Source organism: Carcharodon carcharias, chromosome 16, assembly GCF_017639515.1.
Source record: "Carcharodon carcharias isolate sCarCar2 chromosome 16, sCarCar2.pri, whole genome shotgun sequence".
In the NCBI taxonomy this organism is placed as follows: Eukaryota; Metazoa; Chordata; class Chondrichthyes; order Lamniformes; family Lamnidae; genus Carcharodon; species Carcharodon carcharias.
In genome coordinates this window covers 99,925,184-100,200,495 of record NC_054482.1, presented here as the reverse complement: position 1 = coordinate 100,200,495, position 275,312 = coordinate 99,925,184, and the positions used below count along the sequence as shown (strand labels likewise).

At 45.0% G+C, this 275,312-nt stretch overlaps 2 protein-coding genes across 2 annotated transcripts; one reads left to right on the top strand and one right to left on the bottom strand.

Moving 5' to 3' along the window:
* The first annotated feature begins 63,612 nt into the window (after positions 1-63,612).
* Positions 63,613-118,852, top strand: LOC121289220 (very-long-chain enoyl-CoA reductase-like). Its single transcript, XM_041208433.1, has 12 exons — positions 63,613-63,706; positions 64,093-64,144; positions 67,613-67,657; positions 85,287-85,390; positions 91,787-91,902; positions 95,625-95,730; positions 103,077-103,149; positions 103,242-103,285; positions 113,421-113,478; positions 115,911-115,999; positions 117,968-118,013; positions 118,139-118,852. The coding sequence occupies exons 2-12, from the start codon at positions 64,129-64,131 to the stop codon at positions 118,264-118,266; spliced, it is 825 nt and encodes a 274-aa protein (XP_041064367.1). The 5' UTR covers positions 63,613-63,706; positions 64,093-64,128; the 3' UTR covers positions 118,267-118,852.
* A 19,132-nt stretch (positions 118,853-137,984) lies between these two features.
* abca4b (ATP-binding cassette, sub-family A (ABC1), member 4b) lies at positions 137,985-262,643 on the bottom strand. The gene is made up of 50 exons (XM_041208269.1): positions 262,578-262,643; positions 257,975-258,068; positions 257,301-257,442; positions 253,794-253,933; positions 251,660-251,787; positions 245,717-245,914; positions 244,948-245,037; positions 243,603-243,843; positions 241,240-241,379; positions 240,102-240,218; positions 239,122-239,319; positions 236,719-236,924; positions 231,692-231,868; positions 229,334-229,556; positions 227,402-227,623; positions 224,691-224,895; positions 220,944-221,030; positions 220,553-220,579; positions 219,311-219,488; positions 217,468-217,599; positions 216,400-216,539; positions 214,123-214,260; positions 206,251-206,444; positions 205,361-205,448; positions 203,263-203,468; positions 196,970-197,009; positions 194,746-194,826; positions 189,232-189,521; positions 180,468-180,592; positions 179,193-179,291; positions 177,878-178,067; positions 168,317-168,411; positions 167,376-167,408; positions 165,526-165,631; positions 162,565-162,639; positions 161,262-161,431; positions 160,899-161,076; positions 159,843-159,958; positions 159,580-159,727; positions 158,451-158,574; positions 150,237-150,366; positions 146,553-146,670; positions 146,404-146,466; positions 146,174-146,280; positions 145,826-145,967; positions 143,691-143,825; positions 141,630-141,733; positions 141,445-141,537; positions 140,590-140,839; positions 137,985-138,609 (listed from the first exon to the last, which is right to left on the bottom strand). Exons 1-50 carry the CDS (start codon positions 262,641-262,643, stop codon positions 138,490-138,492), a joined length of 6,909 nt encoding a protein of 2,302 aa, XP_041064203.1. The 3' UTR covers positions 137,985-138,489.
* Positions 262,644-275,312: the final 12,669 nt, after the last annotated feature.

Below are 275,312 nucleotides of genomic sequence, written 5' to 3'. Positions count from 1 at the left end.
TGCAAACCCAGCAGAGGTTACAGCACAGTGGTACACAGTCAGGGGTGAGTTGCTCTGGGAGTCCTAAATATCGAATCTGAACCCCATGAAGACTCATTGCACCTGGTCAAACACAGGGAAGGAAACCTCCTGTTGATTACCACATACTGTTGCCCCTCAGCTGATGAGTTAGCACTTCTCCATGTTAAACACCACTTGGAGGAAGCATTGACTGTACTCTGGGTGGGGGTCTTCAATGTCCATCACCAAGAGTGGCTCAGTAGCACCATTACTGACCGAGCTGGCTGAGTCATAAAGGACAATGCTGCTAGACCGGGTCTGAGGCAGGTGGTGAGGGAAACAACAAGAGGGAAAGACATACTTGACCTTATCCTCAGCAATCTGCCTGCTGTCCATGGCAGCATCGGTAGGAGTGACAACCGTGCTGTCCTTGCAGAGGTGAAGTCCCATCTTCACATTGAGGATACCCTCTATCGTATTGTGTGGCACTACCACTATTCTAAATGGGTTAGAGATTGAACAGATCTAGCAACTCAAGAATGGGCATCCACAAGCTGCTGTGGGACATCAGCAGCAGCGGACATAGTGTGGCAAGTGGTAAGTATATTGGACAACAGTAGCCTAAAGGAGATTTGAATAGCAGCATAATGAACAGATGCCATCCAAAAGCAAAAACAAGAGGTGGTCCTGCACCATCAACTCCTTTGTCATTTAATCTCGCCTGTCACCCACCCTATCACAGACCTTAAATAAAAACAGAAAATGCTGGAAAAACTCAGCTGGTCTGGCAGCATCTGAGGAGAGATAGACAGAGTTAACATTTCAAGTTTGTAGGACTCTTCTTCAGAGTTAAAGAGAGGTAGAAATATGATGGATATTATGCTATTTAAGAAGGAGTGGAGCAGGTGGAGCAAGAAATAAGGTCAGGTATAGGCAGGAGCTAAGGAGAGATTGACAAAGATGTCATGGACATAGGACAAAAGGAATATTAATGTTAGTTTTAAAGACTAAAGAAGGTGCTGATAGTGGCATAAAGTTGGTTAGCAGAATGTGTTAATAGCAGAACAAAGGTCAGTGCCCTGTGGAATCAAATTGATTTAGAGGGTGCTGTTGAAGGAGCTTTGGTGAGTTGTTGCGGTGCACTTTATAGATGGTACATACTGCTGCCACTGTGCACTGGAGGTGAAGGGATGAATGTTTGTGATAGAGGAATATAAGAACAAGTGACAGATGGCCCTGTCAGGGGCGGGGGGTGGGAGGGTGTGTGTGTGTGTGTGTGTGTGTGTGTGTGTGTGTGTGTGGGGGGGGGAGGGGGAAGTGGGGGGGTGGGGTGGAGGAAAGAGAATTTAAAAAGTTTAAAGAATTTAAAAATTTTTTTAAAGGGGTAAAGGTGGAGGAGAAAATTTATGGTCTGAAGTTGTTGAACTCAATGTTAAGTCTGGATTACTGTAAAGTTCCTAATCGGAAGACGAGGTGTTGTTCCTCCAGTTTGCGTTGGGCTTCACTGGAACATTGCAGCATGCCAAGGGATTTTTCCAGTATTTTCTGTTTTTATTTCAGATTTCCAGCATCTGCAGTATTTTACTTCTTTCACAGATCTTCCCGTCTGTTCTTTTTCCACCATTTCACTTGTTTAAGCATATTACATTTCTAATTTTTCCCAGTTCTGTTGAAATGTCATCAATCTGAAACGTTCATTCTGTTTTTCGTTTGAATGCTTGAGCACCAAATTCAAGATTGACAGCCCAGTGCAGTACTGAGGAAGTGCTGCACTATTGGGGCTGCCATTTTTTGGGGGGAGACATTCAATTGAAGCCCCACCTGCCTGCTTTTTGGATGTAAAGGGACCAACTATTTTGAAGAACAGCAGGAGAATTATTCCCATCATCCTGGCCAAAATTTATCCCTCAGTCAACATCATAAGAACAGATTATCTGGTCATTTTTACATCGCTGTTTGTGGGAATTTTCTGTGCTCAATATTGACTGCCATGTTTCCTATATTACAGCAGTGACTTTGAAAATACTTGTCTCAGACAGGCAACTAATGGTGATAGACTGTCCATCAATATTCATTACAAGCCCACCAACTCCCACAGCTACCTCGACCACAACTCATCACACCCTGCTTCCTATAAGGACTCCATCCCATTCTCTCAGTTCCTTCGCCTCTGTTGCATCTGTTCCGATGATGCCACTTTCCAAAACAGCACTTCTGACATGTCTTCCTTCTTCCCTAACTGAGATTTCCCACCCACAGGTGTTGACAGGGCCCTCAACCATGCCTGACCCATCTCCTGCGCCTCTGCCCTCACACCTTCCTTTCCCTCCCAGAACCATGATAGGGTCACCCTTGTCCTCAGTTTTCAACCCACCAGCCTCCGCATTCAAAGGATCATTCTCCACCATTTCCGTCAACTCCAGCATGATGCCATCACCAAACACATCTTCCCTTCATCACCCTTATCAGCATTCCATAAGGACTGTTCCCTCTGGGACACCCTGGTCCACTCCTCCATCACCCCCAACACCTCAAACCCCCTCCCACGGCACCTTCCATGCAACCGCAGAAGGTGCAACACCTGCCCCTTTACTTCCCCTCTCCTCACCGCCCAAGGGCCCAAACACTCCTTTCAAGTGAAACAGCGCTTCACTTGCACTTGTCTCCATTTGGTCTACTGCATTCGCTGCTCCCAATGCAGCCTCCTCAACATTGGAGAGACCAAACACAGATTGGGTGACCGCTTTGCAGAACACATTTGGTCTATCCGCAAGCATGACCCAGACCTTCCTGACACTTGCCATTTCAACACACCATCCTGTTCACGTGCCCACATGTCCGTCCTTGGCCTGTTGCTGTGTTCCAGCAAAGCTCAACGCAAACTGGTGGAACAGCACCTCATCTTCCGATTAGGCACTTTACAGCTTTCCGGACTTAACATTGAGTTCAACATCATGAACTCTCTCCTCCATCCTCTCCCCTTTTTGCTCCCCCTTTTCCAAGTATTTATTTTTAAATTTATATATATATTTTTTTCACCTATTTCTATTCTTATTAAAATTTGTTTCCATTCAATGTTTTATCCCCACCTTCTAGTCTATTTTGACCTTTTCTCCCATACAGTCCCCTTCCCCTACTTCACTCCCACCTAGGGCCATCTGTCACTTGCTTATCCTGCTTTCTACTCTTAATGTCATTATTAGCAACTCCTTTAGCCAGTATCACCACCATCAACACCCCTTCGACCTTTTGTTTATGACATCTTTTGCAATCTCTCCTTTGCCTCCGTATATCACTGAATATGTATCCAGCTTCACCTGGATCCAGTCCCACCCTCCCATTAAACAGTATATATTTCACCAAATTTTTACTTCTCTTTAGTTCTGAAGAAGAGTCATATGGATTCAAAATATTAACGCTGTCTTTCTTTCCACAGATGCTGTCAGACCTGCTGAGTTTTCCAGCAATTTTTGTTTCTGTCTTTTAAAATACTTCAATGGCTGTAAAGTGTTTTGAGACATCTGGTAGTCATGAAAAGTGCTGTATATTCTTCCTCTCTCTCTTTCTGTCTGTTTCTCTCCACAGATGCTGCATGATCTGCTGTGTATCGCAAGCATTTTCTGCTTTTATACCAGATTAACAGCATCCGCAGTTTATTGAAGTTCTGATGAAGAGTCATACAGACTCGAAATGTTAACTCTGTCTTTCTCTCCACAGACACTGTCAGACCTGCTGAGTTTTTCCAGCAATTTTTGTTTTGGTGTCAGCTTATTGCTTTTGTACAGATGAGGATGCCACATCGAAATTTTATTGGAGAACAACATTGCTTGAGGTACTTACCTCATTACCATTCCCTTTCGACCTGTACTACCAATCTTTTTGACATTTAATAGAACCATAGAACCATAGAACATTACAGCACAGAAAAACAGGCCATTCGGCCCTTCTAGTCTGTGCCGAAATATTATTCTGCTAGTCCCATTGACCTACACTCAGTCCATAACCCTCCAGACCTCTCCCATCCATGTATCTATCCAATTTATTCTTCAAACTTAAGAGTGAGCCTGCATTTACCACGTCAGATGGCAGCTCCTTCCACACTCTCACCACTCTCTGAGTGAAGAAGTTCCCCTTAATGTTCCCCCTAAACCTTTCCCCTTTCACCCTAAAGCCATGTCCTCTCGTGTTTATCTCTCCTAATCTAAGTGGAAAGAGCCTACTCACATTTATTCTGTCTATACCCCTCATAATTTTGTAAACTTCTATCAAATCTTCCCTCATTTTTCTATGCTCCAAGGAATAAAGTCCTAACCTGTTTAATCTTTCCCTGTAACTCAACTCCTGAAGACCTGGCAACATCCTAGTAAATCTTCTCTGCACTCTTTCAATCTTACTGATATCCTTCCTGTAGTTAGGTGACCAGAACTGCACACAATACTCCAAAGTTGGCCTTACCAATGTCTTATACAACCTCACCATAACATCCCAACTCCTATACTCAATACTTTGATTTATGAAGGCCAGTATGCCAAAAGCTTTCTTTACAACCATGTCTACCTGTGACGACACTTTCAGGGTATTATCTATCTGAACTCCCAGATCCCTATGTTCCTCTGCACTCCTCATGCCCTACCATTTACTGTGTATGTCCTACCTTGGTTTGTCCTTCCAAAATGCAACAACTCAGACTTTTCTGCATTAAATTCCATCTGTCATTTTCTGGCCCATTTTTCCAGTTGGTCCAGATCCCTCTGCGAGCTTTGAAAGCCTTCTTCGCTGTCCACAACGCCTCCAATCTTAGTGTCATCAGCAAACTTGCTGATCCAATTTATCAAATTATCATCCAGATCATTGATATAGACAACAAACAACAATGGTCCCAGCACAGATCCCTGAGGCACACCACTAGTCACAGGCCTCCAGTCTGAGAAGCAATCATACACTACCACTCTCTGTCTTCACAGCCAATTTTGAATCCAGTTTACAACCTCTCCACGGATACCAAGTGTCTGAACCTTCTGAACTAACCTCCCATGTGGGACCTTGTCAAAGGCCTTACTAAAGTCCATGTAGACAACATCCACAGCCTTTTCTCCATCTACTTTCTTGGTAACCTCCTCGAAAAACTCTACAAGGTTCGTTAAACATGACCTACCATGCACAAAGCCATGCTGACTATCCTTAATCAGCCCTTGGCTGTCCAAGTAATTGTATATCCGATCTCTCAGAACACCTTTCAATAATTTAGCTACTACTGATGTCAGGCTCACTGTCCTGGTTTACTTTTAGAGCCTTTTTTAAACAACGGAACAAGATGAGCTACCCTCCAATCCTCCGGCACCTCACCCGTGGCTAAGGACATTTTAAATATTTCTGCCAGGGCCCCTGCAATTTCTACACTAGTCTCCCTCAAGGTCCGAGGGAATATCATGTCAGGCCCAGGGGATTTATCTACCTTTATTCGCTGTAAGGCAGCAAGCACCTCATCCTCTTTAATCTCTATATGTTCCATGACACTACTGCCTGTTTCCCTTCCTTCCTTATATACTATGCCAGTTTCCTGAGTAAATACTGATGCAAAAAAACTGTTTAAGATCTCTCACATCTCGTGAGGCTCCACACATAGACGACCACTCTGATCTTAAAGGGGACCAATTGTGTCCCTTAGTATCCTTTTACTCTTAATATACTTGTAGAAACCCTTCAGGTTTACCTTCACATTATCTGCCAAAGCAACCTCGTGTCTTCTTTTTGCCTTCCTGATTTCCTTCTTTAGTATTTTCTTACATTTTCTATACTCTACAAGTACCTCATTTGCTCCTTGTTGCCTATACCTGCTATACACCTCTCTCTTCTTCTTAACCAGATCGTCAATATCCCTTGAAAACCAAGGTTCCCTATGCCTGTTAACTTTGTCGTTAATCCTGATTGGAACATACAAACTCTGCACTCTCAAAATTTCGCCTTTGAATGCCTTCCACTTACTGAACACATCCTTGCCAGAAAACAGTTTATCCCAATCCACGCTTCCTAGATCCTTTCTCATTTCCACAAAATTGGCCTTTCTCCAAATTAGAATCTCAACTCGAGGAGCAGACCTATCCTTATCCATAATTATCTCTCGTCTTTCACCCTGTCACGTACCTTCCCTTTTATTCCTTTTCCAATCATCCTCCCACCCCATCCCCGTCCCCACTTTCACTTGCTCAAAACCTATTACATCTCTAACATTTCCAAGTTTAGATGAAAGGTCACCACCCTGAAACCTTAACCTGGTTTCTCTCTCTACAGATGCTGTCTGACCTGCTGAGTATTTCCAGAATTTCCTACCTTGTTGCCTCGTCTGCTGTTACAGAGCACTTCATGTTTGAGAAATGAAGGCTCCAGTGGGATAAACGACTGGGGCTAACTTTACCTTTCAATTCGTATTTATACCTTTGCGTGGACTGTCACTCAAACCCATTGATCAACATGGACTGAGCACAGTTGGACAGCAGATCACAGCACATCCCAATGTGTTGTCAGATAGCAATGCAATCGCCACGATCAAGAGACGAAAGGGGTTAAAATGGGGAGGAAATTGACCCCTAGGAGCTGCGAGTCACACAGCTGCTGTTCTAACCAACCATTGAAAAGTACTTTCCCTGGTGTGGAGTAACGGGAATCGAAGTCTGCGCTAAATTCCCGTGGAGTCATTGAGACTTGCATGTGGGAGATGCCCCCATTCTTGGCCAAAAGTCACATTTCGTTCTTAGCTCCACCCTGGATAGAGTTTCCCAGAGCCCGGGGGGCGGGGGTGCGGTGGTGATGGTCCACTGTCAAGCTGCTGCTGAGCTGAGTCTGAGCTGTCAGTGAGCTGAGAGCATCGGAGCTGCTCCGGAGATTACACAGTGAGCGGCGCCTAACGCTCGGAAGCCCCTGCGACAATGAGCCGGGTGACCTTCTTCGAGGTAGGGATTGGGGACCCAGATATCGGTGCAAAATGCGAAAATGTTTTCCTGAACGGTAATATTGAAAAAAAAAATTCTACAAGAAAATACAGGGACACTAGATCCACGTAGGCGTTTATTGCTGTGGAATCGTTTAATGCTGTGGCTACAAGTAGTACATATGGGAGCAGGCTAGGCTGTATATAAGTAGCATATATGGTAGTAGGCTAGGCTGTATATCTTGGTGTTCTCAGTGCTACCACACACTAATCGTAATTAGTTGCTCCTTTACTGTGCAACAAATGAGTTCAAAAAATAAACCATGTGATCCACAGCACTTTATTTCTGCATGGAGGTGTGAGTGTCACTTGTGTCCATTCGGAGTCTGCATTGCTTGACTTGTGTTAGTGTCCGTATTAGTGATAGCTCTTGAAGTGCAAAATACCACCCCTGGATGCCACCAATTTAATAAACATATCTTATCCCACAGTTACAAATCCTGAATTCCACTGAAAAATCTAGCATTATGCAAGAGGGTTAAACTGAGGATGATAGATTTTAGAACATGTTATAATCACCAACAATGTATTCATGGGAAAATACAGATGTTGGCTAATATGAAAGGAGTTACTAGGCTTGTCATTCAGGTAAAGGATTCCAATGCTATTGGAATTGGACAGAGTGAAGCAGCTTTAGAGCAAAAGGAAAGGAGCTGGGGTAGGTTATTTGGTCCCTCAAGCCTGTTCCTCCGTTCATTAAGATCATGGATGACCTGATCTTGGCCTCAACTCCATTTTGCTGTCTGTTCCCCATAACTCTTGACTCCCCCAGAGTTTAAAAATCTGTCCATCTCTGTCTTGAATATATTCAATGATACAGCTCTCTGGGGTAGAGAATTCCAAAGATTCATGATCCTCTGAGAGAAGGTCCTCCTCATGCCTCTTTTAAATGGGTGACCCTTTTTTTCTGAAACTACACCTTCTAGTTCTAGATTCCTCCATGAGGGGAAATATCCTTTCAGCACCCACCCTGTCAAGCCCGCTCAGAATTTTATATTTTTTAAATTTATTAGTTCACGGGATGTGGGTGTTGCAGGCTGGGCAAGCATTTATTGGCCATCCCTAATTGCCCTTGAGAAGGTGGTGGTGAGCCACCTTTTTGAACCACTACAGTCCATTTGATGTAGGTACACCCACTGTGCTGTTAGGAAGGATGTTCCAGGAATTTGATCCAGTGGCAGTGAAGGAATAACGATATAGTTCCAAGTCACAGTGGTGTGTGGCTTAGAGGGGAACTTGCAGGTGGTGGTGGTCCTATGCATGTGTTTCAATTAGATTGAATTATAGAGTGGCCAATTCTCCAGAACAGCAATCCACTTAGTGCCATTCCCTGTCTTTTCCTGGTAGCCCTGCACATTTTTTTGTTTCAGATAATTGTCAAATTCCCTTTTAAAGGCTTCGATTAAATCTGCCTCTACCATACTCCCAGGTAGCGCATTCCAGTTCTTAACCACCCGCTGTGTAAAAAAGTTTTTCCTTATGTTGCCATTGCTTCTTTTTCCAATCATCTTAAAATTGGGTGTCCTCTGATTCTTGACCGTTCTGTTAATGGGAACAGTTTCTCCCTCTCTACACTGTCCAGACCCCTCATGATTTTGAAACCCTCTATCAAACTTCTCCCCAAATTTCTCTTCTCCAAGGGGAACAGCCCAGCTTCTCCAATCTATATTCATAACTGAAGTTCTGCATCTCTGGAACTATTCTCACAAATCTTTTTAGAACTCTCAAATGCCTTCACATCCTTCCAATAATGTGGTGCCCAGAATTGGACACAATACACCAACTGAGGCTGAACCAAGGCTGGTTTATCATAACTTCCTTGCTTTTGTACTCTATGGCCCTGTTTATAAAGTCCAGGATCCTGTATGCTTTATTCATTGCTTTTTCAACATGTCCTGCCACCTTCAATAATATTTGCACATATACCCCAAGGGTCCTCTGTTCCTGCACCTCTTTTAGAATTATTTTATATTGCCTCTCCTTGTTCTCCCTACCAAAATGAATCACTTCACACCTCATCTCTCATTCTTCTAAACTCCATTGAGTATAGGCCCAACCTGCTCAACCATTCCTCGTAAAACAACTCCTCCATCCAGAGAATCAACCCAATGAACCTTCTTTGAACTGTTGCCAATGCAAGTATGCAAGTATATCCCTACTTAAATAAGGACTCCAAAATTGCATGCAGGACTGCTTTATAACTGTCAGATTAAATTACAGTCTTTAACTCTCGTTCCAGAGTCTCCAACTTTAGACAATATAGATCATTATCTCCACTGTTAACTATGTCAGCAGTCCGAGTACTTTATACATTATAGAATCATAGATCCATCCAGCATTGACAGGGAACATTTGGCTTATCATGCCTGTGCCAGTTCTCTAAAAGAGCTATCCAATTAGTCCCAGTGCCATGCCATTTACTCCTAGCCCCGCAATTTGATCTTTAAGTCCTTATCCAATTCCCTTTTGAAAGTTACTGTTTAATTTCTTTCTACCACCCTTTTGGGCAGTGCATTCTCGATTATAATTACGAGCTGACTAAAAACAATTTTCCTCATCTCACCTCCGAGCCTTTTGTGCAACATCTTAACTCTGTGTTCTCTAGTTACTAACCCTTCTGCCAGTGGAAACAGATTGATATATTTAACTACAGCAATTAACTCTCCGCTGTCCAAGTACTTCATACAATATATGATGAATTACATGATACAGATAAAAGCTGCATTTATCTAATTAACTAAATAAAAGTAAATGTGTTTGAAAGTTTTCAAGGTGAGATCAGTGACATTGGCCTGAATTTTCAGCTTGGCGGGCGGGTGCGATTGGCAGGCCCGGGACCAATGGGAAACGGACCCACCGATCACAATCGACCCCCACCACACGTGCTGAAAGGTTGAGAACTGCTGGGGTTGGGGGGGGCTGCTGCAGGAGGAGGGCAGGCAATAATGTTTCTACGGGCATGGTCAAGTGCTGAGATAAGGCTCCCTGAAGGCAGAGAGCTGCCTCAGGGAGCTGCAGGCCTGAAAACCATGAAATAAAGTTTTGAAAATCAGGAAACAAATGTCCAAGCATCACAATCAGTTACCTGAATATATGGATGATAAAAAAGCTACCCACAGATTTTTATTTTTATTTTATTTAATCACAGAAACCTCATCCTAGGAAGATGAGGAGGAGGAGGAGGAAGATAGGGTGCAATCAAAACACCTCCTTTCCAGCTGAATGGTCCATGTTCAACTTATTCGGCTACAGTTCCACTGTCCAATCATCACATACTTTACCATCCCTCTGTTACAGACCATTATAGCATCCTGTTGGCCATGAAACTGAAATAAAAGCCACCACAAAATAACCATTCAAGACCAACTTCATCCAGCAAATCTTCCAATATTCCATTGTAAAGTCAAATAATCACCTTTGTGTATTCCAGTAGTTCATGTCTTGTGACTGCCTTTGCCTGTCCTAGTGCTCCTACACAGTGCTACCCCAGTGGCTGCAGCAGAGCTGGTGGAATGCTGCTAACTTTCATTGGGGGTGACTGAAGATCACCTTGCAGTACACCTGCAGCAGCTTTGGCATTAGAACACCAAGCTTTGGACTGCAAATTGGCTGCAGCAGTTTGGGCTGGCTGGCTGAGAAGCAGCAGCATGAGCACAGGCGGAGTAGCAGTGACCAGGACATGAAAGCTGTCATCCTGAGAGAGGAGAGCAGGTCCGTGCTCCACAAAGCCATTGGAGGTCCTCTGGGGTGATGCCTCAACAATTCTAGTCATCTGCTGGATGGCTGTGAGAGCTTGCATGAAGCCCCTTTGAGCACTGGTATCCACAGGCATGGTTACAGTCTAAGCCTGCATGGCGCCAAACTGGGTTTGCATGACACAAGCTGAGATTTTATGACCTCAGGCATTAGGTGGTTTCTGCTTGTGCTGCAATGGAGGTTGAGACATTGGCCATTGGATACTGTATTGTGGTTGGGTCCTCACATGTTCTCATGCAACATAGCAATGGGAATGGACTATTTAACCTCTTCAGCCTTTCAGTGAGATCATGGCTGATTTGCAGATTAGCTCTTTATATCTTCTTTTCCTCATACCCTTAACATATTTGGTCAACAAAAATCTATCAATCTCAGATTTAAAACTAACAATTGAGTTAGCACCAATTGCCATTTGTGGAAGAGCCTAAGGCTGGGATTTTCTGGTCCCAACGCTGATGGGCACCGTCATGGCTGGGATGGGAAAATTTGGAGAGCTGTTGACTTTTAACATCTCTCCAAATTTTCCTGTCCTGCCTGCGACGATGCCGACCAGTGTTGGGGCCAGAAAATCTTGCCCCTGGTGTGTTTCTAATGTCAGTCTTAATTTCACTCCCAAAAAGCCTGGCTCTAAGTTTTACCTTTATGTTAATTGTATAAATTAAGGGGAGCATTCATTGGATAATTACTTGTCCACATATAAAGCGACACTTATTGACAGTGGTGGGCAATTGTAGAGTTAGGAGTAAAACATTTGTAATGTCTCACTTTGTGAATAAATCTAAAACTGAATAAAGATTGACTTCTGGTCTCCTCCTTCACCAACTGGCTATCAGAAGTTTAACACCTTAGTCTTGGACATAATTTCTCTCTATCTACCCTGTCTGTTTCCCTTAATATCTTGAAAATTTCAAGCAAATCACTCCTTAACTTATGAGGGAACCAGACCAGGAACACAACAGTTTCTGTAATCTCTCCTCATAATTTAACCCTTGGAGTCCAGAAATCATTCTATTCCTTTTAGGTTCAAAGTCCTAATGGTAATCAAGCAACAGCCAAGAGATAATGCTGACTGATGCCATCCAAATGGCCAGTCATCCATAGCCTGAGATGTCTTTCATTCACAGGAACTCACCCAGCTTCCTTTTGCCAGGATCAAATCCATTCTCATTAGGTATACTGGCAACCTGTTCTAGGGTCAATGACTGTGAAGAATAATAACCTGTCCATGCTTTCATCCTTTGTATTGATGCTTCCCTAGTTCCCCGCTTCCTCTCTACACTCAAAAACAATTCCAATTGGACAGCATATAACTGTTAAGAGGCATAAATCATTTTCCTTTCAAGTCTCTGTTTTCCCAGAGTAAAAATAGCCCATTCTTTAAGCCTGATAACCAAGAGTCATTAAACTATGTAAGAACCGAGTGGCCCTCTTGTACCAGAGCTTTATTATTCTGCCATTTGAGGGCATCAAAGTTAGATACAATATTCTACATTTAGACAAGTCAAGGCCTTGTAGAAGCGATGATTGCATTTCTAGTTTTCTACTTATTTGTTGTAACTATGTATCTTAACTCTATTCACTTTTGCAACAACCTTGTGATGGTCACAGTACTTCAAAGTTTTATGAACTATAACCCTCATAGTGTACATCACACTCCAGGGAGTCTGTTGTTGGTTGATGCTCAGTAGAAATTTTCCATGTTTGTTTCTACAACGAGGGCAACCACCAGAATCAATTTCTGGCTACAATACTATTTAATAATACACACACACACACATATATATCTATATTATATATATATATATATATATATTTGTTGTAGGGTGGCCAGGTTGTGCAATTAACAATAGAGTTGACCTGCAGATACTTCTTGGGTGGAAACATTGGGCAGAATATTGCGCTCATCAGGCAAGTGTGTGCCCGACCCAAATTAGTGTAAAATAATGTGCGATGACTCGGGCGAGCGTCCTGACATCATTGCACACTCGCGCGATATTTCTGTTGGCAGGCGTGCATGGGAGTTGGCAGCGTGCCTACCAACAATTAAGCAGCCTATTAAGGCCCTTAATGAACTAAATGATCAAAACTTTTCGTCGCCTGTTCAACTGTTCAGTTGGCCGGCGGGCAAAAAGGCCAAGTGGCCTTTGCATTTTTGGTGAAACCTCATCCACGGGCGGGATGAAGTTTCGTCCAGTGATTTTAAAAAACTTTTTGCACCCACCTCTAACATGGCCCTGCTCTTGTGACGCAGTCGCATAAATGGGGACATTTTTAAAAACATTTTAAAATTCTTTATTGTTTATTTGGAAAATCTTCAGCTCTCTGCAGCAGCTTTGTGCCTCAGGGAGCTTTTACTGCGTGAACCTCCGCGCTGCAGTATGTGCTTCATGCTGGCCGTTAATTGGCCAGCCAGCCTGAAATCATGGTCAGGGCCCACTTGCCCCTGCTGAGCCCACCCAATGACTGGAAAAGCCTGGCCACTAAGTTTATTTACAATGTACTCAGCAGCAACTACACATGTGTTTTCAACTCCAACTCTACACTGACTGCTGACATATCCTGCACTACTCTCCTATTGGTTACTACAGATCATATGATCTTGCCTAATAAGTATTATTCTTAAAGGTACATTTCACACTAAATAAAACAATAATTACTACATTCATCCCCCTTTAACTCAGCTGTACATATTATATTTGCAAGTATATGGTTTTCAAGACAACACAAGATGTACACTAGGTAAAGAATTTACAGATTCAGTCTTTCAGCTATTTCCTGGTACGTGTGGGATGTCGCAGCTCCACAACTTCAGATTCTTGGTCAGGAACCTCCTTTTCCAGAGTTTCCTGAACATCAGGTGCTTCGGTGGGCACTTGCAGTTCTGTATCCTCAACTCTTACAGGAACATCAGACATATTTGTCCTGGGTTGAATGTCCTCAACAGGAAACACAGACCCAGTCATGATCACTGGTGGAACCAAATCTTGGTGATTTGTCTCTCTCTTCCTTAAATAGTTGAACATGTTTATGGGTGATTCGACCTTCCACCTCCATGTGGTAAGAAAGAGGTCCAGTCACTGCACTCATTTCACCCAGTAACCACTTTGGTCCTTCCCCGAAGTTTTTCAGGTATACCTGCTCTCCCTTGGTAAATTTCCTCTTGCAACCATGCCAGTCGTGTCTAGTTTTCTGGCTTCCCTGACTCCTTTCCACCTTCCCCTAAAAATTCAGCACTATTAAGCTCAATCTCATCCTGAGACAGTGTTTCAACAATAACTCCACAGGTGTGACATCTGTTGTTGTGTGAGGGGTGTCCTGTAATGAAAAAGAAAGTGTGCTAGCTTGGCTGCCAAAGAATCGCCAGTTAGCTTCTTCATGCCTGCCTTGAACGTTTGAACCACCCTTTCAGCCAGTCCATTTGAGGAAGGGTGGTATGGTGCAGTTTTCACATGAGTGATACTGTTGAGGCTGATAAACCGTTGAACCTCAGCACTCGTAAATGCCGTGTTGTTATTGGAAATGACTATTTCTGGTAACCTCTGAATGGCAAAACTCTAATGTAGTTTCTCAATTGTAGCAGCCGAGATTAGTGACTTCACCTCATGTACGCCCAGCCATTTTGAATGGGCTTTGACAATGAGCAGAAACTTTGTTCCCAGGAAAGGTCCAACATAGTCAATGTGCAGTCGTACCCAGGATCTACCTGGCCACTCCCATGGGTGTAATGGAGCTGTCACTGGCAACTTTTGCAGTTGCTGACATTGCACACAGTGCTTCTCTAAACTCTCTATTTCACTAGCCATCCCAGGCCACCATAGATAGCTGCGTGCTATGATCTTCATTTGGAAATTCTGTGTAGTTCAATTAAAAGTAGTTCCACTCCCTTTGGAGGAACTATCACTCATGCTCCCCACAATAAGATGCCACCCTGACTGATTATTTCATGTCTTTTGTTGAAGTACGGTTTCATTTCATCAGACATGGGCTCCTGTGATCAACTACGTAGCACTTGTTCTCGTACATCTTGAGATAGGACTGGTCCCAGCTGGTCCAGTCTCTGACCTGTTGAACACATACTGGTGAGGATTCTAAGAAATTTAACAGTAAAACATGTTCCTGTGGAACTGGGATATGCTCATCATTTTCTTGTAAAGGCAAACGACTAAGGGCATGGGCGTTGGTGATTTGATTGCCAGGCCTCTGTATGAAAGTGTATTCATATCCTGCCAGAATTAAAGCCCATCATTTTATTCTTGCTGAGGTTATGGGTGGTTTAGCCTTGTCCTCACTAAATAAGCCTAACAATGGTTTGTGGTCTGAAACGATTGTAAAATAGCGGCCGTGTAGGTACTGGTGAAACTTCTTGAAACCAAAGATGATGGACAGGCTTCTCTTTTTCTATCTGCGAGTATCCCTTTTCCACGGTGGTGAGTGTTCTTGATACATAACCTATTGGCCATTCTGTGCTGTTGTCCATCTGACGAGAGAGCATTGCTCCCACTCCATAGGGAGATGTGTCGCATGTCACCAATTCTTTTGTCTAGTCATAATGCATTAATAGATTGGATGAATGCAACAATTGTTTCACCTTTATGAAAGCTTCTTTCTGGGGCACCTCCCAAGACCAATGTTGGTTCTTTTTGAGTAGAGAATGCAGGGGGGGGTGCGAGCACTGTAGAAAAATTGGGTGAGTATGGCATAGTAGTTAATCATTCCTAGGAATGATATGAGCTCTGAGGTGCCCTTTGGCACAGGTGACTCTCTTATGGCTCTCACTTTCTCCTCAACCGGGTGGAGGCCCCGTGAACCTACCTAGTGACCCAAATAGATTACCTCCCTTGCTTAGAATGCACACATCTCTTTTTTTAAATGTACTCCAGCTTGCAAGAACTGTTTTAAGACTCCTTCTAAGTTTGCCAAATGCTCATTTTCAGTGAATCCTGTCACCAATACATTTTCTAAATAGACTACAACCTGAGGCAGTCCCTGCAGTAAGCTTTCCATTGTTCTCTGAAAGGTGGCACAAGCGGAGGAGACACCAAAAGACAATCGTGTATATTGGTACAACACTTTGTGGGCATTAATTGTGACAAATTCCCGGGAGGCATTATCCAACCTTGTTGTTGATAACCTTTGTGTACGTTGTCCCCCTTGCTAGCTTGGCATACAGGTCTTCAATTTTTGTAATGGAAAGCCTGTGTAGCTTAACTACTTTATTAACCATCAATTTGTAGTCTCCACAAATTCGGATGCTTTGGTTGGGTTTAAGGACGGGGACAATGGGTGCTGCCCATTCTGAGAACTGAACAGGTTGTATAACGCCCAGTTTCTCCTGTATGTCCAATTCAATGTTGACTTATAGGGTGTGTGGCACCAGCTTCGCCTTCATGAAGCGAGGGGTTGCTTCTGGGTCCACATGAATTTTGGCTTCCAGGCCTTGGAGCTTCCCCAGTTCATCCTTAATGATGGTGAGGTACTTTCTAAGTAGATCTGGTAGCCCACTTGCTGTCAACTGGAAAATTCTAACTTAATCTCCTTTAACCAATTTCACCTCAAGAGGCTTGGTCCTTCACCTGTTACCACCAGGGTAGCTTTGGCAATTGGCTTCCAGAATGGACAGCTACTCTGCTTTTGCCTTTTACTTGAATGTCTTCACCTGTATATGGTTTTAGCTTGGCAGCTGTTTCTTTGAAACTTAGTTGATGTTCCACATTATTCAAATATCTGAGGGTATGTTCCACAATTCCTGTAATGGAAACTCCTGTGTCCACTTCCAGTCCAACAGGCTTGCCATTTACTTTCATTGTGACAAATATTGGTTCTGTCTTTCCAACTTTCAGATTAAACAATGAGTAAATGTCTGAATTCGTTGTTTCAGGCTCTCCTTGTAGATTTCATTGAGCTTCTTCTTTTGTTTACAAGCCTGCTTGAATCTTTCATGCACTGCCTCATCATATGTCCAGTTCTATGACAATAGTAGCATTTTATTTTTTTAAACTGTCAATTTCTAGAAGACTGATTGTTTCAACCTCTATTAAAATTATTCTTTGATTTCGCTGCAAAGTTATTTTTCTTTATTCTTCAACTAGTGTGGGCTGTTTCTTGCTTCTCGACAGAGTCTCGCATTTTCTGCACCTCTTTTGGCTGAGGTTTCCCGCCTGATGTGGAGGGCGGTGTCATTTTAGATACCCTGCACTGCTTTTGAATGTCTTACTGTGCTTTCCATGTCCAGCGCTATCTCTAGTGCCTTCTTGAGATCCAGATTCACTTTGGACAGTAATCTTTTCTGAATAGTGTCTTCTTTCACACCACACACCAAATGATCTCTGAGTGTATCATTCAGAATTATACCGAAATCACAAAGTTCCATTAGCTGCTTCAAATTTTCCCCGTAGCAGGCAATTGTCTCACCTGGGACTATATTTTGCGAATTAAATCTGAATCTCTGCATCGTGACTGAGGGCTTGGGTTGAAAGTGACCCTCCATGAGGTCTATCAATTCATCTAAACGCTTTGAATCTGGGGCACTGGGTACTGTCAAACTTCGAATCAGACTGTAGGTTTTTCTCCCACAAATACTCAAGAGGATCGCTCGCCTCTTCTCTTTCCCCATAACCCCATTCGTTAAAAAAGAACGTGAGGTGTTCTATGTATTGAGACCAATCAGCTATGGCTGGTTCAAAAGGATTAATTCTCCCAGTTGTGGTACTTTGAGAGGGGATAACCTCTTCAATTCTAATGGAGCTTCAGACTTACAATCACTGGGCGAGGTACAGTGCCTATTTCTTTTTATCTTGATTATTTCTGTTAAATCCTGTTTTATCCTCACTGTCAGTTTGTTGTAGGGTGGCTGAGCTTTACTATTTATGATAGAGATGATCTGCAGACACTTCTTGGGCGGAAACATTAAGTTTATTTACAATATACTCAGCAGAAAGTACATGTGTGCTTTCAACTCCAACTCTAACTCTACACTGACTGCTGAGGTAGCTCACACTACTCTTCTATTGGTTACTACAGATCAGATGATCTTGCCTAACAAGTATTATTCTTAAAGGTACATTTCACACTAAATAAATTGCTACAATAGTACATAAACTGTTTCAGTATCCTGAGATGCTGAAGCAGTCTATGTCCAAATGCAGCAAGACCTGGACAATATCCAGGCTTCGTCTGACAAGTGGCAAGTAACATTTGCGCCACACAAGTGTCAGGCAATGACCATCTCCAACAAGAGAGAATCCAACCATCGCCCCTTGATGTTCAATGGCATTACCATCACTGAATGCCCCACTATCAACATCCTGGGGGTTACCATTGACCAGAAACTGAACTGGACTAGCCATATAAATACTGTGGATACAAGAGCAGGTCAGAGGCTAGGAATAGTGCAACGAGTAACCCACCTCCTGACTCCCCAAAGCCTGTCTGCCATCTACAAGCCACAAGTCAGGAGTGTGACGGAATACTCCCCACTTGCTTGGATGAATGCAGCTCCCACCACACTCAAGAAGCTTGACACCATCCAGGACAAAGCAGCCCACTTGATTGGCACCACATCCACAAACATTCACTCCCTCCACTGACACAGTAGCAGCAGTGTGTACCATCTACAAGGTGAACTGCAGGAATTCACCAAGGCTCCTTCAACAGCACCTTCCAAACTCACAACCACTACAACCTAGAAGGACAAAGGCAGCAGATAGATGGGAACACCACCATCTAGAAGTTCCCCTCCAAGTTACTCACCATCCTGACTTGGAAATATTTCGCTGTTGCTTCACTGTTGCTGGGTCAAAATCCTGGGACTTCCTTTCTAACAGCACTGTGCGTGTACCTACACCACATGGACTGCAGCAGTTCAAGAAGGCAGCTCACCACCACCTTCTCAAGGGCATCTAGGGATGGGCAATAAATGCTGGCCCAGCCAGCGAAGCCCATGTCCCATGAATGAATTAAAAAAAATCCATTAACCTCTGCAATTGAAACTGTAATGTAACCGTTGTCACAGTAAAATGACTGATTTAATGCACTGCTGATTGTTTACTTTGTTACAATTTATAGTTGTCAGCCATTCATGAATTAATATTAAAACAATAGAGCAGAATGTTTATGTTTTGCCTCTGGCTTGCAATCTTCTATTTTATGTTGTCATTAATATGTCTATCAACGTGCTGCACACAGTCACATAAATCTATTGCTTGGGGCAGTGTTGTACTTCTTTCTGACAACCCATTCTCTGTTCTCCTTTTGGCACTGGCTTTTTTCCCCTCCTCCTGTCCTGAGAAGTTTGGCGTCAAAATTGGGCTTTGTAGTGCTGATTTTGGTGCTTCAGAGGCCCGGATGGGGTAAAAATGGCTGTGGATCTGCTGTCAGCTCCTTCTGGCAAGGCTCTTGTGGATCGCCAAGTGTGGAGGCATGATAGCCCGCTTATGCAATGCGTGCACTGGACATATGCAGAGTGGGTAGATGGTGACATCACTCAGGGTATGATGCTAATCTGGTGCTCAACATGTCATTTTGGATCTTGCAGGCCATACTAATGTCCCCTCTTAAACATTCTTCAGCTGCATGAGGGCCACCCCCACTAGCATTATCTAAAGGCATCAGCATGGTCATCTTCAGACAAGGTGATTTTGACTTTCTTTTGCTGCTGCTCCAGAGTTAGTGGAAGCATTGTGTCCTGTGTTGTTGGAGGAGCTCACACAAGTTGTTGGAGTGAGAAGGAAGTGGTGCTGGACCTTGGTAAGGAGTTGAGTGAAGTTTAAAGGCCCCTGAGCAGAAAGCTTGCCCTCACTCAAGAGGGCTATAAGTTGCACTCCCTCTTTGGCTGCAGCATGACAGGGAGATAGGGCACAGACAAGGGAAGCCATTTACACAGGGAGGGTGAGGAGGGCTCTTGACTGGCCCTACTCACCTAGGGCATTCAAAGAGCAATTGCCCCACCTCCACCTGAATCAGGAGAAGTGTCTGAGGTGGCTGTGATTTACAGGAAGATAGGAACATAGGACTTAGGAGCAGGAGGAGGCCATTTGGCACTTTGAGCCTGCTCCACCATTCCATAAGACCATGGCTGATCTGGTTGTGGTCCTAACGCCACTTTTCCGTCTCACCCCTATAACCGTTGACTATCAAAAATCTATCTAACGTATCCTTGAATAAACTCAATGACCCAGCCTCCACTGCTCTCTGGGGAAGAGAATTCCAAACACTAATGACCCCAAGCCCAACCGAGAGAAAAAAATTCTCCTCATCTCAGTCTTAAAAGGGAGACTTGTTATTCTTATACTGTGTCTCCTAGCTCTAGTCTCTCCTACGAGTGGAAACATCCTCCTGGTATTTACCCTGTTAAGTCCCCTCAGGATCTTATGGGCAGAATCTTCTGTTCGGCGTGTGGGGGTGGGGGGGTGGGGGGTGGGGGGGGGGGGGGAGGAGCTGACATCACCACCCATCATTCTGGCCTTTAGTTCAGCGGGCGCACACTGGAGTTGGCTGCGTGTCCACTGAACTGTCAACGGCCTGTTAAGGCCATTAATAAACTAATTAAAGTGATTGTCAGGACTGCCCGTCCAACCTTAAGGTTGGCGGGCAGGCAAATTGCCTAGGTGGCCTTCGCATTTCTCAGCAAACCTCATCCATGAGCGGGAAGAGGCTTCCTGAAGCTTTTATTAGATAAATAAATAAATAAATAAACAAATTGTCATAAATATAAAAACATGTCCCAACTCATGTGACACAGCTGCATGAGGGAACATGCTTAAATAAATGCTTAAATCATTTATTCAATCCTTTTAATATCCATTCCTTGCCTCAGAGAGATCGCTGCACGCTTTTGTGCGCAAAGAGCAATCCAGGCTGCGCAAAATGGTGCCAGCCTCCACATTGAGCGGGAAACCTCAGCCGAAAGAGGCTTGGAAAATGCGAGACTCCGCCAAGAAGTGGGAAACAACCCCCTCTAGCTGAAGAATAAAGAAAAATAACATTGCAGCGAAACCAAGGAATAGTTTTAATAGAGGTTGAAACAATCAGTCATTTAGTGAGTGGCTATTTAAAAAAATCGAATGCTACTATTGTCATAGAAATGGACATATAATGAGGCAGTGCAAGGAAAGGTTCAAGCAGGCTTGTAAACAAAAGAAGAAGCCCAATGAAATCTACTAAGTAGAAGAACCTGAAACAACAAATTCAGACATTTACTCGTTGTTTAATCTGAAAGTTGGTAAGACAGAACCAATATTTGTCACAATGAAGGTAAATGTTGGACTGGAAGTGGACACAGGAGTTTCCACTACAGTAATTGGGGAACATACCTTTAGATATTTGAATAATGTGAAACATCAATTAAGTTTAGAAGAAACAGCTGCCAAGCTAAAAACATATTTGCATGAAAGAGCACTGGCCTTGAATCTCCTTCCTCCCCCCGCCCACACAGATAGTGGTTGTGTACTAGCTGGGCGGGCCTTAATTGGCCCGCCTGTGTAAAATGGTGGTGCGGAGCCGATCGCGGGCGGTGATCGGCGCTGCGCCTGCCCCCACCTGCTCCCGCCCAACGTGCCCACCATATGAAAGATCCTGCCCTTGATGTACCTGCATACATTCACCAAGGATATGATCACTGGACTGTACCACCTCCTTGAACCAGACCTGCAGCTGCAGAGCAGGGCAAAGATGATGCTGTCAGTGGGCATCATGATCACCGTTGCTCTAAATTTCTCTGCCTCAGGGTCCTTCCAGGCTGGAACTGGCTTCATCACCAACATTTCTCAGTTCACCCTGCATTGCTGCATCAGGGTTGACACTAAGGCCCTGTACACAAAGAGAGTGGGAAGGGCTTTATAGTTTTCACTCTAAACAGAATGAAGCAGGAAGGTGTGCATGGACCTTTGCCAGGGTTACGAGTACAGGGAGCCATTAACTGCAAGCAAATGGCTCTGCAAGTACCCGCCTTCAATGGAACCATAAAAGGTTCCTTTCCCTCAACATACAGTTGGTGGGCGACCATGCACAGAGCCACATGCTGGTGAACGCATATCTTCCCACCTTTGAGCTGCCTCGACACACCAGAGCGTGGCTGCTTGGTGACAATTAAGTCTTCATTTTCCCTGTATTCTTCCAGGAGCCATTAACTTTCCGGGGTCTAGCAGAGGACAAAAATTACATAAAAGTACATAATAAAATAAGTGACTTTTTTGACCAGTGTCTCCACTAGGGAGAGGTGTATTTACACAGTAAAGTTCACTCGGGGGTTTTTCCATTCTAAAGGTTGACAGAGAAATTGCTAATGGAAAAATTTGACAAAAAAGGCATCCAGACATATTTTAAATCTAGATATACTACAACAGAAATAAGTCAACAAAAATGGTAAAATTCAGAAATCTGATAAGCTCTGGGGTGCTCTGGAATCCCCTCTAGAGTCTGGGGAGGTTGTTTGAAACCCATTCAAAAGTAAGGATTCTAATTCCTAGAACTGCCTGTAACAGTAACTGATGCTGAAAGAATCTACTGACACAGCTTTCATTGCGCTGTGCAGCAGTTTATAAATCAATAACCAGATTTGGATCTATAATAAGCAAAGGTATTTTCAAATTCAGCAGTAAGTTCATTCTCAGTAACTCTGTTATGTAAGGTCTTCTCTACTAAGATCACATCTCTTTGATAATCAATTGCTTTTAACACCCTTACATATCTACTAAAGGCTCTGCTCTGTAACAGCCTTAGAGACAAAGTCACTTCTGATTCAGGCCAAATTTTTCATGCTTAAAAATCATACTGATTCTCTCTGCTTTAATAACCAGTTGAAATGAATGAAGGTGTTGACCCCTCTTTTAGATAGCTCCATCTCCTGCACCTTGCCAGGGTCTGAGTTTATTCTTCAATCAACTGGAATAGAATATACAGAACTGCTATTTCAGCACCTTCGTCTTGTTAGGAACATTAGGAATGAAGCAGGAGGGGTGTGCATGGACCTTTGCCAGGGTTACGAGTACAGGGAGCCATTAACTGCAAACAAATGGCTCTGCAAGTACCCACCTTCAATGGAACCATAAAAGGTTCCTTTCCCTCAACATGCAGTTGGTGGGTGACCATGCACAGTGCCAAATTCAGTCCCTTGAGCCTGTTCCTCCATTCAATTAGATCATGGTTGATTTTTAAAATATTATTCATTCATGGGAGGAGGGCATTGTTGGCTGGACCATCATTTATTGCCCATCCCTAATTGCCCTTGAGAAGGTGGTGCTGAGCTGCCTTCTTGAACCACAGCAGTCCATGTGTTGTAGCACTCACAGTGCTGTTAGGGAGAGAGTTCCAAGATTTTGACCCAGCGATAGTGAAGGAACAACAATGTATTTCCAAGTCAGGACGGTGTGTGGCTTGGAGGGGAACTTGTAGGTGGTGGTGTTCCTGTGCATCTGCTGCCTTTGTTCTAGGGGGTAGATGCTGCAGGTTTGGAAGGTGCTGTTGAAAGAATCTGGTGAGGTGCTGCAGTGCATCTTGTAGATGGTATACACTGCTGCCACTGTGCATTGATGGTGGAAAGAGTTAATGTTGAAGGTGGCAGATGGGGTGCCAATCAAGCAGGCTGCTTTGTCCTTGGTGTTGCAAATGTCTTGAGTATTGTTGGAATTGCACTCATCCAGGCAAGCGGAGAGTATTCTATCACATTCCTGACATGTGCCTTGTAGATGGTAGACAGGCTTTGGGGAGCCAGGAGGTGAGTTACTCACTGCCGAATTCTCAGCCTCTGACATGCTTTTGCAGCCACGGTATTTATTTGGCTGGTCCAGTTCTGTTTCTATATAGTAATCCCCAGGATGTTGATAGTGGGGGATTCAGCAATGGTAATGCCCTTGAAAGTCAAGGGGAGATGGTTAGATTCTCTCTTGTTGGAGATTGTCATTGCCTGGCACTTCTTTGGCACAAATGTTACTTGCCATTTATTAGCCCAAGCCTGAATATTGTCCAGGTTCTGCTGCATGTGAACATGGACTGGTTCGGAATCTGACGAATTGCAAGTGATGCTGAACATTGTGCAATCATCAGCGAACATCCCCACCTCTGACTTTACGCTGGAGGGAAGGTCAGCTGAAGATGCTTGGGCCTAGGACACTACCCTGAGGAACTCCAGCAGTGATGTCCGAGGACCGAGATGATTGACCTTTAACAAATACAGCCATCTTTCTTTGTACTGGGCATGAATCCAACCAGTGGAAAGTTTTCCCCCTGATTCCCATTGACTTCAGTTTTGCTAGGGCTCATTGTTGCCACATTCAGTCAAATGCTGCCTTGGTGTCAAGGGCAGTCACTCTCAGCTCACCTCCTGAGTTCAGCTCTTTTATCCATGTTTGAACCAAGGCTTTAACGAGGTCAGGTGCTAAGTGGCCTTGATCTGCACTGCAGCTTTATTCAGCCGCCTTGACTCCATGTCCCAAAATAATTAAAAAGTCTCGTGAAATGTTGGCCTTTCCCTCAAGAGGACTGAGGTACAAATATAGAGCTCTGGTGAGACCCCTTCTGGAGTACTACATTCAGTTCTGCATGCTGCTCCTCAAGAATGATGGGTGCGTTGAAGATTCACAAGAATGATTCCGGTGCTAAAAGGGTTAAATTATGAGCCTTGTTAACACAGGCCGTACTTCTTTGAATATGGAAGATCAAAGGATAATTAATTGAGATGTTTATAAAATGATTACTAGATTTAAAGGGTGAGAGAGAGGGTGGGATTTTCCGGTCCTACTCGCTGTGGGACTGGAAAATTCCCTCCCGAATCAACAGATCTTTTGCTGGTCTGTCAAATTTTCTGTCCCACCCACAACGATTCCCACGGTGGGCAGGACTGGAAAATCCTGCCCGGAGAAATTATTTCCTTTGATATGAGAATCAAGAGCAAGAAGGCATAACCTTCAAATTAGAGCTAGGCTGTGAAGGGTGTCAGAAAGCACTCCTTCACACGTAGTGGAAATCTGGAACTCTGCTTCAAAATGCTGTTGCGTTTGGGTGGTCTGTTGAAGATGTCAGCACTGAGATTGATAGATTTTTGTTAGGCAAGAGTATCAAAGGTTATGTAGTGGGTAGTTGGAGTTAAGTTACAGATTAGCCATGACCTAATTAAATGGTAGAACATAGGAACTTAGGAGCAGGAGTAGGCCATTCAGCCCTTCAAGCCTGCTCTGCCATGTGATAAGATCATGTCTGTTCTGATTGTGGTCTCAACTCTTTCCTGTCTGCCCCTCATAATTTTGGCTTTAACTCTGTCTTTAAAAAACCTATCTAACTCAGTTTTGAGTAAACTCAATGATCCAACCTGAAACAGGAATGCTACCACTGTGCCACAAGACCTTCACTGTATACCTTTACATACCAATGCTCTTTATTGGTTTAGGTGTCAGCTGTGGCTTAGTGGATGGCACTCTTATCTTTGAGTCAGAAAATTATGGGCTCAAGTCCCACTCCAGAGAATTGGGGCTGAAATACTTTTCTTTAGTGTCTAGATTAAAAATATTCAACAAATGGTACATATTCAACAATAGCACTAAAATAAGTACAAAATATCTTCAAAGCAAATGTTACAACTACAATTGAAAAGGTTGATAAACAATAATCATACCAGAGCAAAAATATTTTAAAAATACTTTATCATGGAGAACGTATAATTACCAAACATAAATATTGTGAAACATACAGAGGGTGTTCAATGGTGATCAGTGCATGGAAAACCATGTGCAATAGAATGAGGACATGCATAACTCAGGTGATTTATAATAGACTTGCTTCAATTACAGTTAAGTATTATTCCATACCAGTAACTACACCAAAGAACCAGCACATGAACAGCTGATCCCAGCTGGGGTGGGACAGTCAACAACTGCGCACTGGCGTAGATGATTTTGTGGTTGGTCACACTGTCAATTAAAATTTTCCAGGCTGAGTCTCAGAGACAGCTCCTATACTGTATAAATATATAAACCTTTAATAGCACGCAGCAATTTACGAAGCTTGGAAGAGCTGACAAGCAGTTTCAGGAAGCTGACATCGTCCTCAAAGAGCTGATAACTCTATCAAACAGCTGGCAACTGAAAAACGCCCTTGAATAAAGTCTCTGACAAAGGCCACCGCTTCAAGGCAACATAGAAAGTTACAGTTCTTTTAACCACATCAGATTTATCGATGTTTTGGGACCGCTTTGTGCAATTCAGTCTGTTTCTCTGCGACAACTGACACCCTGCATGACTGGCCTATAAAAAATGCAGTAGACGTGACCTTGATACAAGTTAAGCTGCAGCTGTCCCCATTATTGCTCTGTTATATTGTAGTGACAAAATAAAGGTAAAGGGTTGCAGCATGAGAAGTGTTTGATACAGGAAATGAAATTCAGTGTGCAACATTTATTTTCTGGAGAAACTTCTTGAGTGTGGTGTATGTCCCCTGTGTTTTCTGTTCCTTGGTTTTGCTTTCGCTTTACCATTTGCAATTCTACTCTACACATTTCTAACTTTTTGCCTTGCTGTTGGAATCCAGCACATTGCTACATCTCTGCCACCTTCCACATGGGTCTGCCTGCCTATTGCTCCATCGATTTGACCTAGCAGTAATGCCATAGGATTTGAATGAGTTAAATTAGAAGGTGTAATACAATCCAGAATGAGTGTGTCTTAACAAATAAACACATAAAATATTAAGTGCTGCATGATGTTGAGATGCCATTAAACAAATGTAATCATTAAGTTAATTAGTGATTTGACTAAGTTTGGAATTATAAAGAAATCCAGGAGCGGTTATACAGTATAACGAGGTTGCGGGCCACATTCACTAATTCTTTATCCTTCCCTTCTTGGTGGTGAAAAAAAATTGGTCTTTTGATTACATTGATAATTGTGTCTGAGTGGAGGTGAAGAATAATCACAGAGCTCAGTGAGAATCAATAGGTCAGTGTACAATATCCATTGTCAATGGCTGTGCCTCAATTCGAGGATGACGTCTACTCAGGGTCGAGTATGGATACCATGGGTCTTCACGTGATTGAACAGGCCAATTCTTGACCTGCAGATCTTTGGGAACATGTGGTAGTGAGATCAGGAGTGCAGGATTTGCTTCCTTTTCTTTCCTTCTCTGCCACATCTCTGCCTCATCATTAAGATGTTGTGACTTAAATGGTGGGATTTTCCACACTCGCACGCCGCTGTGATCTTCCGGTCCCGCCGCAAGTCAATGAACTTCTGGTTGGGGCGTAGCTTCGCCCACGGTGGGCCCCACCTGTAACAGGGCCGGAAAATCCTGGCCTAAGTGCGGTGCAGCTTGATGGACAAGTTGGTAGCGAGCTCCTCCCAGTCATTAATGTCAATGCTGCTGTGCTTCAAGGAGACCTTTGGAGTGTCTATGAATCAGTTTCTTTGTCCCCCCACTGGAATACTGGCCATTTGAGAATTAGGAACAGGACCTGGAGGGGGATATGGTTTTGGCCATAGGGATACTGTGTCTAGTCCATCAAAATTGATTTTGCAGGAGTTTTGCTTGAATGCTTGTGGGGCTGGATTCAAGAAGGACACTAACAGTTAATTGACGGTCCTCCCATTGAATTTGGTGGATAAGGCAGTGGCATTTCTTTAGTGCTCTTATGTATCACTGAAAGACAATCCAGGTCTCATGGCAGTACAGGAACGCAGTGACAACAACAGCTCTGTACACTAGGATGCGCATTGAGCTGTGGTGGTCTTTATTGTCAAGTATTCACTGCCGTAGTTTGTAGAGGGCTGAGCTGGCAGAGCTGGCCAGGTATTGGATCTCCTTGTCAATACAGCCCTTTTGACCGAGGTGGCTGCATAGGTATGGGAAGCGCTCAACATACTCCAGAGTGTCCCCTTCATCATATATGGGAGGTGGAATATTCGACTGGCCAGGTATGAGTTTTGTTTTGGCAACATTCAACTTTCAGGCAGAATTGAGGAGATTGAGAGTAGTTTGCAAATCTGATGCAGAGTGGGCAATTGACATCACAGTTATCTGCAAACTGCAGATCATGTATATGTATGGTGGTCAGTTTGGTTTTGGCACTGAGGTGATTGAGATTAAAGAGTTTTCCATCTAGACGGTATTTAATGCTGACACCAGAGTCCACACTGCCACAAAAAAGAAGAAAAGATCCTCCCTTTGGGGGACTTTAATGCCGGGGTTGGCCGTGACTCCAATGTTTGGAGCAGAACTATTGGGGAGAACAGAATGGGTAAAGGCAGTGCAAATGGCGTCATCCTGCTCAGCACGGCCTCATTTTAGCAAACACCCTCTTCTGCCAGAAGGGCAAATAGAAAACCACATGGAGGTATCCTATGTCAAAGCATTGGCACCTCCTGGATTATGTCATTGTTTGGCTCAAAGATCTAAGGGATGTCTGCATTACTTGATCCATGTCAGAGGCTGATAGCCCTGGCCTCGACCTTCTAACCATCCCCGATCACACACTGAGGACCCCCCCCACCCAACAACACTGCAGACTCCTGCGATTTCCTTTCCCGATCTCCTAGCTACAATCCACCACGCACCACCACTCCCCCATCTCCAATTGTACTCCAGGCCCCTGTGATTTTACCCAATTACATACCTGGAGATTGCGCACAAACCTGGGTGGGTTCCTATTGCTGCGCCTTCTGCACAGTAATGAGGTCTGAGGCCCAAAACCCTGTGCTCTTTGGATCCCCTCATTTGAGCATGGGCTGGTAGCACCCTGTGGATGAGACACCTGAACGCTGCTGAATTTCTAACTTCCCTTGTGCAGAACTCATGGTTTGAATTTTTTTTTACTCAGAAAATATATTTGTTATGATTTTTACTTTGTAATCTGTAACATGTCTTTAGATTGTTACCATATACATACACAAACGAATTCACATATGGGGGGCAATTTTCTCCCCGTCGGGCGGGCTGAGTGGGAGCGGGTGCGGAGCCGATCGCCACCTGTGATTGGCTGCGCGCTGCCATTTTATATGGGTCAGCCTAGCATGACGTGCATCTGGAAGCGCTCAGCGCTACCTGTGCGGGCCGGGGGAGGAGGGAGAGTCTGAGCTGCCCCAGGGAGATTAATTTCATTGTGAAAAATGGAAAAAAATAAAAACAATTATTCAGACATGTCCCCTCATGTGACAGTGTCACATGAGCTGGGTCGAGGTCTATGAATTTTAATAAAGTTATAAACCCTTCACGAAACCTCATCCTGCCCGTGGATGATGTTCCATGAAAAATGCAAAGGCCGCCTGGGCTCTTTGCCTGCCCACCAACCTTAAGGTTTGGACTGGCAGCCCTGACAAGTACTTCAGTTAGTTGATAAATGGCCTTAATAGGCCTTTGACAGAGTCGGCTGCGTGCCCACTGAACTGAGGATTGGAATGATGTGCCCAATGTCGCCGTGCGTCATTTTATGCTTTGGCGTGTGGGTCCGCCCCTGCTCACCGACCCGAAGAACCTGCCCATGGGGACAACTTTCTCTGTTTCCTATTTATAGCAAAATAAAAGCTGTAACCTTTTCCTTATAAACATGTTCATGGTGCTTCTATAATGAGCACACAAAGGGAAACCTTACCCCCTTGTCACTGTAGCACTTAGCCCAGTGATAGTCATACCTTGCCAAGAAAAGAGGTTGTAGTTCGCATATGTTACAAGGATCAAACATGTTCAAAGTATCAGAAGATTTCAGAAACAGAAGAGCCAAGCTTGCACTTTGTGGAAATCATTTGAACCCAGAGATTGCATTACAGCCTGTAGCTCACTCCAGCTCAGCTGTTACTTGATATCATAATTAATGGTTAGATTATTTCTGTATGTATAAATGATTGCTGTGCGTTGAAGTCTGCATTGGCTATGGAGTTTGTCATTGCTACAAGCTGTGGTCACTTTGTTCTGAGGGCTTGAAGATAGGATGAAGGATTACAACAGAGCTTTTGATGAAAGCTAAGACACAGAGACATTGCACAGTCACTACGTTTAACTTCACAGTAAAAAGCATGAGATTTAGCTTTGTATTGTCCTACTTAATTGCCACGTGCGTAAAGGCTTTAAAAACCGGTTTCACTAACAGAAGAATGCTCCACATAATTCTGTTACTATAATTAACTGTTTTTTTTCAGAACACACAAGAGCCAGACGCTCAGTTCATATGCAATCATACAGTGTGATTTGTCCAGCTATATAATTGATTAGCAGCTCCTTTTGAATTGAATGGACAGTTGTTCTAAACCAGTTTGGTATTATTGGGTAACTTTAAGGTATTTATCAACCAGTCTATTTTTCATTGGAGCCTTCAAAGGGAACTGGAATCTGTCAGAAAGTGCCAAGGAAGAGCATTAGTTGACTGCCACTTCTCTTCCAGTGATTAGTTAAGGCAGCTTCCCTGGCTGATGGGCAAAGAAGAACAAAGGAGCCACTGTGAATGAAAATTAATGAGAGCGTAACATATAACAGAAGTTGTAAACTATTTGTTGTTTCCATTGCATTGAGGAGCTAGTTAAACTTAACAACTACAGTAAATATACACCTTGTGTTGCTTCTCCTGTTTGCTTGTTCTAATACTGTTTAGTAAATTTGTTTGTCAATTAAAAGCTAACGCAAGTTCTAGCATAAAGTTATTCCGCTGTCTTCCAGAGGCAAGAAACATTCTTGAATGCTTTGGATAGAGCCAATAGCTGGGGTAAACATTTCCCAGGCCTGTCAGTATAAGCACTGATTGATATCTGGGACTTTAGGGCCTCCACAGGGAGAGTAATCTGAAACTAAATGGAGCAGTTGAAAGGCAAAAGAAGCCCAAATACATAACAGCTTAGACCTCACTTTCAATTAAGCCTTTCATCCTCTCAAATAGAAATACAGCAACCTCGGGACTGAGGCTGTGCTGGATTTCGCATATTGCCAGGTTTCAGGTCTGGCAGTTTGGGCTGTGAGCAATTCAGGTCAAATTTGGTCAGGTGGTGTCAAGGGTCGCTTGGAGTGTGAGATAGAGCGGCGCGTGAAGTGGCAAAGCCAGTAACTAGCCTGGAGCCACACTGCACCAAAGCAGTGCCAAGCCAAGTTGTCATTTAACTCAGTTAAAATTGACGTACGGAGCATTATAAAAATGTCTTGTTTTCGGCAACTCTGGTTTTTGATACACTGTACCTGTATAGGCCCAGATATTGCAGTGGTAATGATGGCAAAACTGTCAGTGTTTCCTGTCGTTCCTTCATTGAAGCTGACAGCAACTTCTGGAGTCTGCACGTGCACAGAATAATGTGGATGTCCAGAAATTGCTGTCAGTGATTTTACATTTCTCCAAAGCATATATCGTTGAGACACCCATCACCCTAATGCTTGCTAACCTACATTGGTGCCAGGTCCAGCTATGCCTCCATTTTAAAATTCCCTTCATTTTTGTTTTCCAATTTCTTCAAGCTCTTTCCCCCATCAGAAAACTCCTCCATAAGACCATAAGACATAGGAGTAGAAGTAGGCCATTTGGCCCATCGAGTCTGCTCTGCCATTCAATGAGATCATGACTGCTCTGATAATGCTCATGTCCACTTTCCTGCCTTTTCCCCATAACCCTTGATTCCATTACTGATTAAAAATCTGTCTATCTCAGTCTTGAATACATTTAACGGCTCAGCCTCTACAGCCCTCTGCGGTAAAGAATTCCAAGATTAACTACCTTCTGAGAGAAGAAATTCCTCCTCATCTCTGTTTTAAATGGGCGACCCCTTACTTTGAGGTTATGCCCTCTGGTCCTAGACTCTCCCACAAGGGGAAACAACCTCTCAGCATCGAAATAGTTCTACTATCTTCCAAGATCTCCGCATCTTCCAATTCTGGGTTTCTTGCGCATCTGCAATATTTATTACACCAACACTGGCAGCTGTGCCTTCAGCTGCCTTGGCTCTATCATAGCAACATCCTTACGTAGTTTGTGTGGGTTATGGCGTGGAGGTAGGAAAGTGGAGTTGAGATTATAATCAGATCATCCACGATCTTATTAAAAGGTGGAGCAGTTTGGAGGGGCTGAAAGGCCTACTCTTACTCCGAATTCTTATGTTCTTATAATGCACCTGCAGAGGACCTTGGGACATTTTATTACATTAAAGGTGTTAAATAAATGCAAGTTATTGTTGCCTCTGTTGCCTAGGCCCCAAGCTATGGAGTTTCCTCCCTTAACCCCTCCACCACTTCTTTCCCCTCCTTAAAACTTGTCATTTTGACCATGCTTTTAGCCCCCTGGCTTAATATCTCCTTATGTGGCTCGGTGTAAAATTTTACTCGATAACGTCTTGTGAAAAGTTTTAGGACATGTTACTAAATTAAAAGGGGTTCTATAAGTAAAAGTTGTTGTTATTGTTGTCAAGAATCATTCGGGGCAATCTTTAGAATCCAGGCTTTCAATTGGTTGGAAGAAACATCCAGTCAGCTAACAAAAACCTTTTCTTAAAAAACTTGCCACATGTCCAAAGAGATTGTGTGAACTTATAGCCAGAGAAATCAAAATATGCGTGAATTTTTAAGTTTACAAAAAAGATTGGGCTTGAATATATTGAGCAAAGAGGGCAAAATATTCTATGCTTTTATTTTCAGCTTAAAATGTTTTAAAGCTCTTGAATCTAAAATTAATGGAAAATTAAGACTTTCATTTATATTGTGTCTTTCGCAACATTCCAAAGCACTTTACAGTCACTTTTGAAGTATAGTCACTGTTGCAATGTAGAAAATGTGGTAGCCAATTTGCAAACAGCAAGATCCCTCAATCAGCAAAGTGATAATGAGCAGGTGGTATTTAGTGGTAAAACAGGAGATACTAGAAATACTCAAGCAGGTCAGGAAGCATCTATAGAGAGAGGAACAGAGTTAATGACCGTTCATCTGTGTTAGTGATGTTGCTTGAGGGGTGACTATTGGCCAGGATACAGTCAGATCTGCTCTTCTCTTCTTGGAATCGTACTGCCCTGGATTGTCGACCTGAACTATAAGTTCAAGTCTCAGGAGTGGTACCTGAACCCACTACCTTCCAACTCAGAATTAAGAGTACTATACTGAGCCACATGAAAGAGCTGGAGAATAAAAAAGAACAAAATTGAATGTTGGGGAGAACAGATGTGAAATAATTCCATTGTTGATTTCAAACTTTTTTTCTTTGTGTTTTTTAGTTTTATTACTGTAATGTTATTGCTGCTTTCATGTTGAAAACAAAACAAATCATCCTACGGGAAACCTTCCAGCAGAGAGTCGAAGAGTTAATGAAGTTGTAGAAATGGAGCATACCATATGAGGAAGACCAGGATATAGCTTTTTGCTACATAAACAACATGAGCAGCTGGTTTGGGGGAGGGGTATCATACAAAATACCACTGCAGTTGTTTTAAAAGGTCATCACTAATGATTCTGGGGGCCACTGCATTCACTTGCTCTTAATGCAGCTGCAGTGCTTGAGTGCGTGTGGCTGGCTCCATGAGTCTGTATTGGATTTGTTCAACATAAACCCATGGTTTCATGTGTCACGTTTAGCAAATGTGCTGGTCTCCGTCTAATCATTGGAGCTGTATTCTTGGGCACTGTTTCAGCAGCATTTCGGCAAAGTTCGGCTCCGACATGCGAATGGTTTCAATGTTACAGGAACGGTCGAACTGATAATTGGGTGGAAAGCCACATTCATGTAATTGTGATGTGGCCCCCTCTGATCATCATATTGTGAAGGGAAAGAGCACAGGCATTGTATGTCTGTGCCGGGGATATACAGAGTGGCAGGTCATGGTAGCAGTCAGTGTCTCATGCTGCTTTGGTACCTAAGCTGCCATTTTGAACCGCACTGCTCCTGTTAACTCTTGCCCTAACAGGCATTCAGCAGCTTGAGGGCCCACCCCTTCACCAGCGCAACCTAAAGGCATTTCCATCTAACTTGCAGGCAAAGTGGTTTTGACTGCTGTTGCAGAATTAGTGGAAGTACTGCTTTGTTAGAGGAGTTGAGGAAAACTGTTTCAGTCAGAAGAGATTGGGGCTGGATGTTTGGGTGGAGTTATGTGCTTCTGAAAGACCCCTGAACACTACACTTGCTCCCAGTCATGGGGTTATAGCTGCAGCTCCCTTGGGCTGCAGCATTGGAGGGAGATGGAGCAGAGGCAGCAGCGAAGACAAGCGACTTGCAGAGAGAGGAGGAGGAGGAAGTGGAGAAGGGCTTTGAGCAGCAGATCCACCTAGGGTCTTCGGGGAGCACTTCTCCTAACTCCACCCTTAAGGCAGCATGAGTGTATTCAGCATCTATTCTTCACCAAAGAAGTGATCACAGAACTGTACCAGCTCTTGGAGCCAGACCTGCAGACACAGGGCAGAGTGAGGATGTCACTACCAGTGGCCATAACGGTGGCCATGGCCCACAATTTTTACGTCTGCAAGAACAGGCGACATTGCCAACCATCGAAGTTCACCATCCATCTCTGGATTTGGGAGGTCACAGAGCTCCGGTATCCCAGGAACGGGAACTTCATTATCTTCTCTTTAAACAGAGAGAAGCAGGAGGAGCCTGCACTTGACTTTGCTAGGACACCAGGCTTACTCGTGATGCATCAAAAACATACAACATGGCTCCATGGATGCCAAATCTCAATACGGAGATATACTGGAACCACAAGGGGTGCAACTCACTCAACTGGCAGTTGGTGTGCAACCACAGCCAGAATAGCATGTTGGTTAATGCCGTCAGCCTGCACAGTCAGTCATTCCTACCATTTTCAAGCCACCATATCGAACCAGAGGATGGCTTCTTGGTGATAAGGTTACCCATTTCACATCTGGCTAATGACTTCCCCTTGGAACCAGACCATATTTGGTCAGTGCTTGTACGATGGCAGTCATGCTGCAATAGGGAACATCAGTGAGTGGACCATTGGCATTCCAAAGCAACAGTTTCACTTTCCGGACTGCTGAGGGGAGCTACTTACTGGAGTGTGGGCCTGTTGTATTTTCCACAACCTGGCTATTAAGAAGGTATAGTACTAGGCAGAGGGCTTCAGCTGCCACCTCATGAGGCGGAGCAGGAGGAAGCAGCCGGCACAGACACAACCCGAATGAACTGTTCCGTGCGCGTTACCATCAGGCTCCTGTTGCCCTGAATGAATCCCCAGATCCCTATTACTCCACATTTTCCCACTTTACCATCTCTTTGTTATGGACCACCACTGTTTCCTCTTGAAAATCCTGAAATAAAAGTCACCACAAAGCAACAACTTCAAACCAACTTTATCCACAACGCATTCAGTAAAACATACAGAACTCACAAATCACCCTTGTGCATTCCCTTAATGCCTTTTCCTGACTTTGTGTTCCTATGCAGTGCAATCCCAGTGACTGCATTTTGGCTGGTGGAAGGCTGCAGAATTTCAGTGTGGGAGACTGCAGGAGGCCTTGGAGGATCAAGCAGCTCTTGGTTTTGAGGGCCAAGTTTTGGACTGCACCATTTTGTTTGGCTTAAGGGAAGGAGGGGTGGGGGGTGGGGGGGTGGTGCGCAAAGCAAGGGGTGTGTGGTGACACCATCTGCAGCTTATATATCATATCATACCATATTGCGGGATGGAAGTGAAGTGGGATTTGCCATGGTGCATAAGGAAGGAACAAACCGACATCCTGGATGGTTTCAGCAATGCTGTTTGGCATTGCCTCAGTGACAACTACTCCAACTGTGGGAGTTAGCACCATCTCCTGCATGGAGGTCATGTCGTGTCAGTCTCCTGCCATTTTACAATTGCGACCACCTATTACGGTCCACCTTACCCTGCACAGGAATGGGAAATGTGTCAGTGAGTTGCAATGTGTTTGCATGATGTGCCAGTAAGAGTTGAATAGCTGGCAGTATTTGGAAGCTGTGAAGCATGGGTGTGAGGTTTACAGCAGTGGTAAATGTGTGAGGGTCAAGTGGAACACTAGAATGTTATACACGAGTCCTAATTGCTAGAGATTGTTGATAGGTGAGTGATGGGTGTGTGGCGCACTGAGCAATATGGTATTTGAAAACCCATTTGCTGACCTTGAACACACGTGTGATATCATGGAACTCTCCTGGCACTGTATCTGGGTCCTCAGGGCCACATTCCTGGCACTCATCCCTGCAGTTGCCTGCTTCTACTGCCTTTGCTATGTCTGTCAAGAGGGCCTCCTGCAGAGAACTCACCTCTTTCCTCTTTTCAATGTACTCCACTTGTTCTGAGATGGTCCTTCATATCTGTGGACTCTATAGGTGTGGTACTTGGTTACTAGGCAGACTGTAGTCAAACTCTTGTTTGATAAAAGCAAAATAATGCGGATGCTGGAAATCTGAAACAAAAACAAAAATAGCTGGAAAAACTCAGCAGGTCTGGCAGCATCTGCGGAGAGGAGCACAGTTAACGTTTCGAGTCTGTATGACTCTTCATCAGAACTAAGGAAAAATAGAAAAGAGGTGAAATATAAGCTGGTTGAGGGGGGTGGGACAGGTAGAGCTGGATAGATGGCCAGTGATAGGTGGAGGCAAAGAAGAGATTGCCAAAGATGTCATAGACAAAAGGACAAAGAGGTGTTGACGGTGGTGATATTATCTAAGGAATGTGCTAATGGTGACATTAAGGGTAGAAAGCAGGACGAGCAAGGTACAGATAGCCCTAGTGGGGGTGGGGGGAAGGGATCGAAATAGGCTAAAAGGTGGAGATAAAACGATAGATCAAAATAAATTAAAAAATAGTTGGGAAAAGAAAAATATATTAAAAAAATTATAAATTAAAGGAAAAAGGGGAATCAGAAAGGGGGTGGGGATGGAGGGCAGAGTTCATGATCTGAAGTTGTTGAACTTAATGTTAAGTCCGGAAGACTGTAAAGTGCCTGGTCGGAAGATGAGGTGCTGTTCTTCTAGTTTGCGTTGAGCTTCACTGGATCATTGCAGCAGGCCAAGGGCGGACATGTGGGCATGAGAGCAGGGTGGTGTGTTGAAATGGCAAGCGACAGGGAGGTCTGGGTTATGCTTGCGGACAGACCGAAGGTGTTCTGCAAAGCGGTCACCCAGTCTGTGTTTGGTCTCTCCAATGTAGAGGAGACCGCATTGGGAGCAGCAAATGCAGTAGACTAAATTGAGGGAAGTGCAAGTGAAATGCTGCTTCACTTGAAAGGAGTGTTTGGGCCCTTGGACGGTGAGGAGGGGGGGGAGTAAAGGGGCAGGTGTTGCACCTTCTGCGGTTGCATGGGAAGGTGCCGTGGGAGGGGGTTGAGGTGTAGGGGGTGATGGAGTGGAGGAGTGGACCAGGGTGTCCCGGAGTGAACGATCCCTGTGGAAAGCCTTTTGTCTATGACATCTTTGGCAATCTCTTCTTTGCCTCCACCTATCACTGACCCTCTATCCAGCTCTATCTGTCCCACCCCCCTCAACCAGCTTATATTTCACCTCATTTCTATATTTCCTTAGTTCTGATGAAGAGTCATACGGACTTGAAATGTTAACTGTATTCCTCTCCGCAGATGCTATCAGACCTGCTGAGTTTTTCCAGCTATTTTTGTTATTGTTTGATATTTGTTTATTAGTACTACATCTAAACAGGCTACAGAGTAGGCTTTTACTCCTGAGCATGGTGTTCTAACCTCTCTCTCTCAAGTCTATACATGATTAACTGATGTCAGTGATACATCATAATCCACGTCATATATTAGCATATCCCATTTGTCAGCCTTTATACTGCAGCGCTAAGGTTCTCCAATGCTTCATCTGAGAACCTAAGAGTTCTTCCTCTGTGCTGATGCATCATTACTTAGGGTTATTCCTGCTAACGTATTTCGCAGCCTGTATTCCTGCAGCCAACACCTCTTCTTAAAGATTTTAATTGGTGCTAACCTTGCATGATCTTAGGACCCAGCATCCATCCAGTCAGAAGCAAATTTAGCATTGGGCTGCATGCCAATATCATATAAATGAGCAGGCAGCAGGAAGATTGTGCACTGCCTTCATTAGTTTCAACCAGCAAAGATTAAGATCCCCCTGTCTATTCTGGTCCTTATCGAACATTTAGCTCTTTGGCTTCAATGAAATGGGTTCTCTGTGAGTAAGAGCAGTTGCCATGCAGGTAGAAATAGAAGAAGCAATAAACTGTACAGGCACCATTAAGGTATGCCTAAGTGCAGCAATAAGCCTTCAGTAAGCACTTTCAGCTCTGGAGGGAGGGGGGGCTCTCATCTTTCAGACCAGTATCTCTTGCAGACCAGAGTGTGAATTCAGCATTGTGCTCCAGTCAAACAGTCCAATGATCGATCCCCTGTTGATTATTTCAATACTCTGAGAAGGGTGAGGCTATCGTACGCATGTTTCATGCACTGGTCTCAAATTCCTCTTTCTGCTACTTCAGCCAAGGAGTTTACCTAATTATTTTAAACAGGTTACACCTCCATTGTAATAGCAGAGCAAAGTTGATATCAGCATGTTAAAGTGGTTGCACAATAATGTCAGTGACAATTGTTTCTGCTTCTTGTATTTCTATGCAAGGCCTCTTCTGCATAATGAAAGATACAGCCACCTCATTTGGCCAAACATGTTCTGATTGATACACATACTGTGGGCTTTGAGTTTGACTTCCAAGATAGACTGAGTCCTTTACAGTATATTCCATCAAAACTAACCCTATCGGGAAGGTGAATTTTCTCAATGGGTTCACCTGCTTTAATTATGTCCTGCATATTTTTGGTAAGAGAGCCATGAGAAACAGCATGAATATATTTACTCTGAATTTCTAATGTTCCCTGCCAATGTTACAACAGGCGAGTGAGGATGGGGATTAGTGGCCGGGGGTGGGGGGGTGCAGGTGGGATCCTATAGTTCCTAAGGGACATATTGTTAAGCAACCTCATGATTTATCAATGTTACTGAATCTTCAACTGGACTTTCAACATAACAATAACTGGACTTTTCCACCCCTCCCTCCCCAGCAGTCAGCTCCATGATTTTGCTGTAAGTAGAATGAATGGGGTGTTAAGGGGGTGGAGAGTGGAAATTGGTTGTTGCTGCTAGGCTGCTGCAGCAAACAGCAGAGTGTTGTTATGGTTTTTTAAAAATTCATTCATGGGATGTGGGCATCGCTGGCTAGGCCAGCATTTATTGCCCATCCCATATTGCCCTTGTTTAGAGGGCATTAAGATGCAACCACATTGCTGTTCGTCTGGAGTCATATGTAGGCCAGACCAGGTAAGGACAACAGATTTCCTTCCCTAAAGGGCCTTAGTGAACCAGATGAGTTTTTACAACAATCAATTGGCAATGGTCATCATTAGACTTTTAATTCCAGCTTTTTATTGGATTTAAACCCAGGTCCCCAGAGCATTACCCCAGAGATTACCAGTCTAGTGACAATACCACTATTCCACTGCCTCCTCTTAAGATCTGAAACCATATACTGAAAGAATGGAGGAAGCAGAACTTTCAAAAGACAACTGGACACGTGCTTGCAGAGAACTAATTTACAGGGATATGGTGAAAAAGCAGGGGAATGAGACTAAAGTGGACAGTGCTGCCAAAGAGTGGGCACAGGCACAATGGGCCAAATGGCCTATTTATGATTCATAGGATTCTATGAAAACCCCAACCACCATTTATAACTATTTTGGTATATTATAGTACCTAAAGTAGTTTCTCTAATCTAAGCTTCAGGGGCTGTACTGGGAAGAATCGTTGCAGGAACTGTGTAAAGAGTTGAAATCTATACTCGCTAATAAGTCTATATTTCAGATAGTCAAACCTAAAGGATTTTGGCCCTCTGGACTAGGAGTTATCCATCCATGAGGCAACAAAGCTAAAAGCAGCTAATTCAGAACCTTGAGGCCTATGAGATTCGATCAGAAACAACCGCATGGACCCCAAAGTCTGGAAGCCTCTGGAGCAGCAAATGGTCCTATGGCCTAGTGTCTACTATTTTGACACCCTCCTGCTCTGATGTATCACTTTCTATGGAGTACCTCCTGACAGGAATTGTTATTCGTAACAAAAGTGTTCCACGATGAAGGAGTGCTGTCACTCTGCACGATTACAGCTACTTCTGTAATGATTTCAAGAGACACAGTGGGAATTGTTGTTGGAGAAAGGTTTTCAGTCAGTATTGATGTTTTTATGCATGCTGTGTCGTACTTGCTGTTTCTTAGTTGGCATAAGGCAGGGCTACCAACCCTCAAGATAAACAAATTCCATCTTTCTCGCCGTGTGGGAAGGAGAGATTGATTGCCATTAGGAAAGTATCAAAGCAACACCTCAAATTTTCTTTCTCTGACCTGCAGTGCAGCCCAGAACTCTCTCTCTCCCCCAATCACCCCACATCACCCCAATAGGGTGACAAAGTATCATTCTGAAACTCTGAAGCGGTAATAAACTTTAAATGGAAAGGGCACCTGCATGCACATAGCATTAAGAACAATACTTGCATTCACATGGCACCTTTCATGACCACAGGACATCCCAAAGTGCTTTACAGCTGATGAAGAGCTGTGATGTAGTGCAAATATTAACTTGAGCATACCAAGATCTCAAAAACAGCAATGTGTTAATGACCAGATCATCTGTTTTAGCGATAAATATTAGCCAGGGTGTCAGAAGGAACTCCTTAGCTCTGAAATAGTGCTGCGGGTTGTTTATGTCCACCTGAGGGTAAACAGAGCATCAGTTTAATATCTCCTTTACAGAGAGGCACCTGTGGGAGTTCAGAATACCCTCAGTAATGCACTGGATTCCCAAACTAGACTTCACACTCTAGACACCAAAATCAGATTTGAAACCGCAACCTTCTGACTTGAACTACCAACTAAGCCATGGCTGATGACTGACGGCTTGTACAGAAGCCTCCTTTGACCATACTGCCAGAGATACTGCTGGTATTTCTTGTGTAATAGTAGCAAGAGGAAAAGTGAATCTGGAATATCAGTGATTAAAACTGATGACCACCTGGAGAAAGGATTCCATTGTGTGGGCTTTTGGAAAACTTCTAGAAAATTCCACTAGATTAATTTAAATGGACCAGAGCAGCATGTTATAGTTCAAGAGTGTCACAGTACACGAACATATGGGAATACTTTGTCAGTAAGCTACAGTTATTTAGGGCAGAGTTTTATTACGATTCCTTAGCTAATCCTGGGTTTATTTTCATTGCCACTTTTCTCGCCTGCTCTCCTTCCCTGGGTGTGTACAGCCCTTGTCAAAGCATTATTCTCACACGTGCTGAGATATGGATTGACAGGCACCATAGGATAAGTTTTCAGGAACCTGCTGCAGGTCCTGAGCCCGCGCCTGTTGTCAAGTTTCCCGCTGGTTGGCCAGCTCCATGTTGGCTGTCCAATTAAGAAGAGGATGGTGGCTGGGTTCCCAAGGCAGGAGGCCCAGTGGCACAGACCAGTTGGCAGCCCCACAGGGAGAGGTGGGCACCACTTAGAAAAGCGAGCATGGTGGGGGGTGGGGGGGGGCCTCAAAATAGAGTCACTCTCGGAAGGCTGCTGAGAATTGAAAATTAAAGAAGGCCCACACGGTTGTTAGGGCCGTCAGTGCGGAAGGGAAGTCTCATCCACAGGGATGGTTTTGCCCGTGGCTTGAGGCTCATTCCTGGGGTCAATGAGAGGAAGCGCTGATGGCCCTTCAGCTGCCTGCCCCCAGGGAAACCAGCATGGAGGCAGGAAAGCGTGATGGGGGGGTGCCGACCCTGCTACTTCCCCTGTCCTGCCGCCTCCAGGCCCATCTCCACAGGGCCAGGAAAATTCAGCCACACGACACGTGTCCTTTGGTACCTCCCCCTCATTAGCTATTCATTCTTGACAGTGAGCAGGAGCATGGGGGCAGAGGACAGGACAGAAGCCCCACAACCAATCTGGGCAGCACCTATGATACACACACACGCAAAATCAGCAAAGGTCAGTAGGCAATAATCTTGGGCAGGAACCCTGACTGAATTTCTCATCTCTATAGCCCAGACAGAGCCTGAAATCAGCCCAAATTACATTTGTTTTAAACTATATGTTGTACATGATTGTTACAGCCCGTACTATCACAGCTATTAGCGAACCCAGTGGAAACTCAGCACTGAGGGCCTCCTTATATTGTTCCTGTCTTACACTTCATTGGCTGTAAAGCTGAAAGGTCTAGGGAATACTCTGGTACAAAATTTCAGCGCTCAGAGTCCAGATGCAATATTCAAGTGGTTCCTTTATTACGCATGCTGGGAGCAAACACTGGGCAGTCCAGGCACTTCTCCACCGAGGTTCAAATGAGCAGACTTTATATATTTTTTACTATCAATTACAACTTAATGGTATTCGTTAGACGAAGGCCACAGCACAATGACCCCCTGGTGGGCTGATAACTGTGTTCTTGTACAGTAATTGCAGTGCAGACACTGAGTATTGTCCTTTTGGGGACAGCAGGGAATGTATGTTTGTTCTATACAAAAGGCTTACGGGTGGGGGGGGGGGGGTGGGTGTGTGTGGGGGGGTGGGGGGGTGGGGGAGCTGACTGGATGTGGTTCGAGGCTATCAGATGGTGTTAAATGGCCTTCCCCATTTCTTGATCGAGTCATCTCTTGTCCCCGCCCATGTGTGTCTCCCATTTCCTAATTGCAAATTTACAGCTGAGCCCTTTGTACAAGTTTTTAGCTTTCGTGTAAGGCTGTGATTGTCTGCGTATGCTTTGGCACCCTAGCTGCTGGTCCTGGCTGGAACTTTAAAATAAATCCAAATTTTCTGCATCTTCAAAGCGATTTACAACATCCTGAGGCTGTGAAAGATGTGATTATAAATACAAGTTCTTTCCTTTCCCTGCTTCCTGTCTGTTTGTGCCTTGGGGGGATGAGGGTAATATTTCTGAAGACCTGCCAATGAATGGTCAGTGGGGGCAGTATCGAACAGAAATTCTGAGAGAACGCAATATGAGGAATTCACATGCCTCATCTGATTCTGAAATAATAGAAAATGCTGAGACAAGCAGGCTGGCGAGATTAAAAATGTTAACCTCAAGCAGTTGTGAGGCAGTTTCTTTGGGTAATTGATTATAATGAATCAATGGTTGTGTGACTGCTCACTAGATTTAATTACATTTTATTGATCTTTTCCTCTGGCATGCAGTGTAAAGATGTATGTTTGACTAAGGAGCTTCACCGACTCTCACAGCTGGGCTGCATGAGGAGCGGCATCCAAAGCAAAGTGAATAATCTCACCATGAGCGAAGCGGACAGAAAGCATCTATCTCACTGCTCAGCAGGGTCCACACCTCAGCAGTAGGGCTGCCAACCCTCTAGGATTGGCCTGGAATCTCCAGGAATTGAAGATCAATCTCCTGAATACTGCTGTGTGGAGAAAAATCACAGGGGTATTAAAAATTCTTTTTTTGTTATTTTCATTGAACATTTCTTTTTACCATTTATACAACTATAGAAAATGGGGGAAATAAAAGGCAATTTGACTGACAGTCAAGCATTATCCAATTGGGTAATGAGTCTTTGTGCTTTCCAATTGGTGTAGGAAGGCAGTGCGTTACAAGGATGATATATTGGCCAACTAATGGCTGGAGCATGGGGGCAAATCATGTGGTGAAACCTCCAGGAATACTTTTAAGAATCCCCCTCGGACACCCTCAGTCACCACCTGGACATCCACAGTCTCACCCTGGACACCCTCATGCTCCCCTCGGATCAGGGTCATGAGGACTTGAAACGTCAACTCTTTTCTTCTCCGCCGATGCTGCCAGACCTGCTGAGTTTTTCCAGGTAATTCTGTTTTTGTTTTGTATACTTTTAATCACAGTTGGCAACCATACTGAGCAGCCGACCCCCGCAACATTGCCTCCCAGGGATGATCGAAACGGTTAAATAAAGGTGTAACAGTCACACACAACAAATAATTTAAATCAAATGGAACTTGGGCTAATTGAGGGGAATAGAGTATTAACATAAAGCAAACAGGAAGGATAGCTTTTTAAACATCAAATAAATATTCCTTCACGCCCTTCCCACACCTTTGCCATTTAAAAAAGAGAGATTTGCTTTTATATAGTGCTTTTCACAACAATCGGATGTCTCAAATCGCTTTACAACTAATGAAGAACTTTTGAAGTGTAGCTACTATTGTAGGAAATATGGGAGCCAATTTGCGCTCAGCCAACTCCCATAAACAGCAATGTGATAATGACCAGATAATCTGTTTTTTGTGATGTCGATTGAGGGATAAATATTGGCCAGGACACCGGGGATGAGTCCCCTGCTCTTCTTCAACATAACACTGTGGGATCTTTTAGATCCACCCAAGCAGGCAGATTTGGTCTAATGTCATATCCAAAAGAATCAGATTTACTGACCATAAAAGACAAAATGCTGTCCTCAGTGTCGGTCCAATAAGAAAATAGTTTAATAAAGGACAATGGGGTTAAAGTTCTTAGTGTTTGCGTACAGATGGATATTCAATATGGATCATTATAAATATTCTCCAGCATTAAACATGTACTCAGTGAAAGACAGTAGCAATGCAACACATCTTGAGTTCATTTGAGCCCCCTCACTGTGCAGCAGTCTGATACCAAGGTTGTTTTATTATGAAATGACAGGGGCCAAGTGAATTCCCTGTTAGTTCATCCAGTCCATTAATACCCAGTAAAGGGATACACAGGGGCTCTTTGAGGCTGTTGTTAAATGATCCCATTCTTTGAATCGCACATCTTGAAGGGGAACCCTGTGATTGACATGAATTTGACTCGCACACACCAGATCAGTTGTCTGAAATGGTTATGAGTGCAGCCGCATGGAGATACCCTGTAGAAGGAAATCATCGAAAAGTAAAATCATCGAGAGCTACCCATGGAACGATGCATTTGCACATCCAGGTGGTGGTGACGCTACACATCCCACCCACACGTACACAACAGTTATCCATTCATTATCTTCATTATTGCCCATATGACAAGTAAGATGCTCTATGCATGGGCTGTTTCAACCACTAACATCCTGTGCCTTCAGCTGCCAAGGCCTTAAGCTCTGGAATTCCCTCCCTACACATCCCTGCCTCTCTCTCCTCCTTTAAGATGCTCTTTTAAATCTATCTCTTTAAGCAAGCTTTTGGCCACCTGCCTTAAAATCATCTTAAATGGCTTGCTATCAGGTTCAGGTATGTAGTAGTGTTCCCCAAAGGGTCGGTATTAGGTTCACTGCTCTTTTTGACATATATTAATGACCTTGACCTGCGAACTGTCACCTGCTGCTCCAGTGGTGATGGCGGGAATGGGGGTGTGGTGTTGGGTATAATTATAGAAGGCCTTTGGCCCACGCCATCCCTCCCCACAGGCCAGAAGTCTCCAGGCACCTGCCGGACTTTTGCCTTAGTGGACAGCCCATCTGCAAAATCTGGGTGCCCTCTATCTGCCCAAAACTTGACACTTATGTATTCAAAGGGCAGAATTTTATGAGTCAGCGAGCGGGGGCAGGGCCAATTGAGGCCAATAACAGGGTCAATTAAGTAATTAAAGGGCCTGCCCGTCCAACCTTAATTGGCCCGCCCACATAAAATGGCGTTGCACCTCCAATCAGGGGCACCGATCGGAAATGCGTCCATACGCGCCTGCCCGTCAACTTCCCCCCCAACGGGGGGGGGGTGGAATTCAGCCCAAAATGTCTACTCACCACAGCTGCTACCCATTGAACCAATGCCCTCCCATTCTACCTTCCTCCCAGTCCCCACTTCAACCCAACCTCCCTGGGACTGTTAAGATTCCATCCATTGTGTTCAATTCCAGGCATCGCACTTTAGGAAGGATGTCAAGGCCTTGTAGAGGTGGCAGAGGAGGTTTGTTGGAAGGGTACCAGGGATGAAGGATTTCAGTTATGTGGAGAGACTGCAGAAGCTGGGGTTGTTCTCCTTGGAGCAGAGAAGATTAAGGGAGATTTAATCACAGAATCACAGAGCAGAAGAGGCCCTTTGGCCCATCGAGTCAGCACCAACATGTGAGAAACACTTGACCTACCTACCTAATCTCATTTACCAGCACCTGGCCATAGCCTTGAATGTTATGACGTGCCAAGTGCTCATCCGGGTACTTTTTAAAGGATGTGAGGCAACCCGCCTCCACCACCCTCCCAGGCAGCACATTCCAGACCGTCACCGCCCTCTGGGTAAAAAGGTTTTTCCTCACATCCCCCCTAAACCTCCTGCTCCTCACCTTGAACTTTTGTCCCCTTGTGACTGACCCTTCAACTAAGGGGAACAGCTGCTTCCTATCCACCCTGTCCATGCCCCTCATAATCTTGTACACCTCGATCAGGTCACTCCTCAGTCTTCACTGCTCCAACAAAAACAACCCAAGTCTATCCAATCTCTCTTCATAACTTAAATGTTTCATCCCAGGCAACATCCTGGTGAATCTCCTCTGCACCCCCTCCAGTGCAAACACATCCTTCCTATAACGTGGTGACCAGAACTGCACACAGTACTTCAGCTGTGGCCTCACTGAGGTTCCATAAAACTCCAACATGACCTCCCTACTTTTGTAATCTATACCTCGATTGATAAAGGCAAGTGTCCCTCCCATATGCCTTTTTCCTTTAATACTTAATAGAGGTGTTTAAAATTATCAGGGGTTTTGATCAAGTTGATAGGGAGAAATTGTTTCAAGGTGGAAGGGTCAGTCACCAGAGGATACAGATAAGTTAAGATAACTGTGATAAAAGCTAGGTCGAGATGAGGAAACACAGTCTTTCCTCATTGTTATAACCTGAAATGGAGTGTCTGAGAGAGTGGTGGAAGTGAATTCATTAATCATTTTCTAAATTGTAAATATACTCAAAAAGGAAAAAAAATTGCAGAGCTGTGGGGAAAGAGCTGGTGATGATTAGTAGCTCAAGAGCCAGCACAGGTGCAATTGGTTGAATGATCTCTTTCTCTGCTGAGTGACTCTATTGATTCTATTCACAGCATTCACACTACCCTTTTGTGCCTCACTGGTATCAGATCTGGATTAATTGGATGGTAAACCTGCTGATTCAGCTCAGCAGAGCTCAGTTTTAACAACAACAAGCACAGGCTGAGAACAGAAGCTTCAAGAGTTGTTGATGATGCTGCTTTTAGTTCAATCTTGGATTTATGTGACCCTCATTGTGGTATGGTTCTGACAAAAGGTCATCCACCTGAAAAATGTATCTTTGTCCTTCTCTCCACAGAGGCTCCCTGACCTGTTGAGTGTTGTATGATGTTGTATGTGCCTACATGCCATTGTAATGTAAAGGTGCTCAGCAGAGCAAGGGTTAATGTGGGGCTGGAGAATAGCAGGACCCAAGGTATGATGTATAGAGTGACATGGTAATAGACTGAGAGAACAGCCTGGAGAGAACACCCGGGAACCAGCCCTGCATGGAGGTAAAAGCACCATGCTTGACAATATCCTGGGATCTGTAAATAGCTAAAGGTTGACAATAAAAGGTTTATGTTTGATTATATAAATCTCAAGGGAAGTGGTGGCATAGTGGCATTGTCACTGGACTGGTATTCCAGATACCCAGAGTAATGCTTTGGGGACCTGGCTTTGAATCCCACCCTGGCGGATGGTGAAATTTGAATGCAACAAAAAAACATCTGGAATTAAAAGTCTGATGATGACTATGAAACCATTGCTGATTGTTGTAAAAACCTATCTGGTTCACTAATGTCCTTTGGGGAAGGAAATCTGCTGTCCTTACCTGGTCTGGCCTACACGTGACTCCAGACCCACAGCAAAGTGGTTGACTCTTAATTGTCTTTGCTCAGAGGGCATTTAGGTGATGGGCAATAAATGCTGACCTAGCCAGTGACACCCACCTCTAATGAATAAATAAGTCTCATCATTGAGACATGTAAAGAATTCCCACTACAACAGAGTGTTTTCTGGCAGGTTCGGTTTTTGCTTCCGATTTCCAACATCCTCAGTATTTTTGCTTTTGTTGTTGTGGCGCAGGATGTTTCTGCACACAGCCTGAAAATGACTGGAGGGGATTTAATCCAGGCGACAGGGATCCCGCCAGCGGAATGGGAAGTTGGCATGATTCCCAAGTGGGGCGGAAGGGGCTAGCTTGCTGGCCAATTAGGGAAGCGATGCACAGGGCCCGCCCGATAATGTTGTAGTTTTGCTGCTTCTGCATCTCTGATAATGGTGCCTCTGGTGACCGCAAATGCCTCCCTGGACGCTGCTTCTTCACCACTCACGCGTCCAATAATAGGAGGTTTGTGATTTTCCCGGGCCTGATTTTAGTCCTTTCACTAGCTTCATAACCCTGGGGAAGAATTTTCTCCCCATTGGGGGGGATTGGACAGGAGCGGCCGTGGGCGGGTGCGTAGCCAATCACTGCCCACGATTGGCTGCGCGCCGCCATTTTACGTGGGGGGGGCCAATTAAGGCCTGTCCAGCATGACTCGCACCCGGAAGTGCATGCGCATAAAAGAGTGCAGAAATCTCCCTGAGGTACAGAGCTACCTCAGGGAGATCAGTTTGATTTTTGAAAATGTTAATGAAGACAAAAGAATGTTTAAGACCTGTCCCCTCATGTGACAGTGTCACATGAGCTGGGACATGTCAATGAATTTTATTTAAAAATTTTATTAAACTTTAAAAACCTTCATGAAACCTCATCTTGCCTGTGGTTGAGGTTTAATGGTAAATGCAAAGGCCACCAGGGCTCTTGACCTGCCCGCCAACCTTAAGGTTGGAAGGGAAGCTCAGTTTATTAGTTTAATTGTTGTTTAAATGGTCTGAATAGGCCTTTGATGGTTCAGCGTGCGCACAGCCGACTCCAGTGCTCACCCGCCAAACTCAAGATCTGAATGACACGCGATGACATCGGGACACATGCCTGACATCACCACATGTCATTTTACGTGTCGGCGAGCGGGCCCCGCACCTGCTCGCTGACCTGAAGATTCTGCCTCTGGATTTAAAGTGCCAATGTATGTCCCGCAGGCTGTGCCATCAGGCCCTCCCCCTCCTATCTATGCCCCTCAGACTATACCATCAGGACGTCCCCCTCCTATCTATGCCCCTCAGACTATACCATCAGGACGTCCCCCTCCTATATGCCCCTCAGACTATACCATCAAGTTCTTCTCCTCTGATCTATGCCCGTTAGACTGCACCATCAGACTTTCCCCCTCTGATCTACAGGCAGAGAGAGAAACAGAGTTAATGGCCAGAATCTTTAGGTTGGCGAGCAGGGGGTGGGGCCCACATGCCGATGTGTAAAATGTGGAGGGATGATGTCAGGCGGAATTCCCGACGTCACCCCGTGTCATTTCAATTTTCAGGTCGGCGGGGGCACAGCCAAATCAGCTGCCCACCCGCCGACCTATCAACAGCCAATTGAGGCCATTGAAAAAGTAATTGACATAATTAATGGACCTGCCTGTCCATCCTTAAGGTTGGTGGGCAGGCCGTGAGCTCTAGCGGGCTTCAGAAGAAGCAGGAAACCTCATCCATGGGCGGGATGAGGTTTCATGTAGGTTTTAAAAAATTTAATAAATGTTTGATTTAAAGTGATGGACATGTCCCAACACATGTGACACTGTCACAGGAGGGGACATGTTGGGGAAATTTTGTTTGTGCACCTTTACCATTTTTAAATTTGGCACCAATCTCCCTGAGGCAGCACTTAGAGCACAAAATAGCGCATTCTCAGCTGAGGGAATCCCTCCCCCCCACCTCCACCACCCCCAATTGGGGGCACCGATCGGAGGCGCGGCTGCCTGCACCTGCTCCTGCACTTCCCCCCCAATGTTTCGAGTCCATATGGCTCTTCTTCAGAACCACTGCACAGGAATTTTGAGTACTATGGACTTGAAACGTTAACTCGGTTTCTCTCTCCACAGATGCTGCCAGACCTGCTGAGTTTTTCCAGCATTTTCTATTTTTATTACTGCTGGGACACTTGGTTGGTAGGTAGGAAGCAGACATGTATAATGTTACATTCTGTATTTTTGGAGGAGAATTATAGAATCACAGAATTGTTACGATGCTAGAACAGAGAACATCTCAGACTTGGAACAGTGTGTGCTGTGAGGTAGCTCTGGAGTCAAATTAACAGAGTATTTGCGATGAGATGGACCAGGTAAAGGGGAGGATTGAATGAGAATTTGAAACATGGGATAAATTTTGATGCTTACCAACAAGTCACATAGCGTGGGCTGAAAGCAAGAGGTTTCTTCAGCAGGCAGCGGGACCCATGGTGACATATTGCAAGTAACGGCAATTAAGAGGTTGTGCTGGAGCCACCCCCAAGGACTGCCAGCCAATCAGAGGACTGGCAGCTCAGCAGCTTCAGTAGCACCACCTTTAAAGGTGGCCATTGCTGAGGCTGCCACTCCAGAGAGAGGGTGTCTCAATGGCAGGCCACCCTCAACATTAGTTGAGTAAGGTTGGAGGAAGCTAGGGCCTGACAGAGTGTCCCACATATACTTCAAAAAGACAGGCAACCAAAATGTTAGTTTGCATAGCAACGCCATTTTATCTGTCGCAAGTGAGCGGAGTTCAAAAGAAGGTGAAAACATGACCAGGCAGAATGGATGAAGATTGGCTGGTCTACTCTTCAAGGAAGAATCAGAGAGTCCTAAGACCATGTAGTGAGGAATGAAGATGCAGAGGGATTGTCGATCTATAATGAAAAGGAGGAAGCTAGAGCAGGAGAAGCTAAAATTGTTAAATGGTAAAAGCACTCTGCTGCTTAGGAAAAGCGAGAGAAAGAAGCCAAGGAATTACAGGCCAGTAAGTATCTGTTGTTGGAAAATTGCTGGAGTCTATAACTAAGACTGGAGTTTTAAAAAAATTATTCCATGAGCGTCAATTGTAAGGCCAACATTTGTGGCATATCCCTAACTGCCCTTGTGAAGTTGTTGGTGAGCCGCCTTCTTAAACTGCTGCAGTCCATGTGGTGCAGGTGCACCCCCAGTGCTGTTAGGGAGGGAGTTCCAGGATTTTGATCCAGTGACAGTGAAGGAATGACGATTCAGTTTCAAGTCAGGATAGTGAGTGTCTTGGAGGGAAACTTGCAGGTGGTGGTGTTCTCATGTATCTGCTGCACTTGTCCTTCTAGGTGGTAGAGGTTATGCATTTGAGAACTGCTGTGGAAGGAGCATTGGTGAGTTGCTGCAGTGCATCTTGTATATAGTACACACTGCAGTTACCGTGCCTCGGTGGTGGAGGGAATGAGTGATTAAGTTGGTGGATGGGGTGTGATGAATCAGATTACTTTGTCCTGGATAGTGTTGAGCTTCTTGAGTGTTATTGGAGCTGCACTCATCCAGGCAAATGGAGAGTATTCCATCACATTCGTGACTTGTGCCTTGTAAATGGTGGACAGGGTTGTGACTGAACACTTTGAAAATTTTAAGCTGAGTGAGAGTCATTTGTAAAGATGGGTACTCCAATTGGCAAGATGTGACTAGTGATCTGATGCAAGGATTTGTGTTAGAGCCTCAACTATTCATTATATTTATTAATAACTTAGGTGATGAGATAGAAAACCATATATCAAAATTTGACAATGACACAAAGATAGGTGACATTATAAACAGTGTAGCTAGAAGCATAAAATTACAAAGAGATATTAATAGATTAAACAAATGTGCAAAACTTGGCCAAATAAATTTCAGTGTAGGCAAATGTAAAATTTGGATCTAAAAAGAATAGAACAAGGTTCTATTTAGATGGTGAAAAGCTAGAAACAGTGGGAAAAAAAGACTTAAGGATCATTAAAATGTCATGAACAGGTACAGAAAATAATCAAAAAGACAAATGGAATGCTGGCCTTTATATATAGAGAAAGTTGAAGTCAAGTTTCAGACTGGTTTAAATACTCCTGTGGTTGTGTTGGGCACTACACCTTAGGAAGGGTATATTGAAACAAAAACAGAAAACGCTGGAAAAACTTAGCAGGTCTGGCAGCACCATGAAGAGGGTAACAGAGTTAATGTTTGAGTCCAATATGACACTTCTTCGGAGCTGGGTATATTGACCTTGGAGAGAGTGTAATGCAGATTTATCAGAATGATATCTGGACTCCAAGGGGAGTCCAAGGGGAGATTACACTAACAGAGATTGTATTACCCGAATGTAAAAGGCTAAGGGGTGATTTGATCAATGTTTTCAGAATATTAAGAGGAACTGAAAAGGTAGATAGAGAGAACCTATTTTTGCTGATTGGGAAATCTAGGATAGGGGCATAGACTGAAAATTAGAGTCGGAAGCCGATATTTCCCAGCCCCTCCCCGCGGTGGGTTCTCCTGCAGCAGGGCCAGCAAGCCATTGAATTCCCCATTCACGTCGGCAGGACCGGAAGATCCTACCAGCATGAGGGGTTGGAAAATTCCAGCCCGACCTTTCAGTAGTGCAATTACAGAATCACAGAATTGTTATGGTGCAGAAGGAGGCCATTCCGCCCATCGTGTCTGCACCAGCTCTCCAAATGAGCATTATGATTTAGTGCCATTCTCCTGCCTTTTCCCCATAACCCTGCACATTGTTTCTATTCAAATAATCATCTAATGCCCTCTTGAATGCTTCAATTGAACTTGCCTCCAACACACTACCAGACAGTGCATTCCAAACTCGAACCACTTGCTGTGTGAAAAAGTTTTCTCTCGCATCATATTTGCTTCTTTTGCATATCATTTTAAATCTGTGCCATCTCATTCTTGACCCTTTTACAAGCAGGAACAGCTTCTCCCTAACTACTCTATCCAATCCCCTCAGGATTTTGAACGCCTCTATCAAATCTCCTCTTAACCTTCTCCTCTCCAAGGAGAACCTCTCCAATCTATCTTCGTAACTCAAGTTTCTCATCTCTGGAGCCGTTTTTGTAAAACTCTTCTGCACCCTCTCCAATGTGTTCATATCCTTCGTATAGTGTGGCAACTAGAACTGTACAAAATACCCAACTAGTCTCTTATATAAGGTGACCATAACCTCCCTGCTCTTGTATTCTATGCCAACTTAATAAAGCCCAGGATACTGTATGCTTAACTGCTCTCTCCGTCTGTCCTGCCACATTCAATGATCTATGCTCATATTCACTCAGGTGTCTCTGCTCCTGCACCCCCTTAAGAATTGTACCACTTATTTTATATTTTCTCTCCTTGTTCTTCCCACCAAAATGCATCACCTCACACTTCTCTGCCACCCATCTGCCCCCTCCACCAACTCATCTATGTGCTTTTGAAGTTCTATATACTGTCCTCCTCACAGTTTACAATGATTCTAAGTTTAGTATCATCCGCAAACTTTGAAATTGTCCCCTGAATACCAAGATCTAGATCATTAATATACATCAGGAAAAGCAAAGTTCCCAATACCGACCCTTGGGGAACTCCACTACAAACCTTCCTCCAGCCCGAAAAACATCCATTGACCATTATTCTCTGCTTCCTATTACTCAGCCAATTTTGTATCCATGTTGCTACTGTCCTTTTTATTCCATGAGCTATAACATTTCTCACAATTCTGTTTTGTGACACTGTATCAAATGCCTTTTGAAAGTCCATGTATATCACATCAACAGCATTACCCTCATCTACCTTCTCTGTTACCTCTTCAAAAAACTCCAGCAAATCAGTTAAACACAATTTTCCCTTTAGAAATTCATGCTGGCTCTTCCTAATCAACCCATATTTGTCCATATGACTACTAATTCTTTCCTGGATAATTGTTTCTAGAAGCTTCCCCACCACTGAAGTTAAACCGACTGGTCTGTAATTGCTGGGCTTATCCTTACAACCTTTTCTAAACAAGGGTGTACAAACACTTCTACGCACAAAGGGTGATAGGAGTTTGGAACTCTCTGCCACAAAAGTCAATTGATGCTAGATCAATTGTTATTTTGAAAACTCAGAGTGATAGATTTTTATTAACCAAAGATATTAAGGGATAAGGAGCAAATGTGAGAATATGGAGTTAGGTTGTAGTAAGCTATGGTCTTATTGAATGATGAAACAGAATTGAGTGATTAAATGGACTATTCATTCCTATGCTCATAAAGTGGCAGAATCCATCAGAGGAGTCATGGATATGCGGGGCCAGGGGTGGTGGGCTAGAAAATGGACAGGGTTGGATAGGATTGAACAAAGCCAAGAATTGGCTCAGAGGGCAGGATCAGGCTGTCAAGACAGTCCTGTTTGTGTAGCTTGGGGGATAAGAGAGAAACAGTAGAAATCCTGTCCGGTTGAATTGGTTCAGAACTTACCCCTGCTCCTCTCTCTCCTCCACATAAAGGATGTTGTTCAGGGAACATTTGCATTTGGGGAACAACGTGGTTGGAGGAAATGTGGAGGAAGAAAAGCTCAATGTCATATCAAGCTTGGACTTTTATTGAGGTGGTTGCCTGGGAGCTGAAGCTAAGGCCGTTATAAAGGGAAGGTTGTGCAAAGTCAGAAAGCATGAGGTAAGAGGGGGAATAATGCAAATCCAGTAAAATATGATGTTTGGAGACAGAAATTCAGAGAAAAGTAGACAGGAACAGATAGTGAGTATTGGCTACCATTCAAGGGTTGCTTGAGTTTCCTTTTCTTGCTACTTTAACATTTTTATCTCAAATTATCAGATGTGATGAAGGATGACGCGGAACAGTTATGGTATAGATTCAATCTTATGTTGGAGAGAGCTTAAGAGTGTACATGTGGTGGCATATGAGGGAGAGGAGCAACTACATGAAATACCAAAAGCAACAGCAAGAGGAGTATTCGATGTCACAAAGGTACCGATCATGATTGTCTCTGAAAGATAAAGGGTGAAACTTTAGCTGGAATCCATGTGGAGTGAGTCAGTGCTAGAAGCAGGTGCAGAGAAAAGAGATACAGCTGTAAAAGAATACCTTGGCAAAAACACAGACACAAGCAAGAAGACAAAGACTAACAATGATGGTGAGCACACTGAAAGAGACAAACCAATGACATTTGTGATGGCAGAGGAGCAAAACTAAACTGCCTTAGAGCTGCCATTCCTCATAACTGTACAAAGAAAGCTGGAGCTGGACATAAGAAGAGAAAATTCTGAAAATGCACAGTAGCGCAGTGAATAACTGTAGAGAGAATAGTCAGTTATAACATATTGGGTGTGCAGCCATCAATAGAGTTAAAGACTAAATGCTAAGCAAGCATTTGCGTACTGGTTAACACCAACCCTTTAATAAGCCTGACATGCATGTGTATCGAAGAGCACTTGTTGCTTTTGCACCCCTGTGTCTCTCTATTCGCATTATTCAAACTTCCGTCCTCCAAACACAGACCTTGCTTGGGACCTCAAATGCCCTGTGCTGCAAACTGAGGTTAAAATTGGATTTATGTAAAATAGCACAGGAGTCTGGATAATTTCACACATCAAATCTGTTACTCACATCAACTCGTGAATTTCTATCTTGACAAATTTTGTGTGATAACAATCCCACGAAGCTCCTTGGGCTATTTTACTGTGTTAAAGAATTTTTAAAAATTCTTTCTTGGGAGGTAAGCATTGCTAGGCCAGCATTTATTGCCTATCCCTAATTGCGCTTGAGAAGATGATAGTGCGCCACATTCTTGAACTGCGGCTGTGCATGTGGCGTCGGTACATTCACAGTGTTGTTAGGGAGGTAATTCCAGGATTTTGACCCAGCAACTGTGAAAGAACAGTGATATAGTTCCAAGTTAGGTAGGGGTGTGACTTGGAGGGGAGCTTGCAGGCAGTGGTGTTCCCAGGTGCCTGCTGCCCTGTCCTTCTAGGTGGTGTAGGTCATGGATTCGCAAGGACCTTATCAAAGCAGCCTTGGCAATTTGCTGCAGTGTAACTTGTAGGTAGTACACTGTGTACTGGTGGTGGAGGGAGTATATGTTTAAGATGGTGGGTGGAGTGCCAGTCAAGCAAACTACATTGTCTTGGATGGTAATAAAAACAGTAAGTGCTGGAAAAACTCAGCAAGTCTGGCAGGATCTGTGGAGAGAGAAACACAGTTAACGTTTCAAGTCTGTATGACTTCACGTTAACTCTATTTCTCCAGCATTTCTTATTTTTATTTCAGATTTCTAGCATCCACAGTATTTTGCTTTCATCCCAATGTCTTGGATGGTGTTGAGCTTCTTGACTGTTATTGGGACTGCACTCATCCAGGCCAGTGGAGAGTGTTCCATCAAACTCATGACTTGTGTCTTGTACATGGTGCTATATAAATGCAAATTATTGTTGTTAACATGTATAAGGAGGGTTACAATAAGAAACAGCCCTAGGGGTCATAAGGTCCATCAGATTACTGGCAGCAAACTCCCTTTAGACCAGGAAAGAGTAAATTATTAATAAACTCTTGGTTGAACCTGACTGTTTCGATACCATTGGTATCATCAGCAGTATTACAGTATTAATCGTCATAAATATGTATTACAATACTACACTGACATAAATACAATGGTATTGTCCTACACAAGGTGGAGGCTCCACAAATATCCCCATCCTCAATGATGGAGGAGCCCAGCACATCAGTGCAAAAGATAAGGCTGAGTGGAAGATCCATCTCGGCTTCCTCCAGAGGTCCCCAGCATCACAGATGCCAGTCTTCGGCCAATTCAATTCAATTCACGTGATATCAAGAAATGGCTGAATGGCACTGGATACTGCAAAGGCTATGGGCCCTGACAATATTCTAGCGATAGTACTGAAGACTTGTGCTTCCGAACTTGCTGCACCCTAGTCAATCTGTTCCAGTACAGCTGCAACAATGGCGTCTACCCGGCTATGTGGAAAATTGCCCAGGTATGTCTTGTGTGCACAAAGAGCAGGACAAATCCAACCTGGCCAATTACCGCTCCATCAGTCTACTCTCAATCATCAGTAAAGTAATGGAAGGGGTCATCAACAATGCTTTCAAGTGGCACTTGCTTAGCAATAACCTGCTCAGTTTGGGTTCCATCAGGGCCACTCAGCTCTTGACCTCATTACAGCCTTGGTTCAAACATGGAGAAAACAGCTGAACTCCCGGGGTGAGGTGAGAGTTACTGCCCTGATGTCGAGGCCACGCTTGACAGAGTGTGGCATCAAGGAGCCCTAGCAAAACTGGAGTCAATGTGGGAAAACTCTCCGCTGGTTGGAGTCATACCTAGCATAAAGGAAGGTGGTTGTGGTTGTTGGAGGTCAGTCATCTCAGTTCCAGGACATCACTGCAGGAGTTCCTCAGAGTAGTGTCCTTGCCCAACCATCTTCAACTGCTTCATCAATGACCTTCCTTCCATCATAAGGTCAGAAGTGGAGATGTTTGCTGATGATTGCACAATGTTAACCACCATTCATGATTTCTCAGATACTGAAGCAGTCCATGTCCAAATGCACAATATCCAGGCTTGGGCTGACAAGTGGCAAGTAACATTCGTGCCACACAAGTATCAAGCAATGACCATCTCCAACAAGAGAGAATCTAGCCAACGCCCCTTGACATTCAATGTCATTGCCATCACTGAATCTCCCACTATCAACATCTTGAGGGTTACCATTGATCAGAAACTGAGCTGGACTAGCCATATAGATACTGTGGCTACAAGTGCAGGTCAGAGACTAGGAATCATGCAATGAGTAACTCACATCCTGACTCTCCAAAGCCTGTCCACCATCTACAAAGCACAGTCAGGAGTGTGTTGAAATATTCTCCATTTGCCTGGATGAGTACAGCTCCCACAATACTCAAGAAGCTTGACACCTGGACGCCCACACCTTGTGAATGAAATAAAAAAAAATCAGTTATATCTTAAATTAGACAATTTTTTAAAATTCTGTCATAGGATGTGGGTATCGCTGGCTAGGGCAGCATTTATTGCCCACCCCTAATTGCCCTTGAGAAGGTGGTAGTAAGCTGTCTTCTTGAACCGCTGCAGTCCATGTGGTGTAGGTATACCTGCAGTGCTGTTAGGGAGGGAGTTCCAGGATTTTAACCCTGCAACAGTGAAGGAATGGGGATATATTTCCAAGTCAGGATAGTGAATGACTTGCAATGGAACTTCCAGGTGGTGGTGTTCCCATCTATCTGCTGCCCTTGTCCTTCTAGATGGTAATGCTCATGGGTTTGGAAGGGGTTGTCTAAAGAGGTTTGGTGAGTTACTGCAGTGCACCTTGTAGATGGTACACACTGCTGCCACTGTTCGTCGGCAGTGGAGGGAGTGAATGTTTATGGGTGTGGTGCCAATCAAGTGGACTGCTTTGTCCTGGATACTTTCAAGCTTGAGTGATTTTGGACTCATCCAGACAAGTGGCGATTATTCCATCACGCTCCTTGTGCCTTGTAGATAGATGGTGGACAGGCTTTGGGGAGTCAGGAGGTGAGTTACTCACCACAGGATTCCTAGCCTCTGACCTGCTTTTGTAGCCATAGTATTTAAATGGCTAGTCCAATTCAGTTTCTGGTCAATGGTAACCCCCAGGATGTTGATTGTGGGGTGATTCAGAGATGGCAATGCAATTGAATGTCAAGGGGGGATGTTTAGATTCTCTCTTGTTGGAGATGGTCATTGCCTGGCACTTGTGTGGCGTGAATGTTACTTGCCATTTGTCACCCCAAGCCTGGATATTGTCCAGATCTTGCTGTATATGGGCAAGGACTACTTCAATATCTGAGGAGTTGCGAATGGTGCTGAATATTGTGCAATCATCAGCGAACATCCCCACTTCTGATTTTATGATGGAAGGAAGGTCATTGATGAAGAAACTGAAGATGTTTGGGCCGAGGGACACTACCCTGAGGAACTCCTGCAGTGATATCCTGGAACTGAGATGATTGACCTGCAACAACCACAACCATCTTTGTTTGTGTTAGGTTTGACTCCAAGCAACGGAGAGTTTTCCCCCTGATTCCCAATAACTCCAGTTTTGCTAGGGCTCCTTGATGCCACACTCTGTCAAATGCTGCCTTGAGGTCTAGGGCAGTCACTCTCACCTCACCTCTGGAGTTCAGATGTATTCCCTCAAATCTACTTACTATACAACTACCTATTTACAGTACAACTTTGAAGACCTGTCTTGAACATTTATGAAAAAGAGCAAATTTAAAAGTTCGCCCCACCAGCCGTTCACAAACCAGCGTACGATGGAACTGAAACCACAGTCACAAGTTTAAATAGCAAGACAATAGTGATAACAAGAGCTGTTGTATTTACATCCATATATATAATACCATCATACAATATATCAATGGAGAGCACTTAGTCCAATCCACCTTGTACTTGGTGCCTCGTACCTGATATCCCAAAGATTGGTACACTCTGTGCTTAAAATGTTACAGTTAACTAAGGGTCACTATTATAGGCACCAAGCACCGACCCTCTGCTCTCCACAAAGAAAATTCATCCCAAACCTGTCCTTTGTTTTTAATGAATGTTTTCCTCACTCTTGGATCATTCAGTTTGCCTCTAATACTGTGATTCAACTGTATGTGTGGACTTGCAATACAACTGTATTTGTGCCGTGTGTTAAATTACAAGCTGTTATATTCCTAGCTGGCTGGAACTGCAATACTAACATATTTGTTGCTCTGTACTGTAATACTAAGATATTTGTGACTGTTTAGTACTACAATGCTAATGTGTTTATGCCAGTGTGTCACTGATATGCTGGTGGCTATATAATACTTTTGCATTCATTACTGTGCAGTAAATAATGCCACAATAAGAGATGAATTGATAGTTGTGTTGCACTGTTGTGTGTGGTCTGTTTTGTCATTGTGTGATACCTTTAAATTTTGCAGGCACAGTATTTAATATGGAAGGAAGTTGTGCAATACATTCCAGACTGCTGCACAGCTGCAGCCAGGCGCATCTTGTTGGGAACAACATTGCTGTATTGTAATACTATCACTTCTAGTTGTGTAGTATAGTTAGACTATATTTGTGGAAGTGTATTACCATAATGATATATTAATGATAGAATCAGAGTGAAGTTAGAGCACTGAATGAGGTCATCGTCCCATCGTGTCCGTGCCAGCTCTTTGTAAGAGTATCTCGCCTCATCCCACTCTCCCGCACTTTCCCATAGTCCTGCAACTATTTTCTCTTAAGATAATTATCCAATTCCCTTTCAAAAGCCACTATTGAATCTGCCTCCACCACACTCGGGCAGTGCATTCCTAACCTCCACTTGCTATGAAGATAAATTTTTCCTCAGTCCAGCTCGGGTTCTTTCACCAATTGGTTAAATCCTTAAGTGGGTCTCCTTTGGTTCTCAGCCCTTCTGCCAATGGGAACAGTTTCTCCCTATCATTTCTGTCCAGGCTCCTCATGACTTTGAACACCTCTATAAAATCTCCTCTCAGTCTTCTCTAAAGAAAACAACCCCAGACATCACAGGGTATTGGTGTCTCTGGCTAGGCCAGCATTTATGACCCATCCTTAGTTACAATTGAGAAGGTGGTGGTGAGCTGCCTTCTTGAACCACTGCCGTCTGTGTGGTGTAGGTACATTCACAGTGCTGGAAGGAAGGGAGTTCCAGGATTTTGACTCAGTGACAGTAAAGGAACGGCGATATATTTCCAAGTCAGGAAGCTGTGTGGCTTGGAGGGGAACTTGGAGGTGGTGGTGTTCCCATGCATTTGCTGCCCTTGTCCTTCTAGGTGGTAGCAGTCACAAGTTTGGAAAGTGCTGTCAAGAAGCCTTGGTGAGTTGCTGCAGTGCATCTTGTAGATAGTACACACTGCTGCCACTGTGTGTCAATGGTGGAGGGAGTGAATATTGAAGATGGTAGATGGGGTGCCAATCAAGCAGGCTGCTTTGCCGATCTATCCAATCTATTAATGGTAAGATAGTACTGTAAAGCTATTCCATTTATGGCCAGGTGGCACAAATAATATTTGGATCAGGGCATTCACTTTGCCTCAAGGCAGCAAAGTTATCTCACATTTATACAGTCGCACAGTTTCAATTAACTTTGTGTTTTGGGCTACTGCAGTTATTCCTGGTTTACAGACCTTGGCATTTGCCCCCCAGGTGTACAGGGCCTTTGTGGTTATGACAGTGGACTAACAACCCAGAGATTTATGACTTCAGATACAACCTATTCCAATCTGGCAATTTGTAGGCCAGGACCTCACAAAGAAAAACATTGAAGGTTGTAAAAACCCAACTGTTTCACTGATGCCTTTCAGGTATAAAAGCCTGTGCAGGTTGACACTAGTCCACATTCCATGGTTGGATCCTAACGCCCTCCTAAGGGAGTCTCACAGCCCTTGGAGTTGTAAAAATAATTGCTAGTAGACAGCTTATCAGCTGGGGAAGGCGCCTTGTAAAGCAGGGCCCACATCACAAGGTCAGATAAAAGCCACTACATAAACTAGGAGCATGTGCTAGAAAGGTACTTCTATGTAATACTGATTATATTGTTCACTCCCTACATCATGTGTGCAAATATTGTTCTGACATCTTTTCGGGGGATTCTGTCAAAACTATGAATTCAGTCTCAAAATGTGCGAAATTGATTCAGCAGTCCGATATACATCGCTGCCAATTTTCATTTCCATCGAAGTGAACAGAAATGAAAAGTCAGGAGAGATGTAAAACTGGCAACAGAAACATCGGCTATGTTACATTATTGCTCAAAGTCAAAAAGTACACTGAAAAGACTTTAATTTTCCAACTAATGTATCTTTTGAAAAAATGTTCTCTTGTCATAGTGAAATCTACTGGATCTTTGAAATTTTCAGTGTATGCTTTCAGCTGCCCAGGCTGCAAACTCTGGAATTCCCTCCATAAACCTCTCCGCTTTCCTTTCTCTCTCTTCTACTTTGAGGTGCTTCTTAAAACCTACCTCTTTAATTAAGGTCTTGGTTACCTGTCCTGGTATCTCCTCATATGGCTTGGTATCACATTTTGTCTCTTAACGCTCCTGTGAAGTGCCATTGGATGATTTACTACTCTAAAGGTGCTATAGAAATCCAAGTTGCTATTGAGCACTAAGTAACATCACTGTTGTAAAACAGGATTGGGTCTGCTTCTTACATTGGACTAAGGTGCATTGCTTCTACCCACATTTCACATTCACGGGTTTCTGTAAGAGTTACTCCTGGGTCCCTTTAGAAAATGGCTTTCAAAAATGACAAAGCCAAGTAAACATGACAATCAGATATTATCCTTGGTTGTTTTTAAATCTTAAAAAAATATTCCTTCAAATATAATGCTCCTGTTTCAATTTACTAGATGTAAACTCATCCTCAATCCCAAATTCTCCGGATTTTACAAACTAATGTGAGATGTATCTTTATTTTTAGATTTTTATCTTGGTATTTTTGGTCTGGATTAATGGTAATTTCACACCTGTAATTTTACAACCTACGGTTGACCACGTATTGTAATATTTAAGGCACAGAATGTACCCAACTTGGACCCATTTGATCCTGCCTAAGAGCTGTGGTGGAGCCCTAGTAGAAAATATTAACAGGTCACACAGATCGGTTCAAGGGGGCAGAGTGAACAGCGTCCCATTGGGAGCAGATGGAGAGGAGGGTCAGCGCCATGCAGCTGAAGTGCTGCCATTGGCTTTGTGCTGCTGAGAGAGCTGAGGCTCAGACAAGCCTGGGTTGAGGGGAGGTAGTGATAGCTCTGTGAAGCTGACAGTTGAGGCAAAGGAAAGCCCATGGGCAGTGGGGCTCTGCTCAGTGTAGCTAGGGCTGGAATCATGCTGATAGCTAGATGCTGGGGTGCAGCCTTATGAATCCAGTGGGACACAGTCTTCAGTGGAGAGATTGAGCAACTAGGAGGTGAGCAGTTGTTCGGGCAGTCTGAGTTGGAGCTGCTGTTGAAGGAAATCTGATGCTAGATCCTCAAAAGAGAGGAGCTGAAATCCCTTGTGAGGTAGACAGACTTTGAAGAATTTTTGTGACTCACTGATGTCTGGGTGGGTTACTTAGGAAACTTGTGGAATCTATCTTGTTTATGTCTGCCATTTAACGTGCAGTTTGTGGTGTACTTGACCACAGTTTGTATGTTAATTCATGTTTACCTCATGTTAATTCTGGATGTTAGAGTATGCGATAGATGATGTTGATTGTTTTGCTGACTCTCGTATAGTAAAATTTCTTCTGTTTGTTTAAAACTGTGGAATGTTGTGGCTTTGTTCTCTTTATGAATTACTGGGATTTCAAATTTTGTCGTCTTTAACAACAAAATAGATTACTGGTTCCTAACTGGCAACAAAATTTGGGGATCATGACGAGATTGTACTAAAATTTGGGAGTGCGGTCTGGGCTCGTAACACTAGTTCTTGGGCATCCTGCTAAAGGGGCAGTTAGCAAACCTTACACAAAGCATCAGTTTGTTTATATAATGCACAGAAAAACGTGTTGATATGTATGTACGATATTCACGCAGGCACACTCACCGGCAATGTGAGATATTTTGAAATGAATGGTATGCTGGTCCAGTTACACTGCTTTGCTCCCACATGTGGTGCTTTCAACTGAAGGTTTTACATTCAAAGTGTTTGCCAGATAACATTTTTTTGGTGATCTAGTTTTCTGTAACTATTACAAGCCATCAGTTTGAAGGATGAGTGAAATGCTGGATTAAAACATAAGGAGCTGCTCAATTATAACCATGTCTGATAGAGTATTTTTTCTGGAGTATTAAGTTACAAGGCCATTTCCATCAGTTGGGTTGTTCTGTCATGCTCCTGTCATGATGCCTCTTTACACTTATTACCGTCTGGAAATGTCAGGGACATGCGTGTTTGCCACTTGTTTCACACTTGTACTGCTAGGTGCCTTCTGAATTCTTTGTGCAACATTTAGATGTTATTCGTGTGCACACTGAAAAGCAATGGCACCAATGCAGACGATAGACTTAACAACTGTATTTACTGCGTCTAGTTTAAAGAAGAAAGCAGTCACTGCTACCATCACGCAGCAAGCAAGGGAATCGTCAACCACAACTAAAAAAGCAAAATCTTTTGTTTTCTTTGAGGTGGAAATCCTTGATGCCAAGACCAAGGAGCAGCTCTGCTTCCTCGACAAGGTGAGATTATAAACATTACCTTTAAAACAAATCCCTCATGTATGGTTATTACCGCTGCACAATTGATTTTGCAAGTGATTAATTGATGTGAAGGAATGCTTTTGAAGTGACTTAGTTGATGCATATTAAACTATGTCACAAAGAATGAAACCCGGATTAGGTGCTGTTGAAAAATCCTGATTTTGTTGCAGGGCAGTGGAATTTATTTAGCTGCTGTTGTGCTCCTGAGCATCAGAATGTCCCTTTAATGAACGATTGTGTCTTTGGTACTGCACATTTTAAGGCTCTTTCTCCTGAAATCTGCATTGCAATTGTCAGATTCCCTTTCTGCTTCGAATTTGTAGTATGTGGAGCTATTGACTGCATTTTCTTTGCATCGTATTTAGGTGGAGCCAAATGCTACGGTTGGTGAAATAAAATCCATGTTCCATAAGTCGTGTAAGTAAAAGTATTCGAGAAGACTTTCTAGAAATCCCAATGACAGCATCCTTGTCATATTTTGAATTAATTTGCCTGTTTTTGTTTTTACTTTATCCATTGCTTTATTTTCTTTCTGTCAAAACTCAGTTTAATGTTTTGCTACATTGTTATTTTTAATCCAGATATTCCTTCCCTTTGCTACATGGAATTGAGGTAGTTTGTAAAGCAAAAGTCCTGGGGGGTTGTAAATCGTTACATACAAATCCTTTTGGACTGGTGACAATTCCTGGATCTGATCTATTTATTCCTCGCTCCACCAGCTGCCCTTAGGGATAAATTTAACAATGGTTATTAGGAGGATGTGCTCAGTGAAATCTGATAGCTAGAATGCAGGGAAACAAATAGAGGTAAAACAGTAAATGAGCAATGGCAGGCCTTCAGAAAGGAGGAAGATTGGGAGCAGACCTGACATATTTCTATGATGGGGATAAGAAAGACACTCACAGTTAGAGATCCCTTCATGGCTAAAGATACAGGGCTGAATTTCCTTGCCCATTGTGGCGAGCTGGGAGACAGCTAGGAGGGCTGGCAATAAGGTAGAGAAAGGCATTGGGAGGGGAGCCTGATGTATTCCTGCCACCAGGGCACATTGGCAGTGGTGGGAATCTTGTCTTCGTGGCTGCCCACTGGTCAGCTAGTTCAGCCACTTAAGTGGTCAATTAAGGGCCACTTCCTGCTCCTGTAGGCATTTCGAGAGGGTCCACCACTGTGTGGGGAGATTGTCAGGTAAACCCTGGGCAGCCTGACCAGTGGGTTCTTGGGGTCGGGGGGTGGGGGGGGGGGGGGTGGGGTGGGATTTGGGGGAACCTTTAAGGGCACTCCATAGCCCCACGAAGGTCCCCAAGGTGGCAATGGGTGTCCCTGTAGCAATGATGCTACCAGCGCACCGTGACACCCCCACACCAATTGCTGGAGCCTACCTGCCTGGCCATGGCTATCCCACAGGAAAAACCTATTTGCTCTTTGAGAGTGCCTCACCATCAATATGCCCTCATGCTGCAGCTGCAGCCTCAGCAATGGCCAATGCTAGCGATGGTGCGGCTGAGCTACTGGCCTTCTGATTGGGCTAGCAGCTCCTGTAGTGGTGGTGGTGGTGTTGGGGAGGATGGAAGGTGCCCTGGTAACTGCATGCAGCCTCTGGGTCCCACTGCCTGCAGAGCAGGCTCACCTCCCGGTTTCAGTTCTGGTGTTGGGACCTTCAATGTCCCCTGGAAAATTCAGCCTGTAGAGATTAAAATGAAACAGAAAGTAGAGGCTTGTGATAAATGTCAAGTTCATAGTAAAGTAGAGAATGAAGCGTAATGCTGAAAATGGAGAGAAGATTTGAAAGAGGAAATATGAGGGACTGAGATTGTGTAAGAGAATAGGTAAATGAGTAACATAAAACAGAACATCCTTCATAAACATATAAACAGTAAAAGAACAGTCAAAGCAAGGTGAGACTGATTATGGCCAAAAAAGAGTACGTAACCTTAAAAGTCTACCAGGGATTGGCATTAAGAGCGCTGCTGTTTTTGATTATGTGTATTAATGACCTGGGCGCGGCTACACAGGATACAATTTCAAAGTTTACAGATGGCACAAAGTTCAGAGAAGTAGTGAACGGTGAAAAGGAACAGTGAAGTGAAGCTGCCACAGGGAATGGGGAAAGTTAGTAGGCAGGTGCAGAGGCAATTAGGAATGCAAATGGCATGTTGGCCTTTATTGCAAGAGGATTGGAGAACAGGAATAAAGAAGTCTTGGCTGCAGTTGTACAGGAATTTGGTGAGACCACGTCTGGAATACTGTATGGAGCTTTGGTCTCTACATTTAAGAAAGGATATACTTGCATTGGAGGCGGCACAGTGAAGGTTCACTAAATTGGTCCCTGGGTTGAGGGTATTGTCCTAGGATGAGAGGCTGAGTAAATTGGGCTTATAGTCTCTGAAATTTAGAAGAAGGAGAGGTGATCTCATTGAAACCTACAAAATTCTGAATGGGCTTGATAGGGTGGATGCTGAGAGATCATTTCCATTGGTCGGGGAATCTATAACATGAGGGCACTGTCTCAGGGTAAGGGGCCGGTCATTTTGGACTGAGATGGGGACAAAGTTCTTCACTCAAAGGATTGTGAATCTTTGGAATTCTCTACTCCAGAGGGTTGTGAATGCTCTATCATTGGGTACATTTAAGGCTGGGATAGACAGATTTTTGATCTCTCAGGGAATTAAGGGGAAATGGGGAACAGGTGGGAAAATGGAGTTGAAGCCCGAGATCAACCACTTAAATGGTGGAGCAGGCTCAAGAGGCCGTGTAGTCTATTCCTGCTTCTATTTCTTATGTTCTTATGTAGGATAGTACAGATGTCAGGAGGACATAGACAGGCTGGTGATATGGGCAGACACATGGTAAATTAAATTCAATGCAGAGAAGTGTGAAGTGATGTATTCTGTAAAGTAGGATGAAGTGAGGCCATAGAAACTAAATATTAGCATTTTAAAAGGATGGAGGAACAGAAGGACCAAAGGTGCAAGGTGTATGTACACAGATCTTTGAGGGCAGAAGGGCAAGTTGAGTTGGCTGTTTAAAAAAAAGCATGTGGGACCCTTGTCTTTCTAAACAGAAGCACAGAGTATAAAAGCAAGGAAGTTGTGCAAAACCGTTATAGCTCATTGGTTTGGTCTCGGTTGGAACGTAGTGGACAATTTAGGGAGCTACACTTTGGGAAGAATGTCAAAGTACTGGAGAAGGTTAGAAGGGTATTTACTAGATGAGACCAGGGATGAGCCATTTAACTATGTGGAAAGACTAGTGAAACTAGGATTGTTCTCTTTTGAACATAAAAGGTTAAGGGGAGATTTAATAGAAGTGCTCAAAATTATAGGGGGTTTTGATAGAGTACATGGGGAGGAAATGTTTCCATTTGCGAGAGGGTCAGTAACCAGAAGGCACAGATTTAAGGTAATTGTCAAAATCACCAGAAGAGAGATGAGGAGAATTTTTTTTACACAGCGAGTTGTTATAATCCACAATGTCCGGTCTGAAAGCAGATTCCATAATAGCTTCCTAAAGGGAATTGGATAATTAATTGAAAGGGGGAAAATGTGTAAGGCTATTGGACACGAGCAAGGGAGTGGGTATAAAATGGGCATTACGGAAAAAGCCCACATAGGGCATGGCAGGTTCTTGATACTCCTCATTTCTTGGACAGGGGAATGACAGCCTCTTTCAATGTTTACTCCAATTATGCAAATATTGCTGATCCTGGAAAACATGGCAAATTGACATGGGTGAGTTTGGGCAGACAGGAGTCCGATTGCACTGCGGTCCGGATCAGAATTATGTTCCAATGGGAAATGTAGACTCCTTGATCTGGAATCAATCTATTCCCAAACTCGCTACATCTTACAAGAACAGATAAATCCTATTTTTGCATTTCCTTTTCAGACCCTCAGTGGTACCCAGCAAGGCAGTCCATCAGATTAGATCCCAGTAAGTACCTTGTTGCTATGTACAAACTTAAACTGCATTTATTTATTGTATTTAGAATTATCCAGCTTTTACAATGTTAGTTCAGATATGGTTAACTAACTTATAAGGAACTAACTCTTAAGAGGAATTGCAAGTCTTCACTCTTCCCTATTGAAGATCTAGCCTTGGAATTCCCTCCAAAAGTCGCCCTGACTCAGAATACCTCAACGACTGCTCACCTCGCAGGGTTTCAATCCAGTCTCCTGAGACTCCATTCCCCTGGGTTTCTGAGGCTGCACCCCAGCACCAACTTTAGCTCTCCAGCCGTGCTGAGCATTGCCCCAAAGGATTACCCTTGCTCCGAAGGCAGCACCGATCTTCTGCTGCCTTTTCAGCTCCTCAGGGTTTTTCCAAAGCCCTCGTTACTTGGAGCCTGCCAACTGCACCTTTTTTTAATGCAAGAAGCTTCTTTTTTCGCTCCTTTCCCCGGTGGTTCCTATGGGTAGTCTCCTCTTCCTGGTGGTTCCTTCCCCGGTCCCCTCTCTCTCCCTAAGATCTCTCCTTGTCCCCTGTGTGGGACTCCTCTCTGGAATGGTGCCCCGCTCCTAGGTCACATGGTTTGGTTTTTCACCACCCTTGTTTTTCTCTGGGCCTTTGACCTTGGCCCAAAGAACTCTAAAACGCAGGACTCTGCATGCGCTGCCCACTCCTGATCTGCGCATATGTGGAATCTCCTGAGGCCAGTCAGGACTTGTAGTTCCTGACCTCTGCCCAGTGACAAGGTAAGTTTGGATCTCCTAATACCCCTCAGACCCTCTGTGGGAGACGTGAGAGCGGGATTGGTTGGGAGGACAGTGTGGTGGCTGTGGTGAAGTGAAATCTTCAGGGGGAGCTCTTGGCGTGGTGGTATTGTTGCTGGACTAGTAATCCAGAGACCCAGGATGATGGTCTGGGGACCTGGGTTCAAATCCTGCCAAGGCAGTTGGGGGAATTTGAATTGAATAAAAATTGATGACCATGAATCAATTGTTGTAAAAACCCATCTGGTTCACTTTCAGGGAAGGAAATCTGCTGCCCTTACCTGGTCTGGCCTACATGTGACTCCTAGCTCATAGCAATGTGGTTGACTCTTAAATGCTTTCTGAATTAGGGATGGGCAATAAATGCTGGCCTAGCCAGTGATGCCCACATCCAATAAATATAAAAGAAAAGAATTTTTAAAAACCTACCATTTAACTGGAGCAGGAATCAGGTCTCAAACATCAGTCATTTAGACCACCCCCACCATTGAAAAGAAAGTGAGGATTGAAAGGGGCCTCACAGCTAAACATATCCAGGCAGAGTTCTAGGGCAGCCATTGCTACCTTGCAGCTCGTGACCCGAGAATCTCATCTCGTGACCCCCCAGTTTGGGAAGCCCTCCCAGAAGGAAAAACCAGTAAAAAACTGGGAATTTAGCATACTGGTCCAAACTGGTCCTGTATACCTTAAAATTCAATACCAGTAAAAACTGAATGGAATACTGGTCCAAACTGCTTATTCCTTTTGGGATAGCTGCTCCAAGCAGAGTAACATCCTGATTCTTTGCGCAGAGAAATCATAGATTCAAGAACATCCAAGGACCGATTTGCAACAAACCAAACTGTCTTAACAGCCTTTCCTTTCACTTTGATCAGTTGTTTAGGGCTGTTTCAGGTAAATTATACAGAGGTTTTTTTTTGATAATGCTTTGTCTGATTTCATACAAACCTGAAATAAGAGAAAGACAGACTTGCATTTACATAGCACCTTTCACAACCTCAGGACACCTCAAAACACTTTAACATCCAATCAAGTGCTTTTGCTTTGGCGTGTACCCACTGTTGTAATGTGCGATCACTGATAGTCAACTTTGTAAACAGCAAGACCCCACAAGGAGCTAATAACCGGAGATTCAGGAGGAGGAATGTTAATGTCTGTATTCTTTTACAACTGGAACTCTCCGAAGGAGATTTACTTCATGTGAATACTTCACAAAGATTGGCCGGGTGGTTAATAGTGAGGTTGAGTGTCTTGGGCTACAGGAAGATATAGATGGGATGGTCAAATGGGTAGATAAGTGGCAGATGGAATTTAACTCTGAAAAGTGTGAGGTGATACACTTTGGAAGGAGTAATTTGACAAGGAAGTTTTCAATGAACGGCATGACACTAGGAAGTTCTGAAGAACAAAGGGACCTTGGCATGTGTGTCCATAGATCTCTGAAGGTGGAGGGGTATGTTAGTGAGGTGGTGAAAAAGGCATATGGGACATTTGCCTTTATCAATTGAAGCATAGATTACAAAAGTAGGGAGGTCATTTGGAGTTGTATAGAACTTTGGTGAGGCCACAGCTGGATAGGAAGGATGTGATTGAACTGGAAGGGGTGCAGAGGAGATTCACCAGGATGTTGCCTGGGATGAAACATTTAAGTTATGAAGAGAGGTTGGATAGACTTGGGTGGCTTTCGTTGGAGCAGAGAAGACTGAGGGGTAACCTGATCGAGGTGTACAAGATTATGAGGGGCATGGACAGGGTGGATAGGGAGCAGCTGTTCCCCTTGTTTAAAGGGTCAGTCATGAGGGGACAAAAGTTCAAGGTGAGGGGCAGGAGGTTTAGGGGGGATGTGAGGAAAACCTTTTTACCCAGAGGGTGCTGATGGTCTGGAATGCACTGCCTGGGAGGGTGGTGGAGGCGGGTTGCCTCACATCCTTTAAAAAGTACCCGGATGAGCACTTGGCACGTCATAACATTCAAGGCTATGGGCCAAGTGCTGGTAAATGGGATTAGGTAGGTAGGTCAGGTGTTTCTCACATGTCGGTGCAGACTTGATGGGCCGAAGGGCCTCTTCTGCTCTGTGATTCTGTGATGCAGGCAAGATCTGAAATGAGAGACCATGTTGAAAGGCCACAAGCACAATATCAGTGAACCCATTACATCAACAAATAATGCTTTAAGACTAACACTATTACTTGTGTTCTCCAGCAATTTGAATTTATTAGAATGTTCGATAGCAACTTTCGAAAGGGAATCAGGTATATGGTTAAAAGGAAAAATTTTCAGGGCTATGCGGAAAGAGCAGGAAAGTGAGACTTTTTCAAAGAGCTGGCATAGACCTGGTGGGCTGAATGGCTGCCTTCTGTGCTGTCTGATTCTACGTGTGTCATCTTTAGTGGTGCTGTCTGGAGGAGATGTTGGCATCTGTTCCATCCCTAAATAGGTTAATTTAGTCGCTATCATTTACACAGGGACATAAGAAGTGGGAGCAGGAGTAGATCATTCGGCCTTTCAAGCCCCCCCCAACAAGATCAAGGCTGATTTGATTGTGGCCCTAACTCCATCTTCCTGCCTCCCCCACCCATAACCCAGGACTCTCTTGGAGATCAAAAATCTGTCTTCCTCTTCCTTGAATATATCCAATGACCCAGCCCCCACTGAACTCTGGGGTAGAGAATTCCAAAGCCTAATAGCCTCCCGAGAGAAGCAATTCCTCCTCATTTCAGTTGGTGCAAACACAATTTGAACGACTGGAGCCTTCGCTTGGACCCCGGCCATTTCATTCAGCTGAATCGACAATTTGGCTTTCTTTTTAAAATTTGCAGGGGATGAAGGGATTGAACAACGGTGCCTTACTGACTCGCAACTGACTCACAAATACCATGCACTGTTTATCCACCTTAATAGTCCTGGAATTTCAGAAATGCTTCCTGCTGAAAGAATCTGCTTGCAAGGGCATGTATGGCGTCTAGTGGATGTGACATTGAGGTTCTAGTCACTGGGCTGAAACTAATATGGATTGAGTTGCACATCTGTCGACCACCCACTTTGATCAAACTGTGTACGGCACAGTGAAATGTTAGCCCACAAACTCTGATAGGCTCAGGGCTGGGGGCCCTTGGAGCCCTCACATCCTCTCCTGGAGGGTATGGGGCCCACTCTCCAATACCATGTTTAAATGTCTGCCATTCACGTGCATGGCTTAACAGTGAGTAGCAGGAGCCTACTTAACTGTGGGGGCATCAAAGTTGTCCTCCACATACATACGTAAACCTACATATATATTCATACATGCACGCAATGCTGGATGGTTGTTTTTCACACTCTCTCAAAGCACTTTACAGCCAATGAAGTGTTTTTGAACAGGAGCCACAGTTGTTAACATAGGAAATGCAGCAGCCAATTTGCACACAGCAACTCCCACAATCAGCAATGTGACAATGGCCAGATTTTTTTTTGGGTATGGTGTGGATTGAGGGGTAAATATTGGTCAGGACAACAGGAAGAACTCCCCTGCCCTATGCAAAACAATCCCATGAGTTCCTATACATCCACCAGAACAGGCAGATGGGGCCTCAGTTTAATGCAGGCTTGTCCAACATACAGCCTTTGGCTTGGTGTGGCCCACAAAGCCCCTCTATGCAGCCCCCGGAGCAAGTTTTCAAAATGCCGGTCAAACAGGTAAGTTTGAATAGAAGATTCTGCAGAGAGCGTGGCACAGGCATCCAGAGTGGGCCCAGCTAGACCTGAGCAGGGCATGAAGCAGCCAGCTCAGGGCCAGGCAGTCCCCAACAGGGCCCATTGGCATTTGAGTCATTGAGTGACTGGGACTGTGAGAGAGAGAGAGAGAGGTGGGGGGTGGGGGGTGGGGGGGCAACAGAGAGGGAGAGGAGAGAGTGTGAGGAAGGGAATAGAATGTGGGAGGCGGGAAGAGAGTGTGAGGGGGAGGGGTTGAGAGTGAGGGGGAATAGAGAGTGTGAGAGGAGGGTAGAGAGTTTGAGAGGGGGTGGAGAGTTTGAGAGGGGGGAAGGGAGTGCGAACTGGGTGTAGAGAGTGTGAGAGGCGGTAGAGAGTGTGGGGGGGCGGTGGTGGTGAGAGACTGTGAGAGCGTTGACAGAAAATGTGGCGTGTGAGAGAATGTGAGGGGGGAAGAGAGCGCGAAGGGGGTGAGAGAGTGTGAGAAGGAGTGAGAGAGCGTGAGGGGTGAGAGATGGTGGGGAGTTTGGGAGAGTGTGGGGGGGGGTGAGAGAGTATGTGGGGGATTGAGAGCATGTCGGGGGGGGTGAGTGTGTTGGGGGGTGAGTCAGTGTAAGGGGGTAGAGAGAGTGGGGGGTAGAGAGAGTGGGTGTTGGGGAGAGGGGGTGTGAGAAGAGAAGAGGGAGTGTGTGTGTGTGTGTGTGTGTGTGTGTGTGTGTGTGTGTGTGTGTGTGTGTGTGTGTGTGTGTGTGTCCATAAGTCTAGCTCGCTCCCAGTCTCAGGGTTCTCATTCACCCTCACCCACGCACACCATCATGCTCTTTCATCCGCTCTCACAGTGGTGAGGCCAAGTGCGCGAGTACCCTGAGGCTGTGAACTGGACACACAGCTCTCACTCTATGACTCTATTACTCTATTACGCTCTAATACTCATCTTTATTTATTACTCACTGTTTTTTTTTGCTCAGAAATTTGTTTCTTCATATCTCCATTTAAAAAAAAATTCATGTTTGATATTGCGCCAAACTTTATCTTTCTCACTTCCTCCAAATAAAAGGTGTGGCTATGGGTATCCGCATGGGCCCCAGCTATGCCTGTCTCTTTATGGGGTATGTGGAACATTCCTTGTTCCAGTCCTACTCCGGACCCCTCCCACAACTCTTTCTCCGGTACATCGATGATTACTTCGGTGCCGCTTCATGCTCTCGTCAGGACTTGGAAAAATTTATTAATTTTGCTTCCAATCTCCACCCCTCCATCATTTTCATGTGGTCCATCTCTGACACCTCCCTCCCCTTCCTTGACCTCTCTGTCTCAATCTCTGGTGATAGACTGTCCACCAATATCCATTACAAGCCTACCGACTCCCACAGGTACCTCGAATACAGCTCCTCACACCCCGCTTCCTGTGAGGACTCCATTCTATTCTCTCAGTTCCTTTGCCTCCGTCGCATCTGTTCCGATGATGCTACCTTCAAAAACAGTTCCTCTGACATGTCCTCCTTCTTCCTTAACCGAGGTTTTCCACCCACGGTCGTTGACAGGGCCCTTAACCGTGTCCGGCCCATCTCCCGCGCATCTGCCCTCACGCCTTCTCCTCCCTCCCAGAAACATGATAGGGTCCCCCTTGTCCTCACTTATCACCCCACCAGCCTCCGCATTCAAAGGATCATCCTCCGCCATTTCCGCCAACTCCAGCATGATGCCACCACCAAACACATCTTCCCTTCACCCCCTCTGTCGGCATTCCGTAGGGATCGCTCCCTCCGGGACACCCTGGTCCACTCCTCCATCACCCCCTACTCCTCAACCCCCATCTATGGCACCTCCCCATGCCTACGCAAAAGATGTAACACCTGCCCCTTCACTTCCTCTCTCCTCACCGTCCAAGGGCCCAAACACTCCTTTCAACTGAAGCAGCATTTCACTTGCATTTCCCCCAACTTAGTCTACTGCATTCGTTGCTCCCAATGCGGTCTCCTCTACATTGGAGAGACCAAACGTAAACTGGGCGACCACTTTGCGGAACACCTGCGGTCTGTCCGCAAGAATGACCCAAACCTCCCTGTCGCTTGCCATTTTAACACTCCACCCTGCTCTCTTGCCCACATGTCTGTCCTTGGCTTGCTGCATTGTTCCAGTGAAGCCCAACGCAAACTGGAGGAACAACACCTCATCTTCTGACTAGGCATTTTACAGCGTTCCGGACTGAATATTGAATTCAACAACTTTAGGTCTTGAACTCCCTCCTCCACCCCCACCCCCTTTCTGTTTCTTCCCCCTTCCTTTTGTTTTTTCCAATAATTTATATAGATTTTTCTTTTCCCACCTATTTCCATTATTTTTAAATCTTTTATGCTCCCCCCACCCCCACTAGAGCTATACTTTGAGTGCCCTACCATCCATTCTTAATTAGCACATTCGTTTAGATAATATCACCAACTTCAACACCTATGTGTTCTTTTGTTCTTTTGTCTGTGACATCTTTTGATGATCTGCTTCTATTACTGCTTGTTTGTCCCTACAACCACACCACCCCCCTCCACTTCTCTCCCCCCACCCAAAACCGCCCCCCCCTCCACCTTAAACCAGCTTATATTTCACCCCTCTCCTTGGATTCACATAGTTCTGTTGAAGGGTCGTGAGGACTCGAAACTTCAACTCTTTTCTTCTCCGCTGATGCTGCCAGACCTGCTGAGTTTTTCCAGGTAATTCTGTTTTTGTTTTTATCTTTCTGAAATTTGTTCATTGGCTCCTTGAGTGAGAAAAAATTTGAAATGTGGCCCCTCAAGCAAAAGGTTGGAAGAGCCTGATTTAACACCTTATCAGAAAGATGGCAACTCTGACAGTGCAGCCCTCCCTCAGTACTGCAGAGTCAACTTAGATTTTTGTGTTCAAGGCTCTGGGATGGGACTTGAACCCACAACCTTCTGACGTGGAGGTGAGAATTCTAGCAACTAAGCCACAGAGACCATGTACTTATTGTCTTTTGTGTGCCTTTTCTCCAAACTCTTCTGCGTTTTTGTTTTGCCTTTTCAAATATTTATCTATTGCCCTTTTAAAAGCCATTCTGCTTCTGTCACACATTCCAGTTGGGCCTCCCATGTCCTACCAACCCTCAGAAAATGTTCATGTGCTTCAAAGTGCTTGTAAACTGGCTCCTGTACTGGTTCAAAGGGTTAACACCATAGAACATTGTGTCACACAAACCAGAAAACACAGGGGCCCAGATTGGGACATTTCCCGGCTCTTTCCACTTCACCTGGGAAAAGGATACTCGGAAGGTCAGATTTTCATTCCGGGGCTCAGGTTGCATTAGAAGTCATGTCCATCACCCCCGGAACAAGTGCTAGGCTGCCAGGTGTGGAGGCAGTCTGTTCGGAAGGCCTGCTCTGTGCTCCTGCTCTTTGGTGAAGTTATTTAAAAAGATCAACAAAACAAAATCTAGCATTCCAGCCCTTGCCTCTCACCCCCCATGCTCCCCCAACCCTCTCCATGCCCAATCCATGCTAACCCATGTCACCTCATGCCCCCACCCACCCACCCATGATTCTAGCCCTGTACCACCCTATGCCCCTCTACCTATCCCCCAATACCTCTCAAACCCCCTATGCCACCCGATGCCCCTCTACCCACCCCAAGACCATTCATACCCCTATGCTGACTGAGGACTGCGTGCAGTTGTTGGGTAAGAAAGTCTAAATATTAATTTTGTACAAACCTAATTTAGTTTGTAGTTGGCATTAAACTGAAATCTACAGTTTAAACTCTGTAGTTGCCAGCCTTAAGCAGGATTTTTTCAAAGGTTCCAGTGAAAGAGCAGCTTAATTAAGAGGGAGCTGAAACTGGACCCTCATTAATTGACTCAGCTAGGCCTTTTTTGTTAGGAGCATATATAAGTAGCCAACTTAGTGCGACTTACAATAGAGTGCCAGAGTTGAGCACTTCAGGGAAGGGAAAGTGGTGTTTGGTTGCTTCTAACTAAACTTTTTCAGCCTCCAGGAATTGATACTTGCTCTGCTACAGGAGAAGAAGCTGATTAATTGGTGAGTATCTGGTAAGTGATTAAGGTTTATTCTATTCATAAGGCTCAAAATAGTATATTTTGAGCAAGACGTGAGCAGGAGAGGTTAAAAGGCATGGATCGAGAGGCCTACCTGCAGTCAGACCAGCGGCGGAGTGACATCACAAACCACAACATGACGCCAGTGCAGGAAAAGCAGCTGATTGGTGAATAGGATTGGTGAATATTTCTGGTCTTTAAAGTAAAAGTAAGGTCTTTAGTTTGTGTTTAGGTCTCTAGTCTTTTGTCTCCCATTTTCTTAAAAATAGCTTCTTAAGTATAAGAGTGATACTGGTGTTTAAAAAAATAATATCAATAAAGAGTAAAAAGGGGATTCTTCAAGTGTAAAGAGCAGGGATATTAGAGTAATTAATTAATAAAATCAATTAAATATGATAGTGATGGCAGGATGGGTGAGGTGTTGCTGCTGCAGCATGTGGGAGCTGCTGGATACCAAGGTGATCCAGAGCAAACACACCTGTACCAAGTGTTTGCAACTCGAGGAACTTCGGATCTGAGTTGAGGAACTGGAGTCCGAGCTGCAGACATTGCACTGCATCAGGGCGGGGGAATGTTACCTGGACACTTTGATCCAGGAGGCGGCCACACCCCTCAGATTAGGTAATTCAAATTTGGTCTGTGATCAGGGACAGGAAGGTGACTACAGGTGAGGCAGCTATGGAGACCAAGGGGATAGTGTTTGAAGAACCTCGGCCCCTGCAATTGTCCAACAATTAAGAGGTTCTTGCAAGCTGTGTGGACTAGAGCTGCAGGGAGAAGGAGCGAAATGACCACGACACTATGGTACAGGGAGACATTCAATTGAGGGGAGGAAATAGGAACGTAGTAGTGGCAGGGGACTGTTTAATTAGGGGGATAGATACTGTTCTCTGCAGCCGTGAGCGTGAGTCCCAACGGATGTGTTGCCTGCCCGGTGCCAGGATTAAGGACATCTCCTCAGGACTGGAGAGAAACTTGGAGTGGGAGGGGAGGGATCCAGTTGTTGTCGTCCCTGTTGGTACCAACAACATCGATAGGACAAGAAAGGAGGTTCTGCTGAAAGAATTTGAACAGTTAGGGGCTAAATTAAAAAGCAGAACCCCCAAGATAATAACCTTGGGTTATTACCTGAACCACGGGCAAACTGGCATAGTGTAAATAAAGTCAAGGAGTTAAGTGCGTGGCTCAGAGATTGGTGTGGGAGGAATGGGTTTCAGTTAATGGGGCACTGGCACCAGTACTGGGATAGAAGGGAGCAATTCCTCTGGGATGGGCTTTACTTGATCCATGCTGGGACCAGTGTCCTGGCAAATTGAATAACTAGGTCTGTAGAGAGGGCTTTAAACTAAATAGATGAGGGGAGGGTTGTGGAAATGGGATATATAAGCTTACAAAGAAAAGGATATGGCAGCATTGCAGGGCAGCTATTTAGGAATGATACCCAGAATGTGACAGGAAGGGGCAGGGACATAAAAAACAGCAGCAAATAGGGGCAAAGGGGGAAAAAATGGTAAAAAGGCAAAATGAATGGCTCTTTACTTAAATGCACATAATATTCGGAACAAAATAAATGAATTAAAAGCACAAATAGAGGTTAATGGGTATGATGTTAAAGCCATTACAGAGACATGGTTACAAGGAGATCAAAGCTGGGGACTAAATATTCAGGGGTATGCGACTTTTTGAAAGGGTGGTGGGGTAGCTTTGTTAGTATGAGATGGAATAAGTACGATAGCAAGAAATGATCTTGGATTGGAAGATGTAGAATCCTTATGGGTGGAGGTAAGAAATAACAAGGGGAAGAAGACACTGGTGGGAGTAATCTATAGACCCCTGACAGTAGCTATAATGTAGGGCAGAGAATAAATCCAGAAATAATGAGGGCATGTGAAAAAGGCAGTACATTAATCATGGGTGACGTTAATCTTCATGTAGATTGGGAAAATAAAATTGGCAGAGGTAGTCATGAGCACGAATTCATAGAAAATATTCGGGACAGTTATGAACAATATGTTGTGGATCCAAGCAGGGGTCAGGCTATTTTGGATCTGGTAATGTGTAATGAGGCAGGTTTAAAAAATGATTTCAGAGTAAAAGACCCCCTCCTAGGAAACAGTGACCATAACATGGTGGAATTTAGCATTCAGTTTGAGAGTGAGAAACTTGGGTCGGAAACATCAGTGCTAAACTTAAATAAGGGGAATTACAAAGGAATGAGGGCAGAGTTGGCTGGAGTGGACCGGGAAAGGAGTTTAGCAGAAAAGATGAACAATGGCCGACGTTTAAAAAAATAGTTTAGGAACAAATATATGTCAAAGTGAGGAAGCAGGATTGTGGCAAGGGGATAAACCAACCATGGTTAACCAAGGAAGTTAAGGATAGTATCAAATTGAAAGAAAAAGCATACAGGGCAGGATTTCCCCTTCGTCGGGTGCAGCGGGTGAGCCTGGGAGTGGCCGCAAAGCGGGCCGACTCCTCCAATTGGGCCCCGACTGTGCTTTCATGCTGGCGGGCTAATTAAAGCCTGCCCAGCGTGAAACACGGCTCCGCACTGGCCAGGAAGGGTCAAGCGGGGGTCGGGGCCTGTCGGCCGCTGGGTCCAATGGCGACCCGGCGGCCAGTTTAAAAGTGGCCCAGGCAGACCCTGGAAGACTGCCACAGAGGACGTCCCCTCAGCCGACACTATGGACTCAAGTGCTGCTGGACACGGCAGGCGGGAGGGCAGGTTGCGTGGGCATTTAGCCCCCTGCTTCTCTGAGTGCCTCACCGTCCTGCTGGAGGAGGTGGCTGCCAGGAGGGACACCCTTGTCCCCAGGGATGGGTGAAGGAGGCCACCGCACCTCATCAAGAGGGCATGGGAGGAGGTGGCAGCGCTGGTCAGCAGCTGTGGCGTGGTGCAGCATTCCTGGGTGCAGTGCCGTAAGCACTTCAATGACCTGCTGCTCAGGATGGGTGAGTACCATGTTGGCACGGGTCAGTGCGCAGTTGTGTTAAGGCCTGGCTATCCTGCCATGGACCTCAGGGGTGCTGGAGCCAGAGTGCCAAACTGTCAATCAAACCGAAGCTGGCCAAGGGGGTGAGCCCTGGCTGCTTGCACTAAGTGCCTTGTGGCACGAGGTCCACAACTCAGATGTGCCCTGCCAGGTGGTTCTCAGGGGTTGGCCAGGCTGCAATGGCGCTGAAGGTACAGAGCGGACTCAGCAACGCTCCTCTGTTGTTTCAGGAGAAGACGGCCCACAATAATATAGAAAGGTCACGGACCGGCGGAGGCTCCTAATCCTTTCGAGATATGAGCAAGATACCTTGGAACTTGAGAGTCAGCAGGCCCCCTGTGCAACCGGGCATGGAGAGGCCAGGGTGCCAGACGGAGGTAAGAGTGCAGTGCACAGAGATGAGAGTTTCAGATTGTGCAACCTTTCTAGTGTAGTCTCTTCATTGATGGGAGCCTCGACCCTGGAGTCCCCATTGATCATTGGAGGACAAGGGTGCCATGGTGCAGATCTCCATTGTCTCACCAGGGTGACTGACATGCGCAGTGACAGTGTGATGATTGTAACTAATGACATGTCCTTCTTCTCCCTTAGGAGCGTTCGCTCTCCAGACCCCGAAGGGCCACCCCTGACACCAGAGGACCACTGAGCATCATTTGCACCTGTGCTACACTCACTCTCTGAAGCAGGCACCAGCGTAGATACCAGCACATCAGTGGGCATTAGAGTGGCGGCTAGTGTCTCGGTGCACATTTGTGAGGGCACTTCACAATTGCTTGAGGTGCAGGTGGAGGAGATTCCCAGGGCGCCGGCAGTTGGAGGACTGCTGGGGGACCTGGACAATGCTCAGTCAAAGGCTAATGATGAGCCTCTGGAGTCATCCATTAAGGAGCAGATGCTGCATGTCCAGCGAGATGTGTGACAGGATCTGGCAGAGATCCATGAGGGTCTGTGTGCCATGGTCTCCGTGATGGAGGAGTCCATAAGGAGCATAAGCACTGCATTGAATGTCATGGGTGAGTGCACTGCTTCCTCCATTGAGAGAGTGCAACTCTCCTGGAGAGTTAGCTCCTGGGGTTGTGCTCAGACCTGCAAGCCCTCACACAGGCACTGACCTCAGGTAGGTCAGTGCCAGTGCAGGAGAAGGATGAGGTACCCAGTATTCCAGCTAGGCACCTATCCATCAATGTTGTGCAGGGAGGTCCAGAGTGACCTCATGTTATCACACGAGCTGCCTGTCCTCTCTGCAGGATCCTCTCAGGTTGCTCTGGATGATGGGAGCAGCTCCTCTGCCCCTCTGCCAGTGACCATGGCATGCAATGACTCGGGAGATGCCAGCTGTGGCCGCTCCCTCCCAGGCGGGGCCAGCACAGGCTCCACTGGCCAGCGGACGACCATTTATGTCACAAGGCCAACAGGACAGTAGAGTCAGCAGGCTGTCTCCAATGCCCTGCCAGTGAGGGTGGGGCACCAAGACGTAACACTCGCAAACATAAGTTTAAGGCACCATGAGCATAAGACGGGTGATCTCCTGTTGTGCAATTTTTTATCTGTACTGGTCTGGGGTTGATGACCAGAGAAGGTTCTGTTAATTTGTTTGGACTGTCAAAATTAGATAAATTTTCTTTTGTCATAATAGCTGAGTATGCTTCACCTTCTTCATTGGATATGGTGCAGGGTACGCCAGTATGTAATGCTGGACGTGGGTGGCTGTAAACCTAATTGCACAGGCTTTGGGGTCAAAGGAAAGGATCATTTCAGCTATCCCAGGAAGGAGGCGGCAGCCCTGGCGTGAGGTGGAAGCGGTTATTTGGTAGCCTAGCTGAAGGAGTGTTGGATCAAGACATCCTTGGTGTCCCTGCCTCCCTGGAGGTTACAGAGGTCTGCCTCCACACCCTCAGCGTTCTCCTCACCGTGCTCCTCTTCGGACTCAATACTGCATTCATCATCTGCGGCCTGTGGAGCTGCGTCAAGACCCTCATCCTCCAGTGGACCCCCTCTTGCTAGTGCCAGATTGTGCAGATCGCAGCATGCAACCACTATCAGTGACACCCGTTCTGGGGGAGTTGGGGGGGGGGGGGGGGGGTGGGGGTGGGGGGGTGGGGGGGTGGTGGTGTGGGTATTGTAGTGCTCTTCTAAATAGTCCAGACATTGGAAATGAATCTTCAGAAGACCTATGGTTCTCTCTATCATCGCCCTTGTGGAGGCATGACTCCTATTATAACGCTGCTCTGACTCTGTTCTTGGGTGGCGGAGAAGCGTCATGAGCCACCTTGTCACCCAGCAGCCATCTATCCAGTCCAGCTGGAGCACTGAAGACCCTTGGCACCTGGGAGTGTCTCAGGATGTAAGCATCATGGGAGCTGCCTGGGTACCTTGCACAGACTTGCAGAATCTGCATCCTGTGGTCACACACTATCTGCACGTTCATGGAGTGGAATCCCTTCCTGTTGACAAGGGCACCCGGCTGACCCGCTGGTGCCCTGATGGCCACATGTGTGCAGTCGATGGCACCCTGAACGCGGGGGAAGACCAGCAAACAATGAAAAGCCTCTGGCTCGCTCAGCCGGGCTGGCCTCGTCCATATGGAAATGAATGAAAGTCAATACCCACCTGAACAGAGGATCTGTCACCAGCTTGACACAACTATGGACAGTTGATAGGGAGATTCCACACAGATCCCCCACTGAGCCCTGGAAAGAGCCGGAGGCATAGAAGTTGAGGGCCACTGTGACTTTCAGAGCCACTGGCATGGGGTCGGAGCTGATCTCAGGGACGATCATCTGACAAATGGAGGTCACGCTCTGCCTTGGGAGGCGGAGTCTCCTTTGATATTGCACCTCGGACATATTGAGGTAGCTGCATCGCCGCCTGTAAACCCTAGCAGCAGGACAGTGGCGTCTTCTGCAGCCCCTAACTCCTTGGACTTCCTGCCTGTGGCCCTCCCCCCACAGGTTGCTCCCCAGACACCTACTGCACTGAAGTCACGGGATTGGAGGCAGCTGCTGGTTTCTATGGGCAGCTGGTGTACAACTTGGAACACCCGCCCCCCTATTCCCCCACCTGCAAAAATGGCAGAGGCCGGTTTGGGGAATGGGACTTCCAGATTCGCGTCTCTGCCAGCATTTCCATGGAGATGGGGATCCTCCATGTCTATGTGAACGTTCAGGCCCAAATTGTTCCAAACGTTCCAAATTGTGTTAGCTGTAATAAAAACAGAAAATACTGGAAAAACACAGCGGGTCTGACAGCCTCTGTGGAGAGAGAAACAGAGTTAATGTTTCGAGTCTGTGTGACTCTCCAGAGTGTTAACTGCATCTCTGCTGAGCCAACGATGGCTCAGGAAAGAGGGACGCAGTAAAGTTATACTAGGAACCCCTTCTGGCCACAAATGTAGAATGGCTTATTTCACCCTTTTCTGATTTAGTGTCAAAGATGGCCCCGCAGAGAAGATACTGCAATTTAATCAGAATTTCATTTCTTTCCACTGATACATCTTTACCAGGTTTCCACCGTGGGTATTTCTTTATTCTTTCATGGGATGTGGGCGTCGCTGGCAAGGCCAGCACTTGTTGCCCATCCCTAATTGCCCTTGAACTGACCTTGCTAGGTCATTTCAGGGAGCAGTTAAGAGTCAACCACATTGCTATGGGTTTGGAATCACATGTAGGCCAGACCGGGTAAGGATGGCAGATTTCCTTCCCTACAAGACATTAGTGAACCAGATGGGTTTTTATGACAACCGATGATCGTTTCATGGTCACCATTACTGAGACTAGCTTTATAATTTATTAATTGAGTTTAAATTTGATTTGAACCCACGTCCCCCAGAGTGTTACTACGCCACCATCTCCTCCTAAAATTGGGTGTTAGCTCAATAGCTCAATAACAGGCATGTTGCAATGCTTTGACAAGCTGAGTTAGGTATGCATGACCATTTTTAGTGTGAGCTTTGACAGTGAGTGTTGACAGCCTATCCTGGCATGAAGGGAAACCTGATCCTTTCTTTTGTCCAATGTCCAAATGCCCCAGGTCTTATATGGTGACCAGGGGCAGAATTTTACAGCCGCTTTTTGGTGGGGACAGGGCCGTGAAATGCGGCGAGACATTCTAAACCCCATTGGCTTCAGCGGGAATGTAAAATCCCCCTGTCGTAAAATTCTGCACCAGGAGAGTGGCAGAACCAGCTGAATGCCACTTGTTCAACCATAGCACTGAGAGTAGTGAACTCTATACAGACCAGAACCCACTCCTCGTGTGGTAAACTTGGTCACCCTCGGGTGGAGCTGGAATACACTTTAAAGGCCCAGCATTTCACCCCTGGGTTGGGTGCGTAGAGACAGGCGAATTCCCAGCTCGCAAAAATGGCAGCCCACAGTTCCAATTTTCATTCGGGGCTGGGTGGGGTGGTGGTTGGAAGGGGGTGGGGAGGTGGAACGGCGGGGTCGGGGGGTGGAGTGGGGGGGTGTGGAGGGGGTGGTGGAGGTGATGGGGGATGCCGGTGGTAGGGCACGGTGTGGGCTGGATTAGAAGTCAGGTCTGCCACCCCCAGAATGAGTGTGGAGGCAGCCGGTTGCTAAGCCAGGCTAGGTGAAAGGCCTGCATCTGTGCTGAATTTAATTTGTTGTATTTAATTTTAGAAAAATGATTAAAACATAAAACAGCCCTTTATCCCTCACCCCTTACCCTCTCATCTCCCCCACACACTCCCCATGCCCCTTCCGTGCCAACTTATGCCACCTCATGCCCCCCAGCCATCCCCCCCATGGCCCCTCATACTCCCTATGCCTCTCTATCCAACCCAATGGCCCTCATATCCCCTATGCACCACACATCCCATGGCCCTTTATAGCCCCTATGAATACTTAGTGCCAATTCAAACCAACCCATGTCCCCCACCCACCACCCTTTGCCCTTACCCCCTCCATGCCAACTCATCTAGTATCCACTATTGGCAAACCTCAGGAGCTATGCTGACATAAAATAAAGTTACGTGTCTATTCATGATGTCATTATTTTAAACAAAAAAACTCATTGATAAAAAGAATCAATACATAGAAATTCCTTCAAGTAATCTCCTATGAAAACAAACATTTCTATTCTGTAACCATTTGGAGATGTCAATCAAAACACTGTGATAATGTTAGTTTGTAAAAGCAGTCATTGCAGGACAAATCCTATAATGTTAACCCTCGGGCTTATGTCAACAGACGGGTTGAAATATTAAGCACTGACTTTTTTAAAACTCCAGACCTTATTTTTTTAAATTTAAAGCCCAGCAGAGTTAAATCCATTGACAGCCTTTACCATTCCAATGAGCTTTGGCAGTTCGTTGGTAACTTTGACACTTCTTTGACAGCTTTGACAGTTCCAATGAGTTAATGCACTTTTTAAACACAATTAGGTTCACTTTTAACAATACAAAAGAGTGCTTTCTCTTTCCAAAGGGTGCCTTACTTCTTCCAAAGATGTCCCAGGACCATATTCAAATGGGTACCTTACCTCTCAAAGGGTATCCAAATGAATCTATGAAGTTCAAACTAGCTCATACCTGGTCTAACCTGCACACACCAGTTTCACACTCCTGGCCTATCAAAATCTCACTTCAGTGGAGGCAGCTGATGATTTAAATGGCCAGCTGCCTCCAGAAAATGCACTTGCACAAAACCAGCACTGCCCCACACAAATAGGAAATGCCGTGTGTGGGCATGGGACCTAGGATTTTTTGATATTTCTGCTAAATTTGCCATGACAGGCAGCCTCCATGGGCTTAAGTCTCTTTACTAGCCATGGGCCCGTATGTACATTAATTTTCCTGTATTGCCGAACTTCGAGTTCTCTCGGACAACTAGAATGCCTTTAGATACCAGGAAGGTACCCTTGTTTATATATTCAAATATTCAGTCTTATTTTTATGTTCAAATTAAGCAGGACTAGTGAAGGGAAATTGAACACTTGTCTTTCCCCCTCTGGAACCTGGGTTCAGATCCAGCCAGGTTGCTGGAAGTTTACATTCTGAATAGTTTCAGCTTGATTCCTATTCTGCTCATGAGTGCTTTTCTATAGCGCCTGAACACCTCTCTCTCTGATGTCGGTTTATTCCACAGAGGGAAAGTGTGTACGGGATGAAGAAATCCTACAGACCCTCCCAGTTGGCACAACTGCGACATTCTACTTCAAAGATTTGGGCCCACAAGTAGGCTGGACCACGGTGAGTATTTCTTTAGGCTGATCTAACAAAGGTAGAAAAGAGTACACCACATTCTTCTTGCTCTTGACCACCCCGCTCACTGCTCCCTCCCAAACCCCAACACCCCTGCTCGTCGATGCCTTCACCCCTCTGTCCCACTCCCTTCTAAACTGCCTCCCAGTGGCTGTTCCCCTCACTGCTCCCTCCTCCTCCCTACCACTGGATGGGCAGCTGGAGGGAGCATCAAAGGGAGTGGAGAGCAGGAGTGGGAACGGGAAGAGAGAGGGAGTGGCAAGCAGCCAAGCGAGTGGGGGCAGGAGGGGATGATGAACAGGAGTGAGGGAGCAACAAAGGGAAGGAGAGGGGAAGGGAGGAGTGATAGGAAGGAATGGAGAGGGGGAGGGGGCAGTGATGGGGAGGAATGGGGAGGGGGAGAGGGAGGGGGCAGCAATGGGGAGGAATGGGGAGGGGGCAGTGATGGGGAGGAATGGGGAGGGGGAGAGGGAGGGGGCAGCAATGGGGAGGGGGAGGGGGCAGTGATGGGGAGGAATGGGGAGGGGGAGAGGGAGGGGGCAGCAATGGGGAGGAATGGGGAGGGGGCAGTGATGGGGAGGAATGGGGAGGGGGAGGGGGCAGTGATGGGGAGGAATGGGGAGGGGGAGGGGGCAGTGATGGGGAGGAATGGGGAGGGGGAGGGGGCAGTGATGGGGAGGGGGAGAGGGAGGGGGCAGCAATGGGGAGGAATGGGGAGGGGGAGGGGGCAGTGATGGGGAGGAATGGGGAGGTGGAGGGGGCAGTGATGGGGAGGGAGGGGGAGGGGGCAGTGATGGGGAGGAATGGGGAGGTGGAGGGGGCAGCGATGGGGAGGAATGGGGAGGGGGAGGGGGCAGCGATGGGGAGGAATGGGGAGGGGGAGGGGGCAGTGATGGGGAGGAATGGGGAGGTGGAGGGGGCAGTGATGGGGAGGGAGGGGGAGGGGGCAGTGATGGGGAGGAATGGGGAGGGGGAGGGGGCAGCGATGGGGAGGAATGGGGAGGGGGAGGGAGCAGTGATGGGGAGGGAGGGGGAGGGGGCAGTGATGGGGAGGAATGGGGAGGGGGAGGGGGCAGTGATGGGGAAGGAGGGGGAGGGGGCAGTGATGGGGAGGAATGGGGAGGGGGAGGGGGCAGCGATGGGGAGGAATGGGGAGGGGGAGGGGGCAGTGATGGGGAGGGGGAGGGGGAGGGAGCAGCGATGGGGAGGAATGGGGAGGGGGAAGGGGCAGTAATGGGGCAGCAATGGGGAGGGGGAGGGGGCAGTAATGGGGAGGAATGGGGAGAGGGAGGGGGCAGCGATGGGGAGGAATGGGGAGGGGGAAGGGGCAGCGATGGGGAGGAATGGGGAGGGGGAGGGGGCAGTGATGGGGAGGAATGGGGAGGGGGAGGGGGCAGTGATGGGGAGGGAGGGGGAGGGGGCAGTGATGGGGAGGAATGGGGAGGGGGAGGGGGCAGTGATGGGGAGGAATGGGGAGGGGGAGGGAGCAGTGATGGGGAGGAATGGGGAGGGGGAGGGGGCAGCAATGGGGAGGGGGAGGGGGCAGTAATGGGGAGGAATGGGGAGGGGGAGGGAGCAGTGATGGGGAGGAATGGGGAGGGGGAGGGGGCAGCGATGGGGAGGAATGGGGAGGGGGAGGGAGCAGTGATGGGGAGGAATGGGGAGGGGGAGGGGGCAGCGATGGGGAGGAATGGGGAGGGGGAGGGAGCAGCGATGGGGAGGAATGGGGAGGGGGAGGGGGCAGTGATGGGGAGGAATGGGGAGGGGGAGGGGGCAGTGATGGGGAGGAATGGGGAGGGGGCAGTGATGGGGAGGAATGGGGAGGGGGAGGGGGCAGTGATGGGGAGGAATGGGGAGGGGGAGGGGGCAGTGATGGGGAGGGAGGGGGAGGGGGCAGTGATGGGGAGGAATGGGGAGGGGGAGGGGGCAGCGATGGGGAGGAATGGGGAGGGGGAGGGGGCAGTGATGGGGAGGGGGAGGGGGAGGGAGCAGCGATGGGGAGGAATGGGGAGGGGGAGGGGGAGGGAGCAGTGATGGGGAGGAATGGAGAGGGGGAGGGGGCAGTGATGGGGAGGAATGGGGAGGGGGAGGGGGCAGTAATGGGGAGGAATGGGGAGGGGGAAGGGGCAGTGATGGGGAGGAATGGGGAGGGGGAGGGGGCAGTAATGGGGAGGAATGGGGAGGGGGAGGGGGCAGCGATGGGGAGGAATGGGGAGGGGGAGGGGGCAGCGATGGGGAGGAATGGGGAGGGGGAGGGGGCAGTGATGGGGAGGGAGGGGGAGGGGGCAGTGATGGGGAGGAATGGGGAGGGGGAGGGGGCAGTGATGGGGAGGGGGAGGGGGAGGGAGCAGCGATGGGGAGGAATGGGGAGGGGGAGGGGGCAGTGATGGGGAGGAATGGGGAGGGGGAGGGGGCAGTAATGGGGAGGAATGGGGAGGGGGAGGGGGCAGCAATGGGGAGGGGGAGGGGGCAGTGATGGGGAGGGAGGGGGAGGGGGCAGTGATGGGGAGGAATGGGGAGGGGGAGGGAGCAGTGATGGGGAGGGAGGGGGAGGGGGCAGTGATGGGGAGGAATGGGGAGGGGGAGGGAGCAGTGATGGGGAGGAATGGGGAGGGGGAGGGGGCAGCAATGGGGAGGGGGAGGGGGCAGTGATGGGGAGGAATGGGGAGGGGGAGGGGGCAGTGATGGGGAGGAATGGGGAGGGGGAGGGGGCAGTGATGGGGAGGGAGGGGGAGGGGGAGGGAGCAGTGATGGGGAGGAATGGGGAGGGGGAGGGGGCAGCAATGGGGAGGGGGAGGGGGCAGTGATGGGGAGGAATGGGGAGGGGGAGGGAGCAGTGATGGGGAGGAATGGGGAGGGGGAGGGGGCAGCAATGGGGAGGGGGAGGGGGCAGTGATGGGGAGGAATGGGGAGGGGGAGGGGGCAGTGATGGGGAGGGGGAGGGGGAGGGAGCAGCGATGGGGAGGAATGGGGAGAGGGAGGGGGCAGTAATGGGGAGGAATGGGGAGGGGGAGGGGGCAGTGATGGGGAGGAATGGGGAGGGGGAGGGGGCAGTGATGGGGAGGAATGGGGAGAGGGAGGGGGCAGCAATGGGGAGGGGGAGGGGGCAGCGATGGGGAGGAATGGGGAGGGGGAGGGGCAGCAATGGGGAGGAATGGAGAGGGGGAGGGAGCAACAATGGGGAGGAATGGGGAGGGGGAGGGAGCAGTGATGGGGAGGAATGGAGAGGGGGAGGGGCAGCAATGGGGAGGAATGGAGAGGGGGAGGGGCAGTGATGGGGAGGAATGGGGAGGGGGAGAGGGAGGGGGCAGCGATGGGGAGGGGGCGGGGGAAATGATGGGGAGGAATGGGGAGGGGGAGGGGGCAGCGATGGGGAGGAATGGGGAGGGGGAGGGGGCAGCGATGGGGAGGAATGGGGAGGGGGAGGGGGCAGCAATGGGGAGGAATGGGGAGAGGGAGGGGGCAGTAATGAGGAGGAATGGGGAGGGGGAGGGAGCAGCGATGGGGAGGAATGGGGAGGGGGAGGGAGCAGCGATGGGGAGGAATGGGGAGGGGGAGGGGGAGGGAGCAGCAATGGGGAGGGGGAGGGGGCAGTAATGGGGAGGAATGGGGAGGGGGAGGGAGCAGCGATGGGGAGGAATGGGGAGGGGGAGGGGGCAGTAATGGGGAGAAATGGGGAGGGGGAGGGGGCAGCGATGGGGAGCAGACAATGCGGGGGGTTAACAATGGATGTACAACAGTTATGTTAGGGGCAGGAGCTGCTGCGCACAGACCATCAGACTGAGTGGCTGCTGAGTTTCTGTTCCTGTTCAATGGCAGGAACTAGAGCTGGATCCTTTATCCAGTAGGAAGATCAATGGCTCCATGTTCAATATCTGCATCTGCTGGGGAGGGAATGTGAATCTGGGCAGAGTGCCAGCAAAAAAAAAACATAATCATTGGCTGAAGATCTCGAGCTGTAATGGTGGTGGAAGCTGATTCTCCGAATAATATATAAAAAAGCATTTGGACAGTTACTTGGAACTTACAAGGTTCTGGATGAAGCGGAGGACAGGGAAAGGGAAGAGGAAGGGAAGAAGATAAAAGACAGGAATACTGAAGAAGACAGGAGGGAGAGTGAAGGGGCAAGGGTGAGAGGAAGAGAAGATGGGGAATGGGGGAAGAAGAGGTTGCAAGTGGGGAGAGGTGAGGGAATGAAATGATAAAAGAGGTAAGGAAGAGGTGGATAGTGGGATGGGAAGGGAGAATGAGGAAGAAAGTTTACTTCAGTGCAGCTTACCTGCAGCGCAATGCCAGGGATGAGAAGGGTATTTCTTTTATCATAATTCTTGTTATTGGGCTGAGCCTTAGTACCTGAGTATGATGTAGCTCTGCTGAGGAGGTGGGGCTACAATTATTTATCACTGGGGTTATAGGCAGTGGGGTGCCAATTCTCAGTGAATTAAAGCAAACGTGAAAGTATATTTAAAAATAACATTCCACCATGTGAAAAATAATGAAAATAATCACCTTGAATGGACATGTTCTGAGTGAGGGCCCCGGACAATCTCTGGAGCGAGGAGGTCTGGGAAGTGTCTCAAAATTACATTTAATAAATTACATTGAATAATATGGTGGAGAGTGGGAGCCAAGAAGGGCAGTTTTGAGGTTGAGAGTGTCACCCTGTGGCCAGACCCTGCAATGACAAGTAAACGCTACATATTCTCGTGTTCCCACACTGTACACAGCCGACCACCTGGAGTACTATGTTCAGTTCTGGGCACTACACCTTAGGAAAGATATATTGACCTTGGAGGGATTGCAGCACAGATTTACTAGAAAGATAGCTGGACTTTGAAGGTTAGATTATGATGAGTGATGAAACAAACTAGGGTTGTATTCCCCAGAGTCTAGGAGATTAAAGGGTAATTTGATCGAAGTTTAAGATATTAAGAGGAACTGATAGGATAGAGAGAAATAATTTTTGTTGGTTGGGGAGTCTAGGTCTATAGAGTATAGCCTAAAAGTTAGACAGATCTGTCAAGGGTGAAACTGAGAAACACTTCTACACACAAATGTTGGGAGAAGTTTGGAACTCCCTTCTGTGAGTTGATATTGGGTCGATTGTCAATTTTAAATCGAAGATTGTTAGATCTTTGATAACCAAAGATATTAAGGGATATGGAGCAATGGAGCATGTAAGTCACTGATCAGCCATGATGCCATTAAATGGCAGGACAGACTCAAGGGCTGAGTTTCCTTCTGTTCCTCTGTATGAGACTGGGCAGCCTGAAGGCTGGAGAAGAGCAGAGAATGGGAATAGGGTTGCGGGTGAACTGGAGAAAAGTGGGAGGGGCAGGAAACTACCTGAGTGGTGGTGGGTTGGATAGGGATGTGTGGGGGTGGTGAGGTTGTTTTGAGCTTAGTGCCCATCCAGACCCTAAATCCTTGTTCAATGGAATGGGGAGTTCCTCAGTTTAGGAGCAGGATCCTTGTCCCAACTGGAGGTGGAGAATTCTGGCTTGATTTTGTTGTGTTTTTATAATGGTATAAAGGCAGCAATCACTCATAAGGGTTTGGGTAAACATATAATGGGTTCATTTATTGAGACTAGGCACATGGGAACATTTATCCAAAAGTAGAAAGCTTGAAGACACCAACAGCTGAGCTGTGTGTGCTGTGTTCTACTCATAGGCAAAAGTGAAACCAGGACTGGATCACATGACATGCTTCCCTTCTAGTGATGTCATGCTGCAATCCCTTAAAGGCGTATTACAACAGATCCAATCTCTAATCCTTGCACTCGCCAAGGGTAGGTAGGGGCTTTCAATCCACGTTGGCTGTCTTTCATTAGCGCAAGTCTTTCTAGATGAGTATTTCACCCTGTCATATATTATGGTCTCAAAAACCTGGCCAAACTCAGGGTACTGAAAGGCACTATCATTGACTTCAGTGCCATCTGACTAAGGAAGGGGGGAAATATTCCCTGAGGTTTCACTCCTGATTTCAATCCAATGATCATCAGTGGGTAATATCAGTGTGTAAATGACGGGAGTGGATAGAATTGGATGCAGTTTTAATAATGCATTGCCAACAGGTCAGATAATACTCACAGTCTGGGCTCTCATATGAATAATGGCACTTGGCAAGAATTGAAGGAAAAGCAAAATTTAACATAGGAACATCGGACTTTTGAGCAGGAAGAGGCCATTTAGCCCTTCGAGCCTGCTCCACCATTTGATAAGATCATGGCTGATCTGATTGTGGTCTCAACTCCACTCTCCTGTCTGCCCCTCCCCCTCCATTAACCCTTGACTCCCTTGTCTTGTGTCTACTTTGTATCTTATCCAATCATCATGTTAAGCTGCCATCTGTATGTATCTGTGTGTTGCCCTTTGACTGTAGGTGTTCCTGACTGAATACGCAGGTCCGCTCTTTATCTACCTGCTCTTCTATTCTCGCCTGCCATTTATCTATGAAGAAAAGGATGAATTTACCAGCAGCCCTCACACTGTGGTGCAGTAAGTAAACAAGTTTTGGATGCTTGGTATTAAACTTAACCAACACCAAGCTCCAGCATGGTGGAATCCTACAAATCATCTGAGTTTGACTGTGGATTTAATAGGCTTTCATAAGCTCCTTCACCCCAACGTTGGTGCCTGTGCCTTTTACCATCTAGTCCCTAAGCTCTGGAACTGTCTCCCTGAACCTCTCAGTCACTCTTTCCTCTCTGGAGATATTCCTTAAAATGCCAGACTGTGACCTAGTTTTTGTCCTGTCTCCTTCAGCTCAGTGTTTATTGTTGTCTCATTACACTCCTGTGAAGTGTTTTGGGATGTTTTACTACATTAAGGGAGTAATTATAAATGCAAGTTTCCCTGTGACATCGAGTGGTGGACATACTCCAGTTGCCATTCAGGGCCATGTATGAGTTTGAGCCCCCAATCATCAGCTGAGCTCATAATCTAAACTGGTATTCCAGCACAACACTGAGAGAGTGCCACATTGTTAGGGGTGCAATTCTTGAGATGAAATGTTAAACTGCGACTCTCCCCATATGTTCTGGGTTCAGGACAATAAACATCCCAGGGTGGTTTTGAAGAATGAGGGCAATGCATTTGACGTAGTTTACTTGCACTTCAGCAAGGCTTTTGATAAGGTCCCGCATGGGAGACTGATAATGAAGGTAAGAGCCCATGGGATCCAAGGCAATTTGGCAAATTGGATCCAGAATTGGCTGAGTGGCAGGAAGCAGAGGGTGATGGTCGAGGGGTGTTTTTGTGACTGGAAGCCTGTGTCCAGTGGGCTTCCTCAGGGATCAGTGTTGGGTCCCTTGCTGTTTATGGTATATATAAACAATTTAGACTTGAATGTAGGAGGTTGATCAGTAAGTTCGTGGACGACATGAAAATTGGTGGGGTGGTAAATAGTGAGGAAGATAGCCTTAGATTACAGGAGGATATAGATGGGCTGGTCAGATGGGCTGATCAGTGGCAAATGGAAGTTAATCTGGATAAGTGTGAGGTGATGCACTTGGGCAGAACAAACAAGGCATGGGAATACACGATGAAAGGTAGGACCCTGGGAAGTACCAAGGATCAGAGGGATCTTGGTGTGCAAGTCCACCGGTCCCTTAAGGTAGTGGGACAGGTAGGTAAGGTGGTTAAGAAGGCATATGGGATACTTGCCTTTATTAGCCAAGGCATAGAATATAAGAGCAGGGAGGTTATGCTGGAACTGTATAAAATGCTGGTTAGGCCACAGCTAGTGTATTGCATGCAGTTCTGGAATCCGCATTATAGGAAGGATGTGATTGCACTAGAGAGAGTGCAGAGGAGATTTACCAGGATGTTGCCTGGGCTGGAGAGTTTTAGTTATGAGGGGAGATTGGATAGATTGGGGTTATTTTCTCTGGAGCAGAGGAGATTGAGGAGGGACATGATTGAGGTGTATAAAATTATGAGGGGCAAGTATAGGGTAGACAGGAAGGAACTTTTCCCCTTGGTGGAGGGATCAATAACCAGGGGGCATCGATTTAAGGTAAGGGGCAGGAGGTTTAGAGGGGATGTGAGGAAGAATTTTTTCACCCAGAGGGTGGTGGGAATCTGGAACTCACTGCCTGGAAGGGTGATAGAGGCAAAAACACTCATAACATTTAAGAAGTGTTTAGATGTGCACTTGCGATGCCATGGCATACAAGGCTATGGGGCTAGTGCTGGAAAATGGGATTAGGATAGTTGGGTGCTTGTTTGACCGGCACAGACTTGATGGGCCGAAGGGCCTTTTTCTGTGCTGCAAGCCTCTATGACTCCATAACAGTGATGTCCTGGCTAACGCTATGGCCTCGAACCAACAGCACACAAACCTGTCACACCTTGCTTTGTCATGGGTGATGTCTGACTGTGTGTAAAAGCTTTCTAGCGGATTCGACTCAAGACCATCCTTTGGGATTTTAGGCTGCAGGCACTGTAGCTGTATCGCTGATTTAAACCACATGGTGGAATGCGGGTGATGTTTGCGGGGTGGGTGATGTCGATCTTTTGGGAGAATCTCAGGCTCCTTAAAAAAAAAACAGCAACAATTGGGTGTACCCTTAAAATTGACTGAAAAAAGGAAAGGTTTACATTTAAAATGTCGACCATGACCTCAGGACATCCCATAGACAATGAGGTAGTCTGGAATATAATCACTGTTGTAATGTAGGAACCACAGTAGCCAATTTATGCACAGCAAGCTCCCACAAACAGCAATGTGATACTGACCAGATCACCTGTTTCTTAGCAATGTTGGCTGAGAGATAATTTTTTTCATATATATATATTCATTCGTGGGATGTTAGTGCCGCTAGCTAGGCCAGCCTTTATTATCCATTCCTAATCTCCCTTTAGAAGGTGAAGGTGAGCTGCCTTCTTGCTTGCTGTAGTCCCTGTGGTGTAGGTACAACCCATAGTGCTGTTGAAGAGGGACTTCCAGCATCTTGACCCAGCGATGGTGAAGGAACGGTGACATCGTTCCAAGTCAGGATGGTGTATGGCTTGGAGGGGAACTTGCAGGTGGTGGTTTTTCCCAGACATCTGCAGAGACCAGGACACAGGGAGAATTGGCCCTGCTGTTCTTTGAATAGTGTCATGGGATCCTTTCCATCCAACCGAGGGAGCAGACAGGGCCTCGGTTTATGCTGTGGTGAGGAAGGCAGCGCCTCCAAAGGTGCAGCACTGGCCAGATTTTGTGCTCACGTCTCTGGAGTGGGACCTGAGCCCACAAGCTGGTGACTCAGAGGCAAAAGTGCTGCCAGCTGAGCTGCGGAGTTGATCAGGAGTGCCACGGGACTGCCTCCAACCTGTGTGAAAATGACCAGCTCTGCCGCGGGAACAAATAATTGCACACATGGGTGAAGTTAAAGAACCATGGGGGAGGGGTCAGCACCGATGATGGCAATCTAATCCGAATGCTCTATCGTGAGGAGTTCCAATTTAAGAAGCTTTTGGAGCAATAAGGCAATTTACCAACATGGTCTTGGGTGAAGTCAGCTTTCACGCCACCTTTACATATTCTTACGTTTAAGATAGTAGTGTCAGCACTTACATCTGAAACCTTCTTTCAGTTTTTATTTTGGCTCTAATTAGACTACTTTTGACATCTACCAAAAGGAAAAGGAAAATGAAATCCAAAATGAAAACAAAAAGTGCTGGAAATATTCCACAGGTCAAGGCAATGTGGACAGAGAAAAGAGTTAAAGTCCTAACAGACCCAGAGACTGGGAGGGAGCAGGAGGGCTATATTACAGTCAGGGAAGCTGGCCAGCCAGGGTTAAGATTAAAATGGTGAATACATTTTTCTTTGATTCGCTCGTGGGATGTGAGTGCCAGTGGCAAGGCCAGCATTTATTGCCCCTCCCTAATTACCCTTGAGAAGGCTGAGGCATGCAGCCTCATTATAATATTTAAATGACCAACCTGCCTCCTGGGAGCGGGTTGGTTACCCGCTCCCCGTGCTGGACGTGGGCGGGTTCGAGATGGCTTGGGTTCGGGTTGGAGATTTAAAAAATGTTAACACCCCACCGTGTTTTTTGGGAGTTAAAATTCCCCCTCAAGTTCCTGATTATTGGCCTTTCGTCAGAATTGCTAAAAGCCAGACCTGTAGTAACCCCACGTGCTGGAAGGAGCCAATAGCAGGAGGTGCCGGGCAGTCACTGGAGTTTTTCTATCTGTTGCTGTATAACTTTGTTCCTTGTCTTTTCCAGCTTGGCAGGGTTTTGCCACTCTTTCCATTATGTCAAAAGGCTGATTGAAACTCTCTTTGTGCATCGCTTTTCTCATGGTACAATGCCTCTTCGCAACACTGTTAAAGTAAGTGCCTCCAAGCTATTGACCTGCAATGATCTCTTACTACAACGTAAACTCAAAACGTTTCTCCATGAATCCGTGTATTTAGAAATACGGCATCCTTATTGGAGCATAAGCGTGGAAGCAATACCTTCAAAATACGAACATACAAATTAGGGGCAGGAGTAGGCCATTTGGCCTCTCTGAGCCTGTTCCTTCATCTAATAAGATCATGACTGATCTGAATGTGGCCTCAAATCCACAATCCCACCTACCCCCTTGATATCCTTTGACACCTTTGTTAGTCAAGAATTTATCTAGCTCTGCCTTAAAAATATTCGATGACCCTGCCTCCACTGTTCTCTGGGGAGGAGAGTTCCAAAGATTCACAACTCTGGGAGAGAAAAAAATTCCCCTCATCTCTGTCTTAAATGGGAGACCCCTTATTTTCAATCTGGGTTCCTTAGCTGTACTCACTCCCACTAAGGGAAACATCCTTTCAGTATCCACCCTGTCAAGTCCCCTCAATGTTTCAATAAGGTCACTTCTCAATCTCAATCCAATGGATACAGGCCCAGCCTTTCCAAGCTTTCCTCATGAGACAACTTCAGAAAATGAAAGAGTATTGTGCACAACTACATTGGCTTTGTTGTGTCTAAAGGAAACAAAACATGAATTCTATTTGCATGTAGACCAAATTGTCATCAAGTAAGTTTGGACCTCTGTAATGGCAGCCGATGTTGGGAACTACATGGGTCACATGTGAGAGTCTTTGAGAACCAGATTAGGGCCATATTCTACTTTCTCACTGGGGGGTCTTCCTGAATCTGAAAAGAAGTTGCTGGAATCACTCAAGCAGATAGACAGAGTCATTTACAATGGCGCAACGCGTCACGGTGGGAACCATGGTGACCAGGCCCACTTAATCATGGGAGAGGCCCTGTATCAGTCTCCCAGCGGTGGGTAAACCTTCCATCATTAAGTCGGAGAAGGGAAGGGACTGACCTGGGGTTCCTGGCTGCTGGAGGCGGGATGTCAGTTAGGCTCATCATCCCTGAGCCTAACCCAATTTAGTGATGACTCAGGGATTAAATGAAAAATGCCCTAGGAAGGCCCAAAAAAACCTGTTGGGTGTGTCAGTGGCCACCTGGCGTGGGGCGGGAGGTCGTTCACTATCAGGCAACCTGTGTCCGATTGAGGGACCAATATCTGGGAGGGGGTGGTGGCCACTGAAAACCAACCAACCAACCCCATCTCTCCTTCACTCGCCTGTGGCCTGGGGTCCCCCTGTGACCCTGTACCGAGGATAGGTGCAGTGCCAGCAGCAGCCATTGCTCCTGCTTGGCGCTGGTGGCAATGATGACCTGCCACCCGTTGCAAGACTGGCAGATCTCAACAGGGTGGGGGAGGAGGGGGGTGCGGGGGAGGTGAGCTTCCCATTACCAGGGTCCACAATCCAGGGAAGGCCCGATGACGGTCAATTAAGGCCCTGAAGGGCACTTGATTCCATCAGGCATCTCCCACTGAACTGATGGGGGTTCCCCGCTGGTTCTCTGACCGGTGGTGAAGATCCCCCACCCCTCAGCACGACAAAGTCCACCATTGTCTGCATTCACTCAATGAATAGAATTGATATGAGGCCTTTATAAGGTGTTCAAGATGATTGAAGGAATTGATTGGTTATTGAGTCCAGAGCAAGGGGGCATAATGATGAAATTGGAGCTGGACCTTTCAGGGGTGATGGCAGCAATCACTTCCTCACACAAATGTTCGTGGAAATCGGAAACTCCCAGCACCCAAAAAACTGTTGGGGCTGGGGGGGGGCCAATTGAAAATTTCCAAATTGGTATTGATAGAATTTAGTTTCACAAGTATCCTAAATGTGACGGAACTAAGGTCGATCGATGGAGTTGAGGTACAGGTTGGCCATGATCTCTCTGAATGGCGAAACAGGCTCGAGGGGTGGAACGGCCTCCCCCTGTTCCCATATTACGCGGGGGAGAATTTTCGGCTCAGCGATCAGAGGCGGGGCCCGCTCACCGAGGTGTAAAATGACGCAGGGTGACATCGGGCATGCGTCCTGACATCACCGCGCGCCATTTTGGTTTCCAGGTCAGTGGGTGCGCAGCCGAGTCGGCTGCACGCCCGCCAAACTGTCAAAGGCCTGTTAAGGCCGTTAATGAACTAATTAAGGCTATAGAGAAAGCTGCCCATCCAACCTTAAGGTTGGCGGGGGGCTGGCGAAGAGTCCAGGCGGCCTTCACACTTATCATGAAACCTCATCCACGGGCGAGACGAGGTTTCATGATGGGTTTATATATTAAATAAATTTTTTCATTAAAGTTCATTGACATGTCCCAGCTCGTGTGACGCTGTCACATGAGGGGACATGTCTTAAGTGGTTTTTTTTTCTTTATTAACATTTTTAAAACTTAAAACTTATCTCCCTGAGGCAGCTCTGTGCCTCAGAGATTTCTGCGCTCTTTCATGTGCATGCACAAAAGAGCACAAAACTGATCCAGGGAAACCCGCCCCCCACCACCACCTGCACAGGGAATGCTCAGCGCTTCCAGGCGTTTATCACGCCTAATTGGCCCGCCCATGTAAAATGGCGGCGCGGACCCGATCGGGTCTGCGCCCGCCCGCACTTGTCCGCACAACCCCCCCCCAATGGAGGGAGAATTCTCTCCGTGAAAACAACTTTGGGGCAAAGTTTTGGAGTAATATTCCGAGCAGATGAGAGTGAGTGAACAATTTTAGGTCATTCAGTTTAAACTAGTCATGTTTAAAAAAAAAGGACTTGGATTTATATAGCGCTTCTCACAACCACTGCATGTCTCAAAGTGCTTCACAGCCAGTGAAGACCTTCTTGACATGCAGTCTCTGCTGTAATGCAGGATCTGCAGCAGCTAATTTGTGCTCAGCAAGCTCCCACAAACAGACAATCTGTTTTTTGTGATGTTGATTGAGGGATAAATATTGGCCCAGATACTGGGGATAACTCTTACTTCAAAATAGTGCCTTGGGATCTTTTACACCCATCCATGCAGGTGGATGGGCCCTCAGTTTATTGTCTCAGCTGAAAGACAGAACCTCCAACAGTGCAGCCCTCCCTCAGTGCTGCACTGGAGTGTCAGCCTTAACTTTTCCGCTCAAGTCCTGGAGAGGAGCATGAACCTAGAACTTTGTGATTCAGAGGCAAGCTTGCTGCCAATTGAACCAGAGCTGACTCCTAAATAGAAATTGGTTTTAGTGAGGAGGCGGTTTAGGAGATGGGATGCTGAGCCATTCTTGTGGGCCTCAAATAACCCAATTTGAGGTCATCAGCTTGACCATCAAGCACTTACATTGCTGATATGGCAAGACAAAGGCAAAATGGAAAACAGCCTGATTCTGTTCAAGCGAGATAAGTACCGGAATAGCCATTATTATAAGGGAAACTGAGCCAACTAAAACACACAACACTTAGATCCACTTTCATTTTAATGGAAATAAACTCTCAGAATGTAATACCCTGGGACTGTGTGGTTATGAATCATAAATGAAGAACAGCAACGGCATAAATTTAAACTTATCTAGAAATGACAGTTTTTGTTGGATGTTCTTAGCAACTAGGAGTTAGAAACTAGGAGCAGGAATAGGCCATTCGGCCCCTCAACCCTGCTCCGCCATTCATTATGATCACGGCTGATCATCCAACTCAATAGTCTGCTCCCGCTTTCTCTCCATACCCTTTGATCCCTTTAGCCCCAAGAGCTACATCTAACTCCTTCTTGAAAACATACAATGTTTTGGTCTCAACTACTTTCTGTGGTAACGAATTCCACAGCCTCACCACTCTCTGGGTGAAGAAATTTCTCCTCATCTCAGTCCTAAATGGTCTACCCCGTATCCTCAGACTGTGACCCCCTGGTTCTGGACTCCTGGAGCATCGGGACCGGTTCTGGGGCAGGTGGGACCAGTACAAACCGGACGGGTTACATCTGGGCAGGACCGGGACTGATGTCCTAGGGGGAATATTTGCTAGAGTGGTTGGGGAGGGTTTAAACTAAAATGGCAGGGGGGTGGGAACCTATGCAAGGAGTCAGAGGAAGGGGAATCAAAGACAAGAACAAAAGACAGAAAGGGGAATAAAAAAAGTGACAGTCAGAGAAATCAAGGGCAAGAATCAAACAGGGCCTCAGTGAAAAATAGTGGGAACAGGACAAGTAATGTTAAAAAAACAAGCTTTAAGGCTTTGTGCCTTAACGCGAGGAGCATTCACATTAAAGTGGATGAATTAACTGCGCAAATAGATGTAAACAAGTATGAGATAGTCAGGATTACAGAGACAGGGCTGTAGGGTGACCAGGGATGGGAACTGAACATCCAGGGGTATTCAGTATTTAGGAAGGACAGACAAAAAGGAAAAGGTGTTGGAGTTTCATTGCTGGTTAACGCAATTGTGAGGAAAGATATTAGCTCCAACGATGTGGAATCTGTATGGGTAGAGCTGAGAAACACTAAGGGGCAAAAAACATTAGTGGGGGTTGTATATAGACCCCCAATCTGTAGTGGTGATGTTGGGAATGGCATTAAACAGGAAATTAGAAATGCATGTAATAAAGGAACATCTGTAATTATGGGTGACTTTAATATGCATATAGATTGGGCAAATCAAATTAGCAACAATACCATAGAGGAGGAATTACTGGAGTGTATACGGGATGGTTTTCTGGACCAATACGTTGAAGAACCAACGAGAGAACATGCCATCCTAGACTGGGTATTGTGTAATGAGAAAGGAATAATTGGCAATCTAGTTGTGCGAGGCCCCTTGGGGATGAGTGACCATAATATGATAGAATTCTTCATCAAGATGGAGAGTGACGTAATTGATTCTGAGACATGGGTCCTGAATCTTAATAAAGGAAACTATGATGGTATGAGGCATGAGTTGGCTATGATGGATTGGGAAACATTACTAAAAGGGATGATGGTGGATAGGCAATGACAAACATTCAAAGAGCGCATGAGTGAACTGCAACAATTGTTTATTCCAGTCTGGCACAAAAGTAAAACAGGAAAGGTGGCCAAACCATGGCTTACAAGGGAAATTAGAGATAGTGTTAAATGCAAGGAAGAGGCATACAAATTGGCCAGAAAAAACAACAGACCTGAGGATTGGGAGCAGTTTAGAATTCAGCAAAGGAGGACCAAGGAATTGATTAAGAAGGGTAAAATAAAGTACGAGAGTAAGCTTGCAGGGAACATAAAAACTGACTGTAAAAGTTTCTATAGGTATGTGAAGAGAAAAAGATTGGTTAAGACAAATGTAGGTCCCTTACAGTCAGAAACAGGGGAATTTGTAATGGGGAACAAAGAAATGGCTGATCAACTAAATACATACTTTGGTTCTGTCTTCACAAAGGACAACACAAATAATATACCAGAAATGCTGGGGAACATAGGGTTTAGTGAGAGGGAGGAACTGAAAGAAATCAGTATTAGTAGGGAAATGGTCTTGGGGAAATTGATGGGATTGAAGGCTGATAAATCCCCGGGGCCTGATAATCTACATCCCAGAGTACTTAAGGAAGTGGCTCTAGAAATAGTGGATGCAATGGTGGTCATCTTCCGAGATTCTATAGATTCTGGAACAGTCTCTACAGAATGTAACCCTGCTATTTAAAAAGAGAGGCAGAAAGAAAACAGGGAATTATAGACCAGTCAGCCTGACATCGGTAGTGGGGAAAATTCTAGAGTCCATTATAAAAGATTTAATAGCTGAGCACATGGAAAACAGTGGCAGAATTGGACAGTCAGCATGGATTTACGAAGGGAAATTATGCTTGACAAATCTACTGGAATTTTTCGAGGATGTAACAAGTAGAGTTGATGAGGATGTGGTTTATTTGGACTTTCAGAAGGCTTTCGACAAAGTCCCACACAAGAGATTGGCGTGTAAAATTAAAGCGCATAGGATTGGGAGTAGTGTATTGAGATGGATAGAAAACTGGTTGGCAGACAGGAAACAAAGAGTAGGAATAAATGGGTCTTTTTCTGAATGACAGGCAGTGACTAGTGGGGTACCGCAGGGATTGATGCTGGGACCCCAGTTATTCACAATTTATATTAATGATTTAGATGAGGGAATTAAATGTAATATCTCCAAACTTGCAGATGACACAAAGCTGGGTGGGAGAGTGAGCTATGAGGAGGATGCAGAGATACTTCAGTGTGATTTGGACAAGCTGAGTCAGTGGGCAAATGCATGGCAGATGCAGTATAATGTGGATAAATGTGAGGTTATCCATTTTGGTAGCAAAAACAGGAAGGCAGATTATTATCTGAATGGCTATAAATTGAGAGAGGGGAATGTGCAACGAGACCTGGGTGTCCTTGTACACCAGTCACTGAAGGTAAGCATGCAGGTGCAGCAGGCGGTAAAGAAGGCAAATGGTATGTTGGCCTTCATAGCCAGAGGATTCGAGTACAGGAACAGGGATGTCTTGCTGCAATTGTACAGGGTCTTGGTGAGACCACACCTAGAATATTGTGTGCAGTTTTGGCCTCCCTATCTGAGGAAGAATGTACTTGCTATAGAGGGAATGCAGCGAAAGTTTACCCGCCTGATTCCTGGGATGGCGGGACTGACATTTGAGGAGAGATTGAGTCGGTTAGGATTATATTCACTGGAGTTCAGAAGAATGAGGGGGGATCTCATAGAAACCTATAAAATTCTAACAGGACTAGACAGGGTAGATGCAGGAAGGATGTTCCCGATGATGTGGGAGTCCAGAACCAGGGGTCACAGTCTGAGGATATGGGGTAGACCATTTAGGACTGAGATGAGGAGAAATTTCTTCACCCAGAGAGTGGTGAGGCTGTGGAATTCGTTACCACAGAAAGTAGTTGAGACCAAAACATTGTATGTTTTCAAGAAGGAGTTAGATATAGCTCTTGGGGCGAAAGGGATCAAAGGATATGGAGAGAAAGCGGGAGCAGGCTATTGAGTTGGATGATCAGCTGTGATCATAATGAATGGTGGAGCAGGCTCGAAGGGCTGAATGGCCTACTCCTGCTCCTAGTCTCTATGTTTCTATGACTCCGCCACCATCGGGAACATCCTTCCCGCATCTGCCCTGTCTAGTCCTGTTAGAATAACCACGGATAGGCACTTGGTAAAGTTACTTGAAATCTTTCCAACAAGATTTCTTTCACTATTTGGCAAAGTTACTTCTGATTCAGCTTACTTGTCAGTAGAACTGGTGCAAAAAGACTTTTGGATCTTCAGAAACTGCAGCCTGAATAACACTGTAAAAAGACTGATCTTACTCACTTAGGATGATGCTGTCCACTGGTCTGAATGTTTGCTTTTGCCTTCACAGAACTGTTTCTACTATTGGGGTTTCACTGTGTGGCTGGCTTATTTCATCAACCACCCACTGTACACACCTCCCTGTAAGTAACAGGATATTGTGCCTTGCTGCAAGCTGATAATAATCCATTCTTAAGTTGTGTTTTATCCTGATTTGGTTTTCTGGCTTTTACAGTATATGGTGACCAACAAGTCCATCTGGCTCTATATACTTTCCTGGTAGGTCTTGTTAACCTCTATTGGTTTACCTTACCTGCATTCCCATATGTTTCAAATCAGACATGTCATATTAGCAATGAAATTAACAATGTGTAAAGCGATGAGACCTTGTTATCTACAGTTAATTATTACCTATTCTGAGCTGTCAGATGCAAGGGCAATCAATGGTTAATTATACTGACACAGGCAGTGTCAATAATGATTATCATACAGAGTGATTAGACTTATCCCCATGTAACAGTGGTACAAAAATGCAGGGGAGATTTTCTGTCGCTCAGGTTGAGGGAATTCAACATGTCTCCTTCACTCTTAAGTTTTAAGATTTTACTGTGGAAATCTTTCTGGTCATGGGCAGCGGTGGTTGGAGTTTGTCAGGGCAGAAGAAGCAGATCGGTTTAGAATGTGTTTTCCTCTCCTGAGAGCTCCCTCCATGGCCAAGGGTAGTCTGCAGACATTCATCAGTGCTCACTCTTTATATTGAGGAAGTGTCAACAAGCTGTCTGCACAGACGCGCAGCCAAAGTTGCAACCGACGGGCAGGCCTCACTAAGCTCGTGATTGGGAGTGAACACCTTGACTGATTTTTTTTCTCACCTCCTGAGCCAAAACCTCCAATGAGGCCAAACGTGACAGAATTATAGAATCATAGAATGGTTACAGCACGAAAAGAGGCCATTCGGCCTGCCGTTTCTGTGCTGGCTCTCTGCAGGAGCAACGCACTTAGGCCGGAATTTTCCGGCCCCGTTGGTGTCGGGCGGGCGGGGGGGGTTGCGGTTGCGTGGGGAGACAATATGGTGAGAAGCTGTCGTGAAACCAGTCTGAGATTGTCCGCTCCACCCGTCAATGGTGGGCCGCGTTGCCCACTGCCACATGTCGGGAACACCATTTTAATACATTTGCATCTAATTACAAGGCAGCACAGACTGAAGGAAGTACACAAGCACATGTCAGCGGTTGGGGGTTGGGGGGGGGTGGTGTGGTGAGGGGAGTGGCCGTGCGCTTGGGAAAGCTTATCAAAAGTGAGCATTCTTTCACAGCTGAGACCCGTTCAGCTACAGCTCCATTGACATGCCTGGAGCCTCTGAAGCTTTTCTGCCCACTCAAGCAGCGCAAAAGCATGAAAATGGCACCAAATGCTCCAGACCTTTTCACCCCTCGGGTGCAGGCTGCAAATTAATGTGCGCTTCTTGGGGCAGCAGAACAATTGGCCGACTGGGCAAGTTGTACAATCCCCTTGCGAAGCTAACCATGGCGCAGTCACTGGTGGAAGCGCTCACAGGCCCTTGCGACGTCTTTATTAAGGTTCGGACCACTATCCATTATGGTTCAAACTAACAGGGCAGCCTTGTAGTGCAGGTTAGGAGAACGCCTACACCTGAGCTGAGAGCACAGCATGCAGTCCAGTAGCTGAAGCTGCTGCCAATCGGTCAAGTGGAGTGGGGCGGAGGTTGATGGGTTTTCAGACAGCCAATGGGTGCACTACACACTGGCCTGCACTCTCCCACATGCATGAAGGGGCCTTCAGACTTAGCCAAGAAAGGTTCTTAGGCCACCCATGCTAACCCAGACATCTCTCTCTTTGATCCTGCAGGAGGGGAACATCAGGATCATGGAGCCTGGTGAGTTAGGATATGCCTCATGGCTTACAGGGAGCAGAGAAGAAGAAGAAAGTGGCGGAGGAGCACCTCTGTCAAGATGAAGGGGCGGCAGGGCCTGCTGCTCATGTAGCTGAAGATTCACAGAGAGCTGTTGCTTGTCGGCACCTCACTAGACCCATGGTCTATAGACACCACCTATCATTCCTGCAGATGACTGAGAACCCAGTGTTGCTAAAGACTGCGCATGTCTAGGCAACTGGTTAGTCATATATCCCACCTGCTGCAGGATTTGGCACCGCAGGGACATGGAGGGTATCTACTACTGGTGGCTGTGAAAGTGACCATGGCCCTCAATTTTTACATCAGTGGCACCTTCCAGGGCTCCACAGGTGACCTGTGTGGGATCTTGCAAGGCTCCATGCGCAAGTGCATCCAGGAGGTCATAGACACCATCTTTGCGAAGACGCAGAACTTTGGGCATTTTGCCCTGTATCAGGAAGTAAGAGTGCTGGGATTTACGTAGATCTCAGGTTTTCCACAGTGCAGGCTGCCATCAACTGCACCCACATGGTGCTTAGATCTCCATGGCAACAAGCAACTAGCTACATCAACCACAAGGGCTTCCACTCGCTGAACGTTCAGCTGGTGTGTGACCACCACAAACCCGTACTGCAGGTCTGCGCCCGACTCCCAGGGAGTGCCCACGACTCCTACATCCTTGGCAGGTCTCAGGTCCCTGACATCTTCCAGGGTCCAGAGAGGCTGTGGGGTTGGCTCCTTGGGGACAGGGGCTGCCCACAGAGGGTGTGGCTGATAACACCCGTGCGGCAGCCTCAGGCTGCAGCAGAGCGACGGTATAACGAGGCTTATGCCTTAAGATGGACTTTGGTGGAACAAACGATAGTCATTCTGAAAATGAGATTCTAGTGTCTCGACAGGTCCGGTGGAGCACTACAATACAGTCTCCAGAGTGTGTCGCGCTTCATCGTCGCTTGCTGCACACTCCATAACCTAGTGCTGCAACAAGGCTAGGCCCTGTCTGAGGATGGGATGGAGGAGCTGCACGTCTCCTCTAATGAGGAGGATGACAAAGGGGATGGTGGTGATGAAGGTCTCAAAGGCCAGAATTCCGGCGATGAGGCCATCGCACTGGCCAGAAGAGACAGGCGTGATCGGGAGGCCCTCATAGCTGCAAACCTCATGGAGGTTCATGACGAGATGCAGTGAGGACACTCTTGACACCTTCACCTTGCATCTGTGAACGTTTGACTCCTGTGTGGCTGATGGCAGCGCACATACCCTCAGTGCTCAGGCTCATGTCATGGAGATGCAGCAGAGGCCCTAATAGTCACTAGATTCCAGGAAGATGATGATGACATGCAGTGAGGACACTCCATAGATCTTCACATAGCCTCTGTGAATGTCTGACTCCCGTCTGGCCGAGGGCAGCTCACTTGCGCTCAGTGATCAGGGTCATATAATGGAGATGCAGCCGTGAAATTTTAAATGCACCTGATCTTTTGCCAGCCTTCAGCACCTGTCCCCTTCAGGAACACACCATCACTGGTCACAGATGCTGAAGAGATGGGGGCCAGCCCCTTCTTAAAAGTGCTGAGAGCACACAGAGAGAATGAGAGAACTCTGTGGTGCCTGCCCATGATATTCTGGCAGCAATGACCAGCACCATTGAGGTGCAGGCATCACTAATGAGTGTAAAGCCAGATCATCCCTTTGGTCTGAAGGTTACACACTGCACAGGGAAGAGGCCCTGGACTGAGAAACCTGCCTTTATCTTGTGCAGGAACCAAGGTTTCACACCTGAGTGACAACTGCTCATCAGAACAAGAAGTCAAAGACAAGGAGACATTCGTGGGAGTTTATTTACAATAATGGCCATTGAGTACAAGTGATTAACACCCGTGCCCAGGCTGACAAACTGCATCTTCTTAACCTTCCTAACCCTGCCACTATGTCTTGGTGCTTCTCCGATATCCACAGCAGAGGTGAGGGCAGCCTGCTGACTGCGGTGCCCTGTCTGTGATGACTGTGGCGAGCGTCCTCTGGAGGGCCGAGACCTGGAGGGCCCTGCCCTGCTTTTGGGGTCCTGCTGTGTGGCAGCGGCACCCTCCTCGGCCTGTGGAGCTGCAGCTGCTGGGGTGACAGGAAGAGGGGATTGGGATGGGCCGGACACTCCCAGAGTCACTGGGTAGATGGCCCCAGGGCGTGCACCTGCTGGTCCTCCTCTCTGTGGGTGCCCAAGGGCCCCAGGCTGACTCCTTGAGGAGAAAGGGTAGCTGGAGTGAAATCGAGCTGCCCTGCATCCATCTCGCATACAGACTGTTGAAGGCCAACCATGGTGTAGGAGATGGAGCTCAACCCATGCAGCAGTGCAGAAGCAAAGCCCTGGACTAAGGTCTCCATGGTGGCTGCCATCCTGCCAGTATTAACCTTGGTGCATTGACAGGCCAGCGCTATCACCACAGACAGAAGGTGGGTGGACTCGTCCATTGTGCCTTGCAATCTGAGGAGTGCAGCGGACACCCCTTCCTAATGTTCCCGAGCTTGCCTTTGCAGCTCCAGCAACTGTGACGTGACCAGATGCTCCTCACCTGACTCAGACTCATAAGATTTCTGGCCTCCAGCAGTCCCCCAAGAGCCAGAAAACTGGGAAGACCCTGCCACTGCCTGCAGTGGATCAGACAGTGCAATGTGCTCAGCAGATTGTGACCCCGAGGCTACTCTAGAACTAGGTCCCACCAAGGTGTGTGTCCCTGTGCTGGTGGAGGGTGTGGCTGAGCGCTGTGATGGGTCTTCAATTAGGGTGTCATCAGATTCTTTTTCCAAGGCGTCTTCGGGGCTTGAGTCGAGGACCTGGCTCATGAGCCCCTTTGCTGTTTCCCAGATGTGCCTGTGAAAGCAAGGGGAGATAATTAGTGCATGGCAGTGGCCTGTGAAAGAGGACACATCACTCATAGCATGGTTGTCTGATGGATGTTGCACTGCCGGATCCTCACTTGGTTGAGCACCGCCAACCTCACCGTCAGCACAGGAAAGTTCCAGATCATCACTGGCCAACTGGATGGACTCTATTTTCAAAGTCTGTGAGGAACTTGATGTCAGGCGTTCCTCCACCAGTCTGCAACCTCTCCCTTTTGTTGTGTGCCAGATTGTCCTGCATGAATACAGATGGAGAATATAAGTGGGATGCCTGCCAGGCCAGATGAGAAGGATAGCTGGCATGTGTGGTGGTGAGTGGTGCCAAGGCCATGATAAGGACACGATCCACAGGGCAGATGAATGTGTGTGTGAGAGTGTGATTGCTGATGTCCCTTAAACTGGCAGTGAGTGAGATCCCTATGGATATGTAATGGGTTTGCGAGTGTGTGAGTTAAGAGTGATGAGAAGAGTGACTTATCCTGGCAGAACACAGGAGATTATTCAGCCTCTTTTGGCACTGGATGGCTGTCCTCTTCTGCAAGGCATTGGCGCTGACCACCACTGTCACCGCTTCCCATGCTGGATTGGTGACATTGCTTGCTGGTCTTCGGCCAGAGCAGGGGTAGACGACTTCACAGTGGACCTCCACTGTGTCCAGTAGGTGCCCGAGGGAGACCTCACTAAATATGGGGGCAGCATGTCTCCTCCCTTTGGCAGCCATGACTTTGCAGAAGCTTCTGATGCCTTAGAGAGTGCTAGCTCTGTGCAGGGTCACCCTTTGAACATGGCGCCCGGATTACTGAAAGCCTGAGGTGACGGCAGGGAGGGCAAATCAGAGGCGATCTGGGAATGCGCCAGGGATGGGACGATATGGCCCAAAAACCCGCCATTGCAGCCGTGGGTAAAATGTCCTTTTTTCCCGCCCGCTACTGCACTTTGTGCAAATCTGGGATGATTCCACCCTTAGTCCCACTCCCCTGCCTCATCCCCATAGTCCTGCAAATCTCTTCTCCTCAGATAATTATCCAATTCTCTTTTGAAAGCCACGATTGAATCAGCCTCTACCACACGCTTAGGCATTCCAGATCCTAACCATTCGCTGCATAAAAATGTTTTCCCTCATGTCACCATTGCTTCATCTGCCAAACACTTTCAATTGGTGTCCTCCGGTTCTCAATTCTTCCCCCAGTAGGACAGTTTCTCCCTATCTACTCTGCCCAAACCCTTAATGTTTATGAACACCTCAAACCTCCTCTGGCTCAACCTTGTCTTCTCCAAGGACAGCAGCACCAGCTGCCCCAAATAAACTGGTGGGAAAGTAAGTTGCAATGAAGAAATAAGAATTTTACAAATGGATATGGACAGGTTAGGGGAATGGGCCAAAATTTGGCAGATGGAGTTTAACATGGGTAAATGTGAGGTTATCCATTTTGGTCAGAAGAATAAAAAAGGCGACTTATTATTTAAATGGAGAGAAACTTCAGAATGCTTCAGTGCAGAGAGATCTGGGTGTCCTTGTGCATGAATCGCTGAAAGCTACTACACAGGTACAGCAGGTAATAACGAAGGCAAATAGAATTTTGGCATTTATTGCTAAAGGAATAGAGTATAAAAATAGGGAAGTGTTGTTGCAACTGTACAAGGCATTGGTGAGACCGCACCTGGAGTACTGTGCACAGTTTTGGTCCCCTTACTTGAGGAAGGAGATAGTTGCATTGGAGGCGGTTTAGAGAAGGTTCACTAGATTGATTCCAGAGATGCGGGTCTTGTCTTATAAGGAGAGACTGAGCAATTTAGGCCTATACTCACTAGAGTTTAGAAGGATGAGAGGAGATCTAATGGAGGTATATAAGATGCTAAAGGGGATAGACAAAGCAGACGTGGAGTGGATGTTTCCCCTTCTGGGGCATTCTAGAGTGAGGGCCATAGTTCTAGGCTAAGGGGTGGTAACTTAGATCAGAGATGAGGAGGAATTACTTTTCTCAAAGGGTCGTGAACCTGTGGAATTCACTACCTCAGAGTGCAGTGGATGCCGGGACGCTGAATAAGTTTAGGGAGGAGATAGATAGATTTTTAATTAGTAATGGGTTGATAGGTTATGGGGAGAGGGCAGGAAATTGGAGTTGAGGCTAAAATAAGATCAGCCATGATTGTATTGAATGGCGGGGCAGGCTCGAAGGGCTGAATTGCCTACTCCTGCTCCTAGTTCTTCTAGTTCTTATGTTCTTATGTCCACATAACTGAAGTTCCTCATCCTTGGTGCCATTTTCATGAATTGTTTCCGTACCCTCTTTAATGTCTTCACATCCTTCCTAAAGCATGGTGCCTAGGACTAGACGCAATACTCCAATTGAGGCCAAACCAGTTCTGTTGAAGGGTCATGAGGACTCGAAATGTCAACTCTTTGCTTCTCCGCCGATGCTGCCAGACCTGCTGAGTTTTTCCAGGTAATTCTGTTTTTATTCAGGGTTTTATACAGATTTATCAGGACTTCCATGCGTTTGTACTCTATGCCTCTATTTATAAAGCCCAGGATCCCGTATACCTTTTTAACTACTTTCTCAATCTGCCCTGTCACCTGCACACATACCCCCAGGTTTCTCTTCTCCTGCACCCTCTTTAGAATTGCATCCTTCATTTTCATATTGTCTCTCTGCATTCTTCCTTCCAAAATGAATTGCTTCACACTTCTCTTCATTGAATTTCATCTGCCACTTGTCTACCCATTCCATCAGCCTATCAGTGACCTTTTCTTTCATTAACTTACAGCATGTGGGGGTCACTGGCTGGGCCAGCACTTATTGCCCATCCCTACGTGCCCTTGAGAAGGTGGTGGTGAGCTGCCTTCTTGAACAGCTACAGTCCCTGGGGTGCAGATACACTCACAGTGCTGTTAGGAAGGGAGTTTGAAGTTTAATACTATCCTCCTCACACTTCATAATACTTCCAAGTTTTGTGTCATCTGCAAATTTTGAAATTGTGCCCCGTGCACCCAATTAACATGTAATAAGAAAAGCAGGGGTCTTAACGGTGACTCCTGGGGAATCCCATTCCTCTAGTTTGGAAAAAACCAACCATTCACCTCTACTTTGTGTTTCCTGTCACTCAGCCAATTTTGGGCTGCTTACTATGCCTTTTATTCTCTGAGTTCTAATTTTACTCACAAGCCTGCTATGTGGCACTTTATCAAGTGCCTTTTGGAAATCCATGTACTACATCAACCACATTATCCTTACTCAACCTCCCTGTTACCTCATCAGAAAACTCAAGCAAGTTAGCTAAACACAATTTGCCCTTAACAAATCTGTACTGGCTTAGCTTAATTCATTCATGTTGTCCAAGTGACTGTTGACTTTGTCCCGAATTATCATTTTTAAAAGCTTCCCCACCACTGAGGTTAAACTGACAGGCCTGTAGTTGTTGGACTTATCCCTACACTGTTTTTGGAACAAGGGTGTAACATTTGCAATTCTCCAATCCTTTGACACTGCCACTATATCTAAGGAGAACTGGAAAATTAAGGCCAATGCTTCCACAAATTCCACCCTTACTTCCCTCAGTATCCTTGGATGCATCTCATCTAGTCCTGGTGACTTATCATCTTTAAGTACAGACAACCTATCTAATGCCTCCTCCGTGTTAATTTTTCACCCATCCAGTGTCTCAACTACTTCCTCTTTCACCACAACAAAGATGGATGCAAAGGTGTTCATTTAGTACCTCAGCTATTTCTCTGCCTCCATACTTAAATCCCCTTTTTGTGCGGTAGCAAGAGTGTTCTGGAAATTACTATTACCTTTGAGGTCCTGCTTGTTAGTTTCCTACCCAGCTTCCTAAGCTCATCCCTCTTTCTATCTTTATTATTGGTGCCGATATGGACTATATGTTTACACTTGCTTCTCAGAGTGCTCCGCAGCTGGTCAGTGACATCCTTGACCCTGGCATCAAGGAGGCAACATAACACACTGAATTCACGTCTGTAGCTGAAGAAACAGCTGTCTATTCTATCAAATCCCCTATCACTCGGGCTTTTCCAATCTTCCTCCTGCCTCCCTGTACAGCTGGTGTCATAGACTTGGCTCTTGAAGCACTCCCTAGATGAACCATCACTCTCACCAGTACTGGTTGGAGAGTGAGATGCATTCTGGGACTCTTGCACTACCTGCCTGATCCTTACCGATTTCCTGACAATCACCCACTCCCTCTCTGCATGTATATCCTTACACTGTGGGGTGATCAGATCTCTAAGCATGCTTTCCATGTAGCTCTCAGCTTCCTGGATGAGCTGCTCAAGCTGCCATAGCAGGTAACACTCACTGTGCCTCTGGTTATCCAGGACAGAGAAGTGACCTGGAATTCCACATGGAACAGGATGTACAATCCATGTGTCTGAGTTGCCTTGCTATGTCTCTATTTCTTAAACTAATAAACTTACTACATATATAGATAAAGACTCACCAGTTACTCACCAATGAGCTGCTTCTCCTGTGCTGAAGACACTTTACTATATAGGGAGGTTAACTGAGCCTCATCATACCTTAAGTAGAGAAATCATCTGTAGTGTATATATTACACATAACCATTCTTTCAGCGTAATGCGTGAGTATTTTTTTAAGAAATAGCCATGGGATAGAAATTGAGTCGTCACTTGCCAAGATACACATAAGGGCTGGACGCCCAGGAATCTGCCAGATGCAAGTGGTTAGATTAACCAGGATTGTTTTTTTACATATTTACTCATGGGATGTGGGCGTTGCTGGCTAGGCCAGCATTTATTGCTCATCCCTAATTTCCCTTGAGAAGTTGGTGTGTGGTACCTTCTTGAAACATTGCAGTCCATGTCTTTTAGGAACATTCACAACGCTGTGAGGAAGGAAGTTCCAGAAGGTTGACCCAGTGACAGTGAAGGAACTAAGGATGCTAAAAGCTATGTTTGACAGATAACTGGATTGCATGTAGTAAGGGTGTCAATAGTTATACAAAGCCTGGGCAAAATGTGAATGTCATTTCATCAGATTATGCTGGATAATGAATATACCTTCAACAGGTCTGACTAACAGTTCTATATTCAGGGATCTGTTGATTTGTGGAATAGATATAGCATCCTTTCCTCTAATTTTAATTAATTTTAAAGTGGACGGTTCAAATCTATGCAGTAAGTGAGAATGTAGCATCACACACATCTAAGCATCATGTAAGGGAATCTAGGGCAAGTCTACTCTTCAGAAAATCTAGTAGATTATTGCACTGTGCTAGAGATATAATCTAAAGAAGATATTTGAATGCCCATGGACTGATTCATCAACTGTCATTTATCATTATTTGAGCTCTTTGTATTTTACTGTGGTTTTTAGCTTCTGTGTAATTAATTTACTTTTAATAAATTGGACTGGTTGTAGCCTGAATGCAATGGCCTGGCAGTATTTATCACCTTTAGAAACAGACAACCCTTGGAAATTAAAAATAAATTCACATTTCAAACGGGACAATGAAGCTGTCATTCTAGTACAGCTAAGGGACTGTTAGAGCATCTGAAATTGTATGTTTTGTAGACTATGATCAGACAGTGACTATATCATGGTGATTTATGCATCATTGTAGGTATGTGAAGTTGGAAATTTCTCGATCCATATAGCCTTGAGGAACCTGCGTTCAGAGGGTAAGCACCTCTCTACCTGCCTGTTGCTTTTCTGGTGGTGACCTATTTCCAACAATGTGTTCTTGTCAAGAGGTTAAGTTAGAATAGATCACCTTTTCAAAGTTCACTCCACCTCACCCTACATGTAACGTCTCTGCACAATTCTATTAGGAAGTGGTTTGTATGTTCAATGTTCTGCTAGAAGAATGGGAACAGCAGAAACAGAACAACTAGGGTGAAATAATTTTGATGTTCAAATCCTTAGAATGTCACAGTGCACTTAACAGCCATTTAATTACTGTTGTAGATACCAAATGTGACAATATTCACACAGCGAAGCCCCACAGACAGTAGTGAGATAAATCACCAGTTTCTGCTGGTGGTTGAGGAACAAGTGTTGGTCAGGTCATTAGGGGAACTCCCCTGTTCATTTTGGAATACCGATGTTGAACCCTTTGCGCCTGCCTGAGCAGGCAGATGGGACTTGGTTTATCATCCCACCAAAAAGGCAGCTCCAAAGAATGAGGCTGGTTTATGTCCAAGGGCTGGATTGTCACTCTGAGGGTGGGAAACACAAGGCGGTGGGCAGGGTGGAAGCAGCCACTCATTGAGATTTTCATGGAGGCATCCCCTTAATTGGCACGAAGACTGCTTCCCTGTCCAGTTAAAGACAGTGGGTGAGCTCTTGAAGCCAGTGGGCCAATCAGATGTCTTCCAGCTTCAGAAGAGCAGCAAACTTTAATGGATGTTAAGTAACTGTGAGAGTGCTTCAAGGTGGAGGCACCCCCTCTAACATTTTGAAATATTTCATTAAACAAATGGATCTTGCAGCCAGGCCACCACTTTGGAGGGGGTGGGGGTGGGGACAGGAATCCCTGTAAAGGTGGCCTGTGGCTGGACTCACACCCAGGCAGGGAGGGAAGGCCTCTGGACCTGCCACATTGATTCCCAGGTCTGCTGCTGGGGTCCCACCGACAGGTACCTAAACCAATGTGGGAAACTGGAAGCTGATTAGAAAATTCCACTCGTGGTCCCTTTAGTGGGACTTGTTTAGGCTCCTAACAAGCCTAGTTGGCCATCCTTGCTGGCCCCAATCCCGCCTTCTGAACAAATGGCCTGGAGGCAGCATGGAGCTGGGAAAGCAGCAGGCCGACTCGTGGGGCTATTTTTCAGCCACTGCCAAAAACCCAGCCAGCACTTAAACCCATAACGTTCTGACTTAGAGGCGAGATCGCCCCCACTGAAACATGGCTGACATTTAGGATGGACTTCATAGAGCTGGATGTTTAGACCTAGCCAGGGGCAGGAACTGAAGCGGGTGGACACAGAATGCCACGCCACTGGCTCCGTCCTGCCCCAGGCCGTTTTTCCAGATGTGGGATGTGTGGTGGGGGGGGGGGGGGGAGAATGGGAGGCCGATAGAGTGCTTCATTAAGACATTTAAAGGCCACCTTAAGGCCAATTAAAGGAGTGGGATTTTCAAGTCGGCCTGCACGTTCTGGAAATCAGTTCAGCCGACTGCAGGTGATGTCTCGGTGACAGACCAGTGGGAATTGGAGCTTCAGTGAGGCTTAGAGGTCCTCCCCACTGCCTTCCCCAGCCTACCTGGGTACAGCAGCAGCCTCAGGTCGCCCTGTGGAGATGTTCCTCGTGGCCCGGCTGTAGAGGCCATTTCGGATTTGAAATTATTTTAAATCTAAGTTCAAATTTTAAAGAGTTGGAGAGAGGGCGCCTCCATTTTGAAGTGCCCTCTCCCTCAATTACCTGCCGGGATTTCCTGCTGTCCTCTTTCAAGCCGAAACGCTTCTGATTGGCCCTTCAGTTTCGAGAGCCCACCCACCATCCTTATTTGGACGGCAAGCCTGCCCTCTGGCTGCTAATTGGCGAATCTGGGGGAAAAATCACTGAGTGAAAACACCCATTTGATCCTGACAACCGGGTTCAAAATCCAGAAAGGGAAAAAAATAACCTTCTAATCCTGTGTGTGCACTTTACAGTATAGACAACATCGACACCATACAACCAATTCCCATTATCCCCCTTGCTCAGAAAGGTCGTCAATAAGTATCTTGTACTTTTTGACAGAATGTTGTAGGACCAGCTGTCAAGAGTAGAACATTTTCAAAAATGAAGTCTTAACTATTTAATTTGATATTAATTTGTCCTGTTGTATTCTCTTTCTGGGTCTGCTTGCTCCTCACAGCCTGTTCTGTTTCTTTTTTAGATTCTCGTAATCACTGGCTCCTGTTTTCTCTAATTCACATTACAGGGATTTAAAAAGATTGTTACCTAAACCAGCTTATCAAAACCTTAAGCCTAATGTGAGGGTGGAGTGTACGTCACACAGGCAGCCTGTTCAAGGTCTCAGGGCTAGGAGACAATCCCTTATGTTTGGACAATATCCCTATTTATGATGAGCATGTGCCTGTTTTTCTCCCCCCACCCCATCACAGGATCCAAGATGCGCAGGATTCCTTACCCAACGAAGAATCCTTTCACTTGGCTGTTTTTCTTTGTGTCCTGCCCCAATTACACCTATGAGGTATGTTTGCTGTTGGGAGCACACACACCCTTACAGCCTACGCAGATGTTGCATGAAACTAACAGCGCACCTCTCAAATAACCTTTATTGAATGTAAGTTCCTGCTTAGAGTTGTTTGGTAGCACAGAAATTAAGTATTGCTGAAAAAAGAGACATGCCAAAGCTTTTCGTCTTGCACCCATCAAGACCCTTTGCAAGAACACCAATATAAGGAGGAAACAACAATTTATACGGTATGTGAAGAGAGTGCCGATTGGTTGGCAGGTGGATTCTGACTGGTAGAGACGTTGCCTTGGAGAATGCACCAGTGATGGTGACTGACAATTAATTGCCAAGCATGGTTTGAAATTTAAACTAGGCAGCTTGACCCTAATTAGTCACGCTTCTTTTTTCGTCAATACATCAATCCCTGCATTAGATTGCTCTGCTGCGAGGTTTGGCAGTATTAATTTCCCTCTTAACACCCTTTATCATCTAACGTGCTGGATGTAGAATTTGCATGCATTCGGGGCAGAACTCTGTAACACCACATCAATGATATCAGAAACGCCGTTGGTTTCTGGTGATACTGCACTTCTCAGCCTCTCTTCAGAAAACAGTGAAGAGTTTAAGTAATTATACCTCAAAAGCTGTATTTAAAAAAAAATACCAGCGATACCCAGATATTTGAAGCATGATTCGCATAACGGGTTCACCTTCCTGAATCTTGGGGCTGAATATTTAACTTTGGGAGCGGGAAACAGGAGCCGGGATTTTCCAGGCCCTGCCCCTCCCTGCCCCAAACAGCCATTCTTTAGGATTGTGACTGGGGAGCCCCCTTCATTGGCATGAAGACAGTTCACTGTCCGGTTAAGGGTCGCAGGCGGGTTGTCAAAGCTGGAGGCCCAATCAGAGGGTACAGATGAAGGGTGGGATTATGTGGCCCCCACCGCTGTGGCGCTGTAAAATGGGGCGAGCCGTTCAGAGGCCCATTGTTCTTCGGTGGGTGTGTAAAACCCTGCTGGCGAAATTTCCACCCTAAGTAACTAAGAGAGCACTTCATCATGGGGGGTGGGGGGTGGGGGTCGGGGGTTGTGGACTGCGCACCAACTTTTAAAAAAACTTTAAATAATGAAAGATCCAGCAGCTAGGCCACATGTGTTGCAGGGGGGGAGAGGCAGGAGTGGATTCCCCCAACAGGATGGCCTTTGGTGCACCTGTACCCAGGCAGGCAGAGAGGGTCTGTAAGTCTGCGCTGGCTGAGTGGTAAGGATGTTCCCACTGGGTACCAATACCCCCCCCCCCCCCCCCCGCCACCATGGTATTTGAACGTACCCCCCCATATCATGTCAGGAAACTGGGAAATTCCAGTTGGCCTCTCTAAACCTCAGCTAGCAAGGCGTTTAATAAAGCCCAATCGGCTGCCTGTCTTGTTACGCCCCCCGAGCCGGCCTTTCCCCCACAACGGCTGGTGCCGGGAACAGTGTCGGGAAGCTGGCACGCTAGCCGGTGCCGGCATTTTTTAGACACCGTTCCGCTTCTGCCCCTGATCTCGGCAGGATTCGAAAATCCTGCCCTCAAACTTGTTGCTTCTATCACATCCATCTGTCAGACTGGGGCTGGCAGCTGAGTGAGTTGGTCAGGAATCTGGCTGGAATTGTTTGTCTGCCCTCTGATGTGTAGTGAAGGGGAGAAAATATTCCCTTAAGAATTTTCTTTGTTATGTTAACGCCTGAATCCCAAGACCATGCTGCTAATAATAATCACTTGCTTTAACCATGGATGCTGCACTTAATGCAAACTAAAACTCTGAGGAACAGATTGTTAATTCACTTTTAGTTATTTTACACGGATTTGGCCCTAACAAAGAAGAACACTACAATTACATTTTTGACTATGCAACCTGCTATATTGCAGTTAAAAGACCTAAAACGGGCTAATAGTCGCAATTCAAATCATGATCATCTTCCTTTGCTTGTTGATCTACAGGTGGGATCCTGGATTGGTTTTACCATAATGACACAGTGTCTTCCAGGTAAGACATTATATGGCAGTAATTTGAATTTCCTTATAAAATAAATTCAACACAAGCACAGAAGAAGAGCTTCTAAATACATGTACGCAATTGCCATTTAACCTTTTCTTTACTTTGCCTTTCAGTTGGTCTCTTTACCCTGATAGGTTTCTTCCAAATGACCGTTTGGGCTAAAGGCAAGCACCACATGTACCTGAAAGAGTTTAAGGATTACCCCACCTTCCGCATGCCAATAATTCCTTTTTTGCTATAATGTAGAACAATTTGAAGCCATAGAGCAGCAAAAGGAACAAAGCCATCTTGGCAGAAATTCTGAACCTTATCGACGTACTGACATTCTGTACCAGGGCTTTCAATGCATGTCAATCTTCAGCATGGGACCGCCAAATTAAACTGCTCACGACTGTGTTATTGACTCAGGTCTCTGTTTGTAGCACACTCCCCCAACTCAAGAACATTGTTGGTAGATTATCTTATTACTCTTCACCGTTGCATTATAAACCAGGTCGATCCAAGGCTAGAACCTCCCTCATGACCTTACATTAACTTTGCCTTGCGCTGGTGCTCAAACGTTTAATCACTTCTCATGCTGCACAATCACAGTCTTTGATACTTTCCTGTCCGCTAAGCATGTTTGCTGTTGCCTGAGTGTAGAGATGGAGAACTTCACTGTTACTGAGACTTTATATACACAGATGCTCACAACAAATTAAGGGCAGCCTATGCGTGTTATTTTGCAGATCCTTTGCTAACACTGTTTGTCTCTGAATAAAAAGTTTAGCTGAAATGTTTTCTCCTCTTTTCAAATCCATAAGTGCCAAATAAAGGAAGAAATGAGATGTTCTAGTGCTCGCTTTATTTATTCTTTTCGCGGGCGTGGGTGTTGCTGGCTCAGCTGGCATTTTCATTGCCCATTCCTAATTGCCCTTGAGAAGGTGGTGGTGAGCTGTCTTCTTGAACCGCTGCAGTCCATGTGGTGTAGGCACACCCACAGTGTTGTTTGGAAAGGATTCCAAGATTTCAACCCAGTGACAGTGAAGGAACGGCGATATAGTTCCACGTCCGGGCGCTGTGGGGCTTGGAGGGGAATTTGCAGCTGGTGGTGCTCCCAGGCATCTCTGACCTTGTCCTTCTAGGTGGTAGAGGTCGTGGGTTTGAAAGGTGCTGTCGAAGGAACCTTGGTGAGTTGCTGCAGTTATGGCCTGATAATGCATGTGTAGTCAATACCATCCAGTTAAATGTGCACATAAAGAAAGACTTGCATTTATATAGCACCTTTCACAACCTCAGGATATCCAGAAAGTGCTTTACAGCCAATCAACAACTTTTGTAGTGTAATCACTGTTGTAATGTAGGAGATACAGCAACCAATTTGCACACAGCAAGTTCTCACCAAGCTCAATTTGGTAATGGCCAGATAGTTTCTTTATTCTTGGTTGAGGGATAAATATTGCACAGGAGGGACAGCTCCTCAACTCTTCCTCATAATAGAGCCATAGGACCCTTTACACCCACCGGAGAGGGCAGATGCTACCTTGGTTTAACACCTCATCCGATGGTAAGTGGCAGAGTTTTATTGTTGCATTGGGAGGGCGCTAATGGTGAATGTTTCAAATTTGCAACAGCAAACAGTGTGAGCATCATATTTTTTGGTAGTGCCGACAAATTCTGTTGGTTTGACGGCTGGAAAGCAAGCTGGCTGGGTGAGTTGTTTTGTTAAACACAAATCCTGTCTTTGTGAGGAGCCCCCTCAGTGCCTAATGCTTTTTGCCTATCGAAGAAACCTCTCAAGATCTTGTTCCAAGTGGAGTACAAGGGGTACTTGGATCCATGATCCAGGAGGGAGTTAGTCCACTTTATAGCTATATGTGAAGGGACTTATCGAACACCCAACCCTAGAAATTTCTCTCCAGGCCTCATCAGGACAAATTGTGAATGTTACAGAACTTCGCCCATTCCTATCAACCATCATTTGGATTTGGTGGGTGGTTGAGGTATTGATGTTGGCCGGAACATTGGAAGAACTACCCTTTTCTTCTTCCAATAATGTCATAGATGAAATGGCCTCAGTTTAATGTCTCATCTAAAAGATGGCACCTCCAACTTCCTCAGAACCGCACTGAAACCTCAGCTTAGATCAGGAACTCGCTTTGCTGGAGTGAGACTTGAACCCATGACCTGGTGACTGAGTGGTAAGGATGTTCCCATCAACGTAAGGTTGACACCTGCAGAGGTGACACATGTGTCAGGATATGTCCTGGCGAGAGTGAGGTAGTGTACTATTTAAGAGACTTCTTTCTGTACAACAGTTGGACAATTGGTTGCAAAAGCATTGGGAAAATAGCAATTTTGAAATGCTTCTGCCTGCTGTTTGCCCTCCCTATTTATCCGGGCTTGAGACTGGTACCGCACATACATATAAATTAGGAGCAGGAGTAGGCCATTCGGCCCCTTGAGCCTTCTACACCACCTGATAAGATCATGTCGTGGATCACCAATACAAACTTGTCTGCACCAGTGCCCTGAACAATAATGTTTGAAGATGACATTGAGCTTGGGGTGAGGATGATGAGAACATGACTGAGTATATGGAGAACTGGAGAAAAGCACTGGAAGACAGACGTATAAAGGTCAGTAGACGAAAGACCCAATTTATGGACTGGCCTAGGGAATAGGATCAGAGTGAAGGTGTAAAGATTATTCGTGAAGACTTGGGAAAAGTGAATAGGTTCAAGTACCTGGGGTCAGTGGTGGCAGAAGATGGAAGTGTGGAAATGGAAATTAAACAACTGAGTAGCGCTAGTTGGAGTAATTGGAAAAAGTGGAGTGTTATGTGATAGAAAAGTATTGCTGAAACTGAAAGGAAGCATGTATAAGACGTTCTGAGACCGGTCTTGTTATATAATGCAGAATAATGCAGAAACTTGAACAACATCAAGGAAAGAGGAAGAGTGACTGAATACTAATGGGATGTGAATGCTGAGATGGATGCGTGGAGTAACGAGAAAGGACAAAATCAGGAATTAGCGCATCGGGAGGGTCAGTGAAGATTGTGGGAGCATCGAAGAAAGTGGCCAAGTAGAAATGGTATGGTCATCTGGAGAATGACCAAGGAGAGAGAGAGGAAATATGGTGAAGCAAGAGATGGAGATGGGACTGCCAAGAAGAAGTAGATGGAATGATGTGATAGCGAGGGATTCAAACACAGTGGGATTGGAAGAGGAATGGATGACTAACAGGCGACGGTGAAGGGTGATCAGGCAGCATTGTGACAACTCCAAGTAAAATGGGAGAGGCTAAAAGCAGAGAAAGAAGAAGCAGGAGCAGAACTACCACTCAGCCCCCTTTGTTACAGACTCCACGGTGGCTGGTTGCACAGGTCTTGCTGCAGTGCAAGGGGCTGAAGGTCTTTTACAGGTAATTGCAGCAAAGGCATGTCAAAATTGCTACCTTCCCAATGTTTTTGCAACCAATTGCTGTACAGAAATAAGTATTTTAAATAATACACTGTTTCACTCCCACCAGGATCATATCCTGACACGTGTGTTACGCCTGCAGGTGTCAATCTTGTGTTGGTGGGAACATCCTACCGCTCAAGTCACCAGGTCATGAGTTCAAGCCCCACTCAGGCAAAGCGAGTTCTGAATCTAAGCTGAAGTTTCAATGTAGCTCGGAGGGGGTACTGCATTGTTGGAGATGCCATCTTTCAGATGAGACTTTAAACTGAGGCCAGTTGATCCAGGATGTTGCTTGAAGAAAAGGGTAGTTCTTCCAATATTCCGGCCAACATCAATCCCTCAACCAATATCACTGGATAAAACAGATTATCTGAACATTTATCTCATTGCTGTTTGTGGGATCTTGTGGTGCACAAATTGCCAACACATAACAACATTGACTATATTTTAAATGTACTTCATAACCTGTAAGCCATGCTGGGACTTCCTGAGGTCATAAAAGGCATTATAGAATGCAAGGATTTTCTGCATAGTGTCAGGCAATTGAGGTGGGATTTTGAGCGAATAATATTATCCTGTCATTCCCGACTCTCACTTGACGACACAGTTGGAGACAGGCACAATAAATACTTCCAACAGAAATTTGTAACACTGAATGGTGGAGACCTGTCGCATTTTTTTGTATTCTTTCATGGGATATGGGTGTTGCTGGCAAGGCCAGCATTTGTTGTCCATCCCTTAAGAATGTGGGGGTGAGCTGCCTTCTTGAACTTCTGCAATCCATCTGGTGCGGATACACCCTTGGTGCTGTTCAGAAGGGAGTACCAAGATTTTGATCCAGTGACAGTGAAAGAACGCCAATATAGTTCCAAGTTAGGATGGCATTTGGCTTGGGGAGAACTTGCAGGTGGTGATGTTCCAGTGTGTCTGCTGCCCTTGTCCTTCTAGGTGGTAGAGGTCACAGGTTTGGAAGGTGCTGTCGAAGGACCCTTGGTGAGTTGCTGCAGTGCATCTTGTATATAGTACACACTGCTGTCACTGTGCATCAGTGGTGGAGGGAGTGAATGTTTAAGGTGGTGGATGGGGTGCTGGTCAAGTGGGCTGCTTTGTCCTGGATGCTGTCGAGCTCCTTGAGTGTTGTTGGAGCTGCACTCATCCAGGCAAATGGAGAGTATTCCATCACACTCCTAACCTGTGCTTTGTCGCTGGTAGACAGGATTTGGGATTCAGGAATTGAGTTACTCGCCTCAGAGTTTACACTCTCTTTCGTGTAGCCAAAGTATTTATATGGCATGTCCAGTTCAGTTTCTGGTCAATGGTAACCCCCAGGATTTTGGATAGTGAGGGATTCAACGATGGTAATGCCATTGAATGTCAAGGGGCAATGGTTGGATTCTCTCTTGTTGGCGATGGTCATTGCCTGGCACTTGTGTGGTGTGAATGTTACTTGCCACTTGTCAGTCCAAGCTTGGATATTGTCCATGTGTTGCTGCACTTGTACATGGGCTGTTTCCGTATCTGAGGAGTTGTGAATGATACTGAACATTGTGCGATCATCAGCGAACATCCCTTCTGACCTTATGATGGAAGGAAGGTCATTAATGGAGGAGCTGAAGATGGTTGGGCCTAGGACACTACCCTGAGAAACATCAGCAACAATGTCCTGGGACTGTGATGATTGGCCTCCAACAACCACAGCCATCTTCCTTTGTGCTTGGTATGACTTCAAACAGCAGCGAGTTCCCACCCACCAATTCCCATTGGCTCCAGTTTTGCCAGGGCTCCTTGATAGCGCACTTGGTCACGTGCTGCCTTGATGTCAAGGGCGGTCACTCTCACCTCACCTCGAGAGTTCAGCTCTCTTGTTCATGTTCGAACCAACGCTGTAATGAGGTCAGGAGCTTAATGGCCCTGGTAGAACACAAACATATGTTGCACAACCTGCACATAAATATTCAAGAACACTTGCTATAATTTAGAGAAAGAGTTTGTATGGCTCTTGGAAATAGACTGAGTGTAAATGGCCCATATCCTAGTTATCCAAGATGAGTAATTGAGGGATGGGGTGTGTGGAGGGGGTGCCATCATAGTTGATCAGAAAACGTTTTGTGTGAAATCTTACTGCCTTTGTAAATATTCTTCCATTGAGGATAAACGTGAGTTCTGACCTTGATGGTCTGTCAGCCCTCCTGTGCAATCTTCACAGAGGTGGCCAATCAGAGGACCTGCAGCTTTGGAAGGCCGCCACCTCCACCAGGAGAGGTGATGTTCATGCAGCAAGGAGAGTGCGAGGGCGCCTCAACATGGAGGTGGCCTTGGAGCCGTGTGTCAAAGTTAAAACTGGTGAGGGCCGATGCCAGTAGGCCGCTTGTAGCAGAGTGGATTTGTTTGGGCCTAGGATGCGGCCTTTCCTGCCCATGGCCCCCTCACTGGAGCCATGGGGCCTCCAGGCCACTCTGGCTGCAATCAGGTGGCTGCCTCCACTGAGCTGCCAGGCTCAACAATCAGCAGGAGGCCTCTCTGATGCTGGGAAGATCCCAACAGAGTCTTCCCTTAATTAGCCTCCCAACTGTAATGTATTGGTTACCCACCACTGCGGCGCAGTATGACTCTGCATCTGGCAAGATCGACTGGAGGCAGGAACACTTCAAGCCGACAAGGATCTTTTCTATTTCCTCCCAGACCTGTCTCCAAATCTGCCTCAGGAGGCCTCATGAGATCCCAACTTTTGTCTTCATCTGGAGATCAGCAGTTTAGGAAACCGTGGTCACTTCTTCCCTCTTTAACTCTCTTCCCTTCTTTCCAAAAGATGCCAACTTATGGTATTGATCATTGTTGCTCAGTCGTTTGGAGCTGACAGTACCACAAATAAGACAAAAACTGTCTGCACGCGGGCAGAGGTCACGATGCCAATTAGAAATGGGACTCAACTTGGCTGGAGAAGTGTGAAGTTAAACAAATGCAGAGCAAAGCTGTCAAATCAGTTCAGAAAACAGATGGCAAACCAGCTTCAGACCTGACCGAAATTGACAGGGAGTTTGCAGGGTATCAGAACTGACTTGACACACTGAACCCCATGGGCAGGATTTTCCGGTTGTCAGGTGAGTGGGCCCGGGAGCAGCCGCGAAAAGGCCCCCGCCCGAGATTGGCCCCCACCCGCGAAAAGGACTGCTGCCCGCTATTGGCCCCCGCCCGCGATTGGCCCCCCACCCGTGATTGGCCCCCGGCTGCGATTGGCCCCCGACCACAATTGGCCCCCGACCACAATTGGCCCCCACCTGCGATTGGCCCCCGACCACAATTGGCCCCCGCCTGCGATTGGCCCCCGCCTGTGTTGGCCCCCAACCACAACTGGCCCCCGCCCGAGATTGGCCCCCGCCCGCGAAAAGGACCGCTGCCCGCGATTGGCCCCCGCCCGCGATTGGCCCCCGCCCGCGATTGGCCCCCGCCCGCGATTGGCCCCCGCCCGCGATTGGTCCCCACCTGCGATTGACCCCCGACCGAGATTTCACGTGGGCTGGCCAATTAAGGGCCAGTCTGCGTGAAGTGCGCGTTGAGAAATTCAGCGCTGCTGGGGTGGGGGCCGGGGGGAAGGGGAGCGCTAAGTCTGCCCATGCACGGGGGAGGTGCACTGAAAGCAGGGAGCTGTCTCAGGGAGCTGAGGATTTGTAGAAACAGGAATAAAGATTCTGAAGATGAGAGAAACATGTCCCCGCCTATGACTCAGTCACGTGAACAGGGACATATGAAAAATGATGTCTAAAAATTTTTACTCTGTTTTTAATCACTGTTGCAAAGCTGATGAGGTTTCATAAAAACCAAAGGCCGCCTGGCCAACTCACCTGCCCGCCAACCGGTTGGACGGGCAGCGAAATTTTGCTTTTAATTAATTGATTAAGGGCCTTCATAGGCCTTTTAATTGTCGGCGGGGGAACTGACAACTCTCGTGTGCCCCGAAATATCGTGTGCGTGATGACGCCGGGACGCTAGCCCGATGTCACCGTGTGCTATTTTACCCCCGATCAGGTCGGACATGCACCTGCCCGCGAGACTTAAAATCCTGCCCCATGTTATTTAAGAAGAAGCCGAGAGATAACATGGCAGCCTCCCCATCTCTGGACAAACTACACGTTGCTGGATACCCAGTAAATATACAAATATACCTAATGAATAGGCTCAATAAGCTAATTCTGGAAAATCTCTGATTTCTGTTGCATTTGTAACGAGGCCTTAAACATTCAGGTTCCCATCTTGTTATCAATGGCCTGTCCCCTCTGATAGGTATAGTAATAATAAATTCAGAAGTATGTCAAGGTTTCCAGTATATTTATTGTATTATGAACAAAATCTGACCCATGAGTAATTTAGTTCTTGGATACTGGGGGGGTGGGGGCATCAGCAGCTGAGAATATACCAGTTACTGGGGAAGAAAAAACTAAAAAAAGAAATAATTGGGTTTAGCATTTAGAGATAATTGCATTTTAATGTACAAATGTAGCACGTTACACAAATTCAGGGGGTTTCAAAGCGCTTTACAGCCAATGAAATACTTTTTTTGGAAGTGTGGTCACTGTTGTAATGTAGAAAACCTGGCAGTCAAAGTCCACACAGCAAACTCTCCCAAACAGAAATGTGAAAATAACCAGATTTACTGTTTTTGTGATATTGATTGAAGGATAAATATTATCCAGTACTCTGGGGAGAACTCACCTGCTCTTCTTTGACATAGTACCATGGGATCTTTTACACCTTTTACAACTGAGAAGGCAGATGGGGCCTTGTTTTAATGCCTCATTAATAAGGCTGCAATTCCATCAGTGCAAAACTCCCTCAGCAACGCACTAGAGCGTCAGCCTGGGTTTTTGTGTGCGAGTCTCTGGAGTGGGACTTAAATCCTCATCCTCCTAACTCAGAGGTGAATGTGCTACTAATTGAGCGTGGTAAAGGAGGCACAGGAATAGAAGAGGGTTAAATTGGGAAGTGCTATGTGTTTAAATGGGAAAGCTAGGTATATGGGTGGCTATATACCAATCTCATGGGATAGGGAGGCACAGGAGATCAGCTATCAGTTGCAAATGGACAAAAAAAGAATAAGTATCTGTATATTACACTTTGTTATAATTTTTCAAAAGCTCAGAACTTACTTAGTTACAAAACTTGGAAAAACAACGTGCCTGAAACAGAGGAGCTTCACAAAAGATTCAAAGCAGTTTTTTATTCACATCAGGATGTTCAGTTGACCTGTAGGTATGATAGACAACTGGCGGAATTTTCCATGCCCGCTGGCATAGGGCGTGCTCAGTGGCATGGGCGGTCAATATGGCGAGAGGTGGTGAAACCAGCTTGCAATTGTCTGCTCAGCCCGTTGATGGGGTGGGCCGCATTTCCCGCCATCGGGCTTTGGGAACCTCATTTGCAATACATCAGCACATCATTATTAAGGCCAGCTCGTCGAAATCGTCTCCCAGCCCCCTGCTGGATTGTCCACCCACGTCGGAGTGATTGTACAGCCAGTGCAGAACACGTCTTGACCAGTGTGACGCGCAGAAGCCGGGACTTACCGCCTTGCTCACATCATCGACATCCGAGGAGCAGAAGATGCTGGAGCCCGGCGGCGATGGGACTCTGGGGGATACGTCCATGACATGCTGGGTGGATTCTCATGGACGTGGCTCCGCTGCGAAACAGCTCACGGAAATTGGGAAGTCACCGTTGAGGGTCTGCTCACAACGGATGATGGTCGAGGGGGTGCAGAGGAAGGTCCAGCTGTTTTTGGGAGAGGAAGATGGGCCGGGGAGCGGAAGAGGAAAGTCTAGGATCGGCTTTGAGAGGAAGAGGTGTCAGGATGGGGTGAGGTTGGGTGGGTGGAGGGAGTGCAGAGGGAGGAGGGGGTAACAGGGGAGAAGATGGCAACCAGGTGGGTAGGCGTAAGGAGGGTTGGGGGGGTGGAAGGGGTCAGGGAAGGAGTTCGGATGGGGGAAGGAGTGCAGAGAGGGGAGGGAGTAAGGGTGGAGGAAGGAGTCAGGCAGGGGGAAGGAATAAGCGGGGGTGGAGTCCAGGGGGAACCAAAGCAGGGAGTCGGGGGAGTCCGGTGGGGGAGAGGTTCCAAGGAGGGAAGGGTTTTAGAGGGGCAGGTTGTCCAGGTGAACGTGTAGGCGAGGGCTCTGATAAGTCCATAACTACCTCCTGGGGAATGAACTGAGGGTGGAATGAGGGAACGCTGAGAATGACTGAGGGCAGAGTGAGGTGTGAGGGTGGGGGCTGAGGGTTCGATGTTAGTGGTAGAAGGGATGGTGAGGGTGGTTGGTGGGGACTAGGAGGCAGACACGGACCCTGCAGGTGCGAAGGAGGAGGTTGGGGAGGTTAATGTGGATCGGGTGGGATTTTTGAGAAGGACGAGAATGTACACATTCACCTGGACATCCCCGAAGGAAAAGGATTGTGGCTGGAAGGTCACGGTGGGGAGGTGGAAAGTGATATCGGTGAGGGGTCGACTGTGATGGGGGAAGGGAAAGGACAGAGAATGCACTAACAATCGAATCAAAACCAGACTGTCCAAATCGAAAGTGAAACAAGAGTCGTGGGTGAGGTCAGGTGCTTCATGGGAGTGTGATCATTGGATGGGTGGTGATGCAGGTCAGCTCAGATGGACAACTGAAAGCAAACCCCAACAGGCAGCATTGAAAATGCTCAGGACATTGAAGTGGTGTGATACGGGAAGGATCCGCTTGCTTAGGAGAGGGCCTGCACGGGGCTCCGAAAGGCCCTGCCCCACATACACTTCTCCCTCCAGAATCACTCGTTTGTCAGCTGCTCCCTCTGTGGTGACAGAGGGTGAGGTTGAGGGGTTCACTGGCAAAGGGGACTCAGAGGGAGAGACAGCCTCTCAGATTACTGAGTGGATGATCAAGGGGTGTCCAGCTGCCACTCTGCCTTCCTTTCCCTCTCACGTTAGCACTGCAGGAACTCACCCATGGCTCCCGTGATGGAGTGCAGGTCTGCGCACATCTCCGCGTTCTGCGGGACCAGGGTCTCCATGGCATTTGCCATCCTACTCATGGAGACCTCCATACGCGCACACATGGGCACCACTTCATCAAGCAGCAGGCAGACACACTTCTCCGACTCTCAAGCCACTCTGTTGAGGGCTTCCAACAGCTCTGCATGATGTTCCCCTGCCTTCTGCAGACTCTCTAGGATGAGTTGCAAGGCAGAGGTTCATCAACTAACTCGGACCTTACAGCTGCCTCTTCCCCAGCAGTCCTCCGAGTGCCGGGGAGCTAGGCCAAACCTGCCTCCTCCTGCTGCGGACATGCGTCCATGCGGTGACCACCAGATTGTGAATACAAGCCCGCTCTAGATCTAGGTGCCACTGAAGTGTGTGTCTCTGAGCTGGTGGGGAGTGTGGGTAAGCGCGGTGATGGGTCTTCCAGGCTGCTTATTTCCAGCTCTTCAATGGAGGAGGTGTACTCTTGGCTGGAGGTGAGGACGTGGATGGAGCTGAGGGACTGGCTGGCTGAGGGTGTTGGTTGCTTGGCAGAGCCCCCTATGACCCAAAGTAGGGATGATTAGAGCATGGCAGCAGAGTCAAAAGCAGGAGAGAGAGAACTTACAGTTGCGTTGAGAGAGGGATGATGGGCTGCAGGATCCTCACGAGGGTGTTCGCTACCGACATCCCCATTGCCGCAGGCATGGCCCACACCCTCACCCGTTAGTGCGATGGCACACTCCTCAAAGTGAGTGAGGAGCTGAACGGGGCCACTCCACCCCCTGGTCTGGGATCTCTCCCTGCTGATGTGAGCCAGCTTCTCCTGTGTGGAAACAGAAGGAGAGAGGGTGAGCAGGACACATGGCACTATGTGGAATGCTTGTATGGTGAGCGGAGCCATGAACAGGATGAGGACACGAGCTCCAGATGATATGAGCCTGATGGAGATGTGAGGGCGTGAGTGAGAATTAGTGGTGTTGTCCCTTGAGGTGTGAGCTCGCTGTGGATGTGTGATGGGTTTGGGAGTGTGTGAGTTGAGAGTGATGAGAAGAGCGAGTTACCCTGGCGGAATTGATGAGATCATTCATCGTGTCGAGGCTGTCCTCTTTTGCAGGGCATTGGTGCTGACCACTGCTGCCACCGCCTCCCATGCTGGATTGGTGATGCCGCTGCCCACCCTGCGGCCAGAGCCAGGTAGAAGACATCACGGCAGGTTTCCACAGTGATCAAAAGGCGCTTGAGGGATACGTCACTGAAATGGGAGACCGCAGTTTGCCTTTCGAGGCTTTCCTGTCTCTCGTGCAGCAGTCGTGGGCCGGAAGCACTGAGGGGTGTGCGTGCAGCTGCACCTTAAATATAGTGCCCGGCATGACGAAGTGGCGAGGTGATGGCATGGCCGGCGAATGAGAGTCCGACAGCCATGGAAACAGCGTGTTTCCTGGGAACGCATAATTATTGCAGTGGTAAGAACAAAAAACTGCGGATGCTGGAAATCCAAAACAAAAACAGAATTACCTGGAAAAACTCAGCAGGTCTGGGAGCATCGGTGGAGAAGAAAAGAGTTGACATTTCGAGTCCTCACGACCCTTCAACAGAACTGAGTGAATAGTAGGAGAGGGGTGAAATATAAGCTGGTTTAAGGTGGGTGGGGGGGGGTGGGGGGGGATGGGGGGAGAGAAGTGGGGGGTGTTGGTTGTAGGGACAAGCAAGCAGTGATAGGAGCAGATAATCAAAAGATGTCACAGACAGAAGAACAAAGAGGTGTTGAAGGTGGTGATATTATCTAAACGAATGTGCTAATTAAGAATGGATGGCAGGACACACAAGGTACAACTCTAGTGGGGGTGGGGTGGAAAGGCTAACAGGGCATAAAAGGTATAGATTTAAAAATAATGGAATTAGGTGCGAAAAGAAAAATCTATATAAATTATTGGAAAAAACGAAAGGAAGGGGGAAGAAACAGAAAGGGGGTGGGAATGGAGGAGGGAGTTCAAGATCTAAAGTTGTTGAATTCAATATTCAGTCTGGAAGGCTGTAAAGCGCCTAGTCGGAAGATGAGGTACTGTTCCTCGAGTTTGTGTTGGGCTTCACTGGAACAATGCAGCAGGCCAAGGACAGACATGTGGGCAAGAGAGCAGGGTGGAGTGTTAAAATGGCAAGCGACAGGGAGGTTTGGGTCTTTCTTGTGGGCAGACCGCAGGTGTTCTGCAAAGCAGTCGCCCAGTTTACGTTTGGTCTCTCCAATGTAGAGGAGACCACATTGGGAGCAACGAATGTATTCGACAAAATTAGGGGAAATGCAAGTGAAATGCTGCTTCAGTTGAAAGGAGTGTTTGGGCCCTTGGACGGTGAGGAGAGAAGAAGTGAAGGGGCAGGTGTTGCATCTTTTGTGTGGGCATGGGGAGGTGCCATAGGTGGGGGTTGAGGAGTGATGGGTGATGGAGGAGTGGACAGGGTGTCCCAGAGGGAACGATCCCTACGGTATGCCGCCGGGGGGGGGTGGGGGCAGGGTGTGGTGAAGGGAAGATGTGTTTGGTGGTGGCATCATGCTGGAGTTGGCGGAAATGGCAGAGGATGATTCTTTGAATGCGGAGGCTGGTGGGGTGATAAGTGAGGACAAGGAGGACCCTATCATGTTTCTGGGAGGGAGGAGAAGGTGTGAGGGCGGATGCACGGGAGATGGGCCGGACACGGTTGAGGGCCCTGTCAACGACCATGGGTGGAAAACCTCAGTTAAGGAAGAAGGAGGACATGTCAGAGGAACTGTTTTTGAAGGTAGCATCATCAGAACAGATGCGACGGAGGCGAAGGAACTGAGAGAATGGGATGGAGTCCTTACAGGAAGCAGGGTGTGAGGAGCTGTAGTCGAGGTAGCTGTGGGAGTCGGTAGGTTTGTAATGGATATTGGTGGACAGTCTATCACCAGAGATTGAGGCAGAGAGGTTAAGGAAGGGAAGGGAAGTGTCAGAGATGGACCATGTGAAAATGATGGAGGGGTGGAGATTGGAAGCAAAATTAATTAAATTTTTCCAAGTCCCGATGAGAGCATGAAGCAGCATTGAAGTAATCATCGATGTACCGGAGAAAGAGTTATGGGAGGAGGCCGGAGTAGGACTGGAACAAGGAATGTTCCACATATCCCATAAAGAGACAGGCATAGCTGGGGCCCATTCGGGTACCCATAGTCACACCTTTTATTTGGAGGAAGTGAGAGGAGTTAAAGGAGAAATTGTTCCGTGTGAGAACAAGTTCAACCAGAAGGAGGAGAGTAGAGGTGGATGGGGATTGTTTGGGCCTCTGTTCGAGGAAGAAGCTAAAGGCCCTCAGACCATCCTGGTGGGGGATGGAGGTGTAGAGGGATTGGACGTCCATGGTGAAGAGGAAGCGTTTGGGGCCAGGGAACTGGAAAGTGTTGATGTGACGTAAGGTGTCAGAGGAATCACGGATATAGGTGGGAAGGGACTGGACAAGGGGAGAGAGAAGGGAGTCAAGATAACGAGAAATGAGTTCCATGGGGTAGGAACAGGCTGACACGATCGGTCTGCCGGGACAGTTCTGTTTGTGGATTTTGGGTAGGAGGTTGGGCGACTATCAGGTTGGAAGCTGTGGGAGGAAGATCTCCAGAGGAGATGAGGTCAGTGACAGTCCTGGAAACAATGGCTTGATGTTCAGTGGTGGGGTCATGGTCCAGGGAGAGGTAGGAAGAAGTGTCTGCGAGTTGACGCTCAGCCTCCGCGAGGTAGAGGTCAGTGCGCCAGACAATTATTGCAGTGGGTTTGGGACGATACGGCGTGAGAAGCTGCCACTGCGGCCGGCGGGTAAAACATCGCTTTACCCGCCTGCTACTGCACTTACTGTAAATCTGGGATAATTCCGCCCTAGGTTGGCACCTTCAACACTGAAAGTCTGATCGCAGTGCCACCTACAGATATCAGCCTGAACAGTTTGGAATGGGATTTGTCTCACACACGCAATAGTTTTCCACAGAATACGTACCTCACATACCTAACGTAGCAGCCCAATATTGCTGTCAAAATAACAAGGTTAAAAATGTTTGCTGTTAAGTGCAAATGGCTCAGCAACTTCAGGGAAAGGCAAATGCGCGGATTGCTGGAAAGTTGCTGTCCAAGATGCACCATTTCATGGTTAGCTTTGTGAAAAGGAATCCAAATGCATTGAGTGGCATGAGTTTGCGCTGTAGATGTGAAGTAAAGTTATCACGGAGAGTTTAAATCACTTTAAGTATAAGCACCCTGTTACTGATGAGTTGAATGTTAATTGTTGCCAACCAGACAGTCTGGCACCGAAAATTACCCATTACAGGTGTGAAGTCTCATGCCCTTCAGTGTTTGATTGAAGATTTTTTAAAAATTAAATTGATTTGTTTTTACTTTTTCTTTCTATTTTCTCTCTTAATCTAATCTTTCTTCCCCTCTTTGTTTCTCTTTCTGTACCTGGCTTGATGCCACTCTTCACTTACAATTCCTTGTTAAGGCTCTGTTGTTAATTTCAGAATTCTTCATTCTGATTGGTTAAGGGGATCCTTGGCACGTTGACCAGTGGAGGGTATTGCTTCTCTTCCTGTCTTGCATGCCCGGTAATTCGGCAAGCAAAATATCGTCAGTGTTAAATGGACATGGTCACGTCTAATTAACAGTGTGCATCATTTATCGACTGGTTGCAGGAACTTTGTGCCAATACTTCACTGGTTGGACTCTCTTGGCCTTGCCCATGAGGAATCAAGGCCAAGTGGAGCATTCAGGCCAGGAAGGGCTAAAGATTGGGGAGGGAGCAAGGGGAGGCAGTGAGGAGAAGAGGGGAGAGGAGGAGGATTGGGGGAAGAAGCTGGAAATGGTGTGAATAGGAGAGGGGAGGGAAAGAGGATGGGTACAGGGTAAGAGGTGGCAGGGAAAGGGGTAAAGAGTAATTACGGCAATGAAAGAGGACAGAGACAAACAAGCTCTCGCCAGTCGGGGTGGAGGTGAGCGATGCTGGGAAGATTTATCAGGGCTGGGATTAGGGGAAGGGGTTTTGCCTTTATTCCAGGATAGAGCAGGAGGCTCCCATTACTTCTGATATAGAGAGAGGGGCAGAAGAAACCAGTTAACATTGGGTCACAGGTAGAAGGGATTACATTAACAGGGTGGGGGAAGAGGAAGAAAGTCTACCCTCTCAGTGTGAGGTTTGCAGGAGATCCAGCCAGTGGTTTGTGAGTGGGCTGGGGTTGGCGAATGGAGGAGATGACAGTACTGGCTTCGGCTTTATACAAATAAGGGGCTGCAATTCTGTTAACGATTTCCACATTTTCAGCTAAGTTCCCTTATGATGGAGTAGTGTATGCTTTCATATGAATGTATGAAATAGGAGCAGAAATAGGTCATTCGGCCCCTCGAGCCTGCTCCACCTTTCATTAAGATCATGGCTGATCTGTTTGTGTTTTGAATTCCACGTTTCCATCCACCTCTGACAACTTTTGACTCTCTCGCCTAACAAGAATCTATCTATCCCTGCCTTAAAAATATTCAGTGACTCTGCCTCCACCACCTTCTGAGTCGGAGAGTTCCAAAAGTCACACAATCCTCTAAGAGAAAATAATTCTCCTTATAAAAACAAAAAACTGCAGCTGCTGGAAATCCAAAACAAAAACAGAATTAGCTGGAAAAACTCAGCAGGTCTGGCAGCATCGGCGGAGAAGAAAAGAGTTGACGTTTCCAGTCCTTATCGAGTCCTTAATTCTCCTTATCTCTGTCCTAAAAGGGCAACCTCCTAATTTTGAAACAGGCCCCCCGCTAGTTCCGGACTTATCCACAAGAGAAACATCCTTTCCACGTCCACCGTGTCAATACTGTTCAGGATCTTATTTACTTCAATCAAGTCACCTCTCACTCTACTAAACATCACTGGAAACAAGCCCAGTCTGTCTAACCTTTCCTCATAAGACAACCCGCTCATTCCAGATATTAATCTAGTAAACCTCCTCTGAACCGCCTCCAATGAACATACAAACATACAAATTAGGAGCAGGAGTAGGCCATTCGGCCCCTCCATCCTGCTCCACCATTCACCAAGATCATGGCTGATCTGATTTTAACCTCATATTCCTGTCTACCCCTGATAACTTTTCACCCCCTTTCTTAACAAGAATCTATCTACCTCTGCCTTAAAGATATTCAAGGAGTCTGCCTCAACCAACTTTTGAGGAAGAGGATTCCAAAGTCTCACAACCCTCTGAGAGAAAAATAATTTCCTCATCTCTGTCCTAACTGGGCAACCCCTTATTTTTAAACCGTAACCCTGAGTTCTAGCTCCCCCCACAAGAGGAAATACCCTCTCCACATCTACCCTGACAAGTTCCTTCAGGATCTTATATGTTACAATCAAGTCGCCTCTTACTCTTCTAAACCCCAATGGATACAAGCCCGGCCTGTCCAACGTTTCCTCATGAGTCAATCCTCCCATTCCAGGTATTGCTCTAGTAAACTTTCACTGAACTGCTTCTAATGCAGTTACATCTTTCCTTACATGCTTCCTCAGTGGAGGGAGGAGAGTGTGTGAGGACTGGTGTGGGAGGACTGGTGAGTAAATAAGAACTCCTCTGAAGTGAGGTGCCCAGGAAGGATAGCCAGGAATAGACCATTGATGCAGAAGAATTGAGGTTTGACAGGCAGGACGGTCACAAACATGGCAACAAGAATACTGGGAGGAAGGACATGGAGTTTGGAAGCAGGGGCCAGGTAATGAACCTAAGGAGTCCTTTAAAGCGAAATGTGGGAATATTTCAATGACATTCACTGTAGCTTTTTATTCCACACATCCATGTTCAAACTCTGCATAATTTGGAATAGTTTGGGAATAGGCAGCACATGGTGAATATTTGGAATATATTGATAAAATTCAGCATAGAGGTCACAAAATGAAATGTCAGTACATAGTGAGTGTAATACGACACAATATTTGTGAATGTCCAGCCAATCATAAAACATGAAAGACTCTTAAATTATAAGTTGAAACAAGAGTGCCAGCTAAACAGGTTGTTGGAATTATAATTGAACCTTTTGAGTGATCAGACTTTGAGGTCTATATAGTGCACACTTATGCCAGGATTTTCACGTTGGCGTACAGGGGTGGGCCCCGCACATTGACACGTACAATGACGCCTGATGACATTGGTAGTGTGTCCCGATGTCACCCACATCATTCAGATCTTTCGTTCAGTGGGTGTACGCAAGAGGCAGATGTGCACCCGCCTGTTAAGGCCAATAAAAAAACAATTAACTTAATTATCAATGCTGCCCGTCCCAACCTTAAGGTTGGCGGGGTGTGGGGGGGGGGTGGAGGCAGGCAAAGAGCCCAAGCGGCCTTTGCGTTTTTCAGGAAACCTCATCCACGGGCGGGATGAGGTTTCCTGAAGGCTTTATTAAATAAATAAATTATTTATTCACATTTCATAAATATATCCCAGATCATGTGACACTGTCACATGAGGGAAAATGTCTAAATAATTTTTACCCTTCTTTATTTAAATATTTCAATATGAAATATGAACACTGATGTTTAGTAGAGTGAGAGGTGACTTGATTGACCTAAATAAGATCCTGAACAGTATTGACAAGGTGGACATGGAAAGGATGTTTCCTCTTGTGGATAAGTCCAGAACTACGGGGCCCTCAAAATTAGGAGGTTGCCCTTTTAGGACGGAGATAAGGAGAATTATTTTCTCTCAGAGGATTGTGTGACTTTTGGAACTCTCTGGCTCAGAAGGTGGTGGAGGCAGGGTCACTGAATATTTTTAAGGCAGCTCTGTGCCTCAGGGAGATTTCTCCGCTCTTTCGTAAAATGGCAGCACGAAGCACATGGCGGGCAGCGATTGGCTCTGCGTCCGCCTGCGCCCGTTCCCGACCGGCTCACCCGACAGAGAGAAAATTCTCCCCTTAGAGAAGATATAGTGCAGACTTTAAGTTGTGTCCAGTACAGATTGTGCAGTGTATATATTACAGACTGGGAGGAGTATGTAGTGCAGATGGTGGGGTATTTATAGTTCAGACCTGAATTCCATCCATCCTAAAGAATGTCCTTGGAGAGGGGGGACTTTGCAGTGTTCGCGGGCCAGCGAGGGGTGATCATTCAGAAATTTTGGAACCAGTCCCTCAGTGCTTTTGCTGTTAACACTTAAGAGTATAAAGAGTTCGCAGAAAGCCGATTTATTATATGCAGGTAAAAACTACTTGCTGTCGAGATAATTGCATCTACTTTCACCCAGAGGCTAGTGAAAGGGTCAGCTCAGCCAACATTTTCCCATGCTTTGCACTGCCAGCTCTAGAGTTGCCATTCCTTCCACTGTAAGTAGCAGTTCAGTCACATTATGAATTCATAACATTGACACATAGGATGTGTCAATAGAACACTGAAGAACATGGAGCGTAGTCAGCGCTTTAGGATGGGTTTTTGTGCTGAATGCATCAGAAAGACTTCATTGGAGATTAAGCATGCTGAATGTCAAGCTGGTTACCATTACAATAAATTTGCCAATATTGCCTATTGCAGTGGAAATTTCTGATTACTTCAGCATTCCCCGACTAAGATTTCATGAAGAACCACGTTATTAAAGCCCTGACTTTGCAATTTCAGACACTCTCAGGTATTTAATAACTCTGACAATTTATTATTATTTATGTGCATGACATCTGTTTTCATTTCTTTTGCCAAAGGTATATTAACAGTTATCTAATCAATGGTCAAGAGTGCAGCAGAGAGCACGCTGTCTATATGTACGGCATTTCTCCAGAGTTCCCAGCTCTTATTGTTTCAGCTATTCTCACAGGAGTCTTTCAGAGTGAAAAATGTTGTATCGAGCTGATGTTTTTGAAATATAAAAGTGTGTGTCTGTGTTTCCGTGTGAGAGAGAAGAAATGGTTTAGGAAGGGTAGAAAGATAGGAGCAGGTCTACTAACTGTAGCTGACAGTGTCAGGTAATCACATTAAAATGTGGCTGGATTTAGAACTTCATCAATTATTCTGTCATCTTAAATCTATAACGTTTCTGACCCATTCTAAGTACCATTAAAAATTGAAAATGTACTGAAAATCACCTTTAATATGTGATGAGACTCTAGGAACATTCTCATGCTGGTGCTGATTTATCTCAGGCCACTCTCAGTCAGAGTTTTATTATAATTCAGAATTCAGAGCACAGGCTATATACCATGCACATGTGTCACTGCTATTGCTTCAGCCAACAGATCAGGCATTGCAGGAATAAGCTTTATACAACTATTTCCTGAGAACTATCAAAGTGGAACTGTGGGGGAAGATTTCATCTGTCTTAGCTACAGTAAAATTCTAAGCCTATTCTTTATAAAAAGGTTTAATATGTAGCCCACGGAGGAAATCTTCCCCTTATTTTATTTATTTGGATCTAGAGAATGTTACACAGTCATTACAGGTCTCCAAATCCATTTCATATTAAATATGTACAGAAACCCACTTTTGAAGATGTTATATCACAATGAATGTAGGCAACAGGCATTTAGTACATAAAGATTTAATTTCTATGTGTGTATATATATAATATATATATATATATTTACACACACCCATATTACATATACATGCATGATGTAGGTTATGGGGAATGCACAACATTAAAATGAATTCCTCTGCAGGCATCAATGCAATGACCGTGAGAGATGATTGCAGCCATGCACAATTTATAGCTATCATTCCCCTTGATAGTAGACTTGCCATTAGAGGTAAACATATATGATCTTTGAGATTGGCTGCTCATTAATCTGCATGTCACAAAACTTGATGTTACCGTTTGCTGATCCCGGTAATTATAATCACATTGATACTGTAGAGTTGTCACATGTGGGGTTTGTGTTATTGTAATCACCCTGAGGAGAGATGTCACATTCAGAATGTTTGTGATTTAGTCCATGTAGTGCAGTCTGTTTATTGCTGTTTTGTTGGCACTTCCTCAAGATTTCTTCTCCTTATTTGCCTCAGTAGTGGAAGTGTTGGTAATATTTGGTTAAGTGGGTTCCACTGGAGCTGGTGTTACCTTTACCTCCCTCCTGGCTCCAGCAGCACGCGGATGGAGAGCAAGATTTTCATCCTCAGTCATCTGTTGTTTGGCAAAGTTCACAAATACCTGCGCAAAGGTAAATTAAGCATTAGCTCTGGTAACTCGACAACACCACCAAGCCAACTGTGTATAAGAGTTTGCATTGTTTTTATTTGAAGAAACAACAGCTTGTATTTATATAGAGCATTGCTGATGCAGAAAAATGTCCCAAGATGCATCACAGAAACATAAGGAAACATGGGTGTCGAGTCAAAGAGTGAGCGATTAAGAGGGGTGCTCCACACTTGGTCAAAGAGGTGATTGAAGGAGGGTCATAAAGGAAGGCAGGGAGTGGAAGGATGGAGGAGTTTATTGATAGAAAGTGGAGATTTGGCCAACAATGGCAGGTAAAAGTGAGAAGAGGGTGCAGAGTAAGAGAGGGCTCGGGGCGGTTGTTGGCTGGAGGAGGTTACAGGGATAGACAACTTGATGCACATGAATTTTAAATTTGAGCCCTTGGTGGGCTGGGACCCAATGTTGGTCAGCAAGGACAGGGTGAGGGAAGAACAGGAGTTGGTGCAGATTAGGATATGGACAATAGAGTTTGGATGAACTGAAGTTTATGCTTAGAAATGACCAGGCATATATAAGGGTTTCAGTCATGGAGAAGCTGAGGTGTGATTCTCAAACCTGTACTTATGCAGTTGGAAGTTGGTGATGGAGAGGAATGGGTTTTGGAAACTCAGCTCCATTTGAAAAGAATGTTGAGGTCATATAAAATCTGGTTCAGCCTGAGACAGTGGCTGAAGAGGGCGATAGAGTTGGTGGTGAGAGCTTGGAGTTTGTGGTGGGGGCCTGAAGATGACGGCTTTGGTCATCCTAATGTTTACCTGGAAAAAGTTAAGGATCATCCAGCACTGGATGACCGGAAAATAATCTGATTGAGTAGAGGCAGTGGAGTGATTGAGAAATATAGAGGGGAGGGATACAGCTGGCTGTCATTGTAGTGCATATGGAAGCATCCTTGTGGATGATGGCACCAAGGAACTGCATTTAGACGGGAAAAGGAGTCAAGGATAGATCGCTAGGGAACTCTGGAGTACAAGAAAGACTTGCATTTATAAAACGCTTTTCACAATCAATCGTGTCCCTAAGCACTTTAAAGCCAATGAAATACTTTGGAAGTGTAGTCACTGTTATAAAGAAGGAAATGCGGCAGTCAAGTTGCACACAGCAAGCTCCCACAAACATTAGTGTGATAATGATTAGATAATCTGTTTTGTGTGATATTGATTGAGTGATAGGTATTGATCAGTCAGAAAGGAAGACTGTAAACGATATAGAATGTAGTCAAGGAATATTCTGAATATTTGATGAATATGCACATATAGTTTGGGCATTGATTCATTCTCTACTCAGTGAAATAGAAAACTGCTGGCTAATGGAGCAATTTGCAATAGTAAGATTGTCATCCAGTCCTGCAATAGGCTTTCATTTCCTGCAGATAACCAAAATGTAAGAGAATGAAAAGTCCAATTAAAGAAACCTTTATACTAAAGGATTGCAGCTGACTGCAGACCCCCTCAATTGTAGTGTAACAAACTTCAGGTTTAAGAGCTGAGAGTATCACAGATCCTTGACAATGTGGGACAGCAATTCTGTTGTTGGGATATGGGGGTTGGTTTTAGTTGTGTGAACATGGGTTGCTGGTGGTTTGTGTTTGCTCTCTATTGGCTCCTTGTGTGAAAGAGAAGCACAATGAAGCCATGGAGAACCCCCTTCTCTCCCAGTTAGGGAGTCAAAGGGGCAAATAATGATGTGCTGCTTTCCTGAACCAGGATACAGTGTTTAGTGGAAGGCAACTGGCACCTTAGGGTCAGCTGGTATTTCCCAAATATAACAAGGCATTCTTAGGTGTTGGCAGTGAATTGGGAGCTGCTCATTGGATCTCCTGGAAAGGAGGGAGACTTAAACTGAAAATCATTACAGAGAGAAAGCTTGAGAAAACAAAAAGACTTTGAGTTTTGATGGGAGGATAGGGAATATTTCATATATTGTTTCCGTTACCTGGTCTAAAGTTGTTTGTGAAACTGAGTATTCATCTATCTTCAGCTGCTCTTTGTTGGAGATCAGTAACTGGAAGATTTTGGATAATGATGAAGAAGACAGCTTATACTGGATCATGTTGTGATGTTTCTCTATTTGCAAGCTGTTGGGGAAGTTGCTCTTGAAGAATACTTCTGCTGGATTCAGGTCAGGTGAAGCTCCAGGCTGAGTTCCTTGAACCTTCAAAGTCACCACATAGCCATCGCCAAACCTGATGAATGAAAAATAAGTCAGCGGTTTATAAAGCACCTTCCCACTGTATGATATTCACTTGATCAATGAGTGGCAAACAACTCATTAAGGAAAGGACATGGTCTAATAATTCATAATAAGTAATAGCTAGTCTTCCCAGCTCCAAATTAAGACTGATGAGTTAGGATGGACTGAATGACCTTCCTTAATTATATTTATCTGGGGATCTTGTGAAATAGGTCAACAATGCATCAGATTATAATAGCATTATTGTAACATCATTCACCCTCCTCTACAAATGATTGGAGCACTGGAGCTGCACAGACTGCTTTCTAGCAGCTGTCAAAAATAAAGAAGGCTTCAACAACATTTGTTGCTCAAAGCCACATGGGTGGATTTTCCTCCCCAGGGCTTGGGATGAAGAGTTTGAGAGTATCCATTTCAAACTTGGGCACAAACTGCACATGAATTGCCTCCCATTAAAATGAACAGATGGAAAATCAAGAACAGTTTGTGTCCAAATTTGCACTAAGAACCTACGCCCTGTTGAAACCCATCCTGTAACATGTAAATTCTGACAGGTAGCAGATCAACTGGGAAGGCTGGCAATGAATTTGGACCTACTTGTATTTCAGGTGCTGTGTGGTACCCAGACACTTGAACTGTCCATTCACCATGATGGCCAGTCTTGTGCAGAGAGCTTCACATTCTTCCATGCTGTAAGGGAGCATAAAAATGGTCACTTCTGGATGTCTAGTGCAACGAAATTATTTAAGTTCAACAAGAGGTTACTAAAAAGGTGCAATCACCTGTGTGAGGTCAACACTACAGCTCTTCCTTTCCGGATAATACTGAGAATACAATTCCAGAGGAACCGACGAGACTTTGGATCCATGCCTGTAGTTGGCTCATCCTAACAGAACACAGTGACATGTTAAAACATGAATATTAACCATGCTACAAGCAATGGCTTACCATTTAATGATTAAATCTGATTAACATTGGACATGCAAAAAAACAGGCTTAGTCAATGTTGCTAAAACTGTCTAATTTTTCTCTCAAACAAATGGCTGCTAATATAAAATTAACTTTTTTTTTGCAACTGAAGAGGTTTTTTTTTTCCCTCTCAGGATATGGCAGATGCTGGCATGGCAAGGTTTGTTGCCATCCCTATTTGCCCTGAGAACGGGTTGATGGTGAGGCTTCTCGTCGAGTCGCTGCCATCCTTGTAGTGATGGGGGAGGGGGTGGTGGCGGTACAGGGAATTCCAGAATATTGTCCCAGCGACGATAAAGGAATGGTGAAATATGACCAACTCAGGACTGTCCATTAGACAGAGCAGAATGTTGAGATGTTACTTTCAAATGACATGGTTGCTCTTGTCTTACTCAGTGGTAGAGCTTTTAGGGGAAATTTGAAGCAACGTTAGGATCCTTAGCACATTTGTATTTGGCCTTAGCGCATCTGCACTTATCCGACAGATGTTAGGCAGCTATTGCTACAGTATATTGGTATATAAGATTATGAAGGGCATAGATAGGGTGGATAGGGAGGCAATTTTTCCTTTAGTAGAGGGGTCAATAACCAAGGGGCATAGATTTAAGGTAAGAGGTAGAAGCCTAAGAGGGGAGTTGAGGAGAAATTTTTTCACCCAGAGGGTGGTGGGAGTCTGGAACTCACTGCCTGATAGTGTAGTCAAGTCAGAAACTCTTGTAACATTTAAGAAGCATTTAGATATTCCTCCTGGGCCATGGACCAAGCGCTGGAAACGAGATTAGTGTAGTCAGATCTTTGTTGACCACTTGGGCTGAATGGCCTCCTTCTGTGCTGTAAACGTCTATGAGTCTATATTCTGAATATTCTCATTCTTTCTACTGGAGGGATTCCAAATGTCTTAAAACTTTGCTCTGAAGCTGGTAAAGTTTCACTGATACTATAGGTGACTCTTAAGGATGCTTCAATGGTGAATGAAAGACATAATGCAATCCTATAGAGGGGTTCGTTGCTATAGTAATATCTATTTCCTGAACACACAGCACCTAATGCAGAACCTAGCCCTACAAATGGATCTGTACTTCAGCAGTCTCTCTGGGAGGAGAAGGGAGAAATTTGGAAAAGCTAACAAAAAGCAAAATACGCACAACCTGAAGCAGTTATGCAATAAATTATTCCTTCCCCAGAAATACAGAATAATTAGGTAGAAATTGTGGTGGCTGATTGTAACGAATTGTGAATTCCTCCCTCTGCTACAAAGCTGAAAACATGAACTAGTTCAATATAAATGGGTTAGCCCCTATGTTAATATTTTGTAGATAAAGGAAATCACTACAATCGTAGAATTTATAGCACATTTATAGCTATTCAGCTCATCATGCCTGTGCTGGCTCTTTCAAATAGTGATCCAATTGGTCCCTCTCCCTTGCTTTTACCTCAAAGCCCTGAAAAATGTTCTTTTCTAGTAAATATCCAATTTCCTTTTGAAAGTTAAAGTAGAATCTTCTTCCACCACCTTTTCAGTCCAGTCAGTGTATACCAGATATAAGAGAGTATATAAAAATAATTTATCTTCAAGTCTCCTCTGGTCCTTTTTGCTAATCACCTTAAATCTGTATCCACTGGTTATTGCCAGTGGAAACAGTTTTTCCTTATTTACTTGATTCAACCACTGCCCCCCACCCCCACAACATTACTGAAATGGTGCTGTACGATTTTAGTCTTTGACATAGCATGCTGAGTCAAAGAGGGACATCCTGGTGTCATGTCCAGAGCTACAGTTTGTAATGCTTCCTGAGCATTCAGGCATAGTGTCACTCTTGAGCCAGTTCTGGGATGCAGCTGGGATGGGAGTAAAGAAGCACAACACCACCTACCAGTAACACAACTGGAGGGCAGCCAATGAGGGCGATGGCTGTGGAGAGTTTCCGTTTGTTCCCTCCGCTGTATGTGCCAGCTATCTGATTGGCATACTTAGTGAGATCCAGCTTCTCAATGCCCCAGTCGGCAACCTGCAAGTGGGATCGATAGAAATTTAGCACCTTACACACCACTGGAACAGTCAGGAGATCATTTTCTGGGGAACACCCTTGGACTCACAGGCTTGAATATTCTGCAGTAGCAAGGGCACATTCTGGGCAGTGAATGCTCAGTCTAAACTGTTGAAGCCCAATGAATATCTGTGTGCAGTGAAACTAAATCCAGTTAGCACTCTGGTAGATAGGTAGGTATATACATATATATATATTTATTCTTTCATGGAAAGTGGGCATCGCTGGCAAAGCCAGCATTTGTTGCCCATTCCCAATTGTCCTTGAACTGAGTGGCTTGCTAGGCCATTTCAGAGGGCAGTTAAGAGTCAGCCGTATTGGACATGAGTGGGTTTTTACAACAATTGATGATAGTTTCCATGGCCAGATGATATTCAGATTTTATTAACTGAATTTAAATTCCATCAGTTGCCATGATGGGATTTGGACCCAAGTCTCCAGAACATTAGCCTAGGCCTCTACATTGCCATCTCACCTGTATATAAACCTAGGTATATAAAATCCCAATTGGCGGTGGTGTATCAATGTTATAATAAATTCCAACAGAAAAGTGCAAGAATGATGTCCAATGGTGAATACACAGAATAAAACCATGGAAGTACCTATGGACCCAGAGCTTATTTCTTAGTATTTCAAATTCCCTTTTATGGAATTCTCAAAAACGTTCACTCACCTATGTATTTTACGGAGCCATTACCTGTCTGCAGGAATTACTATGGCACATCCAGCTTTCCTGGGTGACTTTGTTTAATGATTATATTGGGAACAAGGCGGGTCGAGGATTAAGGCAATTTGTATAGTCTTGGTTTCTGGTGATTAATTAGGTCTTGAGCGGGCAGGCAGAAGGGGGGAAAGGGACGACCCAATGCTAATCTAGAATATTCTATGATCTTAGTATAAGAAAAAAGTTCTGCAGTCCTTAGAGTTAAAGTACTGGACAGTGTCATTGATGGTGCCATGACCGGAATCTAAGCTGTGCTTTGCTTCTATTTTGAGCAGTGTTTCTTCATTCACACCATGCTCTGGTAGTGTAGGTGATTTGACAGAAACAAAGCATTGTTTTGACAATAAGGTTTAAGTGTTTTGAAATGCTTAACACTGAATTTAGTGCCAGATTTTGTCAACATCACTTTAAAAGCATAAAATATCACTTTCACTAACTTTATATTATGTCATTTAAAATTTGAGGCAAGATTTAAAATCTCTCCATGGCCTCGGCCCTTCCTATCTCTGTAACCTCCTCAAGCCCTACAACCCTTCATTTCTCTGCAACTTCCTCCAGCCCCTACAACACTCCCTATCTCTGTAACCTCCTCCGGCCCTGCAACCCTCCCCATCTCTGTAACCTCCTCGCCCCTACAACCCTCCCTATCACTGTAATCTCCCCCTGCCCTGCAACCCTCCCTATCTCTGTAACCTCCTCCAGCCCTACAACCCTCCAACATATCTGCACTCCCCTAATTCTGGCCTTGATTTTAATCGCTCTGCCATTGGCTACACCCTGAGCTCTGGAATACCCAACCTAAACGTCTATGCTTCTCTACGTCTCTCTCCTAAGACACTCCTTAAAATGTATCTCTTTGGTCATCTATCCTAAGAACTCATTATGTGGCTGAGTATCATATTTTGGTTGATAACATTCCTGTGGAGCACCTTGGGATGTTTTACTGCATTAAAGGCACTTTATAGTAACTAGGGAAGAGTTCAGCTGGTCATACTTGTGTCTTGCTGTCAAGATTCTTGGCTACGTTGGTACTCTATATTGTTTGCTCCCTGACAGTGCTATCAGCACAAAACAGTTATCTGAGATCTTTATCCTTCTCAGTACTTAAAGGTCACAAGCATTAAAATTTATTTCATTCAATGAGACATTACAGCAAGTCCCCTCTTCTCCTTATATACTGGTCTCAGTCACACTTGTGCCATAAGTTGCAAAAAAAAGTAATCATTGGCTGAATTACCCGGTCAATCTCATCTTCTGGGACACCACGCAGCCTTGCGTACAGTAAAAGGTGTTCACGGCCCGTGAGCAAGTCATCGATAGCATCAAACTGGGGGCAGTATCCCATGTTCTGGTGAACATCGTCAATATGGGTGAGAATACTGGGGAAGATTCACAAAACAAAGCAACTGAGTTTTAGGAGAAAGCATCATTAGCAAAGATGGCACATTTGTTTCCGATTGCTTCATTTCTACCAAACAGCTCAAAAAAAAACTTGAGGACTCATTTTCTGATGGACTTTGTCTTAAAATATCTAACTGTACCTACAAGTGTGCAGGGATGTAGTTCATCTATCACTGCAGTATACCTGTAGCCCGCTATTGAAGCTTCGCCAGAGGTGGGATCTACGTCCCCTGTCAGCATTTTGAATGTAGTCGTCTTTCCAGCACCATTGACACCCAGAAGCCCAAAGCACTAAAGTACAGAAGAAAAATGCACGATTAAGACATTATGATCCTGTTCAATGAAACATGTCCACTGAGGATACTGGTGCAGATATATGGTTACCTATGTATATATTTGAAAGATGAAACATACCTCTCCTGGTCGAATGCCTACGCTGATTCTATCCACAGCTGGCCTGTTTCTCCCCATGTAATACTGTAGGAACAGAATTTAACATTAGTTCCACATATTAACCTGCCTCACATACATCCACATTAATAGGCTGGCCAGGTTTCACTCACTTTGGTCAGTTCCTTTATTTTCAAAATGTCGTGCTTGCCCGCACTCCGAATCCTTGCACGTTCCTCAGCTACATCGTCATCTTCTTCAATGGCAGGCAAGTTGTTGAGACTTGGTGGCCTGTATCAAACAGAAAGACATTCAGCGTACATGCTGATACAATGGCTAAAGGCTAATTAAAGTTTGAATGGGCCAGAAATCGTGACATGTGCAGCTAGTGGGTGTAGCTTATGCCACCAGCGTTCACTTGTAAAATGAACCCTCTAGTCTGTAGATTCCATCAGCTGCTGGATAAATTTACTAGTGAACTAATAGGAAAAGAACATCTGTGATGTTTTGCTAATCAGAAGACATGAATGTTCACTATGTCAACTTGTCAGCCTACTCCTAGTTCTCAAGACGATGAAGGCACATAGCTATTTAAAGATTTACACTTAAAATTAAATAGTTTACTAGGGGCCAATAATAGAAAAAACGATTCATGGCAAATTGACTGCGAATTTTTAATTTCTCTCCCTCAGTTGAAGCCAGTTTCTGTATTACCAATGGTGTAGACCAGTTTTACTCTTTACGTTTTCACATCCAATCCTGCCACTATATCCTGCTCATCCATCTCTTCTACCCTACCTTGTCACCTGGCTCCCCTGCAACTCCAATTTAAATTTTTAATCCTTGTGTTTAAATCCCTTTGTGGCCCATTCTCTCCCTATCTCTGTAGCCACCTCCAGCCCTACAAAAGTCCAGTTTCTCCAGTTCCGGCCTCTTGTGCATCTTTTAGTTCCTCTGCCCCCATTATTGATGGATGTGCCTGCACTCACCTAGACTCTATGCTCTAGGATTTCCATTCTAAACACTTCCTCCACTCACTTCCCTCTCTTCCATAGAACCATAGAAAAGTTACAGCACAGAAGGAGGACATTTGGCCCATCTTGTCCATGCCAGCCTGCGGACATCCAGGTGCCCTTTCTAATCCCACCTTCCTGCACCCGGCCCATAGCCCTGCAGCTTACAGCACTTAAGGTGCAGATCCAGGTACTTTTTAAAAGAGTTTAGAGTTTCTGCCTCTACCACCAACTTGGGCAGCGAATTCCAGACATCCAGTACCCTCTGCGTAAAAAAGTTCTTCCTCATGTCCCCCCTATGCCTTCTGCCACTTATCTTGAAATCTATGTTCCCTGGTTCTAGAATTCTCTACCAAGGGAAACAATTTTTCATGTCCACTCTATCGATTCCCCTCATAATTTTGTACACCTCAATCAAGTCACCCCTCAGCCTTCTTTGTTCTAAGGAAAATATCTCCAACCTATCCAATCTCTCCTCATAGCTACACTTTTCTAATCCTGGCAACATTCTTGTAAACCTCCTCTGCACTCTCTCCAGAGCTATTACGTCCTTCCTGTAATGTGGTGACCAGAACTGCACACAATACTCCAGTTGTGGCCTCACCAGTGTTTTATACAATTCCAACATTATATCCTTACTTTTATATTCAATATCTCTGCCAATGAAGGAGAGCATACCATATGCCTTCTTTACAATCTTGTCTACTTGAACTGCTGCCTTCAGGGATCTGTGTACATGTACGCCAAGATCTCTCAATTCATCTACTCCTCTTAGTACATTCTTAATTACTTTGTAATCCCTGTAACTGTTTGACCTCCCTAAATGTATGACCTCATGCTTCTCTATGTTAAAATCTATCTGCCACTTTACCGCCCACTCCACCAACCCATCTATATCATTTTGGAGATTAGGGCTATCCTCTAAACTATCCACTACTTGGCCAATCTTTGTGTCATTTGCAAATTTCCCAAACGTGACCCCCACGTTCACGTCCAAATCGTTAATATATAACACAAACAGCAAGTGTCCCAACACCGAGCCCTGTGGAACACTGCTTGAGACAACTTTCCATTTGCAAGGGCATCCATCGACCATTACCCTTTGTTTCCTGTTACAAAGCCAACCTTTTATCCAGTTTGCCACATTACCCTGAATCCCATGGGCTTTTACTTTCCTGACCAATCTGCCATATGGGACCTTGTCAAATGCCTTGCTAAAATCCATGTACACAACATCCACTGCACTACCTTCATCAACCCTTCTTGTCACTTCCTCAAATAATTCAATCAAATTTGTGAGGCAAGACCTTCCTTTAACAAATCCATGCTGACCATCCCTGACTAGTCCATGCCTTTCCACATGACAGTTAATCCTATCTCTCAGGATTGATTCTACTAATTTGCTCATCACCGATGTAAGACTAACTGGCCTATAATTGTTTGGCATTTCCTTTGATCACTTTTTAAACAATGGAACTACGTTACATTTCTCCAGTCCTCCAGTACCTCCCCTATATCTAGTGAAGATTGAAAATCATCCTCAGAGCATCTGCTATCTCCTCCCTGACTTCCTTCAGCAGCCTCGGAAACAATCCATCTGGCCCTGGTGACTTATTAGCTGTCAAGGGTTTCAACCCTTCGAGTACTTCCTCTCTCTTTATGACTATCCCTTCCAATATCTCGTAGTGTTCCTCCTGGATTACTTTATCTACATCCTCCCTTTCCTTTGTAAACACAGGGACGAAATATTCATTCAAAACCCTTCCCACAGCCTCTGCATCTACACACAAGTTTCCATTTTCATCTCTGATAGGCCCCACTTTTTCCTTAACTAACCTTTTAGCATTAAGGCCATTCCTATAAACCCATATCCTCCCCTTCCAATATTTCCTTTCTTAACTGAACATTAATTTTCTCTCTGATTATGCTCTGGAGCATCTGGGGAGGCTGTTAAGTGCAAGTTCTTAATGTTGAAGTGTTACACTTTGGTGGTGGTGTGTTACAGTTCACTCAAGGAGTCTGAGTTACTGAGCAACATGCACTTTTAAATGCAGGCTGTAGTCTGGAGCTAAGGATAGTGATGGTAGGGGCTCCAATGTTCTTTCAATCACATGGTGGCTGACCAGGGATCTCTGCCACTCTTACCACCTGCCATTAGCATGTGTTCGGAGGATTTGCAGGTTGATAATCAACCTGTTTGTCTGCTGTATCAATGCACCTTCCTCGGCCATCAAGTCTGAGGGGGTGTGGAACCCAGAGCTTCTGAACTGGAGGTAGGGACACTACCCTCTGTCCCACAAGATCTGTGCTACCTTTAAGTCCCTTAATCAATATCCCTCAGTTTTGATAACCACATGAAAGGAAGAACATAAAAATAAATTTACAGGTACAAACACAGATTCATTAGAATACTTTATGAATGAATAGTTCCAGGTATGAAATGGAACTTGAAAAGTTAGGACTTTGCTCACTAGGGTTGAGAAAGTTAGGGAGTGATCTGATAGAGGTCTTCATAATTATGGATGGTCCTGATTAAGTAAACAGTTATTTCCATTGAACTGGGAGATGTTAACAGGGGGCACACACATTAAGTTAATCCCAAAGAAATGAAAGGAAGGGTTACAGATGATTTCTATCCATGGAGGTGGTTAGATGTGGAATTTTCAACTACAAATTGTTGTTGAAAGGGGATTCATAAGTTGTTTTTCCAAGGCAAATTTGTTGCTTGAGAAAGAGGAATATTAAAGGCACTGGTGAGTGAACATGGATAAACTACACTGCTACTAGCGGCAAAATGTGATAGAGGAAGGAAATGTTATAAACTGGAGAAAAGTGTATACGTACAAATGGCTGAGAAAAAAGCGATGCTGGAAAATGAGATTCAAAAGGAAGTAGACGACTCCTTCGATTGCCATGGCTGTAAGGTTCTTGCCAATGAACTCCCAATGGAATGGGTTAAAATAAAAATCTTCACCTGCAAAGCAAGATTCAGCATATTAACAAATAAGCTTGTATACCTTGAAAACCATTCTGAATTAATTTTCACAAATATCGACTGATTTTCAATGCTGATGTGTTAGTGTGCAACGATTGTAATCTTGGTCTATGCTGAGTCAGTTTAACTCAGTTAGGATGATGCTAAGGGCATTGCAATTGACCTCTGGCAAGGGGAAATTCATCCAGAGTTCCTGTTCTGGAATGTCATCCAGTGTTCCCCTTTTTGAAAGTACAAGTGGGTGGTGAGAAAGGCCCTCCCCATCAGATCCTTCCTACACGCCAGGAGTCTCACCCCCTCTGCACGCTGCCCTCAAGGTGGCTGTGGTGGGGAATAGACCGTTGTTCACTTCCTTGTGGATTGTGCCTTTGCAAAGAAAGTCTGGAGAGGGATGCAGTGGTGTTTGTTGTAGTTCATCCTGAGCAGTTCTGTGACACAGGACTCTGTGCTCTATGGGCTGTTCCCAGGGACACACACCGAGACAAACATCAGCTGCAGCTGGAGGATCATCAACTCAGTGAAAGATGCTCTTTGGTCTGCCCGAAACTTGTTGGTCTTCCAGCGCAAAGAATTGTCCTCGATCGAGTATTGCAGACTGGCACAGTCCAAGGTCCAGGACTACGTGCTGAGGGACTCACTAAATCTTGGGGCAGCCACTGCAAAGGCGCAATGGGGAAAGGTGGCAGTCTAAGACCATTTTGCCACAGTGCACCAAGGGGCTGGGAATTGTATAGACCCCTTGGGCTGTGTGACTCACATTGAATGTATGCAGTGAATACTACATGTATCATAATTGTATTGAAGCATCTCAGAATGCAACATGATCTATGTAGATAACTTAAATACCATTGCACTGTCTGACTGTCTGTAATGACCATATTGAAATGTCTGTAATGTTTATTGATTGTATTGAAGCACCTCATGATCCAAGTGGAAAAGTTGAATATGATTGCACTTTTTATGATGGCCATTTTGAGATGTTTCGTAATGTTCTTTCAGATTTTTTGTGAATAAGGTATATTTTCAAAAAAAAAACAAGTGTCGGGACAATCGGATCACGACACAATTAGGCTCAACAGAGTTGTCCCCACAACATTCCAGTGAAAGGTCTGATGGCATTCACTCGTATAGAATGAGGTGCTTTATACAATTGTTTTCAAACCTAAGTCGGGGGACAGATGTAAAGTAAGAGAGAAAACAATTAAAAGAAAAATAAACAGTTGCTGCCTCTGCACTTCAGCAGTCATAGAATGGTAGTAGCACAATAGGGGGCTGTTAAATTCTTGGGAAGAATCAGTAAGAAGCATTAAGAATCAGAACTGCGTGTGCTGTTGAAACATGAAAACCTTTATTCTCCTTCTAGACATCCTCTGTCAGTACATATGGTGGCCTTAAGTAGACAAAATGCACAATGCAATTTTCAATAAACTTCAGAGGCCATTCAGCCTATTGAGGTCTGCCAGATCTATTGAAGGGCAATACAGTTGGTCCCACTCCCCCGCTCCTTCCTCATATCCTTGTAATATTTTTCTCCTTCAAGCATTTAACCAATTCCCTTCAGGAGACTGCCATTGAATCGATATCCACGATGGGCTCACTTTTCCTCTGCATCATGCTGCCAATGCCAGGCAACAGGCAGAGGATACAGGGGTAAAAAACCACAAGGCCGAATCTCCCCAGCTCTACACTTGGCAAAGATTTTCGAAGGCAGCCCTGTCATGGAGAGCCCTGCACACATGATGTTCAATGCTTTGTTCAGGTTGGAGGATCCTTAAGGTTAAGAATCTCATGGGATGTCTGGAAAATATTTTTATGAATTGTACAATATAGTACGGTGGCACAGTGTGTGGGGCCTGTCTAAGCTGCTGTTTCTCAGCGCTGCCAAGGCAACTACTGTGAACGTATAGAAATACAAATGACCCTTCTTCCAATCTAATACAGGCTGGTTGATTTGCAACGGGCCAGGATAGATAGGAGCTCAACAAAACCAGTGAATTCAGCCAAGGTAGTCCTGGTTGTGCACGAAAGCAGGGATGAGTGGCGAGTCATCTTTTAATTAATTTTTTAAATATCTCTTTGTCTCCAGGATGCGGGCAACCCAAAAAGTGGTTAGAATGTGGAGTAGTTGAGGCAAATAACATAGATGCACTTAAGAGAAATCCAAATAAGCATGAGGGAGGAATAGAAGGGTATGCTGTTAACATTAGATGAGGGATGGGAGGAGGCACATGTGAAGCTTAAACATCGCAAAGCCCAATGAGGTTGAATGGCCAATTTCTATGCTATACACTGTCCGCCATCTATAAGGCTCAAGTCAGGAGTGTGATGGAATACTCCCCACTTGCCTGGATGAGTGCAGCTCCTACAGCACTCATGAAGCTAGACACCATCCAGGACAAAGCAGCCTACTTGATTGGCATCCCATCCACCACCTTAAACATTCACTCCCTCCACCACCGGTGCACAGTAGCAGCAGTGCGTACCATCTACAAGATGCACTGCAGCATCTCACCAAAGCTCATTTAACAGCAACTTCCAAACCCACAACCTCTACCACCTAGAAGGACAAGGGCAGCAAATGCATGGGAACACCACCACCTGCAAGTTCCCCACCAAGCCACTCACTATCCTGACTTGGAAATATATCATCATCCCTTCTCTGTCGCTGGGTCAAAATCCTGGAACTCCCTCCCCAACAGCACTGTGGGTGTACCAAAACCACAAAGACTGTAGCGGTTCAAGAAAATGGCTCACCACCACCTTCTCCAGGGCAATTAGGGATGGGCAATTGCTGGCCCAGCCAGTGAATGGGCACATCCCATGAAAGCATAAAAAAACTCACTGTAATTGTGTCAAATAAACATTTGTTGACTATCCCTGGTTGGTCCATGGTGGTGACAGTGGGCCTTCTCCTGCTTCTGTAACCCTTGCAGTCATGACACTCCCACTGTGGAGTTGGCCCCTTCGTCTCTATCCAAGTACAATCTCAATATTGAGATATTTTGTGCTCATCCTGCCTGTGCAACTCTCAGGGCTAGAAACGGATGGCCCAGTGCACGTTTTGTGCAGCAGGAAATGGGCACTGAAGCCTCCAATCTGACATGTTGGTGTCCATGTGCCCAATCCATGCCAGAAGTGGGGTGCCGGTTAAGGTGTTGGTTAGGGTTAAGGTGTCCTGGGCACTCACCTGAAACAGGGGTTAGGCCCCACTACCAAGTAGGGGGAGGGTTAACGCTTGTCCCAGGCTTCTTTTACCAAATTGGACGGTGCAGTACTCTGCAGTCAGCCTCCCTCTATCGTAAATCAGTGGCCAATGGCGGAACAGTTGGCAGCTGCCACCAAAAAGCAGAGTACAAAATGTTATACTTCACCTGACTATGGGGTCAGGATGAGTAGGTGTGCTCTGGATTGCTTCACACACCCCATGGGCCGCCCTTGGCCAGGTCCCCAAGCCGGTCGATTCACAACCGGAGAGCTGCCTCTGGGGACCATGGCTGCTGCCTACAACCTGCTGGTAGCGTACGAGTGAGCCAAGCGGACCAGCTTTCGGCCTCTTTAGGCATGTACAGTGGTTGCTGCACCCAGATGGCCTTCGGGCCGCAGAGGCAGGCGGTCAATTTTCATAGTTAAGGCCCCAAATTTAGGGCCATTTTATGGGGCCGTTGACAGTTTTTCCACAGTGGCACAATCCACCCCCCCCACCCCTGCCAAGTGGGATGGCCCCCCCTGCAGCAGCCCGGGGCCCTCCTCCATTTCATTTAAACACCAGTCTGAGGGCACCTCCATTTTGTGGTGCTCTAAGCCCTCTTAGCTGCCTCAGCAGCACCTACCTCTCTTGGTGGGGCTGCTATGACTTCAGAGCTGTCAGCCTCTGATCAGGCCGCAGCCTCAGGGGCCCGCCCACCATTCTTAAATGGTAAAATGGCAGAGCCAGTCCCGTTGCCGATAAGTGCGGGCTTGGGACCCACTTTTTGGCCTGATATCAGCGTTCTGATCGAAACCACTGGCAAAGTTCAGCTTGAGGAGACCTCAATCTCAGCTACACTGTCAGGCAGAAGCAAGATGGGAGGAAGGCAAAATTGAGAGGATGTTAACCATTGCCAGAATTACATCGATCCCTTCCCCCTACTCCACCCCCACTAGGGCCATCTGTCACTTGCTCGTCCTGCTTTCTACCCTTAATGTCACCATTAGCACATTCCATAGCTAATATCACCACCGTCAGCACCCCTTTGTCCTTTTGTCTATGACACCTTTGGCAATCTCTTCTTTGCCTCCCCCTATCACTGGCTCTCTATCCAGCTCTACCTGTCCCGGCTCCCTCAAATAGCTTATATTTCACCTCATTTCTATTTTTCTTTAGTTCTGATGAAGAGTCATATGGACTCAAAACGTTAACTGTGTTCCTCTCCACAGATGCTGTCAGATCTGCTGAGTTTTCCAGCTATTTTTGTTTTTGTTTCAGAGTTCCAGCATCCGTAGTATTTTGCTTTTATATTAGTGTTTAATTGACTGCCACTTCTCTTCCAAGAATGCCTACCTTGAAGAAGTACTGCTCCTCTCTCCGACAGCATTTCCACTTGTCTCTTTTGCCCTGTTCACCTTCATTGCTCTCCATTTCTCTCCTGGTGTTCGACAAGGTGTTTACTAAGACTCGCTTTCACAGCCATATTTCCTTCCCTAGTGACTGTCTCCGTCTCCGACTTACCCCATGTAGATTCCAACTGAAGTTCCATCCCTCATGTTTCGAACCCACCCAGGATTACAGGTATCTCCGGGACATACAACGCTTCTTGGACTGCTGTTCTCGTCGCATTCTGAGATCCACACTCAGTGCCATGGTCCGCCATATGAGCACACACTCCCTCCAGCAGCATCGACTCACCCTATCTCTAAGCTGTCCTTGCCCCCAGTTTCATTTTATTCTTCATCTCATCCGATGTCTTAACAAGAAATTTTGTCTCTTTCTTTCAGATGCAAAGGAACGCAAGCTCCAACAACTCATCGACACCAACGCCCATCCAACACCTTCCATCCCTGCCTATCCCTCCGTCTCCATCCTGTCTTCCAATCCCAGCCCCGGCCGTGTATTCACCATACCCCCTGACCTTCCCCTCTCCGATGCTGAACGTTCATTGCCCAGCAAAGGACTCAGTTTCATATCCTTGCACCCTCACCTCAACGAATTTCGGGCTCGGCATGATGCTGAACTCTTCTTCCGCCATCTTCGTCTCCGTGATCACTTCTTTGGGCAGGAGTCCTCTCCCCGTTCAACGGATCCTTTTACCCACCTCCAATATTCTCCCTCCAGCTGGACCCCTCCCTCTGGATTCTTACCTGCTCTTGATCTTTTCATTGAGAACTGTCAGTGTGACATCAGTCATCTCAATTTCTCTGCTCCTCTCACACACTCTAATCTGTCTCTCTCTGAACTTGCTGCACTCCGTTCTCTCAGGTCCAACCCTGACTTTGTCATCAAACCCGCTGATAAGGGTGGTGCTGTTGTTGTCTGGCACACTGATCTCTACCTCGCAGAGGCTGTGCGTCAACTCGCAGACACTTCCTCCTACCTCCCCCTGGACCATGACCCCTCAACTGAACATCTAGCCATTGTTTCCAGGACTGTCAATGATCTCATCTTCTCTGGAGATCTTCCTTCCACAGATCCCAACCTCATAGTCTCCCAACCTCGGACGGCCCGCTTCTACCTCTTACCCAAAATCCACAAACAGGACTACCCCAGCAGACCGATCGTGTCAGCCTGTTCCTGCCCCATGGAACTCATTTCTTGCTATCTTGACTTCATTCTCTCTCCCCTTGTCCAGTCCCTTCCCACCTACATCCGCATTCCTCTGACACCCTACATCATATCAACAATTTCCAGTTCCCTGCCCCCAACCACCTCCTCTTCACCATGGACGTCCAATCCCTCTACACTTCCATCCCCCATCAGGATGGTCTGATGGCTCTCTGATTCTTCCTCGAACAGAGGCCTGAACAATCCCCATCTACACCACTCTCCACCGTCTGGCTGAACTTGTTCTCACACTGAACAATTTCTCCTTAAACTCATTTCACTTCCTCCAAATAAAAGGTATGGCTATGGGTACCCGCATGGGCCCCAGTTATGCCTGTCTCTTTATGGGATATTTGGAACATTCCTTGTTTCAGTCCTAGTCCAGTCCCCTTCCACAACTCTTTCTCCGATACATCGATGATTACTTCGGTGCTGCTTCATGCTCTCGTCGGGACCTGGAAAAATTTATTCATTTTGCTTCCAATTTCCACCCCTCAATCATTTTCACATGGTCCATCTCTGACACTTCCCTTCCCTTCCTTGACCTCTCTGTCTCAATTTCTGGTGATAGACTGTCCACCAATATCCATTACAAGCCTACTGACTCCCACAGCTACTTCAACTGCAGCTCCTCACACCCCGCTTCCTGTAAGGACTCCATCCCATTCTCTCAGTTCCTACGCCTGCGTCGCATCTGTTCTGATGATGCTACCTTCAAAAACAGTTCCTCTGACATGTATTCCTTCTTCCTTAACCGAGGTTTTCCACCCACGGTCGTTGACAGGGCCCTCAATAGTGTCCGGCCCATCTCCCACGCATCCGCCCTCACACCTTCCTCTCCCTCCCAGAACCATGAGAGGGTCCCCCTTGTCCTCACTTATCACCCCACCAGCCTCCGCATTCAAAAGATCATCCTCCGCCATTTCCGCCAACTCCAGCATGATGCCACCACCAAACACATCTTCCCTTCACCACCCCCTCCCCCCCCCCGGTGGCATTCCACAGGGATCGTTCCCTCTGGGACACCCTGGTCCACTCCTCCATCACCCCCTACACTTCAACCCCCTCCCACGGCACCTTCCCATGCAAAAGCAAAAGATGCAACACCTGCCCCTTTACTTCCCCCTTCCTCACCGTCCAAGGGCCCAAACACTCCTTTCAAGCGAAGCAGCACTTCACTTGCACTTCCCTCAATTTAGTCTACTGCATTCGCTGCTCCCAATGTGGTTTCCTCTACATTGGAGAGACCAAACGCGGACTGGGTGACCGCTTTGCGGAACACCTTCAGTCTGTCTGCAAGCATGACCCAGGCCTCCCTGTCGCTTGCCATTTCAACACTCCACCCTGCTCTCATGCCCACATGTCCGTCCTTGGCCTGCTGCATTGTTCCAGTGAAGCTCAACGCAAACTGGAGGAACAGCACCTCATCTTCCGACTAGGCACGTTACAGCCTTCCGGACTGAATATTGAGTTCAACAACTTCAGATCATGAACTCTCTCCTCCATCCCCATCCCCTTTCCGATCCCTCTTTTTTCTAATAATTTATAATTTTTTTAATATATTTTTCTTTCCCCACCTATTTCCATTATTTTTAAATGTATTTCCATCCATTGTTTTATCTCCACCTTTTAGCCCATTTCGATCCCTCCCCCCACCACACCCCCACTAGGGCTATCTGTACTTTTCTTGTCCTGCTTTCTACCCTTAATGTCACCATTAGCACATTGCTTCGATGATATCACCACTGTCAACAGCTCTTTGTCCTTTTGTCTATGACATCTTTGGCAATCTCTTCCTTGCCTCCACCTATCACTGGCCCTCTATCCAGCTCTACCTGTCCCACCCGCCTCTCCCAGCTTATATTTCACTTCATTTCTATTTTTCTCTAGTTCTGATGAAGAGTCATACGGACTCAAAACGTTAACCGCATTCCTCTCAGATGCTGTCAGACCTGCTGAGTTTTTCCAGCTATTTTTGTTTTTGTTTGCCATAATTACATCCTCTGACTCTAATGTGTGACTAGTAGTTACCTAGCAACAAGCTTTCTGCCTGCAAAATCCATGTTGGGAAATGGAGCATAGAATGGAGGTAGAAATTTACCTTGGCGAGGTGACTTAATTTTTTTATAATAAGTCCCCCACTCTCTGCCAATATCTTGAAAATTTCTCATCATTGTATCACTTATGCTCACACAACATTAGAGTCTGTGAATTTAAATACACTTGCTCTCTGCTTAATTGTATAATCTACACACTGAAGACTTACCAAACCTTGCATATACGTCAGTCACTGCTTGATTCATGGCCATATCAATCAGACCCCTTCCCAGGCAAAAATGTGGAAATATTATCAGAATATTTTTCAACATTTTATTGAACATCTGTAATGCCTGGAACAGAGAGAAAAAAAAACATGTTTATGGGCACTAGACACTGGCTACGGGCCAAATGCTACTGAACCAAAGAATAACATAAAAGTCTACTGCATATCACTGTATCATTTTTCACCCTGCATCTGTGCCAGCCAACTATTACCCTATGCTGTATCAATACCAGCCATATTACCACCCTATATCCGTTCCAACCATTCATTACCTTGTATCATTGCCAACTATTTAACATATTGCATTACTGCCAGTCATTATTCATGCTGTATCACTGCCAGCCAACTAATACCCTGTAATTTTGACTGTTCTTTAATGACATGTATTGCCTTTTATCACTGCCACCCATCCGTTAGCCTATGCCACTGCCAGTGGCCTATTAGCCAAAGTACTGCTAGTCATTTATTACCATGTACCACAATTGGCCAATTATTGCTCTGAATCACTTTTGAACAACGATAGGGCAACAGAATTGTAACTGGTCTTAAAATTGGTTAAGAGCCACAGGTTTGCATGGGGGCATTTGCAGAAGCGATAAAATGTTTACACTGGGTGGAACTGCTGTACATTTAAAAGTGATTGGCAAAAGAACCAGAAGCAACAGGAGGAGAAGCTTTCTTGTGCAGTGAGTGTTTAGGGTCTGGAATTCAGTGCCTGCGAGTGCATGGGGGGCAGGTTCAATCACAGATTTCAAAAGGCAGTGGGATGGTTATCCAAAGAGAAAAGATTTGCAGTGCTACGGGGAAAAGGTAGGAGGGTGGGACTGGCTAAGTTGCTATTGCAGAGAACCAGCACAACAGGCCAGGCTGAATGGTCTCCTTCTGTGCTACAACCATTTAATGATTTTACGGTGACAGCACATTCGTTGGGTTTTTTTTAATCGTTGGGTCTTTTTGGCCTATCAACAAACATGGTCACCAGACAAATTAAAAAATCAGTTACTTGTTTGTCACGAAAATGGTCAGAAGTGATGTGTGAGTGGTGGACCTACAAACATCAAAGAGAACCTACCCTGTCATTTTCAAACAACTCGAGTACAAAAGTGGCGGCACTGCCATTGATACCAATGAAGAGATTGATGCAGGACAGAGCAACGTAGGCTGTGCTAGGAACACTGAACACAAAAGATGCTGGGTACATCAGGGGAGTCACAGCCCAGCTAGTAAAAGGAGAGAAAGATGAGTTATAATGCTGGCATCAACATCAGAAAAATAATGTGGTATAGAAAAGGCAGCGTAAAACAAAAGAAGCAGAATTCTGAGCATTTGTCTTACCCGTAGAGCAGCAACAAGGCTATGAAAGCTGGCAGGTTTTTTGGAGAAGTGTAAGCTTTCTTATTGAAGCCGATGAAGATTAAGACCACCATTACTGTGGTTACCGAATAGTTACACTGAGAAATGAAAAAACATTCACATTTCATTCTCAAGACGATGTTACAAATGCTGGCAGATAACATATCTAATGAAAGAGATGATGCAATCACTCTAGCTCATAGTTCGCTCACTTTGAGATTCTTTGCTCTGACCATCTACCGAGATATACTGAGGAGGGCTCAACCTATCCAGAAAGACCCCAGGAGAATATGACGCAACACACATCCACTTTACAATCCCTTTTATTACTCTTTCTTCTATATCAACCTGTACTGTAAGTTGGAAATGCAACCGCATAACATGGCTGTGACCCACCAAATATGAGGCCTGAGATAAACAGTAATTTCAAACAGTGAAGAAGATTCATACGGACTCGAAACGTTTAACTCTGTTTCTCTTTCCACAGGTACCGCTGGGCATGCTGAGTTTTTCCAGCATTTCCTGTTTTCATTTCAATCAGTGGATCTCTGCAGCGAAACTGGTGGAGAATGCTGAAACTCCAATTGTTTCATCAATTAACAGCTTGCATGAAAAAGGCACTTTAACACAGCTATTGACTGTCAGCATTTTGTTCCTAAATTAGCATATAATGTGGAATTGAAAAGATATTCCCAGTCCATTTATTTCACTGACTCAGTGGAACAAATTCCATAAATATTGGACAAATAGGACTTTGACAATTATGTGTTCATCTCTTCCTCGGGATTAGTTCAGATCTAGGTTTTATATCTGCATCACTGAATCCTTTAAACAGTTCTAAAAATTATAAACTTTTATTTAAATCTTTGGGCGTCACAGATTTTGAATTTCATTGTGCTGGTGAATTGTTTCATGCTAAAACTGTAATGCCAAACATCTCAAGATGTTCAATAACAAGGTACAGCACATTGTTAACAGTTTTTATTATTCTGTTCTGTTTAACTACAGTTTCAGTTGTATGACAGATTGCGAACATACCATGTCCCAGAGAAAGTTGGACATCCAGTAAGTGGTTGGGCTCATTCCACTGACAAATTGCAGGTGCTTAGCGTTCGAAACCCTCTCTTGAATCAGGTAGAGCACAAAGCTGGCTGGGACAAATGACATGGCGAAGACAACACTGATTGAAATCACTGCATCCACTGAGGTAGTAAGGCTGAAAGGTAAGGAGCATCAGTAAATCCAACCAAAGTACAAGAGGGGCTCACATACTTAAATTCGATTGTCATGATGCTTTCAGAGATTGCTTTCCAAATATTAGAAATACTAATTGATTGCAAGCAATAAAACTCGCCATGGTGGTAAACCACTATGATGTGCCCCGAGCTCTCGTGAACTTACACAGTAACCTCTGATAGCTGCTCCTTTGTCAGGTTGAGTGGGTGGCTTATAACTGTTATGCCGTAGTCCTCTGCATGTTGCCGGTCAGGTAAGTTTGCTCGGAGAATCGCGTTGTTGGCAACATTCATGAATGCAACTATGGCATGCCAGCCTTTGTTATTGAACCACACCTGGAACAGAGTGGTATATTGAAACACTAATATAAGAAGCCAGGCCCTTCAACACTAAATCTTACAGAGCTAGAGTGGGTAACAAAGAGTACCAAAACAAGCAGAGTTTTAGGTGCAAGTTTACATTGGGGTTCAACAGCTACCCAACCAACTTCGCACTCTGATTCATTAAAGTACCTTTAAAAAGTGTGGCATCATAAATTGGTGTGCCACAGTGAGAGTTATACACCAAGGTTAGTGCCCCAACTCGCTCACACTGAGATCCCACTCTCGGGTCATTGAGAACAGTGCCAAGTAAAGACTTGAGTTCCAAAAGGCCAAAGTGGCACATCTCCTAGCAACAGGTTACAGAGAGACATTGGCAAAAGACTATTTAAAAATCACATGTGATAATGTCTAAGAACTGTTTTACATACACCATGGAGGCAGTGCCTGACAGTCTAATTACCGGAACTATTTTTGTAAAATTCCACTTGGAGTAAATGTTGCCCATGTTACAAAAAAATCAGTCAGAGTTGTTACAGTATAGAAGGAGTCCATTCAGCCCCATTGAGTTCATGCCAGCTCAGCCATTTCTAATCAATGTAATGTACCAATAAACCCACCATTGACTTCAGTCATTGTTTTCTTCTTAAAAAAGAACTTCAAGTCCATGATTTGTTTGTGGCATCAAGGTGAAAAGCATTAATGTTGGGAGATGGGGCACTATTTCTTACTTTGTCACTTGGTGTTAGTGTCAAGCAAGGACCTTTTTTTCAATGAACATAATAATGGGAGGTACTACCTCCATGGTGGGGGTCTGATTTAAACTCCACTCAGTGCTGATCATAGATCAATTCATCATCATCAGTCAGAAGTTATTAGGTAGCTCAGGAATGGGTTATAACTCATAACCTTTGAATTTTCATAACGTATCTGTGCAACTGTTGGTTAACAGGTGAAAAAAATTACCACACGTAAAAATGAAAATATAAAACTATATATGAAAATAATATCTAAGAAATATAAATATTTCTGAAATAATAATGTTAGACATTTCATCTTTGCACTTACATGTGTTACAGCTTCAGGAATCAGTTAATTCTTTATAATAATTTATGTTTAATGGAGAATGTCAGTGTTCAGAAACCCACCTTGATATTCTCTTCAGTCTCAAAATGCTTCAGGAAAGCATCTAAGCTTCTGAACGCCATCTGTGTATTCTTGCCCTATTGCAAAAAGAACTAAATTAAACTATACAGGCAATGACTGAGAATAATGCAACATGAATGCGATAGAAGTAATATAATGGAAGAAGCAGTATATTTTCCAATCACTAGAGGGAGCAATGAACACATGGTCCGTGAATGAGGCAACATGCCTGCACAATTTGCTCATGTGTACAAACTTATTTAGCCCTGAATTGTTCATTTGGGTATTTGTCAACAGTGACAAATCTTTATATTGCTTTTAAATAAGAGTTAAGTTCCCCCTGAGAGCAGAGGTTTGAACAGATCCACCCTGGAGAGACAGACAACCCAGGAGACAACAGATGGGGATGGGGACGGGGATGGGGATTCACCGTGCTGGCATCCCAGGAAGCAGAACACGAGAGAGCAGAGAAGGTGAGAGAGGCGGCTCTGCCCCAGTGATTCAGAGGGTTGAGCTTGTGCACAATCGAAGAGTCAAATTGTTAAGCCTCTGCGATTACTGGCAAAATGCTGAACTAGGTGCTAATGCTATTAGTGTTAATTACTACTATTACCGTTGATGTACTGGCTGTCAACTTGTCAGCTATACAAAGAGTTGAACCGTAAACTAGCCTTGCTGACTTTATCAGTTATACACACTGTGCCATTTTATTTTGTAATGTCCGGCTGATGTCACTCGCATCTGCTTCAACTGCCTTTGTAACCTTAAGTTTATTCATTCCTTCAGTTACATCTACCTAAGTACTTTGCATACTTTTTGGGGCAGGGTTTTCATGAGGTGGGGGGGGGGGGGTACAAATAGGGCATCAAGTTTCACAGGGGTCACCCTTCCTTAATTGGCATGGAGGTGAGTTTCGTGTCCAATTAATGGCCACAGGGGTGAGAATGGAGGTGAGATTGTGCAAGTGTAGGTCAGATTTAAGCAGCCCAAGGCAACCATTGCTGTAGCTGCCATTTCATTGAATTACCTGTCTCAGGGATTGGGGAGGGGGGGTGCAGGGGGCTGACTGCCTTCCTTGCTCTCAGGTGACCCCTCCCAATTCTGTTTGGCCCCCTTACCCGCTCCTGTTATTCCCCCCCCATGATGTCAGGAGAGTGATGTGTACCTGAACACCTACTGCCCACTCACCTCGCCACCTGGGCTGAGCACTTGGCACCTATTTACCAATGGCCAAGTGCCCCCCTCCGTGGTGTTCACCCTCTCGTGGGATCCACTGAGTTCCGCAGGGAGGCCATGACAGGCTTCCCCGCGGTGTGTCCGCCTCCACCCAGGTGGTCTGTCCCAGACAGCGGGTGGAATGGGTACAGCCCATGCGCCCCACTCAAAATCAGAGCATGAACATGACGCTTAACAAGCTCACAATAAGCTCTTTAACAATGTTAACTGGCCTTCTTAACGAATCGGGCAGGACCTCAGGGCTGCCCCCCCCCGCCCTGGGGCAGGATTTTGCCCTTGGCGGGTGGGCACAGCGGGGGAGGGTGGGGGTGGTCGGGAAGCCGACCTCTGCCCGCGATCGGTTCCGCACCGCGATTTCACACTGGCGGGCCAATGAAGGTCCACCCTGCGTGGATCGCAAGCGGCAGCGCTAAGCGCTGGCGGGGGAGGGGGGGGGGAGGAGGGAGAGCCAGACCTAGCGCTCAGTTTGCGCAAAAGAGCGTTTCAATCTCCCTGGGGCACAGACTCTGTCACATGAGCTGCGACATGTTTTTAATTCCAAAATAAAGTTTTTATTTAATGTTTATTAGCTTTAAGGCCGCTTGGCCTTTTTGCCTGCCCGTTAACCGTCAGGTAGCGTAAGTTTGAATTTATTAAACTGTTAATAGGCCTTTTAATTATCAGCAGGTGCCCAGCCGACTCCGGCATCTGCCCAGCCGACTCCGGCGCGTGCCCAGCCGAATGAAATACCGCAAGACTGCACGATGGCTTCGGGACGCACGCCCGACGTCATCCGGCGCGTGCCCAGCCGAATGAAATACCGCAAGACTGCGCGATGGCTTCGGGACGCACGCCCGACATCATCGTGCGTCATTTTACGCTCGAGCGTCTCGGGCGTGCACCTCCACGCCGAGCGAAATATTCTGCCCCCTTGTGAAAGTCGCTGCCACTGGGAACAACATGGCAAAGCTGGCATGCTGGCTGGCACTGGTGTTTTGGCCCCCTGCCTGCCCACGTTCCTGAGCCTCAGCGGGAGTGGGAACCCAAAAATTCAGTCCTTAGTATTTCGCATTAAACTGCTGCTCATTGTGTACTATAGATACCAATAAATAAATATTAGTTCATGATTTTGATTTCTAATAGTTTTGATGTTGTGGGCAAGAATGGTTAACTTATTGACTCAGTAATGTACCCTCTCTCCCGGCATGTGGACAGGACAGATTGCTTCCTGTATCAGATTATATAATTTGGACCAGTTAATGCACAGCAGGTCATCGATTGATGCATCTGATAATGCCGAGACATGGACATTAGATTATCTGGCAGTTGCTCAATTAGGCATTCAGAGGCTTGTTGAGTTCCTTTACAATTAAAGGTTCCTTTATTTATTCCCCAGTCAGAGCCTTTTTCTTGCTTATGTGTGAAGAAAGGTTGTTGGAGTGTGAGTGCTTTGCCGCAGAGAATGGTTCAGGCTGACACAACTGCTTCAATTAAAAGGGAAGTTGCATAAACACTTGAAGCAGAGGAAGATGTAGGGCTATGGGAAGGAAGCAGGGCAGGTTGCTCCAGCAACTGAGCTGGCAAACATGATGGGCTGAATGGTGTCATTCTATGCTGCTAACCTTTGTTCAGTCACAAGTTTCCTCATTTAGGTATAGCAGTAAAGCAGAACACAATTAAACAATCAGGTCAGTTTGAAAGGAAACCTAGTTTGCAAATGATAGAAAACTAATGCATCTGTGACCTACCCCAGTGATATTGAACATCCGGCCCAACTGAGTGAAAAAGGTATCGATCTGTTTAAGGTCGAGGTGTAAAACTGGAAGCTTTCCCCCGATTGAGATCCCACCATACCTAGAAACAGCAGAACACCGAGCTGACAGTTTGTACCTCTCATTCTCTAAAATACAAGCAATTTCATTAAATATTTTCAAATTGTTTCTCTCCCTGAATCAAGAAGTAAACTCTTTAGTTGTTGGAGGCCGATCATAGAGCAGGACAGTGCTGCAGGAGTTCCTACGGGCAGTGTTCTTGGCTCCTACGGGCAATGTTCTTGGCCAATTAAGTAGCTGCCTCTGCATTTGCCCTCCAGTTGAGGATGGTGGGTGGCTGCCTGAGGCGGTAGGCCCAATCGGAGGCCCCTAAATTCTGGACGGATACTGCTGAAGCAGGTAGGAGACAGCGGGGGCACCTCAAAATGGAGGCTCTCTCTGCAGCATTCTGAAAATTTAACAGGATGGATTGTGGTGGCAGCTATGGCCATCGCATCCCAGTGGGAGAGTGCTGGGGGTAGTCAGGAGGCATTGATAGCCCCCTGGCCTAGCACTGGGGGGCCACCTCCAGTTAGCTGCTAGGCTCTGGCCTTAGCGGGGTTCAATGTCAAGAAGATCCCAGCGGTGTCATCAACCTTCCCCCAGTTGGCTCCTTAATTGGCCTAGCTGGCTAATTGTCACTGCCAGGCAGGTAACTGCAGCCGCACTGACCCTGCTTCAGGCCAGGTCGCTCGGAAGAGGGAATGCACCAAGTAGCCAACCCGACATGCTATTTTCTGCGTTTGTTCCCAGTCCCGCCTCTGTGGAGCCGGGAAGGTTCCTGTGTCTGCAGACTGTACTCCCTACAGGAGGCACTGCAGCAACTTGCCAAGACTCCCTCAACCACACTTCCCAAAGCTGCACTACCCCGAATGACAAGGGCAGCCTGGGAACGCCCTCCAACTACAAGTTCTCCTCGAAGTCAAACACTGTGCAGACATAGAAACAGAATGTTGTTTATCTTTTCTGAGCGTAAATCTTGGAACTCCCTCTCTAACAACGCTGTCAAAGTACCTTAACCACTCAGACCACCGTGGTTCAAGAAAACAGTTTACCACCACCTTCTCAAGGGTAGTCCGGAATGGGCTGCAAATTTTGGCTTTGCCAATGATGCCCACATCCTCAGAATGAATAAAAAAGATGTCCTTTATACCCACTCTGCCTCTTATCTCTCCACCGTATCAATTCATAGCACAGGGGTCAATTTTCCCATAACTGGGTACTAGTAAATTTATAACAAAACCAGAAATTTACTGGCAGAACTCTGCAGCTCGATCACATCTGCGGGGTAAGCTGAGAATTTGATGGTTTGGGTGTAGCTGCTTTGCCAATTCCTCTGTTCTCTCTGCAAGTGCTGCCTCAACTGCTGAGCGTCTCCAGGATTTTCTGATTTTATTTCAGGTTTCCGGGTTCTGTGGTTTTTTTTTTGCATTCTTTGCTTACTATTGAATATATTAGGGGTGCAATTTGGAAACTATGCACGGAAACTATGCTGTGCAATGAAAATTAATAGATGAATGGCTCCATTAAAATAGCACAGAAATTTGATCAGAACATTTTAAATGCTCAGATTGATATCGCACAGAATAATTTCCAGGCCATAATCATGAAACATCGATGCATTGCGAGTTTTCTTAATCATCAGGCAACTCTAAACAACGTTAAACAAACTCAGAAATAATGTTGTGCGTGTAACACATTCACAAGGCAGTCCACTTCTAACCATTTACGTTATGAACAAACCAGCCGGCTGGAATTTGCAATGTGTGAAGAAGACAAATCAATACCTTTGTTCGTTAACCCAGTATTTGCTCTTCATGCTGAAATTATTAAAAAAAAGAAAGGTTAATCCTCACAACTTGTTAGGAATCATTTTCAAAACCAATTTTCAGATTGATAATTGTATTGCAGTTAATAATGACCCAGGTTTTGCAGTTATAATAGCTGCGAAACTGCCAGCATTGGCAACTATGAAACTGGCAGCAACGTCTTGCTGCCTGCACATGTGGGTAGGTAGACGGAAATCCAGAACTTGCTCCCCTACAGGGTACGTAGCTAAGTTCCAGCTGGTGGCAATGCTAAGAAATCAGTTGAACTAATGTGAACTTTCCCTTTTATTTTGTAGTATTGTTGTAAAAAATAACCCTGTGAAGTTACCTCTTGCTGAACGAGGTGTAGCTGGGATTTAACGGTGTCCTAAGTCATGACTACTGCTGATCAACCTCTCCAGCCCGAATAAAGCTACTTTTATATTGGTGCAAAACCTAATTTCTAGATTGTGATAAAAATTCATATGTTTTTAATAAAATAACATTTGCTTTTTAAAAAATTGTGCTCTTTCAGTTCCTACCTTATTCCCAAACTTTTTTTCACCAACTTTAAAATTTATGAATGAATGAATGATAATCAATGCATTTTCCTTCTTGGCTGTTGTTTCTGAGAACTCTTCAACGTGATTGGCTGTTTAGCCTGCTTGATGACATTACTATAACAGGATATCTGAAGATCTCCTTGCCTTGCCGCTGGAATCAAACTAACATCGGGAAGAGGGAAATCCACGTCACAGGGATCACTAAATCTTTGTGGGCGGCTTTGTGAGGTCAGTGTCAAGCACCGTCACTTCATCGCAGGTCCCGACATCTGGACCATTGTGTTACTTAAAGTTTTTTTTGTATCTATTTGTGAATTTTGGTGCTGAATGTGGAGACATGTATACCATGGGCCCTACCTGCTTTTTATCAGTTTGGGGTATGTTTTGACCAGGAAATCTGATATGTTCCTTTTGGTAAGGTTCTGCAGGATGTCCGTTGTACGCTGGATTCTCTGTAATGGAGAAAGCAACTCATTTTGTCAGAAGAGTAAGAATTGGCTTTATAGTTTAAAAATTTAACAGGTTTCTATTAAACAAATGTAAACAAAGAATGCTGGAAATACTCAGCAGGTCAGGCAGCATCTGTGGTGAGAAACAGAGTTAATGGGTGGAATCATCCCAGATTTGCACTAAGTGCGGTAATGGGCTGATGCATTTAACCTGTTGGCCGCAATGGTGGTATTTCACACCGTATTGTCCCAAACTCACTGCATTAATTATGCATTCCCGGGAAACACCCTCATTTACCCACCAAGCCATCACCTCACCACTTCATCATGCCGGGAGCTATATTTAAAAATCCAGCCGCGCACACACATCTCAGTGCTTCCAGCCCACGACTACTGCTGGGAAGATGTCCACAAAAAGCGAAAAGACTGCAGTCCTAGGTTTAATGACATGTCACTGGAAGGCCTTTTGGACACCTTGGAGGCCTGCCGTGAGGTCCTCTACCCCCGCTCTGGCCGCAGGATGGGCAGCGGCATGACTAACCAGGCTTGGGAGGCAGTGGCAGCAGTGGTCATATGAACATATGAATTAGGAGCAGGAGTGGGCCACTTGTATCCTCAAGCCTGCTCCACCAGTCATGGCTGATCTGAATGTAATCTCAACCCCACATTTGTGCCTCTCCCCGATAACCTTTCACCTCCTTGGTAATCAAGAATCTATCTAGCTTTGCCTTAAAAACATTCAAATACTCTGCTTCCACCACCTTTTGAGGAAGAGAGCCCCAGAGACTCACTACCCTCTGAGAGAAAAAAATTCTCCTCATCTCTATCTTAAATGAGCAACCCTTTATTTTTAAACAGTGGCCCCTAGTTCTAGATTCTCCCACAAGAGGAAACTTCCTCTCCACATCCAGCCTGTCAATACCCCTCAGGATCTTAAAGATTTCAATTAAGTCACCTCTTACTCCTTTAAATTCCAATGGATACAAGCCTAACCTGTCCAGCCTTTCCTCATAAGACAACCCGCCCATTCCAGGTATTAGTCTAGTAAACCTTCGCTGAACTGCTTCTAATGCAGTTACATCTTTCTTTAAATAAGGAGATCAGTGCTGTACACAATACTCCAGATGTGGTCTCACCTATGCCCTGTACAACTGAAGAATAACCTCCCTACTTTTGTAATCAATTCCTCTCACAATAAATGATAACATTCTATTAGCTTTCCTAATTCCCTGCTGTACCTGCATACTAACCTTTTGTGATTCATGCAGTAGAACACCCAGATCCCTCTGAATCTCAGAGCTCTGCCATCTCTCACCATTTAGATAAAAAGCTTCTTTTTTATTCTTCCTACCAAAATGAACAATTCCACATTTTCCCACATTATACTCCATTTGCCAGATCTTTGCCCACTCCCTTAACCCATCCATGTCACTTTGTAGCCTCATTATGTCCTCTTCACAATTTACTTTCCTACCTATCTTTGTGTTGTCAGCAAATTTAGCCACCATCCCTTCAGTCCCTTCATCTAATTCATTTATATAAATTGTAAACAGTTGAGGCCCCAGCACTGATCCCTGTGGCACACCACTCGTCACATCCTGCCAACCAGAAATAGACCCATTTATGCCAACTCTCTGCTCCCTGTCAGCTAGCTAATCTTCTATCCATGCTAATATGCTACTCCCTACAACATGAGCTTTTATTATCTGCAATAACCTTTGATGTGGCACTTTATCAAATGGCTTCTGGAAATCTGAGTATAGTACATCCACCGGTTCCCCTTTATTCGCAGCACATGTTATTCTTTCAAAGAACACCAATAAATTGGTTAAACATAATTTCACTTTTACAAAACCACATTGACCCTGCTTGATTGCCTTGAATCTTTCTAAATGCCCAGCTATAACATCTTTAATAATAGCTGCTCACATTTTCTCTATGACAGATGTTAGGCTAACTGGCCTATAGTTTCCTGCTTTCTGTCTCCCTCCCTTTTTGAATAAAGGAGTTATATTTGCTATTTTCCAATCTAATTGAACCTTCCCCGGATCTAGGGAATTTTGGAAAATTAAAACTAGCGCATCAACTATCTCACTAGCCACGTCTTCCAAGACTTTAGGGTGAAGTCCATCAGGACCTGGGGATCTGTCAGCCCGCAGCTCCAACAATTTGCTCAGTACCACTTCCCTGGTGATGTGTAATTTTCCCAAGTTCCTCCCTTCCTTCTATTTCCTAATTTATAGCTATTTCCGCAATGTTACTTGGGTCCTCTATAGTGAAAACCGAAGCAAAATGAAGTTTAATTCATCTGCCATCTCCACACTTTCCATTCTCAATTCCCCAGATGCACTTTCTATAGGACCAATGGTCAGTTTGTTAACTCTTTCCTTATTTAAATATCTATATAAACTCTTACTTTATATTGCTAGCTAGCTTGCTCTCATTCTCTAATTTTTCCCTCCTTATTAATATTTTTATTAATTCTTTGCTGTTCTTTATATTCTTTCCAATCTTCTGACCTGCCACATTTCTTTGTGTAATTATATGCTTTTTCTTTAAATTTGACATGATCTTTAACTTTTTAAGTTAGGCACGGATGGTGGGCCCTCCGCTTGGAATTTTTCTTTCTCATTGGAATGTATATATTCTGAAATATCTCTTTAAATGTCTGCCACCGAACTTCTAATAACCCAACTCTTAACCTCATTTGCCATTTCACTTTCACAAATTCTGCTTTTGTGCCCTCATAATTGCCCTTATTTAAGTTTAAAGTACTAGTCTTGGATGCACTCGTTTCTCCCTCAAAATGAATATAAAATTCAATCATATTATGATCGCTGCTACCCAAGGATGCCTTCACTAGGAGGTTATTAATTAATCCTATCTTGTTGCTCAATACCAGGTCTAGTATAACCTGCTCTCTGGTTGGCTCCGGAACCTCCCAAGAAACTATCCAGAAAACATTCTCAGCTGCGCTACCTTTGCCCATCTGATTTTTCCAGTCTATATGTAGATTAAAATTCCCGGTGATTATTGCTGTACCTTTCTGGTAAGCTCCCATTATCACTTCTTTTATACTCGGACCTACTGTGTAGTTACAATTAGAAGGGGCTGTACACCACTCCCACAAGTGACTTCTCACCTTTATCATTCCTCATATCTACACAAACCGCTTCTACATCCTGGTTTCCTGATGTTAGGTCATCCCTCTCCAATGTGTTAATACCATCATTAATTAACAGAGCCACCCCTCCACCTTTTCCTAACTTCCTGTCCTTCCTAAATGTTACATACACTTCAATATTCAGGTCCCAAACTATGTCATCCTGTAACCATGTCTCTGTAATGGCAATCAAATCATACTTATTTATTTCTATTTGCGCAATCAGTTCATCTGTTTTGTTTTCTAATGCTACGTGCATTTAGATACAGAGCCTTTAGTTTTGTCCTTTTATTATTTTTGTAGCGTCTAGCCTTAGCTGCTGATTTACTCTGAGAATTGTACTCTCTGTCCCTTCTTGTCACAGTCTGTATACCATTTCCCATATTAATACCTATTTTTCTTGCCTTGTCTGTACTCTTTGGTTTACCACAACTTCCCTTGCCCCCACTATTCAGTTTAAAATCCTCTCTACTTCCCTAGTTATGCGGTTCATGAGGACACCATCCCGAGCATGGTTCAGGTGTAGACCATCCCAATGGTACAGATCCCACTTTCCCCAATACTGGTGCCAGTGCCCCACAAACTGGACCTCACTTCTCCCACACCAGTCTTTGAGTCACGCATTCATTTCTCTAATCTAATTTGTCCTATGCCAATTTGCATGTGGCTCAAGTAATAATCCAGAAATTATTATCTTTAAGGTTCTGCTTCTTAATTTGGTGCCAAGCTTGTCATACTGACTATGCAGAGCCTCCTACCTCATTCTACCTATGTCATTGGCACCTACATGGACCCTCTCCTTGCCACTGCAAGTTCCTTTCCAGCCCTGAGCAGATATCCCGAACCCTGGCACCAGGCAGGCAACACAGCCTTATGGACTCTGGCCCTTTGCTACAGAGCTCAGTGTCAATCCCTCTCACTATACTGTCCCCTACTACCACTACCTTCTTTTCTGCGATTCCCATTTGGATGGCTTCCTATACCACGACTGCCATGAGCAGTTTGCTCATCTTTCCTGCAGCCCCCACTCTCATCCAAACAAACTGAGAGAACCTCAAACCTGTTGGACAATTGCAGAGGCTCACACTTCTCCACTCCTGCCCTCTGGGTCCCCTTACCTACCTCACTCGCAGTCACACCCTCCTGTCCCTGGTCACTGACCAAATCAGATGACCCTATCCTTAGTGGTGTGACTGCCTCCTGGTATAAAGCATCCAGGTAACTTTCCCCCTCCCTGATGTGTTGCAGAGTCTGCAGCTCAGCCTCCAACTCAATGACTCAGAGCCGAAGTTCCTCAAGCCACAAACACTTACTGCACTTGTGTTTGCCCTGGGTCACAACATTATCCAGGAGCTCCCACATGCTGCAGCCTTGACACATCACATGCCCTGCCATCCTTAATGTGTTTTAAATAATTACTTAATTCTGTTAATCACTTATTTAATGTTGTTTCCTTATATATTTTATTAACTTTACCACCAATTTGAGTACTATTTTAAACCTTAGGGATAGAATAGAACTTACTCACTTACCGGATACTCACCAAACACCAGCTCCTTTCCCTGTAGTAGAGCGAGAACCAATTTCTATGGGGTGAGAAAGATAGAAAGAGGAAACGAACAACTCCTTCTCCCAGCTCTCCTCTCACCAAACTCCAAGTCTTCACTCAGTTAGTCAGCTGCACTCCATTTACCAATTTACCTTCAGAAGAGGACAGCCACCCAGTGCTGCAAGAGGATGAATGATCTCCTCTGTGCCACCAGCGTAAGTCACTATTCTCATCACTCTCAACTCACACACTCACAAACCCATCACACATCCACAGGGCCCTCACTCACTGCCAGTGCAAGAGACATCGCCATTCACTCTCTCACACACACTGTCATTGTTCTCATCCCGTCTATAGGATCACTCAGCACCCACACAGGCCAGGCATACTTATCATCTGGCCTGGCAGGTGTCCTGACTACACTTTCTCCATCTCTATTCATGCAGGACAAGCTGGCACAGAACAACAGGGAGAGGTCGCAGACCAGCGGAGGAATGCCTGAAATCAAGGCCCTCATGGACTTTGAAAATGCAGCCATCCAGCTGGCCAGTGACGATCTGGACCGGTCCTATTCTGACAGTGTGGTTGGCACTGCTCTACCAAGTGACGATCCAGCAGTGCAACATCCATCAGACAACCATGCCGTGAGTGATGTTCTCTTTCACAGGCCATTGCCATGCACTAATTATCTCCCCTTGCTTCCACAGGCACATCTGGGAAACAGCTGACAGAGCCCATGACCCAGGGCCTCTAATCAAGCCCCGAGGAAACCACTGAAGAGGAATCTGAAGGCACTCTCCCTGAAGTCCCGTCACAGCGCTCACCCACTCCCTCCACCAGCACAGAGACACAAACCTCGGTGGGACCTAGCTTTAGAGTAGCCTCAGGACCACAATCTGGTGAGCACATCACACTGTCTGATCCACAGCAGGCAGCAGCAGGGACATCCCAGGTGTCCGGCATTCGGAGGACTGCTGGAGGCCAGAAATTTGCTGAGTCCAAGTCAGATGATGAGCCTCTGGACTTGGTCATGTCACAGTTGTGGGAGCTGCAAAGGCAAGCTCGGGAACATCAGGAAGGGATGTCCGCTGCACTCCAAAGATTGCAAGGCACGATGGACGTGTCCATCCCTATTCAAGCTGAGGTGATAGTGGCAGCATGTCAATGCAGTGAGGTCAACACTGGTAGGATGGCGGTCACTATGGAGACCTCGGTCCAGGACGTCACTCCTGCACTGCTGCGTGGGCTGACGCCATAGTTGACCTCCAACAGTGCGTATGTGAGAGGGGTGCAGGGCAGGTCGATCTCACTACAGCTACCCCTTCTCCTCAAGGAATCACCAAGGGGCCCTTGGGCACCCACAGGGAAGAGGATCAGCAGGTGTGCCACCCATCCGGGTGACTCTGGGAATGTCCGGCTCATCTGAGCCTCTTCCTGTGACCCCAGCAGCTTCAGCTCCACAGCAGGACCCCGAAAGCAGACGGGGGCCCTCCAACTCTCGGCTCTCATGAGGATGACCGCCAAGGTCATCACAGACAGGGCGTTGCAGTCAGCAGGCTGCCTCCACCTCCACTGTGGATGGCCGAGGAGCATCAAGACATAGCAGTAGAGTTAGGAAGGTGAAGAAGATGTAGTTGCACAGCCTGGGCACGGGTGTTAGCTGCTTATGCTCAATGTTCCCTATTGTCAATAAACTCCCAAGAATGTCTCCCTGCCTATGACTCCTTGTTCTGATGAGTGGTGTTTGTGTCACTCAGATGTGAAACCTTTCTGCACAAAATAAAGGCAGATGTCTCAGGGCAGGGCCTCTTCCCTGTGCTCTGTGCAGCCTTCAGACCAAAGTGATGGTCAGGCCTCACACTCCCTGGACACATTAGTGATGCCTGCACCTTGATAGTGCTGGTCATTGCTGTCAGAATGTTGTGGGCATGTGTCACAGAGTTCCATCATTCTCTCTGTGTGCTCTCAGCACCTTTAAGGAGGGGCTGGTCCCCATCTCTTCAGCATCTGTGACCAGTGTCGCTGTGCTCCTGAAGGGGTCAGATGCTGAAGGTGGACAAAGGATCAGGTGCTTCTAAAGTTTCATGGCTGAGTTTCTATGGTATGACCCTGATCACAGAGCACAGGCGAGCGGCCCTCAGCCAGACAGGAGCCACGCATTTCAGGCCATTTGAAGCTTTATGGAGTATCCTCACTGCATGTTGTCATCGTCCTCCTTCAATCAAGCGACTATTAGGGCCTCCACTGCATCTCCATGACAGGAACATTATCACAGAGGGTATGTGTGTTGTGATAAGCCAGACTGGAGTCAAACATTCATAGATGCAATGTGAGGAACTATGGTATCTCCTCACTGCATGTCATCATCATCTTCCACAAACCTAGAAGCTATGAGGGCCTCCTGAGCATGCCTGTCTCGTCTGGCCAGTGCGAGGGCCTCATCCCCGTCATCATCGCCTTCGAGGACCTCCTCACCCTCATCTCTGTCAGCGTCCTCCTCATCGGAGGAGGCGTCCAACTCTTCCATCTCCTCCTCAGCCAGTTCCTCTCTCCATTGCAGCGCCAGGTTGTAAATGGTGCAGCAGACGACAACGATGCGTGACACCCTCTGTGGATTGTATTGCAGGGCTCCACCAGACCGGTCCAGCCACCAGAAGCTCATTTTCAGCATCCTGGTTGTTTGCTCCACCAAGTTAGAGTTGTAGCATGAACCTCGATGTACCTTTGCTCTACTGCAGCCTGAGGCCGCCCACATGTGTATCATCAGCCATGGTCTCTGTGGGTAGCCCTTGGCCCCGAGGAGCCAACCCTGCAGCTTCTTTGGGCCCTGGAATACATCAGGGATCTGTGACCAACTAAGGATGTAGGAGTCGTGCACACTCCCTGGAAACTGTGCACAGACCTGCAGGATGCATTTCTGGTGGCTGCACACCAGCTGCAAATTCAGCCAATGGGATCCCTTGCGGATGATGTAGTTGACCCTGTGTTGTGATGGAGATCTGAGCGCCATGTGAGGGCAGTTGATGGCGCCTACACCTGTGGGAAACCCGAGATCTCAGCAAGTCCAACCGCTGTTGCACCCTGGCCCTGAGTGAAATGCAGAGTTGTGTGCCCTAGTGAAGATGGCACTGTGACCTCATGGATGCATTTGTGGGTGGAGGCTTGTGGTATCCCACAGAGGTCTCCTGTAGAGCCCTGAGAAGAGCCACTGGCGTAGAAACTGAGTACCGTGGTCACTTTCATGGCCACTGGCAGTGGATGCCCTCCATGTCCCCGTGGCACCAAATCCTGCAGCAGGTGGCAGATGTGACTGCCCAGTTAGTTCCCTGAACATGCGCACTGGTTTTCGGTTATCTGCAGGATTGGAAGGCAGCGATTATAGACCCTGGGCCTAGCTAGGCGCTGACCAACGACAGCTCACTGTGGCTCTTTGGCAGTGTGTGCTGGAGCCCCTTCTTCCAGAGGATGCTCCTCTGCACAGACAGGGGCCTCAGTCGTGCTCTCCTCCATCCTCTTTGCTCTATGTAAGCCATGTAGTTTTGCGCCACCTTCGACCACAGGGCAGCCCTTGCCCCTCCCTCCCCTTCAAGTCACCTTAACTGCAGGGTAGCCCTTGACCACCCCCCACCCACTGCCACACTCCTCAACCTTGAAGACCAACAGGTGGCCCAGGCGAGCACTCCACAACGTGTACTCGACTCTGAGTTCCACTCAAAGTGCAGCCCGCCAAGTGCTGCTTTATATGCTGTTGTGAAACACATTGGCATGAGTGGGCAGACGATCCAGCAGGAGGAGGGGGTGGGGGTGTGGAGTGTGGGGATGATTCTGGCCTTATAATAATATGCAGAAGTGTTACAATGAGGTGATTGACAACCGGTGACAGGAAATGCGTCCCGCCATCAGCGGGCAGAGCGGACAATCACAAATTGGTTTCTCAATGTCATGAAACCGATTTTTGGCCTTCTCGCCATTTTGTCTGCTCACGCCCACCGAGCACGTCCAACGCCAGTGGGCACGGAAAATCCTGGTCGAAGCTTCAGGTCAAGATGATCTGTCCCCAGAATGGATGAAAGGTCTGATGTGAGGTCATCTCAACCTGAGACATTAACTCTGATTCTTGCCACAGGTGCCCCTGACTTGCTGAATATTTCCGGTATTTTTGTGTTTATTTCAGATTTCCAGCATCTGCAGTATTTTTACTTTTGTATTCTACAAAACAAATTGAATTTGTCACTATTGTCCTTTTCCATTTTCTTTGGTAGCAGAGTTAACATTGAACAGTGTTTCACTCAGATATTCTGACACTGCTTTCAACGCTGCCACATTCATACACACCCAGATACACACCCAGGCGCAGACACCCAGACACACACAACACACCCAGATACGCGCACAGGCACACACACACACAGAAACAGGTACACACACAAACATTGGCACATAATGACACACGCACAGATACAAACATAGACACACACACATACATACAAACACAGAAACACACACACAAACATTGGCACATAATGTCACACACACATGCATGCAAACACACACATCCAGAAACACAGACACACACATACAGATACACAGACACAGACACACACACACAGATACACACACACAGACGCACACACACATACACACACACAGACACACACACACATACACACACACAGACACACACACATACACAGGCACTCACATGCACATACACATGCATTTATTCATTTGGGATTAGAAAAGAATGTGATTACTACCTGTACTGGAGGAAGACCACCAGCTCCTTCAGGGCAGTAAGGGAGCATTATCATCCGACCTCTTGTGCTGCACTGACAGGATGGTGAGGCATTGCTGCCAGAATATAATGGGGATCGCAGTAGGTTGACAATCGCAGGGTCCCGCTTAGGGATTTCCCAGTTAGAGGTCTTATTACTGCAGGGATAACCCCTGTATTAAAATAAATACAAGAGTATAGTCATAGGGCATACAGAACCTTGAAACAGGATTTCTTATATTAAGATACATATTGCTTGTTTTTAAGTATAGTATTGATCCTGAAACATGAGCTGGAATGCTCTGGGTCCTTTGGTGATGGGCTAGGAGGCAGTAAAGTAGCAGATTGGTCACCGGGTGGCCAACTGAGCCACTGAAATGATGAACTAAGGGTCACTTCCACCTCTGTGGGTATTTACTCACATCGGGATGGCCCGTAGCTAAGTGGGAAAATCACCCAGAGAAACCTGATGGCCTCCCAAGGAGGTGGGGGGTGCACCTTCCTCTATGGGCACTCAATGGCCATTGCCCACAGAGGGCAACCCTGGCCATCCCTGAGGGAACATCACTGCTAGTGCTCCTCAACACCATACCCCCAATTGTCAGGGCCTGACTACCAGCTCCTGGCTTCCCTGAACTCTCTTCAAGTGCACCTGGCCATTGATGTGCCCTCTCCCTACCGCTGCAGGCACAGGGTTAGTGGTGGTGTTGCTGAGCTGCTGGCCCTCTGATTATATGGGCAGCTCTTGGGGGCATTCTGCCATCCTTAATTGGACAATGGTGACCTCCTAATTGGCCATCATGAGTCCTTTCTAAGGACTTATTCTTTTATGGGATGTGGGCATCATTGACAAGGCCAGCATTTTTTGCCCATCCCTAATTGACCTTGAACCAAGTGGCTTGCTAGAGCATTTCAGCAGGCATTGCTGTAGGTCTGGAGTCACATGTAGGCCAGGCCAGGTAGAGACAGCAGATTTCCTTCCCTAAAGGACATTAGTGAACCAGATGCGTTTTTACGAACAATGGTTTCATGGTCACCATTACTGAGATTAGCTCTTCAATTCCAGATTTATTAATTGAATTTAAGTTCTAGCAACTGCAGTAGGATTTGAACCCTTGTCCCCAGAGCATTAGCCTGGGCCTCTGGATTACTAGTCCATTGACATTACCACTATGCCACTGCCTCCCTCTGCTTCCTGCTTTTGACCCAGCAAGACTTCTGCCATCTCAAGAAAATTCAGCCCATGATATCAAAGAAGCAAGTGACAAAGTGAATAAAAACTGAATTAACTCTCTTACACAATGGGATTCTCCCTCATACAGCGCGTCCCAAATCCAGGTTTATTCACCAACACCTCTGTTAGCTGACTCATCTTCTTATTCCATGGACGTTCATTGCTATCAAAATGAAGGGAAGGATAATGTTATTTAACAAGTACACACGATGCAGATGAAGACAAAGGTTTTTTTTTCACGACCATTTCTCCAAAGCTTAATGGTTGAAGACAATGTAGACTTATTTAACATAAATATAAGGATAAACCAAGGTGTCACATGTCGTCACTGTACCCGGTTTGTGCATACTCCTTAGTTGTTGGATTGTCTGGTTTGAATTTTGTAGGTCTGAAGCTTTATTAAGGGCTGTTTCCCATGCTGTTGAATAAATTCCAAAGCTGTTCACCATGGTACACTGATGCAAACAACCTGAGACATGTACATCCATGGGAATGTGATTTAAATTTTATATATTGTCACCATGTGCACCTAAACAACCTACAAAAACAAAGCAATGGACCCTGCTGCAATATAACTACAATATGGCTCAGTTCCAGGTTACACTTTGAAGGCTGTATGTGCTTTCAATAAAAATAATTAAAACACGAATAGGAATCAAAAGGTACATATAATACATGTTAATTGCTGAAAGTGTCAGTGTTGTGAAAATTTTACTTGTATTTTATAAATTATGTTTCAAATTTAAATCACATGAATTACACAATTATGATCATCAGTTCTGCATGATTTTAAAAAATGGTTTTAGGATTTTTAAATCAGAGTGAGCTGAGGGATGGGTGTCGCAATTTTTAAGGTGCCTTTCATGACCTCAGCTTGGTCCAAAGTGCTTCACAGACAATGAATTACTTCTTCAAGCTCAATCGGTGTTGTTACACTGTAACCATTGTGCACAAGCACCAAGGAGATGAATGGCCACTTAATTTGTTTCAATGACAACGGGCGAGGGATGAATAGTGGCCAGGACTCTCCACGCATTGCCTTGCACTGCTTTGAAAACAATGCCATGGGATCTTTTATGCCCACTCTAAAAGGACAGGTGGGGCCTTGGTTTATCACCTCATCCAAAAGACAGGACCTCTGACAATGCAGCACTCCCTCAAGTACTGCACTGAAATGTCAACCAAGCCACAAGTTTTTGACTCAGGCAAGGGAACTAACATTGAACCAAGATGTCACAGATGCGATCTGCAGTCAGTATTTGTTATTGTCTATAAATTAAATCGTGCATAATCTTATAAACAAACATGAAAGGGTCATAAACTGTTTGAACAACCCTACCTGAAGAAGGTGTACTGCTTCCCATACATCCAGGGGTGAATTGTTAAACTTTTATACTCCCCAAAAGGAGGGATTATGAGTGAGAAGATCAGAGCCAACAGCACAAAGTTTGCAGGAAGGAGAAACTGTTAAAAAGGAAGAAGTTTAACTCAGTATTGAATCAGTTACAAATCCGTGAATTCCACAATATCAGTTTACGGGCAGAACTTTTCGCTTGGAGTGCGGCACATGCCCGACATGCTCAAGCGTAAGAGAGAAAGCGGCGACATCGGGTGAGTGTCCCGATGTCATCATGCACTCGCGTTATATTTCGGTCGGCGGGCATGCATTAAACTTGGAATCCCACCCTCCGACAATTAAGAGGGCTACTGAGCCCATTAACGGCGCAGTTAGCTGGGATTTTACACTGCCCTTCTAATGTTACAGTTAACGGCACAGTTAACTGGGATTTTACACTGCCCTTCTAATGTTACAGTTAACGGCACAGTTAACTGGGATTTTACACTGCCCGTCTAATGTTACAATTAACGGCGCAGTTAACTGGGATTTTACAATGCCCGTCTAATGTTACAGTTAACAGCGCAGTTAACTGGGATTTTACACTGACCTTCTAATGTTACAGTTAACGGCGCAGTTAACTGGGATTTTACACTGCCTGTCTAATGTTACAGTTAACGGCGCAGTTAACAGGGATTTTACACTGCCTGTCTAATGTTACAGTTAACGGCGCAGTTAACTGGGATTTTACACTGCCCATCTAATGTTACAGTTAACGGCACAGTTAACTGGGATTTTACACTGAGATAAAAACAAAAAAACTGCGGATTTTACACTGCCTGTCTAATGTTACAGTTAACGGCATAGTTAACTGGGATTTTACACTGCCCGTCTAATGTTACAGTTAACGGCACAGTTAACTGGGATTTTACGCTACCCGTCTAACGTTACAGTTAACAGCGCAGTTAACTGGGATTTTACGCTGCCCGTCTAATGTTACAGTTGGCAGGCGCAGTTAACTGGGATTTGACGCTGCCCGTCTAATGTTACAGTTAACGAAGCAGTTAATTGGGATTTTACGCTGCCCGTCTAACGTTACAGTTAATGGCGCAGTTAACTGGGATTTTACGCTGCCCGTCTAATGTTACAGTTGGCAGGCGCAGTTAACTGGGATTTTACGCTGCCCGTCTAATGTTACAGTTAACGCGCAGTTAACTGGGATTTTATGCTGCCCGTCTAACGTTACAGTTAACAGCACAGTTAATGGGATTTTACGCTGCCCGTCTAATGTTACAGTTAACGGCGCAGTTAACTGGGATTTTACACTGCCCGTCTAACGTTACAGTTGGCGGGCACAGTTATTTTACGCTGCCCGTCTAATGTTACAGTTAACGGCGCAGTTAACTGGGATTTTACGCTACCCGTCTAACGTTACAGTTGGCGGGCACAGTTAACTGGGATTTTACACTGACTGTCTAACGTTACAGTTGGCAGGCGCAGTTAACTGGGATTTTACACTGCCCGTCTAACGTTACAGTTGGCGGGCGCAGTTAACTGGGATTTTACGCTACCCATCTAACGTTACGGTTAACGGCGCAGTTAACTGGGATTTTACGCTACCCGTCTAATGTTACAGTTGGCGGGCACAGTTAACTGGGATTTTACGCTGCCCGTCTAATGTTACAGTTAACGGCGCAGTTAACTGGGATTTTACACTGCCCGTCTAACATTACAGTTGGCGGGCACAGTTGACTGGGATTTTACGCTGCCCATCCAACGTCACAGTTAACGGCGCAGTTAATTGGGATTTTACACTGCTCGTCTATCGTTACAGTTGGCGGGCACAGTTAACTGGGATTTTACACTGCCCGTCTAACGTTACAGTTGGCGGGCGCAGTTAACTGGGATTTTACGCTGCCCGTCTAACGTTACAGTTAACAGCGCAGTTAACTGGGATTTTATGCTGCCCGTCTAACGTTACAGTTAACGGCGCAGTTAGCTGGGATTTTACACTGCCCGTCTAACATTACAGTTAACGACGCAGTTAACTGGGATTTTACGCTGCCTGTCTAACGTTACAGTTAACGGCGCTGTTAACTGGGATTTTACGCTGCCCCTCTAACGTTACAATTGGTGGGTGGACGAATTGGCCAGGCGGCCTTTGCATTTTTCAGGAAACCTCATCCAAGTGTGGGATGAGGTTTCCGTCATTAAATTAAAAAAAAAACTGTGCACAGAATTTTTACAATGTCTGTTCTCAGGTGACTGTGCTGTGTGAACATTTTTTACTGGATTTAAAAATCTTTATTTGATAATTTTGCAGTCTTCAGCTCCTTGAGGCAACTCTCTGCCTCAGGGAGCTTTCTGTGAGTGCTCCCCTGCGCCCGCACTGACTTCAGCACCCTCCCTCCTCCTGCCCCCAACCCAGCGCATGCTTCATGCTGGCAGGCTGTGAATTGGCCAGCGTGAAATTGTGGTCAGGGGCCAATCACAGGCGTCAGGCCATTCCCCGAACTCAAGATGATTCAGAATAGTAAATGTGGCTGTCCTCACTTCTGAGAATCACAGCGGGACATCAGGAAATGTCTCTGGATTTTAAGAAGCTCACTTCAATGGGCAGAATTTTCCCATTGGTGTGCTGGGGCGGGTGTAAAATGATGTGCGGTGATGTCAGGTGAGGACCCTGATGTCACTGTGCACCTCCGTGATATTTTGTTGGGTGAACGCGCGATGATATCTGCTGCGTGCCGGCTATTAATTAAGAGCCACTTAAGGCCCTTGACTCACAAATCGATGCTAATTTTTCAGCGTCCGTGCGATCTTCCAGTCAGCGCAACAGGCAGGCGGGTAGGACACATTTGTAGGAACCTCATCCACGGGTGGATAAAGGGGCTCAGTGGGGTCGCGAGTGTGATCTCTCAAGTACTGATGTTTCAAATTTGTTGAAACTTGCCTGTGTGATCTGCAATACTTCAAAACACATACCAGCTGCTTTGTCTGGACTCTTAACCTTTAGGTCAGCACTCTGCAGTGAGGAATCTTTTTTGGGCCTGCAGGTTTCAGAGAGCCTTCCCATAGCCTGTGAATGGGAGCTGAACTCTCCACTGGAGGCAGCTCCTCTGAGGAGGAGGGGAGGGCTAGAAGTGGGAGGAGGCCAGGAGTGCTCATTCAGCCTCCAGGGGAGCCGCCTTTGGGAGGACAGGCGCAGGCACAAGGGGCGCAGGGCCAAGAGGTAGTCCAAAATGGAAGGGGCTGCAGAAGATGTCACTATCCTGCTGCCAGGGTTTGCAGGCGGAGAAGCAGCTATCTCAATATGCCTGAGGTCCAATGCAAAAGGAGGCTCCAACTCTCAAAGGAGGCAGTCAACTATATCTGTCAGATGATAGGCCCTGAGATCTCCCCTAACTGTGTGGATGGACACCCCATGCCAGTGGCTCTAAAGGTCACAGCTGCCCTCAACTCCTGTGCCTCTGGCTCCTTCCAGGGGTCAGTGGGTGATCTTTGCGGTGTCTCCCAATCAGCTGTCCACACTTGTGTCAAGCAGGTCACAGATGCTCTGTTCAGGCGCACACTGACTTTTATCTTCTACCGCTGCAGTGAGGAATCAGGTTTCAGGGAGCCTTCCCATAGCCTGGGAATGCGAGCTGAACTCTCCACTAAAGGCAAGCCAGACAGAGCGAGCCAGAGGCTTCACGGCCATTGCTTCTCCTGTGTCCAGGGTGCTATAGACTGTACACATGTGGCCTTCAAGGCATCTGCAGGTGAGCCTGGTTCCTTCGTCAACAGGAAGGGCTTCCACTCCATGAAGGTGCAGATAGTGTGTGATCACAGGATGCTGACTCTACAAGTCTGTACAAGGTACCCAGACAGCTCCTACGACACCTACATCCTCAGACACTCCCAGGTGCTGGGGCTCTTCAGTGCTCCAGCCCGGCTGGATGGTTGGCTGCTGTGTGACAAGGGCTATCCCTCAGAAGGTGGCTCATGACGCCTCTCCACCATCCAAGAACAGAAGCTGAGCAGCGGTACAATAGGAGCCAGGACACCACAAGGGCTGTGGTGGAGAGAACCATCGGTCTTCTCAAGATGCACTCCCAATGCCTGAACCACACAGGACGCACTCCATTATCCCCCAGATCGTGTATCGGTGATAGTGGTTGCATGCTGCACTCTCCACAATCTGGCGCTGGAAAGGGGGGACGCAGTGGATGATGAAGATATCAATGCAGTGGCTGCGGCTGCACACGATGAGTCCAGCAGTGAGTTCGAAGATGAACACACACAGGGAAATGCTGAGGGGGTAGACGCTGACCTGGGCATACCACATGGAGGCAGGGACACACGGGAGGCTTCAATCCAATGAACCTTCAGCTAGCACAACATATATGGACCTCCAGGACAAGCCTGGGCTGTAGGCTCCATACTCAGTGCCAAACTAAAGGCCTGGTTAATAAAGCTGAATGTCCCACAAAGCACTCCTAACATTTTTGGAAACCACACACATGCAGAAGAAAAGAGGCAACCTCAGCCATGGTGACATGTCTGAATTTAATATCAATGGCAAAGAAACTTTATGAAACAAAATGATAAGGGTTTTCCAATTCAAAGCAAATCACAAAGACCTCATCTTGAGCCAACATAAAAGCACCAGTGATAAACCCATGGTGTGCCTAAGGTACCTTATGTTTATGTTTCCAGGTGCTACATCTTGGTGCAGCCCCGTCACTCGGAGTGGCATCTGAGCCAGTCTGCTGACTCTGCTGTCCTGTTGGCCTCGATGACCTTGGTGGTTGTCCTCTGGCCCGTGAAGCCTGTGCTGGCCCCGCCTGGGAGGGAGCTGCCAGTTCCACAGCTGGCATCTCCCCAGTCATCACAGCCTCACCAGATGATACGGTCACTGGGAGAGGGGCGGAGGAGCTGGTGCCCTCATCCGGAATGCCGTGAGAGGTGGCCACAAAGACGACAGGCAGCTGCTGCACTGACGTGAGGTTGCTTCAGATCTCCCTGCTCACCATGGATGGATGGGCACCGAGCTGGGAAACTTGGTGCCCACACCATCTCCCACACTGGCACTGACCAGCTGAGGTCAATGCCGATGTGAGGGCTTGCTGGTCAGAGCGCATTCCCAGGAAGACCTGATTGTCCTCCTGGAGGAGCCTCTTTTCAAGAGTCGCCACTCTCCATGCAGGACACATGGCGCTCGGACATGAGGCTCTTTGCTTCGGCGATTGTCCGCATAGAATTCTCCACCACGGAGACCAAGCCAGGCACAGCCTCATGTATCTCCCCCAGATGCTCCCACACACCCAGCCGCATTTCCTGCCCCTGCTGCATTGTGGACAACTCCAGAGGTACATCATCAGGCACCGACTGAGCATGTTCCTGGTCCCCTGCAGTCCTCCTACTGCTAGCGCCATGGGCACTCTCTGACTCTGCCAGCTCCTCCAGCGACTGTGAAATGCCCTCACTGCCGTGCCCCAGGACACTAGCCGATGTTCTAATTCCCACCAAGGTGCTAGTATCAGCGCTGGTGCCTGCCTGGCAGAGATGGGTGTGACGCTGGTGAGACTTCAGGGTCCTCAGGTGTGAGAGGGGGTCTTTGCTGCTCCTCCTCCTGGCCCTGCTCCACTGATGCTGAAAGGAAGAACAAGGACATTGGATCAGTTAACGTGGAGACAATGACAAAGTGCATCCCTGTCCCCCGGATCATTATGTACTCATCCTTCCATAAGCAATAGTCAAGCCATGTTGCAAAATTAAATCACTTAACATTCAGCACTGTCGTGGCTACTGGGAGAACAATGGTGACCTCACTGCTGGGCAAACATACCTGGCCGTGGCGCCCGACCTCACCGACACCAGTGGTCGCATGGCACCTCGCCAAATCCAGGGCCTCCTGCTCAAACTGGCTGAGAATAGCTAACTGCGCCTGGCACCACCAGTCCTCACCCGCTCTGCCATGCTATGAGTATTCTTCTCCTGAAAATGAGAGAAGAGCATTGATTTGTGCAAATTGTACATGGACTCTCTTTGTGCACGGCCCACCCCAACCAGAGTGGGACACATCAGGCTTCCAGTGCCTCCTCACTCCGCTGCTGCCAAACACTCTCAAAAAGATGCTGGGCCTGTTCTCCACAACCCACCCCACCCTTGGCTAAATGCTGCCTATATCACATTAGGCACCAGACGGTATATCCTTCCATAGCAAGGAGGCGCAAGCACGTGGAGCGCAGAGGGCAGCAGATGGTTCGGTGCCAACGCCACCTTGTAGCTCCCCTCCCAGCAGGTCATCACACTGACTTGGACATGTCCTGGAGTTCCAGCACTGCGCCTAGGTGCAGCTCCTCCAGGTTGCCCCCAAAACAGTAATGTGGGTGTCAGTGTACCACATGCTGCGGGGCAGAACCCATCTCTTCACCACCTCTCAGGGTGACCTCGGTATGGGCAATATCTGCTGGCCCACCCAGCAAAGGACAGGTGCCGTCACTGATTCAATGCAGTCACTACACTCGACTTGGGTGGGGGTTGGCGAGCAGCAGGGGGGAAAGCCTACCTGCTGGGCTAAGTGACCAAAGCCAACATTGTCCTCACCCTTCCTGAGCGCAACAAGTTATTGAAGCGCTTGCGACACTGGATCCAGGTGCACCGCACCATGTTGTGGGAGCTCACCACCTCCGCCACCTCCTCCTAGGCATGTTTCGCCATGTGGGGGGGGCCTCCTCCTCCCATCCTGGGGAACCAGCACCTCCTGCCGTGTTGCCACCTCCTCAAGGAGGGCAGCAAGGCAGTCATCGGAAAAATGAGGGGCGCACTCGCCCCCCCACCCTACCCTCCGGCCTAGCCTACCCTGTCTGGACTTGCATAACCTCCATTACCCCTCTGCAGAGCCCTTCACCCAGCCATTGCGAGCAGCCTTTCCAAGGCTGTCAGGCCTTCCTTTATACAGGCCGCCGGGTCGCCATTGGACCAGGCAGGCTGAGCGTGCCCACCACTGCCCACCCACTCCTGCACGGGAGTCATGAAGTACACTGGGTGGGCATTAATTGGCCCGCCCACGTAAAATGGCAGCGCGGACCCAATCGCGAGCTGTGATCCGATCTACGCCCACCAGCGCCCGCTCCCACTCAGCCCCCTCCGCTATCCAGAAGATTCTGCCCAATATGTAATGTGATGCAAAGATAGGTAGACAGCTTTCAGTGTGAAATAAAGGATGTTTTATAAGAAAGGTACTTCTATCCTACAATAGTGGTATTTCAGAGGGTCAGTATGATCCTTCTATTAGGCAACTCGGGAGAATAGTTGGCATGAGTTGGGACTAGTTCCAAAGTCACTGCCAATCTGAATGTTCCCTAATTGGATGTCTAAAGGCTCTTCAGAATTTATTTACTGGATTCAGACTGAGACAGACGAATTAAAAGGAAAGGAAAAAGAAGATTTTCATTTCTATAGCACCTTTTACAACCTCAGGGTGTCCCAAAATGCTTTGCAGCTAACAAAGTGTAATCATCAACAACAAAACCCTGCATTTATATAGCACCTTTAACATTAGTTAACCATACCAAGGTGCTTCACAGGAGCGTTATCAGACAAGATTTAACACTAAGCCACACAAGCAGACATTAGGTCAGATGACCAAGTGCTTGTGGGGCAGGCTAGGAGACTGGGGTGTTCCTTATAATGAGGAAGATGCAGAATGGACACTTCCTCGCCTTTCTGACTCCCCCCCAATTAGGTCCGGAGCAGGAAGGGCCAAAGATGGCCTTCCCACCCAGATGTCAACTGAAGCCTGTAAGAAGCCAAATGAGTGGCCACTAAGTGCACACCTCTCCTGGTCACACTGCTAGTACTAAAAAGCTGCTGACCTCTGATTGGCTGGTCTTGGAGGCGGGCCATCCCCCCTGAAGATGCCAAGGATCCTGTCGTCAACCAGCTAAGTGTCCGATTAGCATTCAAATTGGGTTGGGGCATCCAGGAATGGCCAAACTGGACTTGCCACTGACTTTCCAACCGGTGGAGGGGCCCATTGCCACGGAGTTTAATTTCCACCCAGTGAGTTTGAGGGAATCCCAGGGGTTAAGGTCTAGGAAGCTGAAAGCATGGCCACCTATGGTGGAGTGACTGAAATCAGGCTTGCCCAACAGGCCAGAACTGAAGGAATATAGGGTTGCAACTTAACTCCAGTGAGTGCTTTTGGGGGTGAAAAGGGAAACTTGGGACCCTGTGGTGGAGTGAGGGCAAGGGTTGGGGACGGGTGGGGGTTCAATTTAAACGAAGTAATTTTTTTGTATTGGTGAAAAAAAAGACATGTTGCCAATGTTTTTCATCTTGCACTTATCAGGACAGATTTATAAGAATACAAATTCTAAAGGGAACAGCAATTAATACAGCATGAGAAGAGTGCTGCATGGTTGGCAAATGGACTCTGATTGGTAGAGGCGTTGTTATGGAGACTGCACCAGAGAACAGTTAACTGCCAAACTTATGTTTAAATTCAAACTAGGCAGGTCGACTGATTGGTCAATGGGGAATGAACATGGGAATGGCTGTCCCCCAAGCTTTTGTTTAATTGCAAAAGATGCAAAGCATGGACATGCGCTTTCTGTTTACAAAGGTCAGGGCCCTCTGTAATATTTTGCACGACTGGAAGCTACTGCAGTCTTCATTTGTTAAGTTACAACACATTACAAATGCTGTACATTTAGCTGAAGGCAAAAGCACATTCTGGGAACAGCTTAGATCAGTGTGGGGCTGATAGTTTTCATTGTACCTGTGCCAAGAAATCCTTCTGACTGCGAATAGCATGGTTGAATCTTTTGATAAACAATGCCTTGAACTGTTGTTTGATCAGGTCTGAACCTTTAATCTGCCTGGAGCCTTTCCCATCGTTTCCACCCAGGTCCTGGTTGTCGATTGTGGGGTCAGGAGGCCCAGCAGAGGCTGGATCTGTACTTTCTGCCGCTGGCTCTCCATTTGATTTTCCCTCAGCAGCAGATGGTTTCCTTTCACTACCTTGTCCTTTCTCCGATTCCTGTCCATTCTTGGAAGCCTCTTTGGGTGCTGAATAGATTTAAAATATTACTGGCATTTAACCTTTTGACCAAAATATTGGGAATATATTGTCTTTATTTATGAGGCTTAGTCTTATTATTTGATAAATTGAACAATATAAATTAGGGATGAATACAGAACAGCGAATATCTGTCTCTTGTCCTTCATTAGTTCATTTTCCAGTTTTCCAATTTACATTGGCTCGCTATCCCTCAATTGATGGATTTAAAATTTTGTTTCTGATCTTTAAACCCTTTCACAGACTTTCCCTGGCCTCCTCCATCCTCCTGCCCTTCTCTGAACCCTTCATTATCTCAGTCTTGGCCTGCTGTGTAGCCCTCAGCACCCCACCTCTCCCATTCTACCATTGGTAGCAGAACTCACAGCCTTTTTAACCAACTCACTGGGATTCTGAAATAAAAACAGAAAGTGCCGGGAAAACTCACCACGTCCGAAGAAGAGTCATACGGACTCGAAACGTCAACTCTGTTTCTCTGCTCACAGATGCTGCCAGACCTGCTGAGATTTTCCAGCATTTCCTGTTTTTATTTCAGATTTCCAGCTTCTGCAGTATTTTGCTTTCAGTCCACCGGAACTCTTTCCCTCTGCTCCTTTACATCACTTCCTCTCTCCCTTCCTAATAGACACATTTTGAAAACCTATTTGACCTGCATTTCCCAGCTCCCCCACCAGTTTATCCCATTTCCCTCTTGAAATTATTTCTTGAAACGACTAAGTATTTGGTAAATCCTGGCTATCCTTTATGGCTGTGGGAGTGGACATCAGCAGCAACTTGCATTTATATAGCACCTTTAACATAGTAAAACAGCTTGAGGCATGTCACAGGAGCATTGGCAGACAAAACATGTCGCTGAGCCACTTAAGTTGACATTAGGACAGGTGACCAAAAGCTTGGTCAAAAGGGTTTCTTTTAAGAACGGTCTTAAAGAAGGAGCGAGAGCAAGAGAGAAGCCGTGAGAGAGAGAGAAGCAGAGAAGAGTAGGGAGAAAATTCCAGGGCCCAGATATCTGAAGGCACAGTGAAGGAAATTGGGTATGTGCAATAGGCCAGAAGTGTAGCAATGTAGGTGTAGAAGGCAAAATAAAAATGTAAGAAGCTTAGTTCTGAGATTTCCAGCATCTGCAATATTCTGCTTTTCGATTGCCTTTAGGAGATGTTGAATGTAACCAGAATGGTGATGGTATGAGGACATCAGATGATAAATCTATTTAGGCTCTTGTTAGGAGGCGATAGCTCAGTGGATCATGTACAGTCCAGTCAGCCATGGACAGCCCTATTACAAATTAAAGCCTCCAACATCCAACAGGTGTTAAAAAATTCCACACAAAACACTCATATTTCACTTTAATGCATTGAGGGTTCATGCTAAAACCTGGGAATGGATGAGAACTTATCTGAAGGTTGAAACGGATGCTACTTTTTTTAGGATGGTACCAATTGTACAGCTTTTAATGCAATTAAAAACTTAGGATTCAGAAACTCAATGGAAATTGGTGAAGTGTACAAAGGAAACAAAGCAGAAAAGAGCTATGGCACTCTCCACTGAGGTATGTGGAAAAGCTAGAAATTTTAGGCTTTGAAATGAGGTAACTGAAAGGTGTATAAGGTAGCAAATAAAAAAAGGCAGAAACAATAAGTCTGAAACACTGTTTCAAACTAAATGGTAACCATGGGACAAGGGTTTAAATCGGTAATAAGTTAATTTGGGACTGTCGTTGGGAGGTTTTTCCAAATAAACATCTCATAGAGGGTAGTGAAAGTACTCTGGAATCATTTCAATGCTGTGGTGGGGAAGACTGGATGTTCCTTCTGGTTGGCTGAGCTATTATTACTTAAATGGCTTTCTTTGCCCATGCCTACTTTGTGAATTAATAGGAGCATCCTGGGCAAATGAGGGGTAACTCTATATAAACATGTCATTGTCTAAAGAGTATCAATAGCAGAATAAAGATGCCAATGAATAGTAATGAAAAGGGATACATGTTCCTGAAGTTTTTCATTTTGGACTCATCAGGACAAGGATGCCAAATTTCAACTAATCACAACAATTTATACTACAGGAGAAAAGAAATACATGTTGCTGAAGCTTTTCATTTTGGACTCATCAGGACAAGGATGCCAAATGTCAAATGATTACAACAATTTATACTACAGAAGAAAAGGGTGCTGATTGGTTGACAAGTTGACTACAATTAACAAAAAGCTTTGGCAACATGTCTCTCTTCTCAGCAATATTCAAGTTCTGTACTACCAAGCGAAAATCAACAATTTAATATTAAAAGGGAATGTGCTTTGTATCAAAAGTATTCCTTCCCCTTTGGAGTTTTGAAATCATGTTTCAATGTAATTACATTTGCAGGCTACCAAACAAGTTATTTTATGATTCCATGCAAGTATGCATCTGGCAGCCTAATAATTAGATGCAAATGTAATTACACATCTTCACATCAATGAGACATCCTTGTTCCATAACCCTTTTGTTCTTCTGTTTAACTTGACGATGACTTAAAAGTGTCTTCTGCACCAGACGTTTTTGAAATGATTATTTTCTGGTTGATGATGAGAGGGTATTCTTGCTGTGGTAAAGAGTCGTGGATAAGGATTAAAGAGCAGACACGCCTTGCCTGATGGCTCAGCAAGTTCATTCACAGAGAAATTGAGCCATAAACATTAGGAAAGACTGATTCCTGCACCACACTGATGTAGCTCATCTCAGTCAGAGCGGCAATACCTTCACTGCCGTAGACTTTGGATTAAAAAGGGGAGAAAAATAAAGATCTGCCAGGCTTCTCACTCCTCAACACTATCGAATTTAACCCCTGCTACAAGTGCCTGAGGTCTTGTGGGACAATGGTAAGGTCCCTATCTCTGGGCCAGATGCTCCAAGTTCAAGTCCCACTTCAGGACTTGATGGCTATGGAAGATGAGTTCATAGCATGGCCAAACAGGTTGATTACCAGCCCGTAAGTCCTTCCGATATGCATAAGCATAACCATGGACCAAGCCAATGAAAGTCCAGGGTTGTCAATGTCCTCTTAGGGCATGGTACCTGGAGGAGGAGAAGTGCATATGTGTGGGCATTAGGTTTGGGCCATAATCAAATAGTCAATACATGAATAATGGCCACTTGGGCAAAGCCAAGGGATGCCTGGTACCAATGTAACAGTACCTAGGCTGAATTATTAGTCTTAGGAGAAGATGGATAATTGACAGAGGAAAAAATCAATGCCCTGTGGAACAGTTCACAGGAGCATTGGCATCATTACATCACCACTGCAGCTACACACTTCTTATTGGATTCAACACCGTGGGCTCATTTTTCTCAGGGGTTTCGGAACCCTGATGTTGGTACCAAATAGGGGTCCCAAGCTCCGCACTTCTGAAACTGGCAGTGCAATCTTCCTCCTAATTGGCTACCTCCACACTCGCCATTAAGGATGGCAAGCTGGCCCTCAGTGCTGCCAGGCCAATCAGAGGGCCCAGTTAGTGACGGCTCTGGCGTTTTGATTACCTTTAGTGAGGTGGGCGCTGCTGAGGCAGCTCAGGGATGGGAAGGTACTTCAACATGGACGCACCCTCAGAGGCTTGGATGCAAATAAAAAAGTATCAGGGCCAAAGCTGCTGGGCCCCTTAGTGTGAGGGGGAAATCCTCTGAGGGAAATGCTGGGGCCCGCAAATGGGGCCAGATCTGTCCCGCTGATCTGTCAATGGAGCATGAAACCTCTGGCTCCAGCAGGCCTCCTCTATTGAGCTGGAAGCCTCTGCTCATGGTGAGGGGGCAGCTCTGTTGGTGGCAAAATACCAGTGAGGCTGCAAAAGTGCCCCTAATTGGGGTCTTAACCGTGTTAAGTGGCTGCCTGCCTCATCCAATTCTATTCCACTGAGAATCTTCCCTGGTGTTGGGAAGGTGTTGAGGAGCTGTCCCGATGTGGCTGCCCCTGATGCCAGGCCCACCATCATGGGGACCAGGAAAGTTCAGCCTATGTTGCACAAGTACCCACGTAGGCTACCAGACAGAATGGGAGCCGCACCACAGCGTCAAGACTAAATACGCCCAGAAACTCATTAATAGGACAACAATCGGGCTTTAGCTAACCTAGTAATTTTAAACTCAACTCATTGATGTTTTAATAAGAATGCTTCATCTAATGGGTTGGATAATTGTGCCCTTTCTTGGTGACATTTGGTGAGCTGTACACTGGTGTAGTGAATAGCCTGCTATTTTTGTCATGGATATAGACTGCTGCATGTTGGCAATAGGCATCATCTACTGCTGGCAAAGTGCTTATTCCAACTGTTGGTATTTTATCCTTTGAAGTAAACTTTGCGGGTTTTTAAGCTTGGAGGCCAAAATCCAAAGAAGTAGAGATTAGCTTCTGCATTAATAATGTGGAAGTTATTAAATTTAATGTCCCATAATTACTTTTTGTTCCCTGTCAGTAGGGCAGTTTTAAAGAATCTTTCCTGTGGTGGTGGGGGGTGGGGGGGGAGGAATCACATTCTTAACGCGATTTATTATAAAGGGATTTGTTTTTTTTTTGTAGTCAGGCCAGAGGTTTTGGAACTGTAATGTTTGTATACGTGTTGCATTGACTTTTGAACTGCTGCTCTGGTTTCTGTCACTGATAGTGTCAGGAATTAAGTTCAAAGGGCAGGATCAGAAATGTCGATAACCAAAATGGGAACTTAAAAAACTAAGTCAATCTGCATATTGAATCAAGAATGTGATTTCTTAGTTAAAATTCAGTGGTGATATCATCATTAATTAATGGATTACTGTAGATTTATAAGTTTATGCAGGTGCAGCCGGTTTAGTCAGATAGCCGCCATTACAATGCAGCATCTTGTGAAAGAAGGATATTCGATCAAACAAATTGACCAGAAATAATGGAAATTTGCAAATGTAAGGGAACAGAAGCAATAGGACCAAGAACGTTAACACATGGAACTGAATCATAGAATTGTTACAGCACAGAAGGAGGCCATTCGGCCCATTGTAAGCACATTAGTGTCAGGGATCTGCATGTAAATTAAAAATGAAATCTGCAATAAAATGGGATATTGAAGGAAAGGATTATTCAGGATTCATATTTTGGGATAAACCTATTGCCACAGAAGATCCTGATACATTCTCACCTAAGCTACGGTCTGGCAGTTTATGTCTTAATGTAGACCCAAGAGACTGAATGATTAGAATTTCCTTCATGCTCACCATTGTTAGTCTCAATGTTGACAACTGTTGCCTTGTGTTCCTCTCTAAGGCCTGCTTCTGATTTTCTTGGTATCAGACAGTCTTGCAAAGATCATGATTAACAAAGAAAAGAGCAATGATTAAAGAGGTTATTAGTAACTTGAATAAAATCTTGACCTTTGGGCCAGATCTTGCTGGAGGGGTCATCTCACGGAATTCCCCATTAGTTAGATATTTTGCTGCCCTGTAATTTGTTGGGAACAACGCAAGGGCATTGGGCCCTTGCTCTATCTCCTCAATCAATGCAAATGAAAGATTAAGGAAGATACACAGGAATAACTGAGAAGGAGAGTGTATTAGAGTTGCCATAAATAAGATACTGAAAGAAAGAAAGAGAAGGAAAGAAGGATTGGATCGAGAGGAAAAAAAAGACACAACATAAAAGTGTTTTTTTTTAATCTGACATTTTCAAAGTCTTGTAATTTATCTGACTGAAAGAGACATCATAGTTTAAATTGTTCAATTTCTGGGCCAGGGAGATTGCTTGGCATTGTAGTAACAATCATCACACCATTAAAAAGTACTTATGCTGCTAATTATCAGACTTAAGTTGCAGTGGTGAGATTAATGAGCAATTAATTTGCAAAACCAGCAAGTTATTGAAAGTAACCGGGAGCCTAAGGGCAAGAGGCTGTTTGTGTGAAACAAATAGAGGAATCACATATATCGACCAGTAAATCCACCTCGACTCCCTAAAATTTCTCACTGATTTGTGCATAAATAATGCATTGTTATTTATCCAGCAAGGTCCAGCCAGTTATATATAATCTCCAGGATTTTTGATGGTTAGGGCTGATTCAGTGCAACATATTCCATTGTAGAGATACGGTTAAATTTAGGGTTCTACAATCATCTAAAACACCATGAAAAGCAAAACCATCGTCTGTTCCTGACTATTTCTTTTGCTACACATGTATGTTCTCCCAATGGCTGTGCGATGACACAGAGCCTTTATACATATAAGATCCTGAGGGGTCTCGACAGGGTGGATGTGGAGAGGATGTTTTCTCTTGTGGGAGAATCTAGATCTAGGGGTCACTGTTTAAAAATAAAGGGTCGCTCATTTAAAACTGAGATGAGGAGAAATCTTTTCTCTCAGAGGGTCGTTGAGTCTTTGGAACTCTCTTCCTGATAAGGCAGTGGAAGCAGAGTCTTTGAATATTTTTAAGGCAGAGGTGGATAGGTTCTTGGTAAGCAAGGGGCTGATAGGTTATCGGGGTAGGCAGGATGCAGATTTGAGGTTATTATCAGATCAGTCACGCTCTTATTAAATGGTGGAGCAGGCTCGAAGGGCTGAATGGCCTACTACTCCTGCTCCTTGTTCGTATGTTCGTATTCTGTTCAGCAAAAACTAATTAACAGTAAAAAAGATGCAAATTTCTACTTCTGTTAATTTTCAACATTGCATTGGATATACTAGGCTATATTGGATAAATTTGTAAGCTTACACTTCACTGTCAAAAGATAAAATATGGTCCGCATGATCAGAGCAAGGTATCAGAGTTGGCTCAGTGGAATCACTCTTGTAGTAATAAGGTAATGGTTTCAAGCCATACTCCACTCACAGTCTAGGTTGACATTTCTGTGCAGTACTGAGGGAGTGCTGCACTGTCTGAGGTGAGGTCTTTCAGATGAAGCATTAAACACAGGCCCTGTTTGCCCTCTCACGTGGAGATAAATAATTTCACAAGACTATTTGAAGACTGGGAGTTCTCCGAGTGTCCTGGCCGATATCAGTAAAGCAGATGATCTGTTCATTTAGTTCCTTGCTACTTGTGGGAACCATCGGCGTTGCATTTTCTAATATTACTATGATGATTATTTTTCAAAAGTACTTCACTGCCTGTGAATCGCTCGCGATGTCCTAAGCAATGCTCCCTCTGATGATTTTTTTGGGATACGGGAGTGATTTTTTTGTAAGTGCGTGGCCCCTTTAAATTTTTTTTTAACATGGCCTTGAAGGGTGGTAATTTAAAGGGGCCAACATGTGCACGGCCTGCAGGGGAACTACAGGGTTGCTGTGTAGCCGTGCACCTTAGAAGGAACACTGGTCCTGAGGCTGCTATATAAATGCAAGATTTTTCATTATTTATCCGTATTTAAACTTCCACCAGAAGCACAACCTCTATACCCAACATGTTCCACATGAATCACACATTCCGAATTCTCGGGCATGCTTGTTTACCTGTTCTGTGCAAAGGATCTTCAGTAGCCTTTAAGAATATCTGAAAATGAACCAACAATGGCATTGAATTATAGGCACCTCTCAGGATCTTTCACAAAGCAAGTATCATTTAAAAACATTACGCAGAAGGAAAATACTCAACACTGATCTCACAATAAGGCGCAGGGACAAGCACCAGGCAAGTTTAGACATTAGATGCCTAGTTATTTTAACTCTGCTCTCTCAACAATAAAGTGGCAGCCTGGAATCATGCTGATTATGATGATATTTGAAGTGCTATTTGACTATGCAAAGCAAATTGTATCCAGTCAATTTAGTACTGGCCTCCATCTGTGCTTTAAGATTTTAGGATTTGTAAGGAACATAACTTATTATTTCTATTGGACTGTTGTAAAGAACATATCTTCTTATTTTCTGTTGGACTGTGGATTAGAATTACAATGGCTGCAGGTTGAAAGACATGTCCACTGGAACAGGATGAGAGATTTATACAATGTTGCAATCCTGGAACAGAGTGTGCCATGAAAGACAGAATGGTACCAGAAGGGACCAAGGGAGCTGCCTGACAACAGCGTTTTAAGTGGTTTCTGACCAGGTGACCAGGTTTTGTGTGAGAAGCAATGTAACTGGATAACTCCTAGCCTGAAAGGAACAAGACCTAAAACCTCTTTTTCCTGTGTGTGGAAGATTCTAGTAATTCCACAATAATAGCTAGCTAGCTTTTCTTCTCCTATCTCTATAACCTGCTCTCTTTCTGAAAACCCCTGTCAAGAGGCAAAAGGGAAAAAATCACTGTTAGAGACATTGAATGGCAAGTGCTCAGCCAGTGAACTAAATGCTGCAAGTGCTGGAAGGCCACCTCGCATCATCAACAAGAACTGAAAGGCATTTGGAACGCATCGATCAAAATCAACCCATTGAATCTGTACTCTGGAATTGATGCTATTGAACTGTTTTATCCCACCCTGAAGATCTATGCTTTAGTGTGTCTTATGTGTCTTCAATGTGTGTGGATAGGGATTTAAGAAGGGGTAGACTATAGGTTATAGAGTTAGAAATTAGCTATTCATATTTCTTTCTTTTGCCACTGGTCAATGGCGGTTTGTTCAATAAACAGTTATTTACTTATTAGGTTTACAAACCTGGTGCACGTTTTCTGTTAATCTAAATTAAACAATTAGGTAGAAGTGGGGCAAACTGGTGGTTTGGTTTAACTTTTCACATTTGTTGCGGCTCAGGGAGCAGAGGGGATTGATATTACAGAGCACTATCCCCAGTGAGGCGACAGATTCTATGAATGGACTGCCCCTAACTTTAAGGTTATACCCCATGATCTGGAATCCCCCACTAGAGAAAATAGCTTCTCTCTACCTACCCTCAACTCCTTTACTCATGTTTAGCACCTTGATTAGATCACCCTTTATGCAAGGGAGTTCAGTCCTAATCTACACAAGCCATACAGGAATACAAGTAATATCTTTAAATGGTTAACACTTCTAAATTCCAAACAGGGCCAATGTCCAATAAATGTGAAGTCCAACATTCACATTGATTGTTCCTATCTGAAGTGATACATTCACACAGCTGCTGCAAAGCAGAATTATATTATTGCATTTCACAAGAAGCAATGCTGTCACACTGGTCAATTTGCACTATGATAAGTACACAACAGTGACCTAGCAGACTAATATAAAACAGTAACACCATTGATCTCTGTGGAAGTTCCCCTGCACACCCGCCATTACTTAATCCATGGGAAACCCAGACAAAAAGGATCATTTCGACATCCTGCATTGGAACAGTTAGACATTCCCGGGAAAGGGAAGCTTGGCAGGCTGTGGAACAGGCAACTGAATCAATATTGTTTGTCCTGCTATGTCGCTGGGAATTTAAATGGCCCCCAAATCCTGTTTACGCCATTACGCCAGGGATTCTGTAGATCATTCACCAAGGTCATGGTGGACAAGGGGGAGAATTCCTATGGGAATTCAAGCCCTAAATGTGGACAGCTCTTTTCAACGCATTGCTGCTGGTTGTAAATCCAGTGATTCCCCAACTGAGTTGTGAGCCTTCAGTTTGTTCTTTATGAGAACACTTGTGAGGAGAATGTATCCTCAGGACACTCCTTGCATTGGTATAAAGAATTGACGACAAGAAGGGAAACTAACTGTGTCTTTCTGTGGATACAACATTTGTTGCACAATTAATGGCTTATCAATGAATTAGGTGCTACTCAGATGACATTGTAGGTAACGATACAACTACACTGCTTAAAACTTTCACCAGGAGCGGTGGCCAACCTGTCCTGAACCAAGCCCCAGTGACAGAGGTGGGAGAAGCGGGTAAGTGCAGCAGGTTCACTGCAGCCAGTCAGGCAGGCCTCGGTGAGAGGTGTTGATCTAGAAGCCAGGCGGGGGGAGGCAAGGTGGTCATTAAGTGCGGGAGGGGGGAGGGGGTGGGGAGGCAGACAGACCTTTCTTCAGTGAGGTGCTGAGGTGCCCTTTATGGGCACAGGATGCCCGATCAGGAGGGACCTCTCGCAAACCCCCTCAACCCCAAAGCTGCAGGCACCCCCGCAACTCATAAAATATCAGTGGCAGCAGGAAGAGGTCCTTGAATGGCCATTAGCTGGCCCAAGGGTGAGCAGGCCACCTGACACCTACCTCACTGCTAGTAAAATATGAGCAGAGGTGGTCAGACAATGAGCCCACTGCCCCCTGCCCCCCGCATCCCCCCCTCCCCTCCCCACCCAACCCCCCCGGCCAACCCTTGTCATCCCACATGATTTTATGACACCTTCACCAACCCCCACCTACCAGCCCACTCCCAGGGCTGGGGAAGGGGCAGGTATAGAATTTTGGCCATGGTGTGCGAATGAGAACATCACAAGTTAGTATTGCCCAAGACTTCTGCCTGGAAATTTCTCTCAGCATAGCACTGCATAGAGGCCTATCATGTCTATATGGAATTCCTTTGTCCAGTAGACACATGAACCAATTTCATTTGAACTTTGTGATGTCCCTGTTAAAAAAGTCCGAAACAGGATTGCACACAAATGTGTTATATGTTTGTATGTTAATATCCACACAGTGGCCAGAACTCTGCAACCGCCACCAGAGGCAGTTTAGCAGACGGGAGGCATAAAGTTGGGTGCCATGGCAACTGCGCATACCCACAGCCACTGGGATTTTACCCATGGAGGGAGGAGGAGTCAGGCAGCCTGCTTGACCATGTGTCAATCGAGGCCCTTAATTGGCCAATTAATGGCCACTTAAGAGCCTCCTCTCACCACCAGTGGGATTTTTCTCATAGCGGTGAGTGCCAGGGCCAAGTGTCCTGGCTGCTATGTAAAACCTGGCAGTTAAAGAACAAAGAACAAAGAAAAGTACAGCACAGGAACAGGCCCTTTAGACCTCCAAGCCTGCGCTGATCATATTGCCCGTCAACTAAAACATCTTGCACTTCCGGGGTCCGTATCCCTCTATTCCCATCCTATTCATGTACTTGTCAAGCTGCCTCTTAAACACCACTATCGTACCTGCTTCCACCACCTCCTCTCGCAGCAAATTCCAGACACTCACTACCCTCGGCATAAAAAACTTGCCCCGCACATCTCCTCTATAGTTTTCTCCTCTCACCTTAAATCTATGTCCCCTAGTAATTGACTCTTCCACCCTGGGAAAAAGCTTCTGACTATCTACTCTGTACATGCCACTCATAATTTTGTAAACTTCTATCAAGTCACCCCTCAATCTCCGTCGCTCTAGTGAGAACAATCTGAGTTTCTCCAACCTCTCCTCATAGCTAATAACTTCCAGACCAGGCAGCATCCTGGTAAACCTCCTCTGCACCCTCTTCAACGCCTCCATATCCTTCTGGTAATGTGGCAACCAGAATTGCATGCAATATTCCAAGTGTGGCCTAACCAAGGTTCTATACAGCTGCAGCACGACTTCACAGTTTTTATACTCAATACCCCTGCCAATGAAGGCAAACATGCCATATGCCTTCCTGACTACATTATCCACCTGTGTTGCCACTTGCAGTGACCTGTGGACCTGTACACCCAGATCCCTCTGCCCGTCAATGCACTTAAGGGTTGTTCCATTTACTATATAATTCCTGCCTGTATTAGACCTTCCAAAATGCATTACCTCACATTTGTCCCGATTAAACTCCAGCTGCCATTTCTCCGTCCAAGTCTCCAACCGATCTATATCCCGTTGTATCCTTTGACAATCCTCTTCACTATCTGCAACTCCTCCAACCTTAGAGTCGTCTGCAAACTTACTAATTAGCCCAGTTACATTTTCCTCCAAATCATTTATGTATACTACAACCAGCAAAGGTTCCAGCACTGATCCCTGTGGAACTCCACTAGTCACAGCTCTCCATTCAGAAAAGCACCCTTCCACTGCTACCCTCTGTCTTCTATGACCAAGCCAATTCTGTATCTATCTTGCCAGCTCACCTCTGATCCTGTGCGACTTTACCTTCTGTACCAGTCGGCCATGAGGGACCTTGTCAAAGGCCTTACAGAAATCCATGTATATAACATCCACTGCCCTTCCATCGTCGATCATCTTTGTCACTTCCTCAAAAAACTTGACCAAGTTAGTGAGACAAAAGTATGCTGCCTCTCACTAATACGCCCATTTGCTTCCAAATGGTAGTAAATCCTGTCACGAAGAATCTTCTCCAATAATTTCCCTACCACTGACATAAGGCTCACCGGCCTGTAATTTCCTGGATTATCCCTGCTACCCTTCTTAAACAATGGAACAACATTGGCCATTCTCCAGTCCTCTGGGACCTTACCCGTAGCCAGTGAGGATACAAAGATTTCTGTCAAGGCCCCAGCAATCTCCTCCCTTGCCTCCCTCAGTACTCTGGGGTAGATCCCATCTGGCCCTGGGGACTTATCCACCTTAATATTCTTTAAGACGCCTAACACCTCCTCTTTTTTGATCTCAACATGATCCAGGCTATCTACACACTCTTCCTTAGACAAATCGACTGCTAAGTCCTTCTCTTTGGTGAATACTGATGAGAAGTACTCACTTACTATCTCTCCCATTTCTTCTGGCTTCACACACAGATTCCCACCTCTATCCCTGAGTGGGCCTACCCTTTCCCTGGCTACCCTCTTGCTTTTTACATATGTATAAAAGGCCTTGGGATTTTCCTTAATCCTGGTTGCCAGTGACTTTTCATGACACCTTTTAGCCCTCCTGACTCCTTGCTTAAGTTTCTTCCTACTTTCTTTGTATTCTCCATGGGCTTCATCTGTTCCCAGCCTTCTAGACCTTACGAATGCTTCCCTTTTCTTTTTGTCTAAGTCTTGTTGGCAGGATGGTTAGGGGAGGGTGCAGTGGTGGTTTGGGCACCCCATTCTCAATGGAGATCCCCCCCCCCACCACAACAAGGTAGTTCCTCCCAGCTACGCCCACCCCACTCACTGCGTTTCCTCATTCCACTGGGAGAATCTAGGCTTAGGGGGTCACTGTTTAAAAATAAGGGGTCGCCCATTTAAAACAGGGATGAGGAGAAATCTTTTCACTCAGAGGGTTGTGAGTCTTTGGAACTCTCTTCCTGACAAGGCGGTGGAAGCAGAGTCTTTGAATATTTTTAAGGCAGAGGTGGATAGATTCTTGGTAAGAAAGGGGGTTATCAGGGGTAGGCGGGATGCAGGTTGGAGGTTACTATCAGATCAGCCATGATCTTATTAAATGGTGGAGCAGGCTCGAGGGGCCGAATGGCCTACTCCTGCTCCTCGTTCATATGTTCCTGACCTGAAGAACCTGACCCCCTTGCTGCTGCCTGCCAGTCTGGCCCTGGCTGTAACTTCAACTTACCTTTAAGTCCGGGCCCATGGCAGCTCCTCCTTGAGGACTGCCTACTGCCGGGACAGGAGGGCTGTCAGCCAATCAAGTGGAAGCCCCATAACATCTCAACGGCCGTTAAGATGGCTGTGGGCGACCCAGCCAAGCAGGGGTGGGCTTTGGGCAAAAGGCAGGAAAGTGGAGTTGACGATTATCAGGTTACCCATGATCCCATTGAATGGTGGAGCAGACTCGATGGGCCGAATGGCCTATTTCTGCTCCTATGTCTTGTGGTACTTACCGTCACCTCCAAATAAAATTCCAGCAAGCATAATTTCAGGGCCTTCGAGTTTCGTTGCAATACTGTATTTAATAGACATCTTTTACAATTTCTAGTGAGAATTGTTTCAAGTCAGCTTTCAAGGAATCGATAAAAAGAAGTTTCTTGCGATAGGTAAGGATCAGCCTTACCTCCTCCAGCGATGTGTCAGACACACCAAAGCTGCTGAGGCCTAGATCTTGGAGGGTCTCTTCGATTTCCCGGAACAGGCTGGCGTAGGCCCGATGTTTGAAGTCTTTACTGGGCAGCAAGTAGTAAAGCTCTTGGCCAACATTTTCTATCAGCTTGGCCTCAGGAACATGATGGTGGATGAGACTTGTCAATGCGTCCACATCACCTGTATGAGAGAAACCGCAATGAAGGCCACAGTAAGAGGCCATAGACTGCCATTTACTGCAAGTTTACTAGAATCACTGTCATCTTCATATCAACAGGACAATCCATTCTCATTGATGATCCAGATTTAAAGCGCACTGGATTTCTCACTATAGTCAGCACCTTGGGTATGATGCTTATTACTTATAACAGGGGTCAAAACATGTGTCTAGAAATGACTATTTGCAATATTAATAAACAAAACGGTTTCCGCCATGGCTCCTATTTTTAGTGCTTTCGCCCCTGAGTCAGAAAGTTCTGAACTCCCGTCCAGCTCTAGGGCTTGACACCACAGCGCAGCACTGAGGGAGTGCAGCACTGTCAGAGGCTCCGCCACTTTTTGGATGAGATGTTAAGCTGAGATCCCTTCTGCCCGCTCTTTAAAAAAAAAGCTGAGGAGGTGACCTAATCGAGGCCTTTAAAACGATGAAAGGTTTTGATAGACTGGATAGAGCGAGAACGTTTCCTCTTATGGGGAAGAGGATAACTAAATGCCATCAATATAAGATAGTCACTGAGAATTCCAGTAGGGAATTCAGAAGGAACTTCCTCACCCAGAGTGATGAGAATGTGGAACTCACTGCCGTGGAACAGAATGTTATTCGGTTGAAGCGAATAATATAGATGCATTTAAGAGGAAATTAGACAAGCATATGGAGGAGAAGGGAATAGGTGGTTATAGCAGTAGATTTAGATGAGAAAAGATGGGAGGAGGCTCGAATGGAGCATAAACACTGCATGAATTGGTTGGATTGAATGGCCTGTTTCTGTGCTGTATATCTTAAGTATATAGAAGAGTTCCCATGACACAATTTCAAAGAAGGGATGGGAAATTCTCCCCAATGTCCTAACCAATATTTATTCCTCAATCAACATCACCAAACAAAACAGATTATCCAGCCATTGCAATGATGCTGCTTATGGGATCTTGCTGTGCACAAACTGGCTGCCACTTTTCCTACATTACAACAGTGACTACACTTCAAAAATACCTCATTTACTGTAAGGCGCTCTGGGAGGTCCTATAGTTATGAAGGGTGCTATATAAATGCAAGCCTTTCTTTCTTATTAAATGACATCCTGTAACGCATGTGATTTAATCCAAGTGTTTATGCTTTTAATTTGAATGGGTTAAAATCTGTTAAAATAGCAGATAGAATAACATTATAAGAATAGGAATGCATTGAGCCTTTGCGCACTAATATTGCAGAGAGTTATTTCTGGACTATCATTGATGTCACAGACTGGATGGCTAAAAGTGGAGGCTAATGCTTAGTGAGCGAGAAACAATGAGAGGGATACTTCCACACTTTACAAAGTGATGTGAGCTCCCATTGAATCAGCCTTATGTAAACTGTTGTGCTGCATTTGCCAACCCAAGCATGCTTCCTGTTGGCTGGCCCTGCAGAACTAACATTTGGAACACTGTCAAACAGCTCCTCTTCCTGTCAACGCACACAACACTGAAAATACAACTTATAATTGCGGAGGGGGGGGGGGCGCGAGGAAATAACAAAGATGCAGAGTGGGATAAATTTGAACAAGTGACGTAATAAAAGTGTCACTAGGTTATTGCATGCTGGCCGTGCGCCATCATTTCCTGCCCAGTGTCATTTCTTGAAACATAAACAGATGAGGGAACACAAATGCTTGAGAACCTTTAACAAACCTTTCAGTGTGTTGACCAGTGTTTTGGGCTTGTCCAGTAAAGATCTAGAGAAGATCCAAAGCGACCCAAAAATGAGGTCTATTCAGCCCCCACACGGCAGGGAGAAAAGATCAGATGAACAAGCATGGAATTGAGCAGTGCCAACCTATCACTGATAAATGCAAGGCAGAAAATGCAAACCTTACCATCTAATTCTTCTTCTGGCAGAGTCTCATCAATAGGGAAACAGTTGGAGCAGGAGCAGGAGCAGCCTGATCCACAGGTACACGTCAGCTGTGATGGGTTTGTGGGCAAAAGAAAAGCACAGATCAGTTAAACTGAACACCATGAGCAGCAAAGATCATTCACTCCACTAGCTTGCGTCTGTGTGGGAGAAACCCTTTGATCCTTTTAAATTCTGCTCCTGACCCCATTTCCCCAAAAGTTATATTGTTTTTGCGGAAGTGCTTCCTCCATGTGTTCGTTTGTCATTTCCTGCTTTGTGTGAGGCTGTTTAAAGGAATGTTATTCCTGTAGAAAATGGGCTGTGTGAGGCAGTGGGTTAGAGTTCACTCCAAGAAGTTGAGTTGCTGTGGCAATTTGCACTTTTACATGCATGTAGTAGCCTGGGGGTGATGGATAGTGATGGCTGAGCCTCCAACCTTCTTTCTATCACATGGCTGACCAGGAGTCTCTCCCACTTTTACTGCCTGGCATTGGCTTGTGTTAGAAGGATCTGCAGGCTGATACTCAATCTATTTGCTCATGTTATGAGCTCACCTGCCTTGGCTATCAAGTCCTGGAGTGGGAATTGAACCTGGGGCTTACTAGCTCAGAGACAAGAACGCTACCCACTGCACCACAAGACTTCCCCAATGGGAAGTGAATACCTTGCTAATATCGACTAGGAAAAGAGCGAAGGTAACTCATTTCAGTTGCCTTGTAGATCAAAGGTGAAGGCAGATTCTCAATGGTTTGTTCATTAATGGGGCCTATGATCTGATTTTACAACTGAAGAACCTTTAGAGCAGTTTCTACACTGATACAGAGTAGGTAATCTGCCCTGTATGTCCCTGTATGTAAGGCATTAACTTACTGAGGCATTTTGTTTCCTTCGTTTTGCTTTCTTCATCCTGCGAACCAGGGTAAGATAGAAACCAGAGCCAAAGCAATTCTTGAGAAACAAGGAGGAGCCACAACACTGCAGCTTTCCCTGAGAAATTATTGCGATCCTGTCACCGAGAAGATCTGCTTCATCCATGTGATGAGTGGAGAGGATGATGGTTCTCCCTAAGTGTGAGAACATGAGAACTTATCATCACCAGCTCTGAAGAAGAGATATACAGACTTGAAATCTTAACTCTGTCTTTCTCTCCATAGGTGCTGTTAGACCTGCTGAGCTTTTCCAGTATTTTTTTTTCAGATTTCCAGCATCCGCAGTATTTTGCTTTTATCATCTTTCTTGGTTTGTTATTTAGAGTCAATGCTGTCCACTAGAGGGAGCCGTCATATCAGCCAAGGGCTTTGTTGAGCTAGATTTGGTTTTGATCGTGTTTTGTTTGCTTGTAAAATCACATTATTTCTTTTCTGGAATGAATTTGTTCGATCGTTTCTAAACCAAAGTGAATGAATGTAACCCAAGGCTTTCAATCTGAGGGAGATTTTAGAATCAAATGCAGAAGGCTGGAAGCACAATCAAATTTGCTGGGGGTACAGGGACTCCTTCAGGCCTTGGGTTGTCATAAACCTCCCTATTTATCCTGTATGATATAAAGTATTTGATTGCTCCTTGGTATAAGTGTTCATTCACATTAAAAAAGGTAGATGATTGTCAGGAATAAGGATAGCTTGGAAGGTCTGGTATCAGCATGTTCTGCCCTGGGGCTCTTTGGCTATGATTTAGTTTCAAAAGTCCTTACACACTCTGTTACTAATTGTGACTGAACAACCCATGTTCCAGCTGAGAAACTGCGCTGTCCTGACTCTGCGTGCACGTTTCAGCCCAAGCTTGGCTGTGCGAAGCAACTAAAAAGCAGCATCTGCTCACAGCAAGCTGCAGGAGAGGCACTCTCTGGATCTCTCTCAATCTGGAGGTGTGACATAGGAATATAAATATCTCCTCTCCGGAAGGGAACATCTTTCAAAATCTTTTCTAGCGGTGTTCACAGGAGAAGAATGCTCCTTTATACTCCCACTTGCCCCCAGCCATAAGGTTTGTTTAATAAGAGTCAAGACTTCATGTATAAAGGGTGCAGGTCAAACCTAACTGGCTCATACAGGTTTAGCTAACATCAGCAATAAGTTACTGCATCCTTAGCTCTTTGCAATGTGAATACCAACCTGGTCCCCTCCTCGCATGACCTCACAGTGCACATAATGAAGGAGGTCTCACTCTTGAAACAGTATGTTCTGGATCACGTTTTGTTTAACTTACTGAACGTGTCATTATCGCATGATTTCAGATCCATGGGAGGATCCGGCTTCTCTCTGTTACTTTATACATTTCTGAAACACAAGGGGTTTTTGGACCGAGCACTCAGAGAAATTGAGAAACATTGGCTGGAATGCCCCCGCTTTGGAATGTCCCCTCCACGGGATAACAACTGAGGTTCTGAAAAATAATCTTCAAAAATTGTTGTGGCACTTGGATGTAAGTTACTTGACTTCAGCCTGGAGTTCAAGTTCAGAATCAACCTTTTGAAATTTGTCCTTGGGTGATTTTTAAAAAAAAACTCACCAGTAAGTGGCACATCAGATCATCGATTGTGCTCGCCACTGAAATCCTGGGAAGAATTTTCCAGTCTGGTCCCGCTCGCCGACTGGTAAAATGAGGTAAATGGGCGGGTGTCCTGATGTCACCGCGCGTCATTTAGATTGTCAGCTCGGTGGGCATGCAGCCGAGTCAGCTGCGCACCCGCCGAACTGTCAAAGGCTTATTAAGGCCATTAAGAAAGTAATTAAGTTGGTTAAGAACGCTGCCCGTCCAACATTAAGGTTGGCGGGGGGGGCAGGCAAAGAGCCCAGGCGGCCTTCGCATTTTTCATGAAACCTCATCCACGGGCAGGACGAGGTTTCGTGAAGGGTTTATTAATTAAATAAAGCTTTTTCAAAAAAATTAATGGACGTGTCCCAGCTCATGTGACAGCTTCACATGAGGGGACAGGCCCTTAAAATTTTTTTTTTTTTCCTTTATTAAATTTTTCAGAGCTTAAGCTAATCTCCCTGAGGCAGCTCTGTGCCCTCTGGGGGGGGGGGGGGGTGGGGGTTTCTGTGCACGAAAGAGCACAGGCCCTGACTCGGGGAATCCCCACCCCCTCCCCCTCCCCCACCCCCACCCCCACCCCCACCCGCCCAGGGAACGCTCAGCACTTTCTGGGTGTGCGTCACACTGGCTGGGCCTGAATCGGCCTGCCCATGTAAAATGGCGGCGCGCACCCGTTTGTTGGGGGTGGGGGTGGAAACGGCGATCAGGTTCATGCTCGTTTCCACCCACCCCCCCCCCACACAACAACCCCCCCCCCCCACCCCCCCACCCCCCCCCACCCCCCCCAACCTACCTCCACCCCCCTCTCTCCAACAGGGGGGGAAAATTCAGCCCAATATTCTAACCTTAAACTGCAAAACTCCCGTTGGAATCTTGTGTGCCCGCTGGTGGCATGGAAGGGCATTTTCTTGGTCTGGGTGGTGGCCCCCACTGCCTTCCCATCTCCACCAGGATTAGGTTCTGTGCGGGCAAAGCTCACATCGACCTCTCTGCCCTGCCCACTGAGGCCCTTAGAAAAGCCAATTAATGACCACTTACGGGCCTCATCCCGCTGCCACTGGGATTAACCCAGCAGTGGTCGGGCCTGCCAACATGCGGCCTACACGGCAGGTGAAGCTGTGCGGCTGCCTGTCACCTCAACGGTGGAAGGGGTGGGTGGCGGTGGAAGGGGTAGGTGGGGCCTCCTTTCATCAAAGGTAATCGGTGCCTGGTTGAGGGAATGGACATAAGGGGGGGTGTGGGCACTAAGAGCTGTCCCTCTCCCCGTGATCCCCCATCCCCTGTAGCATGGGTCATGGGCCCTCCTCAACCCTGGGAGTCCAGTGGTGAGGAGGCGGGGGGGGGGGGGGGGGGGGGGGGTGGGTGCGGGAGAGTTGTCCTTTCAGCAGAAGCCACAGCCTCCTCAGTCGTGCAGCTTAGCGCAAAAGCCACCGACCTTTGACTGGCCCAGCAGCCCTTGGTAGAAGGAATCCACCTCCAGGGTGCTGATTCCAGGGGAAGGCCTGTTGGTGGCCTTGCCACTTGCCTGGTTGGCTTGTGCTGGCAAAAAGAAGCACCGTGGGTCTCTAGCCAGCAGGCAAGACCCCTGAACCCCACAAGATTCTGCCCAGCCGTTCACATTACTGCGGCTGTGGTGCCCAACTTTCCCCAGAATCAACAGGCAGCAGGAAAATAACCAATAAAACTGGGTACTGGTGAAAACTGGAGTTCCATTTTAAGACCAGTCACTTTCCAAGTTTTACTGGTTTTTCCTGCTGGGGCCAGGAGCCTTTACCGGGGAAGAACACCGTCGAAATTCCCTGGCAAGCTCTCTTGGGCTGCATTAAGAATGCGCAAAAGCAGCAACAGATTATGACTTACTGAAGCCTCAAATAAAAAAAAAATTAAAATACCTTTTCCTGCTTAAATAGTAGGAATAGTACAAATTTGCACACCAGAAACAGGAATCCAGACCCGATGAGGTTCATTCATTTTAACCATACATTGGAAAACCAGCTATTTTTCTGTCAGATTTTCATGTTTCAGAATTATCGGGTGACCTCCTAAACCACTAGTTCATACTTAAGGAGATGGTCATCGTGTGGGTTTGTTTGGAGAGGCACAGGAGCCAGATTCTCCATGTGGGTATGAACAGAAAAGGCAAGTTTCACGGTAGAGAAAGGAAGTACACAGCTGCCAAGACATTTTAGACTGAAGGGAAACCAGTCAGATGCAAGAGTGAAGATTTACTCTGACAACCAAAGGTGCTTACATAAAATCAGTTGGGTGGTGCTAACCATACTGTTCAAATTCCCTACATGCGCTCCGGGTGTGTGAAGTTCCATACCAGCAGTGTAAGTTGGAGGAGACTACCATTTTATGTACTGTTGCGTGTCCTCAGTTTTCATCACGTCACCAGTGGTGATTGAGTCTTCAACAGCCTTAGCCCTAAGCTCTGGAATGCCTACCCTAAAACCCCCTTGCATCTCTCGCTCTCTCTCCTCTAAGACTCTCGTTAAAACCTATCTCTTTGACCAACTTCCTGTCACCCGCCTTAACATTTCCTTATGTGGCAGTGTCAAATTTTGTTTACTAGCAGCTTGAAATGCCCTGGGACTTTTTAGTACATTAAAGGTACTATATAAATTGTATGTTGCTGCTGTTGTAGCAGAGTCCAACATTATAGATATTGTAGAGGCTGACATTATATACATTGTTCAATTCATATAAAATATATAAATATACAGTATGATCCAACATCATATTTTGGAGTTTAACATTATATATATATTGCAGAGTCCAACATCATATATATTGTAGAATCCAACACTATACATAGCAGTGTCTGTCATTATCAATATTGTTGATCTGACATTATGAGGGGTGGATTTGGTTCTGGTGGGAGGTTAAAAAGCTAAAAGTCTAAAATAGGAATCAGACCGACTCCTGGGAGTAGATCGGTTGCCTGCTTCATTTTAACAGTGGTTCTATTTTTAACCACAGTCTAGCTGGTTTCCCAGGTCTCTGGAACCTGGCAAGTGAGAGGAAGCTAAAAAAAGGGTTGAACCCTACAGCACTCCTTATGGGCCAGGAGGAGCAGGAGTGTTTCCTTCAGGCACAGGCTTATCAGTAACAGAAACTAGTTCTGATGAAGAGTCATACAGACTCGAAACGTTAACTCTCTTCCTCTCCACAGATGCTGTCAGACCTGCGGAGTTTTTCCAGCTATTTTCGTTTTTGTTTCAGATTTCCAGCATTCGCAGTATTTTGCTTTTAAGCTTATCAGTAAACTCGCCACCCCAACTATGATCTGTCCCCTCCCTCCACCACCCCTTCCACTGTGGTAAGACACTCCGATCCCCTACTGACCAGCATCTGCTCCCCTGACCACCATCTCCGCCTATGCCACCTCTGCGTTCAGACCACCATCTGCCACCCTCCCACAATGGACCCAACCCTACCAGTCCACATGATCTATCACCTTCTCCAACCTCATCACACCCCCTAACCACACCCCGCCCTCCCTCCATTCCCCATTGCCCCTACCATATCTACTTGCTCTCACTTGGCTGTAGCCTCTTGTTGTAGGCTGTCCCACCCAGCAGCGATACAAACCTGTCAGCCAGGCTGACCGTCGACAGGAAACCAACAGAAAAGCATCTCACACACTTTAGCTACCCGCGCTGGTCTAGAATGCTGCTCAACAACCACACGAGGAAGAGGTAGGTTGACTCTAATACAGGGTGGAAAGTCCTGAAGCTTTAGCTGTACCTGTGCCTGTATGACCTGACCTTATTGTACAATGTGGGGTCAGCTCATTAACATAGTTTACAAGTCGTCCCAGCAGAGGAAGCATCAGTTTTTTATGGTCATCATACTGCTTGGGCAGGGTCACCCAAGTAAAAAGTGTCAAAGTATAAGTCCTCCGGAATTGTGAATGGCACAGGTGCTGAGAGACAGCACTGCTGCTCATTATGAGGCTTCAGCCTCATTTAAATGAATGTGGGGCTCCTGCTCTCCTGTTGCTGAGTAAAGTTATATTATGTGCAGATTCGAGCTCTGAGCTCCAGCAGCGCTGGCCTGGTACTGTGCCAACAGCAATGGATAAAATCGCAAGCTAGCACCTGATACACATCAGTACAGCAGCGACTGGATAATATCTTATATAGACCTCTCCAAACATGTCTGGTTCACTGAAACCCTAGGCAAACTCCTGCAGATTTTCTTTCAGAACCCAGAAAACAAAGCCAAGCTCTGGATTCTGCTCAAATAAAATCAAATTACTGTGAATGCTGGAAATCTGAAATAAAAACGGTCATCAACCTGAAACATTAACCTTGTTTGTCTCTCCACTGGTGCTGCCTGATCTGCTGGATGTTTTTGACCATCTGTTGTTTTTATTTCTGAATCCTATTCTATAATGGTCCCATTGTGTAAAAGCAGATTACCGTGTGTTCCAGCACAAGTGCTCTCCTGTTGCTGAGTAAAGTGATATTATAGATGTGATTACAGCCACATCTGAACAGACAGCAAGATCGGGCACATTGGGCTAGCGTTAGAAGTGATAACTTGGCACAGCTGCTGCAGCAATCTCTACATTTCAGTCATTTATCAACTCCTAATCTCCAGAAACATAGAGTGGAGTTTTACTGTGGTGGGATGTTATGGTCCCACCAAAGTCAATGGACTTCTGAATGGCTTGCCGCATTTTATCGCACCGCTGTGCCCCGCCCCACCCCACCATGCCCCGCCCTGCCCCACCATGCCATGTCCCATCGTGCCCCGCCCCTCTGTGCCCCTCCCCGCCATGACCCGCCCTGCTGCGCCACGCCTCACCATGCCTGGCCCCGCCCCTCCCTGTCAGGCCCTGCCCCTCCCTGTCAGGCCCTGCCCCTCCCTGTCAGGCCCCCCCCCTCCCTGCCAGGCCCCGCCCCTCCCCACCATGCCCCACCCTGCCACGATGGGGCTGTAAAATTCCACTGATAATTTGCGTGTGGGTCAGGCAGGTGACAGTTTTTCACTTTCCACAAATCCCTTGACTTTGTGTGACCTTCTTCATTGCTAATCAGCTGATCACAGCCACCCATGTGTGGGGGAGATGGCAGGCTAGCGGCAATGTCACTGGATTGGTAATCCAGGGGCCCAGGCTAACGCTCTGGGGACACAGGTTCAAATCCCAACACTGTAGCTGGTTTAACTGGGACAATTATCATCGACTGCTGTAAAAACCCATCAGATTCATTAATGTCCTTCAAGGAGGGGAAATCTGCCATCCTTACCTGGTCTGGCCTACATGTGACTTCAGACCCACATCTGAAATGGCCAATCAAGGCACTCAGTTCAAGGTCATTAGGGATGGGCAACAAGTGTTGGCCTTGCCATGAAAAAATAAAGGAAAAAAAGAATTGGGGACATGCACTGAAGAGATTGTCAGTGCAGTGTTCCTCTCTGGATAGTTTAATTGTGAGTAATGTAATCAATCACTAGTGCTATGAAGACTTGATTCATATCAAGTCCATTTAACAGTCTAATTCAATGATATGTAATTCTAATACAATTTCCTGTATAAATAGTATCCGCCTATTACCAACCTTTACGTTCAAGCTTCTTTTCTGAAGATGCTGATTTGCACTGCATTATGACTACATGGGCTATCACAGCCTCTAGAGTTTGGTCTAAATCTTTTCAATGAGAGCCTGGGCGGTAAGTGTTCGCAAGATGCTGGGCCACGAGGAATATGGTGTTCCAGTCTGATTCTGTCTAATGTCTGATGCCAGCACACGTGTGCACATTTTTCTGCGGGAGTCTCTTGCTGTTGATTGGGAGCTGAGTTTTTACTTTCCTAGTACCAAGGACTTGGGGCTAACTTAATCTGAAACCAGCCACCTCCGCACAGATCTGAGATAATATGAAACTTTCTGACTCAGCCCTATAATGAGTTGATGTATTTGCCTAGTGAGCTACTAGGGGCCACTTTACCTAGTGGTACAGTCAGTTCTGTTAGAGAAATTTGGTAAATTTGATAAACACAGCCGGGGCTGAGAGTAATTGTAGTTAATGTGATTAATGTGTCTCTTATCCTAATATATTTATTAATTTGTAACTTTCTGGAAGAATAATTATTGTATTTCATAAGCAGGATACAACATAAACAGATTTAATGGTAATTTAGTCAAATGCATTAGACTTTATTTTCTAGCCTGAGCCTTGGGGAGCACACTATACCTGAGCGGTATTTGAGTAAAAGGTCCCAGATGGATCGTCTGGAATAAGGGTCTACTCCAGATGTTGGTTCATCCAAAACGATCACTTTAGCTGCTCCAATGAATGCTAAAGCTACCGATAGTTTGCGCTGCATTCCGCCTGTGCAGAAAGGACAGAACCTCATTTATCATAGAAACAACTTCAAATGTCTTTATTGTATTAATTCCTTGAGTTGTAAAATCTAATAGTGCTTAGCACATAGAATCATCAATCCGTTACACATTCAGTTATTATCATACAATGGTTACAGCAGTGAAGGAGGCCATTTGTCCCATCATATCACAGCGGATGACACAAAGATTGGCCAGGTGGTTAACAGTGAGGTCGAGTGTCTTGGGCTACAGGAAGGTATAGACAGGATGGTCAAACGGGCAGATAAGTGGCAGACGGAATTTAACCCTGAAAAGTGTGAGGTGATACACTTTGGAAGGAGTAATTTGACAAGGAAGTATTCAATGAACAGCATGACAAAGGGACCTTGGCATTTGTGTCCATAGATCTCTGAAGGTGGAGGGGCATGTTAGTGGGTGGTGAAAAAGGCATACGGGACACTTGCCTTTATCAATCATAGTTTACAAAAATAGGGAGGTCATGTTGGAGTTGCATAGAACATTAGTGAGGCCACAGCTGGAGTACTGTGTGCAGTTCTGGTGGCCATATTATAGGAAGGATGTGATTGCACTGGAGGGGGTGCAGAGGAGATTCACCAGGATGTTGCCTGGGATGAAACATTTAAGTTATGAAGAGAGGTTGGATAGACTTGGGTTGTTTTCGTTGAAGCAGAGAAGACTGAGCGGCGACCTGATCGAGGTGTACAAGATTATGAGGGGCATGGACAGGGTGGATAGGGACCAACTGTTCCCCTTAGTTGAAGGGTCAGTCACGAGGGGACACAAGTTCAAGGTGAGGGGTAGGAGGTTTATGGAACCTTTTTACCCAGAGGGTGGTGATGGTCTGGAATGCGCTGCCTGGGAGGGTGGTGGAGGCGGGTTGCCTCACATCCTTTAAAAAGTACCTGGATGAGCATTGGCACGTCATAACATTCAAGGCTATGGGCCAAGTGCTGGTAAATGGGATTAGGTAGGTAGGTCAAGTGTTTCTCGTATGTCGGTGCAGGCTCGATGGGCCAAAGGGCCTCTTCTGCACTGTGTGATTCTGTGATGTCTGTGCTGGCTCTCTGAAAGAGCAAGTAAGCTAATCTCACTCCCCTGCCCTTTCCACATAGCCTTGAAATGTTTTCCTGTCAGCTGCTTATCCAATCCCCTTTTAAAAGCCAGGAATGAACCTGCCTCCGCCATCCTTGCAGCCAATGCATTCCAGACCCTAACCTCTCACTACATAGAAAAATTTTATTAATGATAACGTTAGAATTTCTGTAAAAAAAGGGATATGCTGTTGAAGCTTTTTGTCTTGTAGCCATCAGGTCAGAATCGCAAGGTTGACAAATCTCAAAGGGATCAACAATTTATATTGCATGAGTAGAGGGTGCTGATTGGTTGGCAAGTGGACTTTGATTGATAAAGGCCTTCTCTTCTCATGCAACCCTTTGAGCTTTGGTATTCTTCTGATTCTGTCCTGCAAGTACAAGACAAAAAGCTTCAACAGCTTATCCCTTTCCTCAGCAATACTCAAGGTCTTTACTTCCAAGGGACTAACAATAACTTCAAAAATATATTGTATAATGCAACCATAATCCACAAAGATCCAAGATGCACATGATGTCAACACTATCCACATACATCATGACAGGCCAGAATATACTCAGATTTATTCAATATGACCGAAAGGCATTTGAAGAGAACATTTTGGAGTGAAATCAGGAATCGTGTTTTCACACGAAAGGTATTGGAAATCTGGAACTCTTCCTCAAAAGGCTGTGAAAGTTGGGTCAACTTACATTTTCAAAACTGAGATTGGTAGGTTTTTTTAAATCAGGCAACGGTATTGAGGGATTATGAAGCAAAGATGGATTAAATTAAGTCAATGCAGATAAGAAAAACTTTTGATAGCACCTTTCACTGCCCCATTATCCCATAGCATTTTACACCAACAAAGTGCTTTTTGAAGTGAAGTCATTGTTGTATGTGCCAGTTATTGCAAACTGTCACAAACAGCAATAAGATAATGAACAGATAATCTGGTGGAATTAAATGGCAGAATAGGGCTAAATGGGACGGTCCATCTACCTATGTGATTAATATCATTTAGCTGAGGTTTGTTTGATTGTTTTGAGATTACCTGATAAATTTTGAGCCAGCTCATCTCTCTTGTGAGGAAGTCCAACCTCATCCAACATTATTTCTGTCTGCTTCTCTGCCTCTTCTACTGTCTGGCCTCTTAGCTGAGTATAAAATAAGATATGTTCTGCCACTGTTAAGCTACGAGAAAGATAAAGATAAAATCAGATTACTCTGCTTGCGATTTCCTTCAAACTGTAGACCAAAGATCAATGTTCTAATCTTACTCCGGGAGAGACACAACCTTCCCCAGGTCAACATTCCGAGCATTCTCTGATCAGTTCACAGGCTCACCCTGACAGTTGACCAGATTCTCAGGCTGATACAATAGGCTTATCTTGATGGATGCTACAGCTCTGGCCAGTGCTGGAACCTTCCTCAGCATCATTCCACAGGCCCTGGGCAGTGTAGCAGATACTGTAAGCGGCAACCAACATTAAATATTTCCCTGGACAGATACCAGGCCTGAAGAAAGCCCTTGCATTCCACAATGCACCATTTTTTTTGGCAGGATAATTTGAGAGATTTCTTATGGAGAATAACATATCTCTCAAAAAATAAAGGTCTGTTGGAGCCTGGTCCAAGCATATGGGCCAATTTCAGTTTGGATTTTTTGTGTGGTCCTAAGCCCCAGCGTCAGCTGTAACTTGCATCAATTTACAAAGGAATGAACCCTTTCACAGCAAACAAAGCATTTAACAAAAGTGCAACATGTTGTTAATCAACACCCACTAGGTGAAGCGATTCACTTACTGTGGCTTAGTGTTCAACTCTATTTGTAACCTAATAGTCATTAGAGTTTGAACTGAACTGCATCTATTTATAGTTTGTATCAGCCATTCAAAATATTAGAGCAAACTTTCACACAGGCTATTCAGAATAAAGCAAAATTAGCAATAGTATTTTTTTAACAACCTTTGCCGCATGGATCCAAAAACCTAACTCCTTTTGTTTGATCACAACCTCACCTTTTCACCATTTATTTCCATTCCCTCTTTGCCCAGAAACCCATGAAACTGCCTTTACTGCTCCTAGCCAGGTTCATTAGAATGGATGCCTTCATGCTTACTTGTTAAATAAAATGTTGTGCTGGGGACACATGCCAATGTCCTGTCGAATTGCATCAATGTCTGAGCGGATATCTTTGCCATTAATGACTGCAGTACCAGATGTGGGTGGAAACAGCCCAATCAACATGGACCTGTTGAATACACAGGAAAAGCACATGAAAACCACTAATAGTAGATTCTAAAGATTCCACATGATGCCCAAGCTCAGCTTTACTTTTGAATATTGAAAAGTAAGCAGTACCCCTGAAAAAGGTGTTACACATCTCTAAGAGATGAGAATTACACAATTTTGATCAAATTCAATTGTTATTAAAGGGAACTTGAACTTCATAACAAATTAATTAATCCTAAGGCATGATTTATTTACACAGTCAGCTATCATGCATACAACAGTTGCTGCTTCTTTCTGTAGGAATTAAGTTTGCATCGATACAATACTTATTCTTTGCAGATTTTTTCCCTCCCAGAATAAACTCACTCCATCTACTATCTGCAAGTCAAGCTCAGTATGGCCTACTCCTGTTCCTATGTTTCTGGACATCAGTGCACAGTTACGAGTTACTTTCAATCTCTTCAAGGTGTGCCTGACTGAGGTAAAGTACTTTTTGTGAAGCTGTTTCATTTCCATTAGTTGATTGTATGTCAACAATTTTAAGGAGAACTGTGCATCTATCTTTCCCCTAACTGTTTCTCTGTTGGTCTCCAAATCTCCGATTCTTTCTGTCACCCTTTCTGCCTGGCCTTTTATTTATACATTGGAGAATGGCGCAATTGGTGCCTTTATTATCCATTTCCTACATTACAACCAGGACTACACTTCAAGAAGTATTTCATTGGCTGTAAATTGCTTTGCCATGATCTGAGGTTGTGAAAGGCACATTTACATCTGTATGTATTTGTTAGGGTTTGGAATTCCTGTAAAGAATCTAATTATTACAATAGCTAATGCTATTTCTATGATCATGAGGTCAAAGATATAGCAAGTGCAGTGCTAGACTCTAGTTAATATTTATCTTATGATAGTCTTTGCACTAGATTTATTGGAAAACCGGAAATACTTCACCCATTTTGGACAAACTGCAGCTTGTGATTCATATCGCAACACGCTCAAGCTTATTTCCTTTATTATCTTTTGATACATGATCCAATCTGGCAAATGTGCAAGCAAGAGATTAAGGAAATAAGGAATTTTCCTGCTGCTGGTTTCTGGGATTTGGTTCAGGATAACACAGTTCCACAATAACATGATTGTGAGGAGTTGTTGCTGTATTTTGATGCCAGTTGGATCTGTATGAGAGCTAAGACCAGGCAGCAGTACCGCTGAGGTGCAGTGTGTTTCCAAGGCTCTCTACCATGGTTTGACTAACAGCAGCTATTATTCCAGTTCAGTGAACTGCCACGTGTGTTACTTTGAGGTTGAATGGTTAACTTTCCACAGTTCACCTAACAGTGGTGTGATATATAGTGACTTCACAAATCGTATACAGTGAAGACTTAAGGCAGTGGGTGCTGGCTACAGAACCACAAGATTTAAATGAATGAAACTGAATTCCTTCCAATAACCCATAAAATAAATCTTTCACCTGTAACAGCAAATATCTAAATTTTATGTTTGAACTTTCAACATGGACCTGCTCATTAACATTTGATTTGAATGGTAGTTGCTCACAAAAGGTTTTCTAAAGTACCCCAGTGTAGAGCAATTATTTTCAATATATAGATAGCTGCCATGCATGTTGTTCTTGTGCTGGGACCTAAAATGAACTGCATGAACACGCCTTATCCTTTTCCAACTGGCTAATGATTATTTCGTCGTTGTGCCGGAGGAATGTGAACTCTTACATTGTTGTTGTCTTTCCAGCTCCATTGTGACCCAAAAAGGAAGTGATCTGCCCTTCAAAGAAGTTAATGCTCAGTCCATCCACAGCTGGCTTGTGCCCCTCTCCAAAAGTCTTCACTAGGTTCTGAATAGACACTCCCAGTGTCAGACTTGACGGCTCCTTCTCGTAGAAGGGGTTTCCTGCCATTGCCTCTGTCACTGCCAACAGATAACAGCAAACAGAAATAGTCAGCGTTTCAACGTCTGGGAAAGAGAATTGGGAATGGGGAACAAAGTTCAACTGAAAATGTTACTGTCCTGATTTAAACATTACCTGGGTTGATCTTTTCTTGTTGCTCTTTCTCTTTCTTCTCCTTCTCTTGCCTTTCTTTCTCTTGCCTTTCCTTCTCGAGTCTCTGCTTCTTAAGTCTCTCTTTCTCAAGTCTCTCTTTCTCTTGTTTTTCCTTTTCCAACCTCTCCTTCTCCTGCATTTCTTTCTCTTTTAGTTTACAAATTTTCTTGCTGTCCTTTGGTTTGTCATTAGCTGGGGGCTGTGTTGCTGATTTCTCTGCAGCTTGTTCTGTCCGTTTGTTCACTTGTTCTCCAGGTTGCTCTGTTACTTTGTCTTTTGGTTTGTCTTCTGTTTTCTCTTCTGTTCCTTTCTCATCTTTTGCACTCTCTTTGACTTCCTTTTTGTCTTGTCAAAGGTAAAAAACAAGGTAAAGCATGCTAACTTTAGATCTTGAGTATGAAAGGGTGACTTATACTCAAAGAATTTAACTCTTATTTAGTCAGTCCACAATTACAGTATTTAAAAAGAAAATCCTTCACTCAAAATATATCTAAGGGCAATTATTTCGTACTAAATAGATTGAGAATGCTGATCATATGGTCAACTTAATGTTTGTTTTTCCCAATTTTCTTCCTCTCTCTTCTGAAGGTAGTTACTCCTGCTAGGGTACTTTGAGTATAGATCATTCGACCACACAAAATGTTTTCATCCTCAATGGAGGCGCCACTGGATATCAAGAGGGAGGAGGATAGGTTTGAATTTTTTTTGTAAATTGTGTCCTTAGCTAGATCATCCAAACATCGTTATAATCAAGAAAAGCTGTAATTCTATTGTACACATGCTCATTCAAGTCCCAGTTAAACTATATGTTTGATAATAGCTTAGAACCATGTTTTGCAGTACATCATCAAAACTGCACTATTATACTGCCAGCCAGCAGAATTTAGCAGTTTGACATTGGAAAGGAAATCACCTGAAAGATTATCTTGTTCCATTAAAGCTGTCCATTGCAGTGTAAATGTAGCCAGCGGTGAAATGACATCCAACGCTTCAAACTTCAAATTTGACAAGCACTTAGACAGCTTGCCTTGCCTTCTTTAAGTCTCCAATAATAATGGGAAAGGGCAAACTACCTCGTCACTGTTAGTTAGAGACTACTGGGCTACATTTAACTCTGCTTTCACCAACTCAGAAGTGAAGTGAGCTGGCAATATAATCACAGGCTTCCCATTCTAACTCAGAGATATTCCTGTAAACTACACCAGCACAGTTAGAGAGCAACAGAATCGGTAATGCAGGGAATTTTGACAATGTAAAAAATGTTATTCTGTTTGCTCAGGTCCCTAATTTATATATGAACTCACCATCTGTGATAGGTTGTGACTTTTCAGCACCAAACCAGTACGAGGGCTGTAGTGGAAAATACCATGGAGAGGGTATTCCATATTGACCTATATGCATGGGAAAGAACAACATAAAGAAGCATGATTAACTGGGTGAATGTTACTTCTGATTCATGATTTTGATGGGGCAGAAGGAAAAATGTATTCATCCAGGCTGTTCTCTCCTGTCCTGACAGTGTGGACACTTGCTGACCATTACCAAGTGACCTCTGTAGGTGAATATGTACATAGTCTGAGCATATCACCAAACTCCATAATCAAATAGCCTGACATGTACTCACACCTGCAGTGCCCACCTGGCTGAAGTACTGGAGAGAGGATGGTAATTGTTTCACCTATAATTCTAGCATTGCATTTTCTGTCTTATCTGTTTTTTCTTACCTGTTTTGCCTTTGTTTATAGGGTGGGGGGAGTTGGGACAAGGTTGGCAATGGTCATCATGTGCCAGTGACATTGTAAACATACTGGGCTCTGATGGCTATTGCTAGCAAGATTGCAAACAAATATCACAAAGATTAAGCACAGGCTGAAGGAGGCCATTCAGCCTGTCCAGCCTATCCTTCCACAAAAGCCCCCATTACAGAATGCTTTTGCAACTTTGTTAGAAATGACAAGCCTACCATTCATTCTGATAGGACTGTAATGTCACTAATGTAGAGACAAGAGAAAATCTTCAATTTGGGCTGGTTCTCTTTAGAACATGAATATTGGAGTCAGAGAAAGTTATTTTTTCACAATCCGCTTCACCTTTGACTTTACTCAGCCTGTTGAATCTCTCAGAAAGTGCTTCCTCAACTTTTTTTTCCTGCCCCTCCAGAGGTATGTATCCAGTCTTCAATCCTTTATTATTCTTCCTTGACTGTTTTCCCTCTTTGCCATGACATTCCAAAGGTCCCTGCAGCTCAAGAATCATCATGTTCCATGTTGTATTGGATCAACTCCATCTGTAATTATACTCATAACCTGCAATCCTGTTTGCAAGCTGATATTCATCTGGCTTATTTTAAGTGTTAATTAACACCAGATTACCGTCTTTATGTTCTACATATCCATTAGATTGTAAAGAGGAGGGGTGACTTTTGAAGCTGCTAAAACTTTAGCGTTTTTATGCTTCAGGAGTGGAGCTTTGCTTTTGAGAGCTACATGCCATTCTGTAAACCAGCCAAAGCTTGGCAAGTCAATAAGACCATTGATTCAGGTCTAAAAATGTTGTGTTGGATCAAGGAAACCAATTTCTTTAAAGCCAATGCAAGGAAGCAGTCCCCAGGATAATAGAATAGAAACATAATAGAAATCAACGGTTTGAAAGAGATCACCTCTCAATTCGCAGTGTTGAGAGGGTAGAGAGTCCAATGGAGATTGCTTTTATTTCAGTTTGCCAGCATCCACAGCATTTTGCTTTTATATTATAATGGAGGTTGCCTGCCTGAAATAGAATTTCGAAAAATAAAAATAACATGAGGATATAAAAAATAGGAGCTGGAGTAGATCATTTGGCCCCTCGAGCTCACTCCATCATTCAACAAGATTATAGCTGATCTTCTACCTCAATTTGACTTTCCCACACTATCCCCATATCCATTAATTCTCTTAGGCCAACATTTTCCGTTCATCGGAGGGGGCGGGGGGGGGGGGGGTGCGTGGGGAAGAGCGGGAGCGGGTGCCAGCAGACGGGCCTCCGATTGGCGCCCCCAGTTGAGGGCGCACAGCCATTTTAAGTGGGTGGGCCAATTAAGGCCCACCCAACGTGACATGTGCCAGGAAACACCAAGCACTCCCTGTGCGGGTGTGGGGGGATTCCCTCAGTCTTGGGCAAAAGAGCGCACAGATCTCCCTGAGGCAAAGTGCTGCCTCAGCGAGATCGTCTCCGATGTAAAACTTGAAATAAAGAGGTTTGAAAAATTTCCCAGTCCTTTCCCCTCATGTGACACTGCCCAATAGTCCCCAAAAATCAATCTACCTCTGTATTGAATATATTCAATGACTGAACATCCACAGCTCTCTGGGATGAAGAGATCCAAGGATTCACAAACCTTTGAGTCAAGAAATTTCTTCTCCTCCCAAACCCAATTCACGATCCCCTTATCCTGAGACTGCTATAGTATAACGGGTTAACAGATGGGATAAGCTAATATATGACATAGATGATGATGTATTACTGACACCAGTTAGTACATGTGTTAGACTCTTGAAAGAGAAGTTGGAACACCATGCCCAGGAGCAACATTCCTACTCTGTAACGTCTTTAAATGTTGCACCAATAAACAAGTGTTAAGCAGATACCCAGAATATGACTATAATTTGTCTATTAACCAAGTACTACACCTAGAGTCCACAGATAAGAAGGACCATCTCAGAACAACTGTGATGCGTGTTCTAGATTGCCCAGCCAGTGGAAATATTTGCTCACTATGTACCCTGTCAAAACCCTTAAGAATTCAATATTTTCAATTAGACCATCTCTCTTCTAAACTTCAGGGAATATAGGTCTAGTCGGCTCAAGTTCTCCTCATAGGACATTTTCCTCATCCAATGTGTTTGTACTCAGTCCATACATCTACATTATCCATTTGATTCAAAATGTTGAAATCATAGATCATGACCAGAATTTTTCACTGATTGGGTGGGCATGCGCCTGACTCGAATGAGCGTAAAATGACACACGATGATGTCGGGCAAGCATCCCGATATCATCACGCACTTGTGCGATATTTCAGTCAGCAGGCGGGCGCAGGAGTCTGCAGTGCGCCCGCTGATAATTAACGAGCCTATTAAAGCCATTAAGGTACCAACTGAATTAATTTTTTGCTGCCTGTCCATCCTTATGGTTGGCAGGGCAGACGAAAAGGCCAAGCGGCCTTTGGATTTTTTAGGAAGCCTCGTCCACAGGCGGGATGAGGTTTCCAATGGCAACTAAAAATTAAATAAAAATTTTCACATATCATTCAGAACATTTCCCTGCTCATGTGACAGAGCCACATGAGGGGGCATGTTTTTTAAAATTTTTTATTTTTCATTTTTTAAATCTTCAGCTCCCTGAGGCAGCTCTGAGCTTCAGGGAGCTCTCATTGTGCACACTCGCGCGCATATGCAAACTTGCACGCTCGCCCTCCTCCCACCCTGACCCAGGCAGTGCTGAGTGCTGCAGCATGCGTTTCATACTGGGTGGACCTTAATCGGCCAGCCAGTGTGAAACCGCAGTCGGGGCCTGATCGCGGGTGGTGGTCGCTTTCACGGCCGCTCCTGCTCACCCCCGCCGAGCCCTCCCGACGAGGGCAAAATCCTGGCCCATGTCTCCACACTGAGACAGGCTCTGTTGTGGGCACAACAAAGGAGCACTTGAGATCCAAATTTAATTCGAGCCCTGGCTGATTATCAAGTTTGTTCCAAATTGCATTATTGCAATAAAAAGCAAATGACAAGGAAACAATGAGCAGACTGCTAACTTTTGGAGGCAAATTCTCTAAAGAAGCCAATATAATGAAATCGTCCATCATGTCACTGCAATCAAGCTGTTGAACCTGGCAGTGACTGTAATTCCTTGCATGATTTAAATATAAATTTACATTTTGCTGAAGAAAATGTCAGAGTGAGAGGTCCATGAAGTAATATTTGTTTACAGGCCATCATTATTAGAAACACTTGAGACTTCTGGAAAAAAATAATCTTTTAAGGATACATCCTCCACTTAATCTCTTGTCAGCATACCTGGGAACACAGCATCAAGATACCAGGCAAGTACTCCATACAAAAAGGCATCAAACAGCATCATCTTGATGGAGAGCAGCATATTATACTCGTCTCCCTCAACAGGGCTGGTACGGATATTGTCCCACTGAAGTCCCAGTCCCTGCTCCTCATAACGGGATAGGTATTCAGTGCCAAAGCCAAATGCCACCGGAGACAACAAGCTCTGAAATTTGAAGAAGGAAACAGAAGATTCAGTAACGGTCTCATCACAATTCTCTTTAACTTCCAACAAGGTGTTATAACTTGAACTATGGTGGAGGCTTTTGCTGTTCTGTTTCTGGTCTTTTAAATCAAATCACAGTACATTATGGCTTTGATGAGGACGACACTTTCAAGCACCATTACTCTGATTCTCTCTGCACATCCAGCAGTGAAGAATGTTACCAGCTGGTCTTATGATTGGCTCATTTTCTGTTACTCTCACCAACATTACTTGAATGCCAAGAGCTGTGACTACCCTCAGCAAGAATGAAAGAACCTGGATTTATGTTGAGCCTTTTACGACCACTGAGCATCCCAAAGCATTTTACAGCCAATTAGTTACTTCTGAAATGTAGCTACTGTTGTAATGCATCCAATTTGCAAATAGCAAGGTCCCACAAGTGTCAGTGTGCTACTATCCAGATAATCTTTCTTTCTTGGTGTGGGTTGATGGATAATGTTGGTCAGGACACCAGGAGAGAATTCCCTGTCCTTCTTTGAAATAGTGACAGGCAAACTTTTACATCGAGCTGAGAGGGTGGATAGGGACCTCGATTTAATGTTTCAGATGATAGAACTGCCCTCCTTCACCACTGTACTGGAGTGTCAGCCTTGATTTCGTGCCCAAATCTCTGGAGTGGGGATGGAAACCACAACGTTCTGCCTCAAAGACCATGATGGTTATAGTAACAACAGCAACATCTTGCATTTATATAGCACCTTTAATTTTGTAAAACACCCCAAAGCACTTCACGCAGGTGATTAGTATAAGGATATCTGGCATAGCTAGGGTTAATGTGGAACCGGGAAACAGTAACGTCAACAGTGTGACGTAAGGAAACACATGACCTAAGACCTGTCAGTTATGGACTGGACAGAAACCTGTGTAGATGCAAGCATGGAGTTAGCTCATAGCTTGTGTTATACCTTGTATATTACATAATTATGTGTTATCAATAAACACTTAATGTTCAGCCATACAAGACTCAGAACCTCTTCATGAGACTTACTGAACATACAACATACAACAATTATCAGATAAAAAACTGACACTGAGTCACACAGGGAGGTATTAAGACAGATGACCAAATGCTTGAACAAAAAGGTAGGTTTAAAGGAGTGTCTTAAAGGAGGAAAGACAGGTGGAGAAGTTTAGGGAAGGAGTTCCAAAGTGGTTGAAGGTATGGCTGCCAAAGGCAGAGTGGTTAAAATCTGGGATGTTCTTCAGAATGCAATTGGCAGATGTCTCAAAGACCAGTCGGGTTGGAGGAGGTTACAGAGATAGGGAGGGGCAAGGCCATACAGGGATTAGAAAACAAGGATGAGAATTTAAAATCAAGGTGTTGTGAGACCAGGAGCCAATGTAAGTCAGTGGGCACAGAGGTGATAGATAAATGGGGATGTGGTGCAGATTAGGACACAGGCAGTAGAGTTTTGGATGACCTCAAGTTTATCTAATGTGGAAGGTGGGAAACCAGCCAGGAGAGTATTGGAAGGGTCAAGTCTACAGTAACAAAGGCGTGGATAAGGGTTTAAGCAGCAGAAGAGCTGAGACATGGGCGGATCCAGAGGTATTGAAGAGGTAGAAGTAGGTGGTCTTGTTGATGGAGCGGATGTGTGTTCACAAGCTCATCTTCTGATACAACACAAAGATTGTGAATAGTCTGGCTCAGCTTCAGACAGTTGCCAGGGAGATGGGTGGAGTCAGTAGCTAGGATGCTGCGTTTGTAGTGGGGATTTAAGATGATGACTTCAGTCAATATTTAGCTGCAGGAAATTTCTGCTCACCCATTTCTGGATGTCGAACATGCAGTGTTACAAATCAGAGACAGTTGAGGGACTCAGAGAAGTGGTAGTAAGGTGGATCTCGGTGTCGTCAACATATGTAAGAAACTTGGCATTGTGTTTATGGATAACATCACTGAGGGGCAATATATAGATGAGAAATAGAAATGGGGTCAAGGATAGATCCTTGTGAAACTCCAGAGGTAATGCTGTGCGAACAGGAACAGAAGTCATTGCAAGTAGTTCTTTGGCTACCACTAAATAACTAAGTATGCAAACTTTTATGAGAGTGGACAGGGACCTTGGTTTAATGTTTCAAATGAAAGATGGCACTTCTGACAGAGCACCCCACCTTCACCACTGTACTGGAGTGTCAGCCCAGATTTTGAGCCCAAATCTCTGGAGTGGGGCTTGAACCCACAATGTTCTGCCTCAGAGACCATTATAGCCATGACATACTTTACACATTATTGGTACGACTGGAGTGACGTAGAGGTTAGAACAGCAAATTTGGAGCATTTTCCAGGCGTACAACACAAGTTCACCTCCTTGACGGCTTTAAAATCTTATAAATGGACACTCTCATATATCTTTTATGTCTGTATCTTGAATGTATTTGTGCCTGAATGTGTACCAGTGTTGAATAATTCAAAGGGTTAAACATTTGAATCCATTAAACTTACCGCTGCCAATTTAATGTTTGTGGTCATACGGTCCTGCCACGCGAAGCAGAGAATGTGAGGCAGATAGAGGGTGAAGTAAATTATCCCACTGCAAGCAGCTGCCAGGTTGGCCTTGGAGAAGAATACGCTCAACAGGAAACACTGCATAATGGTGGCCACAGTAAACACCAGGAGAAATGCAAAGAGAAGGAAAGAGTTGCTGTAGTGAAGAACATTTCCTCTCTGTAAAGGAGAAAGAGACGCATGACTAAAGTTGTAGAGGATAATCGGTGAGTTGGACGAACTCCTAGAGGTTGTAAGAAAGATCAAGTCACAGCAGCAAACATTTGGAGGTTGGCCAAAGTCAAGTACCTTGATAATAATGCATTTTACATAGGCCTGGTTTGGAGACATTTTAAATAAATGCACAAAAGATAGGTGATAAAATCAAATCTAGATTCATGATATCAATGGTGCTAATTAAGCTCCGAAATCAATTATGAATTTTTAAATGTAGGATAATGATTGGATAAAACTTGATCCATGTAATTAATAACAACATGGTATGAAATACTTTTGAGAGCTGAGAGCTGGATCAAACTACAATATTCTCTGTTAAATATGTTAACAGAAGCTAGGCACATATGGCTATTTTCTTGTTCAACTTTCACCTTTTGCATCCATTAGCAAGGAGGACTTATTTTTAAAATCCAATGAGCCCAGGTCACCTGAGGAAATGGACAATGAAATGGTCAAATGGTTAAACCTACCTGTGTCAATTCCAATTCCAATGAAATGCTCCAACTAAGGGTCACCATGGCAGCAGTGTCATCTCAGGGTTGGAAGATTGTGGGCTCAAACTCAACTCAGATGTTGAGCATATAATCTAATACTAAGTACTCTGTGTAGGATTGAGGGAGCGCTGCATTGTTTCAGTTGAGACATTAAACCAAGGGCATAACTACCTGTTCTCAAGGGATGTGAAAGATTCCATGCTGTTACTCAAAGAAGAGCAAGAAGCCCAACAGCAACATGCACAAAAAGACATTATTTAATCTACTGCTTGCAGATCCTTGCAAGATGATAGCTGTGTTTGCCTACAGAGCACTTCAAAAGTAATTCAATGTCTGTGAAGTGCTTTAAGGCTTCCTGTAAACGTTAAGATGTTCTATATAAGTGCAACATCATTGGTTGAAATATTAATTTCTTGTGAACAGCTGCTAAGCTTTCCTGAAGCCCTAAAACACTTCTAAACAAAATTACGGGAGATAGAAAGCTGCTCAAATAAGATGACTGTACAAGCCAGTGTCCCACAATGTAACGGCTACCCCTGTAAATCAAATATTCCTCTGCCCTGTTTTGACCATTTCCCATTTTAGTAATATTCTCATTGTTTGGTGCTCCTTTTTCTAATTTTTGCATTTGAAACGAACAAACAGTATTAACAAAGAAAAGTAAGTTCAAAGAAGTGCAATTTTTGCCTTAACTTGAGTGTCTCCATCTCCAATTCTACCCTATCCCTCCCCCCACCGCACCACTGCCAATGTATCCCTTGATATTGATTTCCAACAAAGTGCATCAGCGTCCACTTCAAATCACATTCCACATCCAGTGATAATTCCATCACGTTACAGCATCAAAACAAAAACTGACAGTCAAATGTAGAAAGGCCCAAGTAAAATGAGCTTAGACAAATATAGCAGCCACTGGTTGAGGTAATCTCTCATATTGCCATCATTTGGTGAGAATTTTGGTGTCAAAGCAGAAAAAGAGCTAAGCAAAATCAAGCTCCCAAATAACAGAAACCTTGCAGTAACATTGTGACAAAGGAGTGCAGCTGGTTACTACTGTACTCGGTCACCAGCTTTATTCATGTATTCAACTTGTCCATGCCTGTTGTTGTCTGAGGGCGAACGCTAAATGTTTAGATTGTATTGATATCTGAATGCTTACCATAATCACTATGGTTGCCAGCACTGTGCTGGCAGCCATCATGGTGAAGCTGTCGATGAACCAGGTGACCCAATGCACCCAGTTACTGACTCCCATGATTTTCAGGGTCTCTTTCAGCCTCATCTCCTTCTCAAGCACAATACTCTTCACGATCATGGAGACAGAGTAGATCCAGGAGAGCACCATAAACACTGGGAAGCAGCGGGTTAATGCAAGCATGAACCTAGGGTGAGAACCAGCAGGCACGTTGGGATGAGGGAAGGAGAGGCCGGAGGTGCAGCAGGAAAATTGCGTTGGAAAAGAATTTAAAGAATAATATTAGACATAAACAATGAAATAATAGTTAATATCTAACGTTAATATATAGGTTGTCATTATTGTTCCTTTACATCTTTTTCTTGCCATTTTCTGTTGAAATCTTCCTTTACCACTATACTGGTTTCTCAAATGCTTTTATCAGCCGACCAGCTTTCACCCAATTTGTCTAATTCAGACTCTATTATCTCTCACTGCAAGTACAATGGGAGTCAACCTCAGTATTTTTATTGCACCATAATCCATTCTACTTTCATTTTGTTGGACAAGATTATGCACTATTATGATAAATTCAAATCAAATTACTTATGAACTAATTTTTAAGGTAACACTACATTTTCTCAAATAAGAACAGAAAAATGCTGGAAATATTCAGCAGGTCTGTCAGCATCTGTGGAGGCAGAAACAGAGGCTGGGATTTTCCGACCCCATTGTGGTGGGACCTGTTGCGGGAGATTTGGCGGCCCAGCCAAAAGCCCATTGACTTTTGGCGGGACCGGAAAATCCCGCCCAGAGTTGGAGAACCAGTGGGGAACCCGCATTGCTTCCATGGGGGAGGCCCAACCAAATTAAACGCGTGCCAGGCACTTAACTGGCCAGCGTTGAGTCTTCCATGGGTTTTGGGACCCCAGCAGCAGAAATCCCACCCCACCCGAAAGATGTATGTTTTCAAGAAGGAGTTAGATATGGCTCTTGGGGCGAAAGGGATCAAAGGATATGGGGAGAAAGCGGGAGCAGGCTATTGAGTTGGATGATCAGCCATGATCATAATGAATGGCGGAGCAGGCTCAAAGGGCCGAATGGCCTACTCCTGCTCCTAGTTTCCATGTTTCTATGTCAGCCAATCAGAGGCCGGCAGTTTTCCACTGCCGGCAGTATCACCGGCTGTTGTTGGTAATACAGTGAGGCCTTCACCAGAGGTCATCATGGGATCCCTGGAGAGAGGCAAGTGGAGCATATTGGGGGTTGGGTGTGGGGGCAGATGCAAGGGCAGAGGGTTGGCTCTCATCTGGCACCCCCTTCCAGAGCTGGGTACCTCAATTGGAGGCACTCCCTAAGGGAGGCCATTGGCAAATTTGACAGGGTTTTCTGGGTGGCCTTCAGGAGGCACAGGACACCCATGTGAGTTTGGGAGAGTGCCAGAGCCACCACTAACTCTCAGAGGGCTCAGGTATGATGAACTTTAGGTGGCTCAATAACGAGCCTAATTAGCCTGTGGATGGGTTCCCCACTTTGGTCCATTCCCACCATTGGCATAATGAGAGTCAGTTTTCCTGCCGATGTGGATTGGATGCGCTGTCTCCCCTCGTAATTAAGTGGGCCTGCCCGCCACCTAACCTGCCCGCCACCTAACCCACCCTGGCGGGCTCCACTAAATCCCGGCCAATGTTACAGGCCTACGACCTTTCATCAAAACTCAAAAGTCGTAGGTCTGAAACGTTGGCCGGGGTTCTCCGGCCTGCACCGCCTCACAGTGGGTGTGGCGGCCCAGCCCAAAACCCATTGGCTTTTGGCAGGACTGGGCGGTCCCAGCGGTGGGCGGGGCCAGAAAACCCTGCCCGTTAATTCTGTTCCTCTCCCCACAGTCGCTGCCAGAGCTGCTGAATATTTCCAGCACTTTCCGTTTTCATTTCAGAATTCCAGCATCCGCTGTACTCCGCTTATGTACTACGTTTTCTAAACCTGAATCGCAAGATGGATTGTGCTCAAGGGTTGAAATACTAGGGTGAGGGGTGGTTCCTGGTGTGTTTCAGAGTATCAATTACCTCACACAGCAGCATTCCAGAACATGTGGTACAGACCCAAAGTCTTTCACTTTACTCAAAGACCACATTTATAAATGGCAGTGTGTAGGGGCTAATTTTTGGCTTTCACTCTCCCAGAGTTGAGCCCCATGTTGGAAATTCAGGTCTGAAAATTATAGGCAGCCTGCACCTTGATGGGTGAAGCTTTCCACCAGCAGTCACTTCCAAAGTTTTGAAGTTACGATGATTTTGTAACGAGGAAAGGTTTAATAAAAACACCAAACATGACTTTACTCACATGTCATCAACAAAGCAGGGATACGGCATCTGCTGGACATAGATCCCTGATGGCACCTCAACGTTCGTGTGAGTCCTGATAATTCCATGTTCGATCATGTCTTGTAAATAAGCAAACCCTCCCCAGATATAGCGCATGTCATCTACTGGGTCAGCTCTTGGACCTGGGTCCCAGTACCTGAGGGAGAAACATTTATTGATTCTACATAACATGTAGAATAATTGGGACAAATGATGAAGTGAACAGGAGGCCATGGGGGGGGGGGGCAACAGGTTCAAACTAATAAAAAAACATATTTGAGACTGATGTTAGGCAGTTCTATGCACACTGACGGATCAATCACAGAATCACAGTGCAGAAGAGGCCCTTCGGCCCATTGAGTCTGCACCGACATACGAGAAACACCTGACCTACCTACCTAATCCCATTTACCAGCACTTGGCCCTTAGCCTTGAATGTTATGATGTGCCAAGTGCTCATCCAGGTACTTTTTAAAGGATGTGAGGCAACCTGCCTCCACCACCCTCCCAGGCAGCGCATTCCAGACTGTCACCACCCTCTGGGTAAAAAGGTTTTTCTTCACATCCCCCATAAACCTCCTGCTCCTCACCTTGAACTTATGGCCCCTTGTGACTGACCCTTCAACCAAGGGGAACAGTTGCTCCCTATCCACCCTGTCCATACCCCTCATAATGTTGTACACCTCGATCAGGTCGCCCCTCAGTCTTCTCTGCTTCAACGAAAACAACCCAAGACTATCCAACCTCTCTTCATAACATAAATGTTTCATCCCAGGCAACATCCTGGTGAATCTCCTCTGCACCCCCTCCAGTGCAATCACATCCTTCCTATAATTTGGTGACCAGAACTGCACACAGTACTCCAGCTATGGCCTCACCAAGGTTCTGTACAACTCCAACATGACCTCCCTATTTTTGTAATCTATGCCTTGATTGATAAAGGCAAGTGTCCCATATGCCTTTTTCACCACCCCACTAACGTGCCCCTCCACCTTCAGAGATCTATGGACACACACACCAAGGTCCCTTTGTTCCTCAGAACTTCCTAGTGCCATGCTGTTCATTGAATACTTCCTTGTCAAATTACTCCTTCCAAAGTGTATCACCTCACACTTTTCAGGGTTAAATTCCATCTGCTACTTATCTGCCCATTTGATCATCCCGTCTATACCTTCCTGTAGCCCAAGACACTCGACCTCACTGTTAACCACCTGGCCAATCTTTGTGTCATCCGCAATGCATGGAATGTATTTCAAAAAAGGGAAGGAAACAAATCCCTGGAATCATTTTAAAAAATAGTCAGATGTGGTGATGGGGTGGGTACAGCAATGTAGGTTTCTTCTGGAATGGTGAGCTAAAATGCACTAAATGGCCTTTCGAATGCATCTTGTGATCTGTTGTAAGATTATTATTTAATTGGGAACTTTGGGTGATGCAAGCCACAAGAATGGATCGAGCAGTTAATGAACATCATCCCTGGGATTGAAGTGTAATTGGCCTTTGACTCTTTGAAGGAAACATTACCTGAGGCATTTCCCTTCCTTATAACATCATACTGAAAAGCTGGGCTTACAGGCATGACTATCACACAATGGATTAATAAAGGGTTGTACCTTAAAGAGATGAATTAGTTAATTCCATTTTTCATTATCTCTTGTTAAATAACAGACCTACATTTATATCCTATCACCCAGTACAAATCTACTGTTAGAGAGGAATAAGGGACACACAACATACTGGGCTTCCTCTCCGTGGGCTGGATTTTACACTCCCCTGCCGATGTAAGATCCACCCCCGACCTGTCTGAAATTTTACACGGGGCCAAGGGAGATGTTGGGCAGCCTGCCCACCCTCGGTCCTCTTGAGGCCCTTAAGTGGTCAATTAATAGTCACTAAAGGGCCTCGTTCTACTGTTGCCGGTATTTTACCCACAGTGGATGGAGGCCAATGCCGTGTGGGAAGCCTGGCAGCTTTAGTAGGCACGTGGGCTGGTGCTGGAAAATTAAGGAGAGGGGAACCTCCTTTGTGAGCCCCCTGGGCCCATCGGAGGCACAACCCCAAGTCATCCTCCCCCCCACCCCTTTAACTCTCCTTTCTGGACTCTTCAATCTGCCCAAAGCCCCCCCCTGCCCTCCCCTTCACTGAGACCCCTGACCTGGGATTTAACTGAGCTCCTCAGCATGTTGGGGCTGTGCCTGCAGTCCCAGCTGTGGCCACTGCTCTCAGCTGGCGCTGCTGGGGTGACAAAGTTGCCAGCCACCTGACGAGCTTGAAGGCAGAACTTCTCCTGAGAAAGGGATGGGAGTCTTGCCTTTAAAGTAATTAATGCTGCTCCCAGCATCAAATTCCTGCAGGGGAGCAGTAGGGATGGTGGGCAGGCTCCTCTTTGACATTTTAGCCAGGGTTGCAGTGTTGGGGGAGTGGGGGGGATGCAGGGACAGTGCCTCTCTGTAGCCCTGACAGCTGGGTCATCAATCACCAGGACTGCTATTCCATTCTCACCAACAGCCACTTGCCTCTAAAGAGGCTCTTGAAGGGAAAAGAGGGCCAGTGACTGAGCCTTTGTGAGAGAGTAGACAGACGACCTAAGGATGTACCCAATAGGTGGGTCATAAGGCCACTTTTAAAGATGGTGTGAGAAATAAAAGGATTGGTAGATTTACTGAGAATGTCAGAGTTTTGTTGAAATATCTAAAGACTTTACTAACAGTGGTGGGCACAGATCACAGAGGGTGGAAACATGCAGGACTGGAGGAGGTTGAAGAAGTAAAATGAGTGAAACTGTGGAGGAATTTGTGCATGGACAGAACAGGTGAGTTCACTAAGCCAGCAGCCTCTGGGGCTTAGTACGTGAGGAACGGTATGTAAAGGAGAAAGAGGAAATGGCCAATTCCAAAGATGTTGACAATCCTTTGGTATGTCTCCCAAGTGATTATTCTTCACACCTGAATCCAGATTGTATTGTCAGACCAGGTGCCCACAGCGGGTATCATACCTTGGCCTGTTTTTGCCCATAGCAAATGCTGACACAAATGCATTTTACAACAGAGGTCACTGGACTGTAATCAGGAATGGTTGTCTTGGCTAGTTTTCTCCTCTTTATCTCTGAAACTGTGGGGCAATTTCAGTGCTCAACAATTTTCAGGTAACTTAGTACAGGCCAAGCACCAATATTGAAGAACTTCCGAATCTGTATGGCCCAAGTCCACAGCATGTGGTGCCCTTACCCATTGAGCCATCACAGCAACTGCAACTTTGTCCAAGTTGCTGTTCTGATTTAATTGCAGTGGCCCTATAATAATAGCATAAATCCTACTTTTGGCACTAATGCATTCTCACGTTAGTGAAAAGATCAGATTATGCAGTTCAACATTATTTTTGTGTCTCTGTTTATTTGAGAGAGCAAGCCATTCTGTATTCTCTTCTACATAGATTTGGCAGTGTGACTGAGCTAGAGGCTGTTGGAATGGAGGTTCTGTTGGCGAGTGAGGCTTGAGTGAGTGATATGTTTCATTACAAGAGAAAATAGAGCACTACGAGGCAGATTTTCATCTTCAATGGAACGGAATGAAAAGCACATTAGGTCTTTAAAGAGTGGGCGATCCACTTTACAAGATTACTGCCCAGTTGAAGATAAAAACCTCTTACATTTAGCCATGTATAGGCTCTGGAAATGGGTTTGGATAAGGATAAGGTAAAACAAAAAGTCATGAAACAAAGAGGACCGAAGCTCAGAGGAATCAGCAGCCATGGGGATCGTTCAAATTGTCCTACTCTGATTCTCTGATTTACTGTGTGAAACAATCATCCACTGTATAAATGTTGCAATTCTAGGAGCGAATATAGCTTCATGAATTGAGTTTCAATGCCTTAAGCTCTTACCATGACATTTCATGTCTCTGCCAATAGACACGATTTTTATTGTATTGTTTGGCCCATCATAAAACACAAGTTCAGCAATGGCTTTGATTGTTTTTTGCTAAAGGATCAATGTATTTGCACAATGCTTGGGATGGGGCCAGTGAATTAGAGTCCGTGGGGCCTTTTCAATTTTCACCTCAACCAAAGAGAGCAACCTGCCTGGGAATAGTTATTGTTCCTAATCTTTAGTTTAAGGCTTTGTGAGGGGGAGCTGGAGGCAGTTATGTGTGTTTAATTGTCACTCTCCTCAGAACTAAAAGCATCATGGGGGCCAAGAAAAACCTTCTAAAAGTTTTCAAGTCTATCTATGGCTTTGCTTCGCTCTCCCCTCGCAATCTTCCACCGAACATTGGATCCTATCATTCACTCATTGCTCTTCCATCTCTAATCAACCACACGTGCCCCATTCCTCTGCCTTAGTCCTGATGAAAGATCACTGATCTGAAACATTAACCCTGTTTTTCTCTCTCCACAGGTGCTGTCAGAGCTGCCAAGCATTGTCAGCATTTCCTGTTTCTGTTTCAGATTTCCAGCATCTGCAGTATTTTGCTCTTGTATTCAATATATAGAATTGATTTTGGAGGTTGGGGGGTGGGGGTGGGGGGGGGGGGGGGGGGGGGTGGTGGTGGGGGGTGGGAGGGGTGGGGGGGTGGTGGGGGGTGGGAGGTGGGGGGTGGTGCGGGATGGGGGGGTGTTGGCGGGGGTTGGGGGGAAATCATTCAGCCCATTGTCACCCCTGCCAATACCCTACACTTTCCCAATAAAGTTGTTACTGGTGTTAAATTCCAATAGACCCTATGCAACTGAAAATACACACAAACTTGACCTCTTTTTTAACTGTTGGTTGCATTCGAACTGGACATGTTGCTCCAGTTCAGGGAAGACTATGGGAGGGCGTGTCATTGTAGTTGGGGTCAGATGGGCAAGGGTGAAAGGTGATGCAATGCCTGCAGGTCATAGTTTGGATATTACCGTCACTAGAATGAGAATGTTCCCTATGCTGTCTTATTCACTTGCTGAGAGTTTGCAGTTAGTTGTTGGTGCATTGCACTGACTGGAGCTTGCAATCCTGTTTATGAAACTGACCTGTCTTTTATTTTGTTTGTTCTCTCCACTACATCAATGTCCATTCGTATTTTGTATTTCACATGAGTTGGAAGCTTGCTTGTCCAGGGATACATGTCCACAAACACAATCCCAGCCCAAAACTTGTTCTCTTCCAACAGATAAAGTGCCCGGTGGGTGAGCTGCCCCTCATCAGAAAGGCCTTCAAATTTATCCAGGTTTAAACACTGCAAATAACAAAAGAGGTTATGACCCCAAGGGTACAGCTTAGCAAATAGCAGAGTGAGAAGATAACGGCTAATGGTGCCTCTAATTATTTGCTTAAAATGCAAACCAGTAATTAACCTGTGTTGACCCTCCACTGTTGTCTCTTAAGTTATCAGACCTGCTTGTCTGGCATTCGACAACAGAACTTGCAATTATTTCACATCTTTAATGTAATCAAATGTCCCAAGGTGATTCACAGGAGTGTTATAAAACAAAATATACTACCAAGCCACATATTTGGGCAATTGACCAAAAGCTTGGTCCAAGGGGTAGGTTTTAAGAAGTACCTTAAAGGAGCAATGCGAGGTAAAAGAAGCAAATATCATTGGAATGCCCTAATGCTTCTTCCCCCTCTCCCTCTACCATCCATGAGGCTTTCATTGATAAATAGCAAACCCAATCTGGAAAACTATTTAAAATTGAATTTTGAGAAAGGGACACAGGTTTCAAACTGGAAGATAAATGTAGGATTGATCTTGGAAAATTCCTCTTGTGAAAGTGATCTGCAAACACAGTTTCACTTTCGGACAGAGGAGTGGAGGCCAAGATCTTGGCATCTTTTAAGAAACAGTTGGATTCAATGATGGCAACAACTGTAGCCTGTTTCAGATGTGTTAACTAATATGATTTGAATGGCTTTTCTCACCTGTATTCATCGTGTGATCTTTGGAAAGATAAATTAAGTAGGAGCTTCACCAAATACATTTTTCCAAAAGTGAAAACATTAGAGGGAAAATGAATAATTCTCCTGACAAAAAGTGTAGCAAGGTGTCAGAATAATATGGGTAAATTTAAGTCAGTTGTCAAGGATTGCAAATTTGGAGTTAGGTAAGAATTCCGATCTTGTTTTTCTGAGTGAGTTATCAGGAAACATTAACCCTCAATTACTTTACCTCAAAGTCTTGATAAGGGCTTTAATCCCTCATGTCAAACTGTTGTAACAATGTTGAAACTCCTTATCTACTGATTGGATGGTCACTGAAGAAAATGTAGTTGCCAGGGAATGAAATTAAGCTACGTAAATACCTGGGGTAATTCTCAATTTTCAAACTGATACCAATAACATGCGTTGGCACAATTAGTTTGGTTTTATTAACATTAAAGAGAAGACTACAGAAAGCTGAGAGCACCAGCACTAATGATGGAGCACAGCTTTCCAATAAACTTCCAGCTTCTCAACCAAAAAATGGCGATCCTCAACTGGGACAGGGACCTCTTGAATAGGGATGAAAGAAAACAACAACCTGCATTTATACAGGACTCTTAACTTAGTAAGATATCCCAAGGCATGTCACGGGAGTGTAATCAAGTAAAAACTGACATTCGAGTCAAGGAAGACAGCATTAAGGCATGTGACAATATGCTTAGTCAAAATGGCAGGTTTAAAGTAACAAATTAAAGGAGAGAGAAGTAGTGAGATAAAAGAGTTTGGCAAGGAGAATTTCAAAACTTAGGGCCTAGAAGGATAAGGGCACAGCTGCTGATGGTGGAGCCAGGGAAGTGGGGTATTCACAAGAGGTCAGAGTTCTCGGGAGGCTGTAGAGTTGGAGGAGGTTACAGAGATAGGGAGGAGCAAGATCCTGGAGGCGTTTGAACGTGAGCTTGAGAATTTTAAAACTGAGGCAGTAGTGGACCATGAGCCAATGTAGGCAGTGAGCACAAGTGTGATGAGTGAATGGGACTTGGTGCGAGTTAGGATATGGCCATAGAGTTTTGGATGAGCTTGTTTATGGAGGGTAGAAGATGAAAGGTCAGGCAGGAGAGAAGGGCCGCAGGCGCATGGGAGCTCTAGTACCTCCAAGCCAAACACCATCCTGACTTAGAAAATATCACTGTTCCTTCATTATCTTGAGGTCAAAATCATGGAACTCCCTCCCTAACAGCACTGTGGGAGAATCCTTCACATGGACTGCAGCAATTCATCACCTCCTTTTCAAGGATTGTTAGAGATGGGCAACAAATGCTGCCCTTGACAATGATGCACACACACAATGAATAAATAAAAAAAGTTCATGTTGTGCAAGACTGAGATGCTTTGTTTGTCAAAATGTAGCTCTCTACTGGCTTTGTCCAGTAAACAGATGCAGCAAAAACAATATCAAATTGTTAATCTTGGCAACACAATGTTGTTCTAATTAAATTCTGCTATTTTCTTACCTCCATGTAATTATTGAATAGGCTTAAGATCTGGTCTGTTATATTAAAAATGTTTTGCCAGTCAAAGTTTGGCATGCCTTCTGCACGTTCACTGGATTGTCTGTTGTGTAGGAAGTTTAGGATGTCACTTGCTGTCAAGTCTATGTCCTCCAATTGCCTGTTTATGAAATATGATACTGTGGGGTTTTTTATCGAGTCCTGTGTGAAACAAAGAGGGATAAATGTATTAAAAAAAACTTTGAATTATTTCAAACTTTGTGTTGGGAATGTTGTGCCAATGAAGGTTCATGTTGAAGTTAAGAACACTTTCCATTTAGGACTACCTTCAACAATTCCCATCTTAGGTATCAAATGGTTATATGGGGTTCAATGTTCTCTATCTACTCTTAATAATGCACCATAGCTGCAAGATCAGGAAAGCACCTGCTGGATATGGTTCGACAATTTCCCACTTCCCAATCCACTATCTTATGATACTTCAGAGAGTGTCAATTGATGCCAAATTCTGGGCAGTGCTGTGCTGTAGGCACATGCTTTCCAGGAAGTAGGTTAAGGCTGCCCAGACTCCTTTCATGTGGCACCCTAATAACAATGTAATTAAGCCTCTAGCGTAAACCCACATTCATGCTGGTTGTCCATTGAGAAGTTATTTGTCCATTGTTAGGCATCTTAGAAGTTTTGCATTCTATACAGACAAAGTAGCCGCCTAGTATGTTCAACCTGCCAGTATTTATGATTATAATTGACATGACAAGGATATGTAAAGCACAAACTGAGAGAGAGAAAAACAAGACATCAAGACCAGATAGAGAAAACAATGAAAGTAAGAAAATGTTAAACATCTTTCATCTGTTGTTATCTCTATCACAGACAATAAACCATTCAAGATAACCATGGTGATGAAAACTAAAGAGCTGAAAGATGGCTGGCTGGCAGCTGGGGAAACACTTTGCCCATCTGTCCTGGTGGCCAACACTTACTCGTATCATATTCATTTGAACACTGTTTCGGAGGAAGTTCCACAGCTGAGGCTTCACCTCCTCCCAGACCTTTCCAATCTTCTTAAGTCTGTGTAGTTCCTCGAAAGTGACATTAGCCTGCAAAGAAAATTCCACCAACACGTATCAGTGTGTGCTGCATTTAACAGTTTCATGGCCATTTGTATGTAACTTGGGCCTGAGCAAATCTTCCTTTTGCAATACCACAGGCTGAACTGCTATAACATCAGGTGAGCAATGTTAAAAGCTGTTTATCTGCTTATGTGAAAAAAATGGAGTCAATAAAATGAATTGACAAATTCAAGAAACAGCAGGTGATGAAGGGACATCTTCAAAGTGCAGTAAACCTGGTGCATGAATGTGTATCTGATAATAATTCTGACTGGCTGAGCACTGCGCTTTAAACTCAGTGCAGGGCAGCCTGGCCTGTTTAAAGAGATCCACCACATGCCAGGTTGGTAATCAAAGATTCTGGAACGTGCGTCACTATTTACAGCTTCTTCCTGTCTGAGCAAAGACAACATCTTTTCAAAGTTTAAACAAAACAAAGTGGCATGTGGAATATGCCTATAATCACAATTCAAAAGAAAAAAAATCATATTTTATGTAGAGCATGGAAATTAAAAGTTCATCCAACAAACATTCATTATACCACGGTACTTCTAGAAAAAATGTTCAGCCATCTCTTGTATGGCGTACAACCTTAACTCTTTCACATCTGATGGGTAACCATAGAAGCTGCCTGCAGCCAATAGGCTACTTGGGATAAGTTAATTCTCTGTTTTCAGTTGACTTTTCAATCATCAAGTCATTGGAACAGTACAGTTTAAACTGTCATCAGCAAATTACATTCTAATTTATCCAAAGTTTGCAACCATTCTATTAGGACAATACAAAAACCTCCCTCCAATGGCTGTATTTGTGTACGGTATTAAAAATCACACAATTAATTTTGCCCATAATTGACATTATGCATTGAACAAATCTTCATCATACGTTCCTTTGAAGAGATAATGATTCCACAAGTGCATAAATATAATATTATTTAGATGGAGTGTGAGCAATCACCTAAACTTCTAAAATTAAACATCCAAATAAAATAAAAATCAGGTGCTCTTACATTTTTCATCAGCTGTTGGGTTGCAGGGGAATTTGGGGAAAAGAGAATCTTCCCCATCAGTAGTGGTTTCAGCACATTCCAGACTATCTTGGTTGCAGGGTTAGACTCCATGTTTTGATTAAGTGCGTTACAGAAAGGAGCTACAGTAAAGGTTTACCAAACATTAGTATTTGTGCCATAAAAGACTGATTCTTAGTTGTCGTAAAGCTGGCCATAATTTTACAAAATACTGTATATATACATATATATTCACTTATGTATGTTTGACCTCCATTCCGCCACCATCAATATTCTTCTCTCTCTTTTCTCCAAAGGGGATGACGATTATTAGGTTCATGGTTTCCTAGGCAAAGGCCACTCATTGGTAACTCAGCAAAATGGCTATTTTTTCACATGTAATACAGGGGGAAGCGATGGCAGCCTACAAAACTGGGGAGGAGGAGAGGCCCAGAAATCACAGCTGAGCTCAGTCCTGTCTTAGCCCAATGTTTACAGGAGCCACTGAATGGGAGCAGTTAACGCCAGCTGATTTTTTTCTCTTGTTTCGCACAAGAACATTTACACTGGCTGTTGTGCCCCTACTGATCCCCATTTAATTGTCAAGTCAATTCAGTACAGGCTTGGGATCATGCCTGCCACTTTTTCTCACCTGTGTGATTCAGTTATACACTGTGGAGTGAATTCACAACTACATTATTCCCCACAAGACAATATGGCACATCTATTTCCCACTATACCATGGCCTGAGTTTTCAGCTCGTTGGGCAGGCGCAATCGGCCGAAAACGGCCAGTGTGAAGTGCGCGCTGAAAAGCTGAATGCTGCCGAGGTGGGGGGGGGAGGTGAGCGGGAGATGATGTCAATGCGGGCGCGGGGCCAGCGCAGACAGGAAGCTCCCTGAAGCCAGAGAGCTGCTTCAGGGAGCTGAAGACCTGAAAAAGCAAAAATAAAGGTTTCAAAAGCTGAAAAAAAAAGTGTCCAAGCATTCCTTGAAAACTTAGCTAGTGAAAACACTGTCCACAGAAATGTATTTATGTTTTATTTCATCACGGAAATCTCATCCCACCCGTGGGTGAGGTTTGATGAAAAATGTAAAGGCCACCTGGCCGACTCGCCCATCTGCCAATCGTAAGGTTGGACGGGCTACGTAAAATGACGGGCAATAGGCAGAGGTGGGATTAGCCAGGGATCCAGCTTGCCGGTTGGTGGAGAGGGGGTGCTATTTTTAACTTTTGCCTGCCTCCATTCTTGGCCCCTGCAGGGGGAGGGTGGGGGGGTTGTCAGTGGGGAACTCAAAGTCCTGCCCTGGGAGTCTCCGATGTGAGGGCTGGACATTCAGACCTGAATGATTTGGTGGGATATGTGGGTCGCCAATTTCTTTGGTTATTTCACTTGGGTGGGATGGAGGAAAAGGGACTTTTCCACTGCCTAATGGTGCGCATTCAAGCCCAGGGCAGTCCAATGTATCTACACAGCTGAATCAATGTGCTGGTGGACACTCCGGCCCAATAATATTTGATTCTAACGGTTCACATTGCGGTTCTTCAGAATCCAAGACTGCTTCTTACAGACCTCCGCCAGCATGTTCGAAGGCAGGAGTGCTCATTAAATGCAGTGTGTGACCTGCCCGCATTCTTCCCATTCACCCCTGACCTGTCTCCCGTCCCATTTTATGGGGACAGGGGGAGGCGCAGGTGACTTGCTCACCCTTGGGCCTATTGAGGCCCTCAATTATTGGCCATTTAAGTGCCTCACCCTCCCCTGCCACTATTTAACCTGTGCTGGGAGAGGCCCAAGTCAGGTGGGAGCCCAGCAGCTTTTACGCAGACAGCTAGTATCAGGCAAGAGGTGGAGGGAAATCTCCTTTGCGGGGTCCCCTGTGCCCTTCGGGGCATTCACAAGGTCATACCCTTTCCTTTAAACACCCCCCAGCCTCTCAAACCTGGCTCCCCTATCCTTCTTACGCCCTTCACTGGGGCCTGCCAGCCAGGCCCTGCTGACACTCTGGGCTTACCTTCAGTCCGGCTTCCACAACCTCCTCTCCTTTGGGCTCTAGCTATAGGCCATCAGTGGACCTCAGACCTGGCACTGCTGGACGTGATTGGTCAGCACTTCTCTATGACAGGATTTCCTCCCCAGATGGCGGCAGAAGTCTCACCCTGAGCCAATTAACACCCTGTCGAGTGTAAAATGGCTCCAGGGCTGATGGGGTTTTCATGGACGGGCTCCCAAACAACTTTAGTTGATGTAGCGGGGGCGGGATGCGGGGAGCATGACGTGCCCGTGAAATCCAGTCCCCAGTCAAAATTCTTATTCAAATTTAAAATTTGCATTGAAAATGTAAGGTTTTACAGAAAGTACTTACTGGTAGTGTAATCATAAGTAAACTGGGACTCTTTCTTTGTGCTGTTAATTCCAAGGAAAGCCTTGTAATTGTTATCTTCATACCAGTTGAACGAAAAGATCCGAGAGCCTCCTCTCTCAGGATACCCACAGATTAGATTTGATAACAATTCCATCAGCTGACTGAATGAAGCTGGGCCATCTTCAGTAAAGAGTGGGTAAATCACTTGGAGAAGATCTTGAATACTATCCTTTGTGATAAACTGGATGGAGAGCAGTTAAACAAAAAAAAATCATTGTATCGATCACCTTCACATGTGTTTTGAATAAATATATAAACACGGCAATGAAAAGAGAAGTTTGTGAATGCTGAAAACACAAAATAAAAATAGCAAATCCCGAGAACATGAAGCAGATCTGTCAACAGCTGAAAAGGAAATGAGAAATTAATATTTTAGAGGGAAGTACTTCATGAAAGAGAGAGATAAAACGATATCATGTGGTGATGCTACCCTTTATTTCTATTGCCAGCAGTCCACAGTGTCCAAAGTATTTATGAGGTTATGGCAATATTGCATTCAGTTTATAATGATTAAAGGATTCAACAGGGAGTTAGAGGAAAATCAACTTCCTCTGATGGGGGGAAAGTCAGGACAAAGGTCATCCTGGAGTGTCCAGGAATTAAAGATTAATCTCCAGGGATACTGCTCTGAGCAACCAGGGAGGCAAATCATAGGTATTAGGTATTTTTTCATCTTTTTTGAACATATTTGATGATTAATTATGAAAAAATATCAGAGATGCATAAGAGAGCTTATTGACCAACCGGGTAGAGTTATCCAGTCACATAATGAGGAGTTTAGATGCTTTCCAATTGGGGTGGGAAGATGGTGAGTCATGAAGGTGGACAAGTCAGGCAACCAATATGGGAATGTGGCGTGAAGGGTTGGGATGCAGACAGAGGAAGGAGCTGGAACACACCCAGTCAGTGTTGGCAATCCTAATGTGATCTCCTAGGTTAGTTTTAATTGCCTAAGGAGGTTATCTAAGCAATGGGTTGGAGCTGATTGTTATTTCCAGCATGTGGTCAATCAATAGGAATTGTGTTGCCATAAGGAATATTAACCTAGTGTAAAGCTGATATATCTTACTACATGCAAAATTAATTTCTTCAGCTTTAACTCAGTTCCATCTGGGTGTGGGCCCATCACATATTATTCAGAAGAAATTAACCCGACAATCCAACTTAGAAAAGTCATGGAGTTGGGTGAGGGAAATTTGGAGTTTATGGTGCCATTCCATTGACAGTGATAGGATGGATGAGACAGCTTTAAATGCAAGTATGGAATGCATTTTAATTTTCTTACCTCTTCTAATATGGGTGATGCATCATTCATAATATTCACCCAAAAATGCAGATCTATTCCATCTGAATATTGGTTTAGCACTCTTGGAAGCTGAAAAGAAAACACAGCACATTTATATGCTTTTATTTTTGCGCCAGAAGATTAGCTCAGTGTCAATTAGGATGCATCACCCCACTTCTATAAGCTCCTCCAGTCCTACAGCTAACCCTCATCCCACTCCCACTCCCCCAGGTCTCTCCATCCCTCCAAAGCTGGCCTCTTGTGCATTCCACCATTCCTTCACCCAGGCCTTGAATATCTAGGCTGTATGCTCATTCCCTAAACTCCTTCCCCCCTTCTCCTTTAAGATCACCCCTCCCTAATATTCATTTTAGTCTGCTTATATGAAGGGCATTGGTAATCTATGTTGCCTTGAAGGTATTGTGGACATTTGGAAGGAGAAACATAATATAGACCCTATTATATCCATATGACATTTTCGTACCATATTTGCCCTCCACTAACTGGATTATATCCAAGGTTAAGGTGTTCAGAAAATATATAAAGATAATAATCAGCAGTAGTCAGTGAATTAAAACTAACCATCCCATCTTGAAGTTCAGGTAAACATGAAAGCAGGTATTCAGTCAGACAACTCCTCACAATGCTGCTTAACTCATGGATATCAATACAGATAACTCGTACAAGTCAAAAATACATGTAATGAAGACATTTGGTAGCAGGTTACATACTTTTCTGCAATAATAAATGGCCAAAATAATGGACCTACTGTTTGGAAGAGTTTAAAGAAGTCCACATTTGCATAAAGTGCATCTTCCACTCTCTGGAGCCGTTGCTGGGAGAGGACACACATTCCATTCAGGACAGTGCGCAGTCCCCGTTGATTCGAGAAGATGAGGAAGCGATCCAGGAGAACCTGACTGCATGCTATATCTTTGAGGGCTAGATCTGGAACTCCATAAGCAAACTGGAAGTGAATGGAAGCAGAACATTACAATTTAGCTGACAATTCCAAAATAGCTTATAAAACTCATTGTTCATGAGCAAACAACCATTGCTTTCATTGTCAGGGCCTCTATACATAAAAAGGAGTAGAAAAGAAAAAAAATACTTTGGGAGTGGAAAGTGGCTACGTGCTCTGAAATGTTATAGATTTGGGGGCTATCAAGGCCAAAATGGTTTCTTTATAAAGTGTTCAGGTTTTACAATTTGAGTTTCACTAGTTCTTAAGTATAAATGGAGACCAATTTCTCTTGGTTGGCCTCCTGCCTTCAAGTAAATTTGAATTCACCAAAAACTTTGCTGCCTGGACTAAGGCCTGTTCACCTATTAAGCAGTATTCGTTGACCCTCATTGGTCTGGCAACAGCTCAACTTTAAAATTTTTATCCTTCTGTCTGAATCCTTCTATGACCTCACCACCCCCCGCCTATCTCTTTAATCACGTCCAGCCCATACTAATCCCCCGCAGATCTTTGCACTCCTCCAATTCTGGTGTTCTGTGCATGCCTGATTTTTATTGTTTCACTATTGAGAGCTGAGCCTAGGCCCTAATTCTATTGTTTCCTCCCTCGACCTCTCCATCTCTCTACCTCTCTTTCCTCCATTAACTTGCTTCTTAAAACCACCTCTCCGACTGAGCTTTTGGTTATCTTTCTTAATATTTCAATCTGTGACTCAGAGTCAATTTTTATCCAATAATGCTCCTGCCAAGTGAGTTGGAACATTTTGCTGCATAACTGCTATGGTTTTTCTCCTATATATAAATACAAGTTTTTGTTGACTGTGCTTTGAAGCAACCATGTTCTTTAAACAAATTCAATCAAGTTTCTTCATAATATTACAGCCAAGAATATCTAGCGTGCATTGCAGAGAGATTTAGTCAGTGATAAAGTAGCCCTTGTATAAGGACTTGCCATCTCTCCCATGTAAGATGTTTTTTTTATTATGAGCTAAGCAGAAGTGGAAGAGTAGTACTAGAATATGACCAGAAGCCTACAACATAGTTCCATCAATACTTTTTTGTAATCCATACAAAAGTATCGCTAATTAATTTCCCTTCTGATACATCCCTCAACACTGCATAAGAGCATTCAAATTGAGTTCAGAAAGTCAAACAACAAATCCAAATCTAACCACTCGAGCGCTGTACCCCACTGTGACACATTGCCGCTATCTCATCCATAACATTTTCCATCGATCATAACTGATTAAATCTCATGTCTCTCACAGAATTGCTTGCTTTGGACAAAAATTTACCAAGCTCACAATTCCTACCCAGTTGAAGTTGACAAATTCTTGGTAACCAAGCAACCGACATCAGGAGCTCATGTCGGTGCAATTGGATTAGTCAGAGAATCAAGGTTAACTTTGAAAATTATCAAAATATCATCCTTCACCCTCGCCAAAGACACAAAAGATGGTGATCTTATTAATCTAATGAAGACACATGACAGCCCTGTTGTGCATTTAACTTCAACAGACATTTTCGGACTGATTCTAGTCCTTTGTCTGGGTAATAGGATTGCTGTGTCAAAAGATTGATTATATGCATGTGTTCAACACACTGGTCAAATATTTCAAGATGCTAAGAGGCCAAAAGGTTAGGAGCTATGATTTTATGAGTTGAAGTTTATCCAACTTATTTTGTTTTAAATCCTTCTTGCTTTTATTATTCCTTTGCCTGATTGGAAAGCATTCCCTCCCTCCCTCCCAACTGAAAGCAGATGATCAGTACCACAGCTCCTGGGGGAGGGTTTTGCACAGCCAAACAGCTGCTCTGGAGCACACACCCGCCCAAAGGGAGATGTGAGTTATGTGGTTACCGCCCTGTTATTTTTGCTAGATACCCAGCCAACAGCACAGTAATGTTATACTAAACTCCCTGGGTTGGTTTCAGTGTTGGCCTCCTAAGCACTCCAATCGCCCTGTGTGTAATAAAAGCAAAATACTGCGGATGCTGGAAATCTGAAAAAAAACCCAGAAAATGCTGGAAAACCTCAGCAGGTCTGGCAGCGTCTGTGGAGAGAGAAACAGAGTTAACATTTAGAGTCCAATATGACTCTTTTTCGAAACCAACCAATCAGATTGCCTGGCAGCTCTCTAGGGCTCGACTCCCTGTCCCTGAGGGGTGGAAGTCACACTAGGCACTAATTAAGGCTGCCCCTCAGGTATTATCACTGCCCAGCAGCCAGGTTTTATGGCAGCAAGCTGCCAATCGACTTTTAAGTTGGTGGCGGGCAATCCAAACCTTTCCCCCACAAACCGGCCCCTTTATTCTTCCTGTAATTATTCAGCTACACTGTTATAACTGATCTGTTATTTTATTATTTAATAGAATCAGGAATGTTGATGGCTGACTGTTTATAAAATGTTTTGAATGAACCATTCAGGTCCAGGAATCTTGTCAGAGTTGCTGCAAGTGGGATGAGGGCCAGACAGAAACTATAATTCAAGTATGGCCTCAATCTCTACAATTGTGTTCCATTTCCAGTGGCAGAAGGGTCAGTAACACAGATTTAAGGTGATTGGCAAAAAACAGACAGTAACGACATGAGGAAACATTGTTTTTTTTTAACAGTGTTGTTATAATCTGGAATGCATTTCCAGAAAGGATGCTGGAAACAGATTCAAAAATAACTTGCAAAAAAGGGAATTGGATAAAGTTTTGTAAGGAAGAAATTGATAGGGATATGGGGAAAGAGCAGGGAAGTGAGTGGGACTAATTTGGGACTAATTAGCAAAGAGCTGACACAGGCACAATGAGCTGAATGGCCTCTTTCTGTGCCATATCATTCTATGATTCCATAATTCTAAGTTCTACTGTTCATTAAATCAGGAACTTGAACATGTTCTCGAAAATTCAAATATTAGCCATAAGCAGCACGACTAGTATGGGACTGGAGGCATGGTACCAAAGCTAGGTATTTGTCTTTCGAGTGTTAATTAAAGTTTAGTTTGTGGAATGTTTCATCCCTGGTAGTTTAGTGGGAGAAGGATATTTGTGATCAAAATTGTACTGGTGACAATGCCACCCCACTACCCTCAGCTGCATGTGGCCTGGCACTGTTCTGACCATTTAGGCTCCCTGGCAGTAGGGGATGTTGGGTTGTTTGTGATTGTCCAAACTCTGACAAAGCTAAGGGAGGGAAGTAAAGAAAGAGAAAGAAAGAAAGTAAAAGAAAAGGGATGTATATTTATCCAGCATCTTCCATTACCTCAGGAAGAACTTTACAACCAACAAAGTGACCCTGAGGTGTGGTCACTGCTGTAATGTAGGGAAACGTGGCTGTTCAAGCTCTCCTAGACAGCAATGCCATAAATGATCAGATAATGTTATGTTATGAAGTGATGCTGATCGAGGGATAAATGCTGGCCACAACATGGGGAGCACTCCCATGGTCTTCCTCAAATATTTCCATGGGGTCTTCAATGACCACTTGAGATGGCACTGAAGCAGGCCACTTCTTGCAAATGATCTCACTTATCGCAATAATAGTCCACAACAAGCACTGCTCTTTAGGCACTGGTATCATGGGCGTGGTATAAAGGCAACAAGACTGTTTCAACCTCAGAATAGATTACAAATACATTATAACCTTTGACTTCAGTTGCATCACAAGGCACATTAATCCCTCAGTCTATTTACACACTCTAAATCAAACAGAAACTCTTCCAGGTGGCATCAATCTTTGGAAAGTATCTTTTAATTTAATTGCGTGGTAAACAGCTCATTTTATGTCTGAAAACAAATCTTAAAATGGGTTTGAGTTCCAACAGTAAAGCCACAAGTCAATCCTTTGCAAGTCTCTTGGAATCCTTCGACATTCCAGCAGTTATGGGTGAGATGTGAAGATATTGTACTACTTGTTTGCTGGATTACTATTCAGGACTTATCCATGTGTCATAACCACAAACACCCAGGAATACACACTGGTCAAAGAACCTGTCACAAAAGTGCTGACAGTTCTTTAGGAACTCTCTGGCTCGAAGCTTCTAAAAAAGGTTAAGGTGGTTAAGTCTGCGTAATTTTGAATCACAGCATTTGTGGATGTTTTCTCATTATTTTATTATTTGCATATGAAAAGGTCCTTTAGCGCTGTGGTCCAATTTTGTTATTATCCCGGCACTGTCAGTCAGTGCTGCTTCCCACACTGGTGCATTCCATCCGTTAAAGAATTTGAGGCCACACACCATTACCAAAGGGAACATTCTGATGCAGATTGTAATTACTTCAACACTTAGGCATTTTGTGAGTGAAGGGTTGCACTGTGTCTAAAACCTTTGGTTAAGGGCGTGTACAGCACTTGCAAATAAATCTGTTCTGACAGATTCTCATCAACTCTTTTTTTAAAATATTTTTATTAGCAAGAGTTTGATTTTTAATCATATGGAAGGATGAAATATCATGCAGAAAATTTGGTTAATTTTAATATTGATTTATTTGATAATGTACCGGTGTAGCACTTTGGGACAGCTTACTTCATTAAAGGCATGATATAAATGCGAGATTGTTTTCCTCAAAATGTTAACTCTGTCTTTCTCTCCACAGATGTTGTCAGACCTGCTGAGTTTTTCCAGCAATTTTTGTTTTTGTTGCAAGATTTTTTTCATTTGTTCATGGGATGTGGGCATCACCCGCAAGGCCAGCATTTATAGATCATCCCCAATTACCCTTGAGAGGGTAGTGGTGAGGTGCCTTCTTGAGCAGGATATGTGGTGTAGGTACACAAACACAGCACTGTTAGGGAGAGAGTTCCAGTATTTTGACCCAGCAACAGTGAAGGAATGCAATATAGTTCCAAATCAGGATGGTGTGCAACTTGGCAGGGAACCTATAGTGATGGTGTTCCCATCTGCTGCCCTTGTTCTTCCAGGGGATGAAGGTCACAGGATGTTATTGTTGTATTAACCCCCAAGTCCATACAACATTTGCAAATAAAGTAGATGGGCTTGGGGAGTAGGTGCCAGGTTGCTCCTATGCTGCAGGAGCAGCCTTATGGGTCATGGACCAGCCACTAGGAGGTGCATGATCCAGGAGTGAGCCTTCCTCTGATTCCTCTGTATTAGGGGCAGAATGTGCCAACCCAACTCAGTACAGCTGAACATGGGAGTTTATGGGACTTGCGTGAATCAAACTCCATGTTCAATAAACTGTCTCCCCTTGCATACTAAATTTCTGTCTAAATAACAAATATACACAAATGTTCCGGACCCAGGACATTAAGTAATTCTATGAGCCAGAATAAGACGGTGACATAAATTGGCATTTTCCTTCTGCACAAGAATGAATACTCTGGATCACCAAATACCTTTAAAAGAGAATTGGGTCAATATCTGTTGAGAAGGAGGCTAAAAATTATAAAGATATTAATAATTTGATTCACATGGGCATTATGGGGCTAGAATAAAAACAGATAATGCTGAAAAAACTCAACAGATCAGGCAGCATCTGTAGAGAGAGAAACAGAGTTAATGGGCCTAATTCCAATTCTGTTCAAAGGAATGGATTTTGTATGTGTTAAAATCGCTAACATTTCACGTTGATGACCTTTCATCAGAACTGGCATTATGGAGCTCTTGATTGGGCGAGTACGTGTTTGAGGTTGTCATCTGTAGAAGGTGGGAAGAGTGAGTTTGATGAGCAGATTGACCTTTTCTCATTTCTGACTTTCTTATGTTATCACACAAGGGACAACAAAAGTAACACTCACCTCTTCAGGCCGCACTTGGGCGTTAATCAACTGATAAACAACGGAGTCTGAGAGTCTAATTTCTTTCAGTAAAAAGGAGGTCAGTGTTTCATCATCCTTCAGAATATCTTTGATTCGAATACCTTTCCCTTAAAATGAAATAGGAATATCATGAGAACAGGAAAATAGAGGAAGATCTTCTTCACCCATCAACTTATTTTTTGTTTTACTTTGTTACATTAGTCAGCATGTAATATTGCAGATCTCAGATATTATAGTATACTTCTGATAGCCAGTTAGTGAAGGAAGAATCCAAAGGCAGTTTATTCTTGGGATAGATTTATTCACAGAGTGAAACATTACAGGTATATATCTCCTGACTCCACTCAACTCTTACGTCAGTAATTGTCTCTTTATATGTGCTCAAGAAACCATCCAATCAATGCCCTCCACATGTATGTGCTTAACTTCAATTGATACAATTAGATGTTGCACCACAAAAGGAGGCCATTTGACCCATTGTGACCATTTCAGCTCTTTGTAATTAGCTCCACTCCTGTTTTTCTCATGGCACTGCAATTTTCTGCCCTCTATGTATTTCTTGATTTCTTTTGAAAGTTATTAGTGAATCTGTTTCTACCCTTTCAGATAGTGCATGCCTAACCATAATAACTTGTCATGCTAAAAAAAATCTCCTCATCTCACTTCTGGCCATTTTGCCAATAACTTAAATCTGTATCCTCTAGTTAATGACTCTCTGTCACTGAAAACAATTTCTCCTTACTTACTGTATCAAAACTCTTAATGGTTTTGAATGCCTCTATTAAATCTTCTCTTAACCTTCTCTGCTCTAAGGAGAACCACCCCAACTACTCTAACCGAGTCACGTAACTGAAGTCCCTCACCCTCTGTACCATTCTTATAAATTGCCTCTGAACCCTGTCCAGGACATTGACATTCTTGCTAAAATGTGTTGCCTAGAATTGGACACAATATTTTAGCTGAGCTCTAACTGGTGATTTTTAAAGGTTTAGCATCACTTCCTTTCTTTTGTACACTATGCATCTATTTGTACTCTATGTCCTAAAAAATCCAACATAAGGCCAACAATGGCATATAGATATTACTTGTATTACCCCAACGTCCATTATTTGAATATTGCTGAAAAGAGAGACATGTTGCTGAAGCTTTTTGTCTTGCACTTATTAGGACAAATGCAAGAATGCCAAATTTCAAATGCTCACAACAATTTATACCACAGGACAAAAGGGGTGCTGATTAGTTGGCAAGTTGACTCCGATTGGCTGAGGCATTACCATGCTTCTGGGCAATTATGCACTATTGTGTGCTAATAACTACATCAACAGCCAATTTAAAATAATCAGTTGAACTTGTAAAGTGATACATTTATGCTTTCTAGAAGCAACAATACATTTATTTGCAGGGATTTGATAAAAATGGTTATTTTTCAGACTGGAGGATGGTAGACAGTGGTTTCCCAAAGAGTCAGTGCTAGGATCACTTGGATACAGAGTAAAATTTCAAAACTTATCGATGATACAAGACTGGGAGGAGTGGCAAACAGTGAAACCGATACAAATCGACTGCAACAGGCTATAAAAAAGGCTATCAGAATGGGCAGACAAGTGGTAGGTGGAATTTAATACAGATTATGACATGTTTAAATAAGGTATACAAGGCAAGACTGTTCCCAGTAGCTGATGGTACAAGGGCTAGGGGGCACAGGTTTAAAGTTCTGGGCAAGAGATGCAAGTGGGGGGTGAGAAGAAGAATGTTTTATGCAATGAATGGCAATGACCTGGAGCTCGCTGCCCGGGAGTGTGGTGGAAGCAGAGGGGATCAGTGATTTCAAAAGGGAATTAGATAGCCACTTGAAGGAAAGGAAGTTGCAGAATTACGGGGATAAACAGGGGAATGGGACTGACTGCTTTGCTCTACAGAGAGCCAGCATGGGCTGAATGGCCTCCTTCTGTACCAGTAATGACTCTACAACAACCGTGATTACATTCCAAAAGGTATTTCATTGGCTTCATTCTTCTCTCAATCTTCTTTGTTTTGAGATGTGCTGAGGTCATGAAAGGAGATATACAAATGCAAGTCTTTCTCTCTTATAATAAAGGTGATTTCTTCTTGCCTGCAACTTTTCTGGGATTAGTCCTGAGTATATCCATGAAGTCAGACAGAAAACACACATCATCCCAGATCTTTCTCAGTTTATAGATTTCAGGCTTATCAAACAGCATCTCCTGAACATCTGCGTATACTCGAGCAAGTCTAGAAAGAAGTGCAGGGGAACATGAAAATATTAGCTTTCACGGCACTTGGTCCAAACTTAGCCAAAACTTTAACTGCCACATTTTAACAATGTGCATGGGAAAATATCAATGTTGAAGTAGAATACAGCCCTTATTCTACAGAGTCAGCTGATCACAGACAAGGCAGGAGTTGTGTTACCGCAATTTACCTCACTGGGTCTGTGAGAATTGAGTGGGGAGAGGATGGGAGAGGAAAAACCAGTCACATTTCCCTGCCCCTGATCGCTACCACTGCTGGGAAACATTCATGTTTTGATACCAGGTGAGGACATGATTGGTCTCAGCCACAATGCTCTCCATTGTTAAGTGTAGCTCACTGACATGGCTCACACATGAGGAATAACCACTTTTAGCGAGGAGGTAGAAGGCTGTTAGTATCTTGGACTGTGATCCAGCAAAAGTCAGCACCTTTAGAAGAGGATGAGGAGGCAACATTGGCCAATCGCTGTCCTCCCATAAATATATACATCAAAGTGCTACTGGTAGAATGTACAGCAGACAGAATGCAGACCTGAACACAGTTATTTTTAGTAAGCTTCCTGACACAGGATAGCTTATTGTACCTTAACATTAAAGAATCACAGAATGATTATAATTGAACAACAAATACATTAAATTAATTGACACACTTGACTGCATCAATACATATACCCAAAAAAGACAAAATCATCTCAGCTTTCATGACACATTTCCAAAATCAGATTGCTTGGCTGGGTAGCATTAATGCAATGTGCCATGAGTCAGAGGCCAAGTATTTGATCTCAGCCACTGTGATACATTACAATTGAGCTTGGTCTGGTCATCAGTTGCAATAATAAACCATGCTGGGGTAAAGGGAGGAGAAAAACTAATCAGTCTGAAGGGATCTCTTCATCTCCCAGCCTTCACTCACAAAGCCTCTATGGTCACTGTGCAATGGAATCACACACCAGTACCAGTCACAAACTTCAGAGAAAGACTGTAGGGGGTGTAGATATGTCAAAAAAAGATGAGAACAGATCAAGGGCTAACTGAGACATCAGTGGTATTCATAGTTAATTCTTTCGGGGTTTTGTTAATGTTTTAAAACTATTTTTTAATTTACTTCTGAATGAATAATTATAGCTACCTATAATTAACTATCTATTGGTATGCAGCAACAACTGATATTTATATAGCACCATTAATGCAATGCAACGTCCCCAGGTGCTTTACAGGAGCATTATAAAGCAAGGTATGACACTGAGCTATGTAAGGAGATTTTAGGTCAGGTGACCAAAAGCTTGGTCAAAGAGGTAGGTTTTGAGAAATGACTTAAAAGAGGAAAGTGAGGTAAAGAGGAGGAGAGTAGGAAGGGGATTATAGAGCTTGGGGCCTCAGCAACTGAAGTATGGCCACCAATGGTGCAGCGATTATAACTGGGAATGCACAAGAAGCCCCAATTAGAGGAGCATAGATATCTCAGAGGCTTGTGGGGATGGAGGAGATTAGAGAGCTAGGGAGGGACAAGGCCACAGAGGGAATTGAAATAAAGGATAGAATTTTAAAATCAAGATATTGCTTGACTGAGAGCCAATGTAGGTCAGCAAGCACAAGGGTGATGTGGAACAGACTTTTTGTGAGTTAAGATAGGGGCAGCAGATTTTTGGATGACCTCAAGTTTACAAAGGGCAGTATGGGGAGACCAGCCAGGTGTGCATTGGAATAGTTGAATCTAGAGGTAATGAGGGCATTGATGAGGGTTTCAGCAGCAGATGAGCTGCGACAGGGTGAAGTTGAGCAATGTTACAGAGGTGGAAATGGGCGATCTTAGAGATGTCAGGAAATATGAGGTCAGAAGCTCAACTCAGGATCAAATGTGACATCAAGGTTGTGAATAGATTGGCTTAATCTCACACTGTTGCCAGAAGAAGTCAATAGTTAGGGAATGGAGTTTGGGCAAGGACTGAAAACAGTGACCTTAGTCTTCCCAATATTAAATTGGAGGAAACTTCTGGTCATCCAGTACTGGGTGTCGGATAAGCAGTCTGATAATTTAGCAACAATGGAGGATTCGAGAGAGATGGTAGTGAGGTAGAGCTAGGTGCCGTCAGTGTGGATGTGAAAACTAACAGCATGCCTTTGGATTATGTTGTCAAGCGGTAGCATGTAGATGAAAAATAGGAGATCCTTGGGAGACAATGGAGGTAACAGCGCGGGAGTAGGAACAGAAGCCATTGCAAGTCATTCTCTTTTTAGGATTAGATACATAAGAATGGAACCAGGTGAGACAGCAGTGGAAGGCGTTTGGAGTAGGATGGTGTGGTAAACTGTGTCAAAGACTGCAGACAGAGAAGGAGGAGGAAGGAAGGTTTACTTTTGTCACAGTCACATGGGATGTCAGTTGCAACTTTGATAAGAGCTGTTTCAGGACCGCAGTCGGAATGGAAACCTGATTTGAGATATTCAAACATGGAGATCTGGGAAAGGTGGGAATGAATTTGGGAGGCAACACATATTTAAGGGCTTTGGAGAGGAAAGGGAAGTAGGAGACTGTTTGCAAGATTGGACACGTCAAGGGTTGGTTCTTTGAGGAGAGAGGTGATGATTTATAGGAGAGAGGGACAACATATGAAGAGGGAAAACCATTTACAATATTGGCTAACATGGAGGCCAGGAGGGGAAGTTGGGTGATCAGCAGTTTAGTGGGAATAGGGTCAAGGGAATAGGAGGTGGGTCTCATGGACAAGATGAGTTCAGAGAGGGCACGAGGGGGTATAGGAGAGGAATTAGAGAAAGATGTAAGTTCAGGGCAAGGGCAGGGGGGACCCTTGAAGGAAGTGTGACCAAGAGGGCTGATGGAAGGGAGGGAAGAGGCAGAGGTAGCTGATCGGATTGTCTCAATCTCAGTGACAAAAAAGTCCATGAGCTCCTTGCACTTGCTCTGCGAGCTGAGGGTGGAGGGGACAGGGAAGAGGGGGTTAAGAAGTAGGTCTGCAGCCGTGATAACAAGCTGGGGGGTAACCTGTGCATCCCAGGATGATTCTGGAATAGTGAGCAGTTTTAAAAGATGGGAGTGGGACCCAGTAGTGTTTTAAGTGGCAGGTCCAGCCAGATCTGCTAGTGAATGGCTAAGCCAGTTGTGCGCCATCTCCTTTCAAGTCTGCGTCCCTTGGACTTAAATGAGTGAAGGTGAGGAGTGAACCAGGGGAACAGCCAGTGCAGGCCAGAGTAATGGTTTCCATGGGGGAAGGTGGAGATGAGAACGTGGTTGAGTAAATCAGATACACTTGTTAATTTGTCACCAATGTCACCAATGTAGTATAACAAATATTTATTGTGACCATGAATTCTTAAGCTATACTTACACGGAGTTGTTGTAGTTTGAAACCACACCAGGAGATTCTCCATGAGTAGGGTAGCGGAAGCAGGGGTTCCTCAGATTACAGAAAATTCCCTGTAGCCATGGCAACATTCCTGCAGAGGGCATCGCTTTATTAGGAAAATGGCCTAAATAGGGAAAACATGCAAAGAAGTTTCAAAATATATTGTCTGTACGCTCATTCTTCTTAGAAACTTATTTAAATTCTCCTTTTAAAACAAAGCCGCTGATGCCAAAGAAAGGATCTCTGTTTCTCACTTTGTTTCTTGTGATTGTACTAATACTTCAGCTAAAGCAAGTGTCCTTGGAACGGTATCAACTATTCAGCTTCAGCCCAAGCAGCAGAAAGCTTCTCCGTGCTGCAGCGCTGTTGCCTTTCTCTATCCGTGAAATATGCGCCTCTTGGGGAAAGAGATTGATGAATTAGGGCAGCTTGTGGCGTGCAGTTATTATTCAGACCAAAAACAGACAGGGACTCCTGCCAACATTATCCACTTGTAAAATCTTACACTCGGCAGCTCCTCGTGACTGAGCACTGTTGTGCTCAGTCTCAAGCTGGATGGGGCTGGAGATTCAAAGCAATGACATCTTTTCGGCATCGAGTTACATGGAAGCAATTTAGAAATAACCAGAAATGTTACAATGTTTGTTTTTACTTACATTCATGTTGTTGGTAGAGCGGATTTGATTTCCGTAGCCAAACCAATACAAGAAAGAGAGAGAGAGGCCAGACAAGTTCCACCAGAAAGCGGAGCTGGTAAAAATTAAGAAAATGAGGTTAGTTGAAGAGCAGTGTTTTTTTTAAAAAAAAACCACAATACATTCACATTTTAGAAATAGCCTGCTAAGTTGTTTTGAATCCAGGTTTCCTCCATTTCATCCCTTGTCAAACTTAATTTTGTCTCAATGATTTTCCATAACTTCTCTCATAGGCAGGTGAGTAGGTGATCACATTGACAATTTGTCTACCACTGATGTATAATTTTGTTCGTCCCTTTGAAGGTGGCTGTGCTGGGAACAGATTTTACATTTTACTGCAAATCAGGCATTGCTGGCAGTCCAGAGAAGGTCCACTAGGTTGATCCTGGGTATGGAGGGATTTTCTTATGAGGAGAGGTTGAGTAGGTTGGGCCTGTACTCACTGGAGTTTAGAAGAATGAGAGACGAACTTATTGAAACATATAAGATTCTTGGGAATCTTGACAGGGTAGATGCTGAGAGTTTATTTCCCCTTGTGGGAGACACTAGGACCAGAGGACATAATCTCAGAGTAAGGGGTCACCCATTTAAGACAGAGTTGAGGAGGAATTTCTTCTCTCAGTGAATCTGTGGAATTCTTTACCACAGAGGGCTGTAGAGGCTGGATCATTAAGTATATTCAAGTCTGAGATAGACAGATTTTTAATCAGTAAGGGAATCAAGGGTTATGGGAAAAAGGCAGGAATGTGGAGTTGAAGATTATCAGATCAGCCATGATCTCATTGAATGGTGAAGCTGACTCGATGGGCCAAATAGCCTACTTCTGCTCCTACATCTTATGGTCTTCGGCATAACATGTCTTAAAAAGAATTCACAATGCACCTCCAACAGCCCCCCAAATGTACTGCAAACTAAATGGCACCACATTAGGACGCAAACTACAATGCAGTTCGGGACTGATTTGTGGACTGGATTCATGTTACAGGGAGTTGTATCAAGACTCACAATTAAGTATAATTAGAAGCATGACTATATTGACTCCCAGCAGCTCTGGTCAGTTTAGCGTTCAGAAAAAAAAAGGATCAAAGTCAGCACTGTCTTTGACCGACAAATGACATACCCTGGAGAAAGGATCAGGAACAAATCACACTCCTTGTCTTAATAGACTTAAAGAAAGCTTTCACTGCATTGACCACAGCACAGTTCTTGCCAAGATCAGGTGACATGAAAGTAATAATGCGACTACTTAATAGAGAAAAGGTACGTCATAAGACCAGCCATTTACCAGTCTAGTTCAATAGCTGGTACATTCCTTACAAGCTTTTTCTGTGTTTGTCCCTATGATTTAATTATTAACGACAACATGTTAAAGATCCATCATGTTCCAAGAACTCTCCTGCTTGACTAGCTAAGGATGACGTGTTCTGCCTCGACTCTCTGCAGGCTAAAAAATGACTTAAACGAGGATGGGTAAAACTCACATCATCAGCAACAAGGTTATGCTCACAGTATTCTAACAGATACAGAACAGATAACATGCAGCTAGTTCCTTTAGTAAAAGGTTGCTGAAATATTTGATCAGGCACATATGTCTGTCATGTCCATAATCTAGTCAATCAGTACAGGTGGAAACTCATTAAACTATATTGCATGAGGAAATACTTCACTCAGCCCTTCATGAAACTATAAGTGAAGTGCCTGTATCAAGTATATTAGATTGCACCGCAGATAATTGACCCATTTTTTGTAGTAAACCTGTAAGAGAAATTCCAAACCAACAGAATTTTGCAATATAGTTTGAGATCCAAGGTGAAAACTTCCTGCATTAAATTAGTGGAGCAGGTCAACATAGAAAAATCCTTAAAATTCCTAACTCCCTGTGGAGGTTTCCCTAAGTTCAATGGAAATCTATTAGGAAAAATCCTAATGCATCCATTTTGCTCATGGTTTTGGGCCTCCAGTTATAAGGTTCTGCTTCTGAACTCTTGATCAGTTCCTTTCCACTGCATGATCATCTTTTTCCCCTTTAATAAATTGTTTGGTTTTCTTTTATTAGGAATCCATAAGGCAATGATCTTTTTTCTTCTCCTTTATTTGTTCATGGGATGTGGGTGTCATTGGCTAGGCCAGCATTTATTGCTCATCCCCAATTGCCCTTGCTCAGAGAACAATTAAGAGTCAACCACATTGCTGTGGGCCTGGAGTCACATGTAGGCCAGACCAGGTAAGGGTGCAGATTCCCCTCTCTAAGGGACATTAGTGAACCAGATGGATTTTAATGGTCATCATCAGACTTTTAATTCCAGATTCTTTTGGAATTCAAATTTTACCATCTGCTATAGTGGGATTTGAACTCAGGTCTCCCCAGAGAATTACCCCAGGTCTCGGGAATAGCTAGTCCAGTGACAACATCACAAGGCCACCACCTCCCCCAGAATCTTCAGATCAAACTATTGCCAGTGCTTTCAATACCCAGCCAGTGAGAGATACATAAAGGCTATCTCAGGCTGACCTTCTGCTTATAACATGATACCTTACAACTGCAAAGGCCTGCGGCACCTTCCATATATTATTCCTTACCAGAGGTGATTGGGAACATCAGCTTCTACAATCAGTCTAAACCAGCTACTTTGACTAGACAGTTTGCTTTGTCATACCCAGTACTAGTTTAGTTTATCATGTGTACATATGCATCAAAAACACCTTAACTGTTCTTGTATTAAATAGCTAGTGACTACTCTTCCATGGCTTTGGAATATACCAGAAATCTAAATTCCCAATTACTAATTATGATCTTAACTTATTGCAGATAATTTATATTCCTATTTGGTTTCCATTTCATCTAAAACTTAACTGTATTTAGCTTGACTTGTAGAGATATTGACCTGGATTTTGCTGTGGTAGTGATGGTGGACCTGTCAGCAACTTCGGGAGTCCACACATGCGCAGAATAACATAGAAATCCAGAAGTTGTTGGCAGATTGAGCCTATGTTCCTGTACAGGATGCATTGAGGAGGCTCCAACAGACTGAATTCTCCATTGCTCATGAACTTCCACTTCTATGCTATTAGACCTTGTTGAATGAAATGTAACTGGGTTTTTAACAGTGTATTAACTTCATAATTACTAATAAACACCCTCTGTTGCCTTGAAAAGCTAATTTTGTACTTGTGGAATGTCAGCTTACTCCATAATGATATAGAATTACACATTTTTATTTTTGTACTGTTTTATTAAAGAGCTTGTTTATCTTTACTTTAGCTTAATCTTAATTCAATCATGAACCTTTATTTCACTATCTGAAAATGTAACTTATAAGTAAAGGATAAATCAGTGCTTTTAACTGCCCAGATTGTGGTGCGTGAACACTACTATGCGATTGGCCCCTAAACTGCTTGCACTCATCACTGCTGCTGCATGCCAAGCCACCCTCTTTAACTTGGTATCAGATTTAAGCTGCATCGGGAGTGAGGAGAAAACCGAGACTGGTAGATCTTTGTGGGCAGCATATTTTTGAAGTCAGCGGTGAGTATCCTTGCTTTGCCACTGATTGCAAATTCCAGGCCATTATAAACCTAAATGCACTAAACTTTTTCACTGCACTCATAAGCATTATTGGACATCTAGTATGGTTTGAAGAATAATTATGACTACTAAACAAGTCTAGAGATGTCAACTACCTTTGGAGTTGAGGGGGCAGAATGAGGTTGTTTTTTCATTCCTACTATGGGTTATTTGGCAGCCCTATCTTTTAATAATAGAGCAGTGTGGAAGTCCAATATTGGTAACTGATGTTGGCTGCTAAAAAATAAAGTCGAGGCCAAACAGAGGAGAGATCTTCCATTTGCATACAACTTCAGAATTGTATTCAACTTCTTGCTTGGAAAACTGGAATTGCATGCAAGCCTGCATAGCCATAAATAAACAAATTGAAATCTGAATCAACTGACTGAACACAGCTTTCTGCTGTCCATATCCCAGCTCACAGCAGGCCCTGTTCACCCTTCACCCTTGGTGCTTGCTGGAACAACATTGGCTCAAGGATAAGCAATACCTTGATTTCAAAGTTCTCATCCTTGTTTTCAAATCACACCATGGCCTCGCCCTTCCATTTCAACCCCACAGCCCTCTGAGATACCTGCACACTTCCAGTTCTGACATCTGGAGCATCTCCAACTTTAATTGGTCCACCATTTGTTGGGTGTGTCTTCAGTTGCCTAGGCCCTAGCAGCTGGAATTCCCTAACGACCTCTCTTTCCCCCCCCTTAAGGCTATCCTTAAAACTATCAAGCTTGACCACATCTGCTTATGTGGCTTGGCATCAAGTTTTGTTCGATTATGCTCCTGTGAAGTGCCTTGGGATGTGCACTAGAGGTGCTATATGAATGCAAGTTGTTGTTGTAAAGTAAAAATAGCTGCCTGAACTCGATGACAATCTGCTAATCCAGTTTCTGAACATTGTTTACACAATATTTGATCCCACATTAATAGTCTCCTTATTCCACTTCCTTTCTACTGTTAAGCGATGTGGGAATGAATGCAGGCCTTTGTTCATGTACTGACCTTTTGTCTTTTCCTGAGCGTCCAGTTCTTCCACAGCAGCAGAGAGATCTGATTGGAGGAGCTCATTCTCTCACCTCTCTCCCACTACAGTAATTTAGTATGTGCAATTCTGAAAAATAAACAGCAAGGTCTTAAGATATTAGTTTATAACCGACTTAGACAATTGAATTATTTTTAAAAACAGGAAAGAGCTACACTTCAGGAGATGCTAGTGCTTGACTTGAGTTCCTCAGTTTCCTCAAATAGCTCAATTGGTTAAACCAGTAATCAGCTGAACTGTACAGAGCAGGAAAGTCCCAGAACTTTTGTTATGTTGGCTCATTTTAGTCAAGCTAACAGTAGAGATGTTGAAAGATAAAACAAAAGAAAACTGGAATAAAAACACAAAGCAGTGTTAGCTGTGGCTCAGTTAGGAGCACTCATGCCTCTGAGTCACAAGGTCCAGGATTCAAGTCCCAAGTCCCACTCCAGGACTTGAGCACAAAAATCAATGCTGATACTCCAGTGCAGTACTGAAGGAATGCTGCATTATTGGAAGTGTCATCTTCTGGGTGAGTTATTAAACTGTGGTTCCATCTACCTGCTTGGGTGAATGTAAACGATCCCATGGTGATATTTCGAAGCACTGGAAAAATACCACCAGTGGCTCCAATTCAGTGCTGAGAAAGGTGGCCCAGCAGCAGCATCCTCTCTCAAGCCAACATGCCTGGCATCGAGGCACTAATCTCTCAAAACCAGCTCCACTGGGCAGGGAATGTCATTTGTATGCCTGACAACAGGCTCCTGAAAAGCATCTTGCTCTACTCAGAACTCAGCCGTGACAGGAGTTTCCAGGAGGACAGCAGAAACACTATAGGGATGTCCTCAAAGCATCCCTGAAGAGGTCAAATACCCCCAACGACTCACAGAAGATCCTGGCCTGTAACCGGCTGAACTGGAGAACGTTCATTCTGGGATGCTCCAAACACATTGAGAGAATTCATCAGTAACACACAGAGGCGATGTTGAGGTGTAGGAGTGAGTGCATAAACCCCCAAATGTCTCGAATACCTGACCCACCTGCCCCATATGTGACAGAGCCTGGAGATCGTGCTTTGGACTAATCAGCCACCTCAGCACCCATCGAACAATCTTTGATCCCAAGGGGCCGCCTAGGACGAAAGCTGTTTGTCGAATTTTACTGTATTATTTTTATGCATTCATGGAATGTGGGCTTTGCTGGTTGAGCCAGCATTTATTGCCCATCCCTAATTGCCCTTGAGAAGGTGGTGGTGAGCTGCCTTCTTGAACCACTGCAGTCCATGTGGTGTAGGAACACTCACAGTGCTGTTAGGGAGGGAGTCCCAGGATTTTGATCCAGCGACAGTAATTGCATTTCAAAAGTGCTCCATTGGCTGTACAGCATTTTGAAATGTCTGGTGGTCTTGCATATAAATATCAGCCTTTTATTCTGGGGAATACACAGCAGGTCAGTCAAGTTAATATTTCAGATGGGTACCTTTCATCAGAACTGAACACAGGAATGTTTCCAGTCTTCAGGTTGAATAAAGGGTGCGTACCTGAAATGTCAAAACATGTCCTGTCCCTTTACAGATGTCTGTTTCCAAGGTTTTGTGCTTTTGTTGGCTGGGAAAGGCAGAAAATTAGCTGCTGATCACTATCCAGTGACCATTGCACATACCTGGATGTCAGTGAGGATAGGATTAGGATTGGCTGTGATGTGCTTTCTGACACTCACTTTCCAGATGACAAATAGCCACTTGGATAAGGGTGGAAAGGTTGATAGTTACATGCAGAACCACATAACACTGTGACCCTAACACCTTTCGGGGAGAAAAAGGGGCAAAATAGACCTGAAAACAAAACCAATAAAATACCAGACCTCTATTTTTATGTCAAGAACATAGGAATCTGCCACTTCTTCTTAACATTCCATATCAAACCAAAACTTCTACCTGAAATACTAGTGCCAATGTTCTTTCTCAGACAGCACAGTCCTTGGAGTTTTGTCCTTTGGCAAGAATCATAGAAGTGCCAGGACAGAAAAAGGCCATTGCGATGGTGTCGCTACAAGATTATTTTGGAGCTGCCTAGCTTTCCTGCCTCTAGCCTTTCTCATAGATTCACAGAATAATATAGCACAGGGTGATTCAGCCCTTTGTGCCTATTCCAGCTCTTTGGTACAGCTATCCAATTAGTCCCACACCTCCTACCCTCCCCCGTCGCCTGCTCTTTCATCATGGCTCTGTAATCTTTTTTTTCCCCCTTCAAGTATTTATCTATTTCTCTTTTGAATGTTACGATTGAATCTTCTTCCACCACCCTTTCAGGCAGTACATTTCAGACCACAGCAACATGCAGCATCAATCAAAGGCCGGGATTTTCCGGACCCATCGTGGTGGGATCCGCTGCAGGGATTCGGCGGCCCAGTCAAAAGTCCATTGACTTTGGGCAGGACCGAACGTTCCCGGCAGTGGGCGGGGCCAGAAAATCCTGCCCAAAGTTTCATCATGTTGCCTCTGCTTTTTTTTTGCCAATCACCCAAAGATGGTGGTGTAGTGCTAACATCGCTGGATTAGTAATGGAGAGACCCCCCGGGCTAATGCTCTGGGGATACAGGTTCAAATCCCACTGTAGCAGCTGCTGAAATTTGAATTCAGTTAACATTTTCTGGAAAATAAAGCTAGTCTTGGTAATGGTGACCATGAAACTATCATCGAATGTCATTAAAAACCCACCTGGTTCATCAATATCTGTTAGGGAAGGAACTCTGCCATCCTTTCCTTGCCTGGCCTACATGTGACTCAGGCCCACAGCAATTTGGGTTGACTCTTAACTGCCCTCTGAAATGACCTAGCGAGGGCAGTTAGGAATGGGCAACAAATGCTGGCCTTGCCAGCATTGCCCACATCCCATGAAAGAATAAAGAACCTTAAATCTATATCCTTTGCCATTCTGACCTTTCTGCATTGGAAACAGTCTTTCCTTATTTACTTTATCAATACCTTTAATAATTTTGAACATTTCCATCAAATCTCCTCTTGACTTCCCCTGTTCTAAGGAGAACAACCCCAGCTTCTCCAGTCTCTCCACATAACTGAAGGCCTTCATCCCTGATACCATTTTAATAAACCCTCTCTAAGGCCTTCGTTCCTAGAATATGCTGCAGAGAATTGAACATGATGCTGCAGCTGAAGACTAACAAGTCTTTTACAAAGGGTTAGCATAACTTCCTGTCCTCTATGCCTCTATTTATAAAGTCAAAGGTCCCATATGTACTTTTAACAGCCTTCTCAACTTATCCTGCTACTTTCAAAGGCTTGTCTACATGCACCCTAGCTCTCTGTTCCTGTATCCGCTTTAAAATTTAGTTTTTTTTCTCATTCTTCCTATCAAAATGGATCACCTCACAGATCCCTTCTTTAAATTTCATCTGCTCATTTCACCAGTCTGCCTAGGTGCTCCCGAGGTTAGTTACTATCCTGCTCCTTGTTTACTTTATTTCCAAATCTCGTGTCATGCAAACTTTGACATTATGCTCTGCAAGCCAAGTTCAGGTCATTAATATAAACAAAAAGAGCAGTGGTCCAAACACTGGCCTTAGGGAATGCCACTGCACACTTCCTTCCAGTCTGTAAAAATACTCTGTGCTTTCTGTCCCTTAGTCAATTTTATGTCTATGCTGCCACTGTATCTTTACTCTCGTTCTTTAATTTTGCTAACAAGTCCATTATGTGGTACTTTGTCAAATGCCTTTTAGAAGCCCACACATACAACATCAACACTGTCTGTTACTTCAAAGAATTTGATCAAATAAGTCAAACATGATTTGCCTTAAACAAATCACGCTGACTTTCACTTATAAGGCCATATTTTTCCAAATATCAATGAATTTTGTCCTAGATGTTTGAGCACCTCTGACATTAGACTGTCTGCTCTGTAATTGCTGGGTTTATCCCTCTTCTCGTTTTTAAACAGAGGTGTAACATTTGTAATGCTTCGGTTGTCTAGCACCACACCCCATACCTGAGGAGGATTGGAAAATTGTGGTCAGAGCCTCTGCAATTTCTACCCTTGCATCCATCCATTACCTAAGATGAAGCTCATATGAACTGAGTGACTTTTCTTCTTTGAGTATTGCCAAGCTTTTACATACAAACTTTGTATCTATTTTTATCCCATCCAATATTGCTATTACCACCTCCTCTATTCTGACTTTGGCAGTATCCTCTTCTCTAGTGAAGACAGATGTAAAATGGTCATTTGTACTCTGTCTCCACAAGAACGTCTTTTTTTGTCTCTAATTGATCCCACTGTCCCTTTGACTACATGTTGAGTATTGATATTTTTATAAAAGGCTTTTGAGCTTGTTTTTCTGGTAACCACTGATGTATTCTTGTACTCTCTCTTTGTGCCTCTAGTTCTCTTTTTTAGATGTCCACCTCAGATGATAGGGCAGGTTGAAAGTGCAGGTTAATAAAGCATATGGTATCCTGAGCTTTATCAATAGGGGTATGGCATATATAAAAGAAAGGAAGTCATGTTAAACCTGTATAAAACACTGGTTTGTTCTTAACTGGAGTATTGCATCCAGTTCTGGGCACCACACTTTGGAAGAATGTGGAGGCATGAGAAAGGGTGCAGAAAAGACTCATGAGGATGGTTTCAGGGATTAGGAACTTCAGTTACATAGATTGGAAAAGTTGGGAGTGTTCTCCTTGACTAAGAGAAGCTTGAGAGAAGATTTGATAAAGGCATCAAAATCATGAAGGGTCTGGACAGGGTAGATGGGGAGAAACTATTTCCATTGGTAGAAAGATTGAGAATGAGCGAGCACAGATTTAAGGTGACTGGCATAAGAAGCAATAGTAACATGAGGAAAAGGTTTTTCGCACATCAAGTGGTTAAGGTTTGGAAAGCCTGAGAGTGTGATGGAGGCAGGTTCAATCAAGGCATTCAAGAGGGAATTGGATTAGTATCTGAAAAGGAAGAATGTGCAGGGCTACAGAGAGAAGCTGGGCGAGTGGCTCTTGGTGAAGTGCTCCTTCAGAGAACCAGCACAGACACAATGGGCCAAATTGCCTTCTTCTGTGCTGTAATCATTATATGATTTTATGATTCAGTTCCTCTATACTTTCTATATTTAGTTTGGTTCACTAATGCATTATGGATCCTACATTTGTCATATGCCTCCTTTTCTGGATAGCCAAGTGGACAGTGTGCTAAAAAAAAAATCCCAAACAACCGGATGTTCATCCTCAGATCCCTTATCCCTTTCAGACTCCCTGTCTGTAACCTGTTGTTGATCTACATAGGCTACAGATAGGCTGTGCTATGGCATCCTGGTCGCACGCACATGCAAATTGCCCAGATCAAAAGAATACAGAAGTACGTATTGAGATTGATCTGAGGCCCTCAGTACCAGACATAAGACAGTGCCCTTCATGTCACAAAGTTCAAAACTCTTCAAGCAAGAAGAGTTAATACCCAGAGTAATCAAGGCAACTCAGAAGTTCAGCTAAATTCAACTCTGTAAGACGCAGGAGGGAAAGGTGCCAATGTAGCCCTATTCCTCACATGGTTCAGGTCCTCAATGAAGTATTTAAATGGTGAAATTTATATGTACTTCAGTGCCTGTAATGTAGGAGTGGTGTATTGGTTTGCAATTTTAATATAATTTTAATTCAATTTTATCCTTCTTTTAATATCCTGTTCAACACTTCCCTGTTACATGCTGAATTTGTCTATTTTTGTTACTACATGATTGTTACATGTTTGCATGCTTTTATCTTGATTACTTAGTCTTTATATAATTTTTTCAATGTAAGTTACATGCAATTCAGCTTTTGGGCTGCAAACGTGCTTCCTGACTAAAATACCATTATTATTATTACTATAATTTTTCAGTCTCATTTAAACCACTATATCTTTAGTCATCTAGAAATTCAAACTTTGAATGTGCCTACATTGTACACAAACAATTTTCTCTTTTGAAGGGTTCCTCATGTTCAATTATAGGTTTCTCTACCAGCTTTAAATTCCAATCCATCTGGGTCAGATTATTTTTGAACTCGCTGAAGTTTGCCCTCCATTAAGAGCCTTTCACTTGACTGTCCTTTTGCATATCTATTCTAAACTTGATATTATGATCACTGTTCCCCAAATGCTCTTCCACTGAAACATGTTCCACTCAGGCCAGTTCATTCCCAGAGCTAGGTGCAGCTCTTCTTCCTTCCACTTTGAACAAGAAAGACACAAATCAATAAAGTTCTGTCATGCACGTTTCAGGAATTCCTCCATTTCTTTGGTCTTTACACTGTAACTATCCTAGTCTATATCAGGGTAATTGTCTCCCATAATCGCTGCTTTATTCGTGCATCTTTCTGTGATTTGCCTGCAAATTTGGTCCTCTCTCCTTCCTGCTTTTTTGTGGCCTATAGCATAAAAGCTCCTCAGCTTTTCCTTAATTCTGACCAAATAGATTCTATATTTGATCCTTTATCGACATCATCTCTATTCAGTGTTATAATAGTTTTCTTGATCAATATTACCATCTCCCCTCCTTTCTTTTCTGAATATGTTATCAATTCATATGCCAGTAGAAATAATCTTTCACTTAGCATGTCAAGCCTATTCAAAATTTTGAAGACGCAATGAAACTTCTCTGCTCCAATGAGTGTGGCTCCAGTTGTTTTTTTTAGCAAAACTGTACTCTCTCATTCCTTGTAAATGTGAATTGTCCCACATTGCTTCAATGTCTTGTAGAGATTCATCATCACTCTCTTGGTTTTATATAAATGTCCCTGTCTACATTACTCATAATTCTGTGTCTTTTTCACAGCTTTAATCCAACTTTTATACATCATAACCCCAGTCTCCCTCCACTCATCAGTTTAGCACATATTGACATACTCTCATTTTCTTCTTATTTTCTTTCTTTCAGCTCCTCCCATTTTACTTGTAGTCGCCACAATGCTTGTTAATGGCCCTTCTCCATTTCCTCCTGTCAGTCACCCATTCCTCTTCAAAATCCTGCCGTGTTTAAGTCTCTCAGCACCACACCTTTCCATCTGGTCTTAGGCCTTCCTCTTCTCCTTCTTCCTGGCAATCCCAACTCCATCAATCACCACACCACATTTCCTCTCTCCGTCTCTGAAACATACCATTTCAATCTCTTCTCGGCCATTTTTTTTCGATGCTCCCACAATCTTCACTGACCCCCTGATGTGCTGGTTTCTAAAGTTGTCCTTTCTTCTCACTCCACACATTTATCTCAGCATTCTCTTCATTTTCCAAAATTATTAACTCACACTTATCTACATTGCCTTACCCATTCATGCCTTGGGCTTCAATCTTTATAACAAATCTCTTATGTGTCATTTTCTCAAATGTTTTTTGAATATCCAAATATGCTACATCCCACGTGTTTACACACAATAATTTCAAATAAGTTACTTAAGTATGACCTGCCTTTTTACAAACTTGTTGGTTTGGATCAGTCTTATTTTCTTTGTGTATATTAATATTATCCTTTAAGTTAGTCTGTTGTATTTTTTCTATGAATACAGAAATGTGAATATAGTGCATACTAAAATGTGTTGAAGCAGGGTTCATGGAGCATTCTCTGTACTATGAGAAGAGTTTGAGTTTAGCATTTGATACTCAGCATGAATTCTCCAGACTCTTTCATGCTGTCTCACAATTTTGAAAGTCATTTCCAACTGCACTTTGTACTGCCAGCTGCCTAGACATTGGCCCTTAATTCAAGACAATACCTCTGCACTGTTGATTTGCTCAACCACTCCCACAACTCCATCTTTGATGCTGTCCCCAGGAAAATCTTCACTGTGTCCCATCTGAGTTGTTTTCTGGGTACTGTCCCTGTTTTTGCTAACCCAAATCCAAGGGGTATAAACTTTAGTGTACCTCATGCACACCTTATATCGCCAAATATCTGCCTTGACCACATCCAACTCTACCAGGCCTTGGTCTCCATTTTAGAATCATCCTGGAGGGCAAAGGTAAGCCATCTTTCTCTACTACCAATTTCTTAAGCCCCTTGCTCCTGCCATCTACACCATAAGACGTAGGAGCAGTAGTCCATTCGGCCCATCGTATCTGCTCCGTCATTCAATGAGATCATGGCTGATCTGATAATCCTCAACTCCACTTTCCTGCCTTCCCCCCTAACTTTTGATTCCCTTACTGATTAAAAATCTGTCTATCTCAGCCTTGAATATACTTAATGACCCGGCCTCTACAGCCCTCTGTGGTAGGATATTCCACAGATTAACAGGATCAACCTAGTGAACCTTCTTTGGACTGCCTCCAATGCTAGTATATCTTTACTTAGATAAGGGGACCAAAACTGTTTGCAGTATTCTAGGTATAGCCAACCTAGTGCCTTCTATAGTTTTAGCGAGACTTCCCTATTTTTATATTCCATTCCCTTTGAAATAAAGGCCAACATTCCATTTGCCTTCCCTATTACCTGCTGAACTTGTATGCTGGCTTTTTGGGATTGATGCATGAGGACCCCCAAATCTCTGTGCTGCAGCTTTCTTCAGTCTTTCTCCATTTAAGTAATATTCCACTCTTCTATTCTTCTTGCCAAAGTGCTTAACCTCACATTTTTCCACATTATGTTCCACCTGCCATTTTTTGCCCACTCACTTAACCTGTCTATATCCCTCTGTAGACTCTTTGTGTCATCCTCACCACTTGCCTTCCCACCTATTTTTGTGTCATCAGCAAACTTGGTGATGGTGCATTCATTTCGCTCATCCAAGTCACTAATATATATTGTAAATAATTGTGGCCCCAGGACTGATCCCTGTGGCACTCCACTAGTTACAGGTTGCCATCCCGAAAATGCACCCTGTTTCCCAACTCTGTCTTCTGTTAGTTAGCCAGTCCTCTATCCATGCTATTATACTACCCTCAACACAATGGGGGTGCTTAAGTAGCCTTATGTGTGGTACCTTATCCAATGCCTTTTGGAAATCCAAATATATTACTTCTACTGGTTCCCCTTTATCTATTTGTTACCTCCTCAAAGAATTCTAATAAATTTGTCAGGCCTGATTTCCCCTTTACCGCATGGACAGCAGTGGTTCAAGAAGGCAGTTCACCACCATCTTCTCAAGGGCAACTTGGGATGGGCAATAAATGCTGGCCCAGCCAGTGAAGCCCACATCCTGTGAATTAATAAAAAAAAATGAAGCTATGCTGACTCTGCTTGATTATATTATGCATTTCTAAATGCTCTGCTATTACATCCTTTATAATGGACTCTAACATTTTCCCAATGGCAGATGTTAACCTAACTGGCCTATAGTTACCTGTTTGTTGTCTCCCTCCCTTTTTGAATAATGGTGTTACACTGGCAGTTTCCCAATCCTCTGGGACTTCTCCAGAACCTAAGGATTCTTGGAAGATTACTACCAGTGCATCCACTATCTCTGCAGCTATTTCCTTTAATATCCTAGGATCAACCCATCAGGTCCAGGGGACTTATCGGCTTTTAGCCCCATTAGTTTCCTCAGTACTTATTCTCTAATGATAGTTATTGTATTTATTTCCTCCCCCTGTTTTGCCCCATGATTCCCTCACCTCTAATGACATGTGGGAGGAGCTTGAAAGTTTTAGTCCATCCTGAGCTTCTTTTCTGCTTTGCCCTTGTTAATGAAGCCTTACCTTTCCTCTCACTTACCAGTCCACCCTGTCCATTAACTCCTGTCTCTTTCTCTCTATAGCTGTCTGGTTTCGCTCCCATCTCCCTTCATGGTTCCTCCAAGCTCATCTCATGTATGAGTCCAATTCTGGCTCCCTCAATCCTAGTTTTGCTAAACTTCGTACTACCCAACATTATTTCTTGGCCTTCATGATAGCTGATACTGTTAATAATTAGCTCTCCTCTGTTTTGAATTTATTTATGAGATGTGGGTACCACTGGTAAGGCCAGCATTTATTGCCCATCCCTAACTGCCCTTGAGAAGGTGGTGGTGAGCCGCTTTCTTGAACCACTGCAGCCCTTGTGGTGTGGGTATGCCCACAGTGCTGTTAGAGACAGTTCCAGGATTTCGTTCCAGTGACAGTGAAGGAAAGGCAACCTTTTTCCAGGTCAGGGTGATGTGTGACTTGGACGGGAACTTGCAGGTGGAGGTCTTTCCACACACCTTCTGCCCTTGCCTTTCTAGGTGATAGAGGTCACATGTTTGGAAGGCACTTTAGGAGGAGTCTCGATGTGTTGGTGCAGTGCATCTTGTAGATGCTAGATGCTACTGCCACTGTGCACCACTGGTGGAGGGGGTGAATGTTAAAGGTGGTGCATGGGGTGCCATTCAAGTGGACTGCTTTGCCCTGGATAGTGTTGAGCTTCTTGTGTGTTATCAGAGCTGCACTCATCCAGATAAGTGGGGAGTATTCCATCACACCCCTGACTTGTGCCTTGTATATGGTGGACAGGTTTTGGGGTGTCAGGAGGTGAGTTATTTGCTGCAACATTCCCTACCTCTGATCTGCTCTTGTAGTCACAGTATCTGTATGGCTGGTCCAGTTCAGCTTCTGCCAATGAAAACCCCCCAGGATATTGACAGTGAATGGATTCAACGATGACAATGGCATTGAAAGTCAAGGGGAGATGATTAGATTCTCTCTTGTTGGTGATCATTATCTGGCAATTATTTTGGCACAAATGTTACTTGCCACTTATCAGCACAAGTTTGAATGTTGTCCAATTCTTGCTGCATGCATGCATGGATTGTTTCAATACTGAGTAATTACATATCAACAACTAACTTAAGCATTTTCACACACATGTGATTGTCAGGGATTGCAGTAGAATTTTAATGTTAACCTCAAACTCTAGCCTTCAGTTTATATATGCACACTAGTTCCACACATTTCATTAACTCTACTTCAATTAACCTGTGGAAATATTTTAGAAATTCAATTTAGCAAAGAATTATTTTGATTTAAAAAGGAGGGATATATTTTTAAAAACTAAAATGGTGTTTTACCTTTTAGAAGGCTACAGCACAGGTTTTGTTTTGTAATACAAGTATTTGTTAAAGGAATTAAAGACCATGTCATTATTTTATTGCCAAGATACACATTTTATTATTTCTGTATAAGATCATTTATAATGGAGTTACCACTTACAATGTTCATTATACATTTGCCAAAAGCAATATAAAGTTCACAAAAACAACTACTAATATCGAACATTGAACTCTTTTTCATAACTTTATATACTGTAATCTAAATCTCATTAACTGGTTTCGAATTGAGAAGGATTATAAATAGATCCAGTACACATGCATTCTCATGCTTGTACATGTGGGACTATCATATTCATAATGCTGTTGCATTAGTATTTTGTCGCTACTCTATGATAATACTTAATCCAATTAAAACAAATTCTTATGACAGAAAAGGATTTTATTTTGCTGACATGCCCAGAAATGTGAACCAACAAACATTAGCTCCTTATACAAAACTGCACTAAAATCTCAAGCTGGTCATGTAGGCAAAAATCAATCAATATTTAACAGATTCAAATCTATTTCATATATCGATTTCTTAGAATGTTGCTTTATAAATTAACAAAAAGACACAGATATGTGAACAGTTGAAACAGACCAGGTAAAAGATAATAGCTTTGCTGCAACACAACTCCAGCCAACAATCTAGGTAAGTTTAGCTCTGAAGAAGGGCCATACGGACTCGAAACATTAACTCTGTTTCTCTCTCCACAGATGCTGTCAGACCTGCTGAGCTTTTCCAGCATTTTCTGTTTTAATCCAGATATGTTTTCTTTATACCTGTTTCCATCTAAATGTGGCCAGAGACTTACACTTTATTAGTTGATACCTAATTATCAAATACATTTTAATATGTACATACTGAGAGCTCAATATGAGGTATTCATAGTTTCACCGCTGTTATTTTTCCCAATGGTGACTTTTCATACTTAATAAATCATATGCAATATTCTTGTCCTTTTACAGAATGCTTTGGTTTGAATTGTACAGAAGCATCTTTAAATGAGGAGACAATGGCCTAGAAACTGAATCATGCGGTGCCCATTCTTAGGCATAAAATTGGTGACATGTGCATTCTCCATTTGTTAGACCTGCTCAGGTGGTATTTAGGGTACGCAGCTGAAACTCATGTTAGGCACCCTAGTTTCAAGTGCATTGAATATAATACTTGTTTTAGATCCCTATGTCAAATGCACTGCGAATAACCACAGCAGATGCTCAGCAGCCAAAGCATTAGTCCTTAAAGGGCCTGCTGGAAGTTGCCACAGAAAAGTAAGTCTTTAAGTGTCTTATTGTACCTTATTGTGGAGTTTGAAGGAGCAAATGCTTCTTCTGGTGCCACATTAAAACGGAGTGTTTCAGTCGGCTACTGTTCATCCCTTATCTTCTACTAGGAGGACTTGGGGTGACATATGAGGAACTGATTTTGCTGCCCTGCTACCGTCGATCTGCCTCTGGGATCCGTGAATGGTGCCTGCAGCTTGTCGCTACTGTCCTAATGAGGCTGTCAGACCAATTTGTCGTGGCCCTGCCATTGTACTTATTAGTTTCCTGTATCATTCATTGTACTGGGATAGCACCCCAATTCCTGCACATTCTATAATTTCTAAACTAACTTTCTGAATTTAAATCACACACATGTATATTTTGAGTATTGCTGAAAAAAGACACTTGTCAAAGCTTTTCGTCT

Coding starts and splice junctions, on each gene's coding strand:
- LOC121289220 (XM_041208433.1), top strand. Junction 85,391..91,786: donor CACAAGTAGGCTGGACCACG/GTGAGTATTTCT, acceptor CTTTGACTGTAG/GTGTTCCTGACTGAATACGC. Junction 116,000..117,967: donor GCCCCAATTACACCTATGAG/GTATGTTTGCTG, acceptor GTTGATCTACAG/GTGGGATCCTGGATTGGTTT.
- abca4b (XM_041208269.1), bottom strand. CDS start 262,643: ATGAGCTCCTCCAATCAGATCTCTCTGCTGCTGTGGAAGAACTGGACG. Junction 161,077..161,261: donor CAGCTATCAGAGGTTACTGT/GTAAGTTCACGA, acceptor CTTACCTTTCAG/CCTTACTACCTCAGTGGATG. Junction 159,728..159,842: donor GCCTTGTTGCTGCTCTACGG/GTAAGACAAATG, acceptor TCCTTTTACTAG/CTGGGCTGTGACTCCCCTGA.